At 38.2% G+C, this 288,358-nt stretch overlaps 1 protein-coding gene, 1 long non-coding RNA gene and 1 other non-coding gene across 4 annotated transcripts; 2 read left to right on the forward strand and 1 right to left on the reverse strand.

The window, feature by feature from the left end:
* Positions 1-19,548: 19,548 nt before the first annotated feature.
* ARHGEF26 (Rho guanine nucleotide exchange factor 26) lies at positions 19,549-160,741 on the reverse strand. Its single transcript, XM_021934735.2, has 15 exons — positions 160,587-160,741; positions 159,039-160,166; positions 157,658-157,697; positions 152,286-152,431; positions 132,265-132,321; positions 128,784-128,944; positions 91,073-91,225; positions 87,528-87,657; positions 84,251-84,325; positions 56,783-56,872; positions 49,037-49,191; positions 34,419-34,628; positions 21,908-21,975; positions 20,560-20,664; positions 19,549-19,808 (listed from the first exon to the last, which is right to left on the reverse strand). Exons 2-15 carry the CDS (start codon positions 160,113-160,115, stop codon positions 19,666-19,668), a joined length of 2,610 nt encoding a protein of 869 aa, XP_021790427.2. The 5' UTR covers positions 160,116-160,166; positions 160,587-160,741; the 3' UTR covers positions 19,549-19,665.
* Positions 160,696-177,016, forward strand: LOC103882255. 2 transcript variants are annotated; one of them, XR_644013.4, is made up of 5 exons: positions 160,696-160,870; positions 169,248-169,301; positions 172,970-173,218; positions 173,318-173,434; positions 176,980-177,016. It is a non-coding gene; the product is annotated as an uncharacterized LOC103882255 (long non-coding RNA). The 2 variants fall into 2 exon arrangements; XR_644014.4 differs by lacking the exons at positions 172,970-173,218; positions 173,318-173,434; positions 176,980-177,016 and adding an exon at positions 169,399-171,773 and having other exon boundaries at positions 160,760-160,870.
* Positions 177,017-286,430: 109,414 nt separating this feature from the next.
* LOC116273994 lies at positions 286,431-286,566 on the forward strand. The gene has a single exon (XR_004182477.1). It is a non-coding gene; the product is annotated as a U8 small nucleolar RNA (small nucleolar RNA).
* Positions 286,567-288,358: the final 1,792 nt, after the last annotated feature.

Below are 288,358 nucleotides of genomic sequence, written 5' to 3' on the forward strand. Positions count from 1 at the left end.
AAACCAGTCCCCCACAGATACTGAGGGATGACTGTAAAGGTAACAGTTGTGAGGATGAAATACATTAATACATGTAAAGCACATAGGCTAGTGCCTGGCACATAGCCTAGTGCCTGTACTCTCTGAATCTTAGTTGTTAGTTGTCCCTGAAGTATTTTCGTAAATGTCTAACGATCTATTTTATTACACTTTTTATTTTATTGCTACTTACCTTCTTAGCCAAGGAATAGTGTAACAACACATGCTGTACATTTTCAGCCCTATCAGATAGTGATAAATACTGTTGGTTGCTGGCCAGCAACTATTTTGTCCCTCCCTTCTTTTTGCTTATTTGGGTTCCCCTCTGTGCAGCTTTGTGGCCAGGTATGTTGGACCCTTTCCCCAAGAGTGAATCTTGCTGTTCTAAATGAATCACATGTGGTCTTATCCCACTTAGAAATAATTGATAAGGTGTGAGTACATAAACATGTCCCAGTGAATGGCAACTGAGAAGTGATCTTCAAGAGGGTGTCTGAAAAATGTTTTACTCACTAATAGAGGAGGAAATCCTACTCTCTCTGGATGTTGTCTTGTCTGACTCTGATAGTTGGAACTGCTGCAGCCAACTAATGATCACAAGGGGACACAGACTCATAGACTGAGGCTGGCTTAGTGGAAAGATAGAACTCAGCAGAGCCTTTGATAATGCTGGTAAGCTACAGAATTAATCCATTCTAGAACTGTTCTACATGTGAACTTATTTTGATATGATAAAAACCCTTCAATTGTTTAAGCCACTTTTCATAGGATATTGTTAGTTTTTTGTTTGTTTTCTGGAGACAGTGTCTTGCCCTGTCACCCAGGCTGGAGTGCAGTGGTATGATCTCAGTTCACTGCAGCCTCGACTTCCTAGGTTCAAGTGATCCTCCTGCCTCAGCCTCCCAAGTAGCTGGGACTGCAGGCTTATACCACCACACCTAGCTAATTTATGTATTTTTTTGTAGAGACACTGTTTCACCATGTTGCCCAGGCTGGTCTCAAACTCCTGTGCTCAAGTAATTTGCCCGCCTTGGCTTCCAAAAGTGCTGGCATTACAGGTATCAGCCACTCCACCTGGTCCCTAGTAGGGTATTTTTAACTTGGCAAAAAGGATGTTAATCGGAAACATACACTATCCATCACTGAGTATTATACTATTGATTTTGCAATATAAGAATTTCAACGTATTTGTCTGACAGAAGGTGTAAAAGTGCTGGACATGCTGCAGAGAGAAACAGGAAAAGTATCTTTCTGCACTCTAAAAAATGGAAATTTTAATGTGCCTTCCAACAAATACAAGGAAACCAAGAGAGTAAGGTATCATACAATGACTGGGATGTATTGATAATGCTACAATGATCCATTAACAGCTCTTGTTCAGGTACTGCTCGCAATCCTGGGAATGTGTGTTACCTGTTATGTCTTGAGTCCATTATCTTGGCTGTTCTAAAAGTGATCCGTCTCTCATTGAATTCTGGCATTAGAGTCGTGTCACAATATTAGAGCATACTGGTTTTGCCTCTGAAGTCAAGGTGACCATCTGGTCTTTCTTGCTCTGTAAGAGTTTATGTCTGTGCTTTTTTTTTTTTCCTTGCTTTTATTATCCAGTTTAAATCCAGTCAGTTGGCCAGAATGGTCTTGGAAGAAAGGATTTAGAGATTCTGTAAAAAAGATTGTTAGTTGGTTCTGTGTTTGCAAACCAATATTTAATTCCCATATGAATGGGAAAAATGTTCCTGAGGAATTATTTAATTGATGAGGTATTCACAGAGATTAAAGCAGTTATTGTTACCTCCAATTTATGTCTTCTATACAGCTGATCAGAATGGACGATTTAATCCAAGGTGCTACTTATGTTCTGTTTCTTTTCTTTACAAAATAGGGCATTACTGAGTAGAAAATACATTCCAGGTCTAAGAACTGTTTGTTCTTTAGGGGTTTTTAAAGAATAAGACATTAAATTAAGAAGCAAAATCTGTTTGATTCATCATTTTGAGTAATGCAGAGAATAATCTTGAAAAAAAAAAAAAAATACCTGAAACAGAGACTTACCGGAAAAAACAAAAAGAGATTAAACTACTGAATAATCTTTCAAAAGCATCTTTGAAAAGTGAGCACATGTGATGCCTTCCCAATTAATTTGGGCAAAAGCTCTGGATAAACTTATACCAATTATTGCAGGGCATTCTCTATTACTGCATTTTTAAAACAAAGTTGTCCCCTAAAAGTTATGAATTATACAAAAGCTTTAGGAGGAATTTTAGTACTCCTTTACCCAAAGTAAATAGTGGTAAATTTCCTTCTATTCTTAGCTCTGAGTTTTTATTTATTTATAAGTCGTTGCGATCATGTATACTCATATATTTGTAATATGCTAATTGTTCTTAAATGGGATTTTTGTTCTTATTTTAAAATAATACATCCTCACTGGAAAAATTTGGAAATGTAGCAAAGTAAATCATGTTACCATTGTTCCATTTTGATATATATAAACTTTAGGTATTATTTTATATATAATAAATTTTAAGGTATGATATATAATAAAATTAACCAATTGAAGTATATAATTCGGTGAATTTTGTCAAGTATGTAGTCATGTAATTACCACCACCACAGTCTTGATATAGAACATTTCTTTTTTTTCCCCCCCGAGACGGAGTTTCTCTCTGTCACCCAGGCTGGAATGCAATGGCACGATCCCAGCTCACTGCAACCTTCGCCTGCCTGGGTTCAAGCGATTCTCCGGCCTCAGCCTCCTGAGTAGCTGGGATTACAGGCACGTGCCACCACACCCGGCTAACTATTGTATTTTTAGTAGAGATGGGATTTCACCATGTTGACCAGGCTGGTTTCGAACTCCTGACCTCATGATCCGCCTGCCTCAGCCTCCCAAAGTGCTAGGAATACAGGCATGAACCACTGTGCCTGGCTGATATAGAACATTTCTGTCACCTAAAAGTTTCCCTTTTATTTTTTGTAGTCAATCCCTTGCCCCCAGTTCTACCCCCTGGCAACCCATTGATCTGCTGTTTGTCACTTTCGTTTTGCCTTTTCTAGAATTTCAAATAACCAGAATCAGATACAGTCTTTTGTGTCCAGCTTCTTTCACTGAACATAATACTTTTGAGATACTAACACTGTTATATGTATTAGTAGTTAGTTCCTGTTTTATCTTCTGTCATTCAGTAGTATTTGCATTGTATAGTCATACTAGTTTGTTAATTCATTTACCAGTTGATGGACATTTGAGTTATTTTCAGTTTTTTTTTGCTGTTATGAATAAAGCTGCTATGAACATAAGTATATAAGTCTGTGTGTGGTTACATGTTTTCATTTCTGTTGGGTAAATACCCAAGATTAAGGTTGTTGTATTATAGTAAGTGTGTTTGTATAAGAAACTGCTAAACTTTTCAGCATTTGCTGAAATTTTACATTCCCAACAGCAATATATGTTGGGAGGTTCAGAGTATTTATTCCACGTCCTTGCCAGTACTTGGTATTTTTAGCTGTCGTTTTAATTTTAGCCTTTAGTGAATGAGGAGTCCTGTCTCATAGTGGGTTTAATTTGTGTTTCTAAAATGATTAATGATGAGCACCTTTTCACGTGGTGTTTGCTGTTTTCCTTAGTAATCTTATGTATTTCTGTTTGGGTTTTGATATTTCATCTCATGTCAAATGATTGGGGTTTTAAGGATATATCTGACCAGGGAGAAGGAGGATTACTAGTTAGTTTTAGAGATACAGAAAGTTATTATTTACATTCCTTGACATTTATAATGGCCAGATGTGCTACTCTTGACTTAGTTGGTAAAGTGTAAAGAGTTAAGCTGATGTTATTAAGTGCCAGGAGAGACTAGCACCAGTTTTATATAGTTATGAAGGCAAGCGCTGTATTCATCGTGAGGTGAAGAATAGGACATAAGAAAAAATATATATTGGTATTGGGAAAGTCATGGGAAATAAGGAAAACAGCTGATGTGGAAGCACTGTAGAGGCAAGAATGACAGAGAACTTTTAAATTGTGACTACTTTTTTTTCTAGTTCTTAAATTTGATTCATATCTTAATGGTCTGGTATAAATTTTTGAGTTGTATTTTTCTATTTCTGAGTCCTTATATAGTATATTATGTTGCCTTTATACAGTGAACATCATGGTTGGGAATAAAATTAATTTTAGCAAAGCTTTAATTTAATGAAAAAGGGATTCCTTGGTGACTTATCTTTTAGGCCCTTCTAGCTGTATATTTTAAATATTTCAATACTTATTCACCTCACTTTCTCTTAATGGCTGTTTCTCTTGTTAAATGAGAGAGTTGATTATTTTTACTTGTTCTGGAAGCCAAATTTTTTTTCTTGTTTTTTTCAAGCAAAGGCAAAACAGACCTCTCTCTAACATTTTTGTGGTGTCTGAAGTAAGAATATAAATGGAAGCCAACATAGTAGATCTCTAAATATTTTAAAATTTTAAATTAGTTTAACAAACTTAAATAAAACGTCCTTTTGGCCAGGTGTGGTACCTCATGCCTGTAATCCCAGTCCTTTGGAAGGTCATGGTGGGCGGATCATTTGAGCCCAGGAATTCAAGACCGACCTGGGCAACACGGTGAAACCCTGTCTTTACAAAAGTTACAAAAATGAACCAGGCATGGTGGCATGTGCTTATAGTCGCAGCTACCCAGGAAGCTGAGATAGAAGGATTGCTTGAGCCTGAGAGGTCAGGGCTGGAGTGAGCCACTGCACTCCAGTCTGGGCAATAGAGCAAGACCTGTCTCAAAAACTTCTTTTGACAGATACACATTCATAATGACAAAATCAAAAATGGCATAAAACAATATTGAAGATGAATTTTAGCCATAGTTTCTTATTTTTCCAAATACTCTTTTTTTGCATCAATTCATATAATAACCATATATTTTTTTTTTTAGCTTGTTAATATTGTAGATTGCTGTCTTAGTCATTTTCTGTTGCTGTAACAGAATATCAAAGACTGGTTAACTTATAAAGAAAATACATTTTTTTTCTTACAGTTCTTAAGTCCAAGACCAAGGTGTCAGCATCTGGTGAAGGCCTTCTTGCTGTGTCACAAATGGGTACATCCCATGGCTAGAGGGCAAGAGAGTGTGTGTCATCTCAAGTCTCTTATAAGGTCACCAGTCCCATCATGGAGACTTCATCCTGATTAACTTAGTTAAGCTTAAAATTACATCCCAGAGGGCCCACCTCCAATCAACATATGAATTTGGGGATTAAGTTTCCAATGCATGAAATTAATGGGGCATATTCAAATCATAGCAATCACATCAGTTGATTTTTAAACATTGAGCAATCCTTACATTTCTGTAATAAACCCCACTTGGTCTCAGTGTGTAATTTTTTTAATATATTGCTGGATAGGATTTGGCCTGAAGATTTTTGTCTCTCTATTCATGAAAGATACGAATCTATAGTAGCTTTTGTTTTAATAATGTAATGCTGGCCTCATAAAATATGTTGGGAAATGTCTTCCTCTTATGTTTTCCGGAAGAGATTATGCATAATTGCTGTTAATTCTTTAAATGGTTGTAGAATTTTCCAATAAAACTATTTGCACTTAGAGATTTTTTTCAGACATTATTTTAAATTATGAGTTTATTTAGTTATTACGAGATTATTCAGTGTCTTGGTAGTTTGTGGTTTTTATTGGTTCATTTTCTCTAAGTTGTTAAATTTATGTGTGGAAAGATGCTTTGTATTGATCAGAAGCCTGGGAAGCAGTAAAAAATTTTTGAGTTTTTTGTAATGTCCCTTTATTATTTTTTAATGTCCATAATGTGCAATCTTTAATGATAGATTCATTTTTCATTGATTTTTCTCTTGTATTCTGTTTTCAGTTTTATTGATTTCTACACTTTCTTTCTTACTGCTTTTTTGGGTTAATTTTGTCTCATTTCTTGAGGTGAAAGATTACATTTCTTTTCTAATACAAGTTTCCTGTGCTATAAACTCTCTAAGTACTGCTTTAGCTGCATCCTATGTATGTTGATATTTTGTATTTTCATGTCATTCAGCCAATGTATTTTTTATTTCCCTCTTTATGTATTTTTCTCTTTAATACATATATTATTTAGGAGTGTGCTGTTTTAAGTTCCCAGTGTTTTGAGATTTTCTTGTCCATTATTAATTTCTAGTTTGATTCCGTTATGGTCAGAGAAAATACTTTGTATGATTTCAGTCCTTGTAAATTAGTCAGTTTGTTGTATAACTCAGAATATGGTTTATCTTGGTGAATATTCCTTAGCTATATTTAAAAAGTGGATAATCTTATGTTGGGTAGTATACTGTAAATGTCAATTATATCCCATGTGTTGGCGTTCTGTTCTATACTTTTTTTAAGTTCTAGGGTACATGTGCATAACGTGCAGGTTTGTTTCATATGTATACATGTGCCATGTTGGTGTGCTGCGCCCATTAACTCATCATTTACATTGTTTATTTCTCCTAAGCTATCCTTCCCCCATCTCCCCACCCTACAACAGGTCCCCGTGTGTGATGTTTCCCAGCCTGTGACATCCAAGTGTTCTCATTGTTCAGTTCCCACCTATGAGTGAGAACATGCGGTGTTTGCTTCTCTGTCCTTGGGACAGTTTGCTCAGAATGATGGTTTCTGGCTTCATCCATGTCCCTACAAAGGACATGAAGTCATCCCCTTTTATGGCTCTGCATAGTATTCCATGGTGTATATGTGCCACATTTTCTTAATCCAGTCTTTCATTGATGGACATTTGGGTTAGTTCCAAGTCTTTGCCATTGTGAATAGTGCCGCAATAAACATATGTGTGCATATGTCTTTATAGCAGAATGATTTATAATCCTTTGTGTATGTACCCAGTAATGGGATAGCTGGGTCAAATGGTATTTCTAGTTCTAGATCCTTGAGGAATCACCAGACTGTCTTCCACAATGGTTAAACTAGTTTGCAGTCCTACCAACACTGTAAAAGTGTTCCTATTTCTCCACATCCTCTCCAGCACCCGTTGTTTCCTGACTTTTTAATGATCGCCATTCTAACTGGTATGAGATGGTATCTCATTGTGGTTTTGATTTGCATTTCTCTGATGGCCAGTGATGAAGAGCATTTTTTTTCATGTGTCTGTTGGTTGCATAGATGTCTTCTTTTGAAAAGTGTTTGTTCATATCCTTCACCCACTTTTTGATGGGGTTGTTTGATTTTTTCGTGTAAATTTATTTAAGTTCTTTGTACATTCTGGATATTAGCCCTTTGTCAGATGGGTAGATTGAAAAAATGTTCTCTCATTCTGTAGGTTACCTGTTCACTTTAATGGTAGTTTGTTTTGCTGTGCAGAAGCTCTGGTTTAATTAGATCCCATTTGTCAATTTTGACTTTTTGTTGCCATTGCTTTTGGTGTTCTAGACATGAAGTCCTTGCTCATGCCTGTGTCCTGAATGTCCTAGAAACTCTAGGTTTTCTTCTAGAGTTTTTATGGTTTTAGGTCTAACATTTCAGTCTTTAATCCATCTTGAATTAATTTTTGTATAAGGTGTAAGGAAGGGATCCAGTTTCAGCTTTCTGCATATGGCTAGCCAGTTTTCCCAGCACCATTTATTAAATAGGGAATCCTTTCCCCATTTCTTGTTTTTGTCAGGTTTGTCAAAGATCAGATGGTTGTCGATGTGTGGTATTATTTCTGAGGGCTCTATTCTGTTCCATTGGTCTATATCTCTGTTTTGGTACCAGTACCATGCTGTTTTGGTTACTGTAGCCTTGCAGTATAGTTTGAAGTCAGGTAATGTGGTGCCTCCAGCTTTGTTCTTTTACTTAGGATTGTCTTGGCAATGTGGGCTCTTTTTTGGTTCCGTATGAACTTTAAAGTAATTTTTTTCCAATTCTGTGAAGAAAATCCTTGGTAGCTTGATGGGGATGGCATTGTATCTAGAAATGACCTTGGGCAGTATGGCCATTTGCACGATATTGATTCTTCCTATCCATGAGCATGGAATGTTCTTCTATTTGTTTGCATCCTCTTTTATTTCATTGAGCAGTGTCTTGTAATTCTCCTTGAAGAGGTCCTTCACATCCCTTGTAAGTTGGATTCCTAGATATTTTATTCTCTTTGAAGCAACTGTGAATGGGAGTTCATTCGTGATTTGGCTCTCTGTTTGTCTGTTATTGGTGTGTAGGAATGCCTGTGATTTTTGCACATTAATTTTGTATCCTGAGACTTTGCTGAAGTTTCTTATAAGCTTAAGGAGATTTTGGGCTGAGACGATAGGGTTTTCTAAATATACAATCATGTCATCTACAAACAGGGACAATTTGACTTCCTCTTTTCCTAATTGAATACCCTTTATATCTTTCTCCTGCCTGATTGCCCTGGTCAGAACTTCCAACACTATGTTGAATAGGAGTGGTGAGAGAGGGCATCCCTGTCTTGTGCCAGTTTTCAAAGGGAATGCTTCCAGTTTTTGCCCATTCAGTATGATACTGGCTGTGGATTTGTCATAAATGGATCTTATTATTTTTGGATACGTCCCATCAATACCTAGTTTATTGAGAGTTTTTAGCATGAAGGACTGTGGAATTTTGTCGAAGGCCTTTTCTGCATCTATTGAGATAATCATGTGGTTTTTGTCTTTGGTTCTGTTATGTGATGGATTATGTTTATTGATCTGCATATGTTGAACCAGCCTTGCATCCCAGGGATGAAGCCCCCTTGATCATGGTGGATAAGCTTTTTGATATGCTGCTGGATTCGGTTTGCCAGTATTTTACTGAGGGTTTTTGCATTGATTCATCAGGGATATTGGTCTAAAATTCCCTTTTTTCGTTGTGTCTCTGCCAGGCTTTGGTATCAGAATGATGCTGGCCTCATAAAATAAGTTAGGGAGGATTCCCTCTTTTTCTATTGATTGGAATAGTTTCAGAAGGGATGGTACCAGTTCCTCTTTAAACCTCTAGTAGAATTCGGCTGTGAATCTGTCTGGTCCTGGACTTTTTTGGTTGGTAGGCTATTAATTATTGCCTGAATTTCAGAGCCTGCTATTGGTCTATTCAGGGATTCAGCTTCTTCCTGGTTTAGTTTTGGGACGGTGTATTTCTCCAGGAATTTATCCATTTCTCCTAGATTTTCTTATTTGCATAGAGGTGTTTATAGTATTCTCTGATTGTAGTTTGTATTTCTGTGGGATTGGTGATGATATCCCCTTTATCATTTTTTATAGCGCCTATTTGATTCTTCTCCTTTTCTTCTTTATTAGTCTTGCTAGGGGTCTATCAATTTTGTTGATCTTTCCAAAAAGCCAGCTCCTGGATTCGTTGATTTTTGAAGGGTTATTTGTGTCTCTGTCTCCATCAGTTCTGCTCTGATCTTAGTTATTTCTTGCCTTCTACTAGCTTTTGAATGTGTTTGCTCTCGCTTCTCTAGTTCTTTTAATTGTGATCTTAGGGTGTCGATTTTAGGTCTTTCCTGCTTTCTCTTGTGGACATTTAGTGCTATAATTTTCCCTCTACACACTGCTTTAAATGTGTCTCAGAGATTCTGGTATGTTGTGTCTTTGTCCTCATTGGTTTCAAAGAACATCTTTATTTCTGCCTTCATTTCGTTATTTACCCAGTAGTCATTCAGAAGCAGGTTGTTCAGTTTCCATGTAGTTGTGCGGTTTTGAGTGAGTTTCTTAATCCTGAGTTCTAATTTGATTGCACTGTGGTCTGAGAGACAGTTTGTTATCATTTGTTCTTTTACATTTGCTGAGGAGTGCTTTACTTCCAACTATGTGGTCAATTTTGGAATAAGTGCGATGTGGTCCTGAGACGAATGTATATTCTGTTGATTTGGGGTGGAGAGTTCTGTAGATGTCTATTAGGTCCACTTGGTGCAGAGCTGAGTTCAGCTCCTGGGTATCCTTGTTAACCTTCTGTCTCGTTGATCTGTCTAATGTTGACAGTGGGGTGTTAAAGTCTCCCATTATTATTGTGTGGGAGTCTGAGTCTCTTTGTAGGTCTCTAAGGACTTGCTTTATGAATCTGGGTGCTCCTGTATTGGGTGCATATATATGTAGGAGAGTTAGCTCTTCTTGTTGAATTGGTCCCTTTACCATTATGTAATGGCCTTCTTTGTCTCTTTTGATCTTTGTTGGTTTAAAGTCTATTTTATCAGAGACTAGGATTGTAACCCCTGCTCTTTTTTTGTTTTCCATTTGCTTGGTAGATCTTCCTCCATCCCTTTATTTCGAGCCTATGTGTGTGTCTGCATGTGAGATGGGTCTCCTGAATACAGCACACTGATGGCTCTTGACTCTTTCTCCAATTTGCCAGTCTTTGTCTTTTAATTGGGGCATTTAGCCCATTTACTTTTAAGGCTAATATTGTTATTGTGAATTTGATCCTATCATTATGATGTTAGCTAGTTGTTTTTCTCATTAGTTGATGCAGTTTCATCCTAACATCAATGATCTTTACAATTTGGCATGTTTTTGCAGTGACTGGTACCAGCTGTTTCTATCCGTGTGTAGTGCTTCCTTTAGGAGCTCTTGTAAGGCAGGCCTGGTGGCGATAAAATCTCTAAGCATTTGCTTGTCTCTAAAGAATTTTATTTCTCCTTCACTTATGAAGCTTAGTTTGGCTGGATATGAAATTCTGGGTTGAAACTTCTTTTCCTTAAGAATGTTAAATATTGACCCCCACTCTCTTCTGGCTTCTAGAGTTTCTGCTGAGAGATCTGCTGTTAGTCTGATGGGCTTCCCTTTGTGGGTAACCCGACCTTTCTCTCTGGCTGCTCTTAACATTTTTTCCTTCATTTCAACTTGGTGAATCTGACAATTATGTGTCTCGGGGTTGCTCTTATCGAGGAATTCTTTGTGGCTTTCTCTGTATTTCCTGAATTTGAATGTTGGCCTTCCCTGCTAGGTTGGGGAAGTTCTCCTGGATAATATCCTTCAGAGTGTTTTCCAACTTGGTTCCATTCTCCCTGTCACTTTCAGGTACACCAATCAAATGTAGATTTGGTCTTTTCACATAGTCCCATATTTCTCGGAGGCTTTGTTCATTTCTTTTTACTCTTTTTTTTCTCTAAACTTCTCTTCTTGCTTCATTTTATTCATTTGATCTTCACTCACTGATACTGTTTCTTCCACTTGATCAAATCGGCTACTGAAGCTTGTGTATGCATCATGTAGTTCTCGTGCCATGGTTTTCGGCTCTATCAGGCCATTTAAGGTCTTCTCTATGCTGTTTTTTGTAGTTAGCCATTCGTCTAATCTTTTTTAAGGTTTTTAGCTTCTTTACGATGTGTTCAAACATCCTCCTTTAGCTCGTAGATGTTTGTTATTACTGATCTTCTGAAGTCTACTTCTGTCAACTCATCAAAGTCATTTTCCGTCCAGCTTTGATCCATTGCTGGTGAGGAGCTGTGATCCTTTGGAGGTGAAGAGGCGCTCTGATTTTTAGAATTTTCAGCTTTTCTGCTCTGGTTTCTCCCCATCCTTGTGGTTTTATCTACCTTTGGTCTTTGAGTATGGTGACCTACAGGTGGGGTTTTGGCATGGATGTCCTTTTTGTTGATGTTGATGCTATTCCTTTCTCTTTGTTAGTTTTCCTTCTAACAGTTAGAACTCTCAGCTGCAGGTCTGTGGGAATTTGCTGAAGGTCCACTCCAGACCCTGTTTGCCTGGGTGTCACCAGCGGAGGCTGCAGAACAGCAAATATTGCAGAACAGCAAATGTTGCTGGCTGATCCTTCCTCTGGAAGCTTTGTCTCAGAGGGGCACCTGGCTGTATATGGTGTCAGTAGGCCCCTAGTGGGCGGTGTCACCCAGTTAGGCTACTCAGGGGTCAGGGACCCACTTGAGGAGGCAGTCTGTCCATTCTCAGATATCAAACTCTGTGCTGGTAGAACCACTACTCTTGAAAGCTATCAGACAAGGACCTTTAAGTCTGCAGAAGTTTCTACTGCCTTTTGTTCAGCTATGCCCTGCCCCCAGAGGTGGAGTCTACAGAGGCAGGCAGGCCTTGTTGAGCTGTGGTGGGCTCCACCCAGTTCAAGCTTCCTGGCCACTTTGTTTACCTAGTCAAGCCTCAGGAATGGTGGATGCCCCTCCCCCAGCCTTGCTGCCACCTCGCAGTTTGATTTCGGACTGCTTTGCTAGCAGTGAGCAAGGCTCCATGGGCATGGGACCCTCTGAGCCAGGCATGGGATATAATCTCCTGGTGTGCCATTTACTAAGACTGTTGGAAAAGTGCAGTATTTGGGTGGGAGTGTCCCGATTGTCCAGGTACTGTCCAGTCACGGCTTCCCTTGGCTAGGAAATGGGATTCCCCGACCCCTTGTGCTTCCCCAGTACACCAATGCCCCACCCTGCTTTGGCTCACACTCCTTGGGCTGTACCCACTGTCCAACAAGTCCCAATGAGATGAACCTGGTACCTCAGTTGGACGTGCAGAAATCACCCATCTTCTGCATTGTTCACGCTGGGAGCTGTAGACTGGAGCTGTTCCTATTTGGCCATCTTCGAAATTGTGTTCTATACTCTTAATGCTATATTATCATTTGCCTATGTTTTCCTTTTAGTTCTGTTTTGTACTTCATATATTTTAGTTCATGTATTCTGTCCTAGTTTGTACTTCATGTATTTTAAAGCTCTATTACTTGCTGCATACACATTTAAGATTTTTATGTCTTCTTGGCATACTGACCCTTGTATCGTTATATAGTGTCCCCCTTTGTGCCTGATAATTCTCTTTGCTCTGAAGTCTTTGTCTGATATTAGTATAGCCATTCCAGCTTTTTTTTTTTTTTTTTGAGTTGGTATTTGCTTGACATGTTTTTCCATTCATTTATTCTAAACCTACCTATATTAATTGTATTTGAAATGTGTTTTGAGTGGATAGCATATGGTCAGGTAATTTTTAAAGTTTCTGTGAGTATCTGTCTTCTAATTACAATTCAGACACTTAAATTTTATATATTCATTCATATGTTAGGAGTGAAGTCTGCTGTTCTGTTTTTGCTTCCTTTATGTAGTTTTTTCATTCCTGTTTCCCTTTTCCTGCCTTCTTGTGGGTACCTGATTTTTTTTAACTTCTGTTTGCCTTGTCTATTGTGTTTTTAAATATATCACTTTGTATATATTTTTTGTTGCTCAATGGATTACAGTATACATATATAACTTATCAGTTGCCTAGTATCAACAGTTTGACACTTCTAGTGAAATATAAGAACTTTGCAACCACTTAGGTATTTAGCTTACTGCTTTATAATTTGTTTTCTTAAAGATTTCCTTTACATACATTGACAACCATGTCAGATAATACAATTTTGCTTTCAGCCATCTCACATTTTTAAAACTCAAGGATAGCCTATTATATTTGCCCAAATGTTTACCCATTCTGTTCTTCATTACTCGTCTTCCAAGTTTCATTCTGTTATTTCCTTTCTTTGAAATACTTTCTTCAGCAATTCTTTTTTTAAAAATTAATACTTTACTTTTTAGAGCAGTTTTAGATTTACAGAAAAATTGAGCAAAAGGTACAGAGGTCCCATAAACACCTTTACCCCCTCCCACCAGGTTTTTAAATTAACATCTTGTATTATGGATTATATTTGTTATAATTAATGAGCTAATTTTGATACTTCATTATCAAAGTCCGTAGTTTACATAGGGTTCACTCTTGGTGTTGTACATTTTGACACATGTATAATATGTATCCACTATCACCATATCAGAGAACACTTTCACTGCCCTAAAAAATCCTCTGTGCTTTACCTATTTTTCCCTCCCTACCCCCGACTCCCAGGCAACCACTCTCTACGTGGTTTGCCTTTCCAGAATGTCATATATTTGAAATCGTAAAGTGTGTAGGCTTTTCAGATTGGCTTCTTTCACCTGGCAGGTGCATTTAAGGTTACTTCATGTCTTTTTATGGCTTGATAACATTGATTTTATTGCTCATTAATATCCCATTGTATAGATGTAACAGTTTATCCATTCATCTATTGAAGGATATCTTAGTTGCTTTCAAGTTTTGACAATGATGAGTAAAGCTGCTATGAACAGGTTTTCCTGTGGGCATATTTTCAACTCATTTGGATAAATACCAAGGAGTCTAATTGCTGGATCATATGGTAGGTGTGTATTTCTGTAAGAAACTGCCCAACTGTCTTCCTAAGTTGTTTTTGCATTTCCATCAGCAGTGAATAAGAGTTCTGCTGCTCCACATTCTCATCAGTATTTAGTATTTTCAGGGTTTTAGACTTCAGCTATTCTAATGAGTATAGTAGTATCTCCTTTAAATTTATAATTCCCTAATGTATGATCTCAGATATCTTTTCATATATTTATTTACTAATTGTGTATCTTTGGTGAGTTGCCTAGTTCCCCCACCCCCAACCCCCGAATTTGAACACTGGGTTGTTTTCTGTTGAGTTTTAACTTTTCTGTATGTTTTTGATTGCCAATCCTTTATCATTTATGTTTTGCAAATATTTCCTGTCTGTGGCTTTTTATTCTAACAATGCCTTTCACAGAACTGAGGTTTTACTGTAAAAGCTTAACTACCAATTTTTTTTCTTCATGGACCATGCTCTTCATGTTGTAGATAAAAAGTCAGTACCAAACCCAAGGTCGCCTAGATTGTCTCCTATGTCATCTTCAAGGAATTTTATACTTTTGCATTTTATATTTAGGCCTAACTTTCCAAATAAATTGGTAATTCTTAATTTTTATTGTTTTCTAACCTACTTATGTTGCAGTCAAAGAACTCACTCCACATAACTTCAGTTCTTTAAAATTTGTTGGAATTTGTCTTATGCCCCAGGGAATAGCCAAATGTTGTAAATATTTTATGTGCTTGAAAAGTATGCATATGCTGAAATTGTTTGCAGAGTGTCCTATATATGCCCGTTATGTTTAACTATTTCATTAAAATTTTCTATACTTTTCCTGATTTGTATCTGTTCTTCCTGTCAAATTCTGAGAGATGTGTTGAAGTCTCATGCTATGATTTTTAAATTATTTTTTCTTATATTTCTGCCAACTTTAGTTTGAGGCCATATAATTTAAGGCCAGGTTATTGCTAGAATATATATTTAAATTACTCCATCTTCCTGATTAGATGAAACATGCATCACTATGTAGGCACTCACTTTATCCCTAGTGATACCTTTTACCCTAAAGACCATTTTATGTAACATTGATATAGCTCCATGTAGTGAATGTTGTGATGTTTTGCCCTGATCCCCCATCAGGACTGAAGGACTTTTTGATTTAGGTGCTGGGAGTACAACCAGATGACAGCCTTCACCCATCAGCCCTCTATGGGAATTGTCCTCAGCTGAAGGGAGCCACCTTACCCGAGACCACTCTCTTTTCCTGGGGACAGTCTGCCTCCTCTATCTGTTCAGAACAGGGTTATAAAGGTCCAGTCCCCTTGCCAATGCTGCTTTCTCTCTCCGCTCTCCTCTGGGATTCTGATTAAATCCCTACATTCTCCAGGTCTCCTCTCTCCATGCTTCCTTAGGGATAGAATCTTCTAGCCTCTCTTCCCGTTCCCCAATATCTCTTTTAACTCTTACCTAATCTGGCATTAAACCCAGTTCCATAATTTCTAGGTTTTTTCCTTCTGTTATGCAACTTTATATAGTTCAGTTCTGGCTTTAGCTCTGTAAACAGCAATGCTAAGTACTTTAATGTCTATATCTGATGATTCTATAGACATCATATATCTGATGATATAGAGTCCCTGTGTTTTTTTCTGGATCACAATGCCATGTCTCAGTGTTTACTGAAACTTTGACGATTTGCTTTTAGAAATAACAGAAGTCTTAGTTCTGACAATGCTGGTTTCTTTCAGAGACAGGATGTGTTTTCTTCTACCAGGACTTTAATATACTAGAAACCCAGAAAGCAAAGTTTTAGATCTTTCAGATTCATACTCCCACATCAGAATAAGCCCTTTAGGGACCAAATCCATGAGAAGTGTTATTAATGGTACTGAACACTGACCTGGATTATTTTTTAGCACTGCAAGTCCACCAAGTAGCTCTGTCTCTCTGGTGCTTGCTAAGGCCTAGGAAAAATGCAGCAGTAATTTGGGATAGGGGATGGAGCGAAGGGGAGGATGCATCCTGCTACTTCCAGGGTTATACTATCTCTTTCCTCTTCCATCACTAGCTCGAGTGAAAATCCAGGAAAGAAGCCTCTGATTGGTGTATTCTAAGATAGAGGTAGTTGATTGCTGTTTCCTATCACATAGCTAGCTGTATCTTAGCTGCAAGAGATGCTGGAAACTCTAAGCCTCAAGCATCTTAAGGTTTTATAGGTGTTACAGGCAGAAATCTAAGATGTCCCCCAATCTCCCTCCCTGATACTACATCCGTGATTCTTTCATATTGCATGGCAAAGGAATTTAGCAGATGTAATTAAGGCCCCAAATCATTTGATTTTGAGTTAGTCATAAGGCACTTATGAGTCTAACCTAATTATGTAAGTTATTTAAAAGCAGAGTAGTTTTCTCCCACTGGTAGCCTAAGAGGGAGTCAAACAGATTCCAAGTGAGAAAAGGAGTTAACATGCCACTGCTGCCTTGAAGATAGAAGGAGCCTGTGGTGAGGATATGAAGGTCGTCTAGAAGCTGTGAGCAGCCCCTAGCTGTCAGCCAGCAAGCAAACAAGGACCTCAGCTCAGCAACAGCAAGGACGTAAATCCTGCCAATAACAGAAATGAGCTTGAAAGAAGACACCAAGCTCCAGATGAGAAAGCAGCCAGCCAACACTTACAGCCTTGTGAAATTCTTAAGCAGAGAACCCACCCATGCTATTCTAGACTTCTGCCCACAGAACTGTGAGATATTAAATGGGTATTGTTTTAGGCCACTAAGTGTGTGGTCATTTGTTGTTATGCAGCAATAAAAAACTAATGTCAAAGAGGTCATTTTTTCACTTCTACCAAGGCTCACAAGGTGGCAGAATTTCACAAACACAAAGGTTCAGATACGAGGTGACCAAATGAATGGTAGGATATGCTCCAGGGGATCAGGGAACTGTGCGCTATGTAAGATAAGCGATTTAGTCCTGCAGGTTTATGCCAACTACGAGAAGAAACAGCATGACCCATCTCTTAAAAATGTTCTGGTCTTCTAGGGCAGCTGATGCCAGCACGCACCCAAAGAGAAAACCTTAGTCCCCTGAAATGTTAGCTACAGATACCTTTTAAATAGAGCTCTGACTTGGCCAAAAATCCAGGAGACTGTATACTTAACTGAAAACAACCTAGAGTAAAATAAATCACACCAGCACAAAAGGACAAGTATCTACAAAATCTTTATAAATTCACATTTTTCTGAAAGTATACAAGCAGTCTCAATTTACTGGGACAAAAATGAACATTTTTGTTCTTTAGTAATGAAGTCAATGTACAATTAGAGCAGGTGTTCATAGAAACAACTAGGTTTGTAAAAACTGTGTTAAGACAATTCACAGCTGAAATCAAACACTGAATGTGTTAAATACTTGCCATAAAACAACACTTTAATACACAGCATTGATCTTGCTAAATAAGGCTATGATTCATAAGATGCATGTATTTCCAAAGCTGTTTAACATTCTTATAAATTAACTCACAGGATTCATATAATTGCTTTTTAGCTTCAACTGGGTATTAGCAAAAATAATACAAAATGATCCCCATGCAAGCACAAATTTACCTTCCTTCCTAAATAAAACATGAGATTATATTACAACTTGTTAGCCTCTCCTTTAAAATGTCTGTGACATTATGAAAGAGGAGACAAAATTCTTGTTTTGAAAACCCCAACACATCTTTCACTGTGGCCCGTTGCTGTTATTTCACTAACACAGTTGCTCAGATCTCAAGGTACTCATGGTCTAAAATTTTACAATTAGAATGTATGCACAGGTCAAAAAGAGCAATTCAAGGGTTAGAAGTCCCCAGTGCCCCACACTGGCTCATTGCCGAGGTGGCAGGGTGCAGGCTGTGTGAGTCAGGCACACTTACCCCTCAACTGGGTTTCTGTAGCTTTACAATTTGGATAACTAGTTAGCAGACAGTAGCTGGGACATGTCAGATACAGATTTGAGTCCTCCAATAATGTATACTTTGCCAAGTTTTATCCCTTTGTTAAAGAAAATAGGGAATATATAGCTGCCAGTGAAAATCATTTCCCCAATCTTAGTCTCCCATTCTTCATCATCTCCATGAAACCGACTATTAAAATAACCTCTCTCTGCACTAGTGGACAAAGTTCTACAGAAACTCAACAGTTAAGAGCGACTCTGGATACTGCAAGTTAAGGCTTTTAGTGCAAATAGAATGAATTCTCACTAAGGTCAAAAGGTTTCAATTGGGTACCAATGCTGACTTCTTGGTATCTTTTAAGGCCTAATTTTCCCTTCCTTGTACTATAGTGTGTTCCAGCTAATTTCTATTTGGAAACGAGTTGGAAAAGCTGAAAACCAGGTATTATTGAAGGCAAAGCAGCCTCACGTCAGTTTTTTATCAGCTCATTCGGGAAGAATTTTTTTTTTTTTTTTTTTTTTTTAGAAAGTGGGTTGGGCACAGTGGCTCACGCCTGTAATCCCAGCACTTTGGGAGGCAGAGGCGGGTGGATCACTTGAGGGCAGGAGTTAGAGACCATCCTGGCCCACATGGTGAAACCCTGTCTCTACTAAAAATACAAAAAAAAAAATACAAAAAAAATACAAAATACAAAAAAATACAAAAATTAGCTGGGCATACTCTTACAATCCCAGCTACTTGGGAGGCTGAGGCAGGAGAATCACTTGAACCCAGGAAGTAGAGGTTGCAGTGGGCCAAGATCACACCACTACACTCTAGCCTGGGTGGCAGAGGTGGGGGAAAAAAAGCAGGACCCCCGTCCTATATTCAGGATTTTCTCACATATGTGAAACCATCTAAATTCTACATTGTTAAAGGTAGCTTAGGTTAATTAGTCTATACTTATTTAAGACTAGTATGGGGTGAGATGGATTCTTTTTTTAAATCCTAAAGTGAGGCTTTCTACTTTCCTTCTAATGAGGAAAAAGGTGACAAAAATTCAAGTGTCAATGTCCCTTTCCTGGGAAGAGGTTTAGAAAAACAGAACAGCTCATCTTCTGAACTCTACCAGTTCCTTTTGAAGTTAACAAAGCATTAGAAGCAGATGTAAAAAAAGAAAAAAAAAAAAAAAGCAGGGAAATATTTACAAAACTGGACATTCTTTACAGATATAAATCTTGCTAATACGGGGAGAACCATACAAGGATGTTTAAAGAGAGACAGTAACCTTAGTAAAGCAAGGACGGAGAAAACCAGGATATAATATGCGCTTTGTATTGCCAGAACATGGTGAAACCAGGAGGAGCAGAGATGACCTGATCCCTGAAGTGAACTGCTCAGCTAGTCTGTGTACCTCAGGAGGTCTGCAGGTGTGTGGTTAGGTAAAAACTGGGCTGTGCAAACTCACTGTATCCAAGTTCTTCTCATGAGAGAGCAGAACAACCTGGCAAGCTTACAGGCAAGGGTTTTCATTCTTTTAATTAAATAGGCTGTGATAAAATTAACAATAAAACTAGCCCAGAATCAATCAGCCCGGTAAGTGTCGTGCAAATCTTGCAGTAACAAAAGACGATCTGAGAGACTACACGTTGGTCTCCAGTCCTAGCAAGCGTCCCATTCTCTCCACATTCTTATCAATTGTAGCTTGACACGTTATCTCCTTGGCACATTCCATAGGAAACCAGCCTCTTTCTCCATCTCGCAGTCGTTCCCCCTCATACCAGCCTGTCAAAAAGAACAGAGTCCACATCAAACAACAAGTATTTGGAGTGTGCCAGGCTCCAAGGAGGATATGAAAAAGCTGAGAGGCAGCATCCCTCCCCAGGCTAGATGCTATGGTGAGAAGAGAAAGTGGGACAGGGACAGGTTTCAAGGCGGAATGAATGACATGGCAGGGAAAGGACATGAGCAGAGGCCCTTATTAAGTGAGAAGGCTGGGAGTATTTGAACCTGGGCTGAGCTAGGAAAGGAGAGGCTTTGGGTAAGGATAGCAGGAAGAACAATATTTTTGAAAGGATGAATATTTGGATATGAGAACTAGGTCACTGGGGGACTGGGGAAAAAAAAAAAAAACCTCATGGTTTCCTTTTGAATAACAAACCATATGACTGCATCTACATTCAAAACCAAATTAGATCAATCGTGGAGTGTAGATAGCTGAGGCAGGTGCACATGAGAAAGCTGAAGGGAAAGCACATAAGGGAAGAGACAAATGTTTCAAAGTCCCCAAAACACTTCTCCAAGTCATCTTTATGCCTCTGATTTAGGAAATAAAGTCTTGCGGAAGAGGAAAGGAGTAAGAACAGAGAAGCAGCAAAATTAGCCTTAGAGATGAGAAGACAGTACATGTATGCGATCTCAAACATTAACATGTCAAGATTTGGCATATGGGCAATGATGACAAAATGACACTCCTCGGGTCTATAGCACTCTGCATCCTGGACCACGAGTGCCCAATAAGAATGCTCCCACTCACCATCGCTGACACGTTGATAGATGAGGACGACGTCAGCCACCTGCAGGGAGAGTTCATCTGGCTGCTTGGCAGTAAATGACCTAATGATTTCCACCTGCGTCAGTGCTGCGGCAGAAAGAGGGCATAGTTTCAGTAGCAGAGAAAAAACGTGCAATCTAATAGCGTACACTTACTCATTTTTCTCTGCAATTCAGGCCCAGCATTGAGAGAAACAAGTTGGGCTTCTAACAAAAAGCAGAACGTCTTTTCTAGCAGCTCCCTTGCTTGGCTATATGCTTTAAAATTTTAGAAGCTCAGATTTGCGAGGCCTTTTATGATGCATGAATCCCCTCAATAACAGGTTGATCAGGAGCCATTAGTCATGTCACACAATGGAGAAGAAAACAGCCATTTTGCATTACGGAAACTGAGGCATGAAAGAGTTGCTGATGTGCCAAGGCCATGCAAAATCTGCAACAGACACAGTTCTCCTGGCTCCCATCAGAGTGTCTCCCCATCTGAACAGCAGCACATGAAAGCTTCCACAAAAAAGTTTAGAAATAAAATGAGCTCCAACCAAAAGCTGAGAAGACATGTTAGAGCTCCTCAGAAATGCTGACATGTGACTTCTTAATTTGCTTTTTCATACAAACCTTGATTTTAGGGAACTTTCAAGCCAGTCATTTTGGCTTTTAATCTAAGCTTAAAGCTATAATTTTTGAGTGTTCCAAGATAGTGACGTTTTGTCCTAATTCTGTGGATTTGACCTTGCAACTGTAACAATCTAAGGAACCACAGCATCAGTTAGGAAGCTAATAGGCACACACCACCACCCTTTACTGCACCAGTTTCTAATTCTCTAAATAATGAAACACACTTTCTTAGAAGGTCGAAAAGAATTGTTAAGTAATTTTCTTTTAGATTAAAAATACTTTCCAGCTTAAATCCAGACTGTCAGTATGGAGAAGGCTTAAACATTATCAACTATTGCCCATTGATAACAGCTAAAAATTTAAGAGCTTTATAGTTCAAGTAGGGCTTTTAACATAGATTATTTAACTTAATCTTCACAATAACCCCATGTTGTATATAATGGTGTAACTGACTTGCAGATGGTGTTAAATAGGCTCTGTAATGCTAAGCAATGATTTGCCATGTTAACACAACAAAGAAATGCACCTCGGATTTGACTTCAGACCCCCTGACTTCCAAAACAAGGACCACACACTTCTGGTGTAAAGCAGAAGGAAGCAAGCCTTGGAAGAAACTTAGGCCTGAGTATTGAGTGTAACTCATTAGCAACCCAGCGTCCAGCAGGGGGCAGAGCCCGTCCATGTTCCCAAGTGGACTTCCCCTTGAGAGAACTTACAGGTTCGGTCTGCAGGCGGCTTCCCGCTGCTGTGTCCCAGGGCAGTTATCCAGCGGGCTCGCTCGCTCCTAAAACAGAGGACAGATCCAACTGAGATTCAAGGTGTAAAAACACAGAATGGAGTGTGTTCTAGGCAGTCAATGCAAAGCCATTCCCAGAAAACGAGAGATTCTCCAGAGAGGTACGGTAAAACAGGGTGAGAGCTTAAAAGAGATAATCTGGAAAGTCTAAAATAAGTCGGAGACTAGTAATCATTGTCAAGAGTCTGAATGAACTTGGCTTATTATTGATTAAAAGGAACTTCTCCTGTGACAGTTTAAAAGTTAGTAAGGAGCTGATTACACTAACACATTATAACCCCAAAAGGTATTTATCATACCTATAATTTGATGTTTAATGTTTCAAAAGCATTAATTTCATTTTTAAAAAATCCTACTAATTTCTCTGCTTCCTTCTCACTTCCCTTCCCACACACTCAAACCTTTCAGAAAAGATGAGAGACTTGACATACTTAGTTGTCTCATCCCTCATACAACTTTTGCCAAATATGAGCCTGACTGAAAGAGAAATTCTTTGGCTATTTTTACACTGTTCCCAAATGCTTACAATGGTTTAATGAGTACAGGAAAAATGATCAATACTTTTAATATAATATTAAGCTATAATTACATAAAAATCATTATTCAACTGAAGGATCAAAAGTTTCAGATCAGCAAGCATTTTTCTATATATTGAAGTCACCCTAGTTTTTTATTTTGAGCAAGTATTAAAATTACAATTAATTAAATACTGCCCCCACCACACACATACTTTTAACTCTGTTATGTATTTATTAAACACAGGTACACGTCAGACACTGCACTCGACATCCACTATTCCACGTAATCCTCCCAAAAGCCCATCTGAAGGATGCTAAGATCAGACAGAAGTTCAGAGGCAAGCAATTCAAACCAAAGTCAGTTTCTACTGTGCCACTCTACATTCTTAAGAAAAAATGCTTCATGACCAACACCTGGGGAAAAAAAGTCTCTTCTCTCATAGCAGCCTGAATCTACAGACGCTTGTCGCTGTCACCCCACCTTCATCCCCATGTGCATCCTTCCAACCCAGCAGAGAGGATGACTTACCGCACTGGAACACAGCACCCTTGTCCCAGCCTTTCCTATTCCTTCCCTCTGTTTTTACCTAGATAAGCCCATTCATTATTGCCATTAAAATTTCTTAACATACGTAACATAAACTGAGTTAATCATAAGCGAGTACAGCTCTGTGTTTACTTACCAAGACATAGATGCGCCAGGCATTTCCATTCTGACTCTTTCCAATCAACAACCTCTGTCCAAAGGTAACTGCTCTTCTGTTTTTCATTACCATGGAATTTCTATTACCATGCTTCTTTCGTACTTTTTGCAAATGAAATCCTTTAGTATACATGCTTTTGTATTGGGCTCCTTTGGCTCAACATATATCCACTCAGTGTTGAAAACACAAGGCTCACTTCCTCCAGCGGGGGCTCCTCTGATACATAAATCAATCCTTCCATCCCCATCCCAGTCTGATAATCCTGTTTCCAGGGCACCTCTCTGGACAATTCTATTATACTGCTGGTCAACAGTAAGCCTCATAAAAGCAGGCAGCTTATCCATTTGGTTCACTGCATTATCTCTACAACACTGCCCGCCACATACCAGGGGCTCAGTATACGTCTGCTAATGAATGAATTATATAACTCATCACATATTGAGCCCAATCATTTACTGACTCATCTGCTTCTCTTACCAGGCTATAAACTCCAAAATGGCAGGAACTGGGCCTTGTTCTAAATAATATTCTGAAGCACGTATGTTTCAGGTATGGTACTAAACAATTCCAAGTATCATCTAACCTAATTTTTATAACAATCTTGAAAAGAAAACAGTACCAAAATTATTTCTATTTTTTCAGAGGACAAAGCAAGTCTGGTATGTTAAACACCTAACCCAGGCAGTCGGAAATCAAAGACGTGCTGTTACGTAGCAAGTGTTTACAAAATAATGATGGAAGGCAGGAAGGGCGGAAACTGTGGGATCTTGAAAGACAGGCATGTTCAAAGATTAAGATGAGGCTAGGCCTTGGTCAAGATAGTGTGTCAAGTAGTAATATGCATAATTTATATAGAAGCCAAGGCTCCTGTCTTGCTTTTAAAACCTCTCTCTCTAATACAAGACAAAGGGCTGTACCATAGTTCTGTAAGAAATAAACAAAGCACAACTTCATGTAAAATAATTCCCAGGCAAACACTTACATCTTTGCTATCATGTCTTTATTGGGAATAAGATCATTTTTTATACAGGCTCAAGTGGAATTTCCAAAGTACAAAGCCAATCGAAAACAAAATACCTTATGAAAGGAAGAGTTGCTCACCAAGAGAAATAGAAAATGATCCATTTGTGTCTCTCTATGCCATACCCAAACAAGTTATACACAGCCTATACTGCTGTCTTCCGGAGCAATTTAGAGCAACTTAGAGCCAGTGAGGCAGATCTTCCTGTACACAGACACCGTCTCTGGCACTGAGTGGCCAGGATCAGCAGTGGCTTTGCCCTGCTGCCAGTTTCCAGAAGTCCAGATGAAATCTTTCACTTCTGTGGCATGCTGCCTGGATGCTAATAGCATCTCTGAGACATGGCCGCCCCTCGCAGGGACTCCAGAGGATACAGCAAGACACTCATTGTTGCTATCACTGAAAGGAGCAGCTTCTTGAAACTGCTTCAATTGAGTCAGTCTCACCCCCGTCTCAGATGCTGTCAAATCCACAGGACTTTCCCTGGGGCTTCCAAAAGCCTGCCAAGAGACCAGGCACTGCGGCTCACGCTTGTAATCCCAGCACTCTGGGAGGCTGAAGTGGGCGGATCACCTGAGGTCGGGAGTTCAAGACCAGCCTGACCAACATGGAGAAACCCCATCTCTGCTACAAATACAAAATTAGTTGGGCGTGGTGGTGCATGCCTGTAATCCCAGCTACTCAGGAGGCTGAGGCAAGAGAATTGCTTGAACCTGGGAGGTGGAAGTTGCGGTGAGCCGAGAGTGCGCCATTATACTCCAGCCTGGGTGACAAGAGCGAAACTCTGTCTCAGAAAAAAAAAAAAAAAAAAAGCTCCCCCAGCTATGAAGCAGAGAGCACTACATCTCTAAAGCAGGAACTAAGCTGTTGTAAGATGGATTTTAGGGACAGGAAAAACCAGGGCATAGACTTACCTACTATTAAATTTAGCTCTGAAGTCTAGGGCTCACTCACAGACATCTATTTTCTCCAGGGACATATTGATGCAAAACAATCGAGATGAATTCACAATCTACCACACAGCCAGTTCACAGACTTTTCCCTTTGCCCAAAGTGACAGAGTAAGCAATGCTGCACTGAAGCCCATCTGCAGCATATCAACTTTCAAGACTCACCTGACCACTCCTTCCTCCACCCATATTCACTTTGCACAGGCCCTGAGCTGGGTAGGGGGTGCAGAGTGAATACACTGGACTCCCTTGCTTTTCACCGCCCTCAATATGAAGGAACACACAGAGCAGAAAACACTCAACGAAACCCAATACAGCATGCAGTGTGCTGAAATGGAACACTCTACCAAAACGTTTGACCTAGGCAGAGAGAGAAGACTAAATTGAGAAGAGACTCTTTTAACTTAAATATCTATAAATGCAGTCCTTTCATAACCTCAATCTCCATGCATGGCATGAAATGATGTTTCTACAGTTTTCTATCAGCTGTGGTAGCACCTTGTTCTCTCTCTCATATAATTAATTATGCACAGCAGGTTTAAAGTTAATTGCATGAAGGTCAAAGATACAGCAAAGTCTCACTTCTTATGGAATACCAGGCATCAGCTACAAAAGACAGATACATACTGAGAAAGTAGGAAGCAGGCTTTGAAATCACAGAGGCAGGGCTGCAGGTGAGGCTGCACAGAACAGAACACAGGCTGAGGACTCCATCACTTAACAGGGTTTTCCTGATTTCTCAATAGAAAAAAAGAACCCTCAGTTGCTCTTTAACCTTCCTCTTATCCCTCCCAAAATGGCATTTGACCAGTTACCTTTTGTGTTTCTTCTCACAGCCTACACATTTACCTTTGGTTCCTTTTGAATTTTCTATATCCATGGCCTTTGAAAAAAGTCCTTCGAACCTTTGTAAAGAATAGGATTGTGAAGATAGCTGTTTTTGTTCATTCCCTTGCACATTCAATTCAACCAGATTAGTTCAGAAAACTGATCCATGAAAGAAAGCCCACAGTGTGAAAAAAAGTCATTAAAAATGCCTTAAAAAACTAGATTATCAGCTCAATTTGCCAAATTTAAAAAAATCCAACTGAAGCAAAATAATATTCCTAGCCCACTAATTAAGAGTTCTAAAATTCTGATTTTTGTCACATGCTATATAGTTAAATCAATTATTTCTTGTTTATCATATTACATTAGTTCAGACCTAAAAAATCTGGCCCAGAATCCTTCAGTTAACCTGAAGCGGGTCAATAATGTTTCCTTGTTGATAAAAGACCTCCTGTCCTGTTGGGGTTGGTGATGAGGATTACATAAGATCAGATCCTTTGACAGGCACTAGATAAATGTAAGATTACGATTGGACTTAGAAATTAGATTTGACAAGGAAAAAATGCTGTACCCTGCAACAAACACAATGTTTCCATGTGTACTGTCTTTATGTTGTGATTTTTCTAAAAGGATGAAGTATATAACATGTCAGAGATACTATTTACAATTTTATTCCATTCCATGTACTTCCTGTTGTTAATTAAATCATTAACAGAAGCAGGAAAAGCTCAAAGACTCCCTGCAAACAATGCCCCTTTATCAGGAGGCCCAGGAATTGGTGTCTGGATGGTTGACAGCACCGACCACATTCATTATGCTTCTAGCTCTGTGAGGGAGAAATTTTGAGAAGGATATTTGATTATGGGCTAAGGTCATCATATCCTATAACTGTCATATAATGAGTGAAGAAAGTTTATGTTCATCACTGAACATGTCCTAGATGTTTCATGACGGTATACACTACACCCAAATGACATCTAAATTTTACTGCAAATGCAGGAAGCCAAGGATTCCACTTGCCACAGCCTGTTGTGTGTGCCAGCTGCAGCTGTCTGTGCTTCATTTTAATGAAGGCAGACAAAGGGGGCTCTCTGGCTCCCACATTCCTCTTGAAAGACCCAGAGGGAAAAAGAAATGACAGTGGTAAAACATTCTTCTTTTGTCCTTTTATAAAGGGTAGGCTTTTGTATTTTTCGCAGACTATTGTCTCATTAACAATACCATGACTTAGGGCCTGTCATGGACAAACAGATATAACACAGTATACATGAGTTAGATGTACATCCCAAAAAACACTGACTGAATCCTTAATAGCAAACATTGAAAAACAAGTAAAATTTGGGAAAAACTTGCTCCAGCAGTAACAACAAGGGCAGTAAATAGAGACAGATAGGAAGCAGTTTTTCTCCACACCCGGTTACTCTTCTACTTTGTCTTGGATAGAGAAAAGCTAGTTATAATATTTACGGATCAATCCCAAAAATATTTACAGGGAACCCACTCGCTGTGTACAAAGCAAGGAAAGGACAAGATTAGAGCTGAGCTGAGGGATGGGTGATAAAACAGTACTGTACTGATGGGAGAGGAGAATGGCTAGGAGGTCACCGGGGTAGTTCAAAAGTGATCTGGTTGACCTAGGAAGGAGGCAGTGGAATGGAAAGATGTGGAAAGATGAAATAGACTTTTACACAGGAAGAACTGGCAGATGATGGATCTGTTCTGACACAGAAGCATCAAAAACAGCACCAAGTCTCCAGACTGGATAACACAAAACAGTGTCAATGGTACCATTTACAGAAATGTGTGTGTCGGGGAAAGCCACGGGCAGTGTTGATGTTTGGTTTTGGACAGGCTGCATTTTTGAAGAGACAGAGAAGAGGAATGGCCATAGGTGTGAGAGGCAAACTAAGAGCACAGATAAGAGGCTGAGAAAAACATAATCTCAAAAAAAGGGTTAGCGTGAAAGAGCTGGATGGTCAATAAAACTAAATACGAGAGGTAAAGAAAGAGGAAGATTGAACTGCTGAGTGTGAAACCAGGAAGCCTGTTAATCTGATGGAGAGGCCTCAACAGGGTGCCAGAGGAAGAAGCCACGCCAAGGTTGATTAAGAAACAATTCAACATATGGTGCTAGCAGCTCACGCCAAAAATCTTAGTATCATCGATTCCTTTCTTCCACTTACTGCCACCTCAACTCATCCAATCCATCGGTTGGTCCTGTTGTTTTTGTCTCCAAAATACAACTTTTCTATCTCCTCTTATATATCATGGTCCAAGCCAACATTGGGACTCCCTCGACTACTCCAACAGGATTAGGGTTAGGGTTCTCATTGTTTGCCCCACTGAAACTTCTGTCCCTCACCCCACGGCCCCTGCTGTTCCTGAAACTTCCTGCTATGACTTACGTGGCTCTAAATCAGTACTTCTCAAAATACCTCTGGTAGAGAACCAGTCTCCTCTCCTTGAATCCATTGCGGACCAAGTGTTTTTAGAAATACAATAAAAATCAATTGTTAAAATCATCACAAGTTTTGATGCCTCAGAAATGTCAAACTGCTTCCTACATACCAGGCTGGTAACTACCTGAGGACTGATGGCCCACGGACAGCACTGGAGTAGCTCTGCTCTTACACAAACTGGCCTTTGCTGCCCACTGACCACCACCCTCTCCCTGGTTTATTCTGCTCGAGCCACATTCTCCAGGTTCAGGCCAAGTTTGAGAACACTAAACTCATTTCCTTAGAGGTTTTGCACTTGCTGTTCTCTTTGGGTGAAACATTCTGACTCTGCATTTTCCTAAGGGTTGACTACCCCTTTTCACTCAAGGCTCAAATATCACCTCTTAAGAGAAGTTTTTCTGCACCACCTAAGTTAGAGTACATATCCCTACCACCCCCCAATTAGCACTCACTCCAAATCATATCACCGGCTTTAGGTACTTACCACTACCTGAAATGATCCTATATTTTTAACTGGATCAAGAAGAAATGCTTTCCCAACATCCCAGTTCATTGCAGGCCATTTGCCCACGCAGACTGGCAAAAGCTTCCATCCATCCAGTCACTCTTCCTAAAAGCAGGAAGCCCAAGGGGATCGGTTCTTCACTTGGATATAAGCCTAAGAGCAGAGATCTGATCTCTGTATGCTTCACTGCTACATCCCAGCACTGAGAATAGCACTTGACGGGAAGTAGGTGCCTGACAAAAATCCACCGAATTAATTAATCCGGAGAAACGAAGGCCACTCTCTTGAGAAGTTCTGTAAAGGGAAGGAAGGATGTAGGAGTAGGCTGGGAGTTTGGAGTCATACACTGGAGGGTGGGTGAGACAGAAAACATGAGGGGAAAGTGAACTGACAAGAGTGTCACACACAGTGAGCACTGGGCATTCTCCGGATGAGACTGCAGTGTGCGGTACTGAGAGGTTCCTCAGCTGAGGAAAGGCTTGACATGGGCCCTAAGAGGAGCTACCTGGCCACCTGAGGAGGCCTGAAGAGGGCACTCCAGGAAGTATGAAAAACACAGGCAAAGGAACAAAAAAGGAATTTTAACATGGAAAATAATTTTGGGGATGCAATATCTATTTTGCATTTTATTATAAAATATTCCAACCCATACGATACCCTAAATTTAACATCTAGGTTTCCACAACCTTTTTCCTTTTTAAAGCCTATGCATTTTGGCCGGGCACAGTGGCTCATGCCTGTAATCCCAGCACGTTTGGAAGCTGAGGCGGGCTGATCAATTGAGGTCAGGAGTTTGAGACCAGCCTAGCCAACACGGTGAACCCCGTCTCTACTAACAATAAAAAAATTAGCCAAGCGTGGTGATAAGCACCTATAATCTCAGCTCTTTGGGAGGCTGAGGCAGGAGAATCACTTGAACTCGTGAGGGGGAGGTTGCCGTGAGCTGAGATCATGCCACTGCACTCCAGCCCCAGTGTCAGAGTGAAACTCTATCTTAATAAAATAAAAAATAATAGTCTTTGGACTTAAAAAATTATATATTTTAGTAGTTTCTCACAGTTAATGGCAACTGACTTCCTGGAGTTTTCCTTCCAAATCCAGAACAAGCCAAACTGAGCAGCGAAGTGGGGGTGGAACAGCCTACTGGTTGGCAGCTTCTCCATAAAAAGATTAAAATTTGTTACTAGAAGAGTGCTAGACTGTCAGGAAGGCCAAATTCTAGTTCCAGCTTTGGCAGTAACTCACTTCCTGTATGGCCTTTGTGAGTCTCACTTCACATGGGGGAAGAAAATGAGGGAGCTGGACCATGTATATAATTATAAATATGTGTATATATTTATAATTTGTTATTGATAATATTTTATTTTATATACTATTATAATTATACATAATTAGGGTCATCATATATTTCATTGTGTAAACAAGGACCTTTTGAGAGTCAAAAAGAGAATCATTCATAATTTCACCAGGACAACAGACCTAAACTTGAACCACTGATTCTGGGAAAACCAAGATGTCTGATCACCTTACCTATATGCTTTCTTCAGCTCAAAATTCTATCCTCCTCTAGAAACACCCATGGGTCCCTTCATCATGCTCTATAGCTGGCTCAGTGCCTGGCACATCCCAGATGCTCACTATTTGCCTTATCTCCTTTCGGTGAGCATTTCTGCATTCTTTATGTAATCAAAGCCATTGATTTTTCTTCCACAATTTCATTGTCTTCTGAAGTCAAATTGTCCTTGTGCCAAACAGCTGCACCCCTCCTACTGCTGATTTTACATGTGGTATATCCTCTGGTGGCCTTTAGTGACAACAGGTTTTCAAAGAAGATAAATATTTAGGTGTAAAATTCATTATTTTTCAGGTCAAAGAGTAAGTAGTGAAAAGATATACCTGACTGGTCTGAAGTTCTTCAATTACTTAAGGCTAGAGCGGTGGTGAAAACCTTGTTTCTTCAGCTAGATTGCCAATGAACCATATTAACCAAAAAGACATAAAAGAAAGAAAACCTAAACAATATATACTTACTGATGCATTTCACAAATTTTGGAACACATTCTATGCACGTCAAAGCTCTAACTGCTCAAAACTAGGTATCCAGAGCTAACCTGCATATTTGTAAACATGGCATGTAACAATTTGCCAGGTTTTTTAATAGTCTTTTTTTTTTTTTTAAAGAAAGTGAGTCTTTAGTTGTTAAATATATTTTTCAACACCAATACTATTTTATGTCTTAAAAGCATGTCCATTTATTTACTTCTCAACTGTAATTGAGGGTGTGGGCAGGGAGAGCAAAGAGAATGAGAGAGTCACTCCTTCTGTACCCAAGGAGACCTCTGTCCCATGCCCCTTCTGGAATGTCCTCTTGCTATTAATTAAAGAACTACAAATATGAGTCAGACCCATGGGTTTCCAAGTGACATGACTAAATATTCTGAGAACATGTCTGAGGAAACGAACAACCATTCAGTCTTTGGCAAGATTAAAAGGCAAAAGGATGGAACAAACGCTACAGAATGTCCCAGGAAAGGATTTAGCCTTGGCGTGAAAATAAGCTGGACGTGTCAGTTCACCTCCTACTCTCTTGGAATCATCTCAGAAACGAGTGGTGGAGATTACATAAATTATGAATGAGACAGTCAGGAAAATCTCTGTTGAGATGTTGGCAAAGTCTGAATAAAGAACAAACAAGCCTTGTAAACTGAAAGAAAAGGAAAACACAAGGCAAAACCAGCAACACTTTCACCATTACTAACTATATGGGGAAAGGGAAGTCACTAGTTTCTGAGAATTCTCTAGAACACTGGAAAAGTACTAATTTCCAAAGTGTTTAAGTCGTTCTCATCCTTAAAGTCATATAAAATCGAAAGCACAGGCATACTAAAAATTCCGTTTTGAGGAAAAGTTTCCCCAGACAAAGGAAGTCTAGGTTTGTCCTCACTGGCGAAGGGGTTTAAACCACTTTTGGAATTCAAGTAATGCCTCCCCTTGGCCCTGGTCTTGGGTATGTCACTTGCTGGTTACCTCACAGACAAGCAAGCACACGCCCACCCAAGCTCACCTCCCCAGAGCCGCAAGCTTGGAATGCCATCAGTGCTTTCCAGCACCTTTAGGGGAAGAACTCTGAGACCTCAGAGAAAGGCATTTGTTTGTTTTGTAAACAAACACATGAAGATGAAGTTCCTTTTTTTTTTTTTTTTTATGGTTGCTAACCAGGGTGATTGTTGCTGAAGGTTTGTGTGGCTGTGGCCATTTCTTAAATTAAGACCACAATGAAATTTGTTGCATCAATTGACTCTTTCACTCATGAAAGATTTCTGTATAGCATGCAATGCTGTTTGATAGTATTTTATCCTCTGTAGAACTTCTTGCAAAATTGGAGTCAATCCTCTCAAACTTTGCTACTGCTTTATCAACTCAGTTTACACAATATTCTAAATCCTCTGTTGTCATTTCAACAATGCTCGCAGCAACTTCACTTTCTTTGCTCATCCTGAAGAAGCAACTCCTCATTTGTTCAAGTTGTATTATGAGATTGCAGCAATTCAGTTGCATCTTCAGTCTCCATTTCTAAATCTAGTTCTCTCACTGTTTCCATTGCATCTGCAGTTGCTTCCTCCACTGAAGTCTTGAACCCCTCATAAGTCATCCATGAGAGTTGCAATCAACTTTTCCCAACTCCTGTTCATGTTGACATGCTGATCTCCTCCCATGAATTATGAATGTTTTTAATGACATTTACGATGGTGAATCTTTTCCAGAAGACTTTGCCCAGATCCATCAGAGGAATCACTATCTACGGTTAGCTGTAGCCTGATGAAATACATTTCTTTTTTCATTACCTCGGTGAACTCTCCAGTTCATTTGGAATATTCTATAGCTTTCACCAACCTGTCCTTGTTTTTCTCCAGCCTGTGAAATGTTACTTCTAGTGCCAAAAGATATGAAATAACTTGACATTTTATGCGGATGCCTTGTAATTTTCACATTTTTCTTATGTCTCTTGACAAAGATTCTTTGCTTGGCCAAACTTTAGTTAGATTTGTGTACCTTCTCCTAGGCTCATCTGTACACTTCTTCATAAAATCCAGTTTCAGCAAAGAACCCTACTAAGTCAGCTTGGCAAGAATATCCCCTACTCCATCCTCAATATCTGATAATCAGATTCATTATTCTCCATCATCCCAGAGGTTATGATGTCTAATTACCCTGGCCTGTCTTCAGCAAGAATCCTGTTTGGTTAGTTTAGCCAGAATTGCCCTTATCCCTGATATTTCCTCTTAGTGAGTTTCCATCCACTGACCTCCATCCTGCTCCATGGCTGTAAATTCCCACTGGCCCATGCTGGATTCGAAGTTGAGCCCAATCTGTCTCCCCCATTGGAGACCTTGCTGCAATGGTCCTTCCACCTATTAAGATGATCTTGAATAAAGCCAGCCTTACTGTGCTTTAGCAAGTGTCCTTGAATAATTTTTCTTTAATATTTTCTTTAATCATCTAGGAACACTGATAAAATCTGTCTTAAGGCGAAGATACCTCTTTGGGATCACTTTCTCTAAGATCTTGCTACAGTTTTAGGGTTGTTACTCATTAGATGCCGATCCATTTGAACCACATCATTTAGGAACTTTGGCAGACATGGAGTGGGAGGCAGGAATCTGACAGGATTCAGAATTCTCTGAATTAGGGAACTTCTCCTTTCCCTCCACTGCTCCACTCTCTGACCCAATATAACATCTGCCCATGATGATTATTGCAAGAGTAAGTTTCCAGTTTCTAAACAAATAAATTGGTCAGTTAGCTTTAAAATCACCACCAAAAAATCACGAAGGTGAACTTGAAAGTTAACCCTCACTGCCACTCATCCAATGCAAGAACTAACTGCACACTAACTGCTGGCGAAACTGCAGGCACAAACAGGATGCCTGTTTTGGTCTTGCATAAGCTCTGGATTAGAAAGAGGATTTATCAGTATATTTCCATAAACTGGGTAGCTCTTTTGACAGAAATCATTGGGCTTTCTGCTCTCTGGTTGAAGGTAGGTGACTGAGAAACTACCTCAATTCCATTACCTAAGAGGGCTTATGGCCTAGACTCAAACTACCAGTTGAGTCATATTCCCTAAGGATAGTGTATCATATTCTTTGTCAATAAAAAAAGTAAAATGATTTTTAAACCACTCTATAAAAATAAAAACACCTAAAGCACAGTGCATCTATCAGGACTTATAGGGACAAAAATAACAACATCCATCTCCTATAAGACGATTACAATGAAAAGAAGAACATCTGTAAAAAGCACCCAGTCGTAGCGCTTAGCGAACAGTAGGTGCTCAACAAAAACATGAATAGTAGCTGCTGTTTTTAGGGAGTCTGTAAACCAAAGGAAATCAGGTCAGGGAGATACCATCAGATATTCCGATCCTTTCCCCACATATACTTACTGCGTCTCAGCTCCTAGCAGCATTTCCACTTTCTCATTCGCATGGTTACTAAGGACTGTCAGAGTAAAGAGGTGACTGGCAGAGCTCTGTCTTGAATAGAGCACTGTGGAACTGTTCTTCCCTGGAGAAGAATTAAGCTCTTCATTGTCACAAGATTCCACCAAGAGCTGATCTCTTAAGGAATAATCATTGACGTTATAACTTTCTTCACTATAAAGGAAAGGGAAAAGAACATGTCAATTATTCAGCCAGATAAGACTGTGACATTGTCAGTTTTCAAGGCACATTTTGGTGGAAACAGCAAGGAGTGGGCAGGAAGGAGAGGGAGAGAATGACTTATTTTAAACTATGAATTGGAATTCAAATTCTATCTACTGATTATGAATCAATGTAACCCCCTCCAATTAAACCTAATTACTATTTTTATGTATGTAACATACTAAATTGCATCTCGAGTATAAAAGCAATACGAAAAAAAAAAAAAAAAAAAATGAAACCCTCTAGGTTTCATTTGACCTCATCCTGGAACTGTTATAATAAGTGGTCCTTGCATCCTTGCATGCATCTTGGTAATGCTCCAGCAGGTATACCTCCCCAGCTTCCACATCTCTATTTGTAGAATGAAGGAGGAGCCCCAAATCTACTCATGCTCTGGGAAACAAGACCTCACCCCCCAAACTCCCCATCTCCAAATGACCATGCATTGGGGAGAAGAGTCCCAGAGGTCTGCTTGCTTCTGGCAAGACACCCAACCCATCCTTCTGTCCCACACTCAGAGCCTCACCACCTGTTTCAGAAACCACCAGGACTAATCTCATTATGCCCTCTACTCCTGATTAGGCTCAGGACCCCCAATATCCTTCTTTCTCCTGCACTCCCATTCCCATCGCACTGTGAACATGCCCAGTCTGGCCCCAACTTTTTCCACTCCTCAGCTGGTTCCTGAACCCCTTCCACTGTACCCTCTGGGAATGCAATTCCTTCATTTAGGGAATCTAGTAAAGTCTTCTAAATACTTGGCCTCATCTCTGAACCCTCCCTTCACGTTCTTGCTTTAAAAGAAACATGACTCTCCCTAGAGAACAAGGCATCTCCTGAGAGCCCTCTGCCTGCTTGCTTTTTATTCTTGCTTCTAGACAATGATCGCTTCCTCCTCCTGAAACATCATCAGCTTTGAAGCTCATGCCATCAGTCTCTAACTCATAACCACAGTCATTATAGACCCCTGGATCATTCCCGATCCTCTCCCTTGAGTTTCACTGCTGGCTGTCTGTCTTTCTCCAATAATACTTCACACACACACACACACACACACACACACACACACACACACACACTCTCTCTCTCTCTCTCTCTCTCTCTCTCCCTCTCTCTCTCTCGGTCATTTACATCAAGTCCCCAACACTACTTCTTTCTTGAACTCTCCTGTAAAGGATCTTTCCACTACCCCGTACCCTCAATTCCCTGACTTTACTCTCCTTCAATGATCTTGTTTTCTGCCCTACTTCAGCCACAACTCCATGGTTACACCTTAGTCCTTGTCATTACCATCAACTACAACCTCTCTGTAATCGCAGTGTCAAACGTACCTCTCTCTAACCAGCACAGCCTTTCTTTCCAACTCTCCTCCTCTAATCCTCAACACCAACCATTATTTAACCCACCAGTTCTTACAACCTATTGACTCTACAACTTTTCCCCCTGTCCTTAATTCCCTCGTGTCCTCTTGTTCATGCATATTAAATTACCTAGCTTGGATTTCTTGGTACCTAGTTAAATCACATCTTGCATACATGTTCATCTCCTTGACTGTACTTGCCTGGCAAATCCCGAACTTGGTTACACACAGCTTTTCCTCTATTCTGCACCCGCACCCTTGTGGGTGAACATGAGAGTGCTCAATAAATAATTGTCACAAAAGTGGATGAATATGCAATAAATTCTAATATACGCAGGAATATCGAATAATTGCCTTATTTAATAATAAATGCAAATGAATGATGTCCGGGGAGCTTAGAGAAAAGAAAAATCCTTGTGCAAAGTCAAGTACACTAGGAATTTCAGAACAGGTCACTTTGCTCAAGATTTCTTAGAATTTATTTTCCTCAGAATGGACATCTACCTGTCAACCACTCCCTTGTAATGCTGCTTGAAAAACTTCATATTTTTTTCTAAAATTTAGTTTGATAGATTCTCCCCTCAAAAAACAGCAAATGCAGTTATCTATAAAAGCAAAATATTGCCTTCTGATCAAGCCTAATTGTTCCCAAGATAGTAATCTGTATTAATTAAAAGATTGTGCAGCACGATTATCTCCAACGCTCTCCTGAGACTGCCTACAGACCAGCACACCCACACCTGGATATGTCAAATATTTCTCACATCCAAAATGAGACTTATCAAAGTAGACATGATGTTTAGAAAAAGAGGAAGGTGAATAACACGCTTTACAAACAAATATGGTTATTTTTTAAAAGACTATGTTTACTAGAAACAAAGCAGTCAATTTTTAGCAGCATAGAACAAGTTTATCATGTTGTATAGATACTATATCAGACATGCATTTAACAGCATAGGACTCAAGATAAAAACCAAAAACCAGGAAAAAACATAACAAAACCTCAACAACAACAGCATCAAAACAAAGAGAAAAAGAGGATGAACTGAGGCTTCCTTGTTACTATTTTCTCTCTGCCCCTTTTGATTACTCTTTTGGTCCAATTTACAAGTTAAAAAACACAACCTGTTAGTCAAAGGCACCTGTTTCTGCTTAAACACAATTCTGCTTCACAAAGATAAATGGAAGCAACCTAATATTGTGAACGTGGGGTAAGGCTCTAAACAATGACATGTGCATAGGTATCGTAGGTATTTCCCAAGAAATGAAAGCCAAAGAAATGGATATGCTATAAAGTCATCATTTGAGATGACTCAAATTCTAAAAAGTTGTCAACATAAAGTGGTTTCACCTATCAAGTCATCCCAATAGAATTCAAGACCAAGCGTTCACAGAAAATGAATATAATACGAATAAACCAGTTAAGTGTGTGTGTGTGTGTGAGAGAGAGAGAGAGAGAGAGAGAGAGAGAGAGAATGACGGAATCTCGCTCTGTCGCCCAGGCTGGAATGCAGTGGTGCACTCTCAGCTCACTGCAATCTCCGCCTCCCGGGTTTAAGTGATTCTCCTGCCTCAGCCTCCTGTGTAGCTGAGATTACAGGCATGCACCACCATGCCTGGCTATTTTTGTATTTTTAGTAGAGACAGCGTTTCACCATGTTGGCCATGCTGGTCTGGAACTCCTGATCTCAAGTAATCGGCCTCCCAAAGTACTGGGATTACAGGCCGGATTCACCACACCCAGCCAGCTTTTTTCTCTTTCAATTTTCAGAGTCATCAATGCTTTATTTTTTTGTCTTTGGGAGATAAAGACACAAGTAGATACTTTTTAAAAATGTTTATTAATTGTTCTCTCAAGCAATGACAACTACAATGCCACTGATTAAGACCCAGGATGGCTGCTGGGCTCAGACTATGCCTGTAGTCCTCTCAAATGTCCGGTTTGAATGATAAACTGTGGCTGCCCTAATCATAGCTATATGATTTCACCTCAATTATTTATTTCCACACATCTGCACAGGTGTGCCATTGAATATGCCTGAACAAGGAACTTGGCCCACTGGACTTCCGGGTCCAAAATAAAATGCAGGAAACATGTTGGCCTTTTTGTTTGTTTTTAAAGTGATTTACTATCATCCAATATCCAACATCATTATTTCGTCTAGGCTAGTAAACTTCTGCATTATGTAATAAATAATGTAGGTGTTTATACCTTCTTTACTGCTCTCCTAGGGAATCTAATATTAAAAGAAATGATTCCATTTAATAGTAGTGAAGTAAACAGATTATTTATCCTTGTTGGCTACCTAATTCAAACCCAGTGAGACAAAAACTGAAAGAAAAAAAGGACTGAAAAAAAAAGAACAAAAACTGAAAAGCAGCTCACTCTTGCTTGCTAGCTCTTGAGTGTTCTCACACACGTACATGCGCATTCACACACTTGATCTCATGAAGGTTTGAATGAATACTGAAACACTGAATGAAATTCATTCTCTTACTGTCAGCCAGCACCTACTATCTCTCTTCTTAATAGAGAGTAACTATTAAAACATGTGCTTCAGTAGAAAGAGGAGTGGAAACTCTACAGCCAGGTGCAGCTGTTTAAAGCCCATTTCCCATCCCTGCTTACTTATCCCATGTCCAATAAGTATGGAGCAGGCTAAACAGGGTTGGGAAAGAAACCCCCTTCCTGAGGGAAGCTGATGCTAATCAGACTTCCCCATGTTTGTCTCTATCACTTCACAAACATATGGTTTACATAGTCTCTGAAACAATTTGGAACATATAATGAGGAAGTTAAAGTGCTCAGAAAAGGGCAAATGGAAAAACCATCTTTCCTTGCATGGAGAAGTTTATACGGAGACTTCCTTTGATTGTCTTATATGTGCTCCAAGTTTACCAGCTGCTCATCAAGGTGTCTGCTTTGTGCAAGCAGCAGCTCCTATCAGGTGCTTCAACTGAATCAAATCTATAGAAGTCTGTTGCTTGGAGTGTAAACAGTGATGAGTTTCTCTGTTGAAATCCACTTAAGGTCCTAGTAACCTTTGTTGAGATTTCTTTCTTTGCTTGTTTTTAACAACATAAAGAACTACTAGCAGATAACAGGATATGATGGTAAACACATATTCTAATTGTTTTTTTCTCTGGAGGGCATTCTTTGTTAAGCAAGTCAGACAGTGTTTGGTTCTACTATACACAACGCAACATCAAAGGCAGAAAAATGATACACCTTATTGTAAACACTGGCTTTCTTAAGGAGATTATTATGAAGCCCTTTAAGTTTCTGTCCCATAATTTCTATAAAGGTTAGAATTTTCAGACTGAGCATATATTTATTACTTTAAAATCAGGAAAACATTTAAAAATTTGCGTACAACTTGCATACATTTTTAAAATACCAAAGCTACATATATGTATATGCAGTAGTTAGCATAGGAATAAGAGACGCCAACTTCAGCAGAGTAGGTGCCCTGGGGAAGAGGAGGAAGAAAGGCTGAGAGTGGAAGGACTTTGGGTAATCTCAAGTGTTTTATATAGTTTTTTTGTTTAAAAGGAGGGATCTGACATTAATATGGCAAAAAGTATCTGTTAAATATGGATGATAGGTATATTCATGTTTGATAATTTTCTGCAAGGTTGAACCATTTTACAAGTAAAAGTAAAAATCAAGAATTTAATAAAAAATACATACAGTGATGGCTATCATCACTCTAGGTGTCTGTGGCTGCTTAAGGATGCAACTGAAGTGACTACCTGATAATGGAATGTCTTTTCTGCCCTCTAACAACTAACTCTTTGCAGATGACACCATTGACTGAAAATATACTACCAAGTGACAGTGAATTCAGTAAAGCAATTAGGTGTTAAAAAAATGGCTTTTCTATATATGAGTAACACCCAGTTAGAATATAAAATGAAGATGTCATTTTATTTATGATTGCCACAAAACACATAATATATTTAGGATTAAACTTAACAGGTTTCTTCTATATGTGGATAACCTTAAACAATTTTAGAAGAAGGCTCAAAGTAATAAATAGAAAAGCTTGATATTATCAAGATATCAATTCTTCCTCAGTTAATATATAATTTAAACACAACCCAGTGAAAACACAAGCAAGAGTTTTTTGAGAGATGGCGGGGAGTGGAAATAGTTGAGCTGACTGTAAAACACAGAAAAAATAAACATGCAGAAATATCCAGAAAGACTGGAAAAAAAAAAAAAGAATAAACTAGCCTTATGATGTATCAAAACATACTGTAAAGCTGCAGAAATTCAAAGACTGGGACAAGGGCATGAGTTGACTGATGGATTGTGAAGCAGAATAGTGGGTTCACGAGTGGACACAGACATGTCTGGGGATACAGAGGTGACATTTCAAATCTCTAAAAAATTAATGAGTTAATCAATAAATAATACTGGGACATTTGGGGAAACATCAAATATTTTTTAAAATGTGGATCCCAATCTCACTCCTTAAACCAGGATACTTCCTTGAACCCAAGTTCTGGGTACATAAGAGTTGTGAAGAAAAAGCAAGTGACAAGACAGGTCTTTCTGCAGGATACAGACCTATAAGGGCTTGCCTTGTGGTCAGAGAGGTGCTGTTAAACATGTACATACCTTAGGGCGAGTTCTTATCTTAACCCTTATTAGCAAGCATTTTAGGTACTTAATACGGATGAACAGGAATGGAAAATAGGCTAGTTTACCAAGATGCACCCAGAAGAGTGAAAGGAAGGATGGTGATGGGGAGGCAAGGGAAAGGGTTAGACTGCACAAGCCAGCTTTCCCACAATCCACATCTCTCAGCCCCAGCTGTGGGTATAACTCTCACATACCCGCTTACATTGTTTTAGAACTCTCTTTTATAGCCCAAACCCAACAGAAGGAAACCCAAGCAGCATTTCCAGTTCTTCCTTTTGTAAAAAGGTTTAATTAAAAGAAAAGATGCTATTGAGACTTATCACAGCATTGACAGTCATATGATTTTTGGCATGTATTCTCAAGATAAAGACATTTATTTTTTACTTATTCAGTAGTTCCCTTTCCATAGGCTTTAAAACATTCACACAGCTTCTCTGTCCTGAAAAAAATATTTACTAGAATATGCTGGTGCCACGACAATATGTTTCCTGAGTTAGCAGCTGCCTGCGGTTTCTCAGACCTTTGTGCCCACAGGCCAGTGAAATGGCTTCCGAAGGCCACCAGAGCCCATCACCCCACAAAATTAAACACCTGGATTTTGCCATTATTTCTCTTTGCATGTATACAGAATCTAGTGACACTGAGCAACTGTGAATCCTGAAACTCCCTGTCTTCTAATGCCTTTTGTGACATTTCTAAGTCATCCTTCTTTGGGGACACTCTCCAAGATCCTCTTCTAGACTGTCATGCATTAAATCCCTCTGAGGAATTTAATGGTTCTAACATTCCGCCCAGTAGCACTGATACACAGGAGTTAATGGGGTTTATGAGATCAAAGGAAATTCTTCCTACTTTCCTCCAATATATGTATGAGAAAAAGTGTTCTGTAGATTTCAACTTGTTTCCCTTCTCCTTCTAAAAAACATGATTCCTAAACCCTCACACTTAATCGTGTGCTTAAATGGAATAGAAACACTCTAGTCAAACTTTGCTGGGATGAAGGACATTGAATTTATGCTAAAATTTATTTTCAGTCAAGGAGTTAAAAATTTTTTTCACTTGATTGAGGTTGATTTCCATTTCAAAGCTTGGTTTTAGAATTATACTACTAACATGTTGTTAGTGGAACAATATACAATTTTAAAGGAATGAAGTACGGCACAGCAGGTAAGAGTTAAGCCACGATTTGGAATGTCTGGTAAGAAACCCAATTTTAGGCCGGGCGCAGTGGCTTACACCCGTAATCCTAGCACTTCGGGAGGCCAAGGCAGGTGGATCACAAGGTTAGGAGATCCAGACCATCCTGGCTAACTCGGTAAAACCCCATCTTTACTAACAGTAGAAAAAATAAAAATTAGCCAGGCGTGGTGGCAAGCACCTGTAGTCCCAACTAGTCGGGAGGCTGAGGCAGGAGAATTGCTTGAACCCAGGAGGTGAAGGTTACAGTGAGCCGAGATTGTGCCACTGCACTCCAGCCTGGGCGACTCCGTCTCAAAAAATACAAAAACAAAAACAAAAAGAAACCCAATTACTCACTGGCTTTGTGAACCCAGGCAAGTCACTGATCCTCTCTGTGCTTCAGTTTTCTCATCTGTAAAGTGGGAGTAACAGGACGAACTTCACTGGATTGTTGAGAGGATTAAATGAGGTAACACATGTATTACCTCATTGTGTGTAAGGCTCTTACAATCATGCCTAACTTACAGTAAATGTCAGCTATTATTTTTTTTACTCTCCTAACAGAACGCCATCCATTAAACTGCCTGACGTTTTGTTAAAAGCCTGATAATTATATGTTTTGCAAATGTGCAAGTGGACCAAGCATAATTAGAGTTAAATGCCCATGTCAAGAAATCCGCAATTTGGCAAGTGCTCAGACCAGCAAAACAAGGTACAATATTTATCCAGAAACTGATTTCAAATAGCCTTACTTGCTGAGTTCCTCAAGATAATTCTGAAGTCTAACAAACATGCCACATACATCCTATTTCATTGTTAATAACATAGCCAATAGTAGAGATGAGGATCTCCGTTCATTAGTATGATAAGCATCTGCTATGATTCACTGCCACAAAAAAGATGGCCAGTGACCCAGAAAAGGGCCGGGAAGCCCCATCCCTGTCACCAAGGACTACCAGATGCCACAGCCCAGCACTTTTGCGGTTGCCCATGGGATGCTCTGAACCCATAGTCCTTGAAAAAGAGGAGATGCACAGTTCTGAGAGGCTGTCAGTACCTTTCTGAAGCTCTCTCCCTGGGATAAGCTGAAATAAGCAAGCCCTGAAGGGCAGGCAGGCAGTTTCTTAAGTGAGTAACAAGGTTATCCAAATTATACAGCCACCCCACACTCCAAGTCAGGAGTACCATACCACTGACTTACATCAATAAAAAGGAAAAATATACTATTTATTGCACATTTTTCAGCAGCAATGTTACAGTGTCTCCTAATCACTGAGGAACAGTGCAAAAAATAAAAACAAAACTGCTACTGCAACGTGTACACATGATTTACACCAATTTATAAAAGAATAAAAATAGACCAATAGTTTTTCCTCACTCACTTGCCGCCTGACATGGGTTTCCTGAGGAGGCAAAGGCACAGAGTTAAAGTCATTTATCCCTAAACTGCTCATGCTCTGGAGGCCATACATTCAGGTCTGGTCCTAGAGTGAGCCATAACTTCAGCTATGTAGCCATTACATAAAGGTTGAAAATCATTTTTTAAAACAATAAAATATTCTAGAAGTAGAAGAGCAATAATTTGATTTATGGCAAAATCTTTAGAGAGAGAAACATAATACCAAAAATAATCTTAATGATAGTATGTATCAGTTACTTAGCAGGACTATTCATATCCACTCTAGTAAGAGCTTTATGTGCATTATCTCATTAATTCTCACAGAAACTCCATGATGAAGATGTTATTATCCCCATATTACAGATGGAACACTGAGGCTCTGACAGATGAGAAGTAATTTACCCAGGATTTGAGCTCAGTTCTTTCTGACCCCAGACATCGATATTGTGCTTCTCAGTAGTGGCAGATTTCAACATTTAACAGCCATGCCAACTCTCCTTACAGACGCAGAGGAAACAACACCTCGTAACATCAGAGGAATCAAGGGTGCATAGGACAGTGGAAGAAAAAAGAAAAGCAAAAAGGAAACAGGGCCCTCATTTCTTTTCCACCCCATCTTACTATCTTGAATTTAGAACTCAATTCCAAAATGGTCAGAAATAACCAAGCTTCATGTGTTCCAGGAACAAAGGAGCTTTCAATCATTCTTACTGCCCTTCCTTTAGCCAAGATACTCTTAACTTCCCCAGAAGAAGACAGGTATCAGGTGGTTTCCAGCTTTCTATAATAGGAAAGAGCATTCTCATGGAAAAAGCAAAAAAAAAAAAAAAAAAAAGGAACCAAACCAGGCCATGAACCTTTCAAGGGAGCCTGCACAATTTTAAGCCACTGGGTGTTCAAACTATTTGGGAAAATCCAAGTTTGAACTTAAGTCCTTGCCCTTATGATAATGATCTAGTAGTTTGCTATTACAGAAAATTTTATAAAACCTGAAAAAAAATTAAAAATTTTGAAAACCTTTATATAAAACTTAGAAAGTTGTAACATGGCGCTCACACTATGTCAATATACACAGTATTTATGGAACCAGAAATCAGGAAGTAGAAATCTCCTGTCTTAAATGTCTGCAGGAAGGAAATGTTATCAAAGGGAAACTCTTCCCTAGATTCTGATGCTAGATTAGCTAATAATGGTAGAGGAAAACTCACAAATATGATTTGGTACTGGTTCTAGTTTTCTCCTACAACCAATAGAACTATAAAAATACTCAAAAGCTTACTTTGGAAAAGATGTTTCTCCAAAAAACAAAAAAAGATATAAGTTTCTATGCTTTTTTTTCCCCCAATAACTTTATAGGATGAGGGAAAAAGTGAAATATTCTAGAAAAATAAAATGAAGAAGTAATGAACATAAAGAAATTGAGCCTATGGAAACAAAGATTCAGATTAGAATCCTGGCTCTGCTGAAAGACCTTGAAAAAGATATTTCATCTCTCTTTTCCTCAGCATCTTCATCTGTGAAATGGAAATAATCCTGGCCTCCAGAACTGTGAGACAATAAATTCTGACTGTTTTAAGCCACTCGCTTTGTTTGTGGCACTTTGATGCAGCAGCTGTAGGAAACTAACACAGCAAGGAAACTAATAAAGGAAGGAAAATTTTGCTTTTAGCTTCAGGTGAAATTGGTAGAGAAGACCTAAGCCATATAGAAGGGACTATATCTTACAAAATAAACCTTTTAGGAGTTTGAACCTAGTTAGGTCTTGGATTCAGTTTTGTATTTCAAAACTAGGGACAACAGTACTTAGACCATAAGGTTATACATGAAGGTATAGTCTGTAATTAGTCTTTATTATAATAAGTTATTATTAGGCACATATTGGATATTATAATGTTATTTGTTAATCTATAAGTATAACTTGACAATAAATTACTTTTATAATACAATATTACTATTCTTGCTGTGCCAGTCTGATAGATTTACACAGCTTCACTACTCCAAAGGCAAAGCTAGTTTAGTTTACTACGATGCTAGTATAGTGGTTGTCAACTAGCAGGGATTTGCCCCATGGGGACATTAGGCAAAAACGTCCAGAGACATTTTTGATTGTCGCAACTAGGGTGCAAGGGGGCTGCTACTAGCAAACAGTGGATAGAGACGAGGAATGCTGCTAAAACATCCTACATTGCACAGGACAGCCCTCTACAACAAAGAAACATCAGGCCCCAAAATGTCAATCGTGCCGAGGTTGAGAAGTCTGCTCTTGCCGTTCCCAGATAACTTCCAGTCAAAGCTTCAAATACCAAAGTGTTCATGTTCTCATCCCTCATCCAGAGTAGTCGATCATGTATCCTTTTGAAATTTGGTAGAACCAGGCTATTAGCAGAGTGACTCACTAGCAGCCAGTGCTAATGAAAACTTTAAACTTACTTTTAAAGACCAAGGCATGTGTCCACAGCCCCAGCTACTCAGGAGGCTGAGGTGGAAGGACTGCTTGAGTCCAGGAGTGTGAGGCTGCAGTGCACTATGATCTTGCCTGTGAATAGCCACTGAACTGTAGCCTGGACAACATACCAACGTCCTGTCTCTAAAAATAAAAATAAAAATAAAAATAAACTATCTTTTCTAAAAAACTGAAAATTCCTGTTAACGAAGACAATGTCATGGCCACTCATCAAGCCAGCTTTACAAGCACTAGCAGTGATACATGCACTGTGAAGCTGAGGGGGCCACACACCTCAGCAATCTATGGAATGTGCTCAGCATAAAACTTCTGCCAGTCTGGACTGGAGGAGGACGAGTAACTGTCCTCCCGAGCAGCCTTTCCCAGTAGCTGAAAAACCTCCCTGAAGAGGAAAACCACTGGAAGCCCAGCGGCTAAGTTCCTTGACTGAAACCTGGAATTAGAATTAGGCAGTGGGTGGATAGATCAGTCCTCAAGCGCTGGCACAGGTGATTTTCCTTATCTGTAACTTGTGGCCGAGCCTAAATTGTTGCCTTGTTCAGGGTTGTTGTATCTCCTTTACTGTTGCCTCTGGCATGCAAAGCATTTGCAGTCACCTCCTTGAAGCTATCATGTAAATACGGTCAGGCATACTGTACATTTTTAACCAAGTCTGTGAATCAAGCTTCTGTGGTCTGCATGTCACCTCACCATATATTCAGGTCATAAACAATTAGGTCTCCAATATTATTACCTAAGAACACCCTAGAAATACAATGAACTAATTGGTAAGGCAAGAAAATTCTAGTTTTGGTAAAGGTCAAGTTAGGTACTCAGGTTGTCCTCTCCATTGGAGCTGTATATCTTGCTCTTAAAAAAAAAAAAAAAAGAAAAGAAAAGAAAAAGGCCGGGTGAGGTGGCTCACGTCTCTAATCCCAGCACTTTGGGAGGCCAAAGCGGGCGGATCACCTGAGGTCAGGAGTTCTAGACCAGCCTGACCAACATGGAGAAACCCCATCTCTACTAAAAATACAAAATTAGCCAGGCGTAGTCACATGCCTGTAAACCCAGCTACTCAGGAGGCTGAGACAGGAGAATCACTTGAACCTGGGAGACGGAGGTTACAGTGAGCCAGAGATCACGCCGTTGCATCCCAGCCTGAGCAACAACAGTGAAACTCTGTCTCCAAAAAAAAAAAAAAAAAAAAAAATTCTCAAAGACTCCCAGTGGCATTGCTCTATGTTTTACTAATAATGCAAGTTCAAATTTACCTGAGAAAATAAATGTGGAATAGCTAGGAGAGCAGTGTTAAATACAATGGCAAAACCATCTGTGAAGGGCAAAGTATGCTGCTAAGTAGAAGAGCATCTACCATAATTCTGACTTTCAATAGTCTATATTTACCGAGTAGTTCTGTGCAAATTCAAGAACAAAAGTTGCACTGTACTGGTTTAAATACCTTTAATATTTTCATTAAGTCACCAAAGTCATCATAATCGAAATTACATTTATATTTAAACTTGGCTTGGTACTGTCAGTGTACATTTTATCATTTAAATCAAAAGTTTAGTTAAAGCTCTAGGTCCACTGAGACAGAACAAATATTTCAACAGCTGGAAGATGTTAAAAGTCAAGAGTTCTGGCATTTGAAGAGACATATATAATTACTTTCCTCTACAAACAAAACATCCTGGAGAAAGCCAAGGAAAAATGCTATCTCATAGGAAACCAACAAAACACAGAAACATAAAAATTGTAATTCTTCTCCCATCTTTATAAAATTTACAGCTGGGCGCGGTGGCTCATGCCTGTAATCAAAACACTTTGGGAGGCTGAGGCAGGCAGATCACGAGGTCAGGACATCGAGACCATCCTGGCTGACATGGTGAAACCCCATCCGCACTAAAAATACAAAAAAATTAGCTGGGCATGGTGGCGGGCGCCTGTAGTCCCAGCTACTCCAGGAGGCTGAGGCAGGAGAATGGCTTGAACTTGGGAGGCGGAGCTTGCAGTGAGCGGAGATCATGCCACTGCACTCCAGCCCAGGCGACACAGCAAGACTCCGTCTCAAAAAAAAAGAAAAAAACAATTACTTAGCTACTAGAAGTATTTAGACTACTCCAGGTAAGAGAAATAATTTCTCCTTGGAGATATGGAAACAGTATTTTCCTAAGTATGAAAAATAATTATCAGAATTTTAATGTATGTATCATTGTCATATTATGGTTTTTCAGGGAAGAACATACTAACATCTCATTTCAGCTGGACAGCCACTCAACTGAAATAATTCATAATATGGTCTGGAGCAAAAAGAAAAACTCAATCTGTTTTAATTTAGTTTGAATTTTCAAGCTACAAAGTCAGCAGCTCAGAACTAGCATTTAATTATTTCTGATACATCTGGACATTTATTTTGTATTTTCATAGGAATCTGTTTCTATAATTCTCTTCACCTTGCCTAAATTGCACTCCAGGACCACCCCTGCTCCCACCACGTGACATCAATTCAGCCCACCATCGTTTCCCTCATATGTGGAAATCACAGCCTACAGATTTATGTTTTCACTCTAAGTTCATATTCTAGAAAAGACGGAATATTTACGTAGGACTTTACATGTATTCAGTGCATTTAATAAAGTATGTTCCCTAGAGAAAGGCAGAGCTGACGGGGGGTGTGTGTGTAGAACAGGAACAGTCTGACAGAAGAAAGACTGGAAAGAAAAGGTTTCTACAATATTCTTCATGGACATCTCACTAGAGCTGGACACAAACACACAACTAGAAGCCCGGAGTAAGAAGAACAAACACTCTGCCAATCAAATGATTTACTTTATTCCCTTCAGAAGGGAGTATGGCTAACACCTTCCCAGTCACAGGGGAATATTTTAGAATAAGAATCATGAAAAGCAGTGCATTTTAAATTAAGTTAAAAGGAGCACTAGAGTTGCTCCCCAGCCTGTTCTCAACTGGACCAACTTTTCTGTTTTACACAAAAATTTTATGGTAGAAGGAGTCTGAAAAACACTGAATGAGAATAAAAACAGTGCTACCTTCTCAGGGATATCATAAGAATTATGTGATGTAAATGTGTAAAATGCTTAGAACAGTGGCTCAGTAGAGGTTGGCAAGAATTGTGATGCAGATAATGATTCAAGTCTGAACTATATAAGCAATTCAAAGAAAGTGAAGCACAGATGCAATTATGATTCAGTATGTAGAAACTATACTTTCAACATCTCTAGCTTTTAAAGAATGATCACCCTAACAGGCATCTGAATTACAGAACTTTAAAACTGGAGTGTCTAGTCAGCAACACCAGATAAAGACTTACCTCTTCTTCTTGGTGATAATGAGCACGTCATTAAAGAGAAAGAAGTAGACTTGCTGTTTGGATGTCCTTCTTGAGAAAAGCACAGTGTCTTCTACATAGGCTGTCAATTCACCTCTTTTTACCAACCACCGGGAAGAGGAGACTAAAGGAAAAGGCTACAAAAGGAGAAAAACTCAGTGACCAAAACCAAATTGAAATCCTTTTAAGATTACTGAAAGGAAAATCTAAAACGTGCATTCAAACAAATGATACTTATCATAGTATGCATCACTGTTTCATAGGCATATAAGACTGAACTATAAATATAGAAGTACAGAAAATTCAAGAAAAAATGAAAAAGAACAATATATCTTCTACTATAAAAAACTACTAACTTCCCAATATGAAACTAAAACTCAATGAGAAAATGTTACTGGATCAATAAAAAAATCATGACCCTTCTATTAACTCTCAACTGAAAAAGAAAGTAAGGAGTTACTTAAAATTGAAAAGCCTAGGAATAAAATCTATCAGAATCAACTGGTTATTTTAAATATCTCAAATCAGAATCTAAACATACAGAAAAACACAACTGTAGGTAATGAGACAAATATAAAAGTCTACATTTACTTTATGAACTAAAAAGGTTTCTTTCAAGAGAAAAACCTACATGCTTTTTTGTCTACAAATTATCTATTTAGCCATATTCTTGAGAACACCTATTCTTAAGATCATGGTAGCTTTCTTCATGGAAGTCTGTCCCTGAAAGCATCATACTACTTTCTGACTGTGAAAATGAGGTTCTTCCAAAATAATCCATCATAATCATTATATCATAGAAAAGGCTGTATCCAAAAAATTAGCATACTGCTTTTTTATTTTCTTTATTGTCTTGTACAAGCCAACTGGAAAACTCTCAAAACTACAGAACAATCCTTACCCTTGAAAGCTTTTTTTTTTTTTTAAAGTTACCAGAAATGTTTACTGCCAAAAATCTGATTTAAAAGACTACATCCATAAAACAAGCAAAAGTTCTTGGACACAAAATATAATGCAGAAATGTGGTGCAATCAAACATCACCCTTTTCAGGAAATAATAATTATAAATAGCTAAAGGAAATTGAGGATATTAGAGAGGAAATGAGAAGTCTAAGAAAGGATTTCAAATTTATTTTAAACTTTATAAAGAGCTTTTATAAGAAGATTGCTTATCATTTATATACTATTTTCCTGAAGGTCCAAAAAATGAAGATAAAAGATCATGGCTAACCCCAAACTTTTCAAAACTGGCTGCTAAGGGAATTCATGAAGTTCCCAACCCCCAAAATCTCGAAAACAGACAATTACCCTACAGAGACAGCTGAGACCTTAAAGGTCAACAGATTGCTTAGATAACTCCGGCAGACTAGGCAGCACATACAAGAGGTCACCTTGTGTCAGGGTAGGTCCGGCTGAAGGGCCGTAATTACAGGAAACACAGGACTATCTTGCTATTGCGTGTAACCCTACAAGATGAACCAAGGACAGTATTATGGTTAAGTTTCAGTGTACATGCTGCCCTGTGACTGTTCTGATTTAGGGGGTGGAGAAACAGAGATTTTTCAATTATTTTATTGTTTTTAAAACAGATTAGTTTTTATGGAGTCCTCATACTCCACTAGGGGCAAAACTGAATTTCTATCTATAAACACCTAAAATTGACAATAGTTTTCAATACATCTATATTTCTTTTGAAAACAAAAATCCAATATTATATATAGTTTATGTTTCAAATTTATTGTTAGAAGACTGAACTCATTCAGATAGGTTTAATTAAAGAAGAGACATTAAAATGATCAAAATAAAGGAAATCAGAACAGCCCAAAGTGAGCATGAGTCAATTCCCCTAGTACGGAAGTGCTGAGACTAGAATCAAAGTGTGAACCAGAAACTAGAAAAGAAATTCATGAACAAAGATATATCCTAAACAGTACTGATGCAATGCCTACAGAGCACAGACTTTTCATTCTTTTTTTCTATTACCTAGCATCCTAGAAAACGAGCCTTGGCATAAAATGTAACTAATTTTATGGGGCAGCAAGAAAAGAAAGAGCTGCTGAACAGCAAATTTTTTTTTTATGTTGAGATAAAATTTACATAACATGAAATTGACATATTGACCATTTCACCACTTCAGAGGGTATAGAATACAGTGGTTTCTAGTATGTTCACAGTGTTGTTCAATAATCACCATTATTCCAGAACATTTTCATTACCTCAAAAGGAAACCCCATATTCACTGAGCAGTCATCCCCCACTCTTCTTCCCCCAAGCATCTGGCAACCACTAATCTACTTTCTAACTCTATGGATTTGTCTATACTTGACGTGTCATATAAATGGAATTATACAACATGTGATCTTTGAATTTGGTTTCTCTCACCTAGCATAATATTTCCAAGGTTCATCCACATAGTAAATATCAGAACTTTATTCCTTTCTGTGCCTAAATATTTTACTATATACCTATATCACATTTTGTTTATCAATTCTTCCACTGATTTGAGCTATTTCCACTTTATTGGCTATTATGAATAATGCTGCCATGAAGATTCGTGTATATGCTTTTGAACATCTCTTTTCAGTTCTCTTGGGTATATACCTAGGAGTGGAACTGCTGGGTCATATAGTAGTAACTCTTATGTTTAGATTTTTGGGAAATCACCAAACTGTCCGCTATTACGCAAAGATTTTTCTTGTATTTCCACTGGGAGGCCATCAGCAAGGCCCCCAAATGGCAACTAGCAAAGCCTTCTGTCAACTAACATCCTACCACTCCACTCAACCACACTGAATGTATGTCTCCTAATGCAGCCTGAGAACCCTCAACTTCTCCATGTGCTTATTCATAAGGTCAAACCCATCACAAGACAAAAAAAAAAAAAATTCTTCCCAACTCTGTAGAAGCAACTTTTAAAGAAAGCTGTTCTCTAGTGGAGAAAAAACACTGGATTTGAGACACAAACTAAGCTCTGGTTTTTGATCTTGGTTGAGCGACCAGCTTTTTCTCTACAACCATCATTTTCTTTCCTCCCATCTCAGAGGATAAGCTCTCCTGTCTTCAACACCCTGCTTTCAGCAATAAGGCCTTATTCCCTTGATTTATTCCCCTCTCATTAGTATTCTCTCCCTCCTGGCTCCCTTTCTGCAAACTATCCTGAAAGTCTTCAGGATCACTAAAATGGTCCCTTGACTTTGTGTATCCTCTAGTTATCATCACTGCCCTATCCTCTTGATAGTCAAGCTTCTGGAATGAAAAGTCTAACCTGCTTCAAATGCTTCACATCTCATTCACTCTTCAATGCATCCACATCTATTTAAATATTCTGATAAAACATCTCAATAATGTTTTCTGCTTGTTTACTACAAATCAGGTCTGTTTCAATCCTTTATATCTCTTAAAGAATTTAATTTTCAAAATCATTCCATGAGGAAAAGTACTATTATCAGCTTTATTTTAGGGTTCAGAAAACCAAGACATGAAAAGGTAAGTGATGCCCAAGGTTATACAGCTAATATACTACAGCAACTCAGGCAGGCCAGCTCTGGAGCCTGTGCTCTAACTTTATACTAGCTTCCAAAGTGCCAATCCAGCGATGCTTTCTACCTCCTCTCATATTACTGCAGTTTAGCACTTGACAGTCTTCCAGGAAATCACAAGCAAAATTAAAAATGAAAAACATGTGTGAAATGAAAATGAAACACACACACACACACACACACGCCCTACAAAATTTACTTTCCTCCAAATTAGAAAAATATCCATATTATTATACAGTCATTGTTAAGAATGTGGACTCCAGAGTCAAAGATTTGAATCTAGACTTTATAACGTCTTCGTGTATAACCTTGAGCAAAGTATTTAATCTCTCTAGCTTCAGGTTCTTCATCTATAAAATGAAGTTAATAATAGGGTACTTTACAGGGTTCATGTGAGAATTAAATCAGATAAACATGAAAATGGCACTACTTAGTAAATGTGCAACCAATATTCTCATCGTAGTAGCACCTATAGCCATACCATAAAACAAATATGGCCAAAATAGAACTCATTACCTTCCCCTGAAACTTGTTCCTCCTCCTGAATTTCCTATCTGAGTGAGGGGGTGGCTCTCCACCCAGTCAACCCGACAAGACCCACTCCCTGACCACCGCCCCTCACAGGTAATGACCAATAACTAGTTTCGTCTGCATCTGTCCAAAAATTTCATCTGCAAAAGCAAATTGTATTTTTTTATATCTAAACCTTACTTTTTTCATTTAATAATGTATAAGAAAGATTTCCATATAGGTATCTAAAATTCTCCTTTATTCTTTTGAGTGGTATCACATTATTTGGGTATACTATAATTTATTTAATCAGTCCTCTTTGATAGATATTTAGACGTTTTTCCTCATCTTTCACTATTACAAACAACGCTCAGTGTGTGTATAATTTTATACATTGATGAGTACATCTGTAGAATAAATTCTTAGAAGTAAAATTGCTGAGTTGTAGTCACTTGCATTTGTAATTTTGATAGTTATTGCCAAATTGCACACCATTGGAGTGGAACAATCTTTCCCACCGGCAACATATAAAAATGTCTTTCTCTCCAATTCCATCAATAAAATGTGTTATCAAACTTTTGAATTATTTATAAATCTAAAAGATGAGGTTCATTATCTTTATTTGCTAGTCTTCAAATAGCAATTTGCTTCTGAGTGAAATAAAGCATCTTCAAAACTTTAATCATCATTTGGGTTTCCTTTTCTGGTAGCAGTTTTCTAATTTGCAACTTTCTAGTGGTATTTTTTTTTCTTTGTTTTACACAACAGGAATTTATGTCTCACAGTTTTGGAAGACAGCCTAAGATGAAAGTGTCAGCAAGGCCAGGCTCTCAGAAAGTGCTAGAGAATAACCTGTTCCAGGTCTCTCCCCCAGCTTCTGGTAGTTTGCTGGCAATCTTTGGTGCTCCTTGGCTTGTAGACTAGTGGGTCTTCTCTTATCACTTTGATTTTATACATTGGGGATATTTACCCTTTGTCTATATGTGAGTTGCAACTATTTTTGTCTCCAGTTTGCTATTTGCCTTTTCACTTTTTTCATGGTCTTTTTCCCCCTATAGAGAAAATTTTTAAAAAGTTATATAGATAAGTTGGACTTTTTTCTTTTAATGACTTCTGGATTTGGAGTAAGTTGGAAAAGCCTTTCCCCACTGCTGAAGTTGTCTTTACTAAACACACATCTGATTGTGTCACTTCCCTAATGAGAGCTTTTTAGTGGCTCCCAAATGACCTCACTCAGCTCCTCCTCTTGGTGCACAGGGATGTCCATATGAGTGTTTGCCTGCTACCGCAGCTCCACCCTGCTCCTCTTGCACCTCAAGTCTACCCACAGTTCCTGAATTGCTTACAATTCCTGGGCCACAGCAGTGGAAACTGTGCATTTGTTTCTGCTCTGAGACCCTTCCTAACTCACCTTTCAAGGTTCAGGTCAAACACACCTCTGGCATGAAGCCTTGCCAGACTGCTCCAAGCCCCACAGCCTGTCTCTTGCTCTTAGAGCTGTCCATCTCCTTTCCATTTCCAGTACTTTCCATAGTCTTCTAGCTACTGTGATAGCTGTAGACTTTGCTGACTCCTTTGATTTTCAGCAGTCTTCTACTAGACTATGAGGGGAGGGATGACCATGTTTTTGTTTATCTACTGCCTTCCACATGGAAGATGCTCAGTAAATCTGTTGTATTCTTACAATACTTGCCATTGTACTTGGATAAATCATTTAACCTCACTGAACCTCTATTTTATCATCATTAAAATAAATTAAATAGGAACGCCCACTGTTATTCATATAGTGTTATAAGGTCCTAAGATTTTACGAGTATTTCCAATTAGTACTAATTAGTAATTCTAAGTGTTCTAAATTAGGTGCTCCACTGTAAATCTATACTTTAGGCTTGCAAATATTTTAATCATTGAATGAAAAAGAAGACAACCAACCGAAATTCATGAACTCAATTGATGTTAATCACTTATTTTTAATGATCCTTGGGGTTAGTATTTTTCAATTACAAATTAATTTTGGGTTCTGGACCAAGGTTTTTTTTTTTTTTTTTTGAGAGTCTTGCTCTGTTGCCCAGGCTGGAGTGCAGTGGTGAGATACTGACACATTGCAACCTCTGCCTCCAGGGTTCAAGCGATTCTCCTGCCTCAGCTTCCCAAATAGCTGGGATTACAAGTGTCCGCCACTACATCCGGCTAATTTTTGTATTTTTAGTAGAGACAGGGTTTCATCATGTTGGTCAGGCTGGTCTCAAACTCCTGACCCCAGGTGATCCCTACCTCGGCTCCCAAAGTGCTGGGATTACAGGCATGAGCCACCTTGCCTGGCCTGGACAGAGTTTCTTAATGTAATCTTATACCAACTGCGTTTCAGTGAAGAAGGGAAAAGAAAAATGGTTAGGGATTTTTTTCATCTTTCAAAAGGAGGAAATTAAAAAACAAAAAACAAACTTGTCAGATATATTTTCCAAAATATTTAGAAACAAATTAGAGAGGACGAGATATTGAGAACTAGGAGAAAGATGGGTTTTTTAATTGCTGTAAATTTCTGTACAAGAATATTAAAACTATTTAAAGTGTGCATGCATACATGTGTGTGCGTGTGTGTCTGGTTTTTGGCAAATACCCATCTTCTTCCCTTTTACAGTTTGTGTTTCTGCATCTAAACCATTACCGTCAGAATGTTACAGTAGAACACTTTACACTGACCTGCAAGTCAGGACGTCTGGACCTTAGTCCTGATTTTATCACCACTAGCCAAGTGACTCTGCAGACAATTATTCTCTGGGTTTCTTTTCCTCATTCTTAAAACAAAAGGGTGTAGCTGTACTATATCAGTGATCCTCAATTTTAGTATATATGCTGCCAAAGCAAGCATGCAATAATCCTCAAACTACATGACATGGCAGAGAATCTGCTCTTCACAGAATACCATGAAATGCTGATCACTATAATTTGACTGCACGAAATAGAAACACTTTTACTAGGGCAAAACATGACCAGTCACTTAAAATGGTTTAATGACATTTACAAGTTATAAAACTAAATAGAGTCACAATTGTGAGCACTCACTTCCCATTAAAAACTCAGCCGGTGAGCCAACAAAAGAGTGGCCATGACCTAGATTTGCCATTAACTGTCGTTTTCTTCCTCTTTGTTCATCTTGTCATCTGCTCCAGAGCAGTATCAGACAAGGAATAACAAGGAGCACATATTCAAAAAAATTATGGGAGAAAAACAATCTTGAAAAAAATTACCTATTAACGATCTGTTTTGCAAACAAGAAAAGGAGTGTCCTTATTTAATTTAGGAGAACACTGGTCCAGGGCATGGAATATTACTGTTTTTCAGAACATTTTGAGAATAATGAAGGAATCTCCTTTGAATTCTAAAATTCTATTATTTTAACTACACTATTCTATTATTTTGTTTATTCCCCTAAGCTTGGTGTCTTCCTGGAAAAAAACAAAAAAGTCTTCTTAGATAATGCCTGGCTTCAGGGCCTGGAGAAAGGTCACTCTGGTACAAGCAAAACCAAATTGCCTGAAGCATCTGCTACTCCTTCTTATCAATTTATGACCCTTCTTTGAAAAGCAAATTCCCATCTACTTTGTTGCCCTCAACTGTCTCTCTCTATTTAGAGAAAACTTAGGCAAGAACAGTAATGAACAAGGTACGAGAATACCTTAATTTTAAATTCCAGCTGGGAGTTAATTGTGTACATCATCTCAGTCCTTTCCATCTTCCGGGCGCCCTCATTGCACAGTCGAACCAACTGGGAACACAGAAGAGTAATGAGGGTTAAAGGTCAAGGAGAGAAACCTCACTTTCAAATCAGAACTCTCACAGGAAATAATTAACACTTGGGAAGCCCTAGAGACTTATTTCTGGCAGAGAACTCACAGTTTTTCACAGTTAAGACATTCACATCCAGTTAGAAGTAGTGTGATTAGGATGTGAAGACAGAAGGGAAAAAAAGGTCGCCCTATCTCGGGGAAAGCTGCACTCCTTGCCCCTCTTCCAAATCAGAGCAGCTGAAGGGAGATGGCCATCCTCAAAGGCAAAATCTAAGCAGAGTGCTATGTAAAGCATGTGGCCAGTAAACAGAGTGCTGAAGAGGGAAGTCTTACAGGGGAGCCTGACAGTCAAGGATTCTTCAAAAATAGCCAAGCTAAGGCCATCAGTTACATTTCAGTTTCACTGGAAGCACTAAATTATCTATAAAGCAAAATTATCTACAAAGGACTTTCACAGTTGTTTCATGAGTACCTAATCTTCATTCACTGGTCTAAATCAAAAAGAATTTTGCATCTCAAATTTCTCATTAACTGGAAAACCTGAAAAAAAAAAAAATGCCCATGTAAGAGTCATTGGCCATAAAAACAAACGTGATTGTTAAAAGGAGTGGAAATTTTAATTGGATTTATTTTTAATATTTCTGCTTTGTTAGGTAATGCCCACTATAAAAATACAGTTACAAAAATATAAACATGCCCACTATAGAAATAAATAAATGATTATTATAATATAGAAGAAAATAAAATAGGCCATAAAAGGTCCTGACCTACTCCCACTGAACAGATGTAGTTGGAAACAGACTGGGCCACATACTTTCTCTTTTTTTCCTATGTTTATATGAACATATAAACACACACATATATGTATAGAAATTTTTCTTTCATTTTTAGAAATGATTATTCTATGCTGTGTGTCTTTTTTTTCCACTTATCAGTTATTACAGAATAAATGTTTGTGCCTCCCCCAAATTCATGCTGAAATCCTAACCTTCAATGTGATAATATTAGGAGGCAGAGCCTTTGGAGGTAATTAGGTCACAAGAGTGGAGTCCTCATGAATGGCATTAGTGCCCTTATAAGAAGAGACAGAACAGCTTTCTTCTTCTCTCCGCTATCTCCCCACCATGTGAGGATACAGGGAGAATGTAGCCATCTGCAAACCAGGAAACCAGCCTTTGGCAAGCACTGGATCTGCCTATACCTTGATCTTGGACTGCCCAGCCTCCAGAACTGTGAGCAATAAATACCTGTTCCTTAAACCACCCAGTTTATGATACTCTGTTATAGCAGCTTGAATTAAGACAAAAATATTTCCTCTGCTAAAATATCATTCATTGAAAAAAAAAAAGTTTATTTAGTACCTACTATGTTTCAGGTACTAGTGTTATAATACTCACAATCCCTAACCTTACGGAAGGGCAGACAAAAGGCAAAAAAAAAAAAAAAAAAAAGAAAAAAAAATCATAGACTGAGCTCATAATGTAAAAACACAGAGGAGTAGGGGAGTGGCAAGTGGGGAGGGATCCAAGGGACCCTCTCCTGAGAGGTAATTTAAGCTGCAAGCTGAAGGACAAGTAGTTACTACTAAATGATAAGATGGTTCACGGAGAGGGGACACCATGAGCAAAGGATGAGATGAGAAAGTGTGTGACTGTTTGAGTGAGTCAAAGAAGATCCTGGCATGAAGGAAGGTGGCATGGGATGAAGCCAAAACAGGCCAAGGTCAGATCATGCAAGGTCTTAAGCTGTCTGGATTGTATTCTAGGTGCAAAAAAAAGTCACTAGCAGGTTTTCAGTGGGGGAAATGATATGATCCAATTTATGTTATAATAATTACATGGACTTTCCACAATATATTTATTCTATTTCCTATTGATGGGCACTTAAACAATTTCTAATTGCTCACTTGGTATTTAGTTTTGGAGGACAAGCCTGTCTTCAATGACAGCATATCTTTAGCTATGGCCTGTGAGTTCACTGATGCAGGGATTGATAGCTATATCAGATCAAAGCTGAGAGCCAAAATATCTAGGTGTGAGACAGGGGCAACCTGAAAATGCAATACCCTGAAAGGAACAGGGCATATCAGAGTGAAACGCAAGCACCGTATCAGGCTCCTGCTGCTTGGCACATTTTTGTGACTTCTCTTGGGGACTGTGTTCATAGCTCCCAAATCTATGTTTCCCAGACTTTGTCTACATCCTAGGCTCTGGATCCAACTATTTACATGACATCTCTTCTTAAATGTCCCAGAGCCATTTCAAATTCAGCACGACCAAACCTAAGCATCTCCTTCATCACGCTCTTGCCCCTGGCTCCACATTGTCTATCTTCATGACTCACCTCAGCATCATCCACTTTCCCCCAAAATTTGGCCACGACCACTCAGACCCCTCCCTCTGCTTTGCCCTCCACATATAATCCAAGTCTCCTTAATGATGCTGTCCTGCTGTCCACTTCTCTCTACCTGCCCTGGCCACTGAACTCAGGCTCAGACCACTTGCTGCCTGGATTACTGGTCTCTCAATTATTTTCCTCACTTCTGCCCTACCCTTATGCATCCTCCAAAAATAAGATGTCAGTTTTTCTAAGTTCAGATCTGATCATGAAACAACTCCACTAGAAATCCTTAAAAGGTTTCCTGAAGCTTTCAGAATAAAGTCTTAGCAAGACCCTTCATGATCCGGTGCCTACTTCCTTGATCCCTAACCTCTCACTGCTCCCATGTGGGGCCTCACCCTACCAAATGTTGGATGCATATGCTGTGTCCTGCCTTCCCTCTTTTGCATGTGTGTTTCCCTGTCTGAACATCCTTCACCACACTCCATCCGACTGACTCCTTCTTATCTGGATTTATATCCCCCTACTTGTCTTTCAGTGCTCAACGTGGGCATTACCTCTCCAAAAAGACCGGAGAGCGGAGAGTATAAAATTTCCGTAATTGTAAGCCCAGAGCCCAACACAGCATCTAACTCCCAATGGGATATTCTGCAAATGTTTCTGCATAAACAAACCACCTTCAGAGCCAGTTTATAAGTCATTTTTTAAAAAAGAAATAATTTCTTTATAGTTATCCTCCCTTTTATGTGGAGATGGGGTCTCATTACATTGCCCAGGCTGGTTTTGAACTCCTGACATCAAGTGATCACCCCACCTTGGCATCCCAAACTGCTAGGATTACATACATGGGCCAGCACACCAGGCCAATAGTTATCCCTTCATAAAATGAAAGGAAAAAGTGGCATTATTAAGTTTGGGTTATCTTATTTCTTAAACTTCCAAATTCTGAGCCCACTGGCAAAAGTTGGAGTCATGCCACCACTAGGGAAATCCTAAAGAAACGAAAGGTGCTTCAGAAGTCAGACCAAAACCAAGATCCTAAAATGTCTTCAGCAAAGGTGTCATCAATGGAGTTTATTTTAATCAATATTTTGAAGGGACAAGCATTAATTTGGATATATGTGTTCTGCTGTTTTTATTGAAAGCAGCCTCAGTATATTACTGGACCTTCCTTCAATTTATGCCCAGGCTTTATTAAATTTGGTTCACTACAATTTTTGTCCCAGGCCTAATAAATATATATTAGGCTTGGAACAGAAGCATATATATATGTATATGTATATACATACACACACACACATATATACACACACACACTCTCTCTCTCAATGTTACTAGTAAAGAAAAAAATTAAAATACAAATAAAGTCTTTTTGATCTGTCAAATTCACAAAGATTAATAGAATATCTGATCCTGGCAGTATGCAGTGAGAGAGACACTTTGAAATACTACTGGTAGATGTGGACAGGAACTTTTCTGGAAGGCACTTTGGCATTATATACAAAAGCCTTTAAAACATTCTTGTATTTTTCTTCCCATAAACCCATTTCTGAAAATTTATCTTTAGAAATGGTTAGATGTGCACAATCATTTACGTAAGACAACGTTCAATGGAGCACAACTTAGAATGCCAAATGAAACAGGTACCATATATACCATGGATCCCCCACCCCAGGGCCATGGATTGGTTACAAGAACCCAGCGCACAGCAGGAGGTGAGCAGTGGGCAAGTGAGCATTACTGCCTGAGCTCTGCCTCCTCCTCCTGTCAGATCAGTCAAAGCATTAGATCCTCATAGGAATGTGAACCTTATTGTAAACTGCGCATGTGAAGGATCTAGGTTGTGCGCTCCTTATGAGAATCTAATGCCTGATGATCTGAGGTGAAATGGTTTCATCCCGAAACCACCTACCACCTACCCCCCACACCCCACCCATGTCTGTGGAAAAATCGTCTTCCATGAAACCAGTCTGGGGTGCCAAAAAGGTTGGGGGACCTCTTTTAAGTGTTCCTTTATAGCCATACACTAATATTGGAATAAATTGAAAGCCAACCAGAAGGATACAAAATAGAATGACAACAGTCATCTTTAAGTGATAAAATTACTGCTACATTTTCCTTTCTGTCTCCTAAGTTTTCCAAATACTCTGCAATATACATTTATTATTGTATTCAATTTTCCTTTTTTTTTTGGAGACAGGGTCTTGCTCTGTCACCCAGCTTGTAGTGCAGTGGTGTGATCATGGTCACATGGTCTATCATGGCATGATCAACATCCTGGGCTCAAGCAATCCTCCCACCTCAGCCTCCCAAGTAGCTGGAACGATAGCTGTGTGCCAGGCTAATTTTTTGATTTACTATAGAAAAGAGGTCTCACTATGTTGCCCAGGCTGGTCTCGAACTCCTGGGCTCAAGCAATACACCTACCTCAGTCTTCCAAAATGCTGGGATTATAGGTGTGAGCCACTGCACTTGGCCACTTTATCCACTGTTAAAATATACCAATGTCAACTTAAATACATTCCTACGGAGCTGTACTTAGCCTTAGTACTTCCTCCCCTCCAAACTCTTCTCCCTTTACCATAGCTAACAATGGTTGAAAGTGTGATGTGGATGATTCTGGGACTACTTCTGCATATCAATAAAATATATACATATATATAAAAACACACTTTATTATCTGGGTGTCATTAAACTATGTTGTTCTGCAACTTAATTTTCTGCACTGAACAACACAGTTTAGACACGTTTGTATGTTTTTATATAAATATATATTTATATATTGGCCCAAAGCCAACTAAGATAATGGAATAGAAGGCTCCACCGATCATCCTCCCCGCTACCCTCTTCAAGGACACCAATTTAACAACTATCTACACAGAAAAAACACCTTCACAAGAACCAAAAATTAGGTGAGCTCTCAATACCTGGTTTTATCTTCATATTGCTGAAAGAAGCACTAAAGAGATAGAAAAAACAGTTTTGAACCCCCGATGCCACCCCTCACCGCCCCCATCTCCTACAGCAGCAGCATGTTGCAGAGAGCATCTCTGGGCATTGCGGGAGAGAGAACACAGCAACTGAGACGCACTAAACTCAGTGCTGCCCTGTTAGAGCAGAAAGAAAAATCCGACCAAACTCAGCTGATGCCCATCTACACAGATGGAGCACTTAAATGAGCCCTACTCAGAAGGGAATCACCTATCCCAGCAGTTTGAACTTGAGCTTGGACCTCGCCACCAAGGCCTACAGCACTCTGTCTCTCTCAGAGAACTTGAAAGGCAGTTTAGGCCATAAGGACTGTGACACTTAGACAAGTCCTAGTGCTGAACTAGGCCCAGAGACAATGGAATGGGGCTCATATGACATACTGAGACACCAGTTGTGGCAGCCAAGTGAGTGCTGAAATCACCCCTCCCCTAACCCCAGGCTACACAGCTGGAGCTCCAAAAGAAACCCCTTCCTTCTGCTTAAGAAGAGGAGAGGGAAAAATGGGCAGGGCTTTGTCTTACATCTTAAATACCAGCTCAGCCACAACAGGACAGGGTAATGTTCAGAGTTGTTAGGCCCCCGTTCCAGGCCCTACCTCCCAGACAACATTTCTTTGGTTTTTTTTGTTTTGTTTTGTTGTTTTTATTTGTGGGCGGGGGGCAGGGGGCAGGGACAGAGTCTTGCTCTGTCGCCCAGGCTAGAGTGCAATGGTGCAATCTTGGCTCACTGCAACCTCCACCTCCCGGGTTCAAGTAATTCTCCTTCCTCAGTGTCCCAAGTAGCTGAGATTACAGTTGCCCGCCACCACGCCCAGCTAATTTTTTGTATTTTCAGTAGAGACAGGGTTTCGCCATATTGGCCAGGCTGGTCTCAAACTCCTGACCTCAGGTGATCCACCTGCCTTGGCCTCCCAAAGTGCTGGGATTAAAGGCGTGAGCCACTGTGCCCGGCCCCAGACAACATTTCTACACACACCCTGGGCCAGAAGGGAACCTGCTGCCTTGAAGAAAAGAATCCAGTCCTGGCAGTATTCATCACCGGCTAACTGAAGAGCCCTTGGGCCCTGAATAAACAGCATGGATACCCAGGTACTATGTTGAGGGCCTTGAGTCAGCCTCTGAGACTTCCTGGATTCAGGTACCAGCACGGCCACAGGAAGGCAGAGCACCAAGCAGGCTCTTGGGGTCCCCTACTCCAGGACTTGACTTTTGGATGCCATTTCTGGACCTGCCCTGGGTCAGAGGGGAGCCCACTGCCCTGAAGGGTGAGTCCCAGGCCAGGCAGCATTCACCACAAGCTGACTTAAGAACCCTCGGACCTTAAGGGAACATCAACAGTAGTCTGGCAGTACTCCTTGTGGCCTGGGGTGGTGGTGGCTAAAAAGTGAGGTTCCCCTGTCTTTGGAAAAGGAAGATATGCATCTTGTGGTTTGAGTGGCAGCTCAGCCTCAGACAGAACACCAGCTAGACTTCTAAGGTTTTTGTCTCTAGTCCTTGACTCACAAACAGTACCCCTAGACCCACTTGGGACCTGGGGGACCTCCCTGGCCTGAAGGGAACGACACAGGCCTGGCTGGCGTTGCCATCACCTGACTGTAGAGCCTAAGGGCCTTGAGTAAACAGACAGTAGCTAGGGAGTGGTTAGAGCAGACCTTGAGCAAGATCCAGCACTGTGCTGGCTTCAGGTCTGACCCGGCACAATCAGAGTGAGGGTGGCCACAGGGGTGCTTGTGTCACTCCACCCCCATCTTTAGGTTACTCTGAACAAAGAGAGAGGCTATGTATCTGGGAGAAAGTAAGGGAAGAGAACAAGAGTCTCTACCTGGTAATCCAGAGAATTCTTCCAGATCTTAGACCATCAAGGTGGTACCTATATGAATCTGCTTGGGGTGCCCCTAATGCAGATACAGCTTAGATCACAACACCCAAGTTCTTTCACATGTCTGGAAAGCCTTCCCAAGAAGGATGGGTAAAAATAAGCCCAGACAGTGAAGACAACAATAAAAATCTAACTCTTCCATGCCCAGATACCAAAGAACATCTCACTAGCATCAACACCATCCAGGAAAACATGATTTCACCAAATGAACTAAATAAGGCACCAGGGACCAATCCTGGAGAAACACACATATGTGACTTTTCAGGCAAAGAGTTCAAAATAGCTGTGTTGATGAAACTCAAGAAATTCAAGATAATACAGAGAAGGAATTCAGAATTATATCAGCTAAATTTAACAAAGAGACTGAAATAATTGAAAGAAATCAAGCAGAAATTCTGGAGCCAAAAAATGCAATTGGCGGCCAGGCGTGGTGGCTCACGCCTGTAATCCCAGCATTTTGGGAGGCCGAGGTGGGCGGATCACTTGAGGCCAGGAGTTTGAGACCAGCCTGGCCAGCATGGTGAAACCCTGTCTCTACTAAAAATACAAAAAATTAGCCGGGCATGGTGGTGTGTGCCTGTAATCCCAGCTACTTGGGAGACTGAGGCATGAGAATCGCTTGAACCCAGTAGGTGGAAGTTCCAGCAAACCAAGATTGCACCAATGCACTCCAGTCTGGGTGATGGAGTGAGACTCCATCTCGAAAAACAAAAAACAAAAAACAAAAAAAGGCAATTGGCATACTGAATACTGCACCAGAGCCCTTTAATAGCAGAAATGATCAAGCAGAAGAAAAAAACAGTGAGCTTGAAGCTTGAAGACAGGCTATTTGAAAATACACAGTCAGAGGAGATAACAGAAAAAAGAATATAAAATGATTAAGCATGGCTACAGGATCTAGAAAACAGCCTCAAAAGGACAAATCTAAGAGTTATTGGGCTTAAAGAAGATGTAGAGAAAGACAGGGTAGAAATTTTATTCAAAAGGATATAACACGGAACTTCCCAAACCTAGAGAAAGATATCAATATCCAAGTACAAGAAGGTTACAGAACACCAAGCAAATTTAACCCAAAAAGGACTACCTCAAGGCATTTAATAATTAAATACCCAAAGCTCACAGATAAAAAAAGGATCCTAACAGCAGCAAGAGGCTGAGGATGGTGGTTCACACCTGTAATCCCAGCACTTTGAGGGACCAAGGCAAGAGCATCACTTGAGCCCAGGAGTTTTTGTTTGTTTCCAACTTTTATTTTAGCTTCAGGGGTACATATGCCCAATATGCAGGTTTGTTACATAGGTAAACATGTGACGTGGTGGTTTGCTGCACAGTTCATCCCATCACCCAAGTATTGCCCAGAATCCACTATTCTCCCTAATTCTCTCCCTCCTCCCACCCACTATCCTCCACTAGGCCCCAGTGTATGTTGTTCCCCCCTTGTGTCCATGTATTCTTTTTTTTTTTTTTTAAATTAATTTATTATCATCATACTTTAAGTTGTAGGGTACATGTGCATAACGTGCAGGTTTGTTACATATGTATACTTGTGCCATGTTGGTGTGCTGCACCCATCAACTCGTCATTTATATCAGGTATAACTCCCAATGCAATCCCTCCCCCCTCCCACCTCCCCCCTCCCCATGATAGGCCCCGGTGTGTGATGTTCCCCTTCCTGAGTCCAAGTGATCTCATTGTTCAGTTCCCACCTATGAGTGAGAACATGCGGTGTTTGGTTTTCAGTTCTTGTGATAGTTTGCTAAGAATGATGATTTCCAGCTGCATCCATGTCCCTACAAAGGACACAAACTCATCCTTTTTTATGGCTGCATAGTATTCCATGGTGTATATGTGCCACATTTTCTTAATCCAATCTGTCACTGATGGACATTTGGGTTGATTCCAAGTCTTTGCTATTTTGAATAGTGCCGCAATAAACATACGTGTGCATGTGTCTTTATAGCAGCAGGATTTATAATCCTTTGGGTATATACCCAGTAATGGGATGGCTGGGTCATATGGTACATCTAGTTCTAGATCCTTGAGGAATTGCCATATTGTTTTCCATAATGGTTGAACTAGTTTACAATCCCACCAACAGTGTAAAAGCGTTCCTATTTCTCCACATCCTCTCCAGCACCTGTTGTTTCCTGACTTTTTAATGATTGCCATTCTAACTGGTGTGAGATGGTATCTCATTGTGGTTTTGATTTGCATTTCTCTGATGGCCAGTGATGATGAGCATTTTTTCATGTGTCTGTTGGCTGTAAGAATGTCTTCTTTTGAGAAATGTTTGTTCATATCCTTTGCTCATTTTTTGATGGGGTTGTTTGTTTTTTTCTTGTAAATTTGTTTGAGTTCTTTGTACGTTCTGGATATTAGCCCTTTGTCAGATGAGTAGATTGCAAAAATTTTCTCCCATTCTGTAGGTTGCCTGTTCACTCTGATGGTAGTTTCTTTTGCTGTGCAGAAGCTCTTTAGTTTAATGAGATCCCATTTGTCAATTTTGGCTTTTGCTGCCGTTGCTTTTGGTGTTTTAGACATGAAGTCTTTGCCCATGCCTAGGTCCTGAATGGTACTACCTAGGTTTTCCTCTAGGATTTTTATGGTATTAGGTCTAACATTTAAGTCTCTAATCCATCTTGAATTAATTTTCGTATAAGGAGTAAGGAAAGGATCCAGTTTCAGCTTTCTACTTATGGCTAGCCAATTTTCCCAGCACCATTTATTAAATAGGGAATCCTTTCCCCATTTCTTGTTTCTCTCAGGTTTGTCAAAGATCAGATGGCTGTAGATGTGTGGTATTATTTCTGAGGACTCTGTTCTGTTCCATTGGTCTATATCTCTGTTTTGGTACCAGTACCATGCTGTTTTGGTTACTGTAGCCTTGTAGTATAGTTTGAAGTCAGGTAGCGTGATGCCTCCAGCTTTGTTCTTTTGACTTAGGATTGTCTTGGAGATGCGGGCTCTTTTTTGGTTCCATATGAACTTTAAAGCAGTTTTTTCCAATTCTGTGAAGAAACTCATTGGTAGCTTGATGGGGATGGCATTGAATCTATAAATTACCTTGGGCAGTATGGCCATTTTCACGATATTGATTCTTCCTATCCATGAGCATGGTATGTTCTTCCATTTGTTTGTGTCCTCTTTTATTTCACTGAGCAGTGGTTTGTAGTTCTCCTTGAAGAGGTCCTTTACATCCCTTGTAAGTTGGATTCCTAGAGATTTTATTCTCTTTGAAGCAATTGTGAATGGAAGTTAATTCCTGATTTGGCTCTCTGTTTGTCTGTTACTGGTGTATAAGAATGCTTGTGATTTTTGCACATTAATTTTGTATCCTGAGACTTTGCTGAAGTTGCTTATCAGCTTAAGGAGATTTTAGGCTGAGACAATGGGGTTTTCTAAATATACAATCATGTCATCTGCAAACAGGGACAATTTGACTTCTTCTTTTCCTAACTGAATACCCCTGATTTCTTTCTCTTGCCTGATTGCCCTAGCCAGAACTTCCAACACTATGTTGAATAGGAGTGGTGAGAGAGGGCATCCCTGTCTTGTGCCAGTTTTCAAAGGGAATTTTTCCAGTTTTTGCCCATTCAGTATGATATTGGCTGTGGGTTTGTCATAAATAGCTCTTATTATTTTGAGGTACGTTCCATCAATACCGAATTTATTGAGCGTTTTTAGCATGAAGGGCTGTTGAATTTTGTCAAAAGCCTTTTCTGCATCTATTGAGATAACCATGTGGTTCTTGTCTTTGGTTCTGTTTATATGCTGGATTATGTTTATTGATTTGCGAATGTTGAACCAGCCTTGCATCCCAGGGATGAAGCCCACTTGATCATGGTGGATAAGCTTTTTGATGTGTTGCTGAATCCGGTTTGCCAGTATTTTATTGAGGATTTTTGCATCGATGTTCATCAGGGATATTGGTCTAAAATTCTCTTTTTTTGTTGTGTCTCTGCCAGGCTTTGGTATCAGGATGATGTTGGCCTCATAAAATGAGTTAGGGAGGATTCCCTCTTTTTCTATTGATTGGAATAGTTTCAGAAGGAATGGTACCAACTCCTCCTTATACCTCTGGTAGAATTCAGCTGTGAATCCATCTGGTCCTGGACTTTTTTTGGTTGGTAGGCTATTAATTATTGCCTCAATTTCAGAGCCTGCTATTGGTCTATTCAGGGATTCAACTTCTTCCTGGTTTAGTCTTGGAAGAGTGTAAGTGTCCAGGAAATTATCCATTTCTTCTAGATTTTCCAGTTTATTTGCGTAGAGGTGTTTATAGTATTCTCTGATGGTAGTTTGTATTTCTGTGGGGTCAGTGGTGATATCCCCTTTATCATTTTTAAATGCATCGATTTGATTCTTCTCTCTTTTCTTCTTTATTAGTCTTGCTAGTGGTCTGTCAATTTTGTTGATCTTTTCAAAAAACCAACTCCTGGATTCATTGATTTTTTTGGAGGGTTTTTTGTGTCTCTATCTCCTTCAGTTCTGCTCTCATCTTAGTTATTTCTTGCCTTCGGCTAGCTTTCGAATGTGTTTGCTCTTGCTTCTCTAGTTCTTTTAATTGCGATGTTAGAGTGTCAATTTTAGATCTTTCCTGCTTTCTCTTGTGGGCATTTAGTGCTATAAATTTCCCTCTACACACTGCTTTAAATGTGTCCCAGAGATTCTGGTATGTTGTATCTTTGTTCTCATTGGTTTCAAAGAACATCTTTATTTCTGCCTTCATTTCGTGATGTACCCAATAGTCATTCAGGAGCAGGTTGTTCAGTTTCCATGTAGTTGAGCGGTTTTGATTGAGTTTCTTAGTCCTGAGTTCTAGTTTGATTGCACTGTGGTCTGAGAGACAGTTTGTTATAATTTCTGTTCTTGTACATTTGCTGAGGAGTGATTTACTTCCAATTACATGGTCAATTTTGAAGTACGATGTGGTGCTGAGAAGAATGTATATTCTGTTGATTTGGGGTGGAGAGTTCTATAGATGTCTATTAGGTCTGCTTGCTGCAGAGATGAGTTCAATTCCTGGATATCCTTGTTAACTTTCTGTCTCGTTGATCTGTCTAATGTTGACAGTGGAGTGTTGAAGTCTCCCATTATTATTGTATGGGAGTCTAAGTCTCTTTGTAAGTCTCTAAGGACTTGCTTTATGAATCTGGGTGCTCCTGTATTGGGTGCATATATATTTAGGATAGTTATCTCTTCCTGTTGAATTGATCCTTTTACCATTATGTAATGGCCTTCTTTGTCTCTTTTGATCTTTGATGGTTGAAAGTCTGTTTTATCAGAGACTAGTATTGCAACCCCTGCTTTCTTTTGTTCTCCATTTGTTGGGTAAATCTTCCTCCATCCCTTTATTTTGAGCCTATGTATGTCTCTGCGTGTGAGATGGGTCTCCTGAATACAGCAGACTGATGGGTCTTGACTCTTTATCCAGTTTGCCAGTCTGTGTCTTTTAATTGAAGCATTTAGTCCATTTACATTTAAGGTTAAGATTGTTATGTGTGAACTTGATCCTGCCATTATGATATTAACTGGTTATTTTGCTCAGTAGTTGATGCAGTTTCTTCCTAGCCTCGATGGTCTTTACATTTTGGCATGTTTTTGCAATGGCTGGTACCGGTTGTTCCTTTCCGTGTTTAGTGCTTCCTTCAGGGTCTCTTGTAAGGCAGGCCTGGTGGTGACAAAAGCTCTAAGCATTTGCTTATCTGTAAAGGATTGTATTTCTCCTTCACTTATGAAACTTAGTTTGGCTGGATATGAAATTCTGGGTTGAAAATTCTTTTCTTTAAGAATGTTGAATATTGGCCCCCACTCTCTTCTGGCTTGGAGAGTTTCTGCCGAGAGATCTGCTGTTAGTCTGATGGGCTTCCCTTTGTGGGTAACCCGACCTTTCTCCCTGGCTGCCCTTAAGATTTTTTCCTTCATTTCAACTTTGGTGATTCTGGCAATTATGTGTCTTGGAGTTGCTCTTCTCGAGGAGTATCTCTGTGGCGTTCTCTGTATTTCCTGGATTTGAATGTTGACCTGCCCTACTAGGTTGGGGAAGTTCTCCTGGATGATATCCTGAAAAGTGTTTTCCAACTTGGTTCCATTTTCCCCCTCACTTTCAGGCACCCCAATCAGACGGAGATTTGGTCTTTTTACATAATCCCATACTTCTTGCAGGCTTTGTTCATTTCTTTTTCTTCTTTTTCCTTTTGGTTTCTCTTCTCGCTTCATTTCATTCATTTGATCCTCAATCGCTGATACTCTTTCTTCCAGTTGATCGAGTCGGTTACTGAAGCTTGTGCATTTGTCACGTATTTCTCGTGTCATGGTTTTCATCTCTTTCATTTCGTTTATGACCTTCTCTGCATTAATTACTCTAGCCATCAATTCTTCCACTTTTTTTTCAAGATTTTTAGTTTCTTTGCGCTGGGTACGTAATTCCTCCTTTAGCTCTGAGAAATTTGATGGACTGAAGCCTTCTTCTCTCATCTCGTCAAAGTCATTCTCCGTCCAGCTTTGATCCGTTGCTGGCGATGAGCTGCGCTCCTTTGCCGGGGGAGATGCACTCTTACTTTTTGAATTTCCAGCTTTTCTGCCCTGCTTTTTCCCCATCTTTGTGGTTTTATCTGCCTCTGGTCTTTGATGATGGTGATGTACTGATGGGATTTTGGTGTAGGTATCCTTCCTGTTTGTTAGTTTTCCTTCTAACAGTCAGGACCCTCAGCTGTAGGTCTGCTGGAGATTGCTTGAGGTCCACTCCAGACCCTGTTTGCCTGGGTATCAGCAGCAGAGGCTGCAGAAGATAGAATATTTCTGAACAGCGAGTGTACCTGTCTGATTCTTGCTTTGGAAGCTTCTTCTCAGGGGTGTACTCCACCCTGTGAGGTGTGGGGTGTCAGACTGCCCCTAGTGGGGGATGTCTCCCATTTAGGCTACTCAGGGGTCAGGGACCCACTTGAGCAGGGAGTCTGTCCCTTCTCAGATCTCAACCTCCGTGTTGGGAGATCCACTGCTCTCTTCAAAGCTGTCAGACAGAGTCGTTTGCATCTGCAGAGGCTTCTGCTGCGTTTATTGTTTACTGTGCCCTGTCCCCAGAGGTGGAGTCTACAGAGACAGGCAGGTTTCCTTGAGCTGCTGTGAGCTCCACCCAGTTCCAGCTTCCCAGCAGCTTTGTTTACCTACTTAAGCCTCAGCAATGGCGGGCGCCCCTCCCCCAGCCTTGCTGCTGCCTTGCTGGTAGATCACAGACTGCTGTGCTAGCAATGAGGGAGGCTCCGTGGGCGTGGGACCCTCCCGGCCAGGTGTGGGATATGTGCCTGTTTGCTTAAAGCGCAGTATTGGGGTGGGAGTTACCCAATTTTCCAGGTGTTGTGTGTCTCAGTTCCCCTGGCTAGGAAAAGGGATTCCCTTCCCCCTTGTGCTTCCCAGGTGAGGCAATGCCTCGCCCTGCTTCAGCTCTCGCTGGTTGGGCTGCAGCAGCTGACCAGCACCGATCGTCCGATCGTCCGGCACTCCCCAGTGAGATGAACCCAGTACCTCAGTTGAAAATGCCGAAATCACCGGTCTTCTGTGTGGCTCGCGCTGGGAGTTGGAGACTGGACCTGTTCCTCTTCGGCCATCTTGCTCCGCCTCGTGTCCATGTATTCTTTGTTTTTTTTTTTGTTTTTTTTGTTTTTTTTTTTTTTGAGACGGAGTCTTGCTCTGTCACCCAGGCTGGAGTGCAGTGGCCGGATCTCAGCTCACTGCAAGCTCCTCCTCTCGGGTTCACGCCATTCTCCTGCCTCAGCCTCCCGAGTAGCTGGGACTACAGGCACCCGCCACTTCGCCCGGCTAGTTTTTTGTATTTTTTAGTAGAGACGGGGTTTCACCGTATTAGCTAGGATGGTCTCGATCTCCTGACCTCATGATCCGCCTGTCTCGGCCTCCCAAAGTGCTGGGATTACAGGCTTGAGCCACCGCGCCCGGCCCTGTCCATGTATTCTTATCATTTAGCTCTCACTTATAAGTGAGAACACGTGGTATTTGTTTTTCTGTTCCTGCATTACTTTGCTAAGGATAATGGCCTCCAGTTCCATCCATGTCCCCGCAAGGACATGATCTCATTCTCTTTTATGGATACATAGTTATACCATGATGTATATGTACCACATTTTGTTTATCCAGTCTATCACTGATAGGTATCTAACTGGATTCCATGTCTTTGTTATTGTAAATAGTGCTGCAATGAACATATATGTGCATGTGTCTTTATAACAGAACAATTTCTATTCCTTTGGGTACATACCCAGTAATGGGATTGCTGCATCAAATGGCATTTCTGTTTCTAGGTCTTTGAGGAATCACCACATTCTCTTCAATAATGGTTGAACTAATATACGCTCCCACCAATACTCTAAAAGCATTCTTTTTTCTCCACAACCTCACCAGCATCTGTTATTTTTTGAATTTTTAATAATAGCAATTCTGACTGGTGTGCGATGGTATCTCCTAGTGGTTTTGATTTGCATTTCTCTAATCAGTGATGTTGAGTTTTTTTTTAATATGTTTGTTGGCTGCACGTATGCCTTCTTTTGAGAAGGGTCTGTTCATGTCCTTTGCCCACTTTTTAAGAGTTTTTTTTTTTTTTCTTGTAAATTTGTTTAAGTTTTCTATAGATGCTGGATATTAGACCTTTGTCAGATGCATAGATTACAGAAATTTTCTCCCATTCTGTATGATGTCTGTTTACTCTGTTGATAGTTCCCTTGGCTGTGCAGAAGCTCTTTAGTTTAATTAGATCTCATTTGTCAATTTTTGCTTTTGTCACGACTGTTTTTGGCATCTTCATCATGAAATCTTTGCCCATGCCTATGTACTGAATGGTACTCACCAGGTTTCCTTTCAGGGTTTTACAGTTTTAGGGTTTACATTTAAGTCTTTAATCTATCTCAATTTTTGTATATGGTATAAGAAAGGAATCCAGTTTCAATTTTCTGCATACAGTTAGCCAGTTCTTCCAGTACCATTTATTAAATAGGAAATCCTTTCTCCACAGTCTGTTTTGGTCAGATTTGTTGAAGATCAGATGATTGTAGGTGTACGGTCTTATTTCTGGGTTCTCTATTCTACTCCATTGGTCTATGTGTCTGTTTTTGTACCAGTACCATGCTGTTTTGGATACTATAGCCCTGTAGTATAGTTTGAAGTCACACAGTGTGACGCCTCCAGTTTTGTTCTTTTTGCTTAGGATTACCTTGGCTATTTAGGCTCGTGTGTTCCATATGAATTTTAAAATACTTTTTTTTATAATTCTGTGAAGAATGTCAATGGTAGTTTAATAATACTAGTATTGAGTCTATAAATTCCTTTGGGCAGTATTGCCGTTTTAATGATACTAATTCTTCCTATCCATGAGCACGGAATGTTTCTCCATCTGTTTACATCATCTCTGATTTCTCTGGGCAGTGGTTTGTAGTTCTCCTTGAAGAGGTCCTTACTTCCCTTATTAGCTGTATTCTTAGGTATTTTATTCTTTTTGTGTTAATTGTGAATGGAAGTTCACTCATGATTTAGCTCTTGGATCATCCATTGTTGGTGTATAGGAATGCTGGCGATTTCTGCAAATTAATTTTGTATACTGAGACTCTGCTGAAGTTGTTAATCAGTTTAAGAAGTTTTTGGAGCCCAGGAGTTTGAGAACAAGCTGGATAACATAGTGAGACCCCATCTCTACAAAAAATAAATAAACAAAAGCAGCAAGAGAAAAGAAACAAATAACATAAAATGGAGCTGCAATACATCTGGCAACAGACTTTTCAGTGGAAACCTTGCAGGCCATGAGAGAGAGGCATGACATATTTCAAGTGCTTAAGGCAAAAAACTTTTACCCTAAAATAGTATATCCAGGGAAAATATCCTTCAAACATGAAGGAGAAATAAAGACATTCCCAGACAAACAAAAGCTGAGGCATTTCATCAACACTAGACTTTTCCTGCAAGAAATGCTAAAGGAAGTACTGTAATCAGAAAGAAAACGATGTTAATCAACAATAAGTAATCACCTGACGGTACAAAACTCCCTGGTAATAGTAAATACATAGAAAGACACAGAATATTATAACACTGTAACTATGGTGTGTAAACTACCCCTACCCTAAGTAGAAGAGTAAATGATTAACCAATCAAAAATAGTAACTACAACTTTTCAAGACATAGTCAGTACAAGAAGATAAAAACAGAAACAACAAAATGATTAAAAGTGGGGGTATGAAGTTAAGACATAGAGTTCTTATTAGTTTTCTATTTGCTTGTTTCCTTGCAAATAGTGCTGTTATTGTGTTAAAATAATGGATTATAATATTTGCAAGCCTCATGATAACCTTAAACCAAAAAATATACAATGGACACATGCAAAATAAAATGCAAAAAACGAAACCATATCATCAGAGAAAATAACCTTTGCTAGAGGAAAATGAAAAAGAAAGAAAGAAGGAATAGAAGACCACAAAACAACTAGAAAACAAATAATAAAAGGGCAGAAGTATTACCACTGAATGTAAATGGACTAAACTCTCCAATCAAAAGACTAAGACTGGCTGAATGGATAAGAAAAAAAAAAAAAAAAGACTGATTGGTCTGCCTACAAGAAACACTTTACCTATAAAGACACACATAGGCTAAAAACAAAGGGATGGAGAAAGATACTACATGTCAATGGAAACCCACCTCCCCCCCCAAAAAAAAACCAAGAGATACTATACTTATATCAGACACAATGGATTTCAAGAAAAAAACTATAAGAAGACACAAAGAAAGTCACTATATAATGATAATAGGGTCAATTCAGCAAGAGAATATAATAATTTTAAATATATATGAACTCAACACTGGAGCACGTAGATATATAAAGCAAATATTATTATAGATAAGGAGATAGACCACAGTACAATAATAGCTAGAGACTTCAACACCCCACATTCAGCACCGGACAGTTCTTCCAGACAGAAAATCAACAAAGAAACATCAGACTTGATCTGCACTATAGACCAAATGGATCTAACAGATATTTACAGAACATTTCATCCAGGAGCTACAGGATACACATTCTTTTCCTCAGCACATGGATCATTCTCAAGAATAGTCCATATTTAGGTCACAAAACAAGTCATAAAACATGCAAAAGTTCTGAAGTAATATCAAGTATATTCTTTGACCATAATGAAGTAAAACTAAAAATTAATAAGAGGAATTTTGGAATCTGTACAAATACATAGAAATTAAATAATATGCTCCTGAATGACCAGTAGGTTAAAGAAGAAATTAAGAAGGAAATTGAAAAATTTATTGAAAGAAATGATAATGAAAACACAACATATCAAAACCTATGTGATACACTAAAAGCAGTACTAAGAGGGAATTTTATAGCTGGAAGTGCCCACATCAAAGAAGAGGAAAAGGCCGGGTGCAGTAGCTCACGTCTGTAATCCCAGCACTTTGGGAGGCCGAGGTGGGTGGATCACTTGAGACCAGGAGTTCAAGATCAGCCTGCCAACATGGTGAAAGAAACCCCATCTCTACTAAAAAATAATACATGGGCATATACCCAAAGGACTATAAATCATGCTGCTATAAAGACACATGCACGTGTATGTTTACTGCAGCACTATTCACAATAGCAAAGACTTGAAATCAACCCAAATGTCCATCAATGATAGACTGGATTAAGAAAATGTGGCACATATACACTATACACCATGGAATACTATGCAGCCATAAAAAAGGATGAGTTCATGTCCTTTGTAGGGACATGGATGAAGCTGTAAACCATCATTCTGAACAAACTCTCGCAAGGACAGAAAACCAAACACTGCATGTTCTCACTCATAGGTGGGAATTGAACAATGAGAACACTTGGACACAGGGTGGGGAACATCACACACCGGGGCTTGTCATGGCATGTGGGGAAAGGGGGATAGCATCAGGAGATATACCTAAGGTAAATAATGAGTTAACGGGTACAGCACACCAACATGGCACATGTATACATATGTAACAAACCTGCACATTGTGTACATGTACCATAGAACTTAAAGTATAATAATAAAAAAGCATAATAATAATAATAATATAAAAATTAGCCAGGCATGTGCCTGTAGTCCCAGTTACTTGGGAGGCTGAAGCATGAGAATTGCTTGAACTCAGAAGGTGGAGGCTGGAGTGAACCAAGATCATGCCACTGCATGCCAGCCTGGGAGATAGAGCAAAACTCTGTCTCAAAAAAAAAAGAAAAAGGAAAAAAGAAAAACTTCAAATAAACTAACAATAAAACTCAAAGAACTAGAAAAGTAAGTGCAAACCAAACCCAAAATTGGTAGAAAATAATTTTAAAAATCTAGAGGAAATGGACAAATACTTAGACACATATCACCTACCAAGATTGAACCAAGAAGAAATCCAAAAGCTGAATAGACCAATAGCAAGTAATGAGACAGAAGCTGTAATAAAAAGTCTCCAGTAAAGGAAAACCTGAGACTCAATGGTTTTACTGCTGAATTCTACCAATCAGTTAAAGAAGAACTAATGCCAACCCTACCCAACCTATTCCAGGAAATAGAGGAGGAGGGAATACTTCTAAACTAATTCTACAAGGCCAGTATTTCCGTGATACCAAAACCAGACAAAGACACATCAAAAATAAAACTACAGGACAATATCTCTGATTAATATTAATGCAAAAATCCTCAACAAAATACTAGCAAACTGAATTCAACAATGCATTAGAAAGATTATTTATCATGACCAAACAGGATTTATCCCTGGGATGCAAGGATGGTTCAACATAGGCAAATCAATCAGTGTAATACATTATATCAACCAAATGAAGGACAAAAATCATATGATCATTTCAATTGTGCAGAAAAAGCATTTGATAAAATTCAACATCCCTTCATGATAAAAACCCTCAAAAACTGGGTATAGAAGGAATATACCCCAACATGATAAAAAATCATGTATGACAGACCCATAGCTAGTATCATACTGAATGAGGAAAAATGGAAAGCCTTTCTTCTAATATCTGGAACATAACAAGGATATCCATTTTCACCACCGTTACTTAACATACTGGAAGTCCTAGCTAGCGCAATCAAACAAGAGAATGATATAAAGACCATCCAAATTTGGAAGGAAGAAATCAAATTATCCTGTTTGCAGATTATAAGATCTTATATTTGGAAAAACCTAAAGACTCCACAAAACAAAAACTATCAGAACTGATAAACAAATTCAGTAAAGTTGCAGGATACAAAATCAACATACAAAAATCAGTAGCATTTCTATATGCCAACAGTGAACAATGTGTAAAAGAAATTAAAAAGTAATCTCATTTACAATAGCCACACATAAAATCAAATACTTAGGAATTAACCAAAGAAGTGAAAGATCTCCATAATAAAAACTATAAAACACTGATAAAAGAAATGGAAGAAGACACCAAAAAATTGAAAAATATTCCATGTTCATGGATTGGAAAAATCAATATTATTAAAATGTCCACACTACACAAAGAAATCTACAGATTAAATGTAAACCCTATCAAAGTACCAATGACATTCTTTACAAAAATATAAAAAATCCTAAAATTTATATGAAACCACAAAAGATCCAAAACGGCCACAGCCATCCTAAGCAAAAAGAACAACATTGGAAGAATCACGTTACCTGACTTCAAATTATACTACAGAGTTATAATAACCAAGACAGCATGGCACTGGCATAAAAACAGACACATACGCCAGAAAAGCGGAAAAAAATAACTTAAAAACAAATCCACACACCTACAGTGAACTCATTTATGACATGAATGCCAAGAACATACACTGAGGAAAAGACAGTCTAATAAACCGTGCTGGGAAAACTGAAAATCCATACATAGAAGAATAAAACTATACCCCTATCTCTTACCATATACAAAAATCAAATAAAAATGGAGTAAATACTTAAATCGAAGACCTCAAACTATGAAACTACTACAAGAAAATGTTGGGGAGAATCTATAGGACATTGGTCTGGGCAAAAATTCCTTGAAAAATACCCTACAACCACAGGCAACCAAAGTAAAAATGGACAAAAGGGATCACATCAAGTTAAAAGTCTTCTGCAAAGTATAGAGTCAACAAAGTGAAGAGACAACCCCCAGAATAGAAGGAAAATATGTACAAGCTACCCATCTGACAAGGGATTAATAACCAGAACATATAAGGAGTTCAAATAACTCTATAGGAAAAAATCTAATAATCCAATCAAAAATGTGCAAAGATTTGAATAGACATTTTTCAAAAGAAGACACACAAATGGCAAACAGGCATATGAAAAGGTCCTCAACATCACTGATCATTAGCGAAATGCAAATCAAAACTACAATGAGATGTCATCTTATTCCAGTTAAAATGGCTTATATCCAAAAGACAGGCAATAACAAATGCTGGCAAGGATGTGGAGAAAAGGCAACCCTCATACACTGAGCGTGAGCATGTAAATTAGTACAACCACAATGGAGTACAGTTTGGAGGTTTCTTTAAAAACTAAAAATTGATTACTATATGATTCAGAAATCCTACTGCTGGGTATATACCCAAAAGAAAGGAAATCAGTATATCAAAGAGATATCTGGACTTCTATGTTTGCTGCAGCACTGTTTACAATAGCTAAGATCTTGAAGCAAACTAAGTGTCCATCAATAGATGAATGAATAAAGAAAATGTAGTACATATACACAACGGAGTATCATGCAACCATGAAAAAGAATGATATCCAGTCATTTGCAACAACATGGCTATAAAAGGAGATCATTATGTTAAATGAAGTAAGCCAGACACAGAAAGGCAAACATTACATGTTCTCATTTGTGGGATTAAAAAAACTTTTTAAATGAACTCATGGACACAGAGAGTAGAATGATGCTTACTGGAGGCTAGGAAGGGTAGTCGGGGGCTGGGGAGGAGGTGGGGATGGTTAATGGGTACAAAAAAAAAATAGAATGAATAAGACCTACTATATGATCTATAAGATAGCACAACAGGGTGACAATAGCCAATAATAACTCCCTACATTTTAAAATGAAGAGTTTAATTGAATTATTTTTAATTCAAAAAATAAATGCTTGAGGGGATGGATACCCCATTCTCCATAATGTGTTTATTTTTTATTTTTCAAATACTTTAAGTTCTAGGGTACATGTGCACAACGTGCAGGTTTGTTACATATGTATACATGTGCCATGTTGGTGTGCTGCACCCATTAACTCGTCATTTACATTAGGTATATCTCCTGATGTTATCCCTCCCCCTTCCCCCCAACCCCACAACAGGCCCTGGTGTGTGATGTTCCCCACCCTGTGTCTAAGTGCTCTCGTTGTTCAATTCCCACCTATGAGTGAGAACATGCGGTGTTTGGTTTTCTGTCCTTGCAAAAGTTTGCTCAGAATGATGGTTTCCAGCTTCATCCATGTCCCTACAAAGGACATGAACTCATGCTTTTTTATGGCTGCATAGTATTCCATGGTGTATATGTGCCACATTTTCTTAATCCAGTCTATCATTGATGGACATTTGGGTTGGTTCCAAGTCTTTGCTATTGTGAATTGTGCCGGAGTAAACATACATGTGCATGTGTCTTTATAGCAGCATGATTTATAATCCTTTGGGTATATACCCAGTAATGATATGGTGGGATCAAATGGTATTTCTAGTTCCAGATCCTTGAGGAATTGCCACACTGTCTTCCCATGATGTACTTATTTCACACTGTATGCCTATATCAAAATATCTCATGTACCTCATAAATACATGTACCTACTATGTACCCACAAAATTAAATAATAAAATAATAAAAATACTTTCATATCTACTTATCTATAAAAAACTATTTCATTACTTTTCAGGGGACAGGTGGTTTTTGATTATATGAGAATTTCTTTAGTGGTGATTTATGAGATTTTGGTGTACCCTTCACCTGAGCAGTGTACACTATGCCCAATGTGTACTCTTTTATCCCATCCCCCTCCCCCCTTTCCCCCAAATCCCCAAAGTCCATTATATCATTCTTATGGCTTTGCATCTTCATAGTTTACCTCCCACTTATAAGTGAGAACACAAGATATTTGGTTTTCCATTCCTGAGGTACTTCACTTAGAATAATGGTCTTCAACTCCATCCAAGTTGCTGCAAATGTCATTATTTTGTTTCTTTTCACAGCTGAGTAGTATTCCATGGTGTATATATACCACATTTCCTTTACCCACTCATTGGTTGATGGACATTTGGATTAGTTCCATATTTTTGCAACTGCAAATTGTGCTACTATAAACATGAGTGTGCAAGTGTCTTTTTCATGTAATGACTTCTTTTCCTTTGGGTAGATACCCAGTAGTGGGATTGCTGGATTGAATGGTAGTTCTACTTTTAGTTCTTTAAGGAATCTCCATACTGTTTTCCATACTGGTTGTACTAGTTTACATTCCCACCATCAGGGTAAAGGTATTTCCTTTTCACCACATCCATGCCAACATCTATTATTTTTTTATTTTTAAATCATGGCCATCTTTGCAGGAGTAAGGTGGTACCTCATTGTGGTTTTAATTTGCATTTATAGTTAGTGACGTTGAGCATTTTTTCATATGTTTGTTGGCCATTTGTCATACACATGTACTTCTTTGTAAATGGATGAAGCAATATGTTACAGTAAAAAATTAAATAGAGCTTGACTATTTTGCCTCTGGGACAAAAGCTCATAATGTAACACTATCTCCAACTCCAAATAGAATTTTGATGAGGTCAGAGTTAAAGCAGACATTCTCTTTCCATGGGAGAGTAAACAGAAGGAAATAACAGGGAAGATTCATTTGGCATAAGACCATCTCTTGATCACTATTCCTTACACAGTACATATCACTCTGGATGACATGAATTATCAGATTCCTATGGAAATTATCAGATTCCCTAAAATTTCTCCCCACCCCCCGCATGTTAACCGACAATCAGGAGCTACGCACATTTTTCATTTTACAGAAATGTTGTTCTTGTTTTTAAGTTGTTTGATTAGGTCAGTAAGTCTTTCCAAGGCCCTAAATTAAAGAAATTGTCACAGATTTTTCAGCAACATGCATGAGCAATTTCAGCGAAGTATTATTTGCATCTTGCGAATAAACTGCATTATTTTAATTACCAAAAAGGTATGACTCTTTTTTTCCAAGAATGAGTGACTACTTAGAGACACTTACCGAAGAGATTAAGGCAGCATCTAGTTCTAAAAACTTGGGCCTCAACATACCAAATTTAACTCTTTAAAATAAAATATTGGGAACTCCCAATTTCTCTGATTTTAGATAAAGCAAACAAATGTAGTTCTACATTTTCATTCTGAACCATAAATGCTCTCTATGCATACTCTTTCTGCTGAAAGTATTCAATTGTTTTCCCAGAATCTATAAAACCTCATCAGTAACCTTTACAAATAAAAAAGAAGATTAATTCTTCAGCTGACTATATTGATTTCAGCCTCCCTATAACACTGGGAGACTGAAGGAATAATTCTAATATTCATGACTCATGTTCAATAGAGAGAAAGGTATGATTTGAGCTTCCCTATAACACTGGGAGACTGAAGGAATAATTCTAATATTCATGACTCATGCTCAATAGAGAGAAAGGTATGATGCCCTTCAGAGAAAGCAAGTCACCGGAGTGACATCTCTTCACATGATAGCCTTTTGTATACTTATAGTATCAAGGTAAAGCAATTCACTGGTCTATTACATTTTTGCCAGCCTTTCCTGAAAGTATCAGTATGAAATCAAGTGAACAAGAGATGCCTGAAGGAATGTAGTCATCTACTGAAACTAAGATGTAAAATTCTTGAAAAAAAGTAAGTAACATTTCAAGTTTAATTCAATAACCAATTACAAGTACCTTCCTATTTTTTTCTCTGTGCAAATTCTTTTTTTTTTTGGTTTCTTAGTAACAATCAGGCAAAATTTGTCAAAATATCATTTAAGTCCAAGACTAGAACTTCTCTAGTAGTTTCTCCTAAAAACCTTCCCCCGTTTCCCTCCCTCACTCCTCCCCTAGGAAGACAGCATAGGGCTTGAGGTCTTGCAGGAAGCGCCACTGGCAGTAATACCTTATGTAACTTCTCACTTGTCAGGCTTTCTTTACTTAGTGTTCCCAAAATAGGTGTGCAGACCACTGATGGGATGAAGAGCTTAATTTAAGCTCACAGATACACTTACTTTTAATACAAAACTATATGTTAGAAAAATAAACAACTAGCTAATAAAACGAATGATTTTGTAATTATTTTTGGCAAGGATAAGGATAAGCAAAATGGTGACTCGATGTAAAGTTGACTAAAAGAAACAGTACTTCATAGTTAAGTGGTACAAAGCCATACCCAATTCATATAGGGCTATGTCACTGGAAACATTCAGGAAGCTTCTGATGCTACCATTATCTTTGCTCCTCTGTGCCAACCTCAGACAGCATCCTCAGTGATACTTATACCTTCTATTGCTCCCTCTCAGCTAGATATTTCTATGAGTAGCTAACCCTACCTACATTTTTCTAATCTTTAAACAAATACACTAACAAAGACCCTCTCTCACTTCCCTTTCAGCCACAGCTCTTTCTCTTTCCACTCCCCAAATCTTAGACAGTCAGCTACCACTGCTGGCTGACTGCACATTCACACCTCCCTCTCATTTCTCCACACACTCAGCTCAGGTTCCCTGCCCCCGTCCCCCAGCCCCAGTATATAACCTACCTGACGATAAACCCAAGGATAACTTCAATCATTATCTCACTTTATCTTTCAGCAGCATTCAACAGAGTTAACCACCAAATCATCTGCCATTTGCCAGGCTATTACGGTTTCCCTTCTTCTCTGGTATGTTTTACTTTGTTTTGATCTTTTTCTTTTTTTAGTTTCCTCTGCTGGCTTCTTTTCCCTTTAAGACTGTGAACGCTAGCATTTCTCATGGTCATTCCTCAGGCTCACTACCCTTCTCATTCCATATAGGCTCCCTAAGTAACCTCATCCACTCTCCCAGCTTCAACTATTGTCCATATGCTGATGATTCCCAAATCCATGTCTCCAGTTCAGGTCTCCACTCTGAGCTTCTGACTTGTTTATTTAGCCAACTTGGATATTCTATAGGAATCTCAATGACAATGCGACCCAAATGGAACTTATCCACTCTCCCTATGTTTCTACTGTAGATGAAGAAGAGCATTCACCTTGCCACCCAAGCCAGAGACCATAGTCCTTGACTTCTGTCCTGAAATGTGCTCATCCAATCAGTCCCCAAGCCTGCCTCCCCAGTATACAGGCAGACCTCTCACCACCTTACCATCATGTCAACAGAGGCCACTGCCATCCCTTGCCTCATCAACTACTACTGGCCTCGGAACTGGTCCCATCCTCACTATCATCTTCATAATACATGAATTTAGCCTCTACATCATCTTAGGATCAGGCCCCCAACAGCCTAGCATGTATAACAAGGCCCCACACAGCTGGTTCCCCAGTGCTGTCTCTCAGATTGCGTTCTAGCTACATGGAGAACATTCCAGCTCTTCAAAATCTCCAATATCTTCTTGCCTTTGGATCTCTACACATACCTGAGACACTCTCTTCCCACAGTCCTGGGCTCACAGCCACTCCTGGGTTAGGTCTCAGCTTAGACACCACTGTGGACTTCCCTATCACGTCACCCACCACCCTTCATTGTAACTCTATTTTAATGTCTGCCTTCCTCTTTCCACTGCACATTCCACGAGCGCAGTGAGCACACGTGTCTCACTCATTACTGCATTTCCAAGAAGTGGCATCATTCTTGGCACAGTGGTTGATACTCAACAACCACTTACTGAATGAGAAATACAGCTATTCAGCCACCAAAAGAAAATGAGGTATCTGTAGGTCCTTAAAGCAAAACTGTCTGAAACAGCAAAAATACCAATTTCACTGAGTATAGTAAACATTATTTTGTTTTGCAACTACCTAAAGAATGCTGTGCAAATGGCCATGAGACTCTACCAGTTTTCAGCATCAAGCCAAGACACACTTTGTTCTGAGATAACTGAATGGTTTCCTGTCTCACAAATAAACTGTCACCCAACAGTTACCTTGCTTACTTCCTTCAAGGCTCTTTTGCAGACTTCATACTTCGGAGAGTCCTTAGGTGTTTTTTGACAGATAGTCTGTAATGAAATAAAGGTGAACAAAATTTATTGATTTATTTTATTCAGTAAAATAAAACCAATGTCCAGCCATATCCTCTTACTCAGAGCAAACAATGCCAAACATGGTATTATGGATGAGTATGAGGATAATATTAAAACCCAATTTAAAAACCAGGAAATAATCTTTAAACACAGGATCCAAGTCCATCCAGGGAATGGTTAAGTAAGAAGATAGGTGGGCACCCTGGTTTCAAATCCCAGCTCTGCCCCTTACTAGTTATGCAACCTTGGGCAAGTCACGGACTCTGTCTTTATAAGTCTCTCTTTCCTCATCTGTAAAACTGGGGTGATGCCAAATACATCACAAGGTTGTTACAAGTGTTAATGATAATTTATGTAAAGTTCTTTATGAGTGCCTGGCATACGGTATGCCCTCAATAAATAAGAGTTACTTTAATTATCACCATTATAATCACTGTTATCAGAGGCAATTATATTTGTAGATGATACATTTTGAATAAAAAGAACAGCCGGGCACAGTGGCAGCACTTTGGGAGGCCAAGACGGGCAGAATGCTTGAGTCCAGGAGTTCAAGACCAGCCAGGGCAATATGGAGAAACCCCATCTCTACAAAAATACCAAAAAAAAGATTATCCAGGCATGGTGGTGTGCACCTGTGGTCCCAGCTACTCAGGAGGCTAAGGTGGGAGGGTCACTTGAGCCCAGGAGGTGAAGGTCGGAGTGAGCCGAGATCGCACCATTGCACTCCTGGGTGACAGAGTCTCAAAGAAATAACAACCAACCAACCAAAAAAAAAAAAAGGAGCAAGGGAAAAAGAGCCTGCTAGATTTTCTGTGATATATTTGTGAATTTCATTTGTGATAGTAAAATCAAGGTCAAACAGGGTCAATTCCCGGTAAATTTAATTACCTATAACTTTAAAGCTATACACACACATTCAAAGTCCAAGGAACCAATTTAATTATTGAAACTGTTTATTTCAATTAACAAGCTTAACTGAATTTTCAAATGAGGTAAAATTGAAGAGACACTACTTTAAGTACATTTATATTCTGTCTAAATGGCCAGATTTCCACACATGAGAAATAGTTTAGAGCAACAGGCACCAGGCAGAGGTAGAAAGTAGCTGGGGACTAGCAAGTCACTGGTCCCTTAAATGTACAGAAGCACCAAGCCAAGCCATCTGAAAGTCAGGCATCAAGATTTTTAACTATGTGCTATGTGAGAAACACAGAACGCACCATCTGTGGAGGTTCTTATAGTTTTTGACTACGACCTACTGTAAGAAATACTTTTACACTGCAACCAGCACACATGCACACATAAATGAACCAGGATTTTATGAAACAGTATTTAACCACTTTATGAGCAATGTACATACACTCATAATTCAAAAATCAGTTTTATGACCCACTAATGGGTATGAAAGCAGCGTGAAAAATACTGGTTTATGTCTCTGAGAGCAGGCATCCGAAGCTGGACTCCATATATTGATATTTTATGTAAAATTCTGTGCACACACAAACTCTCTGGGAAGAAAAGCTATAGCTTTACTCAGAATCTCAATGGGGTCTGTGGCTTAAAAAAAGTTTAAAGCCTACTGAGCAATCATGGCATGAATCTCCAACACTGTATAACATAATGTGTTAGATTTTGGAGTCCCATTCTATACAAGTAAATTTCTCAAATTTAAAAAGGCTATAAAAGGCTTGGCGATCATAGCATATATAAAATCTGGAAAACATGTTTAAAATGCATTTCATTTATTTTTATTCTTTTATTTCAATTCTCAAAGAGGAATAAAATGCATTTTCAGAAGAAGAAAAATAATCTGAAAATTCCAAAGTCTAACATTACAAGAAATGTTATATTTACAAAGCACTCACTTCTTGTTTAAAAAAAATAGTCACATTTGAAATAATATTTCCTTATATGGACCAAAGTTTCCTTCTTAAGCCAAAATTTGATTTTGATAACTTAGCAGCATTCTATCTTTAAACATGATAAATACTGATTTCAAAAAAAAAAACAGAAAGTGAAATGTTCAAAACTGTAAGCTTCCCAAAATGCACACAGGAGGGAAGTTCCCGAATTATAGGAGATGGGTGGAGAAGGTGTAAAGGCAGTAGAACGAGGTGAACTTGAGGAGCACAAGGTGCTGTGAATCCTGAAATATCTGACAAAACCTCTCCAAAACTGCAGCAGTCAGCTAAATGCTCATGATCCCAAGCTTTTACACATTTCAAAATTTCAGCATTTTTAAAGAATATATTTTAGAATTTACAATGGGAAACAGAAGGTGAAATTTACTTTGTAACCTTCATCATAATTTTTAATATATATTTTACTTTAATTAGTAAAAATCAGGTATGTAAAAAGTTGACCTTATATCAACATTATGATCCAATTTTAAAGTAAGATTGTAACAAAATATTTTCTAATTAGATCAAAAAGACACTCTGTGGTCCACTGCTGGGGTGGCCCCTGTGTCGAGCCACCCTGTTTTCTCTTCTGCTGCTCTAGCAGCTCCAGTGCAGCCAGTGGCAGACTCTCCTGCCCATAGCCTACCTGTCTTTCCAGCTGCACGTACTACTAGGCAGATTCTACTCACTCTTCCCAGTCATGTCTTGCCATTATTCAAAGTCAAACACTTGCTTTCTTCATGAATGCTGCCTAACACAAGAAGGATGCTGGGCTTTCCTCATTCACTTTGCACAATGATAATACAGGCAATACTAAGCCTTGTCATGCTGAAGAGACACTCATTCCTGTATGAAATGGAAGCCCCAGGGCACCTTGGAACATTATAGATGAAGCGATCTCAGTGATCAGTCTGAGGAATCTTAGGCCCAAAGAGACTGAGTTGCTCAAGGTCACATGCCTAATGGCTTAGCTAGAATTGGAATCCAGGCCTCCTGACATAAAGAAGCCACAACGCTTCCTATTTCAAAAACTGCTGAGTAAGTGGGTGATGAGATCCAATTTCTTCAGAATGACCACAGACGCCTACATGAAAGATAATTTCCAGAGATACCAGACACAGGTGAGACTTTCCGAACAAACAACACCTTCTCGCTTAATTGGGGGATTTTTAGACCTTTAAATATGCATCAATTTAAGTGGAATAAGAATAATTTTCTTAATCAGATTTAGAGAAGCACAGCTCTCCACAGAGGAAAAAGCCACCGTCATGTCTTACATCCATCAGCAGGGGAAGGCGGGTCACCCTCTGCATGGGGAGAATGAGAAAAGAGATCATGGGTAAGTTCCTACAGTCTTCATGGGACTCAATCCTTGACAATACTTCCTTAAAGGATGGATTGGTAGCTCTGAGGGAAAACAAAGAAAAGAGAAACTTCAAAATATGTCCTCCTCAAATTAAGCAGTAAGTAAAAATGTATTACAAGATACTGTGATAAATCCATATAGCACCAACTATTTTAAACTATATGAAAACATCATAAGCACATAATTACACAGGCAAATATGAATGGCTTGTCTGCCTTTTATATTCGAGGCTGAATATAATAAGATGTGGATTTTACATAACAGTATTAACAACAAGGCAAAACATGTATGAGCTAGAAATTTATACAAGTGGAAGATAAGCAAATGAAGAACCCATGGTAACATAATGGTGAATATATGGGTCATAAATCAGTATACAGACTAGGTCTTATATCTGATCATCTATAAACACATAAAATTAATAAGATCATAAATAATATGTTTTAAGCCACTTCTCCAGCCCTAGACAATGATATAAGAAATTAACAGTTAGACTGGACTTCAGAGGCTTTAGGCCACAAAGATCCTCTTTCTGAGACAGAAAATCTTTTGATCACATCAGTCAAAATATTCTTCTTTTTCTTCTGTTAATGTAAGAAAAGTATTCATGCTGCTATAACATTTTAATGAAACTTAGCAAGATACTGTGACATACATTCTTTCATGTGGAACCACCTACATAACTTTTAAGGAAGGCCAGATAGGGATTTCAGTAAGAAAATGGAATGCAGAAAGGTCCCTACCTCACCAAGTAAATATGACTTAGTAACTGGCAAAGACAGAAGTCAAACCCAGGTTTGTTTGGTTTTTTTTTTGAGATGGAGTCTTGCTCCGTCACCCAGGCTGGAGTGCAGTGGCACGATCTCGGCTCACTGCAGCCTCCCAGGTTCAAGCGATTCTATGCCTCAGCCTCACGAGTAGCTGGGATTACAGGTGTGCGCCATGACGCCCAGCTAATTTTTGTACCTTTAGTAGAGACAGGGTTTCGTCATGTTGGCCAGGGTAGTCTCGAACTCCTGGTTTCAAGTAATCCACCTGCCTCGGCCTCTCAAAGTGGTGAGATTACAGGCATGAGCCACTGTGCCCGGCCTCAAACCTAAGTTTTCTAATGTTAAATCTGACACTCTTGTCCCCCCCATCTCTCACTCTCTTACCTCACTTCATCCCATGAGGAGCTCTGTAGAGCGCCACTGCCACTTTCCAAGGCAGGGAGGGTAGGAGGTAGATGGATACTGTACTCCCATAAGGGGAGAAGGAAGCAGGATAGTGGCAATAGAGTCATTTTTTTAAAAATGTTATTTTGAAAATGAAATAATTTTGTTCAAGGCTGCTACTAAAAGCAGGGAGGGGGAGAATGCCAGAATAGCAAAAGAAATGATACATAACATTTCATTTCCATTTTCTCTAACTGAGAAGTTTTAAGTTTCCTTTTACTGACAGCTTTGCCAAGATTTTTAGAAAGTTAAAAAAATATATTTAAAAAACTCTAAATTAGTTGTATATTTAAATAACTCAGGTCCCAGTCCCCTCCCTCACCTTCCAAAGGTTCTGATTAAATAGTCTGGGATGGACTCTGGACACTGTATATTTGCTCATTTCCAGGTCCCAAAGTATTTCTAACATACAGCTAGAATTGAAAGCCACTGCTCTAACCTTAAATTCACATCAACTGTGGGCCAGGCACGGTGGCTGATGCCTGTAATCCCAGAACTTTGGGAGGCAGAGACAGGTGGATCATGAGGTCAGGAGATCGAGATCATCCTGGCTAACACGATGAAACCCGGCCTCTACTAAAAATACAAAAAATTAGACAGGTGTGGTGGCACGCACTTGTAGTCCCAGCTACTCGGGAGGCTGAGACAAGAGAATCGCTTGAACCTGGGATGTGGAAGTTGCAGTGACCCGAGATTGTGCCACTGCACTCTAGCCTGGGCGACAGAGAGAGACTCCATCTGGGTGGGGGGGGGGGGGGGGCGGAATCACATCAACTCATCAACTACAACAAAGCCCCTGAAAACACAACTACTAATTGCCATGTGAAAGTGCAGATGATGTTATCATTAAGCTAATTTAGATAAAACCTTTAAGAGTCACTCGATGCATAGCAGTACCTAGTGACGTTTTTTAAATTCTGCAAAACAAAATGAAACCCAAATTTATCTCTAATTCAAGGCCTTGTTTTCAGACATGAACTTGCATTCTCTAACAGTTACAGAGCAACCTCTGTCCCTATAGCAGCCGTTCCCACCAGGGGGTGGTGGAGTGAGGAAGTGATGGGTGTGGTTTTACCCTCAGGGGACCTTCTGCAATGTCTGGGGAGATTTTTGGCATCTAGCAGATGGAAGCCAGGGATGCCCTTAAGCATCTTACCATGCATAGGACAGCCCACCACAAAGACTTATCCAGTCCAAAATGTCAATTGTGCGAACAAACCCTGCTTTATATTAAAAACCTCATTTGGGGTTGGCAGCTGTGTGTTTTCCACTCTGGCTATATGAAAATGTCATGAAGATGTGAAGCAAGGGAGCCATCATCAGCCCTTCTCACCAGCTTGGAGGCTTTGACTATTTCTCCAAGCAGCCATAAGTTAGTCATCCTCAACCCCTACTCCTCCATAGGGGTCTCACAAATTGCACAGAAGTTGACCAAAGCTCCACGCTATGGTCATAAATGCCACAGCTCACAGGAGGGGGTGAGAAGGATAACAGCCATTAAGCTCCCAAACTGGGTCTACAGCAGTGCACAACTGTGCTGGAAAACAGCTACTTGTGATAAACAGGACTCTTTAAAATACACATAGGCATTACTGAACAATTGGTGACTCTTTTAAGGATGCAGATGGCATTATGTATCACATCAAAACTCTCAGTAACCTAAAAAGGACAAAAAGAAGTGTCGGGAAATCTAATACTTGAGACTTCTGCTGCATAACTGAAATCTTCAAGAACATTATTTTTTTCTATTGCCTTCCTTCAGAACTTCTCTCCTCTCCTCAATCCTAACTACCCAAGGGGAGGAATAATCAGCAATTTTTGTAAACAATTCATTAGAATAGTAGAGAAAACCCTGAATTTTAGCTTCTAGCTCAATCTACTCAAGAATCCCCTCTAGGCCTCAGGGAAACCACTTAATTGCCAGTTAAAAGCTCAGAAAACTGCCGGTTTGGAGTGAGGACCACCTCTGTGTCTTACAGCAATTAAAAACAAAGAAACAACCAACAAGGACAACATCAAGAACAAACGAAAATTTCATAAGACAGAAAATTCTCTACCCACTAGATTTTTCTACTTAAACACCCTCGCCCTAAAAGTAATGCTCTTAAACATTTCTCCTCGGGGAAATAGCCTATCAGAAGGCATTCCTAAATACAATTCAAAAGATCAATTAATTTCAGTCAATGTAGACTAATTAAAACTAGGTTAGACTATTAAAACTGTAGCATTCAACATTGCTTACAACAATTTTTGTAGTGTTCGTTGTTGGTAGACTTCATTTGTGCAGTATTTCACGTATGGGTCAAATGTGGATGCTGTGTGTTTTTCCACGATGTCACTTATATCATCTATGAAGATATTATTCTGATGTCTTGCTTCCAACTCTATAAAGAACCTGAAAAACCAAAGGGAAAAAAGTTTACACATCTTTCATACACTCTAACAGATAACAGGTTATCCTCATGTAATGTTATTACATGGGGTTTGAAAATTCAACAGTACACAGTACCAACTAAAAAATATTTTTAAAAACTACAAAAATTTTATCTAAGTTTAAGTCTATCATATCAACACCTCCTTGAGGATGGGCATTGGCTCATGCCTATAATCTCAGCACTTTTGGAGGCTGAGGCAGGAAGATCACTTGAGGCCAGGAGTTCAAGACAAGACAAAACCAAAAAAAAACCTTCTTATTGCTTCAAGTGTTTGGCTTCAAACACCGATAATCCGAGGCATTGCTCCGCCTTCAGGTACTTTAGGCTAAACGTATTTCACTATTTTTCAAGAATTCTTTATGGGAAGGGGAATGAATGCTTATATATTTTATTTATTGAAAAGTACATGAACAAAACACCTAAATAAATGCTTAAAAAATAAGTCTGAGGCCAGGCATGGTGGCCCACACCTGTAATCCCAGCACTTTCGGAGGCCGAGGCGGGTAGATCACGAGTTGGAGGGATCGAGACCATCCTGGCCAACATGGTGAAATGCTGTCTCCACTAAAAATACAAAAATTAGCCAGGTGTGGTGACATGTGGCTGTAGTCCCAGCTACTCGGGAGGCTGAGGCAAGAGAATCGCTTGAACCCAAGAGGTGGAGGTTGCAGTGAGCCAAGATCACGCCACTGCACTCCAGCCTGGCGACACACTCCGTCTCAATAAAAATTAAAAAACAAAAAACAAAACAACAGTCTGAAATAAATCTAACACTATATGTTAGTCAAAATAAAAATAATCATATTATTTTAAACCTGATAATATACATGGTATTTAAATCCCTCCCTTCCTCCCTCCAATCCCTTCCTTTCTCCCTTCTTCCCTTCATCTCTCTTTCCTTTCTTCCTTTCTTCCTTTCTTCCTTCCTTCCTTCCTTCCTTCCTTCCTTCCTTTCTTCCTCTCTCCCTCCCTCCCTCTCTCTCTCTCTTTCTTGCTTTCCTTTCTTTCTTTTCTTTCTTTCTTTCTTCTGAGAAAGGGCCTCACTCTCTCACCGAGGCTGGAGTGCACTGGCATTATCTCTCACCACACTGCAATCTTTGCTTTCCAGGATCAAGTGATTCTCCTGCCTCAGCCTCCTGAGTAGTTGAGATTACAGGCATGTGCCACCATGCCTGGCTACTTTTTGTATTTTTTAGTAGAGATGGGGTTTCACCATATTGACCGGGCTGGTCTCAAACTCCTGACCTCAACTGATCTACCCACCTTGGCCTCCCAAAGTGTTGGGATTACAGGCGTGAGCCACCACACCCGGCCAGTGTTACCAGATTTAGTGTATAAATAGATAGCAATTTAGGGTCACCTAAATATATACATACAAACAAATGTATGTATCTATAATATACATATATATGATATATATTATATATGTCATATAGATAGCCATTGTTTATCCATTCATCTGCTGATGGAGACTTGGGTAGTTTCTAGTTTTTGGCTACCTGGAATAATGCTGCTATGAACATTTGCATACGAATATCTATTTGTGTGTCTGTTTTCAAGTCTCTGGGGTATATATCTATCGGTGGAATTTTAACCACACTGTGCAATAGTATGTGTATGGGTGTGGGGGTGTGGGTATCTGTGTGTGTGTGTGTTTGAGAGTGTGTAGAGAAATGATAGCATAATACCTGAACCAAAACAGAAGAAGCTGAATTATATACCAAGGAGAGGTTAGTTCACTAAACAAAATTGAGTAAGAAATGATCCTTTCCCTCCCAACACTCGCAGTGGAGTAGTTGATGGGAGGCATGCAGCCAATTACAATAGAGGATCTATAACACAGGTGTGGCATAATAAAATAATAAGTATTTGGTCTTCATCCCTGGTTCTTGGAACACAGCTCCCGAAATACCTGGAATCTCCAGAGTGATAGGAGTGTCTTTCGTATGCCAGCGAGATGACTGGTAGCTGGGGGCCCTTAGATAGCTTCGGCATGGCTCTCTGCATGCCAGAAAGACCAAGCAAGGATTGCAGGGTTGGAACTTTTAGCCATGCCTGCCTACCTCCAGTCATAAGAGTTTGAGTTCAATTGTCAAGGAACGATGATTTAATCAATTATGGCTACGTAATAAAGCCTCCATCATAACCCTTAAATGATGGGGTTAGGGAGGGACGATGAACACCTTGAGGTGCTGGGAGGGTAGCAGGCCCTGAGAGGGACTAGGTGGTCTGCAGTACCTACACCCCCTCCAGCCTTGCCCTGTAACAATCTTTGTATTTGGCTGTTCTTGAGTTGTACCCTATATAATAAACCAGAAATTGTAGAGTACCTTCTTGAGTTCTGTGAATCATTTTAGCAAAGCATCAGGGCCTGAAAGAGTGGTGGATTGTGGAAATCCCCCTGCAACTTCGTAGCCAAGTAGGAGAGAAGTGTGGGTAACCTGGGGACCCAATGTTTGCATCTGCCGTCTTAAATGAGGGCAGTTTTGTGGGCTGAAACCTTAAACCTGTGGAGTCTGATGCAAACTCAGGGTGGTTAATGTCGGAACTGAAACTGTAGGACTGGAAATGTAGGACACACAATTGGTGTCTCGAGGGTTAGAGAATTGGTTGATATAAGAAAAAAAATCACACATTTGGTGTCAGAAGTATAGTGAATAAAAATAAAGAGGCCTACAAAGAAAACTCCAGAGGGCAGAGTAACCACCCTCGCGGTAAGCACAGGTGAGGACACGTGTAAGCTGGATCATCACTGCCAAAGATGACATGACGGGAGCAGGGGAAAGAAGCACAATGGGCAGAGGAAGCAACGTGGGTCTGGTTGGGGAAACTGGGAAGTTCAGTGGAGCTGAGGTATAGACTCTAGGAGGAACAAGGGCATAGAAAGAAGACTGCAGAGCAGGCTTGAGCTCAATTGCAAAGGTTAGATTGTGTGCTGGAAAGTTTGGGATTAATCTGCAGACTATAAGAAACCACTGGAGGTGTGGAAGCCAATAAATCACTCAATCCGAGAAAACTGGAGCAGAGCAAGGATGGATTACTAGCAGGGAGGGACAGATGGCAAGCAGGCTGGTTAGGTGGCTAATCTGGGCAAGTCAACAATAAAGCCTAGTAGTGGGAAATCAAGAGAGGACGCAGCGTAGGGTAACAATCTGGAGATAAAATTAATAGACTCAAGAAATTCATTAGATGGGAAGTCAAGGAAGATGCTGAGATTTCTGGTCAAGGTTTCCACCTGGGCAACAAAGTGGGTTCTTAAACTATTAATGAAGACAGAGATTCAGGAAGAGGGGGAAGAAGCAGGAAGAGCTCCATTTAATTTTGCCTTGGAGATGTCTAATGGACAGCTAAAAATACACATCTGTGAGAATTCAGAGGAATGTGAATTCTAGGTACTGTATAGTTGAGACTACTTGATTTCTAGCTCGTTTTCACATAAATATGAAATATTTGTACAATTGTTTTGTAATGCAAATGTATAGAAAATTGTTCAAAGAAAATTGAAAAAAGAAGAAACCATAAAGCCATTATCATGTAATTCTAGGATATAAATATCTTAAGGCAAGTATCTCTTACAATTTGTCTTTAGCTTACACTGTTACCAGCCTGAAGGAATGCAACTATATAACCAAAAACAACAGTAACTTGGCTTTTCTGAATTAAAAGGAAAATTTCATTTATCACTGTAAAAGTTTTGCCAAAGCACAATATTAAAAATAAGGTACTAATTAAATATCTGTTTATGCTACTTACTTCAATATAAACCAAACCACCCATCTTGTATTTTTACAATGACATAATTAAGACATATTTTAAAGCTTTCTATGTTAAATGATCTACTGGTTATTCTGGGAAATTTGCATACTTTACTAAGTGACCTAGCTACAAAAAGACCAAGAAAGTATTTCTAAAACATGAGGTATGATTTCGAGAACCAAGACTGCTGGTGAATCAAATCAAATCTGAAGCAAAAGTAGAAGTATTCTGGTTCCCCGGATGAAACTTGAATGAAATAATTTGGGCCTACTGGGAGGACAACTTTTTAATGGAAATACGTATTTAAGTTCTATGAATTTTTTTCTGGGGTAATACTTTCATTATTTCCTCTTTGTAGTATTACCAAGATGTTCATGTTTTATAACCAATCATGTTACACAACCTTTATCTTTTTTTTCCCCCTAAAGCATTTCCAGTCTCACCCCTAAAGAGAAACCTTCTGTGGACCAGGAAAAGCTGCCTAGGAACATTCTCTCCTAACCAGAAACACAAGTTAGCCCTGTTTGACTGTCAACTCACCATCACCAGGAAACTCACACCCATACTTCAAATAAGTGCTTTAAATGATTGCAGTCTGCCCAGGTGAGCTCCTCAGCTGTGCAGACAATGGTCCTATCAAACATACAAAGCCAACCTCCCAGGAGGTTCAAGATTCAGCTAAAGCCCATGTTTGAAAAAAGAGCCTGATGTGGAGCTTGCTTATGGTCTAGTAAGCTTTCTTCTAACATTTTTTAAAACTGCAGGGATTTTCTTTAGGCCTTTTGTGGTTGCTTTATTATGTGATGATCTTAAATGTGGCACTACATTTTTGAGGAAAAAACAAAACCAACAGCAAGCCTGCTTTATGAGATGGTCATTATACCCATTTTACAGATAAGAAAACCAAGGCAAAGAGTGCTTAAGTCACAACTTAGTTTGAAACCAGAGCCAGACCCTGTGCTTGAACCAAAACACCTGCTGTCTCAGCTCTCAGCAGGGGGCTGATCTTGCCCACCTGTTACTACTGGCCAGCCCTCAACGAAGACATCCAGCAAGAAGAGTAGCAGCTGGAACTGAAAAGAAAGAGCTCATTCTCCAAGAAGATTAATGTTGAATGGTCTCAGCAAATAAATTACAGAAATCAACAGAGTGCAGACGTTCACAGTAAGATCCACGCCACGACAAGATGTGAAGACAACAGACAGGTCCGCAACCATATTAGGTTCAGCCTCCAAGAAAGATAATCAGGAGAATCACAGCCAGCAATGTGCTCTGGTCCTGGCTGACACAGTGTGATCAAATACTGGTTTACGGGTGCCCTGTGAAGCCCTCTGGGGGTTATTCATTTTGGCCCTCCTATTCTCGCTCCCCTTTTTGCCTCATGAATCCCACTCATCCTTCATGTATCAGATTAAATTTCATCTCTTCCAGGAAGCTGTCCCTGACCCTACTGGGATAGGCTAAGCTCTCTGGTTCTATGACTTCATAAACCCCCATACTTTTTCTTCAGTGTACCTGCTATGATGGCAATTAATTCTTTTATAATTTTTGTTTACTTTTGTCTCTCTTAGCAAGGTCTAGAAGATGGGGCCATGTCTGTTGTGTTCACTACTATATATATATACACACACACACACACATATATATAGTGTGTGTATATATATAGTGTGTGTACATACATATAGTGTGTATGTATATATAGTATGTGTATACACAAACACACACACACACACACACACCCCAGACCTGGCCACAGTACCTGGAATATAGGAGACAGTCAAATATTTGATAAGTGAATATATAAACAAATGAAATTTATTGTTTTAAATAGAAAATGATAAAGGTGAAACATGTAAAAGAATTTTGTTCTATTATTTTACTAAGAGAGTAATACCCACAAATTGGGTCAGTCTCTGTCTTGCTTTTAAAGTGGTCAGTCTCTACCTTGCTTTTATCACTGGTAAGTCAACATATATTTAATTGACCACAAGTTGGTTTCCCAGAACTGCAGTAGGTACAGGAAGGGCCACCTATGAAGACACAAACTCCCAGCACAAGTCTTTACACTTCTTCAATTAGGATTACTAACGTGAGACCAAGTCCAATCTGAGTTTCTTCAACGCCAGCTGCATTTTCTGAAAAACCTGCCAGACCAGCCCCTCCCCTATCCAATTCAGGAGGATGCCAGGGAGGCTAAGCAGCTCAGCACTCAGCGTTCTAGCTCTGGAAACACAGGAAAAAAGGAGCTCTGGTTATAATCAATGCCGCTGTCCTGTGCCCTCCTCAGAATGGCATCCTTACAAGGTACTTTTTCTTCATTAATATCCATCTGCCTAAAGCAAACTGAAATCATTCCTGGACGTCTCCCTCACTTAAATGAGCTGTCAATCTAAATGGCTGCATTATCCTACCAGAGAAGTTCATATTCACTAAGGCTGGAGACTTGTAACATACCAGGCAGGTTTCACATGTCTAAGTTGCTGTTATATAATAAAATATCTTCACTAAACAAAGAAATATTCCAGATAAGTGGCAGCAAAGTATGTGCTGCTGGAAATACTTTCCTAATACAGAACGTTCTGTACTCTACCAAAATGAATTTATATCTGCTGCCAGTAAGTGAGATTTGGGGCTTCTTTATTTGGAATTTTTTTGGTGGTCACATTGACACTGAAGGTCGACGTCAGTTTCTTTTGACATACTGGATCAGAGAGAGTAAAAGCATGGCAAGCGCACCGCCATTAACCCATGGCAGGCATCAGTAACTGTCTGGCACTCTGCCTACATGCAGAGTTTACACTCCAGGCAGCCATTAACAACACATCAAAATCAATGCTGAAGAAGACGAAGCTCATCAACGAATCCTTCACCAGAGACTAACAGTGATAGGAAATGTGTTGATTTGACAAAAGTATAGGACAGTTGCTTCTCAATCAGAAAATATCCTACCTACATCCTGATCTGGTAAAGGTCTCAAGAGATTTCCTTTTCAGCAGACTATATGTCTTCTCACATTCTATTTTAGCCTTTTCTTCTGAAATTTTATCTCTGGATTGATAATAAGAGGATAAGAAATTAAAAGTGGTTTGGGACATGAGGGAAAAAAAAAAAAAAGCTCTAAACAAAAATGCTCTGGTAGTTCTCGTTCCCATTCTTATAGCTACTGTTTGATCCTTAAAATCTCTAGGATAATTTTTGTTAAACAATTCTTGTCATCCTGTTAAACCTTAAAGATCAGCCTGGATAAATGGCAGAAGAGACTGAGGTAAAAGACACAAGCTAAGGGTATTTTCAGGACTTTGAATCAAAGGGTTTTCTTAGCCTTAATACCACACAACACAGAGCCTGCTTAGGTTTAAATCTAGCTCTGCACAGACACCTTCAGTTCAAGGCACCTGGCAAATCCCAAAGAAGGAGAAGGAGAGTGGAGTGGGAGCCCGGGGAGGGAGAGGCAGAGAGACTACAAAACCAAGTGTCCCTCAACTCTTCCGTATCAGTTAAGGCTCCGACGTACTTAGTCCTTCCTCTTACTGATAATGTATTTGCTAGAAGGAATATATACAAGACCATAAAAATATAGGAAAACAGTATAAAAAAAAAAGACCTTGCAATTCTAATACTATTAAGACTTGAGTTTTTGCCTAAAAATGACCATTTATTTATCATTTGAACTTGCTTCACAGAAATAAAGTGGAGAAAAAGGAACTTGTTCCCATGGTAACCTGCAGACTTGATTCTTTTGTTTCTGTGCTACTCAAATGCATTCACCCATATTTTAATTTCTCCCAGAAATGAGGATAACACTCCTCAGATATAGGGATAATGAATGACAGAAAACATATGCCAGCACTCTTACCACAACATCCTTAGAAGAGAAAAGAGTCTGTGAATGCTTGGGCCTGAGATGCTCTGGGTTATTATGGAGAGCTTTTCAATTTATAATTACATTTTTCATGTGGATATAACCATTAATTTCCATCTAATGAAAACTGCCCCCTAATTTTATATATGACCATGGAGACACAGACAAGTATGCCTGTTCACCCTGGGATCTCCAGTGCCTAACAAAGAGTAAACACTCAATAGATACACTGAATGAATCAATACTAGGTCCCTATTATTCTTCCTTGCCCCACTATTAAAGTGCATTCTTCCAAGGAGAACAATGAGAAAAAAATACAAAGCAAGTATCTACCAGGATGATTTAGTAACCACATTAAACTATCACTTCTGATGGGGGTGAGCTCCGCGGGGAGGCCAGCTTTCCCAGCTGTCAGAATCAGGTTGGCAAATATCACGTGTGGAAGTTTACACTCCGTACACAGCATCCTCCATGCAGGGTTTGCATCTGCAAGAACAGTTTTGCTAATCCATTGCCTGGCAAAAATTCTTGAAAATTCAAATCCTAGGAAAGGTTTGACTTCTAAGGAACATTTGCTTTCAGGATACGATTGCTATAAAACCAATTATGTGACCTTTCCATTTTAGCTGCCCAGAAGGGTATTGCTGTTTAACCCTCACTCACAGAAACTCGAACAGAAGTGGCTAGGCATGCTTGCTCTCTTCAACTCTGCCTTGTTTGCCTTGTTTTGTTTCCCACTTAAACAGCCTCATTGAGTACACGTATTTTATTGTAAGTTTCCTTGAGCCTTTTATGGATGCAGTTGGGGTATAAATAATAAATTATAAACAAACTGGGAGAATGTGGATTCTTAGTTGCTGCTTGGAAACTGCACGAAGAATGAATTTACAGAATATTGGAATGAAGTCAAGTAAAATGAAAAAGCTTTTGCATGCCAAAGTCCCCTTTCCTATTGTGGACTGGTCATTCTGGGATAAAAATCAGTACAGGAAAGAACACATTTCTCTTTGGGCACTATTTCCAGTTCCTTTTCAGGGAGCGCCCATGATACTTCGCATTCAAATTCAGCCAATGGTAAAAATAACATTTAAAGTGGGCCCCAAATCCTTGAATCTCAGGTTTTCTTTATTAAATATGCCCCCCGAAAGCTGTCTTCCTAAAAAAAAGAAATGCTTTCTATAGCTTCCATCAGTTTCATTAAAACAAAACAAAACAAACAAACAAACCAAAAAATGGAACCAGAGTACAGGATTATGAAAAACCCCAGAGGTCAGTTTCTTAAGCCACAGTATCCTAAGGAAAATGATGCTTGTCTACATGAGGGAAATAGAATTTCACTTCCTTTCTGATATTTTCCAATCCTGCTCCAGCTCATATGAAGCAGCTGATTCCAGCTTACCCCTTTCACACAACCCTCCCCTTCAACTTTAATCAAAGGCTTTAAAATACTTTCTTTTTAAATATTATTAGCATGGATTAGCAAAGCATCAGAAGAATAAGATGTATGGGGTAAACAAGTCCTTGCCCTGATTTTAAGTAGATTTGGAAATGATAAATTTCCATTATTCATTTATGAAAACAAAACAAACAACTCAGCGGAGAAGACAGGGCCAACAGTCCTGCTATAGACAGTGATCAGCCCAAGAAAGACCACTGGCAACCAAGAGAAAAAGGAAGCATGCCAGGAAGAAAAGGTCTTGTAAATCAAAGGTAGTGAGAATAAAAGAATGAAAAGAGGGAAAGTATGCTTATTAGGTTTCCAAATCACCTCCTCAAAACCAAAGACCAGACTTTCCACCTTCTCTTTTTCCCAAACTTTATGCTTTCCTTTTCCTTCGATATTGGTGAGATGGGATCTGTTACCTCATGAGTAAACTCTATAATAATATCTATAAGTGAATACACTTCCAGACAAAGTCCATTTCACAGATTGCCACACTGTACATACTGTAGCACTAGCTAGGCTAATAATGTACCATGCACATCACCTCTTTGGGAAATGTCAGCAGGGTACTGGTTACAAGTGAAAACTCTGGAGCCAAACCACGTGGGTTCAAATCCCAGCTCCCTCTTTTATTAGCCATATACCCGTAGGCAATTTTACATCCCCACATCATGCCTTTATTTCCTTATTTGCAAAATGGGAATATAATGGTATGATCTCATTAGGTTCTCACGCTGACTGAGCTAAAACATGTTAAGTGCCTAGAACATGATCTGGCACATGGTACATGCTCATTAACATTAATCGTCATTTAAAGTGCAATAAAATGCCTTTCCCTCTTATATGAATTCATAGAATTCACATGTCTTTTAAATAAAGCCAGCAGGCTTCTTCATTTTCTAGTTCATGCAGTTCAAGGACAGCAAGCCTCATTCCTATCCTGTATTTCCATTAAGTCTGGGTGGGCAGGTGTAACATAATCCTGTCATATACCAGATCTGCTCAGAATCACAGGTAAACACTTTCTTATCAACTTTTTAAAAATTTAGTAGGTACTTATCAATGACAAAATTAGAGGAGGATGCAGCACAGAACTTTTTAAGTCCTTTGTGTTGGTACCTCCCCAGTGAGTTACATGTGGGAGAGAAATGAACCAAGGAAAACTAACAGTTCTCAGCAACTGAGAAGTGGTGGAACATTTCTTTACATGCAAATACTGTCCTTGGCCTTAGTGTAATCATTGTGAGGAGAAGTCATGTCACAATTAAGAAGCCCTGAGCAAGGCACAGACATACTTGGCAAAAACACAAAGGGCGTCATGTTTATTTTTAGAGCCCCCTGTGGCAGGCTAAGTTATGGCCATGTACACGTCTATTACTTATGTCCATCATCTCAAAAATGTCCATGTCCTGTGAGTATGTTATCTAACATGGTAAAAGTGATTTTACAGACGTGATTAATGAGACTGAAATGGGAAAATCATCCTGGATTATCCAGGTGGGCTTAAAGTAATCATAGAGGTCCTTATAAGAGGGGAGCAGGAGGATAAGAGTCAGAAGAGAAGTAGAAATCAGAGAGAAGATGGTAAGCAGTAGGTTTCGAAGACAGAAAAATTCATAAGCCAAGATACAAAAGTGACTTCTAGAAGCTGGAAAAGGCAAGAAAACGGATTCTCCCCTTAGAGCCTCCAGAGGAAACAGCCTAGTGACACCGTGACTTTAACCCAGTGAAATTGATTTCAGACTTCCCACCTTCAGAATTGCAAAAGAATAAATTTGTGTTGTTTTAAACCACTAAGTTTGTGGTAATTTGTTACAGCAGCAATAGAAAACTAATACATCCTCTTAATCTGTTTTAAAAACTCTCTTCTAACCTCTTGTTCCATTCCCAGTAACCAACATCCAGTATCTGCATATGGGTCCCTTGTTACTCCTAGGCCCTACCATATAGCTTCATCCATCCCAGAAAGCTGATGGTTCCAGACCCAATTCCCTTCCCTACCCATTCTTTCAGTGACTACTTAGTGAATGCCTATTATATGCCAGGCTCTATTCTAGACTTATAAAATACACAGCCCAAGACAATTGCAACAAAAGTCTCTGTCTTCACGGCACTCACCATCTAGTTCTCAGAGAGGCTAGCCCTCTCTGTTCAATTCCCTCAGGGACCTGCTGCAGGACTGCATAAACAATTGCGGAGCAGCAATGGTGGAAAAAGGAGCCAAACTACTTTCCTTTCCAGTAGATTCTCTGAAAGATACTCTAAAAAGCAAGAAAGCTTCTCATCAGGCAATCGGCAGGAAGGAGGAAGGCAGGAGAAAAGGGAGGAGAGAGGTGAGAGAGTAGTTTGAACAAAGACAGAATACTCAGATTATGCCCAGGCAATGTGTTGGTGAACTTCACGGTTTGCTAATGGTGTCAGAGCAATCACAAGCTCTCCGAAGTTACATGCCAAGTTTGTTGTGTCAGTACAATTATACATGCATATATATATATATATATTTTGTTTTGTTTTGTTTTGTTTTGTTTTTTGAGGAAGCAAGAAACATATGGCTATTGGAAGATTTTCAAAGTGGTCCATAACAAAAAGAAGTTTAATAATCACTGACTTGTATAATGAAACATCTACAAAAGAACTTGGAAATTACTATTAAATGAAATTATAAACATAGTCTGGGCCTAGACTGTGCAGAACTTGAAATGCCCTGTTAGGGAGTTTCAATTCGTTTCGAAGTAACAAGAGAACCACTAGGGTTTCTGGTATTTTAGGAAAGTAACCCTGGAGGGAGCAGGATGAAGGGCAGGATGCAGGGCTGGAAAAGACTGAACTGAGGTGCAAAGGTGGTAAAGAGGCCAGCTGCAAGTCTACACATATCATCCACTTAAGAAGAGGCTGGCAGTTCCTCAAAATGTTAAACATAGTTTCCATATGACCCTTCAATTCCACTCCTAAGTATATACCGGGGGGGAAATAAAAATCTAAAGCACAAAAACTTGAACACAAATGTTCATAGCAGCATAATTTAAAATAAAAAATAGAACCCAATATCCACTAATTACTGAGTAGATAAATAAAACGTGACACATCCATACAATAACGTATTATTCAGCAATGAAAAGTACTTACTTACACATTACAATATGGATAAACCTTGAAAAACCTTATGCTAGATAAAAGAAAGCAGTCATAAAAGACCACATTTATATATTCTATTAATATGAAATATCCAGAACAGTCAAATCCATAGAAACAGAAAGTAGATTGGTGGCAGCCTAGAGCAGGGGAAGTGTGGTGGGAAATGGCGAGTGCTAATGGGTAGGGCATTTCTTTTGGAGGTGATGAAATCGTGAAACTGTGGTGATGGTTGCATGATCTGTGACTATACTAAAAATCACTAAATTATACAATTTAAATGGGTTATTTGTATGGCATATGAATTGTGATCTCAATAAAGCTTGTTTGTTTGTTTGTTTATTTTGAGATGGTGTCTCGCTCTGTCGACCAGGCTGGAGTGCAATGGCATGGTCTTGGCTCACCGCAACCTCCACCTCCCGGGTTCAAGTAATTCTCTTGCCTCAGCCTCCTGAGTAGCTGGGATTACGATTACAGGTGCCTGCCACCATGCTAGGCTAATTTTTGTATTTTCAGTAGAGATGGGGTTTCACCATGTTGGCCAGGCTGGTCTCGAACTCCTCACCTCGTGATCTGCCTGCCTTGGCCTCCCGAAGTGCTGGGATTATTACAGGTGTGAGCCACCACCACGCCTGGCCAATAAAGTCCTTTTAATAGGAAGTGCAGCAGCTAGAGAAATGGATGGAAGGCCGGGGCTTGTATCAGCTAGTTCTGTTCACATACAGAGTGCTCTCTTTTCCTGCTTCCCCAGATAGCGGATTTTGTATGTGTTTCATCCCTTTTCAAGTGAATCTTACAAAAAGTCCCAAGACTTCCACAATAACAGAGAGCTGTTCTGCTTGTAGTAGGGTCAGGAGGCCCAGGGCCCAGTTATTTGGCTTCCCTGACACCCAAATTGGCAGACCCTAAAGTGCCTTCAGGGAATTCCAGGCCTTATGGAATGCAATCGAAACCACTCTATAGATCCAAATGGCTGAGAGATGTGGAATGTTAAGCATCTTTGTAAGGTCAGTGAGAGGGAATTTAGCCAAAATGCCCCCCACCCCAGTCACACCAGGGAATTAGAGACAGTTATGTCCACACTAAAGCCAGTCCTGCACAGTCTTTAACACATCCCAACTGTTATCCTTCTGCTTAATCACCATGCAAGATACCCTGGCAAGAGGAAATAATGGTTTCACTTATAGGAAGCTAAGGAAAGTTTGCTTCTATACCCTCTTCGAAGGCTTTTGGAGAGGTCCAATGCATGTCAATTTAGTTCACAAGGGTCAAATGTTTCATATCCCAAAATCTTACCTGGCATTTGACCATAACCAAGGTGCTGGCAGCCCCTAACTTTAATAACAGTAAATTTAGAATTATAAAATATGTTATTTCTTTAGGGAAATTTCTATAGCATGTGTATTCTTAAATCTATGCTTCCTGCTGCCAGTCATAATTTGTAAACCATAAACACTCACATTTCACCAATGTTCTGTTTCATACATGCACCCCTTACTTGTCTTATTTCTCTACCTGGGCTCTGAAACACACATATTCTGCAATGGACTTTTTATGGTATTTACTCTTCTCCCTTTTATTCTTGCATCAGTCCCCTTTTAGAGAAACGACCAAGCCAGACACAGAGGTGTATGGCTATAATTTTAGCTACTCAGGAGGCTGAAGTGAGAGGATTGTTTGAGCCCAGGAGTTCGAGACTAGCCTGGGCAATACAGGAAAACCTCATCTCACACAAAAAAATATATATATATATTTAAAAAAAGTAAAAGGAATCTACCAAAATCTGCTTCTAAAAATGTCTCTGGTCTCATTACCCTTTTTCTCTGAAACATCAGACCCGGCTTTTCAAACCGAATTTCTAACTACTGGCTTCTAACCATACAACACCCTCTATGTAAAGCACACAGAGCCACCTCTTCTTAGTTCTTTCCAACCACCTCTCAGCCACCCTATGCCTTTCAGCCAGCCTAAATGCCTGGACCCACCTACATCCTGTGAGGTAGCGTCACTGCGAAATCTTCTTTCATCGCTTGCGAAGGATGTTGACACTGATAACCAGGACTATGTCACTCACCAGGACCCAGAGCAGTTGACTGGTAAGTAATCATTATGCCTTCTGGGAGTCTGTCATTTTCTAACGTTACATCTTTTTTTTCAATTGCCTCTTCATAGTTACAGTGGAAACTACCAAAAAAAGTTCATCTTAACTTTGGTCCATATACATATACCCTTGCATTTTGTCACTTCCCTACCCAAGACTGGCTCCCAAACATTCTCTCCATCCTCACTTTCTGCCACAAAAGCAGAGCTGGCTCCCAGCCAGGTGCAGGAATGTGAAAAATACTAAAGAAACTGCCTATTTGTCATTTACTCAGGGGAAGGCTGCACTGTGATCCTTTCACAGGGTGATAGTCTCCAGTTTAAAAGGGATGGAGAAAGATACACCTGCAGAACAGAAGGTAGGCACCACTGAATAGCTAGACTGTGGGATCCAGGCCTTGCCAGGGTAACATGACTGTTTGAGTTGTCAGCAGCTACTCTGGTTTCTATAAAATGTCAGAGCCCCAAAATGAGTTGGCACCTGGGCTAATAACAAAGCCAGCACAGAATGATTACCTGTTATTATATGCAATAGCTAAACTATACCCTGCATCATGCTTTACAGTTCCCAAGTGGGTTTATACATCTTTCCATTAAACATTAGTACCATTTCCAAGTGCTTTCCTTAGAACTTATTACAGCTATGCAAAATAAATACCATCTGGCTTCTTTGTAAAACAAAACAAAACATACAGTGCCAATACTTTCCTTTGAAGGGGGAACTAAAACACCCTCCCCTTCAGTTATTGAGAATTGTTCCCTGGGAAGTGGTCTTTGCAACAAAAATCATTGGTAGCCTCTAGTTTGTAAATGAGTATTTCTCAGGAGATACATACCAGAGGCAATTAGCTTCATGAGAAAGTAAGTGTGATTTATCTTTACTAAATTATCTATAGGAATGTTAAAAGGACTCAAGATTTTTGAAAATACAATTTTAAAGGTTTTTCTTTTACAAATCTCCAGGGTTAGGTACATTAATTCCTTGCACTTTTTTAACACTAGCTTGAAGTTTAACAGTAGAAAAAGAAGAGGAAAGTATTTCATTTCCTTGGAAAGTTAATGAACATATGAAAAGGTAAAAAGAGTTACCAGGATGCCTGCCCTCCCTCTCCAACAGTAGAAATAGCCTACAATATGCAGCTTCCACACTGAGTTCCATGTGCAGCCCAAGTCAGGCTTCAACATTTTGATTTAGGACTAGGTACAGGTGTAGGAACAGAGGTCAAAGATCTAACCATTATGGTTTATAGAACCTTTAATACAAGATGAATGGGATGCCATCACATTTTCTTAGACTTTCAAAATCTGAATTTTACCCTCTAGTCTTATGACACAGAATGGTAAATTCAATTTTTTTTTAAAACATAGAGGCTAAAAGCATTATATATAGGAGATCCACTCATAGTAAATCATGACTTGCATGCTGAGGGCACTTACACTATGTCAAGGACAGTTAGAGATTGAACATAAAAATAGTCTCCTTCATCATTTTTCTTTGCAATGCTTATAAAAAGTATATTTATCTATATATTGTCTAATTTTAAGCATTTTCTCATTTTCTTTGCCAAGCCAACTCAAATTTCTTATTTTTTAATTCAGAAAAAAAGAGTGTGTATATATATGTAAATATTCCTCATTCTTTTAAAGAAAGGCTACTTTGTTTTTATTTCTGTATTAATACAATAAAAAAGAAATCTACCTGATCCTTTAAGTGCTCTAATATAAAAAATCTGACAAAGGCATATTATTTAACTGATTGCCCAATTAATTTTAACAGGAATGAAAATGAAGGAAAGATCAGCATGCTTTATCACTGAAAGTTATATAATTGTATTTCCTCAATGCCTCAAATTACATAATATTAGTATTTGTTAATATAATTAAGATATATTTTCCCTTCTTCCCTCCAACCCCTGCTGAATCTGTAGAGAGGCTCTCTGAGGAACTTCAAGACTGCCACCTGATGCACAGGCACAAGCCCCAGTCATTGTATCAAGCCAACACAGAGTGCTTCAGAGCTCTCAAATGGATGGCTGATGGATTGAAACTGCCTTACACGTGTATTTTAAAAACCTAAATTAGCTCCAAACATTTAAACATTAAGGAACTGCAACCACACATCTAGATTTCCCACTTTTTCTGAAACATCAGTAGATCTGGCAACACTGAACTCATTCCACCATGGCTGGAACGACTGGCGCTGTACTCATAGCCCAGTTTATGGTGATCCCACTACCCAGACCCATCTCACACCCATCCTACTTTATTCAGCTACATGGCCTGGCTGCCAGGGCAGGTATTTGAACTTGTCTCCCTGTAGAGAGAGCTCTGAAGTCAGATCTTGTCTGAATTCTGGCCTCTATTTAGTATCTGAGTACTTACTTACTTGGATACAACTTATTTAATCTCTGTTTCTCATCTGCTAAAAAAGATAATACTATATCCTTCATAGGTTGGGGCAAGGATTAAATAACATAAAGTACTAAAAGAACTTACCACAGTACTCAGCACACTGGGCTGAATAAATGATGGTAGATACTATTATCATCTTCAAATGACAAGGCATTTAATACTTGAGAAGATGCTAATTTTCATCCAAGCCAAAAAGGTTTCTGAAATCACTCATTTCAACCCTCCAAATTTACGTTTTATTTAGAAACAAATTGAGCTTTTAGGGACTCATCAAACTTCTGCTCTTGTTTGTCAGGAACCTGCAGGCCTCCACTCTACATATGCAGAGAAAAGAATAAGCAAAACTCTGCAACGTCTGGTTTTCATTTAGTTGCTAAGACAAGCAATAGATTGCAAAAATAGTTTTATGCATGTATCAATCTGTTCCCTACCCCTGAAAAGTTTCTCATATTAACATAAAGAGGGAAGAGAACGCCAGCTTTCATTAACCTGTAAAACATTAAGCATTAAAGAATGAATTAATTGCTGCAATTAGCAGCAAACGTTGACAAATGTATGGTTGTAAAATGTTTATCTTTCATTATAAAGGCTTCGGAGTTTGCAAATTGCAATAATTGATATCTCTGTAAGAACTGTAATTAATTGAGAACTTTTACAGTTCAAATACAGAAGGAGTAAAGGGAAGAAAAATTACATTCAATCATCTCTTCATAATTTTAATGCAATCTTGGTACATTAAAATTGGCAGAAAATCTTACCAACTTATATTCATAATCTGAGACAGATGAAACTATAACAGAAGCGAAATCCAATTACTTATACTATATTGGCAAAAGTCCAAGGCAGTAACATAATGAATTTTTAGGTGGATGGCTGCAGATGGGGTGGGGAGGTGGCAGGAGTGGAGGGTAATGCAAAGAAGAATCCATGGAAACCTTGCTAATAAATTTCCTTGAAATGGCATAATTAAGAGTATGAGAAGGTATTAATAGTATTTGACTGAATATACTATACTCTGACAATAAAGCAAACGTTGCTGTAAAACCTTAACCATTTCTCAAATGTTGATTTTGGCTACGACACATGTGAAAATTGGTACTCATGATCCTTAATAAGCATTTTACTTCAAAGTCAACAATTGTACAGCACAGCCTGTCCCTTCTATAATGACAACTTTAAGTTACAAAATGGGGGCATTATTTATGCAATTTATGTTTATAAAGCTAATTATTTTTATAAACCAAATCACTATAAATGATCCAAAAAAACCCCTTGGATATTTATTTTGTAAGAAGAAACATACTGGGGATGAACACGTTCCCCTTAGAATGAATGTATCTGTTCTATATGGCTGGCTCTTCCTTTTTTTTTTGTTTTAGACAGAGTCTTCCTCTGTTGCCCAGGCTAGCGTGCAGTCGTGTGATCTCAGCTCACTGCAACCTCTACCTCCTGGGTGCAACCGATTCTCATGTCTCGATCTACAGAGTAGCTGGAACTACAGGCGCACACCACCACGCCCGGCTAATTTTTGTATTTTTAGTAGAGATGGGGTTTGCCATGTTGGCCAGGCTGGTCTTGAACCACTGGACTCAAGCTATCCACCCACCTTGTCCTCCCAAAGTGCTAGGATTACAGGTGTGCATCATGGTGCCTGGCCATGGCTGGCTCTTCCTAGACTGGCCTACGAAGAGATACAAAGCCTGTGCTTTCCACACACAACCTGTGCTTTCTACATTCTGAAAACAAACCAGAGCAGAAGACTCATCCACTTTCCACAGTTACTGTGAAACTTCAACAGCATCTACTGCCATTTAGAGTGAAGTGCTCGACCTCCTCTTCGCTTTTCACTTCTTTGGAAGTGACGCTGATTACTCTGATAATCTTCTGGAAGGCACAGAGGCATGCTACGACTCCAGGATTCCAAAAGGGTATTCTTTTTACATTGATGACACCTCAAATGAGTCCGTTGCACCTGCTTCTTGTGCAGAGCCTTTCCTGTCTACAACTCTGTATCTCACTGACATGGCGCAAAATAGTGATCTTCAAAAGAGCGCGACAAGAGATTGAAACCATTCTTAAGGCATGTGGATTTCTTCCTTTATAAATGTGGAAGAAGAAGAAAAAAACTTACATCTTGCTTGCCTTCTAGAGCACACCATACTCCTGGGTTTCCTTCTACTCCCACTGGCTTCTCCTTCTCGGCATTCTTGGCCAGTCCTCCCCCATCCCGATCTTCTCAATATCTTAGTGTTGGAAGGCCCCAGGGCTTGGTGATCAGCTTTTTCTTCTCTATCTCTAGTCTTTCTCCAGCAATCTCATTCAGCACCATTGCTTGAAATTCCATCTATGTGCTAACCACTCCCAAATATGTCTCCAGTCTTCAAATGGCCCAAATCCAAACCTATTTATCTGCCTATTCAATAGTGCCTTTTATGTCTCATAGCCATCTCAAAAGGCTATGTGGGACAAGGGACAAATAACACTGCAAAACTCAATAGTATTAGAAAAGGTGAAGCCATAGACATAATTAAAAAGATCACTGGTTGCCAGGGGCTTAAAGGGAGGGAAAGAGGGATGAATAGGTAGAACACAGAGGATATTTAGAGCAGTGAAACTATTCTGTATGATACTATAATGGAGAATACATGCTAGTATACATTTACCCATCCCACAGAGTGTAGAACATCAAGAGCAAACCATAATGTAAATTATGCACTTTAGGTAATAGTGATGTGTCAATGTAGCTTCATCAATTACAACAAATGTACCATTCTGGTGTAGGCTGTTGATAGTAGGGTAGAAGCTGTGTCGGGTGGAAGAGCACTATCAGGGGGTACATGAGAACTCTGTACTTTCTGCTCAATTTTCCTATAACCTAAAACTGTTCTAAAATATAAAGTATATTTCCCACAAGTCTTTCCTGGCTACTAGCGAAAGAGCTGACTAGTGGGAAAGATATAATCTCTCTATGCCAGAACCAGATTCTAGACCACTTTCTTTCACTGAGCAAAAACACAAAATAAGGAAACAACACACAATTATGCCATATGTGAATACTCAACCTGTTCCTCTTCCATTTCTCTTCTCCAAGCAGCCCTCCGAAACCAGGAGGAGGGAGTTTTTCAACTTACTTCTTGAAGAAGAAAAAGAAATCAATCATCCCAACAGGTATTTACAGAAATAGCCCATAATTCAGTATTAGCTGATAATTATGACTCATCCTTACATTAGAGGGTGACCATACAATTTATCCTCCACATTGGGATATCTTTTGAGAATGAAAGAGGCAACTAATAATTATACCGAAACAACTAAAATTATCCTGGGCAAATGAGGAGATGCAATGACTCTAATCATTTAAAAAGCACTAACTGTACACCAGGAGCCAGTCTAGTGGCTTTCCATAGACTGACTGACTGACTCATTTAACTTCTATAACAACCGAAAGAAGTAGTTAGTCGTGGCCGGGCGCGGTGGCTCAAGCCTGTAATCCCAGCACTTTGGGAGGCCGAGACGGGTGGATCACGAGGTCAGGAGATCGAGACCATCCTGGCTAACACGGTGAAACCCCGTCTCCACTAAAAAAATACAAAAAACTAGCCAGGCGAAGCTGGCAGTGCGCCTGTAGATCCGGCCACGGCACTCCAGCCTGGGCGACAGAGCAAGACTCCGTCTCAAAAAAAAAAAAAAAAAAAAAAGAAGTAGTTAGTCGTATCGTCTCCATTTTATGCCCATGACTGCTAAAGCACAAAGATGTTAGGTATTTTGCTCAAGGTCACACAGGACAAATGGTAGAGAAGGGAATGGAACCCAGGTGGACTGATGACACTCTTAGTCACCATGCTATACTATCAGTAGCACCACTGAAAGCAACTTTCAAAAAGTCTCAATGTTTACAATGTTTTATAATAAGCCATTAAAACATCGTATTTCACAGTCCTGAGTTATCTCATTAATGGGAAGTCATTCTTTTTTTTTTTTTGGAGACACGGTCTCACTCTGTCACCCAGGCTGGAGTGCAGTGGTACAATCATAGCTCACTGCAGCCTAGACCTCTCCCGGGCTCAGGCAGTCCTCCCACCTCAGCTCCTGAGTAGCGGGGACTACAGGAACGCACCACCACACCACGTTAATTTTTGTATTTTTTGTAGAGATGGGGTTTCGCCGTTGCCCAGGCTGGTCTTGAACTCCCAGGCTCAAGTAATTCTCCCACCTTGTCCTCGCAAAGTGCTGAGATTACAGGCATGAGCCACCACACTTAGCCAGTTGTGTTTTTTTTTTTTTTTTCCTTATATCTAAACTAAATTATTCCTCCTGTACCTTAGGGTAGAATGAGAAGAAATAAAATACACCTAGAACTAGCAGGAAGCTGACTACTTCTGGCTTTGCATTTACTATCTATTCTCATTATTCCCAGAAGTTATGTTCCATGAAGTTGCTGTGGACATTGAATTACTGAATACTGAACTAGTAGAAACACAGCGTGGGTTCCCACAAGCCTCTGGTCACAGCATTTTCATCAACTGATCAATACACAACTTGGTTTTCTGTGTTTCTGTTTAAAGACACCTTATTTAATGTATATGGTGTTGATTCACTAACAATGAATTCACGCCAATGGCACTATCACTGCAGACACATAACTATGACATATTGGTGATTTGTTAATATTGAACTCACGCCAACAGCAGTACAGCACTAGACCTCTAACTTACAATAGCATTGTGAGCTTACCTTAAACACACGTTTTCTCTGTAAGACACCACAGCCTTCTTGTAAGCACTAAACAGTTTAGCACTATGCTTTGGGATCATTGTAAACAGCAAAATGATCAACAAAAACCACAAAAATACAAAAACCTGTGGCACTTAATGGACCATCAGAAGGACACTTGTTTATAGTATAAGAAAAAGCAGAGCACTGCCTTGTTCAACCTCTGCTGGAAACACGTGTGTCAGGAAACACATTTTTTTTTTTTTTTTTTTTTTTTCTGCTTTGCTTGCATGACTATGAATGACCATAAAACCACAAGTATTGACTTTGGGTTACAAATAAATTTTAGCAAATAGGTAAATTTGCAAATATGGAATCCGCAAATAATGAGTATCAACTGTACTTGTCACTCACAAATTTATCAGGCTCCTGTAGCAGATGGGGAATTGAGACTTCAATACTGGGAGGCTAATACGAGTGAAGGCCCCCATTGAGACTCCGAGTGCTTGGGTGACTGTGGGTAAGGTACTTTACCTCCATCTGAGTCTCCCCTTTTCTCATCTATAAAGTAATAATGCCCAAACCTTTTCTTCTTTGGGTTAAATAATAGCAATTTCATTAATTTCCTACCTTTTACTTTCCATTTCTAATCTTTTTTTTTTTTTTCACTACAGTCTTCATAGAACTATCTCACATTTCTCATAAGCTAAATATAGCAACTTAGTTCTGATCTAAGTGGACAAAATGAAGTGGCATCTGCAGGCACACTGACTTTTTTCAGGAGCTTAAATGTAAACAAGTTGAGAGGGAAAAAAAGAGGCAGAATAGCGTATACAGTCAGCATGCTGTTTTTAAAGAAAAATGGGACAATAAGAAACCATTTTTATTTGCCTGCATCTGCATAAGGAAATGCTAGAAGGATAAACAAGACACCTAACATAATACATTAACAAAAGGTGAAGGGTAACAGAGTCAATGTGGCTGGGCTTCTCAGTATATAAATAGATGCTATTTGATAATCTTTGGACATTTTTGGGTTTTTTGCTTGTGTTTTTTTGTTTGTTTTTTGAGACAGAGTCTCTGTCACCTAGGATGGAGTGCAGGGGAGTTATCTCGGTTCACTGCAATTTCTGCCTCCTGGGCTCAAGTGATCCTCCCACCTCAGTTTCCCAAGTAGCTGGGACTACAGGCATGTGCCACCACGCCTGGCTAATTTTTGTATATTTTGTAGAGACAGGGTTTCGCCATGTTGCCCAGGCTGGTCTCAAACTCCAGAGCTCAAGCAATTCACCCACCCCCACCTTCCAAAGTGCTGGGATTACAGACGTGAGCCAACGCACACAGCCTCTTTGGACTTTTAAGCCACATAAATATATAACATATTAAAAACACAGTGAACCACCCTTTCCTATAAAATGGGCCAGAAGTCCTGGGTTCTAGCCTTAGCTCTAATTCTAATTAGCTGTGAGATCTGGGGTACTATCTGTAAATTACAGAATGGGATATATGGCCTCTAAACTCAATCCAAAATTCCAGGAAAGTAGTTTATTAATCACAAAACAAAGTAAACGAGTAAAATGAGCTCAAGCACGTGGCTTACTAAGATAAATAAATTAACAGCAGGTGAGCTATATCTCAGTCAGCTAATGATCTCACAGTTGATAGGTTTTACAATTTCTATTTCTTATTTTTAAATAAATTACCTGGAGATTGTAAAAGCAAAACTGCAATTATGAGTTACAGAAATTTTCATAAAACTAAGTGTTACCTAAGGACGTGATGTAAAAGGAGTTTCTAGTGAACCTGAAGTATAGATCGGATGACTTTTCCGTAAGCTAAATAAATCGGCAGGAACCAAATCTTCCAGATTTAGAAATCATTCAGAGGCAAGGAAATCCAAGAATTATGCATTCAAACTAGAAGTATGTTTCATATTTTGAACTGTGACATAATCCAGGCTCTGTTTTTCTTTAAATAAAAATTTTCATATTGTAGCTAAAGGATCAATTTAACTACAGTGCAGAAATGTTGGTTTATTAAACTGTTCCATACATCCCAGGTGCCCATTTAATGAAGTTACTTGCAAATATAAAATGATTAACATGTGACTAGTATGGCATTTCTACATATAGAGACTAGATTGAATTATATTTGAATTAAAGCATCTGATAAAGACTATTAATTTCATGAGATTAATTTGATGAGGGAGGAAAGGAAAGAAGATTGAGAGGTAAGGAAAGGTCACTTCCTCAGTTCCCCCATCCAGGCCAAGGTCCTACTGTGAGGAATACTCTGTTTCTCAAGCACCTGTTCTGTGTGTGTGTATCCCACTAGGTCTCAAGGACAAGGACTTTGCTTGTCAAGCTTACTGTTATATTTCCAATGCCTAGCACAGTGCCTGGTATACAGCAGGGGCTTTCACTCTAAAACATTTTATCAAGGAATAAGATGTAATGCTCAAGAAGAATCCCATATTCACAGCAATGACTATTTTCACAATAAAATAAAGTCCATAACTCATGTGGACCTATTCATTTAAAGTTCCTAAATAGAAGAAACTACATAAAGAGAGCTTGGGCTTATTTGGGGAGCACATAAAGATTTTAAAAAATGACACTCAGTGTTATTCTTCATTTAAGACTCTGGCTATTTGATGGACTAAAAGTAAATTGGTACTGGTGCATACAGTGCGTATCGCAGGCAATCACTGTATTAAAAAATTGTACTTGAATGTGCAGAGAATATCTCTGGAAGCTACGGCCCAAACCAGCCATACAGGGGGACTTGTTTCTCACTGCATATTTTTTGGCAGTATTTGAATTTTACACCATGTACATTTATTACTTAGAGTGGTTGTAGGCGGACCCTACAACCTTAATTAATTAAAGCTGAGTAGTCTCCTCCAGATGGATAAGCATTGAGGCAGCCCTTGATGAGGATACACACTGCTCACAAGAAAAAACACAGGCATTGCAAACGGATCAAAAGCAGCGCTGGAGAATTCAAACTTTTACCATGCCAAACAGCCTACAATTCAATCCCAGCCTTGCTCAAATACATACGCTCACTAAAATTATCAAAATATTATGTCATGTTTTCCTCAAAGATGTTGTACAACAATTCCAGAGGAAAGGAAAAAGCAGCTCCTTTATAAAGCCCTCGGCTCCATGTTTTTCAGAGCGTGGACATTCACTCTCAGAAAACTATGTTCATACATTATCTTCCTATCCTCAGGTTATGTATATGTTTGCTATCTCTAGCAACCCTTTCCCACATTAAAAATAAATACTGGCCAGGCGCGGAGGCTCATGCCTGTAATCCCAGCATTTTGGGAGGCTGAGGTGGGTGGATCACGAGGTCAGGAGATCGAGACCATCCTGGCTAACATGGTGAAACCCCGTCTCTACTGAAAATACAAAAAATTAGCCAGGCATGGTGGCGGGCGCCTGTAGTCCCAACCACTCGGGAGGCTGAGGCAGGAGAATCGCTTGAACACGGAAGGTGGAGGCTGCAGTCAGCCGAGATCGCGCCACTGTACTCCAGCCTGGGCAACAGAGCGAACCTCTGTCTCAAAAATAATAATAATAATAATAATAATAGATGAATACTGTAGCAACATGTACAGCTAGATTTTTTCAAACCATCCTCAGTAGGCTTTCACTACATCCAGGCCCTGATGTAAGTCAGACTTCTGAGCTTAAGGTAATGTTTGCAAAGCTAACTCTCTAAAAGACTGACTTCCAAATCCACATACCATGGATAGCATTTATTGTTTAGAAAAAGCAATAGCAGGAAAAAGAATTCTCCAGTGTGAGCTGGTGATAACAGACTCACAGCAAGTGAAACCTTAGGGCCCTGGTTTTAGGTTAGTTATTCCGATAAACATTGGTTCCATGCTGATGGAAAGCTCGCTTAGCAGCTGACATGCGGAGGGACAAAGCGATCTGCCTAAGGTTGAGATTAACATTCCTTATGCAGGTCTCAGGAAAAAGAAATGTGATCAATAAAAACCAGTATTCAAAGTTGGGAATTAGTTCATGCCAGGAAAGTCTGAAATAAAATAGATAAAGGTAAGCAAGTTTCTCCAGTTTGAATATCTGAGTTTCCAAATATAGAGGTCTTCAAAGAGTCCAGAAAAATATGCTTTATCCAACAGTATGCAGAGAAAACGTGTCTTAATTCTAAATAATTATACTCTTTTCCCCATTCGAAGTTGGATAAAGTACTTCATGAGTAACAGAAATATCGTTTAGTGTGTCTCTCTCTGAAATATTAATAAAATGATATCCTGATCTCTAAATTTATTAAAATAATGGTAAAATAACATTCTGAACAAATAAAATTATATTACAATCACAAAAGCAGCTTTGTGAAAGTAAACTGGGTATTGGCCAGGAAGACTGAAAAAAGAAAAAGGGTTAAAAAATAAGTCAAGGTTCAAAACAGGAGGTATACATGATCCCTAGGAATGGCATAAGCATAAGTGAGGTAAACCAAACTCCTCCCATATTTAGTATTTTTAATACCTGAAAAACACAGATTCTCAAACAGGTATATTAGATCCTCCAAAAATCAAAGATAAAATAATTAAATCTATACCTGCGGTATACATTTTTTAAACCAGTCTTCCTAAAAATCCTTAATGCTACTTAGATAAATCCAAGAGAATAATTTCATAACTTAATCACTCCAGCTCTGTTTTCAACTGAATGCCTCAAGTAAAATCTCAACTTGTGAGAATGCTTGCTGAGGATTTCTTGGAAAGCATCTTATTCACAGCAGATTTCTTCAGAGCTATCTAAAAACATTCACAAATGTACACCTAAATATTTATAACTAAGTAGTGTGTATCAAATATATACAAGACGCAAGAGAATAAGAAGTAGGAGCCACATCACAGGACAACCTCAGCAGACGAACACAAACATTCCTATTGTGTCCTGTTCTGGTTATTCATATTACTCTTCTCTGCTAGAAAAGAAATTCCAATGAACTCCCGATACAGAGACAGTTTTCCTTGTTACAAAGGGAACTTTGTTTGAATCCCCCACAAGTGACAAGGTCAATCTTAGCCAATCTTGACATTTCTATGGAACCTTTCCACCAAATTTTTTTCAAAGTCCAAGTCATTTCCCGAAACCTTTTTGAAATCCAAAGAAAACACCGTATAGATAAAGTATCTATTAAGTTCTTTAACAAATACCATTCATCATATGTTCCTCAGGATATTTTTTATAAATATATTTTTAAAATTATAAAACAAGGCTTACATTATTTAATCCACATCCTTAAAACAATTAGAGAATGGTAATAATATATTGAATTAATATTAAAACAGTATTCACCTTCTTAGCATATAAAAGGTGACTTCACAATTTTTTTTTAAATCATATTTTCACAGCTTTTTACATAAAGTTGACACTCTAAAAAATTAAAATATTTTGCTGTGAGGTTGCTCAGTATTTATGTCAGCACCTAAGAGATAAGAAATTCTTTAAGTCCTAAAAAGAGATTTGCAAAATCATTTTCTACAAACGTTTATTCTGAAAACAGATTTTTTTTTAGACCAAAAAGCAGAAAATTATAACCTGAATTAAGTTAGCACTTTCCAAACATACATTTTCTTTTCTTCCTAAAATCACTGTAAAGTAGTTTAAGGAGTTTAGTGTAAGTTATTTGGGTATTTTTTTAATCTGAGGAAAATATATAAAGACAGTACATATGCAAAAGTAAGTAAGTACAAACTCCAGAGACTTCAGATTATGAGATACTTTTATAATCAATTAGGTTATTTCTAGAGAATACTGCAACGCCACAACCATTGGGACACATTCACAGACTGCTTATGCTAAAGATATGGACAATATTCCTCACTTCGGGAACAATGTCCATGAGAAAACGATAAGACAGTGACCTTTATGATGTGCCACAGAGCTGCGCCACAGAGAACAAGATGCTCTTTGCTCTTAAGTCTCCATATTCTAAGAGGTCAAAGACATCCAAACATGAGATAAAAATCGAATCACTCCCTCTGAACTAGCTCCATGGGCGATGTACACCAACAGGAGCAAGTTCAAATAATTTTCCAGATGTGTAATCCCTGGCAGATTAAAATTTAAATTAAAATTTAGTTCTGTAGACTGAACTTTTAACTGCACTTAACAATATATATGTATTTTTGAACAAACAGTCTATGCCAACACATTGTGAAGAATAAAAAAACTCACTAGGTACAATTCCAGTTAGGTGAATGACTTCAAACAAATCCACATAACTAATTTAGGCCTCAGTCTCCTTACCCACAAAAGGGAAATGATAGTACAGTAATTCATCACGATGTTGTTGACAGGTTTTGGAGGCTGCAACTGTAAGCAAAATGATATAAAACTAAACTAATTTTGCCACAGGCTAATTGATATAAACAAAAGTTAAGTTCTTACAGGATATTTCTGGTCAAAAAAAAAAAAAAAACCCCTAAACTTCTAAATAAACACTCAAAACACTTCTAATATTAAACATTGAAATAAGTGTAAGCTACCCATACATTTAAGAAAGAGAAGTAAAAACAAGATAATTATTTATCCAATTTCTGGTGAATCAGTGAGTGACAGCAGTGGGTTAAATCAAGGTATAAATGTTTGCAAAGTGAAAATTGGAAGGAGCACCCCCTACTACCATGCAGTTCGAAAACAATCACAAATACGGTGGCTCAATGAGCGCTTTCGAAAAGCATCGTTTATTGTAGTGCATTTGTATGATTATCATATATTATACAAATTTGTATTTCATAATCATTTGCACTCATTCATTCATTCCTTTCCCAAGCATCTTATTCCAGTTCAGGGTCACACCTGGCCAGAGCCTATCTCGGCAGCTCAGGGGGCGAGGTAAGAGCCAAGCCTGGACAGGACACCCCTTCCATCACAGTGCACTCTCACACACCCACATTCATTGAGACTGGGACCACAGACACGCCAATTCACCTAATGTGCACATCTTCGGGAGGTGGAAGGAAACCTGAGTACCTGGAGAAAACCCACGCAGACACCAGGAGAACATGCAAACTCCACACATGCAATGGCCCTGGCTGGGAATCCATTTCCCCCCCCGCCCATCAACGTTATAGCAAAACAACATTACTCAAGGATTTGGCATACTTCACAGCATGCTATTAAGGATTAAATCAGATGAAATAAGAAAAGTGTTTGGAGAAACACAGAATTGATGCCCAGATGCTAATAATTAATGCATAGCAATCAGAGGCAATATCCTATGATAAGCAATTAGAAGGCTTTAAAAAGTCTGCTTTTGAAACTTAATTCATCAACCATCTCCCTTCTACTTAAATCAAGTGCTAGCTTTAACTTGGCTAGAACACAAAGTTTAAATTAAAATCTTTTCCATCAGCCAGAAAAACTGTGTGGTCCTGCTTATTTTACTCACAACTGGCAGAGTCAAAATCCATGTAATGGTTCAAAATCCACAGCTATAAATGCAATGCAGATGAAACACCGCAACCAAACCCTAGTCATTGTTTCTTTTTCCATAAATTTCTATCCTAGTTTAAGATTGATAACAGCTAATGACTAAGTTGGTAACACTTTAGTCTGTCCCAACCAGGCTCATTATCCAAGTTTAAATCTCCATGTGACAACTCAGAATCCAAAGACTTAGAACTTGTAAAGGCAATGCAAAAAGAACATAATGGGTTCAAATGCCTGCAAAAAGTGACCAGGAGAGTGGTCTAATTGGCAGCTGAAGCATGCCAGGGCCTGCTCTGAAGCACTGATCCAAGGAATCTACCACTCACAAAGAAAACACCAGGCTGGCTGGAAGAAATAGCTCAGGTTTTAGTCCTAATCTAGGTCACAATTAATTCTGTATAATTATGGAAGAATCTATTTACTTTGATTCACTCAATGTCAAAATAAAGATGATTGCTAAAATGTAATATTGTGCAACAACTATCTTTAAAAATAAACTCACGCAAACCATTGCACTAGATGCGCATAAAACAAGACCTATTCTTTAACTTAATCCTAGACCAATGCTGGCAGAGGCATATACATTCAAAAGTCAACAAATACAAAATCCAGAGACATTTCAGAATACCAGACACAGATGATAAAAATGATTTTAATAACATCAACAAAATAATTGCTGCTAAAGAACTTGCCTAGTGTTACGCTAAGCATTTTATGTGTATCATTTAATCCTCAAAACAACCTTATAGGTTAAGTATACTATCATCCTTATTAAATAGAGAAACTAAGATTTAAAGTCAACAAGGACTTGCCTAACATGATACTAAAATGGATATTTCTTAAGGCTTGAGGCTTTTTATATTTCTGCTGTAATCCTCAACTTATTGTTTCCTGCAAAACTTAATAATGCTATTAATAATAATGTATTTGAACATAAATTCACTGACAAAAATAGTAAAATGTTACTTAAACTATACTATGCCAATCACTATTTGACAAAAAGGGAGCAAAGTGTACACACACACACACACACACACACACATACACCCCTGGCTACCAGCATTCCAAAAGGAAAGTAGGGCAGAAGGCTGTGGGAGCCAACTGCCACTATACCTTTGTTTCCTGTACAACAGTCCCCTTCTTATGTGGTCCTGGGTCTCCTGGCCCAGTGTTCACCAATGCTGCCCTGCTGCTGGGGTAAAGAGGGTCATCATCTTGCTGCGTACAGCCAAAGAGAGGATCTAGGGTCTGACTACTTCTCAAACAGATTTGCATGAAACTTGCAGTTTTAGTCACACCTTTACCCAACTTCATCATCTATTCCTGCACCTAGGAATTACCTTTAACTTAGTCCTAGACCAAATTAATGTAAGTTAATCACATTCATAGGTCTTTTTCCATTAATACAGCAATTATCTATAAATTATTCCAAGTAACCATAGATTTGTGAAGGAAGAACTAATCAATCAAACAATGCACCACCTTTCAGAGGTTCTGGGATTTAAGTCTGGTTGATTCTTGGTTTTCCTCACTACCAGTCTAGATTTAAACTTTCCTGAATTACTGGGCAACCATCTCAGGTTTTTCTGGCTCCAAAATATTTCAGACTCCAAAATACAGTAGCTATTGTCTCTATTCTTGTTTTCTTTTTCCTTGCATGTTGACCTTTCCATCATTTTTTTTTTTTTTGAGATGGAGTCTCGCTCTGTTGCCCAGGCTGGAGTACCGGGATTTTAGAAGAGAACGAATACGGCGCATGTCTCTAATCAGTCATCTTTAACTGGTCTCCTGTTCAATTGTACAAAGACTTCAGATCCCACACTGCTTTTCTGCAGCCTTACCCAAAAGGACTGCATCTATTAAAACATCACTAGTATTTCTTTCTTTATTGAAATAATACCTAAACAACTACCTATTTCTTTTACTATTACTGTAGACACTGGTTGTTGATAAGAGCTGAACAACATGGACTAGAATACTCACATAGACTTACTTTGAAGTACTGTGAAAATACTTTGGGTGAATTTCAAATGAACTTCTTTGTCATTCATCTCAGAGAAAAAGTCAAAAAGTGTCATAAAGAGTAGCTTCTGAATGTCACTGCCTTTCAACTGTCAGTTGAAGAAATTGATTTTAGAAAGAATAAAGTTTCTCTGTTATAGTCAGGAAAATAAGGTAATGGCTTTATTTACCAAAGACTCTGTGGTAAGTTTATATTGAGTATATATGGAATAAGAAAATAACATTTGCTAAAACAAACAGCAACAGCCATTACTTCAGGGCAAAAATTAAACAGGTTCTACAACTTAATATGTTCCATATTCTCTGGCCTAGTTAAATTTCATGTGTTTTTCCTTCAAAATTTAGCTTCAAGAATTAGGGAGGTTGAAATTTTAATATTCATACTATAAAAGACTTTTGAAGGTTTACTGTTATTTGCTTATGCATTAAAGTTTAGAATTTTAATTACCAAATAGAAACACATTTCATAAGGTAAATATGCTATACTATTATTTACATAGATTGTCATTTTCTGGTAATATGAACTCATTTCATAAAATAATATTAAAGCATGTGCATGTAAAGTAGTTTTTAATGTCATATGGCATTTCAATTTTAATACAGTTTGATTAAAATTAGGGAAAAAACTTTTGGAGAAGCAAGTGCGGGGTAAGTACTATTTTGTATGTTTACTATTATTGTAATTTACTCTGCTACACAAAGCAGAAACCAGAGAATTTGGCATTCACTGCTCATTATATGTTGGGAACAAATTCAGTTCCTCAGGACACAAAAGCATACTGATGGATATTTTTACTTTACTCTGCAGAAACCGAAGACAAGCATAGTTTTAGCTTTAAATGGTTTTCCAAAGAATATCAATGTTTTAACTTTGTAACTGGAAAAAGAGAAACAAGTACCTTGCAAAGGTCTTCAGTAGCATATTTTTATAGGGTATTAATAACAGCACACTCTGTTATTGAAAAAAATTGAATGAAAGACTGTTAACATAACCTAGATATTTAGAATGAAAACTCAGAATTGAGAGTAAAAACACATCTTTTTATGAGACATCAAAGCAAAGACTCATCTAATTTTCATTTTGCAGAAAACTTTTTAACACAAAAGACCTTACTTAGACCTTAAGAGTTTCTAAATAGGGGAAAAGGATTAACATTCAGTCTTCTACAAAAGATAATTTTCTTTCCTAATAGTATCAGTCTTTTAATAGGGATGTATCTTAAATTTTAAAACAATTGGTATTAGATCATATTCTGTTGCAAATTAATGTAAGTTAATCATATTTATAGGTCTTTTTCTATTAACACAGCAATTATCTATAAATTATCCTAAGTAACCATAGATTTGTGGGGGAAGAACCCCCCAAAAAAATCAAAGGAAATATGAAAATAAGCAAAGTGTATATTATGTGTGACGTTTAGTTACGAATTAAGCCTATTCATTTCTAATTGAAAGATGATATCTAATATTTAACTCCATTTTTCATGAGATGATCAGGCTTTTAAGATAGCTGAGGTCCTTAAAAGACAGGGAGACCATGAAACCAGGAAGAGCTCATGAATTTGAGTCAGAGGGAAGACGTTGGTACAGTTAAAGCAGAAAGAAGTAGAGTTGGAAGTCAAAGGCTTTTTCCCTGACATTGACCCAAAGCCATCTAGGCACTACCTAAATTTAAAGAATTTAGCTCTAATCATTCCATGCAAAAGGAAAGTGTATCACCCTTCTTAGGGAGGGTAAAAACAATCAGTAGGATTCTAACTTCCCACACACTCCTTTTAAGGAGGGTTAGACAACAAACAATTGTTAGGCCATGGCACCGACAGAGAGTAACAGGAAGGTGTTAATAAGAGAGGCAAACCCTTTATAGCCAAAGAACATCAGAAAGATCCATGCACACTGTGCAGTTCCTCTTATCCTATTTACTTCATTTCTGTCCCAGCCCACAGGCTCCTTAAATGTTTCTTTGTCAAAGTTCTGACACTTGTCTTCTTTTTACTCCATCCATGCATCTCAAAAAAGGCTTTAGTGGCATTTGGGTGGAACAATTCATGCTTATCTGGGACTGCCCTACTAAGTGTAGGATGCCTGGCACCCTGGCCCGCACCTACTAATGTCAACAGCCCTCCATGTCTACTGGGGCAACCAAAAATGCATTCCCAAGTATCTTTAGGGGGTAAATACTACCCAAACCTTTCCATTTCAAGGAAAGTGGCCTAAAACGCCTCTACAAATACATTGGAGGGTGTTCACCAACCACCATGGGTCCCAAGAACCAACAGCCCCTGGGCAGATGCCGCCAGTTGAAATGCTTTGGAATTTAGGAGCCTTGTAGAATAGGAGGCCCTAAGTGTTAACTGAAATGAAAATTTTTTTAAAAGAAGAAAAGAATTTTGCAGAGACATACTACTGATACATACACACACATACACAGTCAAAATGATTGTTGTCCCTGCTGTTTTCAAACAGTGTCAACTTACATAAATCTTAGTGTTATTTATTGGCAGTCAACAACCTAAGTCACAATGAAGGGGACTAGACACCACACTGTTAATTTGGATGTCAAGGATGTTCTGACCACAACCTATATTGAATATGTCATCACCTATAGCTATGATTTTTCATTAGGTGAAAGTAAAACAATGAAGAGAGCCCTGGTTATGACATACTTAATAATACCATTCTTACTCTGTAATATCTAATTCAGACACTGATCATTTATTTTATTCAAGATTTTATTTCACATTTTCTTGGGACTGTAAACTCTTTCATGAGTAATACATAAGTAGTTGTCAACACTTGGGTGTCACTCTTGAAGTTCAACAAGCAAGTCTTACATCAAGAAATGGCCTTTGCAAATCTTCTGAGTACTTTGAATTTCAAAAGGGCTGTATCTGAAATGAGTGTTTCAAACGAAATCAAAAACACTTTTGTAATGTTAGTTATTATGATATAGACATAAGGTTATCATGTAAAAGCTGAACATTCCTAGTTGAAATATAACAGAGATCAAATTATCACAAAGGCAGATATCCATATTAAAGTATTGCATTAGAAGTGAAAACAAAATAAAAATGTAAAGAATACAGATATTTCTTTGTTTTTCTTTTAATGGAGGCTGAAAAGTATTTCAGTTTTCTTTTTTAAATAAAAAAGACAAAAATGTTCAAAATAGCCCCTTACTACAAGCTATGACAGAAATAAAAATTTTTAATAAAATCTTAAATGATTTAAATTTTGTGAATGATTGAAATTAAAGTAAAATTTTAGTCTATACTTTAAATAAAATGACTTATTTCAAGGTTAGCCAATTATGAATTTGTCAGCCATATCCAGTGACTTCCCCTGCATTATTTCGGGCTCACATTTCTTACTGCTTGTTTCTCCTTTCCTTGTGTTTCCTTTTCTAACTACATTATGTTTATCGTAGAAGCTGAAACTACAGAAAAGTACAAAGACAGAAATTAAAATAACTCATAATTCATTAAAGATAATTATCCTTTATGTTTTGATAAATTACCTTTCAAATAATTAAAATCTAAAACAATATGAAATCCCACCCTTTAGATCTGCTTTAAAAATCTAAATGCATTAGAAAAAAAGTCCATATTATTAAATATTCCTTTCAAGCATTTTATTGGTTATATAATTATACACTACATAGGTATACATAGTTTACTAAACTAAACCCATATTACTATTACAGTTCTTTTAGAATTTTCTTTCAGTTTTCCTGACCTCTTAGAGTGATGATCTTTACATGCCTACTAACCATGAACTATATTAATACTTTTGTTATTTATCCTAAGACTTTGTTCATTGAGGGCAGTCTACTTAGGGGTACATACATACTCTACTGAAAAGGCTATAACATAATGCTTGGTATGAATGATAAGTATTCCATAAAAGATAACTAAAATAATAACTAAATAAATGAACATACACGTCCTTCAAGCTTCAGGGAATACCCTGGATTCTAATATTTTGGTATTTGATAAACTCAGTTATGTTCATCATTTCTACTTGTATTAACTTTTTCAGATAAGATGCCTCTAACAGCTTCTATCTTTCTCAGAGCAGAAAAAAAAAATGCTAATACTTTTTCCCTCTCCTTATCAAGCAGATAATTCTCTTTGATTAGCTAAGCCAAACTTACATGTTAACACTGCTGATCTAGTCAAAGAAAATATTCTTCTGTTTCAGCGAGCATCAGAAAACCTCTTTCCTTCCTTCACTTTTGTTGATGTAATGTTAGTGCTTATCTCAAATTTTAAATCGTTTCAATATCATAGAGGAATATTATTAGTTTAATAGTATTTTCCTGACACATACTATGTTCCAGATGGCTCTTATTCATATGGAAAAGCTTATAAGAGAAATGCTAACTAAAACTATGCTCAGATAATCCTTCTTATCTATCAGATTGACAAAAATCTAAAGGTTTGTTGATATATTCTGCTAGAAAGACTTTGGGGAAGCAAGCATTCATCTATTCTTGGTGGTATTGCAAAACGGTACAATTTCTTTGAAGAAGAATTTGGCAGTATCTTACAAAATAGTATACGCATTTACCCTTTGATCTAGCAATCTTATTTCTAGAAAATCTCAAAGATAGAATGGCTAAAATATAGCAGGGTGTAAGCACAAAGAAAGACTCTCTGTAACAGTAAGACTGAAAATAATCCTAATGCTCATATAGATAGGGGGCTGGATGAATAAATTACTGCACAGTCACTTGCTGGAGAAAGGAGTAAAACATCTCTATAAACTACTATGGAGTAACCTCTAATGTATGTTGTTACGTGAATAAAGAGGTTGAGAAAAATAAGTAGAATATGCTTTCATTTATCTAACAAAGGGAGGGGAATACATATACATAAACATATGCATATGTTTATTATAAAAAACAAAGAAAAACGACTTATTTAAGAGTATCTATACGGGAAGGGAATAGGATAGAGGGGTCGGAAATAGAAATTAGACTTCCTTTTTCATGTTTTAAGCTTAATTGAGGTATAATTGATATATTTAAAAGTACCTATTAATATGTACACTTTGATAAATTTGGACTGTCTATGGGCTTTGAATATATCTAGTTTTACAGAGAAAAGTTTGGATTTTTTTTTCTGGCTATCTACTGAAACAGCCTAAAACCACTTAGCAATGAGCACCCCTGGTACTCACTGAAGTTTTAAAATACCACTTCATCTCAAAAGACACCAGAGCTCTTTGGGGAAATGGCTGATTCCAGGCCTGGAGCAGGAATTGTAAAACATAATCCTTTAACATCTTAAAATGTCATATAGCAAGAAAATAATCAAAAAATATTAAGATCAAAGATGAAACAATTTGAGCATTAATAAATAGAATAAGGTGAACTTTACCACTTGAGTATATGAACAAATGGATGTACCTTTCCCTTTATAGAAATATTTCGGCTAATAAATGAATAAAGAACGATAAATTAGAGTAACACTGTTTTGCAATCCTTAATGAATTAATGGATCTGGTACTGATTACCACCCATACATTATGTGCTTCGTGGGAAATTCTACAGAACAAATGACCTGATTTCTTCAACAAATAATTCCAAGGAAAAAAACATAAAAATGAATGAGGAAAGTTTTTTAATGTGCAGACATGCTATAATCTCCAGGATAGAGGTAAAAAAAAAAAAGTAAGGGGCAGAGTAGTGTTTACAGTATGGTAAGATGTAAGTAAAAACAAGAAAAGAATATATGTACACACATATTTTTTCTTACATAATCATAAAGTATTACTAAAAAGATATACAAGAAAGCAAATGTTGACTGTGGTTGTGTTTCAGGTGGCCAGGGAACAGTATATGAATGACATTTTACTATAGGATCTTTTGTATTTTTGGAATTTTAAAACATGTGAATCTATTACTTACACACACAAAAATTAAATAGAATAAAATCATAAAAGTATCATCATAAGTATGACCACAACGGTGTAGTTATGTAAGAAAATAAACTTATTCATAAGAGCTGAATAGTGAAGCATTTATAAGTAAAACATCCTATGTACATAGTTGGAAAAATTTAAGCAAGAATCATAGATAAGTAAATATGGAAAATTTTAATAACTGCTAAATATAAGTTTTGAATGAATAAAAGTTTATTATATGATTTTATCTACTTTTCATGACGAAAAGTAAAGCAAAAAATCTTAAATATAATGAAAATATATATTATTAAATTGTAGCCGGATACTGCCTATAGAAGACTCAAGCCTGAGGCTTACTCTTTCTTTACTGAAATGGATGAATATCACAGACTAGTACCAAACCAAGGCCCTCTCCTTGATGCAATCAGAAATAAAGAGCAAGTGAAGTGGGGAAAGAGAAGGAATAAAGTGACTTCGGACAGCTGTCTGCTGTCACAATTCATTACACACTGAGCATCTGTCTATCCACCAAACTTGAAACATATCTAAAATTTATTTCAAGGAATCAAGACAAAAGCCAATTAGATGAGACTTTATGACCTGAAATGCCTTCCTGTAGAGATAACAAAGTGTCTATTAGTATGCAACTTCTTGGCAGGACCAAAGGCAGAGTGCAGTGCACTTACTTTTTGCTTGCCTCACAGACGTCTGTAATATTGGAGAAAAGATGGTGCCTCTCGGTTTTAGTCATTGTATCACTCAGTTCTTTAGAATTTTTAAACATTCGTATCAAGATCTCCAAGCTGAGTAGATATGAATGTTCAGAGGATATGACTTCAAAGATAGCCTGGTAAGAAGGACAAATAATTGTATTATTAATTATTTTAATTAAAGAACTAAATATAGCTGTCATAATTTTGCTATAAGAATAACAAGATATTCCACTTTTCAAGCATAATATCTTGGAAAGTACAAAAAGAGACGCATTAAAGAAACAACATCACCAAACTACTCTCTTTACATAATACACATTTACCCAAATCTTAAAAAATAATCACTATCTGTAAATATGAAAAAAATGAAAGCATGTGGATGACTTGACATCACATCCTGAGGTCATGCCTTTGCCAAGGGGTAGAATCTACAGAAGGAAGCTAGAGCATGTCATAAAATCTCAGTGTGACATTCATTAACCTTTGGGGTCATCTCCTCCAGTCCTGCTTTCAAAGCATGCTGCTTTAGGGAAAGTAAGGATTTATGGTCCTCTCTTGAGACTCGGAGAAAATTTCTCACACCTTCCTTCCCTTCTCTCTTGTGTGTCATGCTCTTCCTCTCTCTATGCTTAATCTAATTTCAGTCAATAACAGCAAATATTCTGGTAGGACTGTGTCTACCCTCAAAAGGTTCTTATCAGCCACAGGAATTCTTTTATATAAACTCATACAATTGAAAGTAATTCCATCTGTTCAACAAGTCACACTCTCCACTCTCATCAGTGTCTCAAGAAGGAGCAAAGGACTCTCTGCAGAGACTCTCAGAGGCAGGCACACAGTGGTTTTCCTGATAAGTACTAACGATGAAATACCAACCCACATATGTGGATAAGACTCCAACGCCCTGTGTAAGGAATTCATCTAGATCCTTCACAAAATCAAATTCAGATCCTCTAAAAAGGGACATAGGGAAAATGCAGGCCTAAGATTCACAGCCTTCCTGGAAAGCTCCCTGGTAATGCTGCCTTCATCACCCTGATCTCCAGGGCTCCACCCCTTCAAGTCCTTGCCCCAAAGAGCAGAGGGTACTGTGCTGGGTGGGAGCAGGAAAGGCACAAGCAGGTGCTGATGGGTGCTCCATATTTTAGAAATCAGGTTAGAAGTGCTAATCTCAGTGTTCACCTCGACTTTTAACTTTTGTAAGGTTTAGGGACTTGGGTCTTACTTAAATGTGCTAATCTAGCCTCAGCTGTGTTTCATGAAATTAAGTGATTTAACTATCTGAAGAGTAAAGAGTTAAAAAATGTTGAGAGTCTCATTTAACCTGTATGTTGTGTAATTTTTTCAATCAATACAATAATCCCCAAAAACTATACACAAAGCAAATTAAAGAAAAAATTACCTTCTGGACCATAAATAATGGATTTCAGGTGTTGATGTATATGATGCCTTGGAATGAGTTAAAATATGTGCAAAAGCAAAGACATTTTTCACTTCTTCAATGCTGAACTATGCTAATTTATTAATGTGATTAAGTGTTGAGGGTTTTGAGAACCAAAAATTAATACTGCTGAATTCAACATTTTACATAATTTATTTTAATTTGTTTTTGAAGGGCATAAACTAATTAATAAAACCTTTGTTATCTCCAAAGGAAAACATTTAGGGTTATAAAGTCTCATTCATTTGGCTTTTGTCTTGATTCCTTGAAATAAATTTTGAGGTATGTTTCAAGTTTGGTGGACAGACAGATGTTCAGTGTATAATGAATTGTGACAGGAGACAGCTGTCTGAAGTCATTTATTTCATTCCTTCTTTTCCCCCACTCTGCTCAGTCTTTACTTCTGATTACATCAAGGAGAGAGTGTGTAATCTAATCCAAATATCCAAACTGGGCAAAAAGACATAATGAACTATTTATAACAGATCACAGGAAAAGGTAAATAATTGGTAGTTTATTATAATACATTTAATAAAATAATTGCTAAAATATACTGCAATAATACTATCAACTCTTTAAAAGCAAATTAGGTTAGACCTGTTATATATAGCAGGTAGAAATAGCTAAATAGGAATAGAAAGTCTGAATAAATATTTTCAGAATATGATAGAAATAGGCAAGGTTTAAATATATAAGGTTTAAAAGAACAGAAGTGTTCAAATGGGATTAATACCTTGGAGGAGCTTTTAAATTTAGCCACAAGGAGAGGGAAACGTTTTTACGTCATAATGTTCACAGTGAAGGAAAAAGTCCCATCTACTGTCCAGCATTGGAAAAATAGATAAAAAATCTTTAAAGGTGGTGTTCATAGAAGAGAATACTATATGATGATTGAAATGAATGATCTAGATTCATATGCGTTAACATGAATAATCTCAAAAATAATGTTGAGTGTAAAAAACAAATAATCAAAAAATATGCACAGAATATCATCATACCTATATATTTTCACACACATGCACAAAATTATGTGTGTGTAGGTTATACATAATTTTAATACACAGGCTGGAAGTATACATACCAGTTGTTGTCTCTGGGGAGGAAAGGAAAGAAATTGGACTAAGGAAGAGAATGCAGGCCTTCTACACTATCAGTTTTATGTTCTTTTTAAAAAAGGAGAAAAATTACAATTGTTATACATTTGTTAATTCTCAGTGGATAGGTACATCAAAGTTCTATATTATTACTTTTTTAAAACTTGGAAAAATGGCACTATACTGCACCCTTAAATTTTGCTTTATTCTTAATGTCAACCAAAAAAAAAAAAAAAAAAGGGACATCCTTGTGTCCTTTGTGGAATCAATTTATATGCATGCATATGCATTGACATACACACACGCACACACACTAATATGCATGAAGCAAGAGGAAAACACTTTGAGAGCTTCACAATATTATTACAATATGCAGTTTTCTCAAATTGCATTGATTTAAACTTCAAGTTGTAAAACTCCATTATTAACTTGTTTTTACTAAATAAACTTTTTATTTTGGTAAAATTTTAAATTTATAGAAAACTTGCAAAGAGTGTTCAGAGCCCCCTGTATGCTTCATCCAGCTTTCCCTAACCTAGGGTATCTTACATAAATAGGCTCCATTTATCTACAGACTAATGTGACCATCAGTTTTTCCATAAACATCCTTTTTCAGTTCTAGGATCCAACGTTGGTTTCATTCTTTATCATATTTCTCTCAGTTTAAATACCTGAACTAGGGACTTTGTTGTTTAAAATCAAATGATGTTGAGTGATACTGAGATATTTAAAATTTTTTTCTTTTCTGGGGGCTTATGTGTAGCTTTACTTTAAAATGATCACTTACTGCTTGTGTTAAACAAATACAATTTTCAAAGGACAACACTGAACAAGTGCACACAAAAAGTGAAAACACAAAAGAGCAGAGACTGACACGCACACTCCAGAGCTCTAAAGCAGCTGCTCGATAGAAACATACCTCTTGTCTCTTTCTTTCCTCTTGGCTTACTGTCTGAGATAATCCATTTCTTTTCACCTAGGAGAAAAAGCAAAGTAGAGTTGACTCATTTATCAATACTTTCAAAGTTTCCTTATTATTCAAGGCATAACTCTACGCCCTTCAAAAATGAATTAAGATAAACTATACAAAATGTTGAATTCATCAAATTATTATTAATTAATCAGCAATTATTTACTAAATATTTATAGTGTGCCAAAAAATATACTAAGCATTTTACACCCTTTTTCCCATTGAATCCTCATACAAACTCTAGAAAGCCGATACTGTTCTTTTCCCCATTTCACAGATGGGGGTAACAACTGAGGCTTAGGATCCAAGAGCACGTAGCTAATAGGTAACAAGGCCAGGATCTGCATCGATGCCGGTCCAATTCCAGGGCTAATGCTTTTAGTCAACATTATTGGTTAGGGACCTCCTACTTTATATGAAAGGCACCCCATTTTAAGGGTTGGGCTAGCATCACTAAGACCCCTTCTAATACCAAGTCTGTACCAGTTTTCATGTGTTTTTTTAGTCCACATATGTCTTGGAATGTTCTTAGCTTTACCCACCATCCTGACCCTGGGTCAGCCTGTCAGCAAGAATTCATGGTTAAAAAGGATTCTTTACACATTTTAATAAGGGAGGAGACTGGCCAGAAGAATGTAACCCTTCAGAGCTGCTCCCTTTGGTTAACCCTGACGAGGAATTTCACAGGATTTCCTGCATGACCCAAAGCCCGGCAGATAGATATACAGGTGTCATGCCCACAATCTCTGCAAGTGAGGTCACCAGCAAGACTTTCCATGCCAGTGGCATCTCCACCCAAATGGGGTTCAGACCCAAAAAATCTTGAGAAGAGAATGAAAAACCTGGGCTTAGAGACCTACACAGATGACAGCTAGTTTACTGTGGAATTAAGAGTACTTTGTCCGATCAACAGAGAGGGTAAACCCACAACTAAAGTACTTGCTCCTTTGAAGGGAAAGAGAAGGTAGTTTTGACAAAGATAAAGCATTAATACACAGAATTATAATCTTTCACTAATACTAACATGATAGATAGTAAAATATTCCTTTAATAAAAAAGCCATCAGTAAGGAACTAGCAAAACTATGGTGCTAGAAAAAGAGATTCCGGGAAGCATTCTTGTATTCTGATTAAGAAAACTGAAGGGTCGCACATTTGGGGAGCCTGAAAGTTTCCTCTAAGTTATGACAAAGCAGCTCCTCATCGCTGGCTGCCAGGCTGCTGCTCCCGGGCCTGTGCTCCCGTCTCTATCCTTCTATGCCCTGTAACAGAACAGGCTCTCCAGATTCTTCCTCCGAGGCCCAGAAGAGTCATTTTGTCCATCTGAGGCATCATTCCACAGTCAACTCCAAATTAAGTAGCACCATACAGCAGGTGTCTGGAGTAGAAGGTCATGAACAGGCAAGAAGATTTCAGACACTGATCAAGGTGGAGAGATGAAGCCCAGGAGGGGAGAGAATGATCTGAAAAGAGGAAGAATGATTTGAAAAGGGGACCCCAAGAAGACTGAGAGAGAGCAGAGAAAAGACAATCAGGGGAGAATGAGAATGTAGGTGAGTAACATCAAATGGAAGTAAGGAAGAAAGAAAAGCAGAGAGGAAAGGAGGGAGGAAGAATGGAAAAGGAAGAAAAGAAGGGGAAAGAATGTGTACAAAGTTTTTAATAGGAAATACCTCTGAAAATTCTCAAATTCAGAAACAGCGACCTTATCTGTAAACTTAAGTAAAAATCACTTGACGTTCCAGGCTTTTTTAGCATGAAAAACATACGTTTATACCTACAGTCTTAACATATACATCCTTTTTGAAGTTTACCAATTTTTGCTAAGAGAATCTAAAGTATTGTCAAATTTATCACATTTCTTCAAGTGTTTCTATTGTCTCCATTTGTGGGCAAGAAAATATAATATACCAGCTTTTAAAACCTACGAGTCTTACTTGATATATAAGGTGAAGGAAATTAAAATTGTACAGGCTCCTTTTTCTTATTTATTTATTTATTGAGACAGAATCTCACTCTGTTGCTCAGGCTGGAGTGCAGTGGCGCTATGTCAGCTCACTGCAACCTCCACCTTCCAGGTTCAAGCAATTCTCCTGCCTCAGCCTCCTGAGGATGAGGAGCTGAGATTACAGGTGTGCACCACGGTGCCTGGCTAATATTTGTATTTTTAGTGGAGAGGGGGTTTCACCATATTGACCAAGCTGGTCTGGAACTCCTGACCTCAGGTGATCCGCTCACCTCGGCCTTCCAAAGTGCTGGGATTAGAGACGTGAGCCACCGCGTCTAGTTTCATTTTTAAAATATACATTTCATACCAGCTTCAGCTAGGTACAAATGGGAAGACGTAGACAGCCAAAGCAATACTCCTTTAAACACACAGACAGCCAAAGCAACCTCATTTGAACTTTCTTATTCCTCACTGGTTTAAATTTCTTATTTAAATATGTCATCGACAAGTAGAACTGCAAAAGTAGTTTTTAACAAAGCAGTAAGAACTGGATTTAATGTGAGGTTCTTGATTTTGTATAATCTAGCCAATTCATAAAACTGTTCAAATCTGTGGATTCTGAATTTTAAAGAGAATATATGAACATATGTCAATACCTTCAACATTTTAAGTAGATAGAAAATAATTCAAATAAAATGACAGTGAACAATACTACAGTTTTGACATGTTAAAAATATGAGCATATATCTGTGCCTTATTAAGACAGTGAATGTACAGAACTTGCTAATGTTATAATAGTTTTAAATTCATAATTACAAATTTACTGTATAATGGATGCTGAAATTCTTGACCTGTGATCTTTATAACTGAAAAATTTTGCATGTCAAAATGAGATAGAAATTAATAATTCACTAAACCTAATAAAGAACACTAAAAGATATTTCTTCTATGGATATGATACTGTCTAGTTAGACCCAAAACATAGGTTATGAAATTTGTAAACGGGTAAGCTCCCAAAGTATAGATCCAAAAGGTAATTATTAGACACTCCATCTAAAATCATGCCGGTTTCCCTTTTGATACCTTGTGCTATGGTCTGAATGTTTGTGGTCTCCCAAATTCATATATTGGAATCCTAACCCTTAAGGTGATGGTATTAGGAGGTGGAGCCTTTCAGGAAGTGATTAAGCTTTGCCCCATGAATGGGATTAATACCATTTAAAATAGGCCCCAGAGAAACCCCTAACCCTTCTACCATGTGAAGAGGTAGCAAGAAGGCACTAAGTGCCAGAAAGCAGCCACTTGCCAAACACCAAATCTGCCCTGATTTGGGGCTTTCCAGCCTCCAATACTGTGAGAAATAAATTTCTGTTGTTTATAAGCTACCCAATTTATGCTATTTTGTTATGGCAGCCCAAACTAAAGTACCTTGCAGGTCTGAGCTTCTCAGATAAACACCCTAAGAAGGAACAGACAAGCTTTAGACTGTGAGTCCATTATTACACTCGTTCCAGTTACGCTAAGCATCTCCACCTTGCAGAGAAATGTGTAAAAGAACTATAAACTCTGTGTAATATTTATTGGTCTTTGACTCCACTAACTGGAATAGGTTATGAGCCAAGTTCTCTAAGCCCCAAATAGATCCTCAAATTGTCATTTACACAGAACTTATCTATGGATCTAGCCAGTCCTACAGCTGTGGAGAGAACCAAGATTAGCACCAGTCCCTTAACTGATCAGATAATCATTTTCTGTGAAGTAAAGAGGGATATTTACGTTCTGACACCCTCTTTGTTCTCAGACCCTCCATGACTTGACACTGTTTCTAGATGAATGTGCATTCCTTCTATTTTTGACCACCAGCTAGGGAAAACAGATGGGAAGACTCCAAAAGCCTCACCAACCAAAAAGACTCAAAAATGTAGCCAGTTAAAAATTACATTAGATTTACAATCCAAGATCACTCTGTCTCCATAAAGCACTAATTTATACTGAACACCCATTTGAGCTAAGACTCAATGGACTTTACTCATTTGCTGAAAATAAGTTTGTTTTTCATGTCCATTGGTGATTCTCTACTTACAGACTTCCTTTCTCAAGAGCTCAAATGGGAAGGGATTTCAAAGTGAAATTATACCACAGGACACAATCACTTTCAGGTCCTTTCTACAGACTTAATGCAACCTGAGTAGTCCCTGAATTACAAATGAGCTAGAGTTCTTTCACTGTAAATAACATGGGAACAGCAGCAGTTTGAGAGTATGCTTGAAATCCCTAAAATGAAAAATCTGCCAGAGTCCAGAAAGAGTGTCCTCTGTAACCAGACCCAACAGGCTCTCTTTAACCCCACTACATCCACAAGGAAAGGTTCTAAGACATCACTCTACCTAACTAGGTGCTGCCACAGAACACAAATTTCAAAGGGCCAGAGATTTGCATAACCAAACACTACATATGAGGTCAAGATGGGTCATCCTTTTGGGAAGTGGTGGGTTATCAGAAAGGGAGAATGCTCTTTTTAAGAAAAGAAAAAGTAGAAGGATAATAGCACCTATCATAAAATCATATGCTTAATTTAAAAATGCATCAGGTAATATGCCAATGACCTCCAAATTTATTTGTTCAGAAAGCTGATCTCTCTGATGTCCTGTTGTTAAGCTTAATTCTGCAATCCTCAAAAAAGTGTTTGGATCTCAAGAAATAGCAAGTACTCAGCCTCAAGCAGACAACATCGAGTTTGATAAAATAATGGAAAACTCAGATAAAGCAGGCCAGGACATTTGCTCCTCTATGGCCTGCATCACCATCTACAGACAGAGCCAGGATTCCTGAATGAACCCAAATTATTTCAATACAGACATGAAGCTGAGAATACAAACTACAGATAAGTAATTAAATGCACAAGAATGAACTGTTGTGCTTCGTACATTTAGGAGATAAACACGCATTACTTCATTTGCAGCCAGCACTCACTAGCTTGCTACCCACGTCAATTCCTGATTCAGAGTTCTGGTTGGTTCTTAATTTATTTCTCAAACTACCATTATATCAAATGTTTACCATGAACCAGGTACTGTTCCTTCCATGCATGTAAACCCTATAACAATTCTGTGAGGAAGGCATTACTATCCCTAGTTTACAAATAAAGAACGGAGACACAGAAAAGTTAAGTCATTCACCCTAATAAGTGGAAAGCTGAGATTCAAACTTGGGTCTGCTTGTCCACCCCCAAAGCCTGAGCTCTTCATCGTTGTAGCACATTGCCTTCTAAAACTTCAGAGTTTTTAAAGAGCTGTCCAAGCTACTCTTCTCCTAAATTAAGTTCCTCCCCCTGAATGCCCCAGAAACAACATCTCTCATTGGCTTCCTGGCTTCTGCTGCAGTGAAAGCTAAGCTGTCAGCAGGGCTCCCTGGTCATTTAACTTGTTGATTAATCCTGACATTTCTACCACCAAACAAATTCCTCTCTTTTACTTGTGGCTCTCTCTAACTTGCATTCCCTGCTGTGGGTTACTGAGCCTGGACCAAAATGTATTCTCTATCCCCCAAATGAATAAGAGATCCAGTTCTCATGTATCTATCAGCTAAATTAAGAAGAGAAAATGAGGTTAACAAATACATGAAAAGCTAATGACACAGAATTAGCAAGGACGAAAGGGAATAAATTCAGGGTAAAGGGCAATTCTATAATTTAACCAAAGATTATCAATTTTTAAACATGCACTATTTAATAAAATACTGGGGAATAGACCAGACTTATAGCAGTGGTTAACAGCTGAGGAGTTGGGAATGGTGGTAAAGTCAAGCAGCTTTCAATCTTAACTCTTACGTTTATTTTTTTTAATAAGGAGAATGTAATTCTTTTACTTCAGTAGTTCAAAAATAATTATTCTTAAAAACTTAATCAGCTTTAAATTTTGAATTTTAAATTGAAAAATCAGAAACAAACACATATAGATTAACAACAGGAAATTGGTTAAAAGAGCTAAACATCCACTTATTTGAGGAACTAGTATGCGGGCTTTAAAAAGGTTGTTGTAGAAGAATATTTAATGACATGGAAGGTCATTCATAACACTGTTAAAAAAAAAGGTGATAAAACAGCAGGCTTAATAACATGAAAAGATATTTACAACATTAAGAGAAAAAAGTGACAAAACTATTACTACATTATTGATTTTTGCATAAAAGACAATCCCTCTCTATATATATTTTTAAAACTGAAAAGTTATACACAAAAATGTTAATAGTGATTGAATAGAAAGAGATAGTTCGATTTTTTTTATTTTTATTTATTGGTACTTTCTGATTTTTCTGTACAAATACGTCTTGGCTTTGCAATTAAAGCAACACTTTGAATAACAAAAACTAAAATACTACTTCAACATCCTCTCCCAAAAAAGAAAGAAAACTAGAGTAGGGCAGACAAGTAGAACTGTTCAAGGGTGCCAATAAATACCTCTATTTCTTTGTTGCTGCCCCAAAGAGAAACTAGAGAAAGGAGAGATGACCACCTGTAGATAAAAGAAATGAGAAGCTAAGGTAAAGGGAGGCAGTAAGAAAGAAAGATTTTAATCAAGTCCAAACTGAGCAATGGCTTATGAGACAGTGCTGAAAATGAGTGATGACAGGCCGATCTGCAAGCATGAGAGATAAAGGAGGAAAGGCCTGTTAAGAGTCTGTGTAACTGAGAATGACGCCACTTACACATAGTGAAGGTATGAGTCAAGGGGTTAAGGAAAGTAGAACAGGTCTGAGGTTCCTCTCTTGCAGAAGAAAAGAATACCTGTTTCTAAAGATGATGCCAACATATTAGTTGCTATTTTATTTTTGTTTGCTAATTTTGTAAAATGACAAGTGGATAGGAATGACAAATTCCAAAATAATAAGCTACTTAGAACAACAGCGACAGTGAATTTCTGAGGTTTTGCAATAAAAATCTAACCTGAGCAAAATCTGTTTCTGAAAAATGGATAATAGAGTAAACTGATGCTTTGCATTAGATGTACAAAGCAGAGTGGTTTCTTTGGACAGGAATTATCTTATTGTACGGAGTTCTGAGAAACAGACACAAATTCCTATCTCTCTTCTTCCCTTTGCTACTATCAAGCTTTATTGGCCAGGCACAATGACTCACGCCTGTAATCCCAGCACTTTGGGAGGTCGAGGCAAGTGGATCACGGGAGGCCAGGAGTTCGAGACCAGCCCGGCCAACATGGTGAAATCCTGTTTACTGTGTCTACCGAAAAGAAAAAAAAGAAAAAAGAAAAAAGAAAAAGCTTTGTTCAAGTGATTTATACCTTCGTTACTTTTATTTTCTACTCTTCTGCCAAATTAGCCCTACTAGTTTAAGTCACATCCTATAGACAAAACTTTTCTCACCTTCACTTCACTGCTTTCTGTGATTCCAACTGTGTCTTTCACTTTGGCATTCTGTCCTACATCCTTTCAAAATATCATTTAGACATTTCATTTGTATTGTCTTCTGCTCTAGGTTCTAAGCACCTAGAGGGTAGGCTGGGTTTTAGCCTTGTTTTGTTTGCCTCATTCACTACAATGCAGTGGAAAACAATTAATTTTGGAGTCAGATATTAGCACTGTTCAAATTATAAGTTATAAACTATCAGTGAATGCAAAATAAAGTCTTATGGTAAAGTGATCGTTATCTATTTAAATGTAACAAACAGAAAAAAAATTAAAATACTATAGTACACTGCAAGCAGAAGTATAAACTCCTGCCTTGTAAAATTTCTTTGAGATATATACACACATACACATGTACAAACATATACGTTCAGACACACATACTGGTTTACAAGGCAGAACATCTTTCTTATCATGTTAAGTGGCTGATAAAGACCATGGTTACAATGTCCACTCTATGATGTATAAATTCACACTAGACAAAAGTCAGTCGGTCATGTTGTTTAACACTCCCATGGACTTCTACAAGAAAAACCATTCTACTTACAGCCTCTGCAAAAGAAGCGGCCCCAAGGGACCACATTTTGTGCCGCAGTACATCATGGAAGCCAACCAAAGCTGACTGGAGCAGAGTTCATTAAGCACCTGGCTAAATGACAATACATGTTCTAGTGACCTATTAAGTGGGGACAAAGTAGCTGAGCCAATATAATCCCCTCTCTCTCAAGGAACTAAACTGGGCAACTAAACTGTGTTACTCACTTTGGCATTCTGGCCTACATCCTTTCAAAAATACATTGGAAGCTGAAAGAGTGACTTGAGGGCAGGACGGGGCTGTTAACACAGCCTCAAGTGTAAGTTACAAGAACTCAGAGGCCTGGCATTGTGACTCATGCCTGTAATCCCAGCACTTTGGGAGGTCAAGGCGAGCAGATAACCTGGGCTTAGGAGTTCGAGACCAGCCTGACCAACATGACAAAACCCTGTCTCTATTAAAAATACAAAAATTAGCCCGGCGTGGTGGCGGGCACCTGTAATCTTAGCTCCTCAGGAGGCTGAGGCAGGAGAATCACTTACAGGAGGTGGAGGTTGTAGTGAACTGACATCGTGCCACTGCACTCAAGCCTGGGCAACTGTCTCAAAAAAAAAAAAAAAAGAACTCAGAAACTGAGTATGCTGGAGCTTTCAGGAGAAAGACAAGCATAGTAAAAAGGGAAAATAAGCCAATTCATGAGACGAGAAAAGAGTCCACAGGCAGAGTTGCAGTCACATTATTGGCTGAGCACCTGGGAGAAATATAGTTCCTGCTCTCGCAGAGCCCTAGGTACATGTATCCATTTTTTGAGGTCACTGCAGAGGCTGTTCCAAGTAATCTCAAGACCTTAACCAGCAGCAGCATTTAACATCCTAGCCTCTCAGCTGACTTGTTACAATGTAAAGAATTTGTACTTACCCTCGTGGCATTGTCCTGGGGACTACATAAACTGTATCTGAAATTACCTAACACAATCCTGGTACACAATAAGTCTCCTGCAAATATTTGGTCAGTAATTTAACTGCATGTAAATAAATCAATACTGTGATGATCCCAGAGCTAACAGCTATTCTGTAACTCAGTCTGCTCATTCAGAGACTTTGGACCCGTGTGGATCTAAGGGCTCCCCGTGGCCCAGGTGGGCACACAACAATCAGACTCCTTTGCACTCCACAACCAGAAGCAGGGTTTCTAACCATGCAAAGTGCAAATTGCTCCATTTTTGTATTATTACATTTGGATACGCTTATTCTCTACAAAGAGGGAAATAATCTGCGATTTTATTTTAGTGTCAATAATACTTCCTGCTGAAGAAGTTGTCCACTGACTATATAGTTCTCATCTCCTCAAAATAATAGAAATATAGATAATAAACATCCTAATATTAAGATACTAGAGTACAAGCTAATAATCTAGAGAATCAACAGGCTATGTGTGCTCCAGATAAATCCACAAAATTTGAGTAACAAATTTTTAAGGATTTATTCCATATTTAAAGATTCAATAGTAATTTTGAAGGTGACAATATTCTCCAGTCATCATGGAGACCAGCCACTGTGTGGATGTGGCCCTGAGAAATAGCCCCATCTTTGGACTGAAGAAGGAGACCCCACAAGAGGATACATAAGCTCAACAGGGCAAATACAAGAATCCCACAGATGAGTCTGCAATCCAAAGTCAGTATGAGAAAGCCTTTCTACGCAGTTATTCAGAACTCCTCAATATCCCTGAGTCTTCTCTTCTATCTAATTATACTGTATTGCTACAGACTGCTATTATTCTTGAATGTATCCCTTCCACCTCCCCAAAAGAAATAGCTAGTTGAGAATAAGTCCACAATTTAATTTGATTTCACAGTAAGCAACAACTTGGAAGTCATCAGAGAACATGACATACTTAAAAGTACAAGATTGATAAAACCATCACATGAGTGTAGGTGAGAGAAGAGGCCCAAGGATGAGCTCAGGGTCCCTTCAACATTTAGAGAACAGAGAAATGAGGAAAAATCCACAAAGGTGATCAAGACGTTCCAGCTGCACTGGCCTTATCCCAACTCCTCTTACCCACCATCACCCCAAAGGGTCTGTGCACATGACATTTTATCTACCTGGGACTCTTCTATCCTGCCACTCCCCAACTGTGCCCCACCAGCTATCATCCTGGACCCTCCAGACGACACCTCACGTCACCTCCTCTGACACCTGCTCTCCACTGGCTGCAACTTACCCAGACAGGTGCTCTTCTCTTGCAGCAGCACCAGTAAGTCCTTCACAGCGTTACCACAATAGTAATTATGCATTTAACTATGGGATGGTTTGATTGCTGACGTCTGTCTTGCCATTCAGGGTGTTTATAAGGACATGAATGCAAGGTGGAGTCTGTTCTTGCTCTATCTCCAAGGCCTGCCATAGAGAGAACTTCATGTGGGGCAGGCCCTTGATGAAGACAATGAATTCATCAACCTCTCTCATTGATTTTCTACTCAATGAAATAAGAAGACCCTCTCTATTTGGACCCTGTTGTAGGTTTGCAGTTGAAACATCTGCTTTTGTAGTTATGCCCTTAAGAATTAACTAACCGTGTTTTTATCTCCTCCTACTTTCTTGGAGCACCTGTCATTTCTGATCTCTGCCTACCCTAGGGCAACTGGCGCATACACCCCCATATCCCAACACTTCATTGCTCTCTCAGAAGAATCAATTTCATAAATATTGGCAGATCTATCACTCAGTTGTCCTTTAATTACTCAGCTCCAACCAGAGTAGTTTTTTCCTCAATCTCTGCCTATATTATTAGGAGTTATATGAAGTTCCAACACTGCAACAATTCAGATACAGAAAAACTTTTTAAAGTGATATTAACAACATGGAAACTATACTCAATACATAAAAAGCTACACTAAGGTGCTCCTAGTACTTGGAAATAAAGTCAAGAAAAAGATACTCTCCAACTAAAACTGAAAAAATAAAACAAAAATTATTTTAAAAAATTACATGTATACATGTATGTATTTTTCTACAGAGAAAGCCTATGGCTCACAATTTTTATTAGATTCTTAAAGCATGTATGATACTCCCCCAGTAAAGATGGCTAAATGCACATCCATCCTATGTATTAATGCAGAGTTATAACACTGTAAATCATGTGTCGATATGAAACGATTTATAAGACACATAGTTCAGAAGAGAAGCAAGCTGTGTAGTATAAATAATCTGTGTATTTACATAAATATGGGTAATCTATATTGTTTCCTTAAATGTATATATGTGGGTTTTCAAAAGAGTATTACCAAATTGAGAGCAGCATATCTATGGAGAAGGGGATAGAGATTGGGATTGCACAAATGACCAAAACAGCCTTTAGTCTTATCTGAAATGTTCCAATTATTCTTTCTGCTCTTTTTTTTTTTTTTTTGAGATGGGGGTCTCACTATGTTGCCCAGGCTGATCTCAAACTCCTGGGCTCAAGAGATCCTCCTGCCTCAGTCTTCCAAAGTTCTGGGATTACAGACGGGACCCACTGCACCTGGTCCAAAATGTCTGAATTATTCTCCACATGAAGGACATATTATATACGTCTTACATAAGTCAAGTTAATTTTCAGAAACTTTAAGAGAATGTCATAATCTAATTATGCATAAAAAGCAAGACTACACACAGAGCCCAGTCCCTGGCTCAAGCTAAGTAGTCCCCCACCTTTATCTCTCTTAACTAGAGTAGTAATTCTAATTAGGGTGTGTCTTAGTCCATTTTGGGGTGCTTAAAACAGAATACCTGAACTTGAGTAATTTATGAAGCAAAGGAATTTATTTCCTACAGTTATAGAGGCTAAGAAGTTCAGGGCTGAGGGGCTACATTTGGTGAGAGCCTTCCTGCCGGTGGCGACACTCTGAAGAGCCTCGAAGTGGCGCAGGGTAGCATATGGCAAGGAAGCTGAGCACGCTAACGAGATAGCTCAGGTCTCTCTTCCTCTTCCTGTAAAGCCACCTGTTCCCCTCCCATGATAACTCATTAATCCATTAGCCCAGTAATCTGTGGCTGTTAATCTATTCATGCAGGCAGAGCCCTCATGATCTAATCACTTCTTAAAGGCTCCACCTCTCAATACTGCTACATTAGGAATTAAATTTTCATGTGAGTTTTAGAGGCGACAAACATCCAAACCATGGGTCTCAGGTCTAGGCACATGGGCCTCTATTTCTGTTTACAAGGACACAAGGATTTCAGAAGACCCACGGGCCAACTTAAAAGTGTGGACTAGTATGTGCCTGCAGTTCTAACTGTTTAAACTATAATGTGAGCTAAATGGGAGCCAGCCATAAAAAGTGAAAATAATTTTCCATATCTTACACACACAAAAAATGGTAAAAGGTTTTAGTCACCATCTAAAGTAAAAAAAATAATATTTTGAGACTGCTGCATTGCCAAACTGTAAATGAAAAATCATAAAACTGCAAAAATTACTATTTTAAGCAACAAGTCACAAACAACTGAAAATTCAGACAAATGTAAAAATTTAGGGAAAAGAATAAGTTTAAATCCATTCAGCATTTCTGCAAACAGAATGACTTTCAGGTATATTACATTTGTTGAGCTCTGATTTGTACTAGAAAATAGTATGTCTTTCACAATAAGCACAGTGTACATTCTAAAATAAGAAGTCCCATCACATCAAACTACTAAGATGCCAAAGTGTCTGCTATATTTTCAATGGAATAAAATGATATTTATAATAAAATTCCTGCTTTTCAAATCTTCCTTTCTCATTCTGCAATTCCAGAAAGTCTCCCACAGGTACACTATGCATGCCTTAAGAGCTGAGCCCAGAACCAAAGACTGAGGTCTGAATTCTAGATCTCCCATTGCACTGTTAGCCACACTAAGCACAGAGCTGAAAAATACTTTAATTAAAATACTTTAGTTAAAACACTTTCACTAAAATTAAAATACTTTAGTTAAAATACTTCAATTAAAATTAGAATACTTTAAGAAGTCAAACCATTTCTGACTACAGAGTTCAAAATTTTTAAGCAAACTGAAGAAACATTCCAATGACAAGATGACTGATAAAGCCACATGTCAGCAAATACAAAAGACGAGTGCAGTACAGGATGACTCTATTAGGTGCTGAACAGAGAACACCCTTTCCAAAGGTATCTGGCATTTCAAGGTGATGGAAATTACACAAACACACCCCATGGCAAATAAATGGGGTCAGGGCACAGCTGGCAAGTATGGCTTTGGTTCCATCACTGAACCTAACGTAGCAAACACTGGTGTTGCAATAGTCATTTCTCAGTACATGCATAGTACATGATCTTGGAGATGTGGAGGGGGTATGGAAAAGCAAAAACTCCAGTCAAAATATATCTAAAAGGAAAGACAATAAATACTTCCGGGGTCCTACTAATGAATGAACCCTTGGGAAAACCTGCAGTTCAGCTGACTACACACCTGGCATTAACTGTAACAAGTACACAGTGTTCCATCCCTGACTAATACAATCAATATTTTTCTTCAAACCCACATGCTTTTCCCAGAGATCCAAGAACTGCTGGCTTAATGTTTGTGCTGCTGTTTTGAGTGAGGCACTGGGTGATTTACCTGCATGCAGCAGGGTTTTTGTCTCTGAGCAGAGTTCCAGATAATCTCCAGAGGTCAAAACTTGCTTTTCAAAGTCATTGAGGTTTCAAAACCTCAAATCCCTTTCACATATGACCAACCCAAACTGGGAACTACAACCATTAACATTATTTCAGGACAAGGGGGATATTACCACTGACCCCACAGAAATTCAAACAACCATCAGAAAACATTGTAAATACTTCTATGCACATAAACTAGAAAATCTAGAAGAAATGGATAAATTCCTGAACACATATACCCTCCCAAGACTGAACTAAGAAGAAATCATATCCCTGAAGAGATCAATCAGGATTTCTGAAATTGAGGCAGGAATAAACAGCGTACCAGCCAAAAAAAGCCCAGGACCAGGCAGATTCATAGCTAAATTTTACCAGATGTAAAAAGAAGAGCTGGTATCATTCCTACTGAAACTATTCCAAAAAAAAAAAAAAAAAAAATGGAGAAAAGGAACTCCTCTCTAACTCATTCTATGAGGCCAGCATCATCCTGATACCAAAACCTGGCAGAGATACAAAAGAAAAAAAACTTCAAGCCAATATCCGTAATGAACATCATACAAAAATCCTCAACAAAATACGGCAAACCAAATCCAGCAGCACATCAAAAAGCTTATCCACCATGATCAAGTAGGCTTTATCCATGGGATGCAAGGTTGGTTCAACATATGTGATTTGCACACATAAACATAACTAAAGACAAAAACCACATGATTATCTCAACAGATACAGAGAAGGCATTTGATAAAATTCAACATTGATTCATGTTAAAAAAAAAAAAAAAGCCCTCAATAAACTAGGTATTAAAGGAAAATACCTCAAAATAATAAAAGCGATATATTACAAACCCATCACGACAACATCATACTAAATGTACAAAAGCTGGAAGCATTCCCCTTGAAAACCAGCACAAGACAAGGATGCCGTCTCTCACCACTCCTATTCAACACAGTTGATATGGTGTGTCTGTGTCCCCACCCAAATCTCATATTGAATTCCCACATGTTGTCGGGGGGACCAGGTGGGAGGTAAGTGAATTAAGGGGGCTGGTCTTTCCTGTGCTGTACTCATGATAGTGAATAAGTCTCACCAGATCTGATGGTTTTAAAAACGGGAGCTTCCCTGCACAAGCTCTCTCTTTGCCTACTGCCATCCACATAAGACGTGACTTGCTCCTCTTTGCCTTCCACCATGATTGTGAAGCCTCTCCAGACACACGGGACTGTAAGTCCATTGAACCCTTTTTCCCGTATAAATTACCCAGTCTCAGGAATGTCTTTATCAGCAGCATGACAACGGACTAATACAATATTACTGGAAGTCCTAGCCAGGGCAATCTAGGAAGAGAAAGAAAAAGAAAGAAAAAGGGAAGGAAGGAAGGAATGAAAGGAGGAAGGGAGGAAGAGAGGAAGGCAGGAAGGAAGGAAGGAAGGGAGGAAGAGAGGAAGGCAGGAAGGAAGGAAGGAAGGAAGGGAGGGAGGGAGGCAGGGAGGAAGGGAGGGAGAGAGGGAGGGAGGGAGGCAGGGAGGAAGGGAGGGAGGGTTCAAATAGTAAGAGAGAAAGTCAAACTATCCCTGTCTGCAGATGACATGATCCTATATACGGAAAACCCCAGTCTCAGCCCAAAAACTTCTTAAGCTGATAAAAAAAACTTTAGCAAAATCTCAGGATACAAAATTGATGTGCAAATATCACTAGCATTCCTATACACCAACAACAGTCAAGCCAAGAGCCAAATCAGGAACAAACTGCCATTCACAATTGCCACAAAAAAATAAGATACCTAGGAATACAGCTAATTAGGGAGGTGAAAGATTTCTACAAGAAGAAGTACAAAATACTGCCCAAAGAAATCAGAGATGACATAAACAAATACACAAATATTACATGTTCATGGATAGGAAGAATTAATATCATTAAAATGGCCATACTGCCCAAAGCAATTTACAGATTCAATGCTATTCTAAACTACCACTGAGATTCTTCACAAACTGGAAAAAACCCATTCTAAAATCCATATGGAACCAAAAAAGAGCCCAAATAACCAAAACAATCCTAAGCGAAAGAATAAAGCCGGAGGCATCACACTACCCAACTTCAAACTGTACTGACAGATCATAGTTGTAGGTGTGCAGCCTTATTTCTGTAGTCCTAATACTCTGATGAGTATTATTCCATTGAGGCTCAGTTAAACAAATGACTATCATTTATTATTCTACTGAGGCCCAACTAAATAAATGCCTCTTACACAGTTATAATTCTCCTTTATTCCTAAATGACAACACTACAGTTAAACCTCTCCCAACACCATAAATGGGGAACCGCCCGTCACCTGTAGAGTTGAACACTGTCTTACCCGGCATGGTCCAATGAAACCAAAGGAAACATAAACAAACACGCTCAGACAAATTACACCACAGACTGAAGGCTTAAAGATCTTATGTAACAACCATAAATTACTGCAAATTGCTGCACTTCTAAAGTATTTGGCATCATGGATGCTTCTTACAGTCAACTGATAAGGACAGTTTCACCATCCCAGGAGGCAGGCAGGTGTTTGCAATAAAGAGATTTTTTAGAAAATAAAACAATCAACACTAGCTACTGCACATGTGCACTCACTCCCTACCCTCCTTAGCAGGAAGTGAAGGTACATGACAAACTGAGACCTAAGCCACTGCCAGAAAACCCCTTGTCCTATTCTTTCTAGGATTAAGACTTGACTTTAAGAAGTGTTTTGCATTAAAATGTTACATGCAAAATTAGACCAGGGCTACCTTACTATTTTGATTATTAAAAGTTAAGGATGGAAGAATAATTTTATATATATATATGTATGAATGATGCTAGGTTTAATATGTATATAAAATACTAGGTTTAATACTAAGTATTATGTATTTAATACTATTAGCATTTTATATATTTTATATATATTTTATATTTTTTATAAATATTTTTATTTTATTTTATATATTTTATATTTTATTTCATTTTATATATTTAAATATAAATTTTATATATATAAAAATATATTTTATATTTTATAGACTATTAAACCTATAGTAATATTACTAATACTAATACTTAGTATTAAGTACTAAGTACTAAGTATTAATACTAAGTATTAAACCTAGTATTTTATATACATATAAAACACTATATATATATATATAAACGCTAGGTATATACATATAAAACACTAGGTGTATACATATACACACTAGGTTTAAATCTAGTACTTTATACATATGTATATATAAAACCTAGTATTTAATATACAGATAATACTAGGTTTAATACATATATTATACTAGGTATTTATATAGACCTCCAAGTCTATATATACACCCACATATATATTTATATATCAAAGCTGAATATATATATTAAAGTTGAAAGTCTTCTGAGACCTGCCCTAAACACTGCAGCTTCACTATCAGGAGGGGTCAGATAGAGAAATGGAGGTGCCGATCACTTATGAGAAACATTCTGACATTGTTAATGATTCACGAAGCCTCCTCTCTTTAGGGTCCTAAATACCACTTGAAAATTTAGTGCTGGATGAGCTTCTAAAAAGGTAATGACTGCTTTCTAGTGTTAAAATATCTACCTTCCTAAAAGCCAGAACTGGTTATATCTTTTTGGTGGACAGAAAACCCTCATGAGAAGGGCAAAAGAGAACGTCAGGGATAGTGATAAAGTTATCTCTGGGGAGGTAGGAAGGAGAAAAGAACTGGAAAGGAAGGAGGGGTTCACTGTAATAGTCTAAAAAAATAGAAAATGAAGCAAATATGTTAAAATATTAACATTTATTCAATCTGAGTGATAGGTACACAGAAATTGATTACTTTTATTTATCTTTTAATTTTTCTACAGGTTTAAAGCACTTTATAACAAAAAAAAATTAAAGTAAAATTTAAGTGAAAAGAAGACACAAAAGGCACAAAGAAATGCAGACTGGTGCCTAAGAAATGCTAAGTGGCAAAGTTCAATCATGCTGCTTTCATTAAATGTAATTGCCAAGCAACACAATAAATACACACAAGCCTCCCGGGAACACTAAACTCCAAGATAACATACACTAAAGTCAGAACTCACTTTATAGTTTTACATTTTATTACAAGATAGTTCTATGATATCCGTATCGTTTACATATCATTTACAAAAGACACAACATTCATTTTTTTGCCAAACAAAATGCAAGTCCATAAACAAAGTTGAACTGAAGGATATGCACTATTAGTTAATTGTATGTACATTTGCTCATCTATATGAAAGCCAAACTCCAGGAGGCACAAATATGGCAGCCTGTTTCTTGGGCTAAAGCTAAGTGGGATCAGGGTGTAACTGACATAAAAATCCACATTTCTTTTTAGCATTCTTTCGGAGACCAACAGCAGGATTTAGGCCTATGCTAACAAACACAGCTGCTGCCACAAAGAGGAAACAAAAAATCCACAGCCTTCTTTCTTCTCCTGAATCCTCTACCTAATGGTCCATACCAACAACTGAATGAACTGAATGACAGCCATTTAGAGCCGACAAGGCCTCAATGGACCTTGTCACCAGTTTTTCCACATATCTGTTTTGGGATACACATATCATGAGATCATTAGATTAGGGTATAAGGCTGCTAATTAATACACCAATTCTGTGGTTCGCTTTGACCACCTAACCACATGCAAAATTTTAAAAAATATCACAGAATTTACAAACTGTTAGCATAGAGGTCAAATCTGAATACTTTATTGGACACACAACATTTCTTTAAAATTTGAGTTGGGAAAATACTCATAAAAGTCTGGATTTGTATATTCTCTTTTCTAATTATCAGAACATCTGGTCACAGTGAGCCCCTGTACTCACCTGGTTTGAGCTAAGTAGTAGCTGCTCAATTTATATAAGGCCTGTTCACCACAGCTCCCACCACTCCCTATCACCTAAACCAACATCATGTATTCATTCTACTTGCCCTGCCACTGTGGGTATTTTAATTTTGGGCATAATCATAAGGGTGCTATACCTCAGAGGCCCTGGAAATAAACAGATTCTCCTGAGAACAAAATCAGGAGGTGGGAACAAGACAGGGAGAAAGCGCTTGGTGTACTGAATTTTGAATTCCAATACAGGTGAGAAGAGGGAAGGTAAAGCTTGAAGCAGAAGTTGTCTCCCACCATTTACCTATGCACATTCCCACGGCCCTGGCTATACAGCACCAACATTAACAACTCCTTTTCTTACACTGGTGTTTTCCCTAAATGCACAAGATTCCTGATTCTGAACACTTCTGTCACCTCTGCTCTGATATTGCCTAAGGACTCATGGAGGTGTACTGGCTTGTTTTTGATGCAAAGCTCCCCCGAACCAAGCCAGTCACGGGAATTCCTTTCTACTTGCTAATTCACCAGATATTCACAAATGCTGTGCCCAAACTCTTATCAAGTAAACTAAGCATCAAACTGTGACATTTTGTAAGCCACGAAGAAAAAAATATACAGTTAAAAAGCAAAAGGTGTCTGATGCAGAGAGGAGAAATTACTCATCAACACAAAATTAAGTGTCAGAGACAAGCACACAAAAAAGGCACAGAGGGAGATGGAACAGAACACCATTCATTAATCAGCTTTAAGAATATATAAATATTTCTATATCAAATTAAATTTCCAAGGAAGGGCTAGATGCAGTGGCTCATGCCTGCAATCCCAGCACTTTGGGAGGCTGAAGCTGGCGGATCACTTGAGGGCAGGAGTTCAAGACCAGCCTGGCCAACACGGTGAAACCCCATCTCTACTAAAAATACAAAAAGTAGCTGGGTGTGGTGGAACATGCCTGTAGTCCCAGCTACTCAGGAGGAGGCTGAGGCAGGAGAATCAGGTGAACCTAGGAGACTGCAGTGAGCCGAGATCGTGCCACTGTACTCTAGCCTGGGCGACAGAGCAAGATCCCGTTTCAAAAAAAAAAAATTCCAAGGAAGAACTGCAACTAGCTGTCTATTGTGCAGAGATACATATACAGGTATATACATACATGTACATATCAATGCATACATACACAAATAAACACACACGCACATATATGTACACAGCCATAATAATGACAAAGTGCAGGTTATGTTAGTACTATGCTTACACTACACTATATTTAACAAAAAGAGAGACCTCGTAGAAAGAGTTTCCAGAGTTCACAGTACATCAATCTCATAGCACTTTATTTTATCAAACCTAATTTTCCTGATCAGAAGTGTCAAAGTTCACGTTCTCATTAGTGCCGGCAGAGTTCCGAGAAACATTTCACAATCTAAAAGGAGTCTTTCTCTTTAGAGTTACAGTATCACTGGCGGAAAAGAACAAAAGCCAAATCCACACATAATTTCCACAACTTGTTTTTTTCCTACCACAGATAGAAAAGAAGGTAAACACTCACTGCAGAGAGCTGGCTCCATGTGGATCTCAATGGCTTATGGTGAATCACAATTTTTTCATCTGACTTCTGTTCTTTGGGCTCCGACTCTTCATCAGAATCAATGTCAAGGGCCTTTTCCTTGTAGTTTTGATACAGGACAGCATTTTCTGCAAGAAAACAAGGCCTATGTGTCACTAATTGTTCTCAATCATTATGTTACTTGTTCTAAATAAACATCATATGTACCCAATGTTTGGCCTCCAATTTTATAAACAACAGAGAGACAAACAGATTTAGTCCCTGAAGAATAATTACAGAAAAGTGATTTTCTCATTCACATAGCTCTATCACAAACTCAAGTGCAGGGGAGGAGGAGGAGTCCATATAGAGAATGTCAACGGAAGCAAAGTTTCCATGTTTCTGTCCACTACTCATGAAAGACAGTCAGGCCTATTAAATCACTGTAATTTAGGTTAAATTACATCCTACCTTTTATTTCAGGTCCGTCACCATTCATTTATCTATTTAATAAACACTTATTGTATATCTATGATGTGCCAAGGGCTGAAAGTAAAATGGAAAACAAAAGAAAGACACCCCTCATGCCTTATGAATAAGTTTATTCATAAGTTTAATAAGAAAAACTGTCAAATTCACATGCATTTATTCATTCAACTGTTACTTAGAAAACACCTACACCTACTAAGAACCTAGTAGGTTGTCCCACAAGAAGCAACAGCTTAGCACCTGTTATTCTACAGTAATAGAAACAAAATAAAAATCTCAATCTTCAGGAGCTGATACTAAAGCATGAGAGAACTGCAATAAATAAGCAAGTAACTTTGATAGTATTTTGATGCTGATAAGTGTCATGAAGAAACATGAAACAGGGAAGGGGGGTAGAAAGTGCTGGGAGGAGGGCATGTAGATTTTAAGTAGGGTAGTTTAGGAAGGCCTCACTGGGGTGACAATTAAGTAGAGACATAGAAGAGGTGAGAAAGTGAGCCACCTGTATCAAAACTACAACGAAAAGGCCCTTGATGTTGACTCTGATGAAGAACTGGTGCCCAAACAGCATCTCACTGGGGCACAGCAAGTATAAAGCCCTGGGGCATGAGTCTACTTGGTATGTCTGTATGTATCAAGAGCAGCAATGACGACTGCAAGGCTGAAGTACCAAGAAAATGGGCAGAAAGTACAGAAGATGGGAGTTGAAGCCAGGCATGGTGGCTCACACCTGTAGTCTCAGCACTTTGGGAGGCTGAGGTGGGCAGATCACTTGAGGTCGGGAGTTTGAGACCAGCCTGGGCAACACAGAGAGACCTCGCCTCTATCAAAAAAACAACAAATTAGCTGAGTGTGGTACCAGGTACTCGGGAGGCTGAGGCAGGAGAATAGCCTGAACCTGGGAAGCAGAGGTTGCAATGAACCGAGATCACGCCACTGCACTCCAGACTGGACCCCGTCTCAAAAAAAAAAAAAAAAAAAAAAAAAAAGAAGAAGAAGAAGATAGGAGTTGAGGGTGACCAGAGGGCTTTTAGAAATTTTTTTTTTTTAATTTCTAGGTCATTATATTTGAGAAGAAATAAGAGGATACACAGAAACAGCTCCTTATAAAAGGAAGTAACATAAAACTAGTTATAATGAAGTAGGGCCTTGCCTCAGCCATTAAAGGACTTTGATTTTTACTCAAAATGTGATGGGAAGTCACTATAAGTTTGAGGACATAATGATCTTACACAAATACATGCTTACGAACTGAAGGATTTATATACAGGTACGAACAGATTGTCAGTAGGGTGTGATGTAGTCTGGCAGTCAGGTATTTGGTCAGTGAGGAAAGTCTAAGGTCTGAAAGCTGAGAAGCCACAAAGCTAAAGGAAAAGCACACACAAAAGCTATAATGGGAACATAAGAGGAAACATAATACAGTCATGCATTGCATAACATTGTTTTGATCAATGACAAACCACATTTACAACGGTGGTCCCATATGTTATAAAGGAGCTAAAAAATTCCTATCACCTAGTCATCTTAATGTTGTAGTGTACCACATTACTCACACGTCTATGGTAATGCTGGTGTAAACAAACTGACTGCACTGCCAAAAATATAAAAGTACAGCACATACAATTATGTACAGTTCATGATACTTGATAATGATAATAAACTATGTTACTGGTTTATGTATTTACTATACCATACTTTTTATCATTATTTTAGAGTGTACTCCTACTTACCAAAAAAAAAAAAAAAAAAAAAGTTAACTGTGAACTAGCGTCAGGCAGGTCCTTCAGGAGGTATTCCAGAAGAAGACATTGTTATCATGGAAGATGAAAGCCCCATGCATGTTATTGCCCCTGAAGACCTTCTTGTGGGACACGATATTGAGATGGAGGACAGTGATATTGATGATTCTGACCCTCTGCAGGCCTAGGCTAATCCCTGTGTTTAGTTTCAACAAAAGAATTTCAAAAGTAAAAATGAAAATTTTTTACAATAAGAAAATGCTTACCAAATAGGTACGTAAAGAAATAAAAATATATTTCTGCGCAGCTGTACAGTGCATTTGTGTTTTAAGCTGTGTTAAAACTAGAGTTTAAAAGTTTCAAAAATTTTTAAATTTTACAAAATAAGTTACAGTAAGCTAATTTATTATTGAAGAAAAAAGTTTTTTAATAAATTTAATGTAGCTTAAGTGTACACTATTTATGAAGTCTACAATACTGTACGGTAATGTTCTAGGCCTTCCCATTCACTCACTACTCATTCACTGACTCACCCAGAGCCACTTTCAGTACTGCTAGCTCCATTCACGGTAAGAGTCCTATAGAAGAGTACCATTTTTAATTTTTTACATCGTATTTTTACTGTACTTTTTCTGTTTAGATACACACATATCATTGTGTTACAACTACCTACAGTATTCAGTACAGTAACATGCTGTACAGGTCTGGCTGTACCATATGTCCTAGGCTATACCATCTGGTTTGTGTAAGTACGCTCTATGATGTCTGCACAACAACAAAATTGCCCAAGGATGTATTTCTCAGAACGTATCCTCATCATTAAGTGATACACCGCTATATCTTAAAAGAACTAGGGAGAGTCAATGTGGTTAAAGCTTGGGTATGTCTAGTGGCCACATTGTACAAGGTGAGTTTAGAGAAATAAGCCAGACAGTCCAAATCAACAAAATACTTGTAGGCAATGCTAAAAACTGGATTTTACCCTGAGTACAAAAGGATTGAGTTTCCTTCACACTGTCATGATAGCATCTTTCCTAAACACAATGGGACTCCATGAAAAGGGAAGACTGGCTTAGAGTAGAGAACAAAACATTGACTACCTAGGAGACTAAGAAGCTATTGCGGTAGTCAATGAAAGATGATGGAGGTTTGAGCTATATAACATAGAACAGACTGGTGAAAGACTAGATATGGGGGCAGAGAGAAGGAGGTGTTAAGGATGTTTCCTAGGTCTGCAGGCCTCACAACCAGAAAGTAGGAGATGGGAACACCAGAAGATATTAGGTTTAGTGGGGAAGATTATGAGTTTGGTTTGGGGCATTTTGAGTTTGAATTGCCTTTCCCATCTACCAAAACAAGCAAGCATCTGCCCCTTTTCTCATCAACTATAGATTATTCTGTATGCACTATGACCAAAGTAACACTATGCAAGATTTTACTGGTCTCTGATTGTCATGCTATGTAAAGTAGATTACGAGGGTAAAGACTGAGTCTCCCCTAGTCTTTAAAGCACTAAGTAGTTGGCACAAAGTATATGCATAACATTGCTGATAGATTTCTCATTTTCACAACATAGGCAACATTATTATTAATCTCATTTCACACATGAGGTGGCTCAGTGAGGGCCCAGTTATATAAAGGGTTTGTCTCAGTATCACTCAACTGATGAATAGGAGCAGGTCTGCCTGGCTCTATCTAATATCACAGATTCTCACCATTTGGCCACACTGCTTCCCTAGTTACATTCTTGTTAATCATTAACTGTAAGAATCCTGCATTCCTCATGTACATATATATGTGTGAAAAAAAATTTCCAGGTCATTATATTTGAGAAGAAATGAGAGGATACACAGAAACAACTTCTTATAAAAGGAAATAACGTAAAACTAGTTACAATGAAGTCTAGTCTCTGACTTTAAAAAAAAATCTTAAAATTTTAAACTCTCTTAGGCAAAGGTCACAAAATAAATACCAAATTCCAGGGAATGTAAAGCATCTCCTTAGGTAGATATTAGGTAGATGCTGTTCACTTCATAGAGTGCTATAAGAAGCAGCAAATGGGACTAAGAACTAGATCTGTGTCCTACTATTGGCTCTGTAACTAGGTGTGACAGTAGACAAGGTGCCAAACCTCTCAGATCTTCTGGTTTCTTCAATTATGAAATTAGAGAGATGAACTTATTCCAACCAGCTAAATACTATATCGGGATTTCCTAAGATTGGTGTGGTGAATGAATTTTTATAGATGAGTCATTTTTAAATGTTCCAATGGGAAACTCATCTTTATAAAAATTATACAGGGAATTATTTGATAATCACCTAAGGCTACGTATTTTATAACTCTGGGTGGTTGCACATTTGCTTGACTTATAGAGGGGCATCCCCTTCTTCATTATTCTTCGAAGGTTGGAAAATCTTCACACTTCAAAACATGACAAAAAGTAACTACCCTCACTACCACCATGACCCTCCAGCCCAACAAGTGCTACAGCTGGGACTGCTCTCTTCATGCTCTTCCAGTTGGCTGACACTTGACCCATCTATTTACAGAAAGTCCATTAATTTGATTAGGGTTTGAACACCTGGTTGAAGCTGCTTTTGTTTTTGAGATCTTTAATAAAAATACTACATGGGTTGCAAAGTCTTGAGAGTACGTTTTTGTCAGTCAGGAGAGTTAGATTTCCCCCAAAGTTGAAACTTAATAAGGAAACAGGAAATCAGAAATGATAATAAAATGTGGAAATATGGGCAGAATACTAAGTCAAAGGAAATGTGACCTAAAGAAATATGACTTCAAATCTAAATGCCAAAATCAGAATTTTTAACTAAAAAGCTAGAGCTTGGTCTTACTCTTTCTCTGTTTCCTGAGGGACATGGGGATGGAGCCAAGGTAGAGAAGAATTAAAAATCCCAGGACATTGACTGAAAAAGTTATCAGCCTATAAAAAATGCCATTAACTATATTCACCATTAGCATTACTAGGTAAAAATTTAGCTTAATGAGAAGCTTTGGACTGTATAATTTGGGAAGAAGTTGAACATATTTCTCATCTTAAGCATTTTTGTTACTGTAGTTGGATTTCAACTTATAATTGGCATTCCACATTGAAACAGCAATAAAAGTATTGAAAATTAAATGCTTACCTTCCCCATCAAATGTTCCTTGTCCTTTCAGCATTTTTTTCTAAGAGACAAAAACAAAGCAAAAAAAAAAAAAAAAAAAAAAAAGGAGAAGCAAACTATGTATGAATGAGCCAAATACAAAATATGGCTATTTTAAGTACTTTTTTTTTTTTTGTCATTACATTAATTAGATTTCCAAGAGCACAGAGAAGCTGAGCCCCGGAGGAGTTCACCCATTTGATAACTACAATTCACTGAAACAATGAAATAAAACGTACAAGATCTCCCATACCCTGTCAAAACAGACTGAGAATCCTCAAATAACTAGCAGGTCAGCTCATTTTACTACTCGTGATTCACCATCACTGTTAAATTGAACTTTGCTATACTTGCAGAGTTGGAAAAAACACATAAAATGTTATGTAATTTCTTTAAGACCATGGGCTCTAAAATAAAACAGGCTTGCTTGTGTTTTGCATATGTGACATTTATATAGACTGGTTCCAGTGCTCTGATTAACCAAGAAAAAATGTGGCTGCCAAAAAGAATCTCTGCCCTATTGCTGAGATCTGTCTTGTTTCTGCGGAAGGCAGCATACACTCCAAAATATCCCTCTTCAGTTTTCCCTGTTTCTTTATGTCATATTTGGCAATATTTTAATAAGTGCAGCTAATGGGACAATACAGGGGAGCAATACCACAACAGTGTCACCCTAACCTGAAGTTTTCAGCTGCCAATTTGTTAAATGCACTCAAGGATGAATGGGCATACAACGGGAATAAAACACAACCATAGGCCATGGTGACAAAAACAAGCAACAAAAAAGATGACAAAAGATTTGTGTCTTTTGTGATCCTGGCAGTTGATTTTCAAATTCACATTCTACTTGAATGACATCAAGTGTGTAGTAACCACTCAAAAAACAATTCAGTAAGTAAAAGCAAAAAAAAATCAACAGGCTCAAACAGGAATCAGCATTTTTCTGAATCAGCTGTGATAACAGCTACCATTGACTGAAACCTCTGAGCAAACTCCAGACAACTTGACTGCAGAGTGCGGGTCTGAGCATGCTCCTCCCCCTTTCAGCTATCTCTTTTAAAAGTGGTCAAGACTCACTCCAGCCAATAATCTGCCATATTTCACTCTTGTCCCCCCAATTCTGCCTGAGCTTAGAAATTTAAAGGTGATGAATTTCACTTCTTCCAACAAAGCTGCACTAAACTCGGCTGTGCCGGCCAGCATCAAAGTGGCCAAGAGCTGGATGTACACTAGTAATCAACAGCAAAACACAGAATTAAAAGGGAATGACTTCTTCGGGTTTTCTCTATGCTCCTCCTCCCCACCCCCAACACATTTACTTTTGGCTTAGTGAATGGCGTGTCACACTCCTGCCCACTTTTACCTTTATCCTTCCCAGACTGGAAAACTTCTCCTTGTCTTCCATCACTGCTTTCAGAACAGGCTGGGACATTCTGTTCTTCTTCTTCGAACTGGTAGGACTGTCAAAATCAAAGCCACTGACCACTGCCCTGCGATAAGACGTGGACCGCAAGCCTCTCCGCAGAGACCCTGGGCTATCCACGTCGTTATCGAACTCACTCTCCTCCCCTGCGTGACCCAGAGGTCCTCCTAGGCCCTCCACCATGCTGCGCACCTTGAGGAGTCTCTTGTGGGGCTCCACATTCTGATTGTTGGATTTACTTATTTTAATTTCCGAGGCCAGACTCTTCGGAATGATCTGCTGCTTCCCCACTTTGAGGGCGGCGGGGCTGTTTGTACTCAAAACCACGGAAGGATTCTCGAGGAGCTCGTTCTCCTGGGAGGGGAGCCTTTGGAGGGGAAGTTTTTGTTCTGAAGAACTTTTCTGGGGCGCAGGAGAGAGCCCCCGTTCGGGCTCCTTAGCCTTCTGGCTGGACTGTGAACCCGACCCAGGAGAATCGTTATTAGCGGCAAGGCCATTTGCAGTGGGCGAAGGCATCGGGCTGGCATTCAACCCAGTCGGGTCCTCTTCGGGGGTGCAGGGGGCGGGCGCGTTAGGAGTCCGCGGAGAGCGCAGAACCGGCGGCGGCGGCGCAGGCAAGGTCACCGGGCCATTTGCTGGGGATTTCGGGGAGCCTCCCGGCACCGCTTTGGGGAGCTTGGGTGACTTGGGCCGTCGAAGTCGAGGAGAGGCAGCCCTGTACTCCGGGGATGCCGTCCCACCATTGGCCACCGCTCTCCGCTGGGCTCCCAGAAGCAGGGGGCTCCTATGTATCGTCCTGCTGTCCGAGTCGGTGGGCACCTGGGCGAGAGTCTGCGCTGCAGGGAGCGTCCCTCGGTCCTCCACCGGAAAATCCGTAATTAGCAACCCGTTGGGGCTCTGGTAGGACTGGGGCCTCGGCTTGCTCCGGCCCAGCAGCTGGGGCTGAGGAATCGACCGCCTCCGCCACAAAGGGGTTATGCTGTTGCTAGAAAAATCCACTTCGCTCTCGCCGTCCATAGCCGGGCCTCGAAGTCAGCCCCGGTAGGAGCAACACCGGGTCAGTCTTGCCTAAAGAGGAAAGAAGTTAGGAAACTGCCTGCGGATAGGCGGGGACGCCTGGCCGACTCGCGTGCTCCGAGTCCGGCGGTCCCCCTGCTGCTGCGCAGGACACGACTGCACCGCACTTACCCGCCCTTTCTCGGGCAAAAACTGCACCACTGCGGTGCGCGGTCCCAGGCAGAAATCTGGGGTGCCGCCCAAATGGATTAATCCAATCAACTCCGCGTCCCTCCCACGCCAAAAGACCACCCGCACCAAACGAGCCCGCCACCAATTCACTGAGTGCAAGCCGAGGCACAAGAAACTTGGGACGAGTTCAGCTTTCTTGGGAAACTCGCCGCGGGACGCTCCCTTCTGTCGCCATCCAGCCGCCCGCCCTCATCGTGGGTACCCTCGTGCTCCAGATGCGCGGCTCCCAGGCAAATTTACCTTCTGGGACTTGTAATGTCCGGGGCCAAGGAGCACCCACTGCCCCGTGGGTGGCCCGGGTCCGGGACCGAAGCGCCGCCGCGAGAGCTTAAGAGAACGCTGCCGCTGACCGCGGCACCGGCCCCGCCCCCACGCCTGACTACGCCCACACACTTGGCCCCGCCCCCGTTTCGGCCCCGCCCAGATCCGCCTCCGTTGCAGCCAGAAGCAAGAAGCTGTCTTCCCGCCCCCGCGCGCCTGCAATCAGCCCCAGTCTGCCTGGGAAACAGAGGAGCGCACCTGAGGTGGGTTCTGAGCTCCAGCGTTTGGGCTGGAAGTTGCGGACTAGTAGCTGCGGCAGCACTGGAGTGTAGGCGCGCGGGGTTGTTGCCAGGGGCATAGCGTGAGAACAAGCAAGGGAGTCCTGCTGAATTGCAGCTTAGGAAGCCCTGAATCCCGGAGGTGTGTTGAAACAGAACGCGCGGCGGAGTAGACTTTGTGAGACGCGTGGGTAGTAGCGCAGCATTCTAACGCAGAGTCATGCCCACTCAGCATTCAGGTGGTCTTAATCAGATGGGCTTGTTTCACTGCTGAAAATGCATTATAATATAAACAGATAGATGTGCTTGTTTGTGCCTAGAGTCTTTCCGTAGGAAAGACTGGCAGCTCTGAAGTGGGAAACTGGGTGACTAGGAAACCAGAGGGAGGGAGAGTTTTCATATAATTATTTTTGGTCCTTGTACGCTTTGAATCTTGAAATCTATCTATGAAAAATAAGCTCAATTTACACTACAAAAATAGTGTTGGTTTCTAACAGTACATAGAGTAAAACTCAAAATCCTTACCATGGCTTACAAGAAGACACTGCACTACTGCCGTAACTCTTCAGCCTAGTCTTTCCATCATCACTTTCTCCTTCGTTATTTTTTTGGCCACACTCAAAGTTTGATAGCCTCAGAACCTTCCCTTTCGTTCCTTCTTGACCTGACTTGACACTGCATGAGAAAGGCAGTGTCCGCTCCTTAATTATACCATTGCCCCGTTTATTTTCCCAGTCACTTGTTCTCTTCTATTTCTGCACTTGTCAAATTTTGTATATTATATATATGTATTTATGTGTTTATGTTTATTGTCTGTTTTGTCTTTACAAGGTAATTTCCATGAGGGCAGGGGTCATGTTTTTGGTTTTTTTTTTTTTCTCCGTATTTCAGGCACATGGTAGGCACTTAATATTTATTTAATGAATGAGTGAATGAATGACGGGAATGAAGTGAAAACAGTGACCATTTCTTCCAAAGTGCTTTGTTGCCAAATAGTAGAAAGATGGCTGTGTCTTGGCCAGTCTCCTGCTGTGTGACAATAATCAGGCAAACTTGAGAAGACAAATAATTTTAGACCATAAGAGCTGTGTAATTGATTCTATTAGCAAGACATATGGGCCCTTCTCCAAGTTCTCTTTCAGCATTCATGCATTCAGCAGGGATGCAGTGAGCATCCATTGTGTGCAAGTTATGCTGCCTGTTTTTGCCCTAAATTGAATGCAATGGCCAAAAATATTAAGATGTGATCTCTGGGTGGTGAGATGAAGGATAATATGTTTCATGCTTCTTTATATTTTTCTGTACTTACAAAATATACTGTGCAATGAAGATATATTACTTTGATCTGAGACATTTTCATAAACAAAGAAAAGAATAAATGGCATCGAAAAATGTATAAGAAACTTTTTTTTTTTGAGACGGAGTTTAGCTCTTGTTGCCCAGGCTGGAGTGCAATGACGTGAGCTTGGCGCACCACAACCTCCAGACCTCCCAGGTTCAAGCGGTTCTCCTGCCTCAGCCTCCCGAGTAGCTGGGATTACAGGCATGTGCCACCACGTCCGGCTAATTTTGTATTTTTAGTAGTGAAGGGGTTCTCCATGTTGGTCAGGCTGGGCTGGAACTCCCGACCTCAGGTGATCCGCCCACCTTGGCCTCCCAAAGTTCTGGGAATTACAGGTGTGAGCCACCGCTCCTGGCCTAAGAAAATTTTTTAAAAAGAAATTTTCCAAATTGGGCGGAAGACATATGGCTGATTACATACTCAGGCGTAGATACATAGACTTCTTTTTTTTTAATATAAGGTGTTTTCTATACCAACATGTACTGCTGTTATGTTGGAAAAATATAATAAATTAATTTCAAAAGTGGTTACCTAATGAGAAATGGAGTATTCACCTAATTCAAAACGCAACCTGTGACCTATATTAAGAAGCCGTAAAAGGTGATGTGAGAAGGTGGCTTTTCTTGAAATTATGTTGCCTCTACAAACAAGTGTAACCGATATTTGTGAAGACTTCATACGATCTTCTTACCTGATTTCCAACAAACAACAAAATACCTACCAAAACAACAACAAAACACCAAGCTCTGGTCCTTCACTGAGGGAAGTTTACAAACTCACAGGCCTAGTGCCTATTCAATGTATTGGTATCTATTCAAATCTAAGATATCTTCAATTATATGTTCCACCAAGAAAGGAAAAGAGCTGCTAATTAAACTAAGACAAAATGTTATGTCATATCGAATTCTTACTTTATACTTACTGAGTACTTTTAGACACTTATACATAGATTTGTTTAGTACTGTGTATGTGTGGGAAAGAAAATATAAGCAAAATAAATTTACTGAAGTCCCGAACATTGAGCCTGATTCTTCTGAATACCTTTTCATGAAAAGCATTCGTATGTGAGTTTTTCCACACAGTGCCGTTGATAGTGCACCATTTCTTAAAAGGATGTTCCAGTCTTGTTTCTGGGATTTGCTTCCTAGACAATGACACTCATTCTGCAAATGTGATACTGCCACTATCCCATTTGACTAAACACATAGTTTTCTTGTTCAACTGAATTGTATATCAATACAAGCTATGCAGCTTCTCTATTAATGTCCAGGAGAAAGTTTCTCACAAATTGTAGTTTCATGCCTCAACCATAGTCCTGCATGAAATATGAATTGGTTATATCAACCTCTCTTTGCTTTGAAATTTCTTTCATCTAATCTGTCATATCTGGTAATTTCTCCTGCCTTCAACTGTGTTTCTTGGCATGTGGCTTTGACACAGTAGGACTAAATTTCATAGAATTTAGTAGAAATGATGACAATTCATTTATGCCCATGTTCAAATATAGGCAATGCCAACTATATCATCACTGTCACCTGACCACTGGCTGTTTATTTGATAGTAAGATACATCCCATTTTCAGAGAAATTAGCATGTGGTACCAAATTGTTCTTAAAATTGAAGAAATATAGTATGTCGAACTATTTGTAATGATATTTTCCACTGGTATATTCCAATAGTATATAGAACTATTAGAATATTCAATGGTATAATGCAAGATATATATGGCTACATTTACTAAATGAATTCACATTGGTCACAAATTTTGTGTCCCAAGCACAATAATTAGGCTAATTTTTAAACACAAATTGTTAGCTTGTCTTATTACAATATATGTCCAGTTTTCCAATATATCCCATCCCATGCACCTTTTGTTTATACATTGAACAAATATTTATTGGGTGCATTCAAGTGCCAAGCATTATTAGGACAGACATTTCTGAACCTTACAGTTTGGCTCATGGAAACATGACTGAAACATTAAAATAGTAATGTAGGACACCCACACTGTGTAAGATGCATAGTAAGCTCTCTGTTCTATGGAAACCTTTGTGAAGGAGTCTGGATAAAACTGGCCCAGATGGGTAGGTAAAGTATCACAAGGTGGAGAAGAGGAGAATGATGTCACAGAAAGATGTCCCAGGATAAGCAAAAACATGGAGAGATGGCTGGAGAACTGATATTCATTAAGTGCCAACTGTATGTTAAGCTGTGTTGTTTGTTACACGTAAGTTAATCACACATTAGTCTTAAGCCTACTTAAATGTGAAGCTGAAGCCCAAAAAGCTCTTCTCATTCTGTTGATAAGTGGTTGAATCAGAATCCTAAACTTTTTCTTTGCAATACTCCAGAGCCCAGGCATCAAAACATGCAAGAAACTAAGCTCACCAAAACACAAGTTTGCATTTAGAAGTTGTGGGATATTAATTTGGCTGAATTTGGTGAGAATAGAATGTGGTATGCAACAGAGACTGAGGGATTGAGATTTTACCTGAATGACAACTAACTACTCTCATACGATTTGGCAGTTTGGCTCTGTGTCCCCATCCAAATCTCATCTCAAATTGTAATCCCCATGTGTTTATGGAGGGAGGTGATTGGATCATGGGGCAGTTTCCTCCATGCTGTTCTCATGATAGTGAGTGAGTTCTCAAGAGATCTTTTGGTTTTATAAGCATATAACACTTCCCCTGCTTGCACTTCTCTCTTTTGCCACCGTGTGAAGAAGGTTCTTGCTTTCTCTTCACCTTCTGCCATGAGCGTAAGTTTCCTGACGCTTCCCTGGCCATATGGAACTGTGAGTCCATTGAGCCTCTTTCCTTTACGAATTACCTAGTCTCAGGTAGTATCTTTTTAGCAGTATGAAAATGGACTAATACATACTCCTTGAAGATACTTAAACTTTGTCATCTTCTAAAAAATGAATATGATGACACCAGTGTCAGAAATAAAAAACAAAACATTGACAGACTTGACAATTTAAACATTTTAGCCTTTGTGCATTGAGAAATGCCACATAAACCCATAAATTTTGAGGGAAATCTTCTGTTAGAAGGAAATTAGAGAAAAATGTTTAAATACGTATAAAATATAAATATAAATATAAAATATAAATATAAATAGTCATATATTTAAATATTTATATATTATATATTAAAAATACATATTATATATTAAAATATATAAATAAATATATATGACAAAGTGTTAAATGGCTATAGCATACAATCAATAAGAATAAGATAACAAAAGTTGTAAAATGAACAGAGTAAGAATAAGCATTTTGGAGAAGGGTGTCCACTGTACCTCAAAATATACTCAATCCCAATAATAAAAACAAAATTTAAGAAGTAATGAGATAATTTTTCATTTATTAGATTAGCAAAGATTGTCTTTTTTTTTTTTTTTTTTGAGATGGGGTCTCACTCTGTTGCCCAGGCTGGAGTGCAGTGGCGCAATCCTGGCTCACTGCAACCTCCACCTCCTGGGTACAAGCAGTTCTCTGCCTCAGCCTCCCAGGTAGCTGGGATTACAGGTGTCCACCACCATACTCAGCTAATTTTTGTATTTTTAGTAGAGATGGGGTTTCACCATCTTGGCCAGACTGGTCCTGAACTCCTGACCTCATGATCCACCAGCCTCGGCCTCCCAAAGTGCTGGGATTACAGGCGTGAGCCACAGCGCCCATACAAGATTGTCTTTTAAAAAGGCAATACTCACTGTTGGTAAAAGCATAGACAAAAGAGAATTCTGAATCATTCATGGTAAGAATGTAAATTGGTACATCTTTCTGAAGAGCAATTAGATGATACTTAACCAAAATACTGATTAACTTAAATAAACCTTTTGTTATGGTGGCCAAAAGTTAGCAACAGGCTAAATATCTATCAGCAAGGGACTGGCTAATAAACCATGATGTGCAATGCAACCACCAAAAATAATTATACGCAATTATAATTACACAAAAATTCAAAATATATGATTAAATTTTTTTAGAAAGCTGTTTTAATACACACTATGCAAACTATCCTACTTTGAGTTTTACAAAGTGCAAATAGCTGTATGTAAAACTATTTCTAAATATATAAAACATATTTGTGTATATGTATAATGCCTAGATTTTGAATATTCACCAAAATGTTATGTTTACTCTGCACGGCTGGATTAATAGTGATATTTAGATTATGTTTTGCTGTGAAACAAGCCACTCCAACACTTAGTGACATAAAATAGCAACTTCCATTATTTGTTATTTTTCACCATTTTGTGGGCTGGCTTGGCAATTCTTCAGTAGGTCTCACCTAGGTTTTCTCATGTGGCAGCAGGGAGCCAGCTGTGGGGTTGTCTGGATCAGGAGGACAAAGCCCCCCTCACATGCCTCACAGCTGGTTGATGCTGGCTGTTATTTGAGGCTCCTGTTCTCCGTTTCTCAAATCTTCAATGTCCTAAACAGGATAATATCCCCGTGATTCCTGAGACAATGGAGTGGTAAGTCAAAATGATAAAGAAAAATCTGGAGAGGATACTTGAAAAACAGGTTTTGAAAATTGACTAGATCTCTTTGGGAAAAAAGTTCTTAAAAGGAGACTTTCTACAACACTTACTAATGATTTATATATTATCTTACATGTTAACATTTTGTGAGCACTTACAGTATACAGACCCTCTTTGAAGTGCTTCAACTGTATTATATAATTTAATCCTCACAACAACCTTATGAAGTAGGAACTACTACCATAATCCATTTATACATAAGAAAATTAAGTATAGCACAGAGAGTTAAAAAGCCATGCAGCCTGGCTCATAATTATTACGCTATATTGTTACATTGTTTGTGATTCCATTATGTATTTATGTTTTTTACAAATAATATAAACACCCCAACGTCAGACTGGTTCTTTATCTCCAGTATTGCTTCAGTAATGGACAGATTGATCAATTGGTGAAAATGCCCAAAGTTATAAGGAAAAGGAGGTGGAGGAAGGGATGTCATCCAAGTAGGAAGAAAGCCACAAAAGCCTGAGAAAGGAAGTTTCCGAAAGGAAAGTCGTATCGGCAGCCCTGTCAGTCACCTAATATTTATTCAACTCGTGGTTGGTACCTCACCCTCAGCTAGCTATGGGTACAGTGATGAAGAAAAGAGGCAGATGATTCTTGCCATGGTGTATCAGGAAAGACCAACCTTAGATTGCATTGACTGCTAAAGATGCTGCTCATTTAGTGCCCTTGCAACTGGCACCTTCAGTCTTGGTGGGCACTGAACCCAGCTGGCAGGGCTTATGGAGAAGACAAGTAGAAAACAGTCTAGGAACTTAACTGCAACGGTGGGAATTGTGACAGTAAAAGGAAGGAGAAAAATAGGACAGTAGATGGACGATAAGGGAGAAATAAACAGTTTTAGTTTCAAGACTGAGGACACTTGATTAGACATCAGGAAGCTGGGTTTGAGTTTGTGTTTACCACTTTCGAACTGTTGGAATGAAGACAAGTCATTTAATCTCTAAGACCACAGTTTCTTGAACTGCAACATGAAGTATTTCCTCCTGTCAAGCACAGTTTGGGAAGCACTGGTATAGATTAGAATAATTTGGATGTGGCCGGTCTAATGGTTGTAGAAAAGTAGGAAATGGGGATGGGGGCAAAGAGTAGGGGAGACCTAGCCAGGTAAGTGCACAAAAAAATGAATTCTAATTTATTTTCCCCCTCTTGAACAGCAAATAATTAGAATAAAATTCTATTATTTTTAACTCCATGATAAAGAGTAAAGATCATAATGAGAAAAGGGTTAGGACTTGTTGAAAATGACTCCGAGGACTCTCCATGGCCAGATGGAAGGCAAATGGCTAGAAGATTTCACCAAGTGGAGAAGGGCTTCTTTCTTGCTCCCAGTGCTTGCCTGCAGCATGCAATCTGTTCACCCACAACCGCAGTGAGAATGATTGAAAGGTGATGCATTGAACCTCCAGTGACACCATGTTTTGAGGGGGAAGGTCCCCATTTAACTAGAGTAATTAAGATCCCAGGTAAACCGTGAGGTCAGAGTATAGAGTGGCTCCCACAACTGGCAGCCACCAAGAGCTGTTCGCTTTTGTTCCTTGAATTTTAGGAATGAGGTAAGCAATTGAGCAGCCACTTTGTTCAACGTGTTCTAGTATGAGCTCACAGTATGGTTTGTACAGACGGTTTACCTTTCTAAACAGTGATTTCCTTGTTGCTTTGTTTTTTGTTTTGTGTTTGCTGTAAAATATTTAATACATGCATGTAGTAAAAATTAGGACTGCGTAAAAGTAAAAATATCTCTGTCACTCGTGTCTCTAGTTTCCAAGTTGGCCCGCTAGAGGCGTCCACTGTTAACAGTTTCTTGTACTTTATAAATTCAGATGTATGGTAGACATTAGTAAGCATATATATCCCTACACATGCTACACACTGGCACCCTGTAACACTCCTCTGTTCCTTACAAATTACCTTAAATACAATTCATTTAATGCCAATACTTATAGAACTACCATATATTTTTAATAACTGCAGAGCGTTAGGTAGATCAAATAAAATTGCCATTTTTGTAAGTCAAAAACAGTCAAATATCAGGAATTTCATATGGTTTCACCTAATAGTACATGATTCATTAGCAAATTTCCTATTAATAGACATTTAAATTATTTCTTTGCAAAATCTGAGCACCAGTGAAAAAACTGTAAAATTCCTTCCAGCTCTTAATTTCTGTAATTCTTTGCTTTGTTCCCATCCCTGAATGCCTGGAAGATGTAAGACAGTTAAAGAGAATGCTTTATTGAACAAAGATGCAGATATTATTTAATTTTGTTATGTTTAATTTAGAGTCTGCTCTTAATGCTATCTTAATGGTGAAATCATGATGCATCAACATGCTCTAAGGGTTCTGGTACTTTTTGAGGAAATTGGGTTGAGGTGCTATAATCACTATTACTATTATTTTGATTATTTCTCTTCTTTTTTGTCCTTTCCTGGATCCTGCTCTTTCACTGGTTAACAAGACAGCATGTAGAATCACAACTCTTATTTCATGAAGTTTGTTAAGTAATTTGAACAAAGGTATGTCACACTGTTCCTTTTGTACAACCAGTTTAATGTTTGCAAAAAGACTCAAGATTTAAAAACACAAATCTGTTGTGTCCACTCTGTTTTCCAGGTAAATTTATATCAGGAATCATGTGAGGATACTTAAGACCGGCTGGTACTTTCAAGTTTTCTCCTGCCCAGATCTGTTTGGAAGAAATCTAGTCTTATCTGCCTCAAAAGTCCAGCAGAGAAAAATAGCTGAAATAAATGAAGCCTGTGATTACTTGGTTCTGTGTTTACCTAGACATTCTGGCATTTGGCTCAAAAGACAAAGCTTTTTAGATGTGCTATTTGAACCTGGTTTTGCTATCGATTTTAAATTGGAAGAAAAAATGGTAACAAAGTAAAGTTCTCTAAATCATACACATTTGGGCTGACTACCAAGCTAGTCTCACCCAGCAGTACTAATAGAATGTGAAAAATACTTTCCAGGGTTGAGGTCTGCCACCTAGCAACCGCTTTGAAATACCTCCTGCACTGACCCAAGGCTACTCAAAATGCCCAGTTTTGAAATTGGTGGGACATTTTGCTGTGTATGGGCCACAGTCATTGAAAGGAGGATTAGAACTTTGTTTTTCAGGCCAAAGACATGCAGATTAGAAGGACTGTTTAATTTAACTGCTCAACTGGTTTGGAAATAGAACTGGCAGATTAAATACAGATGAAAGATAATTGCATCGGGTATACGCTAAAAAAATCACTTGTTTATCTGAAATTGAAATTGAACTAAGCATCCTGTTTTTTTAAAGTTAAAACTGGCAATCCTATTTTGGAGAGACTATTTTAGTACAGGGGAGAGGGATATTTGTAAAATATGCACTGTATATATTAACTTGATCCCCCAAGGCTGATGACGTTATAGACCTAGACACCTTTCTCAGAGCGCTGGCTGTTGGGCCTGTGAAGAAGCCTGAAGCATAGGAGACCAAAGGTGTGGGTAGGGCAGGAACTAACAGAAGACAAGAAATTGCTTCAAGTTTGCACTCAGGAAAGCTATGCTGAATGTAGGACAGGCAAAGGAAGGGGTTGAGCACAGAAGGGCAGTGACATCCCACAGGCAAAATGGTGGGTGGCGAGGAGAGGGAAGTGCCCAGAAATCAAGAAGGAAGTGGACATGGCATAACATCAGCAGTTATTTTATTTTTGAGGACAGAAGGGGTGAAGTGAAGCCATCGACATCAATGTTCACTCTGAAGCCTGGGCTGAGGTGGGAGGGGTGTAGCCTGGGATCCACTGGAGGGCATTGCTACCTTCATGCGGCATCCCAGCAATTCTCAGGCTGCTTGCACCAGCAAGGGAGCTAGCCTGGGAGTGCAGAGGCTTTTTCAGGGACCCCCTTTCAGCTTCACCTGGCCCAGTTCTGAACTTGTGATTTTGATATCACAAGCTCCTATCCCCCAAATCTGTAGCCTCCGCTCACAGAATTAACCTGGCAGTACAGAACAGTTAAAACATAGAACTACATACATAATCCCTATGTGTCTGTACATAATTCAACACCTTCTGAAGAACACACAAGAAGCTGCTAACTGTGGCTGTGGTGGTGGAGGGCGAGTGGGTTGGAGGAGGTGGATCCTGAATGAAAGTGAGATATATTTATTCCGTATATCATACATGCTCATCTATTTATTTTTCCTTGTGTATGTATTACTGACTCAAAATGAAATTTAAATATCATTACTATAGACAAAGCCAGCCCAGAATCTGACTCACATTTAAACTACCTGCATCATTGATTTAAGATGGCTCATTACACTAAGGTGTTTTAAAATAAACATTTTATATGGTTTTGTATTATATGTTTGAGAGGCCTGGGGTCTGACATTTTAGTGTGCTTTCTGGAAAATTTGCTGCTGAAATAAGGGAAAAATCAATAGCAACTCTTGACCAAAAGCTTGTGCTTATCTTTTCAAGTATTTACTCTGAGATCTGTGCCATGTTGTTTTTATATATAGATATTTGAAAGTGCAAAATGAAAGTGTGATAGAAACCAGAGTCTTTTGTAGCTTTTTTTCTAAATAAAAGCAATATAGAGTCCTCTTTTGTAAATTCCATTAGGCCAGGAGTCTTTGTCTCTTTTGTTCAGTAATGGATCTCTAAGACCTAGAGCCTTTCTTGGCATACATTAGGTGCTCAGTAAATATTTGTTGAATGAAGGAATACATAATCATTATAAAACTCCAAGCATTACAGAAGAATATGCCATGGAATATGTAATCTTTTCTAATCCCTTTCCTCCAAATAATCATTACCCTAGTCTCTTAAAATGAAAGAACAAATCATTTTCTGAGGTGTAAAATTTCATTATAAATATATTTTTGAAAAATAATTATCAGCAATTTGAGACCAGCCTGGCCAATATGGTGAAACCCCGTCTCTACTAAAAAATACAAAAATTAGCCGGGCATGGTGGCATGCACCTGTAGTCCCAGCTACTCGGGAGGCTCAGGCAGGAGAATTGCTTGAACCCGGCAGGCAGAGGTTGCAGTGAGCCAAGATCATGCCACTTCACTCCAGCCTGGGCAACAGCGTGAGACTCCGTCTCAAAAAATAATAATAATAATAATTCAATGGCACCATAAAGAATAAAACGGCAAGCAACAGAATGGGAGAAAATGTTTGCGAAAGACTAGTATTTAAAATACATGAAGAACTCATTACAATCAATTAGAAAAATGGACAAAACACTTGAGTACACTCTTCAGGTAAGAGTAAATCCTAATGGTCCAAAAGCATATGAAAAGTGCTTCATCTCATTAGTCATGAGAGAAATGAAAAAAAAAAAAAAAAAAAAAAAAAAAAAAAAAACACAATCAGCAGTTTAACAAAAATGTAAAGTGTCTGGCCGGGTGCAGTGGCTCACACCTGTAATCCCAGCACTTTGGGAGGTCGAGGCAGGTGGATCATGAGAAAAAGATTGAGACTATCCTGGCTAACATGGTGAAACCCCATATCCACTAAAAATAAAAAAAAAAAAAAAAAAAAAAAAGTCAAGTCTCACAATACTAATTGTTGGTGAGGATCCTGAGCAACAGGAACTCTCCTGTAGGAGAGTAACTTGGTAGTCTACTTTACATAACTCTTTGGCATTATCTTCTAAACCTGATTATACAACAATTTCATGTATATGAAATAATTCATTATTAGCATAAAAGCAATATTTATTACATGCCAAAATTGGAAACTACTCAATTATCTACCATCAGAAGAAGGGATTTAAAAGTATAGTATAGATCCACTGTGGAATTCTGCAAAGCAATTAAAATGAACAAACAGCAACTTCAGGCAAAAACATGGATAAACTCATTAACATATAGTTGTCATAAGGTTCTATAATGGCTTCCCTAGGGGATCAGCAAATTGTTTCAGTGGACAGACTCTTTTAGCAATTCAGAAATGTCCCAGTGCTGAGATAGTTTCTATCCGGAAAGCCAGCTCCATCTAGGGACAAGGTGTTAGAGGGTTCTAGGGGAAGAGATACATATAGAGGTCACTAAAGGGGTTTGTAGATGCAAGGTGGACTGTGGGGCCAGGGAAACACTCAGACACTGGCATAAAGTCCCCAGCATAAGGAGCAGAGAGCAAGTCTGTAGCTGGGGCTACCAGAATCTCTCCTGAGGTCTTTATGCTGGGATTCACAGGCCTGGCCGTGGATCAAGAGCAAATTCTGCTGCAGTGGGATTCTCGAGCATCTGGGAAGAAAGGGGCTGCAGAAACATGTGAGTCCTCCAACTACAGAATCCATGGAGGCAGAGGCTCTGGGTGACGTGCTTGGCTTCTTGTCTCTGGCCTGGGGTCATTGTCACTGATACTGCTCTTGCTGCTTCTGCTGCTGAGTGTCTTTGGCTCAGTTATTGTTGAACCACACGAGAACTTGTGCTCAGCTCAGGGTGAGTGTTTTAGCCTGTGCCTCCATTTTTTCTTTGGGGGTTGACCATCTCATCTTCTCATAGTTTTTCTTTAATTCCTATCACTGTCTCCTATTATAGATATGTTCCTGACCCTTCCTTCTTGAAGGGACAACCGTGTAACCATTCAACCATCTGGCCATCAGTTTCCACATCTGTGAGATCAACTTCTGCCTCATGGAGCCATGAGTTCCCAAGGTACTTGCAATCTTTTACTACTGCTGTTTCTACCTGTTGTTGTCACTTTGTTCTGAAGAACCACTGTGAGTTGGTTCTGCAAATGTGAAGAAATGTGAGTTTTAGGGGGTTTGTATGAGCTCTACATATGGATAAAGACAGAACTTGTGGTCATGAAAATATAATGAAATCTGAGCTCTACCATTTTCTAGGTGAATCTTTGAATAAGTCCCTAAATCTCTCTGACTTTAATTTCCTTATTTTGAAAGTGGAGCTAATACTCCTAGCCCAGACAGCCACCCAGACTGGATGTGAGCATGAAATTTTAAAATGCTTGTGAAAAACACCTTATAAAATCTATAAAAACAAAGGTAGACATTTATTATTGATTCGCAGGGGCTGAATTCTCACAGTCAAATGAACATATGAATTGCCTGAGAAGCATTTTCTTTTTCTTTTTTTTTTTTTTTTGAGAGAGTCTCTATCTGTTGCACAGGCTGGAGTGCAGTGATGCCATCTTTTCTCACTGCAAGCTCCGCCTCCCGGATTCACGCCATTCTCTTGCCTCAGCCTCCCGAGTAGCCAGGACTACAGGCGCCCGCCACCACGCCCAGCTAATTTTTTTGTATTTTTAGTAGAGATGGGGTTTCACCGTATTAGCCAGGATGGTCTCGATCTCCTGACCTCATGATCCGCCCACTTCGGCCTCCCAAATGCTGGGATTACAGGCGTGAGCCACCGTGCCCGGTTGAGAAGCATTTTCAAAGCACTCAAGGTTGACTCCTGCTTAGACCACACTGGTCTTGTGGTCTTGAGATGATTTTTATTCTGTGGACTACAGCAGAGCCCGTGAATCTGCATTTTATAAATCATCCAGGTGATGTTGATACAGATGACTTTTAGATCTCACTTTTAGAAAATTGGTTTCACTTTGGGTAATATTAACTTTTTCACATGCAGATGTTATTTGTTTAAAGAAACCCTTAATATTTCCCTTTGAATAGAGGGGATATTAACACTGAGCATTCAAATTAGGGATGCTAAAGGAGCTCTCTAGAACCTTTCTTGAGGGTATGTTAAGTAGAATTCTGATAAGCAAAAGGAAATTTTCCAAGCCAAAACTTTGATGTGTGTATGTGTGTATATACTACTTACATATATTTTTTCATGCATCAATGTTCATACCCCTTGTTCATACCCTTTGTGCATTTTTATGTTGGGCAGTTGATCCTTTCCTTATTCAATGTGAACACCTTGAGTACGTAGGAAAATAGGCTTTTGCTGGCTATATGGCTTGCAAATGTTTTCCTAGCTTGTTGTCTTTTGACTATGTTAATGCGCTCCTTGCTATACAGATTTACAGCAAATGTTTCAGTAAGTATTTTCTTGAACCACACCAGAACTTATGCTCAACTCAGAGTGAGTGTTTTAGCCTGTCCCTCCCTTCCTTTGTGGATTGGCCATATCATCTTCTCATAGCTTTTCTTTAACTCCTATTACTGTCCCCTAATATAGATATTATAGAGAGGCCTATTTCACTCTGTGATTATTTTTTAAAAAGTAACCAAACTAGGAGAATCGCCTGAACCTGGGAAGCAGAAATTGCAGTAAGCCAAGATCGCGCCACCGCACTCCAGACTGGTGACAGAGCAAGGCTCCGTCTCAAAAAAAAAAGTAACCAAACTTTCTTTGGGGGCACTTTTGCCCAGACGGCATGTCTTACAGTAGTATTTTGGCACTAGTAATAGGCACCTCAACAACAGTGTTTCTTTCCCTCCTTTTCTCTTAGTGTATACATCACTGAATCAGTTGCTTTATTCATGTTTACTCTTAATCGTAGTGCCTCACAGATATTACTGTCTGTACTTTACCATGAGATCTACAGAAGTGTAACAATGAGGATACTCTTTTCTTCATTCCATACCCTCTGAAACAGTTTAAAGAGCCTAAGACTGACTCACTTGCTTTTTGAAAACTGGAAAACTTCACAGTGAAACTGCCTGAACCAGGCTTTTTTGGTGCGATGGCTCTTTAATATTTCTCTCAGGGTTATTTATGTATTTGGATTTTATAGCTTTTCTTGAATCAATTTTTGTTTTTGCATTTTCTCAGATGTATTGAATTCTTCTCTTAACTGCCTTAATCACCTCTGTTTCTAAGATTTGTTATATTTTCTGTCCTATTTTTAATATTCTGCATTTGTGTACTCTTATTACTATTATTATTATTATTTTGACATGGCATATCACTCTGTCACCCAGGATGGAGTGCAGTAGTTCAATCTCGACTCACTGCAACCTCTGCCTCCCAGGTTCAAGTGATTCTGCTGCCTTGGCCTCCTGAGTAGCTGGGATTACAGGTGTATTTTTAGTAGAGACGGAATTTCGCCATGTTGGCCAGGCTAGTCTTGAACACCTGACCTCAAGTGATCCGACTGCTTCACCCTCCCAAAGTGCTGAGATTACAGGCCTGAGCCACCGCACCCGGCCACTTTTATTTATTTGATTAATATTGCCATACAAGCTTGCCTATTTAAATTTGGCAACTTTTTTAAAGGTTTCTTACATGTATTTATCAATTCTGCTGACTCTTTTTTCTATGTTACTTATTTCTTTTTTATCACTAGTAATGTCTTCTGTTTTTCTTTTGTTTTATTCTTTTTCTAATTTCTTGAATAGTTTGTATCAGTCTGGATCCAATTAGAAGAGGGAGATAAGTCACATAATTTGAACAGGGAAGGTTTAGTATAAAGAATTATTAACCACATTAAGGCACTGAAGTAATTAGGGATTGACTGGTAAGAAGTAAAAAGAACACTAAACACAGGAAGAGCACATACAAGGAACAGCCACTACTCTCTGGGTTGAGATAGAGCACCCAAGCAAGAAGCTTCCACTCTCTGCCCTGCCCCATCCCTGCGACTGACACCTGACCTTGTTGGAGAGAATGCCCTCTTGGCTCACTGGATGGTAAAGAAGTCTCTGTGATACTACATCAGTGGAACTTGCTGGAAATCTGCTCTCTGAAACTTGCCAAAAATCTGCCCTTTAGGATGCTAGGAAAAATTGTTCACAGGAAGATGTCTCACTCTGCTACAAAAGCACCCAAAGGGGATGTTGGGGCATGGAGTGGGAGAATTTCTGGCCCCTGAGTGCTGCTGTCCATTGCAGTGTAAGAGCTTGGCATTGGAGAAACTGCAAGCACTGCAGTTGGCAGGCTGCTAACCTCTAGGTGCTGTGGCTGCCATGCACTGCAACAGTTGAGCCCTCAAGAAGCTATGAGTGCTTCAGGAGCGTGGTGCTGGAGAAAGCCACCCACTCACTCTCTTAGGAACCTGCCTTGTAAGCACACCAGAACCAGGAAGCAAGATCCTTTTCCTATTGCAGTGTCTCTCCAACACTCTTTACTGGTAAATCTTCAGTGCCAACCAGCAAGCAAAAAATATTTGAAAGACCAACCCAGATTCATTTTACAGAGCAATCACAAAGGGTAAATTTGGAGCCGAGAGGCAATGAATAGATAATTGACACATATTTTTTATTAATTCTTTTTTTTTTTTTTTTCAGATGGAGTGTCACTCTCGTTGCCCAGACTGGAGTGCAATGGCGCGATCTCAGCTCACCGTGACCTCCCCATCCCGGGTTCAAGCGATTCTGATGCCCTAGCCTCCCGAGTAGCTGGGATTACAGGCATGCACCACCACACCTGGCTAATTTTGTATTTTTAGTAGAGACAGGGTTTCTCCATGTTAGTCAGGCTGGTCTCGACTGCTGACCTCAGGTGATCCGCCTGCCTTGGCCTCTCAAAGTGCTGGGATTACAGATGTGAGCCACTGTACCCGGCCTTATTTTTATTAATTCTTATTGGATAATGAAAGTATTTAAAAGTATGCATTTTATTCTGAGTAAAGTGTAAGTACTTCTCATAAATTTAAAGGTTGTGTTGTCATGCTTACAGGTCACTGGTGCTTTCTAATTAGTCTGCTATTGATGCTGTGACTTTCTGTGACTCAGTAGTGTACATTTTATTTCTAGTTAATAAGTGGACTTTTATTTATTATTTGTGTTTTGTTGCCATACAAATATTTACTTTTATTATATTGTAGTCAAAGAATGTACCTTTATTACTTGTATTATTTGGAATATATTAAGAAACCCTTTTATAAAATGCATCATGAATTTTGAAAGGAATATGCATTGTCCACGTGTAAAAAGCTCAATATATATAATGCTAAATTATATAATGTATATTATATTTGTTAGCTTGTTCTGTAGAAGACTGAGAGACATAGATTGTCTGATTTTTTTTCAATCTATTAGTATAATTTCTCACAAATTTTATTATGTATATGTTTAAACTGTGTTATTTAGCACATAAACACTCACTGATTTAGCTTGAAAAGTTATATTAAATTCTTATCATTGTATGTTTGCCTAGATGTCTGGCATACAGTAGACATTTAACAAACATAAATTTAATTATGGCCTTAAATTTTTTAAAAATAATTTTGAATGCCACTTATTTATTAGCATCAATATCATATCATTTATATTGGTTGGAATGTGCTTTAAAATATGTTAGCCAGAAAAAAGTATATGGAAGAGATGACAGAAGATTGACCAAAAAAAAAAAATGTTGATAATCACCAGTGCTGGATGGGGATACACGAGGGTTAATAACAATATTCTCTTTTCTTGTTTATGCTTGAACTTTTTCACAATAAAAGATTAAAAATTATGTATATACCATCGTTTATTAATTCTCCCCTCGTAGGATAAAAAAGTTAATTCTTCTAATAGTTTCAGGTTATTATTATTTGTGATTACAATAAATTATTTTAATTTTACATCTCTTTAAAAAATACTTTCATAATTTTTATAATATTTGCAGATTATTTCAATAGCTAATTAGACATTAATTCTAAATAATGTCGTAGAGGGTATCTAGAGTTCAGAACTGGCTGAGTTGGCAGCGCGGGAGGAGATGTGCAGTATTCAGCGACTGCTGCAGTGATTTCCACCCTATGAGTCCATGTGGCAGAGGACTATGGGAGGCTACTAATGGCTCATGAGAAATTGAGGCCTGAGGTCCCGTGACCCACAATGAACTGAATCCTGCCAACAACCACCTGAATGAGCTTGGAAATAGATTCATACCTAATTGAACCTTAAGGTGATTGCAGCCCCAGCTGACATCTTGATGGCAGACGTACAAGAGATCCAAAGACACAGGACCTGCGAGGCTGTGCTTCCATATAAACTGTGAGACAATAAACGATGTTTTAAATCACCAGGAGTGTGTTGTACAGCAATAGATAAATAATATAGTACCCAGTATACTCCCAATAGATTATTTTTCTGTTCAAATTTACCTTAGTTAAATTAACTTAAATTAATTTCTGCAAACTAGAACCTTGACTGATTATAGTCACTATAGTTTGCTTAGTGACATTTCAGCTCCATATTTTTTATATTACTGAGTCAACTGTAATATTCACTTGAGTATTTTCTCAGAAATGGTATGTGTGTGATAGATTCTGTAACTCCCTTCTTCTTGAGTGTTTTCAAATGCAAACTACATTAAGAAATGCACCACCAAGAAATGAAATAAAATACATTTCTTATTGTGCGGTGGGATTGGAATCAGTTCCACCCAAGCCACATGGTTATTACACATTAGAGGAGGGGTTAGTGAGGACACAATTACAATACCACACAGTGATTTTAGAAGGCATCTGTGTTTGTCCCAAAATACCCACTTTAATGGATGATGAAGTCATTGAGCATTTCATAAAATTAATATAGGTTATGAATGACCTTGACTTACCACCATTCCTTCTGAATGTTTGACCCCTTCTAGAACAATTATTAGAGCAGAGGTCACAATCTGGTAGACCACAGATGGGTTTTGTTAGGACCACACATTGTTGGTCTGCATAATAATTTTAAAATTTTGAATAAGTTGCCAATATTTTAAAAATCAGATTTTGCATTAAAAAGTACAGATTTCTGGCTTCCCTTGAATCAGACATTCTCTCTGGCAGTGCTGAGCACACGCTCCCTCATGGCAACAATAAACTGGAGCTGAGTAGCAGCTGCCTACTTCAGACAAGGCATGCATTTTCCAGGTTTCTACAGACCTCTTTGGACCATTTTGCATGCATAGGTACCCTTTGGCCTCTAGACTAGTTAGTCTGCAATCATTGTCTAAGGCCCTGCTTATGAACTTGCCCACCCACTGTGCACATGCACTCAATATGGTAACAATTGAGCTTACCCAGTACTGACCCTGGACTCCATATGGCAAATATGCTGTAAATTGTGGCTAAGAAATAGCTGCTTGTTCAAGAGCTACTTTTCAGAAATTCCTCTGCAGAGTCCATATGCACATAAAACTACAAAAAATGGAAAATTATTCTTTTGTCTTCATTAAGGACTAAAAGATCTAATAAGATGATAGTTTTAATTGGCAGATTTGAATCCTGGACTTGTTAAGTGTGAGTAGAAAAATATCAATAGTAAAATAAAGCAAATGTAATATGCTTCATTACACCTCCACGTGCAGTGTAATACCACCCTTGCTGCCTTCAACAGACAGTAACCCAGGCCTAAGCCAATCAGAAAATAGCATTTCCTAGAAACACAGGTTATAGCACAATAACTTTACTGGGCTGTTAACTTAGATTTTTGAGGTATACGAGATTCTAGAATTAAACTATTCAGTGTACTTATTTTTAGATGAGGAAATGAAGTCCCTAAGAGGTGATGTGAATTGGCCAAGGACATGTAGCTGTCTAGAGGTAGACTGAAACTATAGCTGAGTCTCCACGCTCTGTCTCTTTTATTTAAATTCATTATGTTGCCTTTAAAAATGAATATCTTTCTTAGAGTTATTTTGCATTCATCATTCTCTTACAACTACTATTATTTATATTATTTTACAACCCAACTCCATTCCTGCCCTATTTACTATATAATATTTCCAGATTGTATGCCTCCCTAATCCAAACTCAAGATAAAAATTGTTAATTTTGCTCATTTTATGACTATGCCATAATCACTAGAAGCAGAAAAGCAATGAAACTGTCCTTGGCCAACAAGTTTTCGTTTTTTTTTTTCACTCAGACGTCTGTTGGTGCTGACTTCAAGCACTGCTAAATGCAGGGCCAATGATGTCATCAGATTTCTTGATCTGCTCATCTCTGTCCTCTGGGTGTATTGGACTACATCTGGAGCACACAACTTTCTCTAGACATCTGGGGAAGATAGGTGCCAGCAGTACCACAGGTCATAATCATAGTTTAGTAGCCACATGGAGAGAAGTTTCTTCACTCAAAATTTGTACATTGAGCTCAGAGAGAGACTCTGATTGGCCCTTCATGTGTCCTGTGTCTGTCCCTTATACCAATTTCTCTGTTCAGAAGAATATGCTACTGTTATAGGTTCAGATTGGATCTTGATTTCACTCATTAGGAGAGAGAATGAGTTACTATGATGAAGGGCCCTCGCTAGTATCACATGGAACTGGAGGGTAGGGGGCTGTTCCTTAAAACAAAGGTCTGGAAAATGACGGGGATGCTGCTAAAAGAAGGGATATAGAAGAGAGTATTGGGTGTTTACAAATAATACCTGTCAGAGTCTGCTAAAGCAGTCAAGCAGACAGTGTCGTTGCACTCAGTATGATTGTGTTTAGGAAACAGAATAAGATCCTGCTCAATTTCTATATACTCAGGAGATAGATGTTGTCGGGTTCCAGAGAGTGTATCCAATGATGGCAGCAATAGTTACTTACGTGAGGAAACTAAGAGTGCTCTAAGAGAGATGTAAAGCTGAGTGAGTCAAGGGTGGGGAGGAGATGAGGGTAAGGGAGTTGAAGATCAAGCACGGGGATGCTTTAATGAGGTTTGCACAAAGCCAGCTTTGTTGTTTGTTGGTCTTACTGTGACAGCAGTAACTTACCCTACAAATGGATTCTTAAGTTGTTTCAAAACTCTTGACAAATAACACCCCATATTTATAGATGCCAGACTTAGAGCAATTGCTGGGGCAAAGTGTAAATTGGTTTAAACTGTCTAAAGTTTACAACATGTATGCCCTTGGACTTAGCTATTCCCCTTCTCAGAATTTATCTTATGAAATATTTATACAGAAGATGTTGCCATAAGCTGTTAGTTTTTTTAAATTATTATTTTATTTTTATTTTTATTTTAGACGGAGTCTCACTCTGTCACCCAGGCTGGAGTGCAATGGCATGATCTCGGCTCACTGCAAGCTCCGCCTCCATGGTTCACACCATTCTGCTGCCTCAGTCTCCAGAGTAGCTGGGACTACAGGCGCCCACCGTCACGCCTGGCTAATTTTTTTGTATTTTTCAGTAGAAACGGGGTTTCACCACGTTAGCCAGGATGGTCTCGATCTCCTGACCTCATGATCCACCTGCCTTGGCCTCCCAAATTACTGGGATTACAGGTGTGAGCCACCGTGCCCGGCCGCTGTTAGTTTTTATTGCAAGTAGTTAAAAGATGAAAACAACCTAAATGTCTCATGGTATCAGATCGAATAAGCAAAGAACTGCAAATACAAAGGAATACATTGCAGGCATTTAAATGCTGTTGTAAAAGACTAAAGAAATGGAAATTTGTTAATATATTGTTACATGAAAAAACTTCTGAAATGGTATAATATTAACTTTCATTATGCTCAGTTATATATCAGACAATTATATTATCTGACTTAATTCTTACAATTCTATATGGTAGGTATTATCACTTTCCCCCTATGACTTGATTTCTCCAAACGTAATTTCCTTATCCATAAGTGGCATATGGTTTTGAAAGTCAGCTGGCAGTCTACGCCTGGAGTCAGAGCTGGCTCTCTTACTTCCTATTTTTGTGACTTTGGACAAATGACCTTCTTCATCACAACCTACATTTAGAAAATATGTTCATGTTGCAAATCGTTACATATATGTACACATAGACACACGATATAAATGAAAATAAAAATTTGCAAACCAATACTTAAATTCTTGCCTTTTTTTTTTTTTTTTTTTGACAGAGTTGGGTAGCTCTGTTGCTCAGACTGGATTGCAGTGGTATGATCTCGGTTTACTGCAACCTTGACCTCCCAGGCTCAGGTCATTCTCCCAACTCAGCCTCCCGAATAGTTCGTACTAAAGACATGTGCCACCACACCTGGGAAATTTTTGCATTTTTGCAGAGACTGGGTTTTGCCATGTTGCCCAAGCTGGCCTAGAACTCCTGAGCTCAAGCTATCTGCCTGCCTCAGCATTCCAAGGTGCTGAGATTGCAGGCGTGAGCCTCCATGCCCAGCCTATTGGATGCAATCTGATATTTTCTTTTTCATTCCATTTCATTATAATCTACTTGATTCTATTCCATCCTGCTCCATTTTTAAAAAATAATAATTGCAGCCCACAAAACACAACCCATTAATGGTGTAGTGCTGGTTACTCAGCAGATGTTGGATAAATTTCAGCTATTATTCTTACAGTTATTATTATTAGTAGTAGTAGCATTAAGATTGTATGAGGCGGTAGAGTCTGTGCCCTTCAAAAATAGAGAATTGACGGATTGAACTTATTTTGGTTTTACCATAAGCTTCAGAGTGTAGAAGTAATCCATAAGCACAGTGTAGATTGACACAATTAGTATAGATGTAACAGATCTGAGAAAGCAGGTGGGTTTGTTCTGTACTTTGTAATAAATTCAGTTGTTGATGATGGCAGTAAGCTGGAACTTTGGTTTAGAGAGGCAGAGGCAGCCAATATTAAATGAAGTCAGTTGGAAGACTGCATTGGCCAACACACTTCAGAGGTATTAGGACTCTTTCAGTTGCAGGTGATAGAAGCCCAAAACCAGGCTTAATGGAAAAAGAATTATTGGTTTATATGCTGAAAAATCTAGCACATCTACTGGCTTCAGGTATTGGTGGATCCAGGCCCTTAAAAAAGTCCTCAGGAAGCTAATTTTTTTTTTAATTACTGTCTTTTGATTATACTTTACTCCACTGGCTTCACACTCAGTCAGGTGCTGTCTTAATGATTTCCTCTGGCAACTTCAGCTCCAAATCTAGAAGAAGGAGAAAGTGTGCCCTGCTAAGTTCCAATAAGTGTCTTGGGCCTGGCTCTCTTTGACTTGCATTGTACTCCATCCTGGACCCAATTTCTCTAGCGGGGAAGATACATTTTTGTGATTGGCTAGAGTCCCAGAGCCTTACAGACTGAATGAAAAATAGATAGGTTGCCAAAGGAAATGAGAGTGCTGGTACCAGAAGCAGGGAGAAGCAAGATTAGGGAAACGTGGGAGTACAAAAACCAAGAAACATTTATAGTCGGTAGCAATAGTTCAGGGCTTGACAGAAGATCAGAAGTCCATGTAGGTAAGCAGCAGGTTTCAGAAACCCAGGTAAAGTGAATGGTTATGAGGGGCTAAAATCCAGGTATTAACCACAAACAGCTTTGGAGCAGCAATAACAGAAGAATTCAAAACTCCAGTTACCCTTCAGTGCTTTGCTGGCCTGGCATGTGCAGAGACATCTAGTTAGGAGTATCCTTCTTAGACAACAAGGGGAAAAGAGACCTACAGCAAGAGAATTGCACTGAACTAATGAATATTATCGTAATGTCTTTTTAAAAAAGATCCTCAGGCAGCCCTGGGGTGGGTACTAGTGTTTCCACACACACACACACACACACACACACACACACACACACACACTGAGGTCACACAGCTAGAAAGTGTTAAGAGTCAGTATTTCAGCACAGCTTTTTCTTACCCAAAGCCCATGCTTACTACATCTGCTGGAAATTTTGTTCTTGTATTTTCCTGAATGATGAATTCTGAGCTACACTTTAAAGTGTCCAGATGTATCTTGCATCTCTGGGCTCCCATAACACTTAATTCATACCATGACAGCAGAATCTTTTAACACAGTACAATAATCACTTGTTAATATATCTGTCAATGGTCTAAATTTGTTGCTCATGCACCCCAATGGTAAAAAAAAAAAAAAATCTGGGAATAGCCTCCTGGGTATGTATTTTTATGTTTATATACATTTATGACATAAATATACTGTTCCATATTTATAATACTAATGTTAGTATTAGTATTAAATGATAAGCCCATTGAAGGCAATAACTGTACGATTCATCTTTATCTAGAGTTTTGCATGGTACCTGATATGTAGCCACAATAATACGATTTTCCAATAAAAGGTTTTGAACATATACTTTGACATATAACAATGATGTAATTGTCCGTTATCGCTGACTGCTTGCTGTACGTTATCCTAGAACATATAATCTTCCTATTAACTCTAAGTGATAGGCACTACTTTTCACATTTTGCAGATGAGAAATATGAATTTACATAATAGTTGACAAAATTTGTATTCTAATCCAGTTATTCAGAGCCCCTAAAGATAGTGAAGTTAAATACTAGGCTAAATTTTTTTAACACATGAAGTGACAATGAGTCAGAATATTGATATTGTTCTGGAAATTTAGAATATAGACTCTTAAAACATTTTTCTTTTCAGACAGAGTTTTGCTCTTTCTCCCAGGCTGGACTGCAGCGGCACTGTCACGACTCACTGCAGACTCATCCTCCCTGGCTCAATGGATCTGCCGGTCTCAGCCTTCGGAGTAGCTGGGACCACGGGTGCACACCAGTACACCGGCTAATTTTTGTATTTTTTTGTAGAGATATGTTTTTGCCATGTTGCCCAGGCTGGTCTCCAACTCCTGGGCTTACCATTCTCCCAACTTGGCCTCCCAAAGTGCTGGGATTACAGGGTTGAGCCACTGCATCCCTTAAACACATAATTTTAGTTGTTCCTTAAGTAATCATGTGTTTGAAACATTTTTGTAGTTTTAGGGTTTACCTTTCTAACTAGATTATAAGGCTCTTAATGTGTGCATAAATTTTTACCGTTTTCTATTCCACCTTGCATTGCTCAGATGCTTAACCAGTGTTTTTGGGTGACTTATTTTTGAGAAAGATCAGGGAAAGGTGTATGTGAGAAAGTGGGCAAGTGTGAGTAGAGAGGTGTCAGGTGGGTGGATGTGGGGTGCGTAGCAATGACAGCGGAACGGCTTTCAGCCCACTTTCCACACATCACACACCACAGGCTGCTAAATATCCTAGAAAATTCTTGTTCATCATTGCTTGATTGAAGAGGAGACCTAACTGAAGAGAAAAAATTCTACAGAATATTAGGCACTAAGATTTCACAACTTCACTATCCAACAGTAAGAGTGGCATAGAAGTGATCACTCTGAGTTACTGATGGTGTTATTTAAAAGAAGAAAATTTCAAATTTAATTCTCAGTAGAAAGCCAAAGGTTTAAATAAATGGAAAGCTGCCAGTAAGGGAATGGTGTCTGCAGTGCTGGCTAACAGTTACACAAAGCAAAAAGGCTTCTTCTTAATGAAATTCAGCTTAAACATGGGGAGACACATTGTCCTATTTTAAATGCTACAAAATAATAGATATGACCTGAGAACCAGAAAAAAATATAAATGACATTGCAGTCCAGAAATGAGAGAGTGTCTTAATTTTCTGACAGCGTTTTTTCCCCCCTGCCACTAAATCACCTGTATCAGGCAAGGGCTTGCACCCACATTGTTGGAAATGAACTCACTTACCTACTGTATTTCAAAGGTGTAATGGTGGTATAAATTCATTTAGGTACAAAATTGAAGAAATTTCCTTATATATACATGCCTCAGAGCAACACAGAGTGCCCTCTAGTGATCGTTTTCTTCTGTTGTTTTATGAGGAGTCTTGAAAATCATTGTAACAAATTTACTCCGGGTTCCTCTTCTATTTTAGAAATTAGTTTTCTGTGGGGGATGATTGATACTTTGGAAAATAAATGCTACTTTGGCACTGGGTATAGTGGGTGTAAAACAAAGGGTTCTTTATTTGTGTTCCCTGGAGCTCCATTTTCTTCACTTACAAATTCCTTTATAAATTTACTTTGTTGGGCCATGCCTTCAATTTCACCCTAGTCAGTTACCAGGGGTTGGATTGAAGTATAAAGAATACATATATTCAGCATTGCAAATCAGTTGGATCAAGTCAGGGGCAATTTTGTTAAGGAATATTAACCTTCCTTAATACATATTGTGAAATGTGGGATGACAAGAACTCTGTTAAAATTTTTCAGTCAAATTTGATCCTTGGCTCAATTTGATTTACCAGGTATACAGGTGTGCATGTCTCAATCCTTTGCTGGGTTGTAAATTCCTTGTGTATAGGTCTTGTGTCTTCTAGAGCCTGGCATTTTGCACTGTACTATGTTTTGAAGTGTTCTTCAAATGCAAAAAAAAAAAAAATGAAAAATAAAAGAATCAACAGTCTTTAAGTTGCAAGTGCAAAGAAGTTTTTTTTCTGGACCATTTAAGAGAAAGTTACCAATATAATGCCCTGTGTTCCCTGGATATTTTAACATGTGTTTTATAACATTAATATGTTACTCTCACCTAAACCTCAGACTTTATCTCAGTTTTATCAATTGTCCCAATAATGTTCTTTTTTACCAAAGGATTAATTTCAGGATCATGTGTTGCTTTTATTGTTATTTCTCTCAAGGTTCTTCCACTCTAGAAACATTTTTCAGTTTTTTCCCCCACTTTCATGACCTTGATACTTTCAAAGATACCAGCCAGTTATTTTGAAGAACAATCTTCAGCATGGATGTGTCTGAAGTCTTCTCATGATTATATTGAGGTGACACATCATTGGCAGGAATATCACAGAAGTGATGCTGTGTTCTCAATACATCCTGTCAGGTGCACCTGATTTTAACGACCCCCATTGCTAATATCTTTCACTTTTATTACTTGATCAGGGTGGTGTCTGCCAGGTTTCTTCACTGTAAAGTTACTCTTTTTCACTGTATAATTTTAGAAGTATTTTGTTGGGAGTCCTTTAAGACTATGTAAATATCCTGCTTTTCATTAAACTTTCAGTTTATTCATTTACTTATATCTCTTAGGGTTCATAGTTTCTATTTTCTTCAATAAAGTATAATTTCTTAATATCATTATTGATTTTAATGTTCGAAGTTCCCCCAGTTTGGCCAATGAGAACCCCTGCAAGTTGATGTCTTGTGCTTTTGACACGTTCTATTACTTTTTCAGCACAAAAATCGATCATTTTGTACTTTTCCTCCTCCAGCCCTAGAATCTGCCATTTTTTCCAAGAAGTTTCTGCTTCCTTTTAGTAGAGAATAATATTTAGAAATCAGATCTCGGTACTAGGTACTCCTGCTGTTTCTCAGAAAACTAAGCTAAGGAATAGATGTATGCATATGTACACACACACACACACCCCCCTGTGTTTATTTCTATATCTATCTATATTTATTGAAATGCGTAAGTTTATTGTCGATAGCTCCAATGTCTGTTCATCACAGAGTTAATTCTAGTTGTCTTTTTTCCTTTGTTTTAATTCCCCTTTCTGCAAGTGAGACACTTGGCTCTTATATTCCTCAATATATTCACTTAATCAACTTGCCTAAATGTTGCCAATGAACATTTTTCCTGCCACTCCAACTGGGCATCGACACTCTGTGTCTGGTGGTTTGTATGCCTGTTCACTCTCTTGCTCCAACTCTGAGAGCCTATGCAGGATTTCTCCTATGAATGGATATTCTTTTCACTCAGTTGGCGCTCTGACTTCCCACTGAAGCTGCCACCTCAAGTGGCAGTGTCCTTTCTCTTTTTTGAGACAGAGTCTTGCTCTGTCGCCCAGTTTGGAGTGCAGTGGCATGATCTCGGCTCACTGCAACCTCCGCCTGCTAGGGTTAGAGGGATTCTCCTGCCTCAGCCTCCTGAGTAGCTGGGATTACAGGTCGGCGCTGCCACACCCAGCTGATTTTTGTATTTTAGTAGAGTCAGGGTTTTACTGTATTGGTCAGACTGGTCTCGAACTCCTGACCTCAAGTGATCGGCCTGCCTCGACCTTTCAAAGTGCTAGCAAACAGGCGTGAGCCACTGCACCTGGCCCTTTTTCTTCTTATAAGAGTATGTCAGATTGGATTAAGGGCCCACCCTACTTATTAACTAATCATATCTAATAAATTAATGAACAAATTGCATTTAGAAACTAAGATCTGGATGCTAGGCTCTCCTGTGGCTTGGCCATTTTTAAGAAAAATTACCTTTTCCTGATTTGTAGATTCTCAAGTCTTTTAGGGCTCTGTCCTAAGCCCTGCCCTTTTTTTCTCTTTATGACTCTCTTACCCATTGTTATGGTTCATCTAACATTTATGTAACAACTTCCAATGCTGTACCACTTCCAATCTAGACCTTGCTCCTAAGCTTAAGATTTTATATTGCATGCTGCCTAAATCACTCCACTTGGTTGCTTCTCATATTCAAAACCAAATCCTCCCTACTCACTTTTCTGTACCAAAATTGTACCTTCTCCCATCTTTCCTGTCACAGGTAACACAAACCAGATACCTGGCAGTCATACTTGATACTTAATCCTCCTTCAGATATTTTTCCCAAACCATTGTCATGAATTACCAGATCTTTTGCTGACTTTTTTGTCTTCTTTCCCTCTAGCTGCCACCATCCTAGTCAAAACGACCATTATATCTTATGGGTTTACTGAAGTTGCCTCTGGCTGGTATCCCCAATTCTTAGATTGCCCCTTCCAATCTTTTCTTCATAATATCACGAGAGTGATTTTTAAATGAACAAAACTTTTTATTATAACAATTTTTAGCCATACCCAAAAGTAGAGAAAATAGTATAATGACTCCCATTTAGCCATCAGCCAGATTCAACAGGTACCAGCATCTTGGCACACTTGCTTGCTTCTTGCTTGTTATAACTGTCTTCTCTCCCTTTTTTCATTCTTCTATCTTTCCTTTTTACCTTTGAGACAGAGTCTTGCTTTGACCTACGCTGGAGTGCACTGGTGCCCTTATAGCTCACTGCTGCCTGGAACTCCTGGGTTCAAGGGATTCTCCCACTTTTGCCTCGCAAGTAGCTGGGACTACAGGCATGCGCCACCATTCCCAGCTAATTTTTAAGTTTTTATTTTTGTAGCTCCATCCTGCCCAGGCTTGTCTTAAACTTTTGGGCTTACATGATCCTACCACCACAGCCTGCCAAAGTGCTGGGATTACAGGCATGAGCCGCTGCGCTTGGCCTCTTTTTTTTCTTTTTTCCTCTTTCTCCTGTTCTAATTTTTAGAAAAAATTTGCAGATATAGTTTATAGGAATTCCTGATGTCAAATAATTTCACCTAAAATACTTCAGGAAACATCTCCAAAGAATAAAGAAAAATGATTTTTAAAAATCTGTATTTGAAGGCATTATATAATCACAATACAATTATCACACCAAACCAAATCAAGTTTAAAAACAATTCCTCTATCATCTTATCCTCAGTTGATACTCAAACTCCTTTAATTATCTCAAATGTGTTCTTTTAAAATTACTTTGTTACACTTATTTAAAAATATGGATCATGTTCCAGCCAACATGGGGTAGACCCATTCTTTCCAGGTTCTCCATCCTAGAACCAAAAAACCCTAGAGACAATACAACAAACAGGCACAGGAAGATTCAAAAATGTAGAAAGAATAAGGCAGATGGTCTAGGGACCTTGAGAGTTGAAAGATGACATGATGGTGAGCTTCTTAGGTTTCTTTATTGCCTTTCACATCGTCTTGAGACGTTGTTGTCTCCAAACTGGAGCTGCCAGTAGGCATGAGACAAAAAGCTCCAAGAAAGCCTATTCCCATTGCAGGAGGATTGGGAAAAGAATAACCTAACAGCAGAAAAGCCTTTTGGCAATATCTGCCCTACTCCAGCCAAACACCAATGGAAAAACTGCCTCCCTTCCTGCGGTTTCAGTGGGACCAGACAGGAAGTAAATCTTCCATTCCTTCTTCCCCACCCCCCTCCCATGGAAGAAGCAGTTGTCTGTGCTGATTCTCGTGCATATGCCTTGTGCACTTTTACTTAAGGAGCATCAAGCTTATTTCAATTCAGTACCTTTTTGTAACCCTGAGCCATAAATTTCCTTTCTTTCTCATTTAAACACACTGACGTACTGTCTAAGTATGTAAGAATTGTGAAAGGAGCACAGCCATCACAACACCTAAGTCCTTAACGCTTTGCTCATCCAAGTTGTAGTGCACTAATAATGTGATTTTTCACATAATAACGGCAAAAATAAGTAAAAAGTAGCTTAGGAGGTGCAGAGAAACTTATAAAAGTAAGTATAACCACCTATGGCACCAAATACCAAGCAGATAACATAAAAACCATTTTCCTTATAATGCGTGTCTTTTTTTCTGGGTTTTTTCTCTTGCTCTGGTTTAGTGGACTGACTTTAAGCTGACCTCCAGTCCTTGTGCCCTTCCATAATTCCCTTGTGTTAAGTGTGGGCTGGCCTAGTTCTAATCAATAGAACATACCAAAGGTTATGGATTGTCATTTTCATGACCAGGTTGCACGAGACGGTAACTTCTAGTTAGCTAGTAGACTCTCTTGCTGGCTTTTATGAACGATGCTGCTATGTTGTGAGCGACCCTACGGAGAAGTCCATGTGATAAGGGACTGAGGGTAATTTATGGCTGGCAGCCAACAAGGAACTAAGATTCTCAGTTCAAAACAGAAAAACCAAATCCTGCCAACATCTGTGTGACCTCACTTCCCTGTTAAGCCTTTGGATGATATGCACCTTGCCCATTACCTTGATTATAGCCTGTGAGAAGCCCTGAAGCAGAAACCTCAGCCAAGACACATCTGAACTCCTGACCAAAAGAAACTGTGAGATAATAAATACGTGTTGTTTTAAGCTGTTAAATTTGTGGTAATTTGTCCTGCTGCAATAGAAATAATTTTAAAATTGTTTTAGGGAAGATCTATGAGTGGCACACTGAATTTTTGTGAGGCTAAAAAGTATTCTCGTGGCCGGATGCAGTGGCTCACACCTGTAATCCCAGCACTTTGCGAGGCCGAGGCAGGTAGATCACTTGAAGTCAGGATTTCGTGACCAGCCTGGCCAACATGGTGAAAACCCATCTCTACTAAAACTACAAAAATTAACTGGGCATGGTGGTGCATGCCTGTAGTCCCAGCTACTCAGGAGGCTGAGGCAGGAGGAGCACTTGAACCCCCGAGGCAGAAGTTGCAGTGAGGCGAGATCAAGCCACTGCACTCCAGCATGGGTGACACAGTGAGACTCCATCTCAGAAAAAAAAATACATATAAATAAATAAATAAAAAGTATTTTCTTCTAGGCTTGGAAGAAATACTTCAGCTTTTGTATAACATTCTAGATTTTCCATAAACATTTGAAATATGACTGCATTGTTATTTAGCTTCTGTTGTGGGTAATGAGTCAAATTATCATTTTGCAGGTAAGTCATCTGTCTTTTCTCTACGGGTTTTTCTTGAAGTTTTTCTCTTTATCTTTTATATACTTTAAGAAGAATGCATTGGTATGGAGCAAAACCAATGTATGTTTCTTTGTTCTTGTTTTATTATACGCTCCCATTATTTTTATCTTACTTTAGGAAACGCTGAGTTAATGTGACCCAGCTTGTTCCAGGAGCAGGCAGGATGCAGGCCAGCTGCAGAGGCCTGAGGAAAGCAGAAGGAAACCAACTTGAGGCCAGATGATTGAATAACAGGCCAGGGTACTTGGCACTGATGCAGTAGTGATAAGGAATTCTTGAAGAATTTAGGGCAGGGGTGTGAGGGTTAATGTCAAGAAGGTTAGTCTGATCTTAGCAAACCAACTAAGGTGAATCGGAGTGACAGAAATTCCAGTGAGAAGTTTATGATACAACTGCAACCCAGTGAACGTGATGACCATGAGAATGGAGTGGAGAGTACAGAATAACAGCATTTAGTTGCAGATTAGAAACAGATGTAAAGGAGAAAAAAGCACCATAGGAAAGGACATAAGAGGTCCCTGGTGTCAGGGGGAGATGTGAGTTTTATCAGTTTTGCCTTTAGCTAGTTGTGCGCACCCTTGGGCATATAGCACTTTTTTGGTAATGTTGTTTTCTCAGTTTTCAAATGAGATGCAATTAGATTAGAGGCTGTAAAGTAAAAGCTGCCATGGTTCATTTTTTTAAAACCAATAAAGCCTTTTATAAGAATTTGAATTGACTGTCGACATTTATACACTTGAATACATACAAATCTGGATTTCTAGCTTTTCTTGAAAAACTGGAAAATCTGGTAATACCAGGCTCCTGATCTCATATGACAGCAATGTGCTTCACCTTGAGTGGCAGCTAGAGTGCTGTCTAGCCAGGTGACCACAGTTCTCCCTACTGTCCTTCATCTTGTGAGTTTGTTTCAATCATATCAATTGTATTGCCTATCTTGGCCTTGTAGGCATTTGAGTATTTTTAACCCTGGACCAGTTGATTTTCAAGTTTCTTGCATTTTTGAATCTGCAACTCTCAATACATACCCTAAAAAATGTGAGGCCAAAAGGTAATGGTAACAGTCATAGCTTATTAAGAACTTATTTTGTACACTATTGTCCAGGTGCTTTACATATATTATCTCATTTAATCCTCATAACAACCTTTAACATCAATATTATTTTTTTAAATCATCATCTCCACGATACAAGTGAGGAACAAAGGCTTAGAAGGCTAATTTGTCCAAGGTCATACAGCAGGTAAGAGGTAGAGTCAGGATTTGAACCTGACAGTCTAACTCCAGAGTTAATGCTTCTAACTCCTAAGCTTTGCAGTTATAGAAAGGTCAGTGAATTTTTGAGAAAGCTAGTTTTTCTAGGTGTATGGAAGGATGATGGTCAGGGTATTATTGTGGCCACAAAGGGGATGAAGATGATCAAGATAATTGCTACCTTACTTAGGTAGAGGAGTGAGAATCCTCAACTGCTACGATTCTCTATGCCAACAGCTAGACCATGGGAAGAATACACCCAATCTAGTCCTACAGTAATGAAACATTAAGAGATGGGGTGAAAGGCCAGGCATAGTGGCTCACGTCTGTAATCCCAATACTTTGAGAGGCCGAGGTGGGTGGATCACGAGGTCAGGAGATCGAGACCATCCTGGCCAACATGGTGAAATCCCATCTCTACTAAAAATACAAAAATTAGCTGGGTGTAATGGCATGCACCTGTAGTCCCAGATACTCAGGAGGCTGAGGCAGGAGAATCGCTTGAACCCAGGAGGCAGAGGTTGCAGCAAGCCGAGATCGTGCCACTGCACTTCAGCCTGGTGACAGAGCGAGACTCCGTCTCAAGAAAAAAAAAAAAAAAAGAGAGATGAGCTAAAAAAGGCTTTGAAAAGGACTTAGGAATTAAAGGAGAAACAGAAGTCAGAGTGGCAGCCCAAAGTGGGGAGAGCATGTTGTAGTAAAACCAGACATGTATTAGCTTTTTTCTCCTGCCAGGAAGCTTTGAGTGCAAACTTGAAATCTGGACCCAAGGCCAGGCAGGTGCCATATTCATCAGATCAGGCTTACAATCTATGGTGACCAAGCTGTTTTTACAAGATTACCCATAGTGTCTCTGGGCAGTGGAACTACAGAGAGGGCTTAATAACTATTTTAAGTTGCTGGTTTATTAAACGTGGAAATCTAGCATATATCATATATTTTAATAAAATATAAAAAAAGTACATAAGTCTTCAGAAACTTATGACATGAAAAAGCTTAAATATGAAACTATAAGTGGCATATTTTTTCTAAAATGCATATGTAAGCATTTTCCTTCTTTGATTATCATAATTTTCACTTCTTTTATTCTTTCATTTTTTATTCCTTTTTGTGTTAGTGAAAAATAATTATGGGAAATTATGAAAATTATATATTTAATAAAGGACAAAAATAACATATATATATATGGAAAGGATCATGTTTTATAATAATTGGGCCAATTGAGAAAATATGGATTAGAGAAATAGTTTGCCTGCTATGATATGTTCTTGGAAGAGTCGATAATGAACTAAGTTGAGAACTGTACTTTATTTTTCCATTTAGGAAACATTTATTAAGCATCTGTTTTGTGCTTGGATCTCAATGAGAGGTGGAGGGAAAAAGCAATATGAATAAGATTCAGCATAAGCTTCAAGAAATTTATAACTTCCTCGTGACAGTGACAGCAACTGACCGTTTGGCTATTTTGAGGTGGGTGACTACCTATGCTAACGTGTGGATTGAGCCACTCCCCCAAAATCTCTTTTCCTACTACCTGATGTTATAGACTGTATGTCAGGATGGAAAGAGGCAGAATCTCAGACTGCTATCAGTTTGATACATTCAGCAGTGCTTTTCACACTCCTTCCTTCCAAAGTGCAAAACACATGTATGTTATAACATTAAATTTGTGGTTTTCACATCATTCTTAAAATGGAAAAAGGTTGAGCCACCTCTGTATAAACTGGCTGTTTTCTACTTCTGCTAAAACTGCTTTTAGAAGTATATAGAGTGTTTTTAGGGCAATACTCATGGCTTATGTTGATTGTTTTTTACTTCATGAAAACATTAAGACAACTGTAACCAGGGTTGGGAAGGCAGAAATTTGTGAAAAAGTGAAAAAAGATTTTGGATCAGCTCCTTAGACCGAATACTCCTTAGACCAAATACTATCCGTTTTGAGAAGTAGCATAATCTGTTGATGTGTCAAGGGACAACTTGGCTTGATTTCTCTCATTGTCTCCAAAGCCACTCCAAGTAATTTCCTAGAAAATCTGTGAAAAAGCAATGGGTTTGCTAGGCAAATGCAGTTTCACCAAAAGCCCCACAGTACTATCTTCTAAACAGGATGAGTCAGCTGAGCTTTCTTACATAAAAATTCTGAAGCATCTACCAGCTGAAATTCATTTTACAGACGTTTTAAAGCTGCTGCTAAGCCCCACCCCAATCCTTTCCTGGTGCTATCATTAATCATTTTTCAGGGCTAACAAAAATGCCTCTTTTAACAAGCAAACCATCCTGCAGGATTAAATCCATGATGTACAGTGAAGGATGGATTGGTTTAACCAATTTGGCTGGGAAGACTAGGAAATACAGGTGTTCTGATGGTGGAAAAGAAAGAATATGAATCTTTGCATACTGTCTGGAAAAGTAGGCCTGCTTGGGTGTGAACCTCCATGGGAACACTTGGCAGTGGGGTGGGACCAAAACCCCAAGATATGTTTTGACCAAGATTCCACTTGCACAGGTGATATACAAATACTACACCATTTTTATAAGGGATGTGAGCTCTGTGGACTTTGGCATTCAAGGAGGAGTCTTGGAACCAGTCCCTCAGGATACCAAGGGATGACTGTATAGCTAGCATTTAGAGGTCAGCAGGTCCTTCTCCTAAAACAGGCTATGTAATCATTCATGCAGGCTCCTTTACCAACTTGTATGTTCACTTCGGCAAGTCAGCCAAATTCAATTCAGTGTTCACTTTGATAGAGCTTTTTCTTCATCTGCAAAATGAAGGTCCAGTACTTCTTGATCTCCAAGGCTTCTTGAGGCTCTACAAGTATGTATTTCTATGTGGAATGCTTTGCAATTGAGTGAGCTCTGGGGATGCCAATGATGTCTGTAACCAGATGTTTGGATTTGTTATGCTCATAACAAATGATAAAGGCATTTCCTGATAAAAGAAAGGAGAGAAAAGGGAGACCAGCTTGGAGTTCCTAGCTTTGAGCACACATTGGGGTGGGCAAAGTGAGGCTCATTTGGCTTACGGTGTCCAGAGTGGGTGGGGTTCTTTATTTCATCTAGAACCTGCAGTTACATAGGACTGGTAAAATTGTGGGGAACCCATTACAATCTTCAGAGAAAACATGGTTTAAGCCTTAAAGGGTGAAACAGGCTGTAACAGAATGACTTTTTTTTTTTTTTAGTTTGACGAAAGACTTAACTGTCATTCTTTACTTAAAATGAGTTCTTTAAATTGTTTGTATAGGCAAGCCTTTTTAAATGTTGAGAAATAATAAGTTTTATATGTAAAACCCAGAAAGTGTATGTGGTTAAAGCCTTTTATTTACATATATTAAGTATTTCTGTGCCCTAGCTGTGTTAAGCCAAAGCTGTGTAACTAATATGGTGTGCATATGGCAAATGGAGTGGAGAAGGAAATAGTTTATAAATTTTTAAATCACTGTAATTAACAGAAGAAAATATACAAGCCATTTTCATGTAATCGAATGCACACGAACAGTTTCTACTTGCATCATGGGTGTGGAACTGAAGGCAACGTGGAATAGAAAGAAAGCCAGTTTTAAAGATGTTTATTTTTTCAGCATATGAAGAACATATGAAGAAAAATACATCTGAAAATTAAATAACTACGTCAACAAGTTAATATTCAACTCTTTAAGGACAGAGGGAATTTATTCCATTTTTCAATTATTAGTACTTCTATCAGTACTTGCTGCACAGAAGGCGTTTAGTAAATTTTGAGAGAGGAAGAAAACATTTTTTCTCATTTAAAGTTAAAAGATTTACTTTTACTTGAATCTGAGGAAGAACTAATCATTTTCAAAAAGTTGTAATAATCTGCAAATAAAAACCAGATCACTTTATAGAGTACAGTTGAATTACTCTTTTAATAAATATTTATACTTCACCTCCAGTGTGCTGGAAAATATACCAAGGTTAAGAGAACAAAGAAGAGAAATAAGATATTCCTTGCCCTTAGGGAATATATGATCAAATAGGGGAGATAAAATATACACAAAAAAATGACAAAGAGATAAAGTGATACAAATATTTGTTATGTTATATAAATGTTCAAGGGCGATGTTACTTTTTTTTTTTTTTTTTTTTTAAGAGACAGGATCTCACTTTGTTGCCCAAGCTAGAGTGCAGTGATATGATCATAGCTCACTGCAGCCTCCAACTCCTGGGTCAAACGATCCTCCTGAGTTGCTGGGACTACAGCCATGAGCGATTGCACCTGGAGAGATAGATATTAATTTTGGTTGATGGAATTTATTGAATACCTGTTACATGTTAGGCACGTTAAAAATCATTTCTTCTGTCACATGGTAGGCATTATTTTACCTGCCTCACAGATGATAAAACTGAGGCTCAGAATGGTATGTTTGGGAAGAATTCAGAGTTGGCATTTTGTGCTGAATACATGGTGGCCCATGCTCTTTTAATTACCACATGATGACTTTCAGGGTCAGAGGAGGTCTATGCAGGAAGTACCACAGGTTGGGCATTGACAGGCCGTGTTCTGGTAGAGTCCTGTCCCATAAAGATTCCGCTGGGAGTGAGCCCTCGAGGCCATATCAGTCCTCTGTGACTTTCCTTCCCTGACTCCTTGCCGACCCATCCTAAACCAGATCAGTTAGAACCTGCTCTTGGGAATTCTCAATCTGAATTTTATGGAATAGAAGCAGTCAACTCTCAATGTATGGGAGCCATGGGAAATACATGCTGGGAACTCTCGTCTACTGTGTCCTACAACACAGGGAAGACGCTGGACTATTACAGCGAAAATGAAGCTGATATATCTGTAAGAGCAGAGATGAGAATGGAAATGAAAATGAGAGACAGAGTGCAAGAGAGCACTGTTTTCACTTTTCCTAGGACCAACTGTAGCCCTCCCTCCCCCTGCCAAGGGAAATATTCAAGAACCCTTGTAATTTCTTTGACTAACCTTAGCTTGAGTTCTGCTGGGAATAGGCCCACAAATCTAGCCATAAACTGGCCCCAAAACTGGCCATAAACAAAATCTCTGCAGCACTATGATAAGTTACTGATGGCTATGACACCCATGCTGAAGGTTGTGGGCTTACCAAAATGAGAGCAAGGAACACCTGGCCCACCCAGGGCAGAAAACCGCTTAAAGTCTTTCTTAAACCCCAAACAATAGCATGAGCAATCTGTGCCTTAAGGACATGTTCCTGCTGCAGATAACTAGCCAGAAAGAACCCATCCCTTTATTTGTGCCCATCCCTTTGTTTCCCATAAGGAATACTTTTAGTAAATCTATAATCTATAGAAACAATGCTTATCACTGGCTTGCTGTCAATAAATATGTGGGTAAATCTCTGTTCGGGGCTCTCAGCTCTGAAGGCTGTGAGACCCCTGGTTTCCCACTGCACATCCTATATTTCTGTGTGTGTGTCTTCAATTCCTCTAGCACTGCTGGGTCAGGGTCTCCATGGCTGAGCTGGTCTTGGCAGAGTTCATTTTTTTAATCTCTTGCAACTAAAAAATGAGTAATATGAAGAGGTGGTCTTTGAAAGCAATATAAATAATGTAAGCAAAAATGGTGGGGGAAGAAGGTCAGTGTGGGTTTCCAGGAAGCAGAGCCTGAGGCAAATGTGCATGCACTGGCACTTCATAGGGAGTGCAGTCCTCAGAAGCAAGAGTGAGGGGAGTGGGACAGGAAGAGAGGACATGCAATATGAGGATGTGTTACTTACTTGGTTGCCACTTGATGTTAATTATAAAGGATTTTTCTCACTTCTGAGGGGAGGAATTTATTCACTGACTCCCATCACCTAATGGTCAAAGCCTTGTCTGGTGGGGCATGAATTCTCTGCTCTTCTGAGTTGCACCACATAATTGGTTGGGGTCCACGTGACCAGTAACAACAGAGAAGCACTGAGCAGAAGTGGATGTGTGATGCAGGCATGAAGCAAGGTGCTGTTGAGTTGTGTCTGCATGGAATCGGTCAGAGTTCATGCGGAGTCTGTAATAATTAATCTTACCTATTTGACCTGGTGACATAAGAATTAAATGTTACTGCAAGTAATGTACACATGACACTGCAAAACAGCTAGTTATCATTAGCATTCAGTAGATATTAACTATTGCTGCTTTTGTTACTGCTGCTATTGCTATTGCTGTTGCTGCTACTGCTGCTGCTACTACTACTACTACTACTACTACTACTACTACTACTACTATTACCACCACTGTTACTATTATAGGTGTTAGAAAATAGTGATGATACCATAAGGGTATATAGGATGGGTTAGAATAGGGGAGAAATCGAGGTGGGGAGACCAGTTAAATCCTGGAGCACACACCTATGAGTGTATTGAATGAATTAATCAGAAGGCTATTGAAATAAATTCAGGTAAGCAGATAAATAAAGCAGGTTGGCATATTTTTTAAAATCCCATGGCTCTCTTGATCTTTTTTTTAAATTAAAAAACATGAATAGGCTTGGCATGATGTCTCATGCCTGTAATCCTAGCACTTTGGGAGGCCAAGGAGGGAGGATCACTTGAACCCAGGAGTTTGGGACCAGCCTGGGGAACAAAGTAAGAATCTGTCTCCACAAAAAAATAAATAAATTAATTAACTGGGTGGTGGTGCCTATAATCCCAGCTACTTGGGAGGCTGAGGCAAGAGGATTACTTAAGCCCAGGAGTTCGAGGTGAGCTGTCATTGTACTACTGTACTGCAGCTTGGGCAACAGAGTAAAATCCTGTCTCTTACAAACAAAACAAAGTGAAACAAACCAAACAAAAACCATGAATACAGAAAAATATTTATATACTAAAAGAAAAGCACTACTAATACAAATAGCAATGGATTATTGGTTTTGATGTCAAGGGGATAATGAGGAGCACTAGGGACTGAGATAACATGGTAAGCACATGCCCTGTGCAAAGGAATAACTATTTCTTTTCTTTTTTTTTTTTTTTTTTGAGATGGAGTCTTGCTCTGTCGCCCAGGCTGGAGCTCAGTGGCGCAATCTTGGCTCACTGCAAGCTCCGCCTCGGGTTCATGCCATTCTCCTGCCTCAGCCTCCCAAGTAGCTGGGACTACAGGCACCCGCCACCACGCCCGGCTAATTTTTTTGTATTTTTAGTAGAGACAGGGTTTCACCATGTTAGCCAGGATGGTCTCGATCTCCTGACCTCGTGATCCGCCCGTCTCGGCCTCCCAAAGTGCTGGGGGATTACAGGCGTGAGCCACCGCGCCCGGCCAGGAATAACTATTTCTTAGTGAGAGTTGACAAATGCCACAGAAGAAACCAGGTCAAGTACTGCCAGATCTTCAGATTTCTGAAGAACAGCTGAAATCCTGAAATTTGTTGAAATCACTCACATTTTAAATATTGACTGAAATTTTTCTAAAATATTACGTGAGTCAAAGACAACATATGTACCAGCCTCTTCTATCCTAAGCTTGTTGATTTGCAATCTCTGTGGATAGTGGGGAGCACCTAGAAGCCAGATCATAAGGCTGGGATGTCCCAGAGTATAGAATCCTATCTTAATGATTTGTATATTCAGTACTGATAGTACCGCACTGGCACAGTTATCAGTAAAAATCCTTCCCTTACAACTGAGGTGGGAGATAGGCATATGAACATACTGTTCATTTCTAAGAAAATAAAATATTTCATTGTTCGGCAAACAAGCTTTTTATGCTTCCCCATTTTCTCATGTTCATATGCCTATCTCCCACACTATGTTATTATTCCTATCTTAGTGATTTGTATATTCAGTACTAACAGAGTGTGACGTATCTGACAGATACATCCGAGGTATTATGAAAGCGCAGCAGTAAATCACCTAGTTAAGAGAGCCGATGTCCACCAGGACTTCTTGGAGAAGGTGACACTGCATTGCTAAGTAGTAACTTTAAAACTCCTAAAAAGGTCAGCATGCATATTTTTCAATATTTGCTTTAACTGTCATTGCAAACACTTAAAACATATATTGAAAGTTGAAGAAACACGAGGTAATTCTGTATCCTATTCAGTTTCATGCTATGATAACGATAAATGCATTAGAGGTAGGAGAGCAGGAGGACTTGTATCGTGGTCACAACCCTGCTGACCAAAACATGATCTGGTCCAGACAGGATAAAGTAAAGAAACCAACAGAAACCAGTAGATGGTAATGAAAAATGATCCCTAGTGGCCCTTATAGCTCATTAGCATAAGACCAGCACCATGACAGTTTACAAATGCCATGGCAACAACCTGGAAGTTACTGCCCTTTCCTAGAAAGTTCTAAATAACCCACCTCTCAAATTGCACTAACCTGCCCCTTAATTTGCATGTAATTAAAAGTGGACATAAGTGGATGTAAGCACAGTTGCCAGCAGCCCATACATTGCCAACTCTGGGCACACTGCCTATGAGTTAGGTCACAAAGAGCAGAATCATTCAATAAAAGATTACTGTCTAACACCACTGCCTCATCCTGGAATCCTTTCCTGGGTATGCCAAGAACTCTCTTGGGCTAAGCCCCAATTTTGGGGCTCACCTGTCCTGTATCACATTACTATTTCCTTTTAGGAGTGAAAATGGGGAAGCATAAAAGGCTTGTTTGCCGAACAATGAAATATTTTATTTTCTTAGAAAATAACCATGTCAGCTTGGTGCAGTGGCTCACACCTGTAATCCCAGCACTTGGGGAGGCCAAGGCATGCAGATCACTTGAGCCCAGGAGTTCAAGACCAGTCTGGGCAACATGGCAAAACAAAAATTACAAAAATTAGCTGGCTGTCGTGGTGTGCACCTTGCAGTTCCAGCTATTCAGGAGGCTGAGGTGAGAAGATCACCTGGGCCCAGGAAATCGAGACAGCAGTGAGCCATGATTGTGCCACTGCACTGCAGCCTCAATGACAGAGCAAGACCCTGTCTCAAAAAAAAAAAAAAAAAAAAGAAGAAGAAGAAGAAGAAAATCGCCATGTCATCTGACAGGAGAAATTATCTGGAAGTTACAATAGTCACTGTTCAACCAGCTTTGAGTAGTATTGACATGGTATTTATTCTCTTACTTGCTTCTCAGTCTTGGAAAATGTGGCTGACTTTTATCATCAGATAAGACTATTTATTTTATTTTATTTTATTTTATTTTTATACAGGGTCTCGCTCTGTTGCCCAGACTGGAGGGTAGTGGCACGATCTCAGCTCACTGAAACCTCTGCCTCCAGGCTTAAATGAGTCTCATGTCTCAGCCTCTGGAGTAGCTGGGATTACAGGCGTGTACCACCACACCTGGCTAATGTTTTTTTTTTTTTTTTTTTTTTTTTTTTTTAGTAGACACAAGGTTTTGCCATGTTGGCAAGGCTGGTTTCAAACTCCTGGGTCTGGGCCAGGCTAGTCTCGAACTCCTGTAATCCCAGCTACTCCAGAGGCTGAGGCAGGAGGATTACTGGAGCCCAGGAGTTCAGGACTATAGTAAGCTATAATTGTACCACTGTACTATAGCTTAGGCAACAGAGTAAGGCTCTTCTGTTAAAAACGAAACAAAGTGAAACAAGTCAAACAAAAACTATGAATATAGAAAAATATTTATATGCCAAAAGAAAACCACTGCTAATATAAATAGCAATGGATTTTTGGTTTTGATGTCAGGGAGATAATGAGAAGCACTAAGGGACTGAGTGCTTGAACTCCTGGCCCTGGGTGATCTGCCTGCCTTGGCTTCCCAAAGTGCTGGGATTACAGGTGTGAGCCACCATGTGCAGCCTAGTACATGATTTTTAAAAGACACAGATTTTATCTCTGGGAGCCAATAGAATACTTTTATATGCACATTTCAACAGTAAAATCATTTTTAGAAATATCTTTGAAAATCTTTCAGATGTATGGTTGCATTTGAAAATCTTCAAGATTTGGGGGTACCTAAAATTCTATTTCTCTTTATTTTTTTCTGAAAACAGCCATATTTTGTTCTTGATACAGATATATCAGGTTAAGAAGGAACATAAATAAATGTGTAATCACAAACACCCAATTAGTTTAATTAGCAGTTTATCAATCACTAATGTGAGCAACATGGAGGACCTCAAATGGAAGGATTGCACTGTTTTGAAAGAGCCAGTCACTATAGTACATTATTTTTGAGTCTGGAGGGGTTTTTATTTTGGGCCTTTTTACTTTTAATGAAAGATATAAGAGAGCAATATTTTAGGAGGAAATACCTCTATGGGGAGACACAATCTTCAGGAATGGAAGGCTGACTGCTTAGTGTACCTCAGCCACTCATGTAATTCTGCTTCCAAAGGCTAGTTCCTGGTCCATAAAATGTTATAATTTTGGCTTTGGTCAATTCATAATTTATACGCAGCCAGATGGGACACGGCATAAAATTTATTTTTGAACCATTTAAAAGGGGGTGAAAATATTTTAAAGCAGCTTAATGTTATACATGAGTCTGCAGATGAGATGTTTAAGACGGTAAAAAAGGAACAAGCTGTTCTCAAACACTAGAAGTATGGACTTGAATAAACAGATGAGCTATGTGCAAATGATTTAAACCTATTCTAAACCCTGTTCTATTTGTTATGAATCTGAAAAGTTATTCAGTAGCATTCTACTTTTACCACCTTAAACATATTTACTTGAAAATACTTTGCTCAAAATGTCACTAGTAAATAAAATTAATCTTCTTAGATCACTCTGTAATTCCTATTGTTCTTTCCAGAAGAAAATCTTAATCAGCATTTTTCAAAATATTATCGGTAAATTGTTTTGAGTAGCTTTCTTTATCTTTTCATTAGATTTCTACCTCTTTCTAAATGTATAGTGCTGAGAATTAAAAAAAAAAAAAAAACAAAAAAAAAAAACAAAAAAAAAAAACCTTGGATTTGGCCCAGCAGCACCTGACAAACTGACAGGTGGAATAGAGAGTGTGGAGCTGGGGTTAGACCTGACGCTTGGCCTATGAACAGACTTAGCCACATGAGCTGATGGTATCGATCTGACAAGCAGGTCAGGGTAGACAAAACAGTATGGTAAAAGAAAATGGAAGCACTGGGGCTTAAAGAGGGCATCCTGGGAGATTTGTGGGGCAGAGTCAAGAGGAAATCAAGTGATGTTTGAAGGTCAAAAGCCCAGAGAGTTGCCTTTAGGAAAGTTAGCCAATAGACCCAGGACTCAGATACTTAGCAGAGGGTTGGAAAGAACATGATGAGATCCAGTGCTAAATAGCATGAGTAAGAAGGCAGATAACTAAGACAAAAAGCTAAAGAACTAAAATGAAAGGCAATTAGCATAGAGTCCACAACCTAAGCTGAGGTTTGGGGTATGGTCGATCCCATCTCCCGGGTAGTGAACATAGTACCCATTACTTGGTTTTTCAAACCTTGACCCCCTCCTGCTGTCCTCCCTCTAGTAGTCCCATAGTGAATGTCAGGACTTTTACTAAGATGACTGCAATGCAGATGATCTCTTCCTTCTTTGGCACTATTGCAGCCAGTTTTGATACCATGAGGGAAACGATGTTAAGGAAAAGTCTGACAGAAGACGATGGGCAGAACTGGAAATTTGCAGAGAAATGAAGACAAAACTCTTAAGGATATAGTAAACCTTGGCTTGTGTGATGCCTAAGAACAGCATTACCTCTGGACTTTTTAGTTGCCTGGACCAATGTACCTCCTTTTTGTTGCAGCCATTTGGTTTGGAAAACAATGGATACATTAGCTGTTGGTCAGGGATGATGTATAAACTGTTGTTAAAAGATGATTCACAGTGGGCACCCAAGTCTCAGGATTAAGACCAAAGCCTTGTTGTGATTTGTGAGACTTGAGGTCAGAGATAATCTCCTGAATCCCAAAGTACCGGGCAAGAACTATTTAAATTTCTTTTGCTGAAGATTAGAATTTGCGCTATAATTTTCAGCAAAATTTGAATCTGCAGATGGACAACAAATTGAATGAGAGGAAGACGAGCTAAGAGACAAGCTGGGCCTGAATTCATTTATAACAGTCTGAAATTTGATTTATTCTTAGAATTGGGAACAAAGGCTTTGAGTGGGACCCAAATTCTAATTTTATAATGTATGAGAAATGAAAACATAAATACACATAAACAAATAGTTAAAAATATTTTTCCACTTTGAAAAAAGAAAACGTATTTTTATGAACCTGAATGGATAATTCATTCCTTCTGCTCTTTCATCGTTTTAAAGAATAATTTTAACTTTTATTTTAGATTCACGGGGTACATGTGCAGGTTTGTTACATGGGTATATTGTACGATACTGAGGTTTGGGTATGATTGATCTCATCTCCCAGGTAATGAGTTTAGTACCCATTACTTGGTTTTTCAATCGTTGATCCCCTCTTTCTGTCCTCCCTCTAGTAGTCACTAGTGTCTATTGTTGCCATCTTTATGTCCAGGAATACCCAATGTTTAGCTCCCACTTATAAGTGAGAATATCTGCTTTTGGTTTTCTGTTCCTGCGTTAATTTGCCTAGGATAATGGCCTCTAGCTGCATCCATGTTGCTGCAAAAGACATGATTTTATTTTCTTTTGTGGCTACACAGTATCCCATGGTGCATATGTGCCAAATTTTCTTTATCCAATCCATTGTTGATGGATACCTAGATTGATTCCATGCCTTTGCCATTTTCTTTTTAATTTTATTTTATTATTTTCTGAGACAGAGTCTGGCTCCATCATCCAGGCTAGATTGCAATGGCACAATCGCAGCTTACCGTGACCTCTGTCTCCCGGGTTCAAGGGATTCTCCTGCCTCAGCCTCCCAAGTAGCTGGGATTACAGGCATGGGCCACCACACCCAGTTAATTTTGTATTTTTAGTAGAGATGGTGTTTCTCCATGTTGGTCAAGCTGGTCTCCAACTCCCGACCTCAGGTGATCTGCCTGCCTTGGCCTCCCAAAGTGCTGGGATTACAGGTATGAGCCAACGCGCACAGCCACCTTTGCTATTGCTAATAGTGCTGTGATGAACATATGATGCATATGTCTTTTGGTAGACAGTTTATTTTCTTTTGGATATATACCCAGTAATGGGATTGTTGAGTCAAATGGTAGTTCTGTTTTAAGGTTTTTGAGAAATCTCCAAACTGCTTTCCATAATGGCTAAAGTAATTTACACTCCCACCAACAGTGTATAAGTGTTCCCTTTACTTTGCAGCCTTGCCAGCATCTGTTGTCTTTGACTTTTTAGTAATATCCATTTTGACTTGTGTGAGAGAGTATCTCATTGTGGTTTTGAATCGCATTTCTCTGATGATTAGTGATGTGGATATGTTTGTTGATTGCTTGTCTTATTTTAAGAAGTGTCTGTTCATGTCTTTTGCCCACTGTGTCAGTCAGGGTTCTCCAGAGGGACAGAGCTAATAGGACATGTTTGTGTGTGTGTGTGTGTGTGTGTGTGTGTGTGTGTGTATCCTATAGGAGTTTATTACAAGATGAAATCCCATGATAGGCCATCTGCAAGCTGGGGAAGAGAGAAGCTGGTAGTGGCTCAGTCTGAATCCGAAAGCCTCAAAATGAGGGAGGCCAACAGTGCCATTCCTGTCAAGTCACGGTGCCAATCCCAGAGTCCAAAGACTGAAGAACCTGGAGTGTGATGTTTAAGGGCAGGAGGAGCAGAAGGAAGCATCCAGCACAGGATAAAGAAGCAAGCAAGGTCACCCCACATTCTTCCACCTGCTTTATTCTAACTGCACTGGCAGCCAATTAGATGGTGCTCAACTTCATTAAGGATGGGTCTTCTGTTCCCAGTCCGCTGACTCAAATCTCAGCCACTTCTAGCAATGCACTCACAGACACATCCAGAAACAATACTTTACCAGTCATCTAGGCATCTTTCAATCCAATCAAATTGACACCTACTAGTAACCATGACACACACTTTTTAATGGTGTTATTTCTTTTTTGCTTGTTCAATTGCTTAAATTCTTCATAGATTCTGGATATTAGACTTTTATCAGATGCATAGTTCTGAATATTTTCTCCCATTCTGTAAGTTGTTTGTTCACTGTGTTGATAGTTTCTTTTGCTGTGCAGAAGTTCTTTCATTTAATTAGGTCCCATTTGTCAATTTTTCTTTTTGTGCTAATTGCTTTTGAGGACTTAGTCATAAATTCTTTACCAAGGCCAATGTCCAGAATGATGTTTCCTAGGTTTTTTTCTAGGATTCTTATAGTTTGAGGTCTTACATTTAAATCTTTAATCCATCTTGGTTTAATTTTTGTATATGGTAAAAGGCAGGAGTCCAGTTTCATTCTTCTGCATATGGCTAGCCAGCTATCCCAGCGCTATTTATTGAGTAGGGAGTCCTTTCCCCATGACTTGTTTTTGTTGACTTTGTCAAAGATTAAATGGCTGTAGGTGTGTGGCTTTATTTCTGGGTTCTCTATTCTGTTCCATTGATTTATGTGTCTGTTTCTGTACCAGTATGCTACTGTTTAAGTTATTGTAGTTTTACAGTATACTTTGAAGTTGGGTAATGAGATACCTCCAGCTTTTTTTGTTTTTGTTTAGGATTGCTTTGGCTATTCAGGCTTTTTTGGTTCCACATGAATTTTAGAATAGTTTCTTTTATCTGATTCTGTGAAAAATGATGTTGGTAGTTTGATGGGAACAGCTTTGAACCTGTATATTTCTTTGGGCAGTATGGCCATTTTAATGATATTGATTATTTTAATCCATGAACATGGAATGTCTTCCCATTTGTTTGTGTTATGTATGGTCCTTCTAAGCAGTATTGTGGTTCTTTTTGTAGAGATTTTTCACCTCCTTAGTTAGCTGTATTCTTGGGTATTTTTTTTTTCATGTGGCTATTGTAAATGGGGTTGTGTTCTTGATTTGGCTCTCAGCCTGAATATTATTGTGGTTTATAGAAATGTTACTGATTTTTGTACATTGATTTTGTATCCTGAGACTATACTGAAGTAGTTTATTCCAGGATCCTTTTGGCAGAATCTTTCAGGTTCTCTAGTTATAGAATCATGTCATCCATGAAGAGAGGTAGTTTGAATTTTTCTTTTCCTATTTGGTTGCCTTTTATTTCTTTCTCTTGCCTGATTGGCTAGCACTTCTGGAACTATTTCGAATAGGAGTGGTGAGACTGGGTGTTCTTGTCTTAGTCTAGTTCTCAAGGGGAATGGTTCCAGCTTTTGCCCATTTAGTATGATATTGGCTGTGGGTTTGTCATATATGACTCTTATTATTTTGAGGTATTGTCCATTGATGCCTAGATTGTTGAGGGTTTTTATCATGAGGAGGTCTTGGATTTTATTAAAAGCTTTTTTCATATCTATTGAAATGATCATGTGGTTTTTGTCTTCAATTCTCTTTATGTGGTGAATTATATTTATTGATTTGTGTATGTTCAACTAATCTTGCATCCCAGGAATGATGCCTACTTGATCATGGTGAATTAACTTTTTGATGTGCTGCTAGATTTGGTTTGCTAGTATTTTGTTGAGGATTTTTCTGTCTATGTTAATCAGGGATTGGCCTCTCATTTTCTTTCTTTGTTGTGTCTTTGCCAGGTTTTGGTATCTGCGTGATGCTGACTACATAAAATGAGTTATGAAGGAGTTCTTCCTCCTTAATTTTTTGAAAAAGTTTCAGTAGAATTGGTACCATCTCTTCTTTGTACATCTTGTAGAATTCAGCTGTGTATCCATCTGGTCTGAGGCTTTTTTTGGTTAGCAGAATTTTTATTATTGATTGAATTTCAGAACTCAATATTATTCTGAATAGGGTTTCAATTACCTTCTGATTAAATCTTGGGAGGTTGTTTGTTTCCAGAATTTTTTTCATTTTTCTCTAGATTTTCTGGTTTCTGTGCATAGAGGTGTTCGTAATAGACTCTGAAGAGATTGGCTATAATGTCATCTATGTAGTTTCTGATTATGCTTCTTTGGATCTCTCTTTTTCTTTTTCTTTTAATTAATTTATTATTATTATTATACTTTAAGTTCTAGGGTACATGTGCATAACGTGCAGGTTTCTTACATATGTATACTTGTGCCATGTTGGTGTGCTGCACCCATCAACTCGTCAGCACCCATCAACTCGTCATTTACATCAGGTATCACTCCCAATGCAATCCCTCCCCCCTCCCCCTCCCCATGATAGGCCCCGGTGTGTGATGTTCCCTTTCCTGAGTCCAAGTGATCTCATTGTTCAGTTCCCACCTATGAGTGAGAACATGCGGTGTTTGGTTTTCTGTTCTTGCGATAGTTTGCTAAGAATGATGGTTTCCAGCTGCATCCATGTCCCTACAAAGGACACAAACTCATCCTTTTTTATGGCTGCATAGTATTCCATGGTGTATATGTGCCATATTTTCTTAATCCAGTCTGTCACTGATGGACATTTGGGTTGATTCCAAGTCTTTGCTATTGTGAATAGTGCCGCAATAAACATACATGTGCATGTGTCTTTATAGCAGCATGATTTATAATCCTTTGGGTATATACCCAGTAATGGGATGGCTGGGTCATATGGTACATCTAGTTCTAGATCTTTGAGGAATCGCCATACTGTTTTCCATAATGGTTGAACTAGTTTACAATCCCACCAACAGTGTAAAAGTGTTCCTATTTCTCCACATCCTCTCCAGCACCTGTTGTTTCTTGACTTTTTAATGATCGCCATTCTAACTGGTGTGAGATGGTATCTCATTGTGATTTTGATTTGCATTTCTCTGATGGCCAGTGATGATGAGCATTTTTTCATGTGTCTGTTGGCTGTATGAATGTCTTCTTTTGAGAAATGTCTGTTCATATCCTTTGCTCACTTTTTGATGGGGTTGTTTGGTTTTTACTTGTAAATTTGTTTGAGTTCTTTGTAGGTTCTGGATATTAGCCCTTTGTCAGATGAGTAGATTGCAAAAATTTTCTCCCATTCTGTAGGTTGCCTGTTCCCTCTGATGGTAGTTTCTTTTGCTGTGCAGAAGCTCTTTAGTTTCATTAGATCTCATTTGTCAATTTTGGCTTCTGTTGCCGTTGCTTTTGGTGTTTTAGACATGAAGTCTTTGCCCATGCCTATGTCCTGAATGGTACTACCTAGGTTTTCTTCTAGGATTTTTATGGTATTAGGTCTAACATTTAAGTCTCTAATCCATCTTGAATCAATTTTCATATAAGGAGTAAGGAAAGGATCCAGTTTCAGCTTTCTACTTATGGCTAGCCAATTTTCCCAGCACCATTTATTAAATAGGGAATCCTTTCCCCATTTCTTGTTTCTCTCAGGTTTGTCAAAGATCAGATGGCTGTAGATGTGTGGTATTATTTCTGAGGACTCTGTTCTGTTCCATTGGTCTATATCTCTGTTTTGGTACCAGTACCATGCTGTTTTGGTTACTGTAGCCTTGTAGTATAGTTTGAAGTCAGGTAGCATGATGCCTCCAGCTTTTTTCTTTTGACTTAGGATTGTCTTGGAGATGCGGGCTCTTTTGTGGTTCCATATGAACTTTAAAGCAGTTTTTTTCCAATTCTGTGAAGAAAGTCATTGGTAGCTTGATGGGGATGGCATTGAATCTATAAATAACCTTGGGCAGTATGGCCATTTTCACGATATTGATTCTTCCTATCCATGAGCATGGTATGTTCTTCCATTTGTTTGTGTCCTCTTTTATTTCACTGAGCAGTGGTTTGTAGTTCTCCTTGAAGAGGTCCTTTACATTCCTTGTAAGTTGGATTCCTAGATATTTTATTCTCTTTGAAGCGATTGTAAATGGAAGTTCATTCATGATTTGGCTCTCTATTTGTCTGTTACTGGTGTATAAGAATGCTTGTGATTTTTGCACATTAATTTTGTATCCTGAGACTTTGCTGAAGTTGCTTATCGGCTTAAGGAGATTTGGGGCTGAGACGATGGGGTTTTCTAAATATACAATCATGTCATCTGCAAAGAGGGACAATTTGACTTCTTCTTTTCCTAACCGAATACCCTTGATTTCTTTCTCTTGCCTGATTGCCCTAGCCAGAACTTCCAACACTATGTTGAATAGGAGTGGTGAGAGAGGGCATCCCTGTCTTGTGCCAGTTTTCAAAGGGAACTTTTCCAGTTTTTGCCCATTCAGTATGATCATTCAGTATGTGGGTTTGTCATAAATAGCTCTTATTATTTTGAAGTACGTTCCATCAATACCGAATTTATTGAGCGTTTTTAGCATGAAGGGCTGTTGAATTTTGTCAAAAGCCTTTTCTGCATCTATTGAGATAATCATGTGGTTCTTGTCTTTGGTTCTGTTTATATGCTGGATTATGTTTATTGATTTGTGAATGTTGAACCAGCCTTGCATCCCAGGGATGAAGCCCAGTTGATCATAGTGGATAAGCTTTTTGATGTGCTGCTGAATCCGGTTTGCCAGTATTTTATTGAAGATTTTTGCATCGATGTTCATCAGGGATATTGGTCTAAAATTCTCTTTTTTGTGTGTGTCTCTGCCAGGCTTTGGTATGAGGATGATGTTGGCCTCATAAAATGAGTTAGGGAGGATTCCCTCTTTTTCTATTGATTGGAATAGTTTCAGAAGGAATGGTACCAGCTCCTCCTTGTACCTCTGGTAGAATTCAGCTGTGAATCCATCTGGTCCTGGACTTTTTTTGGTTGGTAGGCTATTAATTATTGCCTCAATTTCAGAGCCTGCTATTGGTCTATTCATGGATTCAACTTCTTCCTGGTTTAGTCTTGGAAGAGTGTAAGTGTCCAGGAAATTATCCATTTCTTCTAGATTTTCTAGTTTATTTGCATAGAGGTGTTTATAGTATTCTCTGATGGTAGTTTGTATTTCTGTGGGGTCGGTGGTGATATCCCCTTTATCATTTTTAATTGCGTCGATTTGATTCTTCTCTCTTTTCTTCTTTATTAGTCTTGCTAGCAGTCTGTCAATTTTGTTGATCTTTTCAAAAAACCAACTCCTGGATTCATTGATGTTTGGAGGGTTTTTTGTGTCTCTATCTCCTTCAGTTCTGCTCTGATCTTAGTTATTTCTTGCCTTCTGCTAGCTTTCAAATGTGTTTGCTCTTGCTTCTCTAGTTCTTTTAATTGTGATGTTAGAGTGTCAATTTTAGATCTTTCCTGCTTTCTCTTGTGGGCATTTAGTGCTATAAATTTCCCTCTACACACTGCTTTAAATGTCTCCCAAAGATTCTGGTATGTTGCATCTTTGTTCTCATTGGTTTCAAAGAACATCTTTATTTCTGCCTTCATTTCGTTATGTACCCAGTAGTCATTCAGGAGCAAGTTGTTCAGTTTCCATGTAGTTGAGCGATTTTGATTGAGTTTCTTAGTCTTGAGTTCTAGTTTGATTGCACTGTGGTCTGAGAGACAGTTTGTTATAATTTCTGTTCTTGTACATTTGTTGAGAGTGGCGCTTTACTCCAATTATGTGTCAATTTTGGAACAAGCGCATGTGGTGCCGGAGAAGAATGTATATCTCCGTTGATTTGGGGTGGAGAGTTCTATAGATGTCTATTAGTCTGCTTGCTGCAGAGATGAGCTCACCCTTGGATATCCTTGTTAACTTTTGTCTTGTTGATCTGTCTAATGCTGACAGTGGAGTACAGTCTCCCATTATTATTGCATGGGCAGTCTAAGTCTCTTTGCAAGTCTCTAAGGACTCTGCCATGAATTCAAGTGCTCCTGTATTGGGTTTAGGATAGCTGTCTCTTCCTGTTGAATTGATGCCTCTTTACCCATTATGTAATGGGCTTCTTTGTCTTTGATCTTTTGATGGTTTAAAGTCTATTTTATCAGAGACTAGTATTGCAACCCTGCTTTTGTTCTCCATTTGTTTGCAAATCTTCCATCACTCTTGTTTGAGCCTATGTATGTCTCTCTGCATGTGAGAGTGGTCTCCTGAATACAGCAGACTGATGGGTCTTGACTCTTTATCTAGTTTGCCAGTCTGTGTCTCTTTAATTGGAGCATTTAGTCCATTTCCACATTTACAAGTTAATATTGTTATAAAAGTAGAACTTGATCCCAGCCATGATATTAACTGCCATTTTGCCTCAAGCACTGATGCAGTTTCTTCCTCAGCCCGACATATTCTTTACATTTTGGCATGTTTTTGCAATACCATTGAAAATCGGGTTGTTCCTTTCCCATTTTTAGTGCTTTCCTTCTGTGGGTCTCTTGTGTAAGGCAGGCCTTAGTGGTGACAAATCTCTAAGTATTTGCTTATTCAGGTAAAGGATTTTATTTCTCCTTCCACTTATGAAACTTAGTTTGGCTGGATATGAAATTCTGGGTTTAAAATTCTTTTCTTTAAGAATGTTGAATATTGGCCCCCACTCTCTTCTGGCTTAGAGAGTTTCTGCCAAGAGATCTGCTGTTAGTCTGATGGGCTTCCTTTTGTGGGTAACCCGACCTTTCTCTCTGGCTGCCCTTAGGATTTTTTCCTTCATTTCAACTTTGGTGAATCTGGCAATTATGTGTCTTGGAATTGCTCTTCTCGAGGAGTATCTTTGTGGCGTTCTCTGTATTTCCTGAATTTGAATGTTGGCCTGCCCTACTAGGTTGGGGAAGTTCTCCTGGATGATATCCTGAAGAGTGTTTTCCAACTTGGTTCCATTTTCCCCCTCACTTTCAGGCACCCCAATCAGATGTAGATTTGGTGTTTTTACATAATCCCATACTTCTTGCAGGCTTTGTTCATTTCTTTTTCTTCTTTTTTCTTTTGGTTTCTCTTCTCGCTTCATTTCATTCATTTGATCCTCAATCGCTGATACTCTTTCTTCCAGTTGATTGAGTCGGTTACTGAAGCTTGTGCATTTTTCACGTATTTCTTGTGTCATGGTTTTCATCTCTTTCATTTCATTTATGACCTTCTCTGCATTAATTACTCTAGCCATCAATTCTTCCACTTTTTTTTCAAGATTTTTAGTTTCTTTGGCTGGGTACGTAATTCCTCCTTTTGCTCTGAGAAGTTTGATGGACTGAAGCCTTCTTCTCTCATCTTGTCAAAGTCATTCTCCGTCCAGCTTTGATCCATTGCTGGCGATGAGCTGCGCTCCTTTGCCGGGGGAGATGCACTCTTATTTTTTGAATTTCCAGCTTTTCTGCCCTGCTTTTTCCCCATCTTTGTGGTTTTATCTGCCTCTGGTCTTTGATGATGGTGACGTACTGATGGGGTTTTGGTGTAGGTCTGTTTGATACTTTTCCTTCTAACAGTCAGGACCCTCAGCTGTAGGTCTGTTGGAGATTGCTTGAGGTCCACTCCAGACCCTGTTTGCCTGGGTATCAGCAGCAGAGGTTGCAGAAGATAGAATATTGCTGAACAGCGAGTGTACCTGTCTGATTCTTGCTTTGGAAGCTTCCTCTCAGGGGTGTACTCCACCCTGTGAGGTGTGGGCTGTTAGACTGCCCCTAGTGGGGGATGTCTCCCAGTTAGGCTACTCAGGGTTCAGGGACCCACTTGAACAGGCAGTCTGTCCCTTCTCAGATCTCAACCTCCGTGTTGGGAAATCCACTGCTCTCTTCAAAGCTGTCAGACAGAGTCGTTTGCATCTGCAGAGGTTTCTGCTACTTTTTTTGTTCTTTAGTTGTGCCCTGTCCCCAGAGGTGGAGTCTACAGAGACTGGCAGGTTTCCTTGATCTGCTGTGAACTCCACCCAGTTCGAGCTTCCCAGCAGCTTTGTTTACCTACTTAAGCCTCAGCAATGTTGGGTGCCCCTCCCCCAGCCTGGCTGCTGCCTCGCAGTTAGATCGCAGACTGCTGTGCTAGCAATGAGGGAGGCTCCGTGGGCGTGGGACCCTCCCGGCCAGGTGTGGGATACAATCTCCTGGTGTGCCCGTTTGCTTAAAGCGCAGTATTGGGGTGGGAGTTACCCGATTTTCCAGGTGTTGTGTCTCTCAGTTCCCCTGGCTAGGAAAAGGGATTCCCTTCCCCCTTGTGCTTCCCAGGTGAGGCGATGCCTTGCCCTGCTTCAACTCTTGCTGGTCGGGCTGCAGCAGCTGACCAGCACCGATTGTCCAGCACTCCCTAGTGAGATGAACCCAGTACCTCAGTAGAAAATGCAGAAATCACCGGTCTTGTGTGTCGCTCGCGCTAGGAGTTGGAGACTGGAGCTGTTCCTATTTGGCCATCTTGCTCCGCCGGATCTCTCTTTTTCTTTGTTAATCTAGCTAGCAGTCTATCAACCTTGTCTATTTTTTCCAAATTACCGACTTTTATTTCATTGATTCTTTGTATGGATATTTTGTTGATTCTTTGTATGGGTCTCACATTAAATTCTGCTCTAATTTTAGTTAATTATTTTCTTCTACTAGCTTTGGGGTTAGTTTGTCCTTGTTTCTCTGGTTTCTCTAGGTATGATTAGATCATTGATTTGAGACCTTCCTAACTTTCTGAGGTAGGTATTTAGCACTATAAACTTTCCTCTTAGCACTGCTTTTGGTGCATTCTAGAAGTTTTGGTATGCTGTGACTCTGTTTTCATTTATTTCAAATAATTTTTTGATTTCTGCCTTAATTTTGTTGTTTGCCCAAAAGTTATTCAGGAGCAAGTTGTTTAATTTCCAGGTGATTGAGTGGTTTTGAGAAATCTCTTTCGCATTGATTTCTATTTTTATTCCACTGTGATCTGAGAGTTAAATTTCTTTTCTAGCCAATACCTTTATTAAGTGAAGTAAGCCTATATAATCAGCCATTCTCTTTATCTTAATTGGCACCAAGAATGCCAATGAGAATAATATGATAGTAATTATATTTAGAGGTTAAATTTCTTTTCTATCATCTCCCAGAGAGACTATACCTATATTGTTTAGTGTTATATTCCCAGTGTCTAATGCAGTTATTATTTGGAAAATTGAGTGGATACGTTGGTTGTCTTTCTTTGGGCTCCCCGCAAAGCTGGCCTTGACATAAGGACTTGGGTGGTGGTGGTTTATTTGGGATGTAAATTCAGGCAGCCAAGTGAGGTAATATGAAAGGGAGACAGGAAAAGAAAAAGAACCAATAAAAAGTATAAATAAACCAGCTCTTTCTAGGCAATTGGAATTCAATCCCACTAGAGACATTCTAAGAAAGCATATTGAACATACCTCAGAATTGTCCCACTGGACAATGAGAAGGTTAGGATTTTACCTACCAATTCGTACTCTCTGAGTGAGGATTGACAATACCTGGTAGTTAACTCACTTGTGCTTTGTCATGAGACTCTGTGATGGTGCAAGCTTTCACAGTGTAGAGAAAGCCCTCTGGCAGATAAATGAGTAGAACCAGGAACTCAAGAGGGGAAGCTACCAGCGTGCCAGAAACCATCTACCACAGTGACAGTTGAACTCAGAGCTGGATCAAGAGGATATGGAGTGGAAACCAAAAGCATCTGCCATACTGCTTATCAACATCTGTTGTTTTTATCTGGCCATTATCTCGCACTCACATCTTTGGGTCTTGGCATCTCCTTTCATTTGGTGAACTGTTATTTCTACTCCATGCATTTCTTGTGTGTCTGACAATCAAGAACTGCTTGATTCTGTCATACTGCTGTAGGATTTTTTATGTGGACACTGGAAGAAAGAATATGTCTTTTCTCTTAGTGAACTGACTAGAATAATATAAACCTGGAGCTGTCTACAACCATCCTTTTCCTTCCAATGCCGCAAGGAGAAAGCCATCTATAGTAGGAGAAAATAAAGTCAATATATACAAAGAGAAACAAAATCAAGGAATGGAGAGAACCACATAGACAAGGTTGGGTTCTTAAATGCAATCATTCTCTAAGGCCAGTCTAATCTTGTCAGGTAGGTACCCTTGGCCTATTGAGTCTCATGAGGAAATTAATTTTTACTCTACCCTCCCCCCACCTAATTTTTTCTTTGCATATGCCAAATTGAATTCTCTCACAACCAAAAAAGCATTAATTAATCCACTTAATTAAATATATATATTTATTCCACAATGTGACACGTCGTGACATACAATGATATGGTTTGGATCTGTGTCCCCACCAAATCTCATATTGAATTCTAATCCCCAGTGTTGGAGGTGGGGCTTGGTGGAAGGTGATTGGATCATGTAAGCAGAATTCTCATGAATGGCTTAGGAGTAAGTTATCATGAGATCTGGTTGTTTAAAAGCATGTAGCACTTCTCCCTTCTCTCTCGTGGTCATGCTCCTGCCTTGGAAGACACCTGCTCCTGCTTGCTTTGCCTTCCACCACAAGTAAAAGCTCCCTAAGGCCTCCCCAGAAGCAAATGCTGCCATATTTACCGTACAGCCTGAGGAACCAGGAACCAATGAAAACCTCTTTTCTTTATAAATCACTAGTCTCATGTATTTATTTATAGCAGTGTGAGAATGGACTAATACATACAGCAACCACTATTTTTTAGGAGGTTGAGAATCTCAAAATGAACCACACATACCTCATGTACATGAATGGAAACTTAACAGCTGGGAAGAAAATAATTATCTCTGCACTAGGAATAGAAGAAAAATGATACAAATCTTGTGTGGTCTGTAGAAGAACAAAACATCTTTCAGAGGCCCTGAGTTTAGTGCATGGAAAGGTGGGTTTTATACTCAAGTTTTATTTTGGACATCAAAGCACACATGGATTTTGGCAGAAAGGGTCCATCGGGGAAAGCTTTCTATTAGCAATATGACCTTGGCTTTTGTGTGTTCCTTTAAAGATTATCTTTAAAGCTGTTTTACTGTGTATTTATTATTTTATTAAGTAATACTTTATAATGACATCTTAAAGACATCAGCTCTTTTCCTCTTCTTTTTTTGCATCAGTTACTAGAAACAAGTTTAAGAAATAAATATCTTGATAACATCATTATCTACCTTATAAGGTATTTTTTTTCTTTCTTTTCTTTTGTTAAATAGAAAATTCTTATTCTTCTCTCAGTCTGCTCCTAAAAAACTGTTTATTTACAGCTTTTCTGTTTGACACTTTTGTGACACTTATTCAAATGGGGAAAAAAAAAAATTCAAGTAATTTGTATTTACGTACATCATGCAGGATGTGTTTTCATGTAAAAATAGCAAATCAGTTTTTTGAGAAACATTTAAAAATTGACTTATGCTTGTTTCTGATCAGTGTTTAATACACTTAAACACATTTTGAGTAGTTTATGTTGAGCAAGGATTGTGGTAGACCCAAAATAATTAGGTGAGTTCAAAAGTAATTGCGGTTTTTACACTGTTGGAATTTGCCATTTGATAAAGGAATACATTCTTAAATAAATGGGAATTATGACTTTTTTTGCTAATAACTTATTACTTGCTGTTTATTTTATGTTTGTTTTAGACGATGGAAATGATGTTAGACAAAAAGCAAATTCTAGCGATTTTCTTATTCAAGTTCAAAGTGAGTCGTAAAGCAGCGGAGACAACTCGCAACATCAACATCACATGTGGCCCAGGAATTGCTAACAAACATACAGTGTAGTGGTGGTTCAAGACGTTTAGTGAAAGAGAAGAGAGCCTTGAAGATGAAGAGCATAGTGGCCGGCCATCGGAAGTTGACAACGACCAATTGAGAGCAATCATCGAAGCTGATCCTCTTACAACTACAGGAGAAGTCCTGAAGAATTCAATGTTGAGCATTCTACCATCTTTTGGCATTTCAAGGACATTAGAAAGGTGAAGAAGTTCAATAAATAGATGCCCCATGAGCTGACAGAAAATTTTTAAAAATCGTCATTTTGAAGTGTCATCTTCTCTTACACTACTTAGCAACAATGAACCATTTCTCAATCGGATTGTGACGTGTGACGAAAGTAGATTATTTATACGACAACCAGCAATGATCAGTTCAGTGGTTGGACTAAGGAGAAGCTTCAAAGCACTTCCCAACACCAGACTTTACCAAAGAAAGGTCATGGTCACTGTTTGGTGATCTGCTGCCGGTCTGATTCACTACAGCTTTTGGAATCCTGGTGGAACCATTACATCTGAGAATTATGCTCAGCAAACTGATGAGATGCACCCAAAACTGCAAAGCCTGCACCTGGCATTGGTCAACAGAAAGGGCCCAATTTTTCTCCAGGACAACACCTGACTGTACGTTGGCACAACCAACTTTTGGCTTCAAAGGTTGAATAAATTGGGCTACAAAGTTTTTCCTCATGCATCACATTCACCTGACCTTTCTCCAACCACTTCTTCAAGCATCTCGACAACATTTTTCGGGGAAAACGCTTTCACAACCAGCAGGATGCAGAAAATGCTTTCCAAGAGTTTGTTGAATCTCTAAGCACGGATTTTTATGCTACAAGAATAAACAAACTTATTTCCCATTGGCAAAAATATTTTAATTGTAATGGTTTGTATTTTGATTAATAAAGATGTGTTTGAGCCTAGTTATAATTTAAAATTCAGGGTCTGAAACCGCTACTACTTTTGCACCAGCTATCAGGATGCATGTCCAGGTCTCACATAAAGCCTGGCAGATGATCCTTGTTATTAGAGAAGTTCTGCCAAGAAATTACTGTGAAACTCAACTGTCTCTAGGCTGTTCTGAGAAGAGAGACTTGGACCCATGGGTTTATCCCAGGCAAACACTGGCCATGAATGTGTTGGGCCCAAGTAGGGGCATAGGAGAAAGTTCACCCAGAACCACTGAGGCTAGTCAGTTGGAGGGAAAGCACAAGTAACGGAAGGAAAGGAAAGGAAAGGTTATAGTAGCACTGAGTATCAGGTCTGGAGGAGCTTAGGGCAGAAAACAGAAAATAAGGCATCTGAGAGCAGGGAAGATTGCAAAGAAGTTGGATCAAGGGAGTGTCAGCTATGTCAGCAGTGAGAGGGTTGAAGGCCCACTTTTCTGGGGTGCTAGCAGGAGTATCTGGTAGTCTGAAGAGCTATTCACAACCAGACATTATTCACAGTCAAAATAAATGCAAATCAAAGCAATGGAGGTAATCTACCCATTTACTTACCACATGCCAAATAATTGATTAGATTAAATTGTTTCTCCCAGTGTAGTTATACCTATTTACATTCCTATTTGTTAAGGATGGAAATTGCAGTTGCTCCTCATCTTCACCTGTAGTTTCTATCATTGGTCTTTTGTATTTTAGGATAATCATTATTTTAAAATATATCCTGTTTACTTCATGAGGAGCAGGGTTGAGAACCAATTTTCTATGATTTGAGAGAATCATACTAGACAGATTAGACAGATAAGAATAAAAATGGACATTTAGAAGAGGCATGTGAGAAAAGTAGCCTCTTCGTGTTAACTAATCCTCATCTGTGAAATTAAGGTAATACCTCATAAGGTTATTGTGAAGATTTGAATGTGTGAAGACATGTAAAGCACATTGTATTTGCAATGTCAGCTATTATTACATCTTCATCATAGAGTCAGCCAAATAGTGAACAAACATTCCTAGGTACAATCTTCCCTAGATTGTGCTAGGCTTCCCCAAACACTCTGGCACTCTACAGTATATCCAGTCATTCATTCATTTATCAGGCGTGAAGATCATAAGAGACACTTTTTCAGTCATTATGTGACAATGCCAGACCAAAAAAAATTATGAAAAAAAGTTCGACTAGGAGAGATAGGAATAAATGAAGATGGGTTATTTTCTTTATAATTTCTATCATATAAATATCTTCACAAATATTTTTTTTTTCTGTCCAATTTTTTACTTTAATTTTTTTAAGTACCACAATGAAGATTTTTGTACATAAACCTCTTTCCTCATCTCTAATTATTTCCTTAAAAGTGAAATTACTGGATCAACAATGAGAAAAACAGAAATATTCAATGAGCAAAAAGCAGTAGAATTGTTATATGAACTTTGAAAACCCCTGCATAATTGTTTTTTTGTTTTTTTTCTTTTTTTAAATTTATTTATTATTATTATACTTTAAGTTGTAGGGTACATGTGCATAACGTGCAGGTTTGTTACATATGTATACTTGTGCCATGTTGCTGTGCTGCACCCATCAACTCATCATTTACATCAGGTATAACTCCCAATGCAATCCCTCCTCCCTCCCCCCTCCCCATGATAGGCTCCAGTGTGTGATGTTCCCCTTCCTGAGTCCAAGTGATCTCATTGTTCAGTTCCCACCTATGAGTGAGAACATGCGGTGTTTGGTTTTCTGTTCTTGTGAGAGTTTGCTAAGAATGATGGTTTCCAGCTGCATCCATGTCCCTACAAAGGACACAAACTCATCCTTTTTTATGGCTGCATAGTATTCCATGGTGTATATGTGCCACATTTTCTTAATCCAATCTGTCACTGATGGACATTTGGGTTGATTCCAAGTCTTTGCTATTGTGAATAGTGCTGCAATAAACATACGTGTGCATGTGTCTTTATAGCAGCATAATTTATAATCCTTTGGGTATATACCCAGTAATGGGATGGCTGGGTCATATGGTACATCTAGTTCTAGATCCTTGAGGAATCGCCATACTGTTTTCCATAATGGTTGAACTAGTTTACAATCCCACCAACAGTGTAAAAGTGTCCCTATTTCTCCACATCCTCTCCAGCACCTGTTGTTTCTTGACTTTTTAATGATTGCCATTCTAACTGGTGTGAGATGGTATCTCATTGTGGTTTTGATTTGCATTTCTCTGATGGCCAGTGATGATGAGCATTTTTTCATGTGTCTGTTGGCTGTATGAATGAATAGCTAATGATACTACTTTTTTCTCAAATTTGAACTGTTGGCTTAAGAGAAGCCTAAGAAATATAATGGAGAAAGTAAAATTTAGAAATCACTTATAATTGTACACATACACATAAAATAATTTCTACCAATTCATACAATCTCAGAAATGTTATAATTTCAGAAGAGGAGATGGCAGATGCTATCAGTGGGGTCAGTGTAAACTTGATGTTAGCATCATGAAAACACATTGTTTCATGTCAACACAAAAAATATAACTCCAAATGTGTTTATAATTAAAAGCAACAACCGAACATTCATACCAAGGGTGCCATCTTCTACTTTTAAAATTGTACTTATAAGCAAGAATAGCATATTTTGTTTGTGGCTATTTAGCACTCAGCAGCAAGTACATAAGCTTGAGGAAAGGTTGTAAATAAGCCTACAGTTTTTATTTATCAACCACCGTATAACCAAGACAAAGCATCTTTGGAGGTACAAAAGTCAAATGTGTATTGCTAACTTTTTACACTCGTTATTTAAATATTATCTTATAAAAATGTGAATATGTAACATTGTAGCAAAGAAAAACATATCCTGAAACACTAGCACTATTATGTTTTGGTGTTCATGTCTGAATGTTTAATACACTCTAAAGGTTTGGATTTCTCATTAGAATTCTCATTGGCTAAATGGGTTGCTTAGTTAGATTCAGATACAATCAGATTCAGAGCTCTCAGTCACCTTAAGCCCATCAGCATATCAGCCCAGACAGGTACAGATGAATTTAGATCAATGAGATTATGTTCTGGGATTCCAGTTTTAGTAAGCAGATTTTCTCTTTTCTACTGAAAACATGTAGCCTGGACACCTTCTTGAGACTTCAAGGAGAATGCCTGTTGGGAATGGAGTCATTGCTAAGGAAATATTGCTGGGGAACAAGAGGAAACGACTATGGTCCAGTCACATTGTATGAATCATTGGATCAATCTTCTGAAACTGTACCTTCTTTTGGACTTTTCAGTTACATGTATTAATAAGTTCTCTGTATGGTTCAATTCAGATTGAGTTAGTGTTTTAGGTACTTGCAAACAGTTATGCTGACCAATATACTGAGCTACTGGCAGTTCAATTTTTACAGGACTCTAAGCTCCATGAAGGAGATGGTAGGGATCTGTTCTTGTATGTAGTCTCAGCTTTTTCATGAAACCACTACTTCTATAATGTGAAATGTCATATGGATGGGCCACTGGGCTTGGTGATAGAGGCAATAGAGTTCAGTCTTGGTTCTGACATGTTTTTGATTAAGTTAATTCTGTAATTTATTTAATCTCAGTTTCTCTATCAAATTAAGAAACAGACCTTTGTTTACATATCTATCTATGTATCTATGTATCTATCTATCTACCAAAGAGAGCTGTTTTTCAGAAGAAATCTTACGTAGAACTCAACAAATAAAACATGTACAATTGTGAGTTATAAGAAAGGCAATTGTTTTTCTCATTCCTGTATCCTTAGCATAACCATAAACCTGGTGAAATGTATATACTCAGCAAGTAGTTGCAGAATGAATGAATAAAAGCAAAGCTCTTGTGTTGGGGAGAGATGACATGGAAGCTGGGTCCCCACTTGCTTGGCCTTCCCCTCATCCCCTTACCCACCCTTGAAGTGCCACTAAGAAACTCGAGGGCTTGGTAGATCGCAAGCTGAAAGTCAATGACCAAGTCATCTCTAAGGCCCTTCCAGTTCTAACGTCGTGTAGTCCAATTTAGTGATTCCCAGCTGTGACAGTGGAAGAGTGCAGGTTGGTTATGTCATCAGAATTAATTATATTATGAGACTTTTCAAATGATTGTTCCCACTCTGCTGAGACTCTTTTTCTGTCACCTCAATCAATTAACTATTTCTATTAATTAACTATGTACTAGTTTCATTAATGACAATTTGATGGATCATTTTTAAAAGAGCCTCCCATGCCCAGGCACTGTGCACCAGCCAGTGGTCAACCGTTAAACAAACAAGACAGAGTGACAGACATGATCCTGATATGGCTCAGACGAGTGGAGGAACACCAGGTTCTTCCTCTCCAGTCGAATTAGAAAAACCAACACGGACACACGTGGAGTAGTTTTCAGGAGCAGGGAGTTTAATAGGCAAGAAAGAAAGGAGCAGCTCCCCCGTACAGAGACAGAGGGAGGGGGACTCCAAAGTCAAGAGACAAAACCTGGCATTCAGGTAATATCAACCAGCTATATTCCATGGCTGGAGGAGGCTGTGTCTGATTTGCATAGGGCTCAGGGGATTGGTTTGACCAGCCATGTCATTCACGTAGCCCGTGAAAAAACTGGCCCTCCCACCCTAGCCTTTTAATATGCAAATTCAGACCGCCATGGTGTTCCACACAGGCGGGGATATGTGGGGGCGGCCATGCTTCCAGGCACATGTAGGGCAAAGGCAAGAAGGGCACGGGAATCGCCATGTTGTGTGGACCCAGTTTCTAAAGGCCTGCATTTGCATATCAAAGTTTGCCGGCCTGGTTCTAAGAGCTGGGGATTTACAAGAAACTTTTCTGGAGATGCTTTAAAAATGAAAACTTCCCAAGGACCCCTTTTCCTCTCTATCTGCCTAAAATAATTTCTTAGTGACTCCTACAACAATCCCATTCTCTGGGAGCTTCCTTGGTTGAATATTATATCTGGGAGCTGTCAAAATCTTGATGCTTTAGGTCCCACCCCCAGATAATCTTATTTCAAAATTAAAAGTATAAAATTACAACAAGTACTGTTGTTCGTTGAATGATAGCTAACTGAAGAAATTATTACTTGTAAAAAGGCTTACGTGGAACATGTTGAGTTCTCTACATCTGAGGCAGTCAAGAGAGATTGGGCAACTACTCTATAGCTATATCTGTCTCTCTCTTATATATATATATATATAGAGAGAGAGAGAGATAGAGAGAGAGAGAGAGAGAGAGAGAGGAATCTGTAGAGGACTACGTGCTCGCAAACGAGATGTTCCTGATAAGTCCTGCTCTTGCAAACGAAGCAGGGCGTTCCTTCCCTGTAAACAGGGAGGACAAAGGAGCCAGCTGCGAACAGCAGACCCTGGCGGCTTGTTTATGTGTAAACATCTTGAAAATCCAGAAAGTCAGGGAAAGATCAGAAAAACAAGAATGTGTCTTGTGACTTGGCAACATTCCACAAATGACTGTATAAAATAAAGCAGAGCGCGCCATTCGAGGCAGCCGCCATGTTTGTCTTGTCTTGTGTTGTCTTGTGTGTTCATTCCTTTGTTTAGGAAACATGCCAACCCCAACATCTGGCACAGCAAGCAGGGTCTGTGGCTCCACGAGAGCAAAGAACTGGAGGGGGAACACCCCAGGCAGGTAAATAAAGAAAGGGGACCCATGGGAAAATTATGGGGAATTCCACCTCTCTGGCCTCTGAATATTTGCAGTTACTCCAGGGACTGTTGATGTCTATAGGAGTAGAAGTTGGTTAAGGAACATAAGACTTTGAAGCGATTGTTTGCCCATGTTGAACAACATTGTTATTGGTTTCAATATCAAACCAAAGTGCAGTTAAATCGAAAGGAATGGTTACAAGTGGTTAAAGTCCTGCGTTGAGCTCATCAGCAAGGGCAAACGATGCCTCTGACTTTGTGGACTTTCTGTAGTTCCATTATACAGGCATTAGAGTTACTTGAAACAGACTCAGAGTGTGGCAATACTGCCACAGGAGGTGAGGCATCTGAAGCTTTAGAGAGGAATGATCCTAGAGAGGAACATATTTATGCCCCGGTTGTTGAGGGCAAGGAATTGGAAAAAGAGCTAATGCCTCCTTCATCTGAAGGAGATTCTGATTTGCAGCGCATTTTAGAGACATTACAACAGTTGTTAAAATTGCAAGGTACCGCTGCTCCTGTTTCTCCTATCTCTCCGCCATGAGCCTTCCCTGTTACCTTCCCTTCTGCTCCATTGGGAAAGGATTTCCCTTTGCCTCCATCTCCAACCTCTTTGCCTATATCAGGTCAGGTTTTCTCTGTGCCTCTTCCTCCTGTAGGAGAAAAGAAGGAATCGAAGGAAAAGGATGATTTCAAGGAATTAGATTTATTCCCAATAATATGGGCTGCTTTCAGCCCCAATGCTCAGTTCCCAAATGGTGGCCAGAATGTGACTTTTACAGCCCTACAATTTACATTTTTGAAAGAAATGAAAGCTGCAATTTCTAATTATGGACCTCAGTCACCGTTTGTTCTTGGCCTTCTCGATTCCTTCTCTTTAGAACATATGATGATTCCTATTGACTGGGAAACGTTGGGACAGGCTGTCCTTGATCGTTCGCAATGGCTTCAATTAAAAAGTTGGTGGTGGGAGGAAGCAAGAGTACAAGCTAAAAAAAATGCTACCCGAAATCCTCCAGGACCTACTGAAGAGCAGCTTACAGGTTCAGGACAATATACTACTCTTAATGCTCAGGCAGGCCTAGATGATATTGCTCTCACTCAGATTAAAGCCTTGTTTATAAAAGCATGGACTAAGGTTGAAATAGTGGGTAAAACTTCTTTATCTTTTGTAAAGATCCTACAAGGAGCCACTGAGCCATATCCAGATTTTGTAGCCCGTCTTCAAGATGCTGTATTAAAGACTGTAGGTTCAGGCCCTGCTGCTAAAATTCTTTTGGATACTCTGGCTTTTGAGAGTGCTAATCCTGAGCATCAAAAATTGCTGCATCCTCTAAAAGCTAGTGGAGCTGATTTAGCTGAATACATTCGGGCTTGTGCAGGTGTTGGAGGACCTATTTACAATGCTCAATTGTTTGCTGGGGCACTTTCTAAGGCTTTAAAAGGCAATTCTAAACAAGGTATATGCTATCAATGTGGGAAACCCGGTTATTTTAAAAAGGAATGCCAAAAAAATTAGGCTCTTCTGCTCTAAAAGAAAAAAGGTTACCATCTGGTATGTGTAAACGATGTGGCAAGGGTCGACATTGGACCAATGAATGCCGTTCAAAAACTGATAAAAGTGGGAATGTATTGTCACTGCTCTCGGGAAATGGGAGCTGGGGCCCACAGGCTTGGGGCCCCAACAACTACAATGCAGGCCTACCCCAGTACTCAGTGAGCAGTGGCTTACAACATCAAGGAATGACCTCGAGTCCTCCTTAAAGACATCTTACCCTACCCCAGTTTCTCAGCTTTATGCTGCCACTAAGCAGAATGCCGCTGCTGACCTAGCTATTGTCCAACCTTATACTTTATCTCCTAATGGAGGAATATATAAGTTGGCTACCAGAGTGTGTGGTCCTTTGCCAAAGGGACATGTAGGACTTTTACTAGGTCGAAGCAGCAGCGCTATGCGGGGGTTAATGGTGGTCCCAGGAATTATTGATCCTGATTTTACTGATGAAATCCTTATTATGGTACAAGTCTCACACTTTATGCGCCTAGAGGCAGGGGAACGTGTTGCACAATTGCTTTTATTGCCTTTTTTTTCCTTTCTTATCTAGAGATGTGTCTTGTCAAGGAGGTTTCGGTAGTACTGGGAAAACTGTTTTCTGGGAAACTTTAGCTTCTGATCAAAAACCTTTATGTTCATTGCAAATTAATGGGATACTTTTTGAGGGATTAGTTGACACAGGAGCGGATGTATCTATTATATGTTTGGCTCAATGGCCTGATCATTGGAAAAAGAAACAAGTATCAGTTACTCTATCCGGCCTAGGTACTGCTTCTATAGTCTATCAAAGTGTCAAGCCCCTGAGCTGTGTAGGACCTGAAGGACAAAAAGGAAAAGTGTTCTTTTATATTGTTCCCATTAATGTTAACCTTTGGGGCCATAATCTTTTACAACAATTTGGTGCCTTTTAAAACATTCCTCATATTTCTTCAGCTGCCAAAAATATGATGTTCAAAATGGGCTACAAGCCTTTAAACTCTTAGCCACTGTCCACAAGCCTCAGGCTTTACAATTAAAGTGGAAAACTACAACTCCTGTTTGGGTGGAACAGTGGCCATTATCTAAAGAAAAATTTAAGGCTTTAAAGAATTTAGTTAAGGAACAATTGGCCAAGGGGCATATTGAACCAAGTACTTCTGCATGGAATTCCCCTGTGTTTGTCTCATCAAGAAAAAAAAAAAAAAAAAGGAAAATGGCACTTATTAACTGATCTTAGAACTGTAAATACTTGTATTCAACCTATGGGAACTTTATCCCCTGTAGCAAAAGAAAAATTGTCATTTGTAGAAAATAAAATTAATGAAGCTCACCTTGATTATATTGCACCCAATCTTCCACTTTCGTTGTGTCTTTGTCATACTCCCCATTCGCCAATGGCCATTTCATACCAAGATAATAATATTCTGGAGTGGCTGTTTTTGGCTAATAAAGCCATTAAAAAAATTCACCCATATATTGATAAATTGGCTAAATTAATTATTAAAGGACGACATCGAGCTCATCAGTTGCTTGGTGCTGACCCTATAAAAATTATTACCCGATTATCTAATCAATACATTGAACCTCTGTTGGAAATTCATAAGGGTTGACAAGTGGCTTGCGCTGAGTATACTGGTTCTTTTTCTCAAAATAAATTATTTGCTTTTCTGCAACAATATTCTTTACTGCCATATAATCCTATCTCTTACACTCCAGTTAAAGGTCCCACCTTTTTTACTGATGCTTCAAGCAATGGAAAGGCTGGACACTGGACTTCAGACAATTCAAAAATTTCTTACTATCCATTTGAATCAGTACAACAAGGAGAACTTTTTGCCATTCTTATGGTTCTACAAGACTGGCCTATATGTAACTAAATATATTTCTCAGAGTTCTTTACCATTATTTCCTCAAACTCCTTTATAAAAATTATTTTCTTTATTATTTGTAACTCTTACTTCCCACACTGCCCCCCTTTTTTATCACTCATATTCGTTCTCATTCAGCTTTGCCAGGACCTTTATCTTTTGGCAATAGTCAGATTGATTCTTTACTTATTGGCAGTGTCCAACGGGCTCAGGATGAGCACCAACTACATCATACTAATAGTTTAGGATTACAAAGGCGATTTTCTATAACACGCTGACAAGCCTGAGCTATTGTCAGAGCCTGCCCATCTTGTGCTCCTATTATTGCACCTTTTTAAAGTCCAGGCATTCAACAAAATCACATTTGGCAAATGGATGTAACTATGTTCCTTCCTTTGGTCGTTTAAAATATGTTCATCATACTATTGATATGTGGTTACATTTCTAGTGGGCTACACCATTACCCTCCGAAAAGGCTGACTCTGTTATTACTCATTTACTTACTTGCTTTGCAGTTATGGGAATCTCTGCTGAATTAAAAACTGATAATGCCCCTGCTTATTGCTCTCGCAAATTGGCTGCCTTCCTCTCTTTATACCACATTCATCATTCCACTGGTATTCCATTTAACAGTCAAGGTCAAGCAATTATTGAAAGAGCCAATGCTACCTTAAAATGACAACTTTTAAAACTAAAAGGGGGAGACGGTCGAGATTCCCCAAAACATCAAATTCTGAAAGCCCTTTTTACTTTAAATTTTCTCAACCATTGGCGCCAATTACAGCAGTCTGCAGCGGTGAAACATTTTCAACAGCCTTTAGAAAAGCTGCAAAACAGTAATCTGTGGGTGTATTATCCTTCATTACAAAGGAAATATTTAAAAGGAAATGTTTTACAATGAGGCCGAGGCTATGCTCTTGTCTGTACAGGTGCCGGAGACGAGTGGTTTCCATCTCAATGGTTGAAACCATGCCATGGTGAAGAGGAGCCGATCCGAAGAGTTCCTGAAGGAATTCCAGGAGCTAAATCTGAGCACTCAGAGAACATTCACCTTCGGAACTCGATGTGCAGAGCCCCCGACATGGGGACAACTGAAAAAGTTAAGAAGCTGAAGGAGTTGTTCAACAAGCTGGGCAGCCCAAAACCCCACTGATTTTATTCCTGGCTATGCTGGCTGTAGTAAATTGTCAGGTAACAGCTGGAGAATTTATATACTGGGCTTATATTCCTTTTCCACCCTTATATCAAGGTGTGGCCTGGGGAGACAGAGAAGTCCCAGTGTTTACTAATGATACTGCTTGGATGCCATCATCTTTTTTAAACCAGGATCCTGAATTAAACACTGGCACAGTAAATAGTTCATATCAATTTGGGGTTGAAGGGTTACCTATATGTCTTGGGGGTAGTCCACATTGTCTGCATCTTTCTCATGAGGCTTGGGCTGTTCGCTATAACCATAGTCATATCTCTGCCTTTACTATGATTATTGTGGCTCAATGTTTTAAGTATAATCATACTGCAGTACTTAATGAAACTCTGCCAAGTATATTATCTTTATGCCCTATCCCTGATGTGTCCAGAGGTGTTTCCCAACTAGAGTGGACTAGATATAGAAGTAGTGGGCCATGATTGTTGTTAGAAGTAAAAGGGAAGAGTCGTAAATCCTTGTTACAGATTGGAGTGTACATGGAGATTTTCAGACTAAATTCAGCCATGTCAACCTGCGTTGGCATAAAGGTAATCACAGCATTTCTGCAGATGGCAATGAAACTATTATTTGGCATGATGGTGGTCTATCACCCCCTGTGCCACATTTGGCTAATACCTCACAAATACAAGGTCATATTTGGAAGTTGCTAGCTGCTGGTAAACCAATGTTCACTTTCACGGGAAACATGTCCTTAAATCTTATTAATATTGCTAACCCTTTCCATATATCTTTGCATTGAAATAGTTCTAGATATGTTATTGCATGTGTAAGAAAGCCTTATTTGTTGTTGACAGGAATTTTTAAATGGGATAATAACACAGGGGTAGTTAACTGTACAAACAATTGTACATTCTTAAGTTGTATAAATACTACTTGGTGCAATAATAATTGGAATGAGTCTCATTCCGATTTATATATACTAAGAGCCAGAAAAGAAACCTGGCTACCTGTAAACTTAACACGTACTTGGAGTGAATCTGCTGGGGTTACTCAAATTTACAAGGTTATGCAAGATCTTGTCCACCGCAGTCGGAGGATGGTTGGAATCGTCGTGACCACTGTGATAGGACTTGTAGCAATTGCTTCCACTACCGCTGTTGCTGGATTAGCTCTACACCAGAGTATACAAAATGCAGAATTTGTGCAACAATGGCATGAACAATCACATTTGTTGTGGCAGCAGCAACGAGACATAGATGCTCATTTGACTGAACGAGTGGATAATCTGGAGCAAGTGGTCTCTTGGTTGGGAGATCAGCTAACAGTGTTGAATACTCGAGCTTTGTTGAAATGTGATTGGAACACTACCCAATTTTGTATTACTCCTGTTCCTTTTAACAGCACTGTACATAATTGGACTGAGATAAAGAGACTTTTAATTGGTCATAATAATCTTTCCCTAGAAATACAAGAATTAACACAGAACATTTCTGAAACATTTCGCAATCAGTTACCGTTGCTGACTGGTGCAGATTTGATGACTGGTATTGCACAAAGTTTGATGTCTTTGAACCCTGTGAACCCTGTAAAAACTTTGCTGACCTCTGTTTCTAGTAATGTATTGATTGTTGTTCTTGCCTTTGTCATTTTCACAGTCTGCTGGAGATGGTGCCAAAGGGCAAACACCGAATCCCAGCGAGCCCAACAGGTAATGATGGTTTTAAAAGAAATTCAAACTTGTAAATAAGGAAAGGGAAAATGTAGAAGACTACGTGCTCGCAAATGAGATGTTCCTGATAAGTCCTGCTCTTGCAAACGAAGCAGGGTGTTCCTTCCCTGTAAACAGGGAGGACAAAGGAGCCAGCTGCGAACAGCAGACCCTGGCGGCTTGTTTATGTGTAAACATCTTGAAAATCCAGAAAGTCAGGGAAAGATCAGAAAAACAAGAATGTGTCTTGTGACTTGGCAACATTCCACAAATGACTGTATAAAATAAAGCAGAGCGTGCCATTCGAGGCGGCCGCCATGTTTGTCTTGTGTTGTCTTGTGTGTTCATTCCTTTGTTTAGGAAACACACGGACCCCAACAGGAATCAGTCATCCGGGGATGATTTTATAAGTTTGAACTTATGAGAATGTGTGAAGTTAACACACAGTCACTCTTTACAATGCAATATGGGCTTTCAAGGGATAGCTTCATGACAATGAAGAGATATCTGAGGGCAGAGTTTTATTCCTTTTCCCACAATGTGTGTGTGTGTGTGTGTGTGTGTGTGTGTGTGTGTGTGTGTGTAGGAAAGACTGTTGGGATGAACAGGTCTGAAGAGAGAGAGAGAGAGTGTGTGTGTGTGTGTGTGTGTGTGTGTGTGTATAGGAAAGACTGTTGGGATGAACCAGGTCTGAAGAGAGTAAAGACCTTTCAGCTTCTTGGCAGAAATGGTATCTAGTGGGAGGTAACTACACATTCGGTGTGTGGAAGAGGAAGCATTTGATGTATTAGATGGTGAAGCTATTTTCAGATGAAAGTGTGATAAGTAAAGCTTTTAAAACTAGCATATTTCAGCCTGATTTAATCCTTACCTTTGGTAAAACAAACAAAAAACATACCTATGTGACTGTGAAATTTAAAAGAAAACAAACCAATCTCTTTAGTTACCTTAAGGATGGGAATTTATGTATTAGTTTAGGCGATTAGAGTTAGTACCAGTTCTGGTACTTAATAGAAAATAAATAAATAAATAAATAAATAAATAAATAAATAAAGTTTAAAACACTCAGAAAAGCTATTTGTTGTTTTCAAAATGGATACTTTGATCATGGTAGTAGTGGAATTTTAGACTAGTGCAAGAATTAGATGGTATTTGTGCATTTATTTATTTCTTTTAAGGTTCAGCTGAACTGACATTTTCTTGCAAGAAATCTCTAATCCTTGTTAGCACAAAGGAATTTGCTTGAGAAGACATGCAAAAGAGTCACAGTTACATTATTTATTATTTTTAATGCTACAATTTTTCTTAATCAGTTGCAAGCTCATAGAGGCACGACTTTGGTTCACTTCTCCCCCATCAGGCCAAACATAATGCCTCCGCATCATAGGTCATTCACTGAATGGGATAGCTTTGTTTTCTTCCCCTGACTCTCTAATGAGCGATATTATGATGCAATTGCTTTTTAATTCTGGCTCCCATTGTAAGAAGCAACCACAACACATTTTTTTACAAACCTCACCATTAGATGTAGCAGTTTTGGTGTGTAACTTCTGAAACCAAACCAGGAAAAGACATTATGTATTGACGTTAGAAACCCACAAATGCTTCAGTTTTAAATACTTTCCACTGTTTATTTTTTTTTTTAAATTCATCAAATGAAATCTTTCCATGTTTTAGCTCTAGGAGAGATTAAGCACATTCAATCTAATTATGCAACCTCCTGGCAAAAGCAGTCTCCATGTGAAACACTCTGCTGGTTGTATTTCACAGTTGCTAATGGAAACAGAGACAAGTTTGGAAAACTGCAAAGTCAAGTCTGAGCCTTGGCATTATCATGCCTCTGAGGAAAGGCATTTCCTGGGTCTGTTCTTTCTTTCCTTCACTCTCTGTATGCACACTGCATGCATCCAATCAGGCTCTACAAATAACTGAAAATGGTCACATCAAGGTAGGAATACCATAGACATAAAAAATGAATAAAAGGTTGAAAAGTTTCACAAACAACAAACAAAATACAACTTGCCAGGGAGTCTGAGACTTGATAATTTTTTGTAGATAGATAAAATCAATTTATCTGATGTTAAAGAATACCAGTTGTCATGGCGTTTAAAAAATTCCTAGTTTCAAACATCCTTGGCAGCTCCTCAGGCTAACAATGCAACCTTACAAATTATAGTTGTTAGCTGCAGGTTTTGTTTTTCACCCATAGTTGCATGGTATATTCAGATACAGAGAAGTCACTGTATTATTTCCAAAACAAGTTTTTACAATTTTTAATTCACTTTAGGTTCAAAGATGAAACAGTGTGTTATCTTCCTAAAAATAATTTTGCTGAATTATAGACCAGATTTACATGAGAGCTGGAAAACATTTTGGAAGTGAAAAAAAGGAATGCTGGCATCCGTGTGAGGAACACTGAGATGCACAAATGGTTTCCCTGCAACGAGAGCACTCAGCCATGTAAAGACAGCCAGTTTGATCAGACAGCCAGTTCGAACAGTTTCCTTTCCGTCTTCTCTCCAGGCTCTCAAGTGTATTATCTGATTGGAAAGTCTTTACAGGTAACTGACAGGTATGGCAGACCTCTGCAGGACGGCTCTTTCTAACAGGAACTGAACTCTGTGTTAACCTCTCTGTCAACTCTGAGTGCCCAAGTGTTAACCTAAGCATCTTGGACTGTTTTCCTGAGCTCCTCACCTTACAGCAGGTCCTGCACTGATGTGTGCTGTAGGTCCTAGGCTCTTCCTCTTTCCTTCTGGCCTAGGGTGCTGAAGTCCCAGCTTGCCTGAGGCAGGGCCCACCCAAGGGATTGCTTGAATAGAGTTTCTTAGTTACACAAATCTTGAAATCATTAAAATTTCAGTTTTTACATTCTATTTCATGTCTCAGTCTCTTGTATTATTAGCCACCACCCAAGACCTCCCAGCTGGAATGACAGTGCTTGCCAACTGCAAGATTAATGTTGACTATTTCCATTCATTCATTTATTCACTCATCCAGTCATCTATTCCCACTTCCATTCAGCAGATATATCTGCCAATCATATACCATATACTAGGCACAGTGCTGTGAATACTGTAAGCCAAAGTAGACACGGTCCTGTTCACATGGACCTTACAGTCTACTGAGGACAGGGAATACTAATCAAATAATCACTGCCCCTCCCCACCAACAAATTCAAAATTAGAAATGAGGGCTGGGTGCAATGGCTCATACCTGTAATCCCAGCACTTTGAGAGGCCAAGGCAGGCAGTTCACTTGAGCCCAGGAGTTTGAGACCAGCCTGGGCAATGTGGTGAAACCCTGTCTCCACAAAACATACAAAAAATTCACCAGACATGGTGGTGTGCACCTGTAGTCCTAGCTATTTGGGAGGCTGAGGTGGGAAGATTGATTGATCCCAGGAGTTCAAGGCTGCAGTAAGTGGTAATTGCACTACTGCACTCCAGCCTGGGCAACAGAGCGAGACCCAGTCTGCAAAACAACAACAACAACAACAACAACAACAACAACAACACAATAACTAAAACCGAGAAATGAGGTAAATTCTATGAAGGAAAGATGCACAGTGCTATGAAGGAGCCTATTAACTTGGAGGGAGGGGGCAAGAAGGCTTTCTCCTAGAAAAATTACAACTTGTCTGAGCTAAGATCTGGAGGGCGAGTTGCAATTGTGTTGCCAAAGGATTAAGGTGGTGGCCACAGCAGAGCATTTCATTCAAAGGGAGTCATGCACAATCTCCTCTGGCAGGCAGAGGCTCGGCCTTTCTCAGGAACTAATGGCAGTATGACAAGAGCACAGAGTGAGAAGGAATAAGGAGGGGCAGAATCTGTAGGAAGCCTTGTAGATCATGATAAAGTTCTGATCAGAGACTAAGAAATGATTGAAGGCTTTAGAGCAAGGCTGTGAAATGACCAGACTTATGAGTATTTTTAAAGATGACTTTGTCTACTAAGTTGAAAACAGATTAGAGTGGAGGTAGGAGTGAGGTGGTCAATAGTAGTCTTGGTGCAGATAGAGGTCCTTGTGCCTTGGTGGTGGTAGATATAAACAGTAGTGGATCAGTTTGAGAGATTTTTTTGGGGGACAGATCCATTGTGCATAGTAATGTATTGCATATGAAATGTGAAGAAGATGATTGTGGGATTGCAGAATGTTCTGACTAGTGCAGTCATTTGTAGGGAGGGGAAACTCTGGAAGGGGGTCCCATTTAGAGGAGAAGATTAGGAAGGTGGTTGTGAACATGTTGAGTTTGGAACACCGAACAGGAGATATCCAAGAAGCACTTGGATATTTTGGTCTTAGGTTCAGGGGAGAGGTCTGGATTGGAATTGCACATTTTGTGGATCATTGGTGTGTAGGTGGTAATTGCAACCATAAGTATGAAGGATCTCTCCTGTGTATAGTGTGGAGTGAAAAGACAGGAGAGCCTGAGAATGACTATGACATTCCAACATTTAATGATCAGACAGAAGAAAATAAAATTATCGTTGAGGAGAGTTGTCAGACTTAAAGATAAAACTGGGGGAGAATTATGGATATTCTGTTTGTCTGTCCACGCTTCTCCATGCTACTCCGTGCCCTGGGAACATAATTTTATGAATTATATCAGCCAGGCTCCCTTGTCTCTGACTTGATGTTGGATTAAGCCAATGAGAGAAGAGAAAGATCCTGCTTCCCTCCCTGTTATGCTGTGATTTGACAGTAGCTTCATTTCCCCAAAGTCTACAGTTTCTATATCAGAATAAGTAGTTGAAGAGCGCATGAAATTAAAAAAGAAAGTATATTGATGAGTCTTAGGAGACACTTAGTGTGGCTTTAAGCAAAAGAATGTAGCCACTGTCAAACTGTAGTACAGCAGATTGGTCTTAATGCCCTCCTTCATACAAAATGTCTAGTGAGACATCCCCATTCTCTCTCTATCTTTTTCTGCGTCTCCCACAGGCTCTTCAACTTATTTCAATCTGGCAACTTACCAACATTTTGTATAGAGGAAAAGTCAGTCAAAGGAAAGTAGTTGGAGATGAATATGGGCTCAAAAAAAAGGGTTTTTAAAAAAGCTTCAGGATCAGCATTTGGTGGAGACTGGAATTCATTTGGTTGCCAGGGGTCAAGCGTCTGCTGTGCAGTTGGAGGAACCTTGCACATCCACCTGAATAACATGAAATGTATTACTATTCTCTATTCCTCACCATGAAAGCCCAACGTGTGTGATAAATTCCTTAACTTATTTGATTCTCTGGGCAGCAATATCTTGGTCAAAATAATTAAGTGGGTCCATTTAGTATGATAAATTATGTATACTGAGGTTGGAGAGTTTTTAACTTAAAAAATTTTAGCAGCAACAGGAGAAATTAATTGAAAATTGTTAAGCCTATATTTTGAAATGAGAACTATATAAAGTATTCTGTGGTGTTCATAATAGGGCATGAATAATGAACTAATCCAGAAATTAATGTTCACATCTTCTTTTTAAAGTTATTGTTGAATCATTTAACCAAGAGAAGCTAAAGACTTATCTCTGACCTGTTTTATTTTCTTGAGTTGTCTGTATTATTTTGCACATGTCTCCTGTCTTGTGCCTATCTGTGCTAGGAAAGTTATATCCTTAAGTCTGTGTCTTAATGACCCATTACAAAATGGTTTTTTTTAAAAATTCTATCATTGCTCTGAGTTTATTGTCAATATAGAGACATTATCAATTGTCTTTGAAGGAGGTGGCTTCCATCCAGTGCTTCCTGTTTAATGCCTTCTGCTAATTCTATTTTATTCGCTTGGAAATGGATTCTCTTTTTATTTGCTGGATTGCAGCTTCGGCTTCTTTTTCAGTACTCTGTCTATTGCCTCTGTATTCTACATGCATGCTGCAATGTGAAGGGCTTTATTTCACTTATTTTTGTGATGGGAAAGTAATTTGTCGTTTGAGTCTGAACTAAAAAAGGTCCCCCACTGGGCAGGAACAGTAGGACCATGGTAATTCTTATTTAAGTCTGTTAAACATCTTTCCTTTCCTGTATGCAAAACCTCAGGAGTTTATTTAACCTCTTAGAACAAGTATCATGTAGGTTATGTAGATACCAAAAGTTAGATACATAATAAAGGAATTTGAACAAGTAAGGTTACAGAAGTGGAGTTTCAACTTGGACTGAGAATTCAAAATCTGACAAATACCAATTCCAAATTTTTTCAATTTCCTAGATATTTAATTCTTGGGGATAAAGTAGTCCTAGTAATTATTATATTGTCAGGGCTTACTATAATGGGGAAAGCCTACAGGTCCAAGTTTACATATACAGAGTGGGAACAAAATCATCTGTGGATTTGGATCCGCAATAACCATTTCAACTTAGGAATTCTATTCTTGCTCACCATGTGGACTAGACTCTAGACTCTGCCCAGGTGTCTGCTTCTCAACTGCCCTGCATTAGCTGAAACTCCCTGGATTCTACTACTTGCCTACCCCAAACTCTAATTAATCTCAGATCCCTGTCTGGGCCCTTTGTAGCCAATTTGGCCTTGCCACATCCTGTATGGGACTAGCAAGACATTGAATTTGGGGAGAAATTATAAGGTGCACTGAGACACTAAAACAGATCAATAAATATGATTGTTGGTAATAATAGTTGACGTATAGTTCTGTTACCCTTACTTACGTAAATAATCTGTATAAGTATAAAGCTTGTAAGCAAATTTAACATAAACCATTGTCTAAAGATGTTCAGTGGCTGGGCATGGTGGCTCATGCCTGTAATCCCAGCACTTTGGGAGGCCAAGATGGGAGCATTGCTTGAGGTCAGGTGTTCGAGACTAGTCTGGTCAACATGGTGAGATCTCATCTCAAAATAAATAAATAAATAAACAAACAAATAAATAAAAAATAGAGATGTTCAGTGATGGCTTAGAAAATATCATGTAGGAGACTCAAGATATACTTTCTTTTAATTAATGAAAATGGACTCATTCTAAACATCATGGACTACAAATATATGTTTATTCTTAAAACTAAGAAAAGAGAGTAGCTATACCTTTGAAGGTGTCATTATATTTAAGCAAATAAAATGTTTGCAGCATTGTGGAGATTCTGGCATATTGTAGATTCTTTTTCTTTCAGGTCACCTGTGTGATGGGAATGGATTGCAATATATGAATTTAAGATGCAAAATGTAGAAGTTGGATTTCTTCTCTTTTAAAGATTTACTAAGATTTTTTTTCCAGTGGTTTTTTCATTGTTACTAAAGTGATAAAATTTAGAAGGCACTAGTTTTTGACTTTGATAAACTGCATTTTCTAAAACCTTTTATTGTTTAACAGTTTTATATATTTGAGGCCTTTCTATAAATACATAAAAATTTGAATTATTGCATCTTGTTAGTGAATTGAAACTTTTGTCATTATTAAATTTCCTCTTTACCTCTAGCAATTTTTTTGGTTAGTGTTTGCATGGTATATACTTTTCCATTCTTTTCCTTTTAACATGTCTGTGTATTTATATATAAGGTTAGTTTCTTACAGGTAGCTTAGAGTGTTTTTTCCCTCTTAATCCACTCTGACAATCTTTATTTTTTAATTGGAATATTTACTTTGTTTATATTTAATCTAATTACTGATTTATTTGGGGTTAAGTTCACTATATTACAATTTGCTTTGTTTTTGTCCCATATGTCCTTTTTTCTTTTTCAATTTTTTTTGCCTTCTGATAAATTCTTTTCTATTATTACATTTCTCCCTTTGCCGTCTTTACAGTTATAAATTCTTTTACTGCTCTTTTTAGTGGTTACCTTAGAGATCACAATATACATCTTTGAATATTAATTTCTATCTTTTTCCACTTTCTAAACAACACAAGAGCCTTGGAATACTCTAACTTCACTTACTTCAGTCATCATTTATATGCTATTGTTTTACGTACTTTAATTCCCTATGTATGTGGAAACCCATAAAGCATTATTTTTACTTTAATTTTATTATTTATTCAGTTAATAATCATTTAAATATGTTCACATATATCTTCTCTCCACTACTCTTTTTATCTTCCCATATTTTCAAGTTTCCATCTGGAATCACTTTTTTTCAAGAAAGGCTTTCTTTAGTATTTCTTTTTGGCTGGTTTGCTGGTAATTAATTCTAGTGTTTGTGTGTCTGAAAAGTCCTTATTTCCTCTTTACTTTCTTTTGAGACAAAGTCTTGCCATGCTGCCCAGGATAGAGTGCAGTGGCTATTCACAAGTGTGATTATAGTACACTTCATTCTCAAACTTCTGGGCTCAAGGAATTCTCCCACCACTGCCTCCCCAGTAGATGAGACTATAGGCACATACCACTGTGCCCAGCTCTATCCACTTTTGAAGGATATACTTGTTAGTTATAGAATCTAGGTTGTCCACATTTTTAAGAAAGCATTTTGGAGATATCATTCCATTGCCTCCAGGCTACCATTGTTTTCACTGAAAAATCAGTTACCAGTCCCATTGTTGCTTCTTTGATGGTAATCTGACTTTTTCTTACTGCTTTTAAGATTTTCAGGTTGTATGTATTTTCTTGTAGTTTTATACGTATATACATATGTCTAGCTTTCTTTTTTATTTTCCTGCTTGGGATTTGTAAGGATTCTTAAATCTTTACAACGAAATAAGTAAGGAGGAAATAAATACTTTTCAGACACACAAAAACCAGAATTAATCACCAGCAAAGCATTCAAAGCGAATACTAAAGTCTTTTTTGAAAGAAAGTGATTTTAGATGTAAACTTGAAAATATGTGAAGAAGTAAAGAGTAGTGGAGAGGAGAAATAATGTGGGTACATTTAAATAAATAATAACTGAATAAATAATAAAATTATAATGAAGATAATGTTTTCTGGGGCTGGAAATACATATGGAATTTAAAATACATAGAAACAATAGCATATAAGTTTACTAAAGTAAATGAGGTTAGAGTATTCCCAGGCTCTATTTTAAAGACCTTATGTGTTTTGTCAATTTTGGATAATTTTTGCTCATTATGTCTTCAAATATTGCTTCTGCTAGGTTATCTCTTCCCTTTTTAATGAAATTATAAATAATCATAAGGTAGACCTTGCTGATACACACACAGATCCTCCCCAATTTAGGATGGTTTGACTTAATGGTTTTTTGACTTTACAGTGGTGTAAAAGTGATACTGGACTAGTCATATGTGGTATGATACTTTCTTGTGTTGCTGGGCACTGGCAGCAAGCTGTGGCTCCCAGCAAGCCATATGATCCAAAGGGTGAACAACTGTGTACTGCATCCCCAGCTTTTTTTGAATATTGTGTTTTTGCATCCCATCATATCTACAGAATGCTTATCTGTGTGATATAGTTTGGATCTGTGTCCCTGCCCAAATCTTATGTCGAATTGTAATCCTCAATGTCAGAGGGTCTGGTGAGAGGTCATTGGATCATGGGTATGGTTTAGCACCATCCCCTCAGTGCTGTTCTTGTGATAGTGAGTGAGTGAGTTATTGCAAGATCCAGTTGTTTAAAAGTGTGTAGCACCACCGCACTCTCTCGTGGTCCTGCTTCTGTCATGTAAGACGCCTGCTCTTGCTTTGCCCTCAGCCATGATTGTAAGTTTCCTGAGGCCTCCCAGAAGCCAAGAAGACGCTGCCATGCTTCCCGTACAGCCTGAAGAACCATGAACCAATAAAACTCTTTTCTTTATAAATTACCCAGTCTCAAGTGTTTCTTTATAGCAGTACAAGAACTGACTAATACACTGTGTACAGTATTCAACACGATTTTATTATAAAATAGGTTTTGTGCTAGATGATTTTGCCTAACTGTGGGGTTAATGTAAGTGTTCTGAGCACATTTACAGTGGGCTAAATTAAGCTATGATGTTCAGTATGTTAAGTGTATTAAATGCATTTTTGACTTAAAGTTGTTTTAACTTATGATAGGTTTATTGGGATGTAACCCCATCATAGGTTGGGGAGCCTCTGTATTTCATATATTCTACATTTAAAATATGAAACATTTTACTTACTTTTCAATTCACTAATTCTTTTTTCATCTTTGTCTGATATGTTCTTAAATCCTTTTATTAAGTTCTTTTTTATATAGTTTAAAAATTTTTACTAAAATTCTTAGTCTGAACTTGTAATTCCTTGAAAACACTACTCATACTTATTTTCAACTGCATGTAATAACCCCATTATCTGGAGTCTGCCTTCTTTTTTTCTTTTGGTTTCTTATTATCAATTGTTGCTTTCTCATGTGTTCAGTTATTTTTTATTGAGTCCCAGAAAGTATATGTAAAAATTTGTAGAGCTATTTTAAGATTGTGGAAGATGTTATCTTCTTCTAGAGATTTACTTTTGTGTCTGACAAGTAGTCAGAACTAGCAGTCCTAGCTAAACATTCATTCAGTTAGGTGCAGTAATGACTCAAAACTGGGTTTCAGTCTCTGTTAGTGCTGGTTTATTTTTTGTTCACCCTAACTCTTAGATGCAACCCTTACATGTCCCAGTCAAATCCCTGTTGTGTGTGTGTTTTTTTTTTTGTCATGGTAATCTTTTCTTGGTAAATCCCAGAATCCCAACTTCTGTCCCAGCAGCCTCTGTGGTCTGCTCAAAGCTATGCTCAGCTTCTCAGACTTTTAGTTGCCACTTTTAAAGTCAGCAAACTCCTGTAAGAAAAGAGTAGTCTCAAATGTCAGACTTACCTCTCTGAGCTTTCTTTCAATCCTAGGTTTTGTCCCTGCAATTTATTACTGGCTTGTTAGTTGTTTGATGCCTCAAAAAAACATGTTTTATATTTAATTTAGTTTATTAAAGTTGTTATCAGTGGGTATATTGGTGCAAAATAACTTGGTGAATTATTGCTCCATGTGGTGCATTTTAAGAAACAATTTTATCAAGCTATTTAGACAGTGAGTCTGCAATGCACACCTCTATCATTCTAAAATAAATATTGTAATTTGAGATTAACATTTAACATCAGTAAATTATTTACTTATCTGCTATTTATTAAAGTAAAAGTGGCTAGTTTAGTGCCAATTGGATTTTTTTCCAAACATTTTTCCAAAGCATATATGCAGATGATGATGAATAAGGAATTTGGAGGAAAAGTGCCAGAGAAGACAAATATTTTCAGGTGTTAATGTATTTTCAGGGAGGAAATATGTAAAATTACTGAAAATCTTAATATTTAGTGACTAGTGCAACTTTAAAGTTAAGAGAAATGTGCATTTTTAGTTCCTTTTCTACTTAAATTTTTTCACAATAAAAGCAAAATGACATTTTTGTTACAAATACTCCATAGGTGATGTTTTGCGTTTCTATCATATCAAAAGGTAAGTAATATTTAGTGTTCCATTACTGGTAAAGCTGGGTTTGATTACCTGCTAAAGGTGCTGACTGCCACACTTTCCCGTTGTAAAGATATTTTCTTTTTCTATAGTTAGTAAGGAATTTATGGGGATGACACTTCAGATCTATGGATATAGACTTCTCCAACAGGATCACAAGGAATTGTTTTAGTAACAATTGAGGATCCCTGCCTGAAGCAATTTATAAACTGTGGTTTATAAAATGGTGATTTTCTAATTCTTATCATTCCTTCTCTATTAGCTGGCATTCACCAAAGAAGAATTCTCCACTTCCTTCACACTGTTTTGAGTGTCACAGAAGGGCTCTTTCTTCCTTGCCACTCTGTGTGAGCAGCACTGTGCTCCATAATCTGGCTCCAGGTCACTCTGGCATGCATCCTCAGTCCTTGATTTCCACACAGAATAGCCCTTCGGTAGTTCAATTATTTCTTCAACAGTGATCCCTTTAATCTTTCTTTTTGCTTAAGTTAATCAGAATCAGATTTCAACAAACAATACTAACAGTCCTTATTAATAAAATTTGGAAAATTGCTTTCTAAAAGTTGGCACCAATCTACAAAACCACTTGCAGTGTTCAAAGATACCAGTCTCTCTATGCTATAGTGTGTTTATCTCTGTCAAATACTAAACTAACCTTAAAGTAATTGTGTCTAATCTATAAAAAGACTTTTACTCATTGGAAATGAAGAACTTAATAATCAAGAAAATTGTTGTTGTCATTTGTATTTAAATGTTTTATCAACTTCTTCATTCTGAGAATAGAAAGTAAAATCTACTTGGACAATGCCACATATGCTCACTGAGAATGTATTATGTGTCAGAGAGTGGAGCTTTACCAATGAATGAGAAAGATATGGCTGCATTTTTGTAGCTTCTAGTCCAGTAGAAGAAACAAACATTTAAGCATATCATTATGTTACAAATAACCTGCATTGTAATGAATCTCTGATGTTTTGATGCTTTTTTTGATGTCACCAGAAGCTCCCAGTAGAAAGTTTTTACAGAACTGTGTCATGACTGGTTGGTGATGTTATCGATTAAATCATGCACCCTCATTTTAGCAATATTAAAATATGAAAAATGTGAATCTTAGATTGTTGAAATGTAGCAGCGAGCGCTTTGATTAAAAAGTTGAAAAAGAAACAGTCACAGAAATGAACATGCAAAGCGGAAGGAATATTTTTTAAGGAAGTGAAGTCTTGTCTGAGAACTGAGGGATGAACAGGAATATCTGAAGAGAATGGGCAAGAGTATTCTGGGCAAAAGTCACTTCCCCTGGCACTCTCCTCATTTTTGAAATTAGGGGTTTGGGTACTAGTTTAACATACAGATATAGTAAATATTAGTATTTTAGTTTATTTTCTTTTAGCAGCAATAACTTTTAAGAAAATTCCGATTGTTAATAGTGCTGCAACAATAGCAAAGACATGGAATCAACCAAATGCCCATTACTAATAGAATAGATAAAGACATGTGGTACAAACACACCATGGAACACTATGCAACCATGAAACAGAACAAGATCATGTTCTTTGCAGGCACATGGATGGAACTGGAAGCCATATCCTCAGCAAATGAACACAGGAACAGAAAACCAAACACCACATGTTCGTTCTTATAAACATGAGCTGAATGATGAGAACACATGGACACACAGAGGAGGAGAACAACACACACAACACACACTGGGGTCTGTTGGGAGATGGGGCATGAAGAATTCCCCTCGCCAACCCTCCACCTGCCCCCCTCCACACACTTTTTTGAGCATCACAGAAGGAGTCTTTCTTCCCTGCTACTCTTTGTGAGAAGCACACTGTTCTAGAATCTGGCTCCAGGTGACTGGCATGCATCCTCAGTTTTATATTTCACACAAAAGTTTCTGAAGCAGCATGGTTTTAAAACCACTGGACTAGATGATGCCAAGATCCCTTCTGCTTTTTACAAGATTTTTAATTTTTAATTTTTGTGGGTACATAGTATATGTATATTTTTATGGAGTACCTGAGATGTTTTGATATGGGCATGCAATGTGAAATAATCACATTATAGAGAATGGGACATGTGCCCCCTCAGGCACTTATTCTTTGTGTTATAAACAATCCAATTATACTCTTTTAAAAGTTATTTTGAAATGTACAATTAAGCTATTATTGACTATAGTCACCCTATTGTGCTATCAAATAGAAAGGATGAATAAGATGCCTTCTACTTTTAATAGTATATAACTCAATGTAATATACTCATTTGGACACTGTCTGAAGCCCAATTCAGTTTCAGAAAGTTACACAACTGGTAAGTGACAATGGTGGGCTTTGACACCAGATGCTCTAATTGCAAACCCTCTTAACTTTATATTATACTGATTCTACGGTGCTCTTACTATTTTCTTGATCTGTGAAATGGGGATAATACTCTATTCTAAGGTCACTGAGGAACAAATGAACTTTATCTATTTGTGCATGAGTGGCATTCCTTTGTGTGTGCCCATAAGACCTTCCTCCTTCATCTATTATTACATAACAAGTTATCCCTCAAATTGTGGTTTCAGACAATAATAATTTTGCATATAGACATTACATATACATATGCAAACACATATTCTATTTTACACATACATATGCCTTTGTTGTTTGGAAATTTAGGCAAGTGGCTGGGTGATTCTTCTCCACATGGCATTGACTGGGGTTCCTCAGTGTTATGAGTGGCTGATCTGGCCTGGAGGCTTTACTAACATGTCTGAGGCCTTCCTAGGTATGGCTAGAAGTCTAGGCTCAGTTGAACCCTTCCTTTCCAGGTGGCCTCAGGCTTTTCCACTTGGTCTCTCTATCAGGTGATTGACATTTTTATAGTGACAGGGTGCCAAGAGTGACTCTTCCAATAGAGAGAAAGTGGAAGCAGTCAGTCTTTTAAGGCCTGGGCCCAGAAACTGAAACATCATCATTTCAACCACATGCTATTGGTCAAAGCAGGAACAGAACTTATTCACATTCTAGGGACATGGACATAGATCCAGTCATCTCTTCATGAGAAGAGTACCAGAGAATTTGAGGCCGCCTGTATTCTGCCACATATCTGGCTAAGAAAATAGTCTGTTAGAGCACAGATAGCAAGCACAAATGGGTTGAAGGCTAGATTTATATTTTTCCCCTCCAGTTTCAGGGGTGAGGAAATTACAGAATGCTAGAGGATTTATGGAGCAATTCACTTAGTCAACCAAGTATGAAGGTTGTTCTTTATCTTTGGGAAGGAAAGCCTGAATATAAGAACTGCTAGGGTTTGTTTAAAGAAATCACTAGCCTCAAAAAAGGTGGGAAAACAGTTTGAATTAAACCATTGTGGCAAGGGCAGAAGAAGTTTAAGGTTAAAATATACTTTTACTGTGGCTCAAGAAATTGTCTACTTGTCAAGTATTGAGCTTTTGGGATGGAAGAAAGAGCATGACAGTATCTTCCTTAGGAGATGAGACTATGAAAACCTCTGAGAAAGGAAAGCTAGCTATGAAAATCCTCATGGTTGCCCTGGGAGGAGCAGAGGAGGTAGGAAGAGCTGGCCTATCTCTAGCAGTAGAAAAGGGAAGGTAAAGTGAAATAACGGAGATGAAAACAGCTACCAAATGAATAAAGAGAAAGTCCTTGGGACTTGAAAGGAAGGGAAAAATCAGTAGATTTGGCTTCAGGAATTAACACAAGGAAGTTACAGATTTTGGAATGGATGTGGGGAAAAGTGAAGATGAAATTAAATGTGAAGTATAGCAAGAACATAAGGAGAAGAAATCTCTTGCAGATAAAAGGAACCAGTAGAACTTGGCTTTGTGAGTAGAGGAGGAAAGAAAGAGGGAAAAAGAGTATAGAGGAACCAAGGGATGGAAAGAGGAAAGTGAGTGGGGCCAATAGGCTTGCAGCAGACAGAACAAAGACCCTAAAATAAGAACACAAATGGAGGAAGTGAAGGATATGACAGAAGCTGTGGTTAACTGGAGGGACAAAACAGAAGACTCCAATTATTATATTACAATGCCATTATTATCTTTATTGTTGTGGCTATTATTATTTTGTTACTTCTTCAGAATTCCCCAGTTATTTCAAACTTCTTCCACTTGCTAAGTTCTGAGCTCATTCTTAGCCAGTGACAATATCTCCTACTCTGTTGAGAACAGTGAGACAAGTGTGATAGGAACCCCATTAACTTCCTTCAATTTTACATCACATTTTTTGTATATTTAATATTTCTGTATATTTAAGAATTTATATTTAATATTTTTATATATTCAATAATTCCCATCTTTATTCTAATTTTAAAATGTCCCTTCTTTTTCAAGTTACCCTTGATATTACTCCCTCTTGCCTTTCATAGGAATTGGCTCTTTAATTATCCATTTCTTTCTCTCATAGTCAATGCCTCCTGCTCTACTACCCACTTTTTTCCTTCTGAGGAGAAGCATTTTCATGTCTCGCCTATGCTGAACATACCTTGTTTCTCGATTTGCTATTACAATGAACTATTTATTTATTTTTATTTTTGAGACAGGATCTCACTCTGTCCCCTAGGCTGGAGTGCAGTGGTGTGATCTTGGCTCACTGCAACCTCTGCCTCTCAGGTTCAGGCAATTCTCCTGCCTCAGCTTCCTGAGTAGTTAGGACTACAGGCTTGTGCCACCATGCCCGGCTAATTTTTGGTGTTTAGTAGAGATGGGGTTTCACCATGTTGGTCAGGCTGGTCTCGAACCCCTGACCTCAAGTGATCCATCTGCCTCAGCCTCCCAAAGTGCTGGGATTACGGGTGTGAGCCACCGCGCCCAACCTGTTTCTTTCATTTCACTACTAAGCTTCTTGCAAAAGAAGTCTACATCTTTTCAGTCCACCAGTTAAATATTTAAAGTTTCAAAGCAGGAAAGAAGAGTGTATCACTTCAAAAGAAAAGAAAATCATGTAGAAGGGGGAGACACAACAGCACTATCCCACAACCAAAGATAATGATAGTGGAGACAATTATCAGTGGTTCTTGGTAGGTGAAGAAGGTGAAGATGAACGACAGGGTAGAAAAGATGCATCTGCAAAGGGTTTGTAAGGATTATATTGCAAAAGAAGAGAAAAACATAGAGAGGAGAATCACAATAATAGGGAGGAAGACCATACAAGTCTGGGAGTTTGGAAAATGAAAAATAACACACAAAAGAGAAATAGAATATGGAAAAATGTGTTCCGTTGTGTGTGTACATACCTATGTGTGCGTTTGTGTGTGTGTATGTGTGTATAATATGAGTAAGTGATGGATAATAGTCTTGAAATTTTACTTAGCTTGAAAGAAAAATTGTAAATATGTATAGTATATAGTATTAATCATAAACCACATAGTCAGATCTGGAGGAAATAATCCGTTACTTTATTTTCTCTAAATCAACTTGAACCCTGACCTGTTTTCTCTATTCTGAGAAGTGGATAAGAAATAAGGTATTAATCCTTACCATGGCTCTTTCCTCCATCTAGGATGATACAGAAGGTGTATGTGGTGCTTAGGAAAGGAAGGCAGGTCCTCAGATTTCTAGCCCTATGTGGTTACTGTTCATGGCACAAATACCCATAGACTCTTGAAATTCAATAGTTCGGTGTTTTCAGTGCCATGTGTAGAACAAAACTCCTCTGTGGGCTTGCTACCCACCCTGGGCTTCCCAGGGAGCAAGATGTCGACCTTCTAGAACTCTCTTCCCCTTCAGTTGTCCAAGACCATCCATGTCCCATTGTCCAACAAAGACACAGACTGCCACGTTCACCCTCAAAGAAACCCCAGGACAACTAGCATAATATCTCCAATGGATAGAGACTTTCACAAAAGATTACCTTTGAGCAGCTTTTGCTTCATGCCCTACAAATATCTCTGAGCATCTGGACTGGACAATGGAATCTGATTTAAGTTTGAGGATTGGTAAGAACTATAACTTGGACTCAGCTTACTCCTGGAGCATTACAATAGCAAAGCAGAAACACATAAAGACAGGGACACAAGTATGTAGGTGCAACTTCTTGCTTTCCCCCGCATATCAGGCAGAGGCACAGCCAATCTCAGGGGTCTTGGCAGCCCCTGAAAAGGGGGAATGCTTGCCAGGTTGAGGATGAGCTTGCTGTTCTTTGTGTTTCCAGCCACATCAGCACCCAGAAATAACATATTGCCCTGAAAGGTAATACTTAACCTTCTCTAGGAAGCATGTGAACCAGACCAAAAATCTGGGTTCCAGGCTGTGAAATTGTTGCTTTGCTAGCACAGGGACAGTCTCTCCTTATCTGAGTTTTCCATTTAAGTCTACTTAAGGGCTTTCTGTGGGCAGGCCTGGCAGTGGCCACCACACTGAGGAGAGGATATTAGAAAGACACTGTCTACCTTCTTGGAAAAAACAGAAGAAAAACACATTAATACAGCAAGAACTTCTGCCAAACATATGTAAATATCTTTTATTATGTAGAGAGATCACATTAAAGTATGTACGTGGAAATGTTCTGACAAATGGACCATAGCCCTGGGACATATTTTATTTCTGTTTTTCAAATTATAGTTTCCAAGTATCCTGAGTAAGGTTTATGACAAAGACACAGCTTCCATTGAGACAGTTGGATTTGTAATAGTTTATTTTAATAATGTATTTTAGAAATTCATTTCTGGCATAATGAATAAGATAATGTCTTATTCCGAGACTGAGTTTTGCTCACTGAAGAATAAATATTGTAAAAAAACCATAATAACTGACAATAATTAACTAGAATTATATACTGGGATATCAGCTACAATAATTGCTAAATATCATGTGTTTTCTTTGAAACAGCAAAATATGATTGATGGGATTTCTATAACACTTTTACTCTGGAAGATTAGGAAAAAAAAACAATAGAGATCAGTTGCTAAACTCAAATATTTATCTATAGGCCAACCAATAATTCCAGGGAACATTTCTCTTCATTTGTAATATAGCAACACAGTTCTTAATCTGGAAAGATGGCTTAACATACCTGCTGTTCTCAGGAAGGCATGGGCTTTGAATTTTCCCCGAAATGGCATGGAAATGGCTTTATACTGAGGAACTCGTGTTTCTCCACAGCTGCTTCTGTGACTAATAGCACGATTCTCTGAGTTGGCTTGACAGTCAGTCACAGAATTGTAGAGTACAACCCCTCTGCTGAAAATGGGATCAGAACAGAGCAACCTGCTGAGCTAACTGGAATCTGATTCCCCATTACCAGGGTCTATCTCTAGAAGGGGAGAGTAAAAAAAAAAAAAAAAAAGAAGGATTTTGTGAAAATATAATGGCTAATTTTTTAAATATGATGAAATATACAAATCTAAAGATTTGATAATTATGACAAATTCTAATCATACTTGAACATATCATAGTGAAACTGCAAAAGTCTAAAAATAAAGGGAAGATTTTAAAAACAAAGAAAGAGGACAGATGCTACAAAGAAATGACAATTAGACTAATGGCAGACTTCTCAATAGCAATAACAGATCCAGAAAATGGTGGAATTTTATTTAAACTGCTAAGAGAAAATAAATATCAATCTAGAATTATAACTTTTGCTTGACTTTTAAGAATGAATACAAAATAAAGGTATTTTCAGATTTGGAAAACTGAAAAAATTTGCAACCACTAAGTTTCTCACTAAAGAAAAATTTAACAGATGTATTTAACAGTACAGGATTCCTATTAGGGACAATGAAAATGTTCTGAAATTGATTGGGGAGATGGCTACAGAATTCTAAATATACAAAAAAAAATGAATTTTACATTTTATTCTGTACAAATTGGTGAATTGTTGGGTACATATAGAGGTTGAATAGTGTCCCCGCAAAATTCATGCCCACCTAGAATCCCAGAATCTGACCTTATTTGGAAATAGGGTCATTGCAGATGCAATTAGATAAAGATCTTAAGAAATTATTCTGGATTTGGCACCTCAAATTCAGTGATTGCTGTCCTCATAAAATGAAAAGACACCGAGAGACACAGAGAAAAGACCATTGTGAACCTGGAGGCAGAGTTTGGAATTATGCTGCCACAAGCCAAAGAATGCTAGAAACCATCAGAAGTTAGAAGAGGCAAGCAAGGATTCTCCCATAGAGCCTTCGGAGGGAGGCTGGCCCTAACAGCAACTTGATTTTGAACTTCTGGACTCTGCAACTGTGAGAGTAAATTTCTACTGTTTGAAGTCACTAAGTTTATGGTAATCTGTTATAGCAGTCCTAGGAAACTAATATAATATGTAAATTATATTTGAACATTTGTATGATGTTCTCTAAGAAGGAAGTAAGTTGGAATTCAGACATGTAAGAAGGACTGGTGAGAAAGATATCTGGGAAATATGTAGGTAAATCTGAAGATTGGATGGCATAAATGTCATATTTGATTTGGGTAATTAAATTGTGATAGAATATAAATATTTAGAAAAATTAATATGTATGATGAGGGGGTATGAAAAGAGTTAAATGTAAAATATTTGTATTTGGAGGAAGTTTGAAATGTTGAAAATTTTAGATGTTGAAAATGTTGAAAAATGTAGAAAAAATTTTAGAAGTTTGCATGTTAAAATCTTAAAGTTAACCAATAAATGAATACAGTATGTAATCTTCAGAACTATAGAAAAAAATGGAATTAGAAACTTAAACTTATGAAAAAAGGAAGTGGTAAAAAGAATCTGAGTTCTCCACTAACAAGACAGAGATAGGTTGGATTACAAACCAAAAGTCTAGTATGTAATCTCCAAGAAAAATCTCAGGTGCAAAATGATCCAAAAAGTCAAAACGGAAAGATAGAAAATAGTTATAAAGTTTGCTCTAATCTCTCTGCTTTTGATTATGTTTGAAAATATCCATGATAAAAAATGGTAAATCAAAGAAAAATTATATCACTGGAGAATTAACAGATATTTAGAAGAGAGCTGTGAACAAATTTATGCCAAAGAATAAAAAACATAGACAAAATGAACAATTTGCTAGAAAAGCATAACTTAGCAAAGCTCAATCTAGAATAATAATTTTTAGTACTCACATAACTACTAAAGAAATTAAAGCCATAAAAATACCCTCAGAAAGAAAACACTAGACACCAACAGTTTTACTAGAAAATTTTATCAAGCCTTCATAAAGGAGTTAATTTCAATGCTTTAAAACTTTTCTGTAGAATATAAAAAGAATGAATACTCTTCAACTCATCTTAACAGGCTAGTAAACTCTAAAACTAAAATCAGAGCAGGATGTTATAGTAAAAGAAAATTGCTAGGCACAGCGGCTCACACCTGTGACTCCAGCACATTGGGAGACCAAGGTGGAAGGATCACTGGAAGCCAGGAGTTTGAGATAATCCTGGGCAATATAGAGATACCCTGTCTCTACAAAAAATAAAAAAAGCTTAGCTAGGTATGGTGTCATGCCTATAGTGCTAGCTACTCAAGAGGCTGAGGTGGAAGGATTACTTCAGCTCAGGAATTTGAGGATGCTGCAGTGAGCTGTGACAGTGCCACTGTGCTTCAGCCAGAGTGACAGAGGGAGACCTTGTCTCTTCAAGAAAAAAGAAAAGAAAATTACAAAAACTGGGCTTTTGTATTTTTTAATCTATTGTAGGAGCTCCTCAGAGCCACCAAAACTCTGCCAATTCCTGGTATGAGCTGAGAACAAAGTCTCAACTAGAGATTTTAATGCCAAAAATGTAAGCAGAAAGAAACCAGCAGAAGAGAAACCAGCAAATACCCCCAGAGAAGAAAACAGCGGGCAATCATGATCAACATCTCATTTGGAAGGACGATTCTGTCTCTGGAATTTTAGTTCATTTACTCCTAATTGTTTCTATAGTTGTTCCTTTTCATTGTTTTTTGGTGTTCAATTGAATGAGGATATTACAACTTATTCTTCTATTTTTCATGACCCTTTAGGTTATTTTCAGTATTTGGTTATTATAAATATGTTACTATGAACACTTGGGACATGTCTCCTGTTGCACATGCAGGGGACATACTTAGAAGCTGAATTACTGAGGATAGGATATGTGTATGTTCAACTCCGGCAGTTAATGTCAAATAATTTTCCAAATTCTTGACCAATTTATAGTCCCACCAGCAGAGTGTGAGAATTTTCGTTGTTTTAATTTTAGTCATTCTGACAAATACGTAGTGAGAACATATTTTGTCTTTAATTTGTGTTTTCTTAATTACTAATGAAGTTGAGAATCTTTTTCTGTTTACAAGTCATTTGGATGTCTCTCTTTGAATTCCCTTTTCAAGTTTCCTGTCCATTCTTTTTACAATATGCTTTTACCATAGTCATCTCTCCTTCATATTAGTTCGCAGAAGTTTTTAATGTAGTCCTGATATGAGATCTCAGTTAGATTTATATGTTTTCTCTCATTCTATGACTTGGATTTTTACTCTTTTATAGTTTTCTTTAGTTACATGTTTTTGCGTTTAATTTTGGTAAACACACACAACATAAAATTTACCATCTTAAATCTTTTAAAGTGTACAGTCCAATAGTGTTAACTATATTCACGTTGTTATGCAAAAGACCTCTAGAACTTTTATATCTTGCAAAATGAAAACTCAATACCCTTTAAGTAACAACTGCCCATTTTACCCAATCCCTAGCCCTTGACAAGCATCATTCTACTTTCTGTTTCTATGAGACTGGCTACTTAAGATTATTTCATATAAGTAAAATCCTACAGTGTTTATTACTTTGTTATTGGCTTATTTCACTTAATACAATATTCTCAAGGTTTATCTTTATCATAGAATGTGACAAGGTTTCTTTTTTAAGGTTGAATAATATTCCATTCTATGTATGTGCCACCTTTTCTTTAACTGTTCATGTCAAGGGACATTTGGGTTGCTTCTGCCTTGTGGCTTTTATGAATAATGCAGCAATAAACATGGGTGTGCAACTATCTCTTCCAGGGCCTACACTGCATATTTTAGATACGTCCTCAGAAATGAGATTCCTGGATAATAATTCTCATTTTTAACTTTTGACAAATCTCCACAATTTTTCATCATGGCTGCATCATTTTTTTTTCCCCACCAACAGTACAGAGGAGTTCCAATTTCTCCACATCCTCAGCAGATTCGTTTTTTCTTTTTGTTAATTTAATTTTTATTTTAGGTGTAGGGGCACACGTGCAGATTTGTTATATATAGGTAAACTGTGTGTCACCCAGGTTTAGTGTACAGATTATTTCATCACTCAGGTGATAGGCATCATACTCCACAGGCAGCTTTTTGATCCTCTCCCTCCTCCCCACTTCCACCCTCAAGAAGGCCCCAGTGTCTGTTTTCCCCCTTTGTGTCCATGTGTTCTTGTTGTTTAGAGTTGTTTATAAGTGAGAATATTCAGTAATAGTCTTTTTGATTAATAGAAGTTCTTCATTTTAATGTAGTTCAATTCATCAATTTTAACCTTTTTATTCTATCCTTTTTTTCTTATATAACTGACTAGTTCAACCAATTTGGTTGACTAATTCTCTGTGGTTTTTGGCATCTCTGATGTGTTGTTTTGCACATCTAGGAGATTTTACAGTTTTATCATTTGTATTTCTTCAGCTTTATAATTATTATTTAACAATAATATTTATTTCTTGGTAGAAATAAGTATTATATTTATAATAATACAAATATTACCATAATAATTTTATATGACTATTATTATATTTTATTATAATAAATATTATATTAAGAAATATTATTTCTTGACAGAAATAAAAATTGTTAATAATTCTAAAGCCAAAGAAGTACAAATGTTAAAACTATAAAATGCCTATTTATTCATTGACACCATATTTTTCTTCAATCCTTTGAATTTTTTTTTTTTTTTTTTTTTAATTTGAGATGGAGTCTTACTCTGTTGCCCAGGCTTGAGTGCAGTGGCACCATCTTGGCTCGCTGCAACCTCCACCTTCCAGGTTCAAGCCATCCTCCTGCTTCAGCCCCCCTAGTAGCTGGGATTACAGGCATGCACCACCATGCCTGGATAATTTTTGTATTTTTAGTAGAGATGGGGTTGCACCATGTTGGCCAGGTTGGTCTCAAACTCCTGAGCTCAGGTAATCCACCTGCCCCGGCATCCCAAAGTGCTGGGATTACAGGCGTGAGCCACTGCGCCTGGCCAATTCTTTGAATATTTTTATAGACATTATAACTGTCTCTGAAGTGAGTGCCACATGGGCCAAAATACTTAACTAACCACCAAGTTTTTCAGCATAGGGAAAATCCACAGAGAACCAGGTTTTAAAAGCAGTGCAAAGACAGAACAGGGCAAAAAGTGCATGGAATGGTTCTATGATACAAGTAGTTTCCCGCAGGTTTGTTCGCTTTGGGATCTGTATTCTGACCTTTAGGTTCTCTATTACTTGAACTTTTCATAATTGGGAATATGCTTTTTTAAGAAAAGCATCCAATTCATAGATTCTGCTCTATATCACTATATTTTTTCAAGAATACACATTTTCTTCCCTTTGCCTACTTGTCTGTGGTGTCTCCTGGAGTCTCAAAATATACGAATAGTTATCAGTTAGGCATTTAAGTAGTTCAGATTCTGCATTTGGGTCTCTGTGATTTTTATGTTGTGAGCTCACAATTCTTAGCTCTTCCACTCAGTTTTTGTATTTTTATTTATGCTTTTAGATACTTCTCAGTAACTTTAGGCAATTTTAATGTCTTTAATGTTTTATAATTACTATCTGTCGCACATTTGCAGGGCCACTTATCTCCTACTATTACTGGAAGTTGATTTTGAATTAACTTTGAATATCAATTTTTTATTATCTGAAAATGTATATATTTCACTTTCATTTTTGAAGAATGATATTGCTGAGTATAAAAATTTAAGTGGAAAGTTGTGTTTCTACTGGTATGTTAAGGATATTTAAGGAGATTTTACTCTTTAAGTTTTCATTCATTGGTGCTCTTGGAAACTCATCTGTTAGTCTGTTGCTCCTTGGAAAAGAATTTATATTTTATTTTTCCCCTGGATGCTTTTAAGGTTGTTCTTTTTTTATTTGATTTTATGTTTTGCTATGATGTATCTCTGTGTAAATTTCCTTTAATCTGCCCTGCAGTCTCTTGAAGCTGTGGCTTGCTTCTTTTATCAATTTTGGAAAATTGTCAGCCAATATTATGTAAATATTTTTGTCCCACTCTCTTATCTTTTATTACAACTCCAATTAAATGTACGCTAGATATTTGTTTTCTCTATGACTCAAACCCTCCTTACTGTATTTTTCAACTTTTTGTCTCTCTGTGCATCATCGTGAGTAGTTCTTTCTGACCTATCTTCCATCTTTCTTTAACCTGTTCTTTTACTTTCTTTTTTCTTTTTCTTTTTTTTTTTTTTGAGACGGAGTCTCGCTCTGTCGCCCAGGCTGGAGTGCAGTGGCGCGATCTCGGCTCACTGCAAGCTCCGCCTCCCGGGTTTACGCCATTACAGGTGCCCGCCACCTCTCCCGGCTAGTTTTTTTTGTGTGTTTTTTTTTTAGTAGAGACGGGGTTTCACCGTGTTAGCCAGGATGGTCTCGATTTCCTGACCTCGTGATCCGCCCATCTCCGCCTCCCAAAGTGCTGTGATTACAGGCTTGAGCCACCGCGCCCGGCCTAATCTGTTCTTAAACTCATCCACTGAGTTATTAATTTAGCTTATTTGTATTTTTAGCTTTAGAATTTCCTTTTTGTTTTATTTTTATTAATCGATAGGTAATAACTGTACATATTTGTGGGGGTACTAGTGATGTTTCCATACACATAATGTAGAGTGATTAGATTAGGGTAATTAGCATTTCCATCATCTCAAATATTTATCATTTCTTTGTGCTGGGAATGTTCAATATCAAATTAATTCTTTTTAAAAATAAGCCATGTTTACTTTTTACAGTTTCTAGCTCATTTTGGAAACTTAAAAGTCGGCCTTTTAGCTTCACTTCACGAACATGGTAATTGTTTTATGTTCTGTTTCCGACAACTTTACTAACTGAAGAAGTTATGCATGTTTCTGCTGACTATTATTTGTACCAGATCTTGTTCATTTTATCTTGTTTCCTCATGTTTCTCGTTATCTTTGATTAGGTGCTGTATAGTGTATTTGAAAAAAATTATTTACAGAAATAATTTGAGGCCTAAGATGATGTTAATTCCTCCAGGGAAGATTCACTTTTGTTTCTTTTATGTGCCTGGTGGCAGTACTAATCTAGGATCTCCAAAATCTAATTTTAGGATTTGAGATATTCTGTGTTACCCAGAAAATTTGATGGCAGAGAGATGCTGCAGTCCATATAGTTCTTTCATTATTTCCTGTTCACTTATTCATGGAATGCAATTTGCAGCCCTTCTGAGCCCCAAATTAAATAGGGAGTTCTTTTCTAGTTTCACCAACTCTGACCACTACTTATATGTTCCTATTCAAGTGACATTGTAAAAAGTGTTGCACAACCTTTTAATCGTCTCTTTTTGGATTTACAAATGCCCACTGGTGGGGTTGTTTTGAATGTTAGGCTCATCTCTTTAGATTCCTGTTTTCTTCCAAATTTCTCCTAAATTTGATAATTCCTAATTGCATTGTTAGTTCTTTAATGCATTTAGGAAGTTAAAAAATATTAGCTAGTCTTTTTTATTATCTTTAGCAGGTTTGGCCCAAATCACTGAACTAGGTATTGCTGGAAGTAAAAATCCTCCACAGTCAGGGGTTTGCATTCTAAGCCATGCTATTATACTCCCTCTCTTACTTTTGCCTTCTAAATAGAAAGAACAGTGTTCAGAATCTTTAGTCCAAATTGCTTCCCATCTCATTTATAATGTAACCAAAGTCTTTAGAAGAACCTGTAAGATACTGTTTGATCTGCCCTTCTCCAGCTCTCTGACCTTATTTGCCACTGCTCTCTCATTCACTTTGCTCCCCGCACACTGATCGCTTTCGTCTTCATCTAACATACCAGGCATGCTTTTGCTCCTTTAGGATCTTTGCATTTGCTGGTCTCTGCCAGAAATTCTCCTTTCCCAAATATCCACACTTCTTTACCTTCTAAGGCCTGAAATTAAATGTTACCTTCTTTAGTGGAACCTTCCCTGACTGCCCTGTCTAAAATTTCAAATACTGTTTTCCTCTCACCTATTGTCTTGGTTTGTTTAGTGTAGCTATAACAGAATTATACAGACTGGGTAATTTACTAGGAATGGAAATTTATTCTTTCACAGTTCTGTATACTGGGAAGTTCAAGATTAAGGTGCCGTCAGATTGGAGCCTGGTCTCTTTGGTTCTAAGATGGCACCTCACGCACTGCTTCCTCCAGAGAGAAGGAATGTTGTGTCCTCACGTGGCAGAAAAGCAAGAGAGAGAGAACCCACTCCCATGAGTACTTTTTACAGGGGCATGGCAGAAGCTTCATGATCTAAATGGCTCTCATTAGGCCTGTTCCCTCAACACTGCTGCACTGAGGAACAAGTTTCTAACACGTAAATTTTGGAGGGGATACATTCAAACCATAGCACCTATGTGCTACCTATTGCTATATTGTTTTATTTTTTCCTTAGAAAGTATTATTATCTAACATATTGTATATTTTCATCTTTTAAGTCTTATTAGAAACCTCTCTTTCACTTAGAATATAAATTCCATGTAGGCAGTGATTTTTGTCTATTTGGTCATTGTTCTGTCTCCAGTATAGTGACTGGAGCTTGTCACAAAATAATTATTCAGTAAATAATTGTTGAATGGATAATAGCGAATTTTTGTTTATATGTCTCATGTAGGCTAGATATACCTTGAATTGTGCTTAAGGAATGCTTTCCTAAGTTCCTTAAGGAACAAAAGGCAATACTGGTCACATGTTGTTTTTATTAAAAGTTAAATATAAAGAGAAAAATAAATCATATACTAGAGGTGGAAAATAGTGTAGTGGTAATTAATAAATAGTAAAGCAGAAGTTCTTAAAGTTTAGTTTGCTTAAGAAATATGTGAGGATGCTTATTAAAATGAAGGTTCTAGGACAGGCCCTTTCTTCATGGATACTAAATCAGCAAAGATGAGGTGATAGCCAATAATGTGCATTTATACTAACATTTATAACTTGGAGAAATATTGATCTAAAGAATCACAAGTTACTCCCTGAAGCATAGAAATGAGTACAGTAGTTAGTAGCTGAGCTTGGAAAAATATTTCCTTCTCTAACATTGCAAATGCACTGACCATATCCTCCTTCAGGAATTGGTTTTTTGACTCCATGATAATTTACGGGAATTCTCAGAAGGAGACCAACTTCTTCATGCCTCAGTTTCATTCTTTGTAAATTAATTACGGACTCATTCACATTTACTATTTCTTATTTACAAAGTGTTGAAAGTGCATTCCTAGAGCAGAATTGAATGTATGAAAACATCTGATAATAAACAGAGATTATACTGGAGAGGAGTTCACAGGCTCCTGCTTCATCCTCTTGGACTGTGAGATTAAAATGCTCACCAGCTGTGTTCAATCAATATTTCTGTTCACATTTGAATGTAGTTCCAACTCAGAGACAAAGGTCTAAGAAATATATTCTAAACTTTATCAGAAAAAGAATTAAATCCCTATTCATATGCCCCCCCCCTTTTTTTTAACCTGTTTTCTTCAGGCTCCATTTCCGTAATCCACAAATTCTTGCTACCACCTGATAAGTGAATACAAAGCATTAAAGTGCCAATTGCACAGTTTTTGTTTTTAAGGGTCAGGGAAGGGTTAGGACATCCTGGGTCTGGATTTCATTCTTTTCTAGACTTCCTGTGTAATTTGATGCTTCTCCATCTGCACTCAGAATCCTATTAGAAAAAAAGAGATTTCAGCTGCTTTTTCACTCGCATGTAACTGCGTTTCTAATGGCAACTTCCCAATAGAGGTTCAGGTGCTTATGTGAAGAAAGGACATTCTCACTCCATTTCAATGAATTTGGAACAGTGCATTTAGAAGAATAAGCTTTATATTTTTTCATCCAGCATACCTCTTACCTTTAATTTAGAAGCAAGCAGGTCTACCCCTAAATATGTTTTGATATTTTCTCTACTAATCTATTGAATTGAAGTGTTTATTTTTTGAGGCTCTATGAGGTATTATTTTGTGGTAGTTATTGTTTTAAACTGCACAACAAGTTTTCCCATATGCACCTTCCTACTTATATAATAGGCTCCTTCCTTATATACCCCAGTATTAGTGGATGGGAGTAACAGTCGTGGCAAACAGAAACACTCATTCTCCTGGCTGCATACATTGGCTGAGAGGTAGCTTAATGACATCGATCGATCAATCAGACTCCTTGGGATATTCCTATTGGGACAAAGTTGGAAAATTGTTTCTTACCTCTGTGGTCCCCTTACTGGAAGGATAGGAACCTAAGACCCCTAGAAACTATCCTACTCATCGTGTGGCTACAGCCTGCCAACAATATGAGAGAATGAGGTCCACACCTAGAAAGACGCAGAGCTGAAACGTGAGGAAAAGGCTCATTTTTAAAATTTTGTTGTTAATTGGCATGTAATAGTTGTACATATATATGGAGTACATTGTGATGTTTCAAGGTGATCTAGTCCCGAATCTATTAGGTTAGTGCAAAATGTTTGATGTTGGGACCATTCATTTTCTTCCCTTCTATATAGTCAATAAATTAATTTTTACCACACGCTAGTTGAATTGCATTTCTGTTATTTCAAACTGAAAATACCCTGACTAAAATAAACAATAACAACAAATAGAAATGGAGATTTAAAAAAAAACATGCAGGAAGTTAACAATTCCTTCAATGGTATGAATGAGTTCTCTGGATATGTCACATATGTAGGCATTTTCGTTAATAACTTGGTTTTGTGCCAGGATTCCTTTATTCCTCTTGCATCTAACATTAATAAATTGCTATTTGTTGTTAAGGGAAGTAAGGAACTCCTGTAATATTAAATTTAGGGAGATCCCAGAAAGCTAGCCTTCCCAAAGTCTTTCAAAACCTGGCTACATTGTCACCTTAGGCTTAGGAAGCCAACATTCAATATAGACATAGAAATATCTCTTTCTTAAGGGGAGAATTCCAGGGTAGCTGATAAATTGTATTCTTTTTTGGCACCATGACTCATAGCTATAACTTTTTAACTCTTTAGGGGGACTTTTGCATTTGCCATGGGAGATGTCATTTCAATGCCTAAAAGTCAAATAGATTAAAGATAGGATGTAGCTTGGGACATGCATACTGGGACACTTCTGAGTGTGAAAGGGGTTTCAATCAACAGTTAGACCCAGGACAATAGGTCCAAGAACACCAAGAACAAGAACACCAAGAACCAAGAACATGCTAAAGAAAGGGAGATATTTGTTTGTCTTTGCCAAAGATGATAGACTCTTTTTCTAGACTAGTGATTTCCAAACTGGTTCCACATTAGAATTGCCTGGGAAAGTTAAAAAAAAAAAAAAAAAAACAGAAGCCAAGTTTCCTCACCCAGAGATTTTGATGAATTGTCTGGAGTGGCATATGGGAATTTCACTTTTAAGAAGTTCCCTGGAGACTGTACAGCATAGTTTTAGTATGTAAGTATGTAAACCTGAATCTCAATAGGCTAAGACCTGGCGTCTCTCCTTCCATTAGCTAGGTGTGTGATTCTGAACAAATAATTTTCTGATCTTCAGTGGCTTCATCTATAAAAAGAGGGGTTTAGTCTAAAAAATACTCTAAGATCAATTGAACTCTAAATTCTACAATTCTGATCCTTTTAAGAACTCTTCTTTACAGGGATTAAAATCTCTTAAAGTGAGAACCTACTTCCCCTAGTCTTGGACAATGACAGAATATTACTGGGAGGAAGGCTAATCAAGTTCATTTCTTAAAAGCCAAGGATGTGTTGTATAAACGAACTGATAGGACACGCACACATATTAATTCTAGTGCTGTTTGAGAGCACCTAGCAGTTTTCATGCCAGCTGAGAGGATGAAAGGCCTGCAACCCCCAGAAACATTATGTAATCTTTGCAATCTAATTCAGCGCAACCTTCAACAACTGAAATGTTGAAGGACAGGTTTACTTTTCCCCAGAACGAATTTTCATGGTTGCTTATACTGAGAAGGCAGTGCATTGTGTGTGTCTTATTAATGACCTAATTCAGTGTGTTCTTCTGTCTATAAATGGAGACAAACTGAGAGATATACAACTGGTCTAAAATAGAAGGCCGAGTTCAGGGTGTGAGATGTATTTTGTTAAGTCATTTGAAGCCTCAGTGTCTCATTCCTTTTAACAACAAACTCCTTTAAAGACTTAATGCTAGCATTGAGTTACTTTTTATAATTCCATAAGAACCCTCTCCCCTCTGCTTCTTTTGTTCTGGCTGAGTTAATACCTCAGGTAGGATATGCTAGATTGTGGCACCTTCTCCTCAAACTCACCAACCAGCAGTCTTCCATTCTTTTTCCATAGAGTAGTCCCTAATAAATACAAATGAGACGGAATATCTCTCTACTTAATGTTTCACTCCTGAGTTGATCATATATAGCCTATTTGTCCAAAAACATTTTTGAGTTCCTACTGGGTTTTCAGCAGACCTTTAGATTTAAACTGCCCTAAGTTTCTGTTTGTTTGTTTTTTTTCATCTCTGTATCTCGGCCTGTAAAACCTCCAAACGTGATCCATATTAAAAAATGATGCTTTCTGCCTAGATCTCAAACCAAAATAAATTTCCCCCTCCTGGCAATAGTATCAGCTTAAGAATTAGGAAAAAAATCAATCAGATTAAACTGATTTATATTACTGTATAAATGACTAAAAATACATATATTGTTTCAGTAGGACAATAAAATGTACGCATTCTATTTAGCTACTTATAAGTAGCTAAATTTTTTCAGCTTTCTGTTTGCTTTCTAAAAATATACTGACATTTCTTATACGCATTTCTCACAATAAGTTGAGTTCATATATTAGGGTACTTGGTGCACATTTCCCTATGAAGTCGAGCTGTAGATGATAGCTAGCTTATCAACCAGCCCCCAAATCCCCATCTAACTCTTCTTGTAATTTAAAAACAGAGGACTATTAATAAATGTTGCATAAGTGAATAACTGAATAGAAGCTAGACAGGGAGGAGGGCTCGTCCATGAAGAGGGTCTGTGGGTAGTATTCAGTGCTAGAAGACATTTCCTCCTCTTTTCCAGGGCAAAACACTGCCCTGGGTAAAATTATAATGCTCACAGGGTATCTTTTGTATCATGACTCTCTGCTTATACTTTCCAACCTCTTTAGACTCTCTCTTCAGTGCTTTCCTAGGTTTATAAGTATAATATTTGACCCTTCCCTTCTCCTGGAAGGCCTCCTTGCTCCAATATTACCTATTTCTCCCCTACAAAAACCCTTCATACCTCTCAAATGAAATCCATCTTTTATGAACTCTTTCTAATCACCTTTTAGTATGGAAATAAGCTGATTTAAACAAGATTGTTTGTGCTTTAAAGGAAGATATGTGTTAACCCAAAGTATCTCCAACAGTGGAGTTTTATTTAGTCTGGCTAATTCAATGTGACAATTCAGGCAGAGTGAAAGAATATATTTTCTGTGGGCCAATCTATAGAATGTCTTGACTGTGTATCTTTCTCCAGTTACCTCTTTCATATCTTTTCTTCTTTCTATGTTTTACTTGGGTGGAGGAAACAATGGCTAAATTTTGTAGATCATTTATCCAGAAAATAAATATCAAACAATGAAATTGTCTTGAAAGTATTTTAAAATTTATTCATGCCTTTTTTGGATTTTGAATGTTTTTAAAAATGTATTCATCTTTTTTTTTCAGCAATTCAAGAATGATCTGCTATTTGCTATGTTGCAGCAGTGAAGGCAGTGAAGGGGCTGTGGTGTGATCCAGGAGGCTGAGAATTGTGCAGTGGGTGCTGTCACCTTGAAGACATCAGCGTGATCAGGCAGATCATCATGGTAGTAAAATAGATTAAAAACTGCTCTAAGAGGCCATTTTATGAAATAAAAGTGATTTACCACTGAGCAGGAGATATCCCAGTTGTGGTGGCTGGAAGAGAAATTTTCTAAGCAAAGATGAGAAAAAGCAAATGGCTGGTGCTGATGAATCTTTCCAAGCAGTGCTATGTGGCTTCTGTATGCTTCTGCAGACACTGCATCTGTACTCCTGTAGTGAGTGATTCTGACATGGCACACATGCATATCAACACAGATTTCCCTGAAGTACACACTTCACAGGGTTTCAGTGACTCCAAGAGTTTTTGTCAGTGTCATTTTTAAAAGAAGGTGGACGTTCACTACAAATTTTGATTTGTTGTTGTTGTCGTTGATGTTGCAGGAAATGATACAGTGTATCTGTTATGATTTTGTGAGTAAAACTTCAATTTTAACAAATTTTATAAAGGTAAAGATGAAGCAAGATGATTCAGCAATCCTGTAACTCCCAGCCTACTCCCACTCTCCCAATCCAACCCATATCCATCACCAACTTGAGAAAAGGAAAGGTGAGGAGGACCCAGCAAAGTGGTTGAATCTCAGCAAATCAATGAGTTGGGAAAGAGAGACAGTTTCAGACTGGGGGTTGAAGAGAAAGTTTTTATTGATTGAATGATTGATTTCTTTTTTCTTTTCTTTTTTGCCTCTTACCTTGGGTTTGGCAAATGAAAGGCTCTAGTGGATGTGGAATTTGAAAGCACTGGAGAAGAGAAGGGAAAACAAGATGTGCTAACTGCGACATTTTGCTGAGTGCCTAGAAATAGATCTCCTTACTGTCTTTACAGAGGTTTAACTAAGGAATGAAATTCCACTGAAACCTTTTTTGCCTGTTTGGATTGTGCCTCTTTGACAGGGATACTACTCTGGGGCTAAGTCTGATGTGTCACAACCCAACAGGGTGGGGCTTTATCTCTTTTTCAATTGATTACATGAAATAATTGTATTAAATAGAAAATGTAAAGGCATAAATGCCTTGATATTTATTTTTTATCAGTCCTTATATTCCTTAGTAGATCTCTATTTAAAGCTCTAAAATTATTTATCTTCTCCTCCTCTGATACTGCTTTTCAGTCTATTACTCCCCAAATTCTGTGAATGTGAGGAAACATAGAAATTCTGAATATTTCTGAAAACAATCTTCTGTTGTAAAAGTAGTATGATCCCGTTAAACAAAATTTGTAAAAAAAAAAAAAAAAAAAGAAAAGAAAAAAAAAAGAAAAGAAAAGAAAGAAAAGAAAAAAATCACCTACAACATTATTATCCTAATATAAACTGATACAAATGAATACAATACTGCTTTGGTATTTTCTCTCCATATTTTCTTTTAGAAAGCCTCGTCATGATTATATTAAGCACTTTACCTCGGGTAAAGCACTCAGCTTCCCCTTCGATTCTAGCATTTGGGATCTGAAGGGCATGACCTTCGGTAGCCATTTTTTTATACTTCAAGAGTTTATATGCCAGGATCAGACTGTCAAATAGGTCCATATTAATATCTGTTAAATTCTGAAAGTTCAGGGACAAACTTTTAATGTATCTTTAGCAAAAAATGATAAACTTGGAGGTGCTAAGTAAATAAAATTTCTTAACAAAATTCCAGTACAATGTTCACATGTACCATTCTGATACTGTATATTTGCCCTTACATCCTTGTCTGCATAGCAGGATGCTGTGCCAGATCATCTCAGCAAGAGGTCTCTACATCACAATGTTGGCAAAACTAGAGTGGGTGAAAAGACCCTCTTATTACCTTTTCTGGGCCCGACTTTGTCATAATGAACCTGCATAAGATGATCTCTAAGGTTCGGTTGTGTTGTAGCAGTATATTATGTAGACTTGAGAACTTGAAAAATTTCCTCCACTTAGCACAGTTATTTCTAGACAGAAATGTCTTTTGTATTCTTAAGGCATATCATGTATGACAGCAGTCCCCTAATTTTTTTCTTACACACCTGCTAAAAGAATTCTAAAAAGCTATATACCCTCCTGCACATTTAAATGGACATTAAAATTTCTTTTCATCACTAAAAACAATGATAAGGGGTGTGATTTTCAGTATAATATAAATATTGACCTTTTAGAATAAAGCCATTTTAAAAGCACTCAATATAACAAACACCATAGCAATGTGTTACTAGCTATAACCCATTGAAAACTAGATGATCATGCTTTTCAAACCAGAAATTTCATTTGTAGTTTTGTTCTTTTATTTCCATTCCATCCCCCCACAGAATTGTTTCTTAATTCAATATATTTTTATGCTTTAAAATCTTCCATTTTTTCACTTGTAGTTTTCTTCATACTTGTATTTCTGCATCTGAATTATAACCTAATTGATTTTTATGCTTAAAAATCCCTTATTAATCATATTATTCAGCAACAAATGCATGAGTACTCATTTGGGAACTAATTTTAAAAATTCATGTCCATAGGTTCTAACTGTTCAAATGTTTCTTTTGGATTGAGTATTCATTATAGTTATCAGTACAAAATAGGACTAAATGGCATGAATATATTACACATTTTGATACATAATTATTAAGCAAATCCATTTCTTAGGGGGATAGATATAATTTTTAAAAATAATTAGCCTATTGTAGACATGGATGAATATTACTAATTGTTAGGCAGGGTTGAGCATCAACTTTGCTTTATTTCTCCTCCTTAGAGATGAAAAGCTTATGTTCACTTAAGTAGATGAGAATGAAGGTTTTGTTACAGTAATGTCAGTCAGTTTTATTGACTCAAGTCATATGCAAAAAACACATATATCTCTGTCATGGTTAACTTTATGTGTCACCTTGGCAAGGCTATGGTGCCCATTTATTTGGTCAAACACTAGTCTAGATTTTGCCATGAAGGTATTTGTAGAGGTGATGAACATTTACAACCAATACACCTTGAGTAAAGCAAACTGCCTACAATAATGTGGCTAAGCCTCGTTTATTCTATTGGATGTCTTAAGATAAAAGACTGAGGTTTCCCAAAAGAGAAGCAATTCTACCTTAAGACTGCAGACAGCATAGAAACCTTGCCTGAGTTTACAGCCTGCTGACTGCTCTGTAGATTTTGGTTTCAAGACTGCAATATCAATTCCTACCTGAATTTCCAGCCTGCCAGCCAGTCTTACAAACTTCAGACCTGTTAACCCCACTGCAAGACCCAATTCCTTAAGATAGTTCTCTATGTATCTCTCTCTCTCTCTCTCTCTCTCTCTCTGTTTCCATCTCTATCTCTATCCCCACCTCTATCTTTATCTCTATCTTTATCCCTCCCCCTCTGTCTCTGTCTCTATCTCTGTCTCTCTCTATCTCCATTTCTCTCTCTATCTCTGTATCTATCTATATATTTATCTCTATCTCCTATTGGTTCTGTTTATCTGAAGAATCCTAACTAGTAGTCTCATATCAAAAGCACTTTTAGTGACCTATCATTGACAATTGAATTAGACTCTTTACATTTTTTTTAAGAAAAATAATTGAATACCCCTCAATTGAAAAAAAATGATTTGTTACCTAATCTTAATTTTCTTTTCTTTTTTTAGGTACTGCATTTCCTGGACATGATCTTAATTTTCTTAATACCTCCACCAACATTTCAAATATCCTCTGTAATGCCCCAGAGGTTTTTTTATGCCCCTAAGGTAGTTTTCTTTCTTTTGTGAAGCAGAAGAAGGGAAATTGTTAAAGGGAATCATTTTAACTAAATTTATTTCCATAAAACTATCTTTGTCTTTATATCCCATGGAAAGTGTTAGGCAGCCTCAGGATTATATCTCAGTTGGAAAACTGCAGATGTAAACCTTCTTGCTATCTACATACTTACATATTTTTCTGTTGTTATTTGCTTACAAATAGCATTTTGACTACAGTAGAAATAAAATACATTAAATGAATAAGCTCAGAAATAAGAAAAAAGGGTCAATGGTGATAATTTATTTGGAAATTATATTTTAATGGTATTAATGGTGTAATTGACATTTAGTTAAACATATTTCAACATAACTAGAGCACTTTAACTCTTATGGTCCATTTAAAATGTAATCGTACATTTATGTATTTCTAGTTAATGTATCAAACTCAACTGAGTAATCAATGTACATCATTTGTTTTGCTCCTAAGTTAATACACTAAGTTATGCTTTAAAATTACTAATTTGCTGCAATATCCAACACTCTCTTTTAAGTCTTACATTGGGAGAAAAGGATATAAACATTTCATGACACCATACCCAAGTTTTTTATGCCCTTGGCAGTGTCAGTTGAACAGACAGTGTCATTTAATGTTTGAGGCAGCATCTGAATTCCTTTTATTCTTAAGATTCTATTTTAAAATGCAGTTTTTAGAAAGTTAATATGAATAGAAAAATTTCTAACATTTTATGTGTATGTGTTTTGTTTGGTACAGGCTGAGCATCTCAAATTTGAAAATTCGAAATCTGAAATGTTTCTAAAATTCAACTCTTTTGAGTGCTGATATGACGTTCAAAGGAAATGCTCATTGGAGCATTTCAGATTTTGGATTTTTGGATTTGGGATATTTAACCAGGGTAAAATGTAGAATGCAAATATTCCAAAATCTGAATCAAATTGAAATCTGAAACACTTGTGGTTCCAAGCATTTTGGATAAGGGATAATTAAGCTGCATAACTTATAAAACTGAATATAACAAAATTTCCCAACATGTGGAAAATGATGTCTTTTTTCAAAAATGTCAATAGCAGATACATGGTACAATAAGTAAGGGGAAAAATGAGGTTTCATATCTTCCAGTTTCCTAATTACACCATTCTAGGTTGGAAGAAAGTGTCAGTAAGATCATTTCTCCTATTTGAAAATCATACAAAACTTGTCAGAGTGACTCAGGCCAGGAGTGTAGCTAAATGATATCTCCCCACATCTATATAATAAGTTGTTACCTGTTTTAAAAGGAAAAGCTCTCAGCATGACTTTAATGTTGCATTTCTGGAATACAGCTTGAAAAGCTCTTCTCAGGGTTGAACAGAGCATGAAAGTAATGGTTATTATCTACTCACATGAAAGAAAAAGAAAGAAAGAGAAAGAGAGAGAGAGAGAAAGAAAGAAAAGAAAGAAAAAGAAAGAAAGAAAGAAATAAAAGAAAAGAAAAGAAAGGAAAGAAAGAAACCACAGAAAACTACTTACTGTCTTTAGGCTCTACTTTGAAAAGTGCCCTTTATGCACGCTTTTACACTGTTGGTGGGAGTGTAAATTAGTTCAACCATTGTGGAAGACAGTGTGGCGATTCCTCTAGGATCTAGAATCAGAAATACCATTTGACCCAGCAATCCCATTACTGGGTATATACCCAAAGGATTATAAATCATTCTGTTATAAAGACACACGCACACATATGTTTATTGCAGCACTGTTCACAATAGCAAAGACTTGGAACCAACCCAAATGCCCATCAATGATAGACTGGATAAAGAAAATGTGGCACATATACACCATGGAATACTATGCAGTCATAAAAAAGGATGCATTCATGTCCCTTGCAGGGACATGGATGAAGCTGGAAATCATCATTCTCAGCAAACAAGAACAGAAAATCAGACACTACGTGTTCTCACTCATAAGCGAGAGCTGAACAATGAGAAAACATGGACACAGGGAGGGGAACATCACACACTGGGCCTGTTTGGGGGTGGGGGGTGGCTAGGGGAAGGATAGCATTAGGAGAAATACCTAATGCAAATAACAGGTTAATGGGTGCAGCAAACCACCACGGCATGTGTATACCTATGTAACAAACCTGCATGTTCTGCACATGTATCCCAGAACTTAAAGTATAATAAATAAATAAATAAATAATTTAAAAAGTGCCTTTTATGTGTGTGTGTACTTACATACATTATATATATATGTTTTAAATATATTATATATTTTTTTATAGTCCAGAGGTCTTTTATCTTTATATACCTATTGTGGCATGAATTCATAGGGAATAGGTTCCAGGAGCTCAGGCTCCTCTCCATTTTTCTCCAAAGTGTGTTTCTCTGGGTGGGGCTGACTGACCCCAAGTACCTTTGTCTTTGGCTTCCTTTCTTTCTGATCATTTTCCTTCACGCGTTTCAGGAAGCTATTTCAGGTCTTAGAGTGCTTAATGTGTTCAACATGCACATTAATTCTCTTGGCAAGAATCCTGCCCTTGTTTGTTTAGAACAATGTCAACAGCATGCTGGGTAACACTGTAGACTCTTCCAGGTTTGCCATGGTAGCACTTGTGGGGTATCCCTTTTTGAACAGTATCCATTCCTTTGATGTCTACAATATCCCCTTTCTTATAGATTACCATGTATGTGGCCAAAGGAACAATTCTATATTTTCTAAAAGGCCGAGAGAACAATTATCAGGTGACTCTCCTGTTTCCCTTTGTGTTCATCATTTTGGTGAATTACTGGAAGATGGTGGTTCTGGCTGAAAGGGATATTTTTATAGCTTTTATTCTGCAGTTATTAATTTTTATATTGTTGATTTGTGCACGTGTAATTATATTCAACCTTCTCTCTCTGAGATCTGATGATATAAAAGGCTGATATTTATGTTGCCAAAATTTTACCTAGGTAAAAACATAACTGAATATAAAAGATTACATTTATCATAAATTACATACCCTAAACTGCATAATCAGAATAGCAAAATGCATCAATTTTGATGGTTTAAAAGCATTTTCCCCCACTGGTGTGCTGAAACTGGCCTGCACTGGCTTATAACAGCTGATTGTTAGATTTTTAGGAATCATGTTGGCAGCTTGAAATCAGTCATAGAAGGAGTATTTACACCATGGAAACCAGCAAATGTTACAAACCAGCACCTTTTTTTCCCCCTCCAGGGAGAGACCAGATGTTAAACATTAACCAGTACACTACTACCTATGTACACAAAGTCTCTCTCTCTCTCTTTCTCTCCTCTCTCTTTTTCTCCTCTCTCTCTCTCTCTCGCTAATAAAGTTTGTATGATTAGGAGGAAGAAATTCAATGATTAATATCAAATTGCCTATTACAATTTTTTTGTGAAGTTGTTGTGAATTGAATGTATTATATTCTTGGGAGAAAAAAATGCAATCTGGATCAAAGATGAATGCCTTGTAGGAAATGTATGAATTGGTTTCAGAACGTACAGTTCTAGATTTTCTTGACAATCAAAAACATGTTCAGTGAAAATGAATACTTTTTTTATTTTAATATATAAGGACTCCATTTACAACTGAGCAACTATCTTTTTTTTAGGGGAAATTTTTTTACAAGATTCTTCCTCTTGCCTCAAAAAATAAGGAGCCCAAACTTAGACTCAAGTTCTGTTTAATGTTAGGCAAGGCTTCTTGGCAAAGGAAGAGAACTATGGTGTTCTATCAGTATGGAATTAGCCCCAAGGCATGCTGCTCCAAATACTGTTACTTATATTGTTACCAGTTACAAGAGCCTTTATTGTACTCAATACACACACGCACACAGGAAAAGTAGGGTCAATATTGGTGGTGGAGCTGTGAGTTGCACAAATATGCTGCCTGAGTAGTTATGTGTCTGAATTAGCTAACATTAGCATCCATTATGCCTAAATAGCTTTCAAAATATAATACTGAAATTTCTGTCTTCTGCCCCAGAGTTTATATGTCAAAAGTTATTGAATTTAGAGATTTCTAAGATTGACATGCAAACCAATGTAGTCCAAGATTCTCTCACAAGGCTACTTGTTCAGAAAATTTGTGAGACCTAGGTCATATCTCTTTTCATTCACATATTTTTTCACACAGACAGCTTTTAGCAATAATTAGAGAGTTATCATTGTCTTATATAATTTTACTCTTTAATAAACAAGATTGCAGTTATGACAGAAAAAACATCTACTTATTATGGTAATGAATTATTCACTCATGACTGAGAGACACATAATTATATGGTGATTTGGTTTATCTTCAATAAAGAGTTCTAAATTTTATTTTTTAATGATTTAAAATAAAATTATGTGGTATATAATTATATTTTGTAAATGTTCCACTCATATTTGAATAAAATGTATATTTTTAGCCAGGCACAGTGGCTTATGCCTGTAATCCCAGCACTTTGGGAAGCTGAGATGGGAGGATTGCTTGAGGCCAGGAGTTTGACACCAGCCTGGACAGCATAGTAAGACCTCATCTCTACAAAAATAAAAATAAAAAAAATTTAGCTGGGCATGGTGGTGCATGCCTATAGTTGCAGCTACTCAGGAGGCTTAGGTGGGAGGATTGCTTGATCCCAGGAGTTTACGGCTGCAGTGAGCTATGATTGTGTCACTGTACTCCAGCCTGGGCAACAGAGCAAGCCCCTGTCTTTTTTTTCTGTTTGTATATTTTCTGTTTGAGAGTTCCCATAGGAAGTTTCCTCACATGATTTTGTATTTGTCAATTTCTCTATTTATGTATACTGAAGCTCTACTTGACTGTTGTTCCTTCTTGGTGAATTATTCCCTTCATAAATTTGAAATACTCCTTTCTGTCCTTTTCAATATCTTGAAATCTACTTTTTTTTTGCTACTAAAAATACTAGTACATCAGATTTTTTTTTTTTTAAACTGATATTTCCTTGTTGGTTTTTTTCCACTTGGAATCTTCAATCTTTTGTGTTATTTTGTTTAAATGAGTCTTATCACATAAACAGTATGGTATCTGAGAATTTCTGTCTTTTATGAGGTAAATTTAAACCATTCACTTTTGGGGGGAATTACTGGTAAGTTTGGACTTAATTTGTCATTTCTTTTTTTTGTGTGTGCTCAATTTACCATCCTTTCCATTCCTTGGTGTTTTCTTTTCTACTTCTTATTGAGTTGGCCAATCATTCTATTTTCACCCCTATCCATATGGAAGTTCTACATGTTTTGTAAGTTTTAATTTTCAGGAGTTCCTTTAATATTTGCCATTTTTCTTGATTTCAAGGCAAGAAATCATAAACATATAGTTTGATGATTTTTCACACCCAAAACAAAAAACAGAATATTAGTAGCATCCTGGAGGCCTCCTTTGGCCCTCTTCCAGTTCTAACTCCTTTCCCCAAGATAACCATTATCCTGGCTTCTAGCATAAGAGATTAGTTTCTCCTGTTCTTGAATGTTATGTACATGGAATCACGTGGTATTTATTTTTGTTTGGCTCATTTTTTCTTGCTGACATTATGTTGGTGAGATTCATCTGTATTGTTACACAGAGTTGTAGTTTATTCATTGTCATTATTATATAATACTTTGTTGTATCACTATGCTGTAATTTATTTATGGATTCTACTGTTGATGGGCTTCAGGTAATTTTCAGTTTTTGGCAATTACAAATAATGCAGCCATGAATATTCTAGTACAAGTCTTTTGATATGTATTAGTACTAGCTTATGTTGGGTATATTTGTACAAATAAAAGTATTGGGTCATATGGTATGTGTATATCCAATACTGGTAGACATGGTCACTTTCCCAAAGGGATGGTACCAATCTGAAATCTCACCAGCAGTGTATGAGAGTTCTGATTGTTCACATCTTCACCAACACTTGGTAACATATGTTCTTTTCTTTTTAGCAGTAATATTTTAAATATGAAAACTTTAACTCATGTTGAAACATAATTTTACAAATTACGTTGGGTTAATCTTATCCATTGGGCCCAAGTGCAATTTTTTTCTTCTTCTCCTTCCTGCCCATATTAAGATTATCTAGAATTTTAGTTATACATTATTATTATTAGTTCTCATGGTTTTTGTAATTCTTTTTTTCCTTAAATTCTCTAGCTACTCTTACAGAGTTTTTGAAAATTACGTTTTAGTATCTGAAAATGTCTTTATTTTGCTTTTTCATGATTTGAAATTCTAACAAAAATTATTTCTCTTTTAAACTATTGAAGATATTTCTCCATTAGTTTGCATTCATTCTTACCTATGAGAAGTTCTATGTTACCCCAATTATTGCTCCTTAATGGGTCTTTTTTCCTCTTTGTAGGATCTTCAGATTTTTCTGATGTCATGAAATTTCGCTATGATGGATCCACAGAAAGGATTTTGTTCATTTTTTCTAATGAGAACTTTAAATATTCTTACCTCTTTTTTGTTCTGAAATGAAAATAAAATCTTAAATATTTTTCCCTTCCATTTTCTTTGGTCCCTTTGAAACTTTTAAAATTTTTGAAACTTTTCAATCTATCCTCGTTCTTGGCATTTTGGGGCTACACTCTAGGTGAAATATTAGAGCTGTGTGAGTGTATGTGTGTGTGTGTGTGTGTGTGTGTACGTATGTGTCTTTGGATAGGAAAACCCATGTACACACTATTCAACCTCAAGAACTATCATTATTCACTTTGTGTATTTCAATACATGATTTATCTACTTATCTATTCCCATAAATGCACTATATAAATATGTGTGTGTGTATGTGTATATATATATATTTTGGTTGGAGTTTTCTTAAAGTAAATTGAGACAAATCATTTTATTGGTAATTACTTAAATATTTCTAATAGATAAGGACTTTTCTTTTAAATTTAACTACAATTATCACTCTTAAAATAATTAATGATAATTCCTTTATAGTATTTAACACCTAGTTCATGAACAATTTGAGTATATATATCAGTTGATTTGTTCAAATAAGTCAACACATTGCATTTGGTTGGTTTACCTCTTAAATTCCTTTATTCTATTGCAGTCGTCACTTGTTTTTAAAATACTATTTGTTTATTGCATAAACAATACTTTTGTACTGTAGACTTTCCCATACTGTGAATTATACTGATTGCATCTTTCTGGTATTATTTAACATGCTTTTGTATCACTTGAAATTTCTATAAATGAACATTTTGATCTAGCTGCTTAATTGGATTCTGATCCAATTTATTTTTGCAAGATTAATACATAAGTGGGGCTAGGTTTGTAATACAAAGACAGTTCTTTCTGTCTTCGTGATCTTAGGATCCACTGGTGGATTCAGGTATTCTCTGCCTATCCAGTCATCATAAAGATCCTTATCAGTAATATTAGCAGCCATTAATGAATACTATAATATTAATTATTAGGGGCACAAAAGTGTTTCTTTTCTAATAGATATTATTCTACAAAGGAGAACTCATCCCTTATCAACTTTTTGGTCCCCTTGAATAGTTGTTACAGAAAAGATCAATGCTAATTATTTCACTGATTTCACAGTTTTCTGGAAAAAAAAAAATGGTGTCCTAACAACCTCTAAAAATTGTTAGGCATAGGATTTTGGAGTTTTATTATGAACTCATGAATTTTTATATATTTGATGTGTTTCTATCTATCATAGTCACAATTTTTTTGATGTTCAAATTTACATTCTTTATATAAGTATATTACATTACATGGAAAACACATCATATGTTATCATACAGACACTTTAAACATACATTAAACGATTATCAAAAATTTGGTAATCCTGTTTCATCCCTCTTTCAACTTTTTTCATGGATGATTTTATGGCACATTGTATGCAAAGCAGTTCAGTTTTTTGGCTTATGTTTGTCCTATCTATACCATGTAATGGTGTCAGCAGCTATTTAGCCCCAAATATCCTCCTCTTCTCCATGGTACTCAAACAGGAATCCAGAGACTCATTTGCACTGGGAGACAAACTGAAATGACAGTCTCATGCCATCCTCCTTAATAAAGAACACTTTCATTTTATGCCCAAGTACAAGTTTCAATTGTTGCATAACAAATTATGACAAATTTAGCAACTTAAAACAATGCTCATTTATTATTTCACAGTTCTATATATCTAGGCATCCTGGACCAGGATCTCTGCATAGGTCTCACAAGGCCAAAACAAAGATAAGCCAGGCTGGGCTCATATCTGCAAGTTTTGAGGAAGAATCTGCTTCTAAGATCATTCAAATTGTTGGCAGAATTTAGCATCCTTGTGATTGTAGGACTGAAGTCCACATTCCCTTGTTGGCTGTCCACCAGGGGTCACTGTCACTCCTCATGGTCTCCCTCCAAGTTTCGACCATGGTCCCCTCCATCCTCACAGCTGACAATAGTGTATAGATTTCTTTTTGTGCTTTGACTTCCTGATTTCTCTTTCTGCCACCAGCCAAACAAAATTTTTTGCCTCTCAAGGGTTTGTGTGATTAGATTAGGCCCACTCGAATAACTTTGCATTTGATTAACTCAAAGTGAACTGGTAATAGTAACTTAAACTATGTCTACAGAATCCCTTCACCAAATAAGATAACAATCCAGACACGTTTGCTCATCGTACTCACAGGTCCAAGAATCAGGGCAGATAGTCTTCAGGGGCTGCCTTAGAATCACGCCTGCCATGGCCCTGCTCATTTCACTTTTGCCACCTTTACGATGAGTTAGCTCTTAAACATTTCCTAAAAAGTAGGTTTCTGGTGAAACTTCTTCCCTCCCTGGAAGTTTATGTCCAGATGTAACAGAATTTTAAATTATGTTGTAGTTGAGACACTTACACACACACGCACACACAGTCCATCTTCAAAACAGTTTTTGACTGTTAACACGATTCTCTCAATTTGGAGGGATGCTTAAATGTTCCTCTAGAAAAACATTTAACTCTTTTTGTAGTATTTCATTAGAGGAGGAGACTATCTTTAAAAGAAACAAGTTCAAATGATTCCTAAGAGTCTTGAAGTATGTTCAAAACAGTATTTTCTAAATCTTTTCAAAATGCCAGCAGTTCTCGATAAATGAAAGGTCACGTTAATTATTTTGGCATTTAAATCAGCACCTTTAACATGATTAATTGACTTAGCATTTAATAACTGACTGTGCATTCCACTGTTACTATATGGAAATACTGATTTGGATCCAGAAGAATATTAAAACAATTATTAATTTATTCTAATTGTGCTAATCTCTGCATTTAATTATCTCCCATCAGGTTAATGAAATAATAACTTTGCTTTATAAAATGTAGCCCAATTTGCATTTTAGCTTATACTTATAAAAATAAAGGTTTAGAAATTGTCTTATATAGATGATATAATAAAACTATCCATTTCCAATGTGAAAGTTACATGACTATTCTGTCCTCAAAGGAGAAAAGTTTTAAAAACTAGTATTTCCAAGGAAGAACAATTGCAGAAGCTTAACAGTATCCCTTTGCTCTCTAGAGATGATTTATGCTAATTTTGAAATTGGAAATTCTTTTACACATATTACTTCCTGTCCTTTATATCAGGAGGAATAAAGTAGGTGAATCCCTTGAATAGAACGCAAACTCCCGACCAGGCACAGTGGCTCACGTCTGTAATCACAGCATTTTGGGAGGCCGAGGTGGGTGGATCATTTGAGGTGAGGAGTTCGAGACCAGCTTGGCCAACATGGTGAAACCCCATCTCTACTAAAAATACAAAAATTAACTGGGCGTGGTGGTGCATGCCCAGTAATCCCAGCTACTCGGGAGGCTGAGGAAGGAGAATTGCTTGAACCAGAGAGCCATAGGTTTCAGTGAGCCCCAGACTGCCCACTGCACTCCAGCCTGGACAACACAGCGAGACTCAAAAAAAAAAAAAAAAAAAAAAAAAAAAAAAAAGAATGCAAACTCTGTTTTGATCTTAGATCTCTCTGTAACATTCTATTCTCCTAACCTGCACCTGGGGAAATCTGGGCCTTTGTAATTTTATCATTATGGTGACATTCTTGATTTTGCTCAACATTCTTGGGTTGTTATTTTTAAAATAGCCCTTAACTTTCCTTTGGGGGAACTCCCTCAATCCCTTTGCAAGTGGTATCTTAGTCTTCCCCTAGGCATTGGATGCTGTTTTCCTGAACAACCAGTTGGAACTGATTTATTCTTAGTACTTATACTCTCAAGAAATAGCATATTAATTACTGTTACTAAGATCCCTGGAGCTTCCTGAACTCCTGCCCTTCCCGAAGCCTTGTTCTATATAGCTTTTTGTTCAATTTTTTGAACTCTCCTTATAGACTTTCTTTCTTTCTTTTTTTTTTTTTTGAGACGCAGTCTCACTCAGTTTGTCTACCGGGCAGGAGTGCAGTGTAGCTCACTACAACCTCCACCTCCCGGGTTCGAGCGATTTTCCTGCCTCAGCCTCCTGAGTAGCTGAGATTACAGGCATACACCACCGCGCTCGTCTAATATTGTATTTTAAGTAGAGATGAGGTTTCACAATGTTGGCCAGGCAGGTTGTGAACTGAGGCCTGAGCCACCACGCCCAACCTATCCTCATGGATTGTTAGTATCTTTCTCCCCCACCAAGTTACCAAGAATTACTTTCTGTTGCCTGTAGCCAAAGAAACCTAATTAATACATCCATTTAACTGTGTAGAAATTCAATTCTATACCCATTAGAGTTATCCTATATTTATCGTGTTATTATCCTCAAAGGCCCCAATGTCCCAAGGCAGCAAGAAGAAATCACATGGACGTTGCTGTTTTTCTTCCCTGCTGTGGCTCAAATGTGAACACACAGAGCATATTCAATAAATTCTTCTGTGTTAATGAAATCCCAACCATTATGTTTGAATAACAACAACAACAAAAGGATCAGAATATCAACTCTTTGTCTTTTTGTACATTAACCATGTTTGGAGAGAACATTATTAAATCATCTGGCAGGTTGAAGAATTAGTATAGTTTTTGAAAGTTGGGGCTACTTGTCCAGTAGCCTGAGGGCAGGCCAGTTACAGGAAAGTATGTTAGCAAAAGGGACAGGAAAGGCTTTACATTGTGTCATTTCTCAAATATTTGCCCACATTTGACTTGTATTTTCACACATTTATACCACATTGGTTTCTTAAAATTGCTTTAAGAAACTCATAACAATTCTTTTGTGCTGTAAATCGCAGAAAGATTTTATGTGAAATTTCAGCTGGTTTTAGGAAGAATTTGTCTTTTCTTTGGTTACTATAAGTTATTATTCAGTTTTTACAATTTGTCATGAAAACATGCTATGCCATTTCTGTGCTACTTTAAAGAATTAAATTTTATTTGTAAAAGTACATATTTCATTGCACAAAGCGTTGTATTTAATGGATAATGGGACTCACAGATAAAAAAAATGCCATGAAAACAATGCTAATTCAAAGGGATACAGATATCAAAAGAACAAGGGAAAGAAAAAGTATTAGAAAAATAAAAGAGTAATGAAATGTTTTTAAAAGAAGAAATGAAAAAGGTTGAGGCCCCAAATAGCCTAAGGTCCTAAAACATGTGGCCAATTGATCAAATTAAACCTGATAATGTTAATATAATGATTTGTTTGTGTGCCTATTTCTGTAGGATTCTACAGTTGTGCTTCACTCTTCCCTTTCTCTGGGCTCAGTCCCATCACTACAAACTGGAAAGAATGAATTCCAAAACAGTAGGAACTGTGGTCTGGTGTCAGGTCTCCTCTGCTTCCCATTCTATCCTTTGCTATTTGTTTCCACTTGCTGGTATATTTCTATTTGTTTCCACCATATGCCCCACCCAGAAATGGAGTCATGCTTTGATTCTTGTGTTAAGAATGTTTTTTGCTATCTATAACAGAAATTTGAATACAGTGGCTTAACAAATCAGAGTTTTATATTCCATTTCTCATACCTAATCCAGAATTAGATAAACCAGGACTTGTACATTGCATCACAATGCCATCAGAGACCAGAGCTTTTCTATCTTTTTACTTCACATCTTTAGCATCTTTATACATATACACTTGATCACAAGATGACTGTTGCATCTTCAGATATTAAGTCTGATTTAAGGCAGAGAGATGGGGAAAGAGTAAATGGAGTACTCTTGTTTTGGTGAACAAAGTTTTTCTTAATATCTCTCCTTCCTCTGCTATCGGATTTCTATGCGTCTTATTTATCAGTATATTAGTTAGTTTTTGATGCATAACAAACAACTACAAAACTTCAGTAACATACAACAATAAACACTTACACATCATGATCTGGGATTCAGCTAATCAGGGCCATGCTAATGGAAGTGGGTTTGCTGAGTTCTGCTGAGCTCCCTTAAACATTTGCACGTTAGCTGAAAACTGTGCTGTAGGCTGGATGAAGCTGGGTTTGGTTGAGGCACCTTTATTCAAGTGTCAGCTCTGCATCATCGTTTTCTTTTCCTCTTCCTCGAACTGAGAGACTATCCCAGCAGAGCAGAGGTGTAAGATTAAGCAAATATACATATGCAAAGCCTCTTGAAACCTCTTGAAAGTCAAGGCTTAGAATTGGCAAGGATCATTCTGTTGGCCAAAACAAATTAGATGGATGAACTCAGAGTCAGAGTTGGAGAGCACAGCAAATTTCCATGACAAACCACACAGCCGCAGGAACAGTGAAGAATTTGGGCCTTTAATGCAATTTTCCAGGCAGTCAGTGCCACACAACCATGTCTCGCTATAAGAAAGGCTGAAAAATAAAAGCATTTACCTGGGATATCACTATTGAAACAACACTTATTTATTTCCTACCTTTCTTCTTTTTTCTTCCTTCTTTCTCTTTCTAATTCTCTTCTTTCCCCTCCTCCTTTTCTTCCTTCTTCTCTTTCTTTTTTCTTTTTGCAAAGAAAGGGAGCGGAAATAGACATCGGGTAGGCAGTGAACATTCATAATCATTATTTCCTATATGGTACTCTTATATCTTTAGTGTGATTGCTACTGGACCTCTCTGACAGCCTTCCTTTCTTGATCATTGCTTATTCTATTTCCTGCTTCTGAATACTGAATCTTACCCACTTGCTGGATTTCCCACTTGTGGCCTCCTGCCATGCTCACTTGATGTCATCTCATGCCCTTGCTAGGAGTTCCCCTGATTGCTTGCATTGAATCTAGGACTCTATACATTTTAGTCATTTCCAGTATCCCCATTTTATTTATTTTTTTTTGTGAGGGAGTGGACAGTCTTGCGTTGTCTCCCAGGCTGGAGTGCAGTAGTGTGATCTCCACTCACTGCAACCTCCCCCTTCCAGGTTCAAGTGATTCTCATGCCTCAGCCTCCCGAGTAGCTAGGATTACAGGTGTGCGCTACCACACTCAGCTAATTTTTGTATTTTTACTAGAGATGGTTTCACCATGTTGGCCAGGCTGCTCTTGAACTCCTGACCTCAGGTGATCTGCCCGCCTCGGCCTCCCAAAGTGCTGGGATTACAGGTGTGAGCCACCGCACCCTGCCCCCACTTAATTTTGACTAATATTAAGTAAAAGAAAAACAGAAAGAAAAATGTAATGACATTTGTGAATCTTAAATAAGCCTATCAAATTACAATTTTATCTGACTAAATGTAATCATCAAGAAATAAGATTAGATAGAAGATAAAAACATAGACAAATTAAGGCTGAGGATTTAAAGCAAAAGCAAAAACGAGAATCTCAAATCAATAAGTATTCCTGAAAGCTGAACGCCGGCAGGGCTTCTTGAATGCAATCATTATTGACTGAAATCAGCTGAGGAAACCTAGTGGCAAACACAGAGGGAGAGTGTGAAGGCTGATGTGGCCCAGGAACAATATGACAGGAAAAAATGGTGCAAAGTCCCAGTTGGACAGCAGGACTTGGTAAATTAGACTTGTTTCTGACATTTTAGAGACAAGTTTTGAAGAAGTTTCAACAAATTTTTCTTGAGCGAGGCTTTGATGTTGTTGTTTGTGTTCTTATAAAATGGAAGCTCTCTACCAAATCTTAAATAATATGTTTCTGCAATATTGGCTAAATGCTATTCCCATTACTTTGCAGTTATTTATAGAATTCAGAAATAAATGTGATTATTAAAACCAACAGAGGTGTTTGGTCTTTAAAATAGAACATTACGAAAATATGCCTAAAAAGCAATTTATAACAGATCAAAGAGTTTCCTCTCCTAATCCTCAAAATTTAAGAAAATGTTTCCTGGAATCTGCCCACATCCAGTTCAATATATTTATATTTACAGTATATATCTTGATCCAAAGGTGTAAAGATAAACAGAACAAACACAAAAACATAAAACAAAACACTGCTTGGAACAACGGAGCCCAAATTCTACCATTGGCTCTAGCACTAATTTGACATGTAAATTTATGTCACTTCAAGTCTCTAGGCCTCAGTTCACACATCTGAAAATGTGATTGTGTAGCAATCACTTTATTTATTTTAAAGAAATGACGTACTTATAAACTACGCTTAAGCTAATATAAGCTCATAGTAATAAAGTGAAGTATTACTGAAGATTGCAAGGGTAAAATATACTTGACTTTTTTTACTAATGCCTAATTCTTATCTTTAATTCACCAGTAACAATCTCTGTTGCCAGTATCTTGTAGACTTTCAATAACCTTACCTGCATATAAAAGTACAGTAATTCTTAGGCCCTGGTTAAAAAAAAAAAAAAAAAAAAAAAAAGTAGGTCCTTGTGCCCAGCTTCCAGAACAGAGCCTGGCACACAGTGGTCCTCAGTAAAGATCTGTCTAACAATTGACACCTGAATGACTTGATCCCTGTGCCCCAGGTCCTGCCTTACAAACTGGTTGGTGCTAAACTTATTTTTCTTCTGTGTTCTGGCTTTTTTCTTCTCAGTCTACTGTATCACTAGGGCTTTAAGCTGTGTCCTTGAACCTCACGCTGTGACTGGGGTTCTACTTGACTCCTGATACATATTTTTCTGAAGTCAACTACGGCTTCCCATCTGGTGGCATCCTTGCACTGCTGGGCACACCCAGTTCTTGTCTCAAGCCAAGCCAGTCTCCTCTTGACAATATGGTTGAGTCTTCCAAGTGTGGTGACTGGGTCATAAGAAAACACGTAACAGAATGGGTATTTTTAACTTTTGCGGTGTTTTCTCATATGTCTGTTGTACAGTTGGACCGTAAATGGGCACCTCGGGCCAGCACTATCATCTGCAGGCCATGACATAACTACAGTGGGGCTGAATTTATTGGCTCTGAGTTTTCCCAGCATGACCTCAAACTATTACTTAGGTTTTTATACAAGCAAACAGACTTTTGGCTGATACAGGTTCTAGCACAGATGCCTGAAGGAGTGACATAAAATATGGTGCTGATTAACTGTCTAGAGGGACTACTGTGGAATTTGAAACCGTTGGAATATCCATGGGCTTTCCCAAAATAACTTTTCTGGAAGTGATGTTTTTGTGTCAGCTAATCTGCTTGTCTGACAGGCTATTATAATAAACACACAGGGCCATGAAAATGCTCTTGCCATGTTTGGTTCAAATTTAACATTTTATTTTAATATTCTATGGACAAAAGACTGCATCTGTAGATTATAGACTAAAGAGTATGTATGGGTAGTCCAATAAAAAAGGATATAATATATTGTAGATGTTTTTGAAAAGATTGTCTTCTACTTAGACTGATCTATGTTGATTAGTTAAATGAATTGATCAGATAAAGTATTATCTAAGATTGAGCTAAATCTACTACAATGTATTATATTTTGATTAAATATTTTTAGGGGAGGATAAAAACCAAAACAACCATGAACCCCAATGATCTTTTAACTTTTTTCTGTTTACCTATATAAATTCTGTAGATCTTTTATGTAACTATTTATTGTAAAAATGTATTGTAACAACGGCAATGAAAATTAAAATGGGAAAATATTGTTTCAATAGCTCTGCTTACATTTTCTCATATTCGCGTAAAGTTCTTGTTACCTGAGTATGTATAAGTTTTTAGCATTTTAGTTGTAGGGTATAATTATATATCTTAGTTCTTTTTTAAAATTAAGAAATATTTCAAATTTACAAAATAATATTATTAGCTGATATACATATATAACTAAGCTTTAACACATCTTAAGATATTGGCATGTTTTCTTCAGCTATCTTTTCTTCAAAAACATCATGAAGAAAGAAATTAAACATTGTAGAGTTAAGATCCCCTATACCCTGTATGCCCTTCTTTAGTTTTATTTTTTATTTTTGTAACTTATTCAAAGGTAACCTTTATCCTGAATTTAGTATTTATTTCTCTGGTGCATGACTTTTTACCATGTAAGTATTTCATCTTAAGCAACCTGGAACATTGTTTTTCATGGTTTTATAATTTATATAAATGGTATTATATTAAATGTCATTCTTTAGCAACTTATTTCCCTTCAAATACATGTTAGATATTTGTTTATGTTGATACATATGGCTTTAGCTCATTCATTTAAAGTATCACATAGTAGGCCTTTATATGAATATATGGTAACATTCATCCTTTTTCTGACTGAGCTGTGAGCATAATTACTGCTTTACATCACTGGCTATTGGAGTAGTTTGTTATGCAAGGTATGTAAACCAACTTTATTAGATATTGACAAGTTGCTTCTCAAGATATTTGCACCAATTTTATAATTCTGTGATTGCTTCTCAACATACTTGCCAAACCTTGGTATTGGCAGGTTGCCACGTTTTTGTTAATTTTATGGGTGGGAAATGGTAAGTTACTCTTTTATTTTGTGTTTTTCTGGTTGTTGGTCAGTTTGATTATCTTCTCATATGTCTGTTAGCCATTTAGATTTCCTATTCTGTGACTTGAATATGTTCCAATTCCATACCTATTTTAAAATTTGGCTGTTAACATTATTCTTATTAATTTTCAGGAATTCTTGCATTTATTCTAGGTACTAGTTCTTTTTCAGTGACATGTTGCAAATACCTTCTTTCAGACTTTAACCTTTGCTGTATTAAAGTCTACTTTATTAATATCTTCTTTTGTGGTTTATGTAATTTGTATTGTTTAAGAAATTCTTTTTTATAACAAGGTTATAAACATGTTCTATATTCTCTTTTAAACATTAAAAAAATTGTTTTTAACATTTTGGCTTTAATTCCTTGGGATTTATTTTGGAGTACGGCATAGGATAGGCATATTATTTAATGTTTTACCTTTGTATAACCAATTATCATAGCCCCATTTACTGAATTATTGGCAATACCACTTCTAACACATACCTAGTCTACATATTCTTGTGTCTATTTGCTGGATTCTATTCTGTTCCTGGTCTGCTAGTTTATCTCTGCCAATGCTCTCCTAGCTTAAATGACAAAACCTTAAAATAAATGTTTTCATATGTGGTCTTTAGTCCTTATTCATTAATTTTTTCTTCATTATTTTTGCCCATTTGATCTTTCATATTTTCGTAGGATAAACGTATCAAATTTCATGGAAGACCTTGTTAGGATTTTGATTGGAATTACATTAAACTTTTATATTAACTTGGGGACTTTTGACATTTTTCAGGTCTTGATTCCTGAGATTCATAAATATAGTATCACTATTCCTTTAACCATATCTTCAATAATGTCTTCTAAAGTTCTCTATAAAACTCTTGCATGGTTTGTGTTAATTTTAAGTACCCTTTGATGCATTGCTATAGAGAATGGTATCTTTTTCTTTTACATTTTGTAATTCCTTATTAATGGTAATAGAATGGCTGTTTTTTTACATTTTATCTTTTGTGGGTATATAATAGGTATATATATTTATGGGTTACATGAGATATTTTGATGCAGGTATGCAATGTGTAATAATCACATCAGGGTAAATGGGTATCCATCACCTCAAGCATTTATATTAATGTCCTTTTAGTTATTTTAAGAAAAGCAATTCAATTATTTTTAGTATAGTCATCCTGTTGTGCTAGCAAATTCTAGGTCTTATTTATTCTTTCTATTTTTTGTACCCATTAGCCATACCGCCAGAAGGCCTATTTTTGTTCATTGACTTTATTATATATTCAGCAATTTATTTCATTCATTGACTTTATTATATATTCTGAACTCTGTCATTAATTTGAATAGTAGGATTAAGAATTATCCTAGATTTTCTGTGTGGACAATTACATTGTCAGGATATAAGGGTTGTTTTTTTATATTCCTTTCCTATTATTACTATCTTTTCATTTGTTTTTCTAGGTCTTCCAATAGGCTGTTGAATAGAAGTCATGATGAATATATTCGTGTCTTGTTTCTAATGTGAAAGAAATGTCTTCAAAGTTTGTTTGGCTTGTTAATAGATATCCTTTATCAAGTTATGTTGCTCATTACTCTCTTTGTTCTTAGATCTCTGCCTTTTTCTTGCAAACTACATCTCCCAGACACTCCCAACTGGGTTTCGGCTAAGTTTGGCCAATAGAATGCACCGTTAGGAGACTGGAGTGGAAGAAAAAGTGAAGTCAGGAAGTTTCTCTCCTACTCTTGATGCTTCTTTAGGTAGTATCTGACAGTAGTTCCATCTCCTCCTAGAGACAGTTCCTTTTTCCATAGTCCTCATTCACACAGAGAGTCCTTATATACATCCAGCCCTTGACTGGTAGCCTTAGGTCTTGGCATCTACCTACATTACCTCTTCCTTTTGTACCTCACATTAGGAACGTTATAGCTTCCTGCTTCATTAATGTCTGTCACCTTTTAGGACTTTGCGCTCTCTCCACACCTCTGTAACTAGTTCCCTATGTAAAATTCCTGAAACAGGACAACTTGGTATGGGATCTATTTTATTGACTGGGCCTCAATAATACATCAGATTAGAAAAGTTTCAGTCCCTTCTTTGTTTGCTAGTAGTTTTGTTTGTTTGCTTTGTTTTTTGTTTTAATATAGTGAGATCACATTTTACCAAATAGTTTTTGTTATTGAGTTGCTATATGTGAATAACTGAGAATTGTACATATTATTTCCCTTTTATTCTGTTAATGTGGTACATTAAATTTAATAGACTTCCTAAAGACACATCATTTTTGCACTCCTTGGGTGAACCCTATGTGTTTATGATGTCCTTTTAAGAACATTGTGCTGATCATTAGGTGGGAGAATCCTTAGATGTTCCTCCTTTTACAAGGCAGATTAGAACATGATGATGGGGGTTCAAATAATAAGTGATTAAAGTTTCTGTGTAATCAGGACTTGCAATATTCTGAATGCTCTTACCTGATACTTCTTAAAAAAAAAATAAATAAAAGCACAGTGCTAAATTTTATTGTTTGCTATATTTTAAAAGAATTTTTGCATCTGTGTTCATAAGTGTAATTATTCTATAATTTTCTTTTCTTGTATTGCCCTTATCTAGTTTAGTAATGCAATTTCAATGCTCATTGTGAGTTTAATTTGTGTTTATTTCAAAGGTAATTGGTTATTTATTTCAGCTTTTAGGACTCTTTATCTTTGACAATTACAGTTTTATTATGATTTTATTCTTTTGAATAATTATCTCTTTAAATACTACTTCTGCATTGTTTCTTTCATGCTTTTCTTATATTCCAATGAGATTTACATTGGACGCACTTTCACCTCTGTGTCGCTTAAAAATGTAATTACTTATTTTAAGTAATACACGTTATTTTATTTTTGCAAGTTGAATGTCTTAGATTTTAATTCTTTTCTCATGGATATGATTCACTTGTCAATTTACTCTATTGATTACAAATTCTTTGTCAGTTTTTTTAATAAAATTAATTTTACCTCCAGTAAATTGACATTCTGATTATGTATTTTTTCTGGTTGTCTTTCTGAGCGTTGGCTGTGGTCCTAGTATTTTGATTTTTAGCCGCATTTTGAATGATAGTTTCTTTCCCCCTTTTATCTCCTTCTCTGCTTGCTCCTAATAAGCGTTTTTTTGTTTCCACATAGGCTCCAGGTTCCCAGTGAGAACCAAGTGTTTTAATGTATTTTGGTGCCTCTACACTGATATAATTTTGGTGATATTGCAGATCCAGTCACCAAGCCAGCTATTGGCTTAGTTCTGTTTCTAGACTTGAGGCTGTGTTTGTGTCCTACTACCTTGCCAGTTGTGGTAGGGAAAATAATGGCTCCCAAAGATGTGCAGATCCTAATTCTAATCCTTAGAACCTAGGAATATGCTACCTTATGAGGAAAAGAGACTTTTGTAGATGTGATTAAAGTTAAGGACTTGATATGGGGAGATTATCAAGGTGGTCCAATCTAGTCACATAAACACTTAAAACCAGAGAAACTTTTCTAGCTGTAGTCAGTCAGAGATAAATGTGATGACCAGAAAAATGGTCAGAGAGTTGCTGTCTTTGAAAATGAAGGAAGGTGCTCAAGAGCCAAGAAATGATGCGTGGTTTCTAGGAGTTGGAAAAACAAAACAAATTCTCCCATAAACTTCAGCGAGGAATGCAGTCCTGCTGACATCTTAATTTTAGCCCAGTGAGAATTGTGTCAACATACAGAAGTATAAAATAATATACTTATATTTTTGAGGTAATTTGTTACAGCAGTGATGGAAGACTGATAATAATTAGTTTTATAAACAAATTATAAATGCTATCCTCAGTAAGAGTTAGGTATACTTCTTTTAAAAGTACTTTCAATACTATTGTGTCCAGAATTGGTGGGTTCTTGGTCTCACTGACTTCAAGAACAAAGCGGCAGACCCTCGCCCTGAGACTTACAGTTATTGAAGATGGTGTGTCTGGAGTTTGTTCCCTTCAGATGTTCAGATGTGTCGGCGGTTTCTTCCTTCTGGTGGGTTCATGGTCTTGCTGACTTCAGGAGTGAAGCTGCAGACCTTCGTGGTGAGTGTTACAGCTCTTAAAGGCAGTGTGGACCCAAAGAGTGAGCAGCAACATTTATTGTAAAGAGCAAAAGAACAAAACTTCCACAGTGTGGAAGGGGACCTTAGCAGGTTGCCATCCGCTGGCTGAGGCAGACTGCTTTTTTCCCCTATCTGACCCCACCCACATCCTGCTGATTGGCCCATTTTGC

The sequence above is a fragment of the Papio anubis genome, chromosome 2, assembly GCF_008728515.1.
Source record: "Papio anubis isolate 15944 chromosome 2, Panubis1.0, whole genome shotgun sequence".
Classification (NCBI taxonomy): Eukaryota; Metazoa; Chordata; class Mammalia; order Primates; family Cercopithecidae; genus Papio; species Papio anubis.

Coding starts and splice junctions, on each gene's coding strand:
- ARHGEF26 (XM_021934735.2), bottom strand. CDS start 160,115: ATGGACGGCGAGAGCGAAGTGGATTTTTCTAGCAACAGCATAACCCCT. Junction 84,326..87,527: donor GCCTTCCCCTGCTGATGGAT/GTAAGACATGAC, acceptor ATTTCATTACAG/ACTATCTGTCAAAAAACACC. Junction 21,976..34,418: donor CTGCTAGGAGCTGAGACGCA/GTAAGTATATGT, acceptor CCTCTGTTTTAG/GAGCGAGCGAGCCCGCTGGA.